This window comes from Sorex fumeus, unplaced genomic scaffold (genome assembly GCF_029834395.1).
Source record: "Sorex fumeus unplaced genomic scaffold, SorFum_2.1 ptg000054l, whole genome shotgun sequence".
In the NCBI taxonomy this organism is placed as follows: domain Eukaryota; kingdom Metazoa; phylum Chordata; class Mammalia; order Eulipotyphla; family Soricidae; genus Sorex; species Sorex fumeus.
In genome coordinates, this window is record NW_026606111.1 from 13920424 (window position 1) to 14208781 (window position 288358).

General features: G+C 37.3%; 1 protein-coding gene and 1 pseudogene across 3 annotated transcripts; both read left to right on the top strand.

Moving 5' to 3' along the window:
- The first annotated feature begins 8821 nt into the window (after positions 1 to 8821).
- Positions 8822 to 220305, top strand: FUT9 (fucosyltransferase 9). 3 transcript variants are annotated; one of them, XM_056125208.1, is made up of 4 exons: positions 8822 to 9038; positions 109682 to 109770; positions 168440 to 168550; positions 218829 to 220305. In XM_056125208.1, exon 4 carries the CDS (start codon positions 218837 to 218839, stop codon positions 219914 to 219916), a length of 1080 nt encoding a protein of 359 aa, XP_055981183.1. In that variant the 5' UTR covers positions 8822 to 9038; positions 109682 to 109770; positions 168440 to 168550; positions 218829 to 218836; the 3' UTR covers positions 219917 to 220305. The 3 variants fall into 3 exon arrangements, with proteins under 3 accessions (XP_055981183.1, XP_055981185.1, XP_055981184.1); XM_056125210.1 differs by lacking the exon at positions 168440 to 168550; XM_056125209.1 differs by lacking the exons at positions 8822 to 9038; positions 109682 to 109770 and adding an exon at positions 165576 to 165644.
- Positions 44566 to 44672, top strand: LOC130033846 (uncharacterized; annotated as a pseudogene).
- Positions 220306 to 288358: the final 68053 nt, after the last annotated feature.

The following is a 288358-nucleotide window of genomic DNA, read 5'->3' on the forward strand; positions in this document are numbered from 1 at the left end:
GCCATATCTATGGTTCACAAAGATCACTCCTGGCAGTGCTGTGTGACTATATGTGGCACAGAGGATTAAACTCAGAGCCATGTAATCTCATCAATGGCCAAGACAGACACTATAAACTAAAACTCCCGGAAGAGAGCTCTGCAGAATGTCCTGATCCCATGCAAGGCTCTCTTCACTGGGGCACCTCTGAGTGGGGGTGGGTTGGGTCTCCCTCCCCACTCCAAACAAAACCCCAGCAGCTGAAAACCTCCAGAACCCAACTACTGCCATGCCCAAGGCCACTCTCCACATGCTCGATGAGCCTCACCCAAGGGGGGACGAGCCTCACCCAACACAGGATGAACCTCACCCAAGAGCAGACCGGCAGGAAATCCTAGGTAAATGAGTATCTGAACTGCACAAGTTTTCAGAAAATAAGATCTGATTTCTTCTGTTTCCTGGCAGCAGGACATGTGAGAATTTCTTAAAAGAAAGTTGAAAACTTAGTAGACTTATGCCTTCTGAGATCTGGTAAAGAGCACAGTTGCTCCATCATGCTCCATTCTGAAATCCACAATAATTAAGCGATAACAAAGACCAACCTTCTGCATGACAGGAAGGCCTTATTCTCCACCCACATCACAGCTTGCTTCCAAGTTCTCTCATCAGTGTCACCTACAAAGAATTCTTTGCCTGAGATAATATGGCAAAATTGCCCACCCTTGGATATTGGCATGTGGTCAGTCTATGAGCACGGAAGTGAAGCTCCCAGGAAACATATAGAACCGGAGATTCCCTTTCCTCAGGGATCACTCCTGGAAATGCATGGGGAAACCATATACAATGCAGAGGATTGAATTGGGGTCAGACACTTTCTAGGCCTAATAGAGCTGTTTTCACTGAGGTCACCCGAGAGGGGGGCAGGTAAGAGCCCTTTCAACCCCAAGGGACCCAACCCTGGCAGCTGGCCCCCACTACCCAACTGCCACCATACTTCAGGCCGCTTTTTACATGCTCAGGCCGAGCCTCATGCATGAGTAAAGTCCCACGGAACCCAGGTAATGTGGAACTTTGTGACCTTGGACTCTGGGCTTAACGGGACCCAGAAGCAGAGATCCTCTGCCTGCTTCCCCAGTCTCTGGAGACCCAGGGGTCACACCCATAAGCCACCTCATGCCAACTCCAGATAATCTTCTTCTCATTGGCCACCGTCCAGAACTCACGGCTGTTTCTCCCATAAGCGAGCATAAAATGAGGCCTCCATAACCATGCCACTGGTCTCTGCACCAGGCTGTTTTAACTCGGGGTGCCCCGGGGGGGGGGGTGAGAGCCCTCCCTGCCTCAAGGGACCCAGCTCTGGCAGCCAACTTCCACTATCCAACTGCCTCCAGACCACGTTCCAAACACTCGAGCCAAGGCTCACATATGAGTCAACACATTCCCAGACACATTATAAGACACTCCCTACCCATTTCCCATAATTACTACACTATATTTGATGGGGTTCACACAGTAGGCAACAAATCACAGAGGGATATATATATATATATATATATATATATATATATATATATATATATCTTGGAGAGCCCAGCCAGCTACCAAGGCCAAGAGTATCCTGCCTGCACGACAGAGCCTGGTAAGCTACCCATGGCATATTCGATACGCCAAAAACAGTAACAAGAATGGGCCTCATTCCCCTGACCCTCAATGAGCCTCCAACATGGCAGCGTTGGGAAAGATGAGTAAGGAGAGACTGCAAAAATCTCAGGGCTGGGATGAATGGAGATGTTACTGGTGCCTGCTCAAGTAAATCAATGAACAATGGGATGACAGTGCTACAGTGGTATTCAGTAGTATTAATCATGTATATTATATCTATACATTCTTTCAGAATTATCTATAACCTTAAAGCATTTATTACTTTCTATTTGTAACACTGTAGCACTGTCCTCCTATTGTTGTTCATTGGTTTGCCAGTAATGTCTCCATTGTGAGACTTGTAGTTACAGTTTTGGTATATTAAATACACCACAGGGAGCTTGCCAGGCTCTACTGTGGGGGCAGAATCCTCTCAGTAGCTTGAGAGTATGCTCTCCGAGAGGGACGGAAGAATCTAACCCAGGTTGGCCGCATGCAAGGCAAATGCCCTACCCTCTGTGTCATCGCTTCAGCCCACACTCTCTTTTTGTAACCAAAATTAAATCAGATGCTTATTTTTTAAGTTTATCAAAAATTTTACTAGCCAGAAAGAACTCCTTTTATTTTCTTTACTACAACATATGTTACCTGCTTCATTAGCTTCTCTTTCTCCTCTTTTATTCAACAATGCATATAAATATTGGCTAAACTGGCTGACAACATTGTTCAGTGACTTAAGCACATGCTTTGAATGTGGGAGGCCTGAGTTTGATCTGTAGCACCACATGGTCTTTTGAGCATTGCTGAAATCACTCTTAAGCACTTATCCAGGAGTTGCCCTTGAGTAGTGCTAGAAGCAGCCCAAAAGAAAAAAAATAAACTAAGAAGAGATAGTGGGAGGAAGGAAGCAGAGAGGGGAGGTGAGAGAAGGGATGGAGAGGAGAAGGTGACAGTGGAGTGAAGGGCACAGGAAAGGGAAGGGGAGATCAAATAGGACAGAGGGAAGGGAAAGCAGAGAAAAGGAGGGGAGAAATGTGAAGGGGTGGAGAGGAGAGGGAAGGCAGAGGAGGGGAGCACTAGATAGAAATAAACATGGGACCAAGTAGGATTCATCCCAGGGATGCAAGGATGGTTCAACATTCGGAAATCAATCAACATAATCCACCATATCAACAAAAGAAAAGATAAAAAGCATATGATCATATCAATAGATGCAGAGAAAGCATTTGATAAGATCCAGCACCCCTTTATGATGAAAACCCTAGCCAAAATGGGTATAGAGGGGACCTTCCTCAACATAATTAAAGCCATCTACCACAAGCCTACAGCAAGCATCATCCTCAATGGGGAAAAACTGAGAGCCTTCCCTCTAAGATCAGGGACGAGACAGGGATGCCCACTCTCTCCACTGCTGTTCAATATAGTACTGGAAGTACTTGCAATAGCGATTAGGCAGGAAAAAGATATTAAGGGCATTCAGGTAGGAAAGGAAGAAATCAAGCTCTCACTATTCGCAGATGATATGATACTCTACTTAGAGAACCCAATAACTTCCACCAAAAAACTCTTAAAAACAATAGACTCGTATAGTAAAGTTGCAGGTTATAAAATCAATACCCAAAAGTCCATGGCTTTCCTATACGCAAACAGTGAGAGAGAAGAAAGCAACATGAAAAAATCAATCCCGTTCACAATTGTGCCCCAGAAAATCAAGTACCTAGGAATCAGCTTAACTAAGGAAGTAAAGGACCTGTACAAAGAAAACTACAAAACGCTACTTCAGGAAATAAAAGAGGACATGAGGAAATGGAAAGATATCCCCTGCTCATGGGTCGGGAGACTTAACATTGTCAAAATGGCAATACTACCGAAAGCATTGTATAAATTCAATGCAATCCCTATAAGGATACCCATGACATTCTTCAAAGAAATGGAGCAAACACTCTTGAAATTTATATGGAACAATAAGCCCCCACGAATAGCTAAAGCAATTCTTGGGAAAAAGAAAATGGGAGGAATCAACCTCCCGAACTTCAAACTGTACTACAAAGCAGTAATAATTAAAACAGCATGGTACTGGAACAAAGGCAGAACTGCAGACCAATGGAACAGGGTTGAATACACTGACATCTCTCCTCAATCATATGCTCATCTAATCTTTGATAAAGGTGCAAGTAATGTGAAGTGGAGTAAGGAAAGCCTCTTTAATAAATTGTGTTGGCATCACTGGACGGCTACATGCAAAAAAATAGGCTCAGAACTCTGCCTAACACCATGTACAAAAGTAAGATCAAAATGGATTAAAGACCTCAACATCAGACCAGAAACCATAAGGTACATTGAAGATAAAGTTGGCAAAACCCTCCATGACATTGAAGCTAACGGTATCTTCAAAGATGCCACGCCACTGGCCGAGCAAGTGAAAACAGAGATAGATAAATGGGACTATCTTAAACTAAGAAGCTTCTGCACCTCCAAAGAAACAGTGACCAAAATACAAAGACAGTCTACAGAATGGGAAAGGATATTCACCGAATACACATCTGACAAGGGGTTGATATCCAGGATATACAGAATACTGGTTAAACTCCACAAGAAGAAAACATCCAACCCCATCCAAAAATGGGGCAATGAAATGAACAGAAACTTTCTCAAAGAAGAAATCCGAATGGCAAAAAAGCACATGAGAAAATGCTCTACATCATTAATCATCAGGGAGATGCAGATCAAAACCACAATGAGATACCATCTCACATCTCAGAGACTGGCCCACATTCAAAAGAACAAAAGCAACCGATGCTGGCGTGGATGTGGCGAGAAAGGGACACTCCTTCACTGTTGGTGGGAATGTCCACTGGTTCAGCCCTTCTGGAAAACAGTATGGACGATTCTCAAAAAATTAGAAATTGAGCTCCCATTTGACCCAGCAATACCACTCCTGGGAATATATCCCAGAGAGGCAAAAATGTATAGTCGAAGTGACATCTGCACTTGTTTGTTCATTGCAGCCCTCTTTACAATAGCTAGAAACTGGAAGAAACCTGAATGCCCAAGAACAGATGACTGGTTAAAGAAACTTTGGTACATCTACACAATGGAGTACTATGTAGCTCTTAGAAAAGATGAAGTCATGAAATTTACATACAAGTGGTACAATATGGAAAGTATCATGCTAAGCGAAATGAGTCAGAAAGAGAGGGATAGACATAGAAAGATTGCATTCATCTGGGGGATATAAAGTGACAAAGTATGAGATTAATACCCAAGAATAGCTGAGATCAGCACCAGGAGGATTACTCCATAACTTAGAGGCCAGCCGGGTATCCTAGAGGAAAGGGCTGTTCGGATAGAGAAGGGAGCACCAAATAAAGGATGTTTGGAGGATCCTCCCAGGAGGGGAGATGCATGTCGAAAGTAGACTATGGACTGAACATGTTTGCCACTCAATGCCTCTTTTGCAGACCACAACACCCAAAAGGAGAGAGAGAACACAGGGGATTGCCCTGCCACAGAGACGGGGGGATGGGGGGATGGGGGTGGGAGGGATATTATCCATGGTGGTGGAAAATGGGCACTGGTGGAGGGATGGGTATCTGATCATTGTATAATTGAAACCAAAGCACAAAAAATTGTAAATCTACAACTTTAAAAAAAATAAAATAAAATAAAGGGGAAAAAAAAAAAGAAAGAAAAAAAAAAAAAAAAGAAAAAAAAAAAAAAAGAAATAAACATGGGTTAAAGGGCCTTAGCCTTAGCCCTTAGTTACCTGGCACCGCATTCCCACATATCCTCCCAGCATCTCTGAGAGAGTTTCTAGTGCACTAGCCAGGAGTAGTCTCCAGTACACCCTGCAAACCAAGAAAAAAATGAAAGGAATCATGAATAGTAGCGTGTAATCTCCTAACTCCTCAATACTGAAATTCTAGTAGGAGAACACCTAATTAGATGGCAAAGTAACTTAGAATCCAACTAAAACTAACAGATGGCTCAACTTGTAACCTACAGTTTAGTGATTTCTTAGATGAGGACATAACAAACCCAGAATGACTGAATAACAATTTTCGCATAAATGATTGATTTTTTTATACTTACTAATTTTAATAATGGAACTTTGTTATCTAATCACTTTCAACTCTAGAATTTTATCAACAGTTGTGGCTTTTGTTGTCATTAAAATAAATATAAAAAATAAAAGTCTGTCAAAAATAGTGTATTCCTCTATCTCTATTTGTAGTAATGAATATAAGTTAATTAATATATATTCTGAGATCTTAAATTTATCACTATCAGTATTATCATATCATTTATCTTAGTGATAGAGCACTTTAACTGGATCATTAATCTCTCTCTAAGCTACCCAAGGGCATAGGTATTAATTTCCTTCATGACGGTATCCCTTATCAAATACATGTTCAATAAACAGAAAAAGAAAATTACTAATCATCTATGACTTATGATTTTTCTGATTTCAAAACAATTTCAATGAGAAAAATTATTTTCGGATAAGTAAATGCACAGAATCCCTATTTAAAACAAACATCTTTATTTATTTCACTTTATATATTGTAATGCTAACAGCACAATACTAATGGATGTATAGAAAGCAGAAAATAAAAGTAAGAAAGAATACTATACTAGAAGTGATAGAAAATTGTAGCACATCCTGAGAATTAGATTGAAATTCAGTTCCTCCGGGGAGAGAGATGGAATCCCATCCCATCTTATATCATCCTATTTTTGTTTCTAGTTGGACATTAAAGGCTAAAAAACTTGTTTTGCTCTAAATGCCATTGTGTATTTTTGCTTAGTTTTAAGGCATTTTATTTGCATTTTCTTTATTTTCCATAACTAGAAAGTGAAGCTAAGTAGATATTACTCTTCCATAATCAAACTAGGAGGGGAAGTAGTAAAAATTCTCAAAGATGATTTATTTACCAAGAGAAGACAAGGAGTATGAAGAACTGGGAAGAGAAAATAATGGAACTTTGTTATCTAATCACTTTCAACTCTAGAATTTTATCAACAGTTGTGGCTTTTGTTGTCATTAAAATAAATATAAAAAATAAAAGTCTGTCAAAAATAGTGTATTCCTCTATCTCTATTTGTAGTAATGAATATAAGTTAATTAATATATATTCTGAGATCTTAAATTTATCTTAAAGTTTTAATTTTCTGTAACCACTCCCAGGCTAAGTAGTCATTTTCATTTGAAAAATTTACTGCTACCTCTGTAATAGATCAGTGCTATCATATAAATCTTTAAGAAGACATGTACAAATGAGCAATAGATCTTCAACAGCCATTGTCTATCTAGAGTCTTCTTTGGTAGAATAGCATATTGTGGATTTAAGAGTACAATTCTAAACATCTGGAGACAGTAGCAAGGCATGCATGTTCAAATAGTGGTATGTATGAGAAGAGTTCAATAACTCTTGCACCTTTAATGAGGAAGTGCTCCTTTTATGCATATTACCAGACACATGTAAAACCGAGTATTTTCATGAGCGGGTACATTCCATAGAAAGAATTCTAGCAAGTTCAGATACTGAGATCATCTAGTATTACTTTATCACCAGTTTTTTTTTTTCCTCATATGAAACTAGGACTGCAGAGAGTCTATCACTTTCTGGGCACACCTTGTTGTATTAAAACATTTCCACAAGCTGCATTTAAAACTTGAAAGTGTACCTATTTAACTTTGTAACTTTGTTATGTAATACATGAAATACCTGCATGAAATTAAGTATAGAATTCATTTGTTTTAAAATACCATTCCTTTTCTTCCAAAAAATTACTCTTAAAGGCAAAATGTTTTAAACACTAAAATTAAAGCAGACAGAAACCAGAAACGAAATCAGAAACTCTTTCCCTCCAAGATTCTCATGAGAAACAATTCCATCATTTCACATGTCATATCTTTTTCAGGAAAGTTTTATTAGACTGGCGAGGGCACGTGGAGAGAATCATCATATCTCTTACGCTATATACTTGCTCCCTGTCTATTCACAAGCGCCCCATAGAGATTATCAAATAAAATTGCGTTTCAAGGAAATTTATCGAGTTACAACTGTTTTCATATTTACTATTTTGTGTATACACCCCCCCCCACCTTTGATCTTAAGTGGACAAGCTCTAAACGCAGTGCCCATTACCCAGCCAGTTTTTGTAGTAGTTTGCGAATAAACCAGACTGATTTGTAGTCTGAAGGGGGTGGGGGGTGGGGGGGGGGTGATGAGGGGGAGCGGGGAAGGGAATCGCAATAGAATAAAACATAACCCTTAGAATTAGGGGTGGGGGGGTAGTGAATGCTTTGCATAAAAAAAGACAGTACCGTTCATCTCAAACGAGTTAAGTCGTGCTTTGTTTGTGGATTTTAGAATTGAAGAAAGGGAGAAGTACCACAATACAGAAGGCTATGACCAACCGACCCCGTGCCCTTCACGCCAACAACCTTCCAGTAACGTGGTCCGATGCAATAGGATCCGAGAAATTTCACCCTTCCTGCTTCTTACCCCAGCAGCAAACCCACACCGACAACCCCCGCTCAAGGGGGCAAAAGCGATGCGTGACTACAGTCAGCTCACTGCTGGAAACCTTCTGGCCGGACACCCCGTGCCAACGAGCGCCCCGGGAAAGCACACTGCAAGCGAGAGGGACGACCCAGATGTCATGGATGCTCGGGCACGAGGACAATCTGCCCAGAGAGGGGAGAGACGGGGAGCGAGCGAGCGCCGGCGGATCCCGCCGGGAGCCGCAGCAAAGGAGCCGGCGGCCGTGGGCTGCGGGCACAGGTGCCTCGGGCCAGCGGCTCGGCTCGCAGCCGCCCCTGTGCTGCCCGGCCTCCCTCCGGTGCCCGCAGCGCGGTCTGGGCCACCTCCGGCGTGGGCCGTGGTGGGGAAGAGCCCGGGGAAAGGGCGCGAAGCGGGGAAGGAGGGGAGCGGCGGTGAGGGGCGCGGGAGACACCCATCTCCTCCCTCCCGAACGTCTCCTCCCCTCGCTCGGGCGGTGGGAACCTCCGGTGGGCTCGGGCGCGCCTCCCCCCTCCCCATTCCCGGTGATCATCAGCCCTTTCCTTCTCCCCCACCCCCCACCCCGCTCTCCCCCACCGTCTCGGCTGCGCTCCCCCGCTCCCTCCCCGCCGCGCGCCTCCTCCCCTCCCCCGGCCGCCCTCCCCACAGCCGCGCGGCCGCCGCCGGAGCCGGCGATGGGCAGAGAGCGCGCGGCGCGCAGCAGCTCCGCATCCAGCGCCCTCCCGCTCCGCAGCTCCCCGCGCCCCCGCCGCTTCCGTCGCCGCCCGGGGGTCCCCCGGCCCAGGTCCCACTCCTAGGACGGCGCCGCCCCCGCCGGCCGGCCCTGCCCGCCGCCTGCTGCCACGCAGCCCGGGAGCCAGCCCGGATGGCGCTTTCTTCTCAGGCTCGGTGAGTATCCCGGAGCGTGGGGGCTCGGGCGTCGGGGCGCTGTGTGGGGAGCACCTCTCGGGCTGAAGGGGGGTCGCCCCGAACCACCTGATGTGATTCCGCGACCTCCGGGTAGTGGAGGGCTTGGAGGGCTGGTGTGGCGGTCCCCGAGGGGCTGTTGGGTTTCAACTCCACCTGCTGGCAACCCCAAGCCCTCTCTCTCCGGGGAACAGTTACTGGCGGCCGGTGCTCCCAGCTTTCTTGCACCTTTCAGCCTCGGTGCTCCTACACGCGCTAGAGCGGTGAATGACCCCGCTCCTCACCCCAGGCATCATCGTCTCTTCCTTCACCGTCCCCGCATTTGCCCCTTCTTATTTCCTGATAGCCCCTGCACCCTACAAAGCCTCTGCGAAGTGCGCCTGGACCCACCAACCCTTCTTTTCCCCAGCTAGGCGCCTAGCGCCCCTGTCCCGCCTGGTTCCTTCGCAGAGGGAATGATCCATTCGGGGAATTCTGACCTCATTCCCTAGACGCGGTGCTTCTTCCCTGGCTTCTCTGACAGTCAAGTCAGGAAATTGGCACAGGCACGCTGTGATCCTGGCGTCTGCACAGTTACTTTGTGTTTCTCTGCACCTGGGCTATTTAGCATTAGATGAAGTGTGTGTGTGTGTGTGTGTGTGTGTGTGTGTGTGTGTGTGTGTGTGTGTGGCGGGGGCGGGGCAAAAATTTTTTTGCAACTAAAGTTTTTTTTGCTACTGTTCTTTGAAAGAGCATAACTATTTGCAGAGCTAGGATTCCTTCTCTTCTTTTCGGAGGTGTCTCCACTGAGTACAGGGAACGCCCCTATGTGACCTGTTCCTCTGAATCTGAATCAATCTTAGTTCTAGTTTGAGGACCTGGCACCTGACTGTGTGAAGAATCTCCTCCTGCAGCAATACTATACTGTGAAAAGCTCAGCAACTCTTCAGGATAAGAAGCTTTTTCTTGAAGGAGAAGAGAGTAGCGCCAAACTCAGCGACTAAAATCTTCTTTGTATTTGCAATAAGCCAAAGCCCTTATTTCTTTTTAGTTGGCTAAGAGAGGGATATAGGAGGATCAGACACCGTTGTACCCAAAAGCTGCTGCACTATCGAGGGACTTCGGGTGTTGTGTAGTATCTTAGCATCCAGAGAATCAATCTTTCTGTAGAAGTTTCCTTAGCGTAATAGTTTTCTTTTATGAAATCATACTTAATATTTTAGGGTGGTTATTTTGTATTTACTTGGCTTGAAGGGAGAATGTGTGTTCAATGAATGAATATGCAAGAGAGAAATAAGAATGAATGAGCACAGGCAGTTGCAATTCAAATACTAAAATACATGCTCCCAGATTCCCCAGGTATTGAAATCTTCAGAACAAAACTACCACACAATTTTCATCTATTTTTTAAAAGAAATATTAAAAAAATAACTCCAGCATAATTTATTCTATAGAATACTTGACCACAGGGCTTGTGTTCAAAGCAATTCAGAAAAAAAACGAGTAATCAGAAAGGGAATTATTAAAAACTTTAAAGGTACCTAATTGAAGTATGCAGCGTGTGAATAAAAACTTGGGGTATTATTATTATTTTAAATAGTGATGAAGATATAAGAGTTTCACTAGCATTCCTGCTCTTTTTGATAGAGAAGACATATACTCCCTCACCTTATATAAAACAGTCTGCTTACACAAGAAATAGAAGAGAAAAGTTGAACAATTGTCCTGAAAATTTGTGTAGTGATGATTGCCTAAATTTTTGCTTTTCCCAATGGGAAGATTTGAAATTGTATGTTTTTATTTCTTTTATCATATGTAGACATAAAGAGAAATGCAATGAGCAAATCACAGATGAGAGATGGTTTTAAGAAAATGTTAAGGGCTGCAGTTAAAGGCGGGAGTAAATCTGGAATTTCAGTTATACTAAATTTATTATTTAACTAAAAGTATTCAAAAGTATTCTTTAATAATTAAGTTTAAGTAAAACTTAAAATCTTTGCAAGCAGTTTTATCAGGTGAATGCTATGTGAAAATCAAAGATCATTTTTCTATAAGTACTTTTATTTTTTCATAGCCATATGCCCTTTAGACAATGCCACATGTATAATAACGAAATCCTATTAGAAAAGATATTAGTAGAACAAAACTGATAGCAAAAAGTAATGCTGAGTTTGATCAATCATTGTCCATAATTTTACTAATGGTATGTTCAGCTCCATTATGTTAGCAGAATCCTGATTAAGGTAAAATTCTTACTCTTTGTAAATTTGCATACTTGTAATATGTGTGCTATTAAAATGATCTATAATTGTCTCTAAGGATGCAAATAATTTCTGCACCTCAAAAGATGGCAGAAATTTTGGTGAAGAACTCAGTGAGCTGGAATTCCAGAAGATATGCCTAAATTTAACATCACTGCAATATTAAAACTATGAAAACACAGTTAAATATAACACATAGACAAGGCATAGCAAACTATGAATGACAGCTCTTTGAATATCATTAAGCTTTATTTTATAATGTTCATAATTATGCCACCTAGAGGATAAGATGAGTCTAAATTAAATGTTTACAATGGCAAGGAGAAATTAAAATTGTGAAAATAATAATGGATCATTTAACCAATCAATACCACCTAGTTGAATGTTCCAGTGTTTCTGTTGACACTATTTTGACTGTGGATGTGGTAGAAAGACATAGAGGAACTGAAGAAGGAAAAGCAGGTAAGATGCCAAAAAGATTAAAACCAAGGATACTTGTTTAAATTCTTTACTCAAATAAAAATAACTACATATATAAGTTCTATTATTTTGATATTTGATCTAGCAGCTACTTTCAAATTTGTATTTTATGAAATGTTTCTTTAATCACAGCAATAAAATCACATTTTAAAAAAGAAATGGCTCACTTATTTTACTCAGTAAAACCCCAGGGATTATAGGCAAACCATTATGCATAAAGCAATTGACCTAAGTATAAATCCAGACAAATTTAAAAACAAATTTTGAAAGAAGGAAAACACATACTTAAAACTACAATCTTAAAGAGGCCAGTAAATTAGTGACTCATCAAGACAAAATTACTGTTGATGGATAAATACACAAAATATTTTAATACATTAAATTATATTTCTACTTGTACACCTGCGAATACATTAGTACATTTAAAGAATATATTTACAAAATCACAAGGGATTTTATATTATCAGAGTTCTCTATGTACATTGGGACTAGAGTGATAGCACAGAGGTAGGGCGTTTGTCTTGCGCGCCACAGGCCTGGCTGAGCTGGGTTCGATTCCTTTGCCCCTCTAAGAGAGCTGGGCAAGCTACCGAAAGTATCTCGCCCGCACTGCAAAGCCTGGCAAGGTACCCGTGACATATTCAGTATGCCAAACACAGTAACAAGTGTCACAATGGAGATGTTACTGGGCCTGCCCTAGCAAATCGATGAACAACGGGAGGACAGTGCTACAGTGCTCTATGTATATTAAAAAGAACACACAAGTTTAGTGGTATCAAATTATTGCATAAATGCTTATATAAAGCATTTGAAAACATTATAAAACTACTTTTTCAAAGAGAAAATAAGCAAAATGAATATTTCTAGACTAGCATGATGATCCAACCAAAGTTTTACCCAAATATGCAAATCATTGTCTCATGAGGTAAAATCTTATGTCTAGTTAAAAGTCCTACACAAAAGAAACATTTGGAATCTGTGATTTTGCAAGTAGGATTGTATGAAATTAGCTTTTACTCATCTTGTTGAAAATTTAATGCTTGGCATTACTGGTAGAAGGGATCACAGAATTTAGATATGGATTAGAAGGTGTAGTGGGGATTCTCTTCTCATCATTTTATTAACAAGTTTCTTAAGTAGTTAATAAAAACAGAATTAGAATCTCAGTCTCTTGCTATCTGTATTTCTATAAATAAATTCCATTTTCCCCTTATTTTAGGAAAGTAATAAGGGAGCAATCAGTTTTGGTATTAAAGAAAACTGAAGAAGACTGTGATTCCTCGGAAAATAAAATAAGGCTTTGCTTCTTCGGGGAATGCCTGTTCCCAGAATCATAGTTAAAAGTAATGTTTTGTTTTTTTCCTATTTCACCTGAACATTTGTTTCACACTTTATCTGAAAGTTTGTAAACCATGAACATGCCATTTTAACTTTCCACAGTTCTTAGAAAAAATATAACTTTAACATTTTAACTTTCCATAGTTCTTAGAAAAAAGAAAAACATTGGAAATAAAGTTTCAGTGTTTTATAGTTTCATCTTCTTGCAAATACATCTTTTTTTATGCAGTTACTGAATCACCATAAATTACACAGTTACAAAATTATAAACGATGGAATACCAGGGGTAGAATGTTTGAGCACCAATTCCTTCACAGTGTTCACTTTTCTCAACTAATGTCTGCAGGTTCCCTCCTGCACTCTGGTCTAACTCTTAGGCAGGTACTTTTTCTTTTATTCTCTTTTAAGCCCTAGAGTTTATAGTGCTGTTCCTGATTCTCATTTGCACATCATCTGTGCCATCTCCCTTTTTTGTCATCACTTTTTAGTAGCTCAGTTTATCAGCGAAGATAAATTTATGTCCCAAAATTCCTAATCTACAATTGGAAAACCTGGAAATTTTAGCTTTATTATCAGTGATGGCCAGACAGATGAGTAAAAGAAAATGACTGAATCAATAGGAAACCCTCATCATTTTTAGATTAAAAAAAATTACTGAATGCATTCTTAGTAGTTGTGACTCATGAAGAGTAATTTTCTATGACAATTGATATTTTATTTACATCATTTGGAACAATATTGCATTTTCTAGAAGTGTGCCTGGATTAGCAGATACTAGAAGTATGGATCTGTGATCTCAGACTTCAGGATTGCTGGATCAAAAGCCTAGAAGAAACTTTTTCTTTAAAAGTGGCCTTCTTTAAACCAATTAAGATGCAACTTTAACTGAATGTCAATTACTTCTCTAAGGTTCCCATGACCTAATTTCCTTAGAGTACAATTCAGTCTCCACTTTTTGAGGGCCTATTATATGGTAAGATTGAAATGATGATTACACCTCTGAAGATGAATATGACAAATTTTCAGACCTCAACAAGTTTACAGTACCATTGGAGACTGATAAGGACAAACATAAAGGAGCAGTGAAAGAGCAGCAAAAGTTAACCAAGAGAAGCCAACAAGTTATTTAGCAAGTCTATTGAGAAAAAAATACAGACTACAATTGGGTCACAGTGCACCTTGCCAAATGAATGGAGGCAGAATCTTGGAACCAAAAGAAAGTAAAAGAATAACATTTTAAGATTTTATTGCTCAACATTTTAGTTCTAATTCTAACAAAGTTTCTTTTGTTTTCACTTTTGACTGTGTAAAGCAATTATTATTATGACAGAGCCTGACCCAGACATTGATTCTATCATTTAGATTAAGTTTTATAGGAAATATATCTGGTTTTAGAGTTTTAATATGTTTGAATTATCAAGTGTGTTTTCTAAAAATGTAAATCTTCAAGGAACATTCAAAGGGGAGTTTACTAAAGGGAAAAAAATGGAAGGACAAATTGGTGACAATGTCTAAGACCCATTTTATATATCGATAAGTGTAAGAGTTTGTATATCCACCAACTGCTGTAACAAGTGAACTTAATTTTTTGGTTTGTTGTTGGACCACACCCGGTGGTCTTCAAGCTTTATTCCTGATCTGCGGAAACTGCAGGTGAGGCAAATGCATTACCCACTGTACTGTCTCACCAGCCCACTGTACTTAATTTTAGAAGGCAGTTTTAAGAGTGACCATTGATTGTGTAGGTTCTCTAAGAGTTGATTAGGTGTGACTGGGTTGCATATCCATAGGGACACCCTCGGCTGCTAGTGATAATGATGGCCGCAATCCTTGGTTTCTTGGAGGAGACATATGCGTTATTTCAAGAGGCAAGACCTATGAAGGCTGAGATTTTTTATCCTTGATTTAAGAATGAATAATTTATTCTGTTTTTTTTTAACGGAAAGAACACAAGAAGACAGTTGATTTAACTTGTCTTGTTCATATAAACTGCCCGATAGTATTTGTCTGTTCCCTGAAAGGCTAAGCAAAAGTTGTGGAGAGTGATAAAGTAACCAGAGTTGTTGACAGGTATTTATTGTGGGGAATGAAGAAATTGAAGCCTTCCTTTACTATTTATTTTACATTTCTTAGTGATAACACAGCGGCAGGGCATTTGCCTTGCATGCGGCCAACATGGCCAACCTGAGTTCGATTCCTCCACCCCTCTCGGAGAGCCCGCCAAGCTACCGAGAGTATCTCGCCCACACGGCAGAGCCTGGCAAGCTCCCCGTGACGTATTCGATATGCCAGACACAGTAACAACAAAGTCTCCAATGGAGACGTTACTGGGCCTGCTCGAGCAAACCAACTAAGGAGAATGAAGATAAAGTCCATGTAAGAAACTTCTAGCTGGGTGTGGCAGATTCAGGATACAGTAAAATTTATTATCCTTGTAGCAGTTAAGGAGAACCTTTTTAAATTTTTTTTCACGTAAAACTGAGATGCCTGACACTAGAGCCAGAGGAGCTAAGGACTCGAATATAAGCCCTTTTCTTTTTGAGAATTGAGGTCTGTAGATTTTTTTCTTCTATTTTTGGGAGGGAGGGAGTTCTCACCCAGTGATGCTCAGGAGTTACTCCTGGCTCTGCACTCAGGAATTACTATTGGCAGTTCTTGGGGGACCATATGGGATGCTGGGGATCGAACCTGAGTTGGCCGCGTGCAAGGCAAATGCCCTACCCACTGTACTATCTCTCCAGCTCTAGTTCCTTAGATTTTTCTACAGACCACAAAGTAAGGTCTTCCCCCATTGTTAGTCACTGAGTCTGAGCTGACCAACTCCAAATTTAAAATAGTAGGTTTAACAGTCACAGGACCTTCATAGGTCAGAATGTAACTTTTACAAGTCCTTTGCAGCAAGGTAATAACTACTTTTCAAAAGAGATGTCACTGGTAGGAGTATATTCTGCAAGTTAGGGAGATTACCTTCAAGCAATTGCTGTTTGTGATAGGAACCAGATAGCAAGTTGGTTACAGAGATTTCTATTTAATAAGCTTAGTTGGAATGGGGGAACCCTCTTACCCTCACTCTGTTGTAAAGATTATACCACAACATACTGAACAGGTTCGAAAGGCCTTACTAATAGCTTTTCGTGTAAAGGTGTAAGAATTGCTAAGTGCGGTACTCTCTCCAGCACTCCAGGATTCCAGTAATATGCTGGGTATTTATTGGTATTGCTTTGGGGTTGGATAGAAAATAATTTTATTAGATTTTCAGAGTGATTTGACATTGTAAATCTGCCCACATAGTCCCAAAATGACTCACTTAAAAACAGACTTTGCATTTTGTCTGGTTTACTAGTCATCCTGGTTTGTGAAGGAGTAATAAACTATAGTCAAGACATTGCCAAAAAAAAAAAAAAAAAAAAAGAAAAAGAAAAAGGCCTCAGTCCTCAATAGCACATCATTACAGAGTTAAGAATTTTGTTGTTGTTGTTGTTGTGTGTGTGTGTGTGTGTGTAACATGAGGCAACACACGCAGCTGTGCTATCGGTTTACTCCAGGCTCTTCACTCAGGTATCACTGTTGACTGTGCTTAGGCACCAAAGGGGCTACCAGGGATTGATCCTTGGTCAGATGTGTGCAAAGCAAGCACCTTTCTCTCTGTGCTGTATCACTCTAGCCCCTAAAGTTTTTTACCAAAGAGAACAGAAACACTCTTGCTACTTACATAGTGATGACAAATGTCAAAAACTTTTATCTACCCTTAAAAATATAGCCTATATTTATAATACATGGTGGGGAAAGCAAGCTGGGGTTGGGGAATTACTAAAAATGAGTGCTGGTGATCTAGCAACTTGCATATGAATTAGTCTTTGTCCTCAGGAGCCAAAGGATAGAAATGAAAGCATACTGGCACACATAATATTCAAGTATTTAGTCTATTCAGTAGATTCATTTAGAATATTTGGTAATAATACTGTCTAAACTCCTGCTTTTCAGTCTATTCATTGGTCATATATGGATTTTGTATTGAAATAACTTGTTCCTTACTATCATATTGTTTTCAAGCCTGTAATCAAGTCCGACTTTTTTTGTCCTCTCGGGATTCTATACTGCTCTGTCAGACCATCTATGAAGAAAGAAGGAAGAAGATTGGAAGTGATTTACATATTCTATTAACACTTCTCTACATGGAGTCTTTCCCAAGTATAATAATCTTCTCAGACATTTAATAAGTAGTGAAAATAATTCCTCCTATGCATTTTAAGATAGAATAACAACAAAAAATAAATAGACCCAAAGATCATATTTGTTTCCCTTTCCAACTGTGAGCCCTGTCTAAAATCTCTTGGGTAAATGACTCCTTGGCTTTTAATCTTTTTTTTCCTTTAAAATATAAAAAATCAAATTACAGAAATAGGAAAGACTCATGAAATAGAAAATAAACACGACTTCATGTGTGCTTTGCTGTTCAAGTGGTGTGTCTGTTGCTTAGAGTTTTGGGGATCCAGCCATATTTTCTATAGGGTTATTGGATAAAATTTCTCATGGCTGATGTCATATATTTCTGCATTGGCAGTCCCTCGGCTCTAGCAGAAAATTAAGGTGATTTCTGAATTTGTGACCTATGTGACCTGGTTATACAATGATGAACCTTCACAAATAAAAAAATAACCATCTTGAGTTGCGACCGTCCTTATCTCAGATTCTTCTCCATGGTTTCAATATCAGGGCTAGCAGAATTTCCCTCGTTTTATTTCAAGAATGTATCCAGACTTGCTTATCACTTTGTAGAACTTTATCAAAATGACAAACTCAACCCAGAACAATCAAGCCTAGATGTTAGATTATGAGACAGATTTCCACAGAATTTCAGTTTCAGGAAAATCTCTACAGGAGAGCTAAAGTTCCCTTATAACAGTCGGAACCCATTATAAAAAAGCAGAGATTTCACTGTCATTTCCAAGTGGATCTAAATTTGGAACTGGAGAATGAAGGAAAAATTTAATCAAATGTAACTTACCACTTGCCATTATTTCTTAATAATCAGTACTCTCCCTGCCCCCTCCTACCTAAGTCAGAGGTCTAATATTTCACCAGGTTTCTAATGATGGAATTCCCTTTTTCATACTCCATATAAAATGTGGATCACCGTTTTGCCTAAAATAGAGAGAAACTTTCTGCATGCTCAGTCCAGATCTTACTTGTAACTAGTGCTGCAGATTGCAGGCAACAGTTTGGGAAGAAACCCTTGAAAAGGCTTTTTGAGTTCTCTCACAGAGTAGATGCCCTCATGCTTCCTCTTCCAGAAAGAAAGGGCAAGATTTCACTAACATCTTATCCTCATCACATCATTATTAAAAATATTTGATATGAAAGGACTGAGATGTTTTATACTATTCAGCTGACATAAGAGCTGGTAGAAGACATCAGACTTCTAGATTAGAGGTAACTTATACTTTATTCCTCACAGTAGTAGCAATAATAAGAGTATCCACATTTTTGCCCTTATTCTCTGACCCCCAGTTTCTACAAGGTACAAGACAGGCAACATAATAACAAAATATTACAGCAAATGATGCTGGACTTCAGAAACACAAATCTTTTATATTGGATGGTAAGCACACTCCCACATCTCTAGAAGGAAATGCAACATCTATTTTCTAAGATTGTTTACTTTATAAACATGATTGGAAATGGTACAGACCAAAAGCTGCTAGTGCTTTCATGAGATGTGCAGAAATATGAAAGACCCATGGGAAATTGTCTCTCAACAATGACAAAATGTTTCAATAAACTCTGGTTTTAGTAAGCTCCTTATCCCTGTATGATGTATGCCCGTCCTTACTATTTCATGATGGTGGTACTTTAGACATGGAGACCTGAAATTGATGATTACCTTTCTAAGTTACAAAACAAGCAAACCTTCAAAAAATATATTGTTTAAAGTACAATATTGAAATCTTAATTAATTATTGATGACTAGATTGTAGTCTAGGGCACATGGAGAAATTTTGTTTCTGTCAGGATGCTAGAAATTTATTTATGGGTTTGGGGAAGTCACATATGACAGTGCTCAGAGATTACTCCTGATTCTGTGCATTAGGATCACTCCTGGCTGTGTTTGTGGGACTATATGGGATCCTGGGGATCAAATTGGAGTGAACCATGTACAAAGCAAGCCCTATATCCTTGACACTATATCTCTGGCTCAGGAAAATAGAAATTTAAATCTAAACAAGTTATGATAAATGTGTATTTCATCAAATTATGGAATATTATAGACAAACAAAAATGAGGGGAATGTATGTGTTTCTAATATATACCTATATATATATATTACATAGTCTTAATGTTTCTCCATTGCTTTCCATATTAAAGGATTCCTAAACATTTCTACATATTCGAATGAAAAAGTTTTATTGATGTTTTATGCTACATAATTATATGTAGAGTAGTCATTAAGACAGAGAATATTGTCAACTACTCTTATAGTAATAAGTTCTAACCCAGGTTGGAACATATGGTTTACCTTGTATTGACATGGCTATTGACTTACACTCTCAGACATATCTGTACCATATTATGGCATTACCATATCATATTGTTTGCATATATTTTTAGGTTTCCTCCAATGTGTTATTCTGAAACTGATTGCTTATTAACCTTTATACTTATACCTAGTTTCACAATTGACACAAAGTGTACATTCAATAAATATTTGTGGATGTGAAATAAAGAGAATAGTCCTATTAGCATAGATTTTTCCTTCAGCTAAGAAAATTAAATCTGCTAAAAATAATTGCATGGAAGATGCATTTATATTCTAGATGTAATAATATTTATATTATAGTATAATAGTATGCTTTAGAAATTTAAGGGGAAGTGAAAAATTAAAAGAAAAAAATTTTTGATCATCAAAATTCTGGAAATGATCTAGTTTTAAATTTAATATTTTATTTCTCCTTTAACCCCACTAGAAACTTAAGTCACATGGGCTTCTCTATATCCAAAGAAATGGGCTTAAGATGAGTACATTTCCTGTTCACCTTGTGCCCAGGTTACCAACCTTCCTTCCTTCCTTCTTACTGTCCTTCCTTCCTTCCTTTATTCCTTCCTTCCCTCCCTCCCTCCTTCCTTCCTTCCTTCCTTCCTTCCTTCCTTCCTTCCTTCCTTCCTTCCTTCCTTCCTTCCTTTATTCCTTCCTTCCTTCCCTCCTTCCTTCCTTCCTTCCTTCCTTCCTTCCTTCCTTCCTTCCTTCCTTCCTTCCTTCCTTTTCCTTTCTTTCTTCTTTTCTTCCTTCCATCCTTTCTCTTTCCTTCTTCCTTTCATTTGGGCCATAATCAGCAATGTTTAGGGGTCACTCCTAGCATTGCTTGAGGAACTGTGTGAAATGCCAGAGACTGAACCTGATCAGTTGTAGCAAGGAAAATACCCTATCCATTGTACTTGTCCTCCAGCCCCAGAAGCAGAGATAATCTTTGCTCACTTCTTTGTCCTAGCTTGGATTTTTTTTTTTCTGTTCAAATATCTGCTGCTATGAGTACCTGCTCTTGCAGTTTCTGTCAAACCCCACCTCATTTTCACATCAGTGTTAGCAGTTGTATTAAATATAAATAATCTAAATACCCCATTTGAAAACAAAGGTTGATAACATGGATGATATTTTTAAATATTAACACTGATTTAATTAGTAGACCCTACTTTTTGTAACTTTTTATCATTTAAAAGAAAGTGATAACTTAGAAGAAATAAATAACCCAAACTTTAAAAATTGTTGACTACAAACCACGGCAGCACTAACAAACGAATGAGAATTGATTATATTAACATTAAACCAAGTGAAATTCCATCTTAGAAATATCGTTCATAACAAGCCTCTCAGTATCTGTATTGCAAACCATAATGCGCAAAGGTAGAGAGTAAGAAAGAAGCTGCTTGCCTCAGAAGCACTAAGTGCAATGGTGTGGGGGTTGTGACAGAGATACTGGGAACACTGGGGTGGAAAATGTGCTCTGGTGGAGGGATGGTTGTTCGATTATTGTATGAATGAAAGTCAACCGTGAAAACTTTGTAACTATCTCATGGTGATTTAATAAAAAAATGTTTAAAAAAAGTAGTTTTATAACACTTGTAAATAAATCATAAAAATGCAATGATTTTGTGTAGCTAAGCATAATTTTATAATCCACAATTTTATTTGAAAGTTTCAGATTTTTGAATTTAAATAAATAGAAATTTAAATAGAAATAGATTTTATATTTAAATAAATAGAAATCAGTGAGAAAAATAGAGACCTGGAAAAAATTTTCAGTATCTTTTATTATTATTATAGAATATTTAAATTCCAAATAGCAGAACATAGAAAAAACAAAACTTGCAAAGCATCTATGGTAATTCAGTGATCAATATTTAAGTAACCTGATTTAAAAATACGGAGAAAAATTTGTTCAGACACTGCAATATTTGAAATACGTGGTTGGAAAAAATGAAAAAAATATATGGTTATTACAGGCTTTCATGATGTCCTTAATAAATGGGTGCAACTTAAAATCACTGTATACCTGCTATAATGGAAATCAGAAAACAAGCCAACAAACAATCATGTACAGGTATATGATTGTACAGGTGATAATATCAAACAAGTTCTATACATAGTTGGAAGGCTCAAAAAATGAAACAAGGATGTTGGAAAAAGAAACAACTTGAGAGTGCCTTACAATTATATGACCCAGCAAAGCAAATAGAATAAACATATGTCTACCTTAAAGAAAAAAAACGAAACTACAATGAGTACTTATACTTATAATAGCCACCAACTTTAAACAATTGTGGAGTATGTGGAGATACCAGATAGTACTCTTATAAAATGTCATCTTATTTAACAATAAGTATGAGTTAATGATATAAGAACCAACATGGAATAATCACAGTGGTATAATCTCACTGAAACTTGGCATACTTTGAAAGGTCTGTATAATTTGGGGCAGATAGTATAGGTGTTACGATACTCATGCTTCTGACTGGGTTTCTATTTCCACACCAAGTGGCCTCCATAGGCTGGAGCGATAGCACAGTGGTAGGGCATTTGCCTTGCACGCAGCCAACATGGCCGACCCAAGTTTGATTCCTCCGCCCCTCTCGGAAAGCCCGGCAAGCTACCGAGAGTATCTCGCCCGCTCGGCAAAGCCTGGCAAGCTCCCCGTGACGTATTCAATATGCGAAAAACACAGTAACAAGTATCACAATGGAGATGTTACTGGGCCCGCTCGAGCAAATCGATGAACAACGGGAGGACCGTGACTGTGGCCGTGGCCTCCAAAAGATCACTGGGCCCTTGAGATCTGTGCACCACCATGAGGATGACCCTGGTGGTCCCTAGGCCCACATTCCCCCATATCACTATAGCGTCCTAGCAACAGTACACTCTTGGACCCTAGTACTTGGGGTTGGTCTGTTTTACTGTTTGGGTGGTGGTTCTGGAATCTCTGAGCACAAATTGGAGCACCCCTGAAAAACAGCATTCAAAAATAGTCCGCAGCGTACAATTATATGTATATGACATTTTGAAAATAATTAGTACTTATGTCCAGAAAAAGTATTAAGAATATATTTCTATGATTAGGTGGAGTATATTAAAACTGCCTTGAGTAACTTTTTGGGTAATGGCTCTGCGCTTTATCTTCATATATAATGATGGTTTATGGATATTTAAAAATTCGTGGAGACACATAAGCAGAGTTAATTGTTTGTTTAATAAACAAAACCTTGATAAATCTGCTTTAAAAACAAAAAAGTTAATTCTTGAACAGAAGAATGGAAGAATTCCCATTATGTAGGCTTACATGTTATCTTCGTTGTAATAATGGATAGACTATAATTTTACTTATCATTAATTTCTTGCCAGTTGAACATTTGTGTGCGTGTGTATAAATGGATTTATTCTGCAAATGATATTTTGCCTAATTCCAAAATATTGATGCAAAACATTTCTTTGACATTTCTAATAAAAAATTTAAAATGTTATTGGAATAAGCTTTTTAGATTGATTAGTAGCTTAAAAAATAATCATTTTAGAGAGAGTTTACTGGCTTGATAGAGTGACTGTGAACTACAAATTATATACACAGACAGCTTATTTCTGTGCATATATAGGGTGGCTGCCTTCTAAGAGCTAAATTCAGTTGAACAACTTGGCCTGTTAAAAGATCATCTGTCCCTTGGGACTGGAGGCATTGTACTGTGGGCATGGATTTTTGCCCAACACAGGTCCTACCCAGGTTTGACCTCCGGCAACCCATATGGTTTTGTGATACTATCAGGACTGAAACTTGAGCACAGAACCAGGAGTAATCCCTAAGCACTGCCAGGTGTATCTCCTACTCCCCACCAAAAAAAAAAAAAAGATTATCTGATCACACCAGCTCATGCTATTTATAATATATGATATATCTTTACATGGTACTATATTATAAACTTTATCTTGCATTTTTTATTAACACATCATGATTTACAAAGTTGTTCATAATAGAATTGTTCCAGGTATACACTTTTCCATCACGAATCCCACCACCAATATCTGCTTCCCTCCTCTAATGTCCACAGTTTCCCTGCAATCCCCCAAGCCTGTCCCTTGGCAAACATATAGCAAACTTATTTCCTATTACTTTCTCCAGTAAAACTTAAGGTAAAGGTAAAGGTAAAGGCCCTCCCGTTGATCGTCGATTTGCTCGAGCGGGCCCAGTAACGTCTCTATTGGAGACTTTGTTGTTACTGTGTCTGGCATATCGAATACTCTCGGTAGCTTGCCGGGCTCTCCGAGAGGGGTGGAGGAATCGAACTCGGGTCGGCCATGTTGGCCGCGTGTAAGGCGAACACCCTACCCGCTGTGCTATCGCATATACTAAAATTGGAACGAATAAAACTTAAAGAAATGGAAAATGGAATTATCAGGAAAAATCAACAAAAGTCACTTTGTAGTGACTATATGATTTTAACCTATTTAAATAAGAAAATTCAAATAATCTAATACAATATAGTTTTATGCCTATTTTTATTTTATAACTAAGTTTTCAACTCTGACATCAAAAATATATTGTAGGGAAGAATTGGCAGTAGGTCCTCTTTAAATGTTTGGAAAAATTCGCTAGTAAGTCCATCTGGACGTGGGCTTTTGTTTTTGGGAAGACTTTTGATTACAGTTTCAATTCCCTTGATGTGAATAGGTGTATTCAGGTACTCTATATCTTCTTGATTCAGCTTTGGGAGATGATAGGAATCCAGGAATTTATCCATTTCTTCTAGGTTCTCTTGTTTCGTGGCATACAGACTTTCAAAGTAGTCTTTGATGATCTTTTGAATTTCTTTGGTTTCTGTTGTGATATCCCCATTCTTATTTCTGATTCGATTTTTTAGGGTTCTCTCTCTCTCTATTTCTTTGTGAGTGTTGCTAGTGGTTTATCTATCTTATTTATTTTCTTGAAGAACCAGCTCTTGGTTTCATTGATCTTTCAGATTGTTTCTTTGTTTTCCATGTCGTTGATTTCTGCTCTAAGTTTTATGATCTCTTTCCTTCTGCCCAATTTGGGCGCTTTCTGTTGTTCCTTTTCTAAGATCTTGAGCTGTGAAGTCAAGTTGTTTATGTGCATCCTTTCTTCTGTCCTGAGATATGCTTGCAGAGCTATAAATTTTCCCCCTTAAAACGGCTTTCGCTGCATCCAATAAGTTCTGGTAGCTCGTGTCTTCATTCTCATTTGTTTCCAAGTATCTTTTGATTTCGTCCTTGACTTCCTTCCTGATCCACTCGTTGTTAAGCATTGTTTAATTTCCAGGTGTTTGATTTGGTTCTCCGTGTCTGTGGTGTCTGTGTGTGATTCACTTCTATTCTCAGTGCATCATGGTCTGAAAAGATTATTGATACTATTTCTATCTTCCTGATTCTATTGAGGTATGCTTTGTGGCCTAGGACATGGTCTGTCTTGGAAAAATGTTCCGTGCGCACTGTAGAAGAATGTGTATTCTTTCTTTTTGGGGTGTAAAGCCCTGTATAGGTCTATATGACCTTTCTCTTCATTGCAGCACTTTTTACAATAGCCAGAATCTGGAAAAAACCTGAGTGCCCGAGAACAGATGACTGGTTAAAGAAACTTTGGTACATTTACACAATGGAGTACTATGTAGCTGTTAGAAAAGATGAAGTCATGAAATTTACATACAAGTGGTACTACATGGAAAGTATCATGTTAAGCCAAGTGAGTCAAAAAGAGTGGGATAGACACAGAAAGATTGCATTCATGTGGGGAACATAAAGCAACAAAATGGGAGACTAACACCCAGGAGTGGCCAAGATTAGTACTAGGAATTTTGCTCCATGACTTGGAGGCCAGCCACACATTCTAGGGGAAAAGAAAGCTCAGATAGAGAAGAGAGCACCAAATAAAGGGTGTTGTGAGGATCCTCCCAGGGTGGGAGAAGCATGCTGAAAGTAGATTATAGACCAAACATGATTGCCACTGAATGCCTCTCTTGCAAAACACAGGACCCAAAAGAAGAGAGAGAGAACAAGGGGGAATTCCCTGCCACAGAGGCAGGGTGGGATGGGGGGATGGGGGGTGGGAGGAATGCTGGGACCCGTGATGGTGGAGGATGGGCGCTGGTGGAGGGATGGGTACTTGATCTTTGTATAACTGAAACCCAAGCACAAAAATTTGTAAGTCAATAACTGTACCTCATGGTGTTTCACTAATAGAAAAACAAATTAAAAAAAACTAAAATTAAAATTAAAAATATATATATTGTAGAGGCTAGAGCAATAGCACAGTGGGTAGGGTGTTTGCCTTGCACGCGGCCGACCCGGGTTCAATTCCCAGCATCCCATATGAGCATGGCCAGGGGTAATTCCTGAGTGCATAGCCAGGAGTAACCCCTCTGCATCACCGGGTGTGACCCCAATATATATATATATATATATATATATATATATATAAAATTTTATTTTGTACTTGCATCTTATTGCAGCAGTCATCTTATTTTCCTTGACATAAGTAAAGTTTTTTTTTACCTCTTTGCAGTGATACAGTAAATTTATTTCCTACTACTTGATCTAAAAAATAGCAAATAGAATTATCAGAAAGCAAATGAATAAAAATCAAATTGTTGGATTAAATGCTGTGTTTTAACCTTTCTTTTCTAGTAGAATGTAAGGAAGTAAAAATGTGACTCCACACAATCTGCATTCATACATGATTTTTTTATGCAGCTTGCTTCATTGAGTTTCACAGATATTCTATGTTTGTTTTAGCAAATAGAAATTTTGCACAAATTTGTGTGGAGGTACAAAATACCCATTAATGGTGTTATTATCCTATGTGAGCCTGTGCTCACTTCTGTGTTGCTGTTACATTTTAATACTCTCTCAATATTTCAAAATTTATTATTTATTTTTGAATTCGTTTTTCTGTTACTGTGCTCGTCATTAGTGAGTTTTGATGTTACTGTTGCAATTGTTCTGGAATTAACCACAGATGTGTTAAATAAGCAAGAGGACTGGAGTAGACCCTGAAGCTGTGCCTGAATTGCTGCATAAAAGAAGGTGTTTCTTATGTATGAGCAAAGGAAGCTGTTGACATGAAAATCTACTTGTGAAGATAGACTGAACATTGTTAAAATGAAAACAAAAGATTTAGAATATTATACAAACTTAGCTAGTAAAACAGTAGCTTGAATAAAAAAAGAATTGATTTTCTCAGAAGAATTTCTATTCTGAGTCAAATATTAATAAAGAGTACAGTATAGAGAAAATATTCATGAAAAAACGTATTAACCTAGGAGGCAAACTTCATTGTTGCCTTGTTTGTTTTGAGAAATTATCATGTCACCCTTCAGTAATCCTCATGGTGATCAATCCATCAGTAACAGTCAACATCGACACAAGACCCTCACTAAGAAGCAAACAAAATATTTTAACTCACTGAAATCTCCGATCATATTTAGGTTTTTTTTTTCAGTTAAGGTTGTTGTTGTTATTGTTGTTGTTGTTGTTCTTCTTCTTCTTCTTCTTCGTCTTTTTTTAAAATTAAGGATATACAGTATTCTTTTAGAAAATGCAGTTTTACAATTAAACACAACTTCTGTATACTAGGAAACAAACTTAGAAAGCTCTGATTTAGTATATTGTGATATCCTTTTTACTGTAATCTGAAAGTGAGCTCACAATATTTTTGGGTGGTACTTGCTTACAGTATTAATTTTACATAGCTTGCATTTAGTATTAATTGATCCTATATTTATTTTTTAAAGATTAGTAAATTGCTGTTTTGCTTTATTATTTAGCTACCCATACTTGCCAAGTCTATCCTATAAAGAAGTGTACTGTACCTGATTTGAAACACTGGATTATGGTGGGAAGAAGAGTTATGAGATGATTAGTAATACAGAGTCCATAGAGGCATAGGTCTTACTCCAATATGTTTTATTGGCCAAGGTTCGTCCATGAAATGTCTTTTTTTCCTGCTTTTTGGGTCATACCTGGCGATGCACAGGGGTCACTACTTCTGGCTCTGCACTCAGGAATTACTCTTGGCAGTGCTCAGATGGGATGCTGGGATTCGACCTGGGTTGGCCGCATGCAAGGCAAACGCCCTACTCACTGTGCTTTCACTCTAGCCCCATGAAATGCCTTTTATTGGACTGTGATAATTGTAAAAACTGAGAGGAAATATGTAGAAACTTTTATAGCAACTTAAAGTAATTTATGTCTCAGAAAATAAGGCCTTAAACTTTTGATTTTTATTTAGTGATTTACAACTGTAATTTTTTTAATTATTGAATTATGGAAGACTAAACATTTGGAGGGAAAAAAACAGTTTTCAGTTCATCACTATTTGTTTGAGAAACATCAGCTCTGGGCTTTCAAACTAAATAAAAAAATGATAAGATAGGGTCAAAGATAAAACATAGTGTAGAGTGCTTACCTTGCATGTGGGCCAAACTGTCTTCAATACACATCAGTACATATGGTCTCCTGAATCTTCCCCGGAGTGATGTCTGAGTAATCAGGAGTATCAGCTGGTTATAGTCTAACAGAGCACTGCTGAATGTAGCCCAGTTTCCCATCCCTCAAAAGTAAGTTAGATTAATGGAACAGACCTGTGGCAAAGCTAGGTAGGTCAACCGCTTTCCAATGATCAATCATTCCTTTATGCATTCTAAATTTGAGACCTGTGCATTAGTAATGCATTGTTCTTGTCCTTTTTCAAGTTTGTTTCACTGAACTATGCTTTACCAGTCTGTTTTCTTTTATATTGAACTTTAAGGAAAATATTGCTGAATTTAAAGATTACTATGAGTACCTTCGACAGGGTTCCTTTATGATGATTATCAAGATAAGTGTTTCCTATATACATTCTTTTTTTTTACTAAATCAAGGAAGATTTTTATTGAATGAAACTTAGAAAGATGTGAGGGGAGATAAATAGAGGAAATACATGCTCAAGGGAGAACACAGACTTCTTCAGTGTCAAAAAAAGCTACAAGCAAAGAGATAGAGACAAGCAAACAATACATGTGTTCTAGGGAGAACACAGGTTTGAAGAGCTTCTTACATTAAATTCTTTAGAGTTTATGCTAATTTTTATTACTGATTATATTAAATGAAAAATTCTCATTAACTATACTTTTCTTCCTTTCTATGAACTTGAGTTAAATGTGTGTTTCCATAGAAAGATACACTTATAAATGGGATTAAAAGTCAACTCAGTTGGCATGATCTTGCTCAATAAAATGCAAACTACTCAGTTTGGACATAAATTTTAGTTATTTTTCAATTAATTTAATTATTTTAGTTTAAGTTTGAAAAACTGTAACAATCTGCTAAGAGGTTCATACTGGGGATAGAAGAAAACTTAAAAGTTAATCAAATATGCTTGCAAATTACGTATTAAAGGCCCATAGAAAATTCCTCTTTTTTTTTTTTATTAGTGAAGCACCATGAGGTACAGTTGTAGATTTACAAATCTTTGTGCTTGAGTTTCGGTCATACAATGATCAAATACCCATCCCTCAAGCAGTGCCCATTTCCCCCCACCCCCCCTCCCACCCTGCCTCTGTGGCAGGGCATTCCCCTTTGTTCTCTCTCTCCTTTTGGGTGTTGTGGTCTGCAAAAGAGGCATTGAGTGGCAATCATGTTCAGTCCATAGTCTAGTTTCAACATGCATTTCCCCTCCTGGGAGGATCCTCCAAACACCTTTCACTGGTGTTCCCTTCTCTATCTGAACTGCCCTTTCCCCTAGAATATCCGGCTGGCCTCTAAGTTATGGAGAAATCCTCCTGGTGTTGATCTCAGCTATTCTTAGGTATTGATCTCATATTTTGTTGCTTTATATCCCCCAGATGAATGCAATTTTTCTATGTCTATCCCTCTCTTTCTGACTCATTTCGCTTAGCATGATACTTTCCATATTGTACCACTTGTATGTAAATTTCATGACTTCATCTTTTCTAAGAGCTACATAGTACTCCATTGTATAGATGTACCAGAGTTTCTTTAACCAGTCATCTGTTCTTGGGCACTCAGGTTTCTTCCAGTTTCTGGCTATTGTAAAGAGTGCTGCAATGAACAAACAAGTGCAGATGTCACTTCGACTACACATTTTTGCCTCTCTGGGGTATATTCCCAGGAGTGGTATCGCTGGGTCAAATGGGAGCTCAATTTCTAATTTTTTGAGAAACGTCCATTCTGTTTTCCAAAAGGGCTGAACTAGTCGGCATTCCCACAAACAGTGAAGGAGTGTCCCTTTCTCGTCACATCCGCGCCAGCATCGGTTGCTTTTGTTCTTTTGAATGTGGGCCAGTCTCTGAGGTGTGAGATGGTATCTCATTGTGGTTTTGATCTGCATCTCCCTGATGATTAATGATGTAGAGCATTTTCTCATGTGCTTTTTTGCCATTCGGATTTCTTCTTTGAGAAAGTTTCTGTTCATTTCATTGCCCCATTTTTGGATGGGGTTGGATGTTTTCTTCCTGTGGAGTTCCACCAGTATTTTGTATATCTTTGTTATCAACCCCTTGTCAGACGTGTATTCGGTGAATATCTTTTCCCATTCTGTAGACTGTCTTTGTATTTTGGTCACTGTTTCTTTGGAGGTGCAGAAGCTTCTTAGTTTAAGATAGTCCCATTTATCTATCTCTGTTTTCACTTGCTCGGCCAGTGGTGTGGCATCTTTGAAAGTACCATTAGCCTCAATGTCATGGAGGGTTTTGCCAACTTTGTCTTCAATGTACTTTATGGTTTCTGGTCTGATGTTGAGGTCTTTAATCCATTTTGATCTTATTTTTGTACATGGTGTTAGGCAGAGTTCTGAACCCATTTTTTTGCACGTAGCCGTCCAGTGATGCCAGCACAATTTGTTAAAGAGGCTTTCCTTACTCCACTTCACATTTCTTGCACCTTTATCAAAGATTAGATGAGCATATGATTGAGGGGAGATGTCAGTGTATTCAACCCTGTTCCATTGGTCTGCAGTTCTGCTTTGGTTCCAGTACCACGCTGTTTTAATTATTAATGCTTTGTAGTAGAGTTTGAAGTTAGGGAGGTTGATTCCTCCCATTTTCTTTTTCCCAAGAATTGCTTTAGCTATTCGTGGGGGCTTATTGTTCCATATAAATTTCAGGAGTGTTTGCTCCATTTCTTTGAAGAATGTCATGGGTATCCTTATAGGGATTGCTTTCAATTTATACAATGCTTTCAGTAGTATTGCCATTTTGACAATGTTAAGTCTCCCGACCCATGAGCAGGGGATATCTTTCCATTTCCTCATGTCCTCTTTTATTTCCTGAAGTAGCGTTTTGTAGTTTTCTTTGTACAGGTCCTTTACTTCCTTAGTTAAGCTGATTCATAGGTACTTGATTTTCTGGGGCACAATTGTGAACGGGATTGTTTTTTTCATGTTGTTTTTTCTCTCTCACTGTTTGCGTATAGGAAAGCCATGGACTTTTGGGTACTGATTTTATAGCCTGCAACTTTACTATACGAGTCTATTGTTTCTAGGAGTTTTTTGGTGGAGGTTATTGGGTTCTCTAAGTATAGTAACATATCATCTGCGAATAGTGAGAGCTTGATTTCTTCCTTTCCTACCTGAATGCCCTTAATATCTTTTTCTTGCCTAATCGCTATTGCAAGTACTTCCAGTACTATATTGAACAGCAGTGGAGAGAGTGGGCATCCTTGTCTCGTCCCTGATCTTAGAGGGAAGGCTCTCAGTTTTTCCCCATTGAGGATGATGCTTGCTGTAGGCTTGTGGTAGATGGCTTTAACTATGCTGAGGAAAGTCCCCTCTATACCCATTTTGGCTAGGGTTTTCATCATAAAGGGGTGCTGGACCTTGTCAAATGCTTTTTCTGCATCTATTGATATGATCATATGCTTTTTATCTTTTCTTTTGTTGATATGGTGGAATATGTTGATTGATTTCCGAATGTTGAACCATCCTTGCATTCCTGGGATGAATCCTACTTGGTCATGGTGTATGATCTTTTTGATGAGTAGTTGGATTCTATTTGCTAGTAGTTTGTTGAGGATCTTTGCATCTGTGTTCATCAGGGATATTGGCCTGTAATTCTCTTTCTTTGTGGTATCTCTGTCTGCTTTTGGTATCAGTGTGATATTCGCTTCGTAGAAACTATTCGGAAGTGTTTTTGATATTTCAATTTCGTGGAAAAGCTTAAAGAGGATTGGGAGTAAGTCTTCTTTAAAGATTTGGAAGAATTCACTAGTGAATCCATCCGGGCCAGGGCTTTTGTGCTTGGGGAGACTTTTTATTAACATTTCAATTTCCTTGATGGTGATAGGTCTGTTCAGGTATTCCAGGTCTTCTTGGTTCAGCCTTGGGAGTCTGTAGGAGTCTAGGAATTTATCCATTTCCTCGAGGTTTTGATGTTCTGTGACATAAAGCTTCTCAAAGTACTCCCTGAGGATCCTTTGAATTTCTGTAGTTTCTGTTGTGATGACCCCCTTTTCATTTCTGATTCGGTTTATTAGGGTTTTCTCTCTCCCCTTCTTTGTGAGTTTTGCCAGAGGCTTATCGATCTTGTTAATTTTCTCAAAGAACCAGCTCTTGGTTTCATTGATCTTTCGGAATTTTTTTTGGGTTTCCATCTCGTTAATCTCTGCTCTGAGTTATATTATTTCCTTCCTCCTGTTCGGGTTGTGCTCCTTTTGTTGGTTCTTCTCCAAGCTCTTAAGCTGTGAGGTTAGTTTATTTATGTGTGCTTGCTCCTCCTTTCTGAGGAATGCTTGTAGAGCTATAAACTTTCCTCTTAAGACAGCTTTTGCTGTGTCCCATAAGTTTTGGTAACTCGTGTTCTCATTTTCATTCATTTCTAGGAATCTTTTGATTTCCTCTTTGATTTCCATTCTAAGCCACTCGTTGTTCAATAGCGCACTGTTTAATTTCCAGGTGTTTGATTTAGTTTTCTGTTTTTGTGTGTGATTTACTTCTAATTTAAGCGCATTGTGGTCTGAGAAGATTGTTGATACAATCTCTATCTTCTTAATTTTATGGAGATACGTTTTGTTGCTCAGCATGTGGTCTATCTTGGAGAATGTTCCATGTAAGCTTGAGAAGAATGTGTATTCAGCCTTTTGAGGATGAAGTGTCCTGTATATATCTACTAAGTCCCTTTCTTCCATTGTTTCCCTCAGATTAAGTATGTTCTTGCTAAGTTTGAGTCTGGTTGATCTATCCAGAGGTGACAAAGCGGTGTTGAAGTCTACCACTAGTATTGTGTTGTTATTGATGTCTTTTTCCAAATCTATGAGTAGTTGTTTTAAGTACTTTGCTGGTCTCTCATTAGGTGCATATACATTTATTATTGTAAGTTCTTCCTGTTGTACAGATCCTTTGATCACTAAGAAATGGCCTTCACTGTCTCTTATGACCTTCTTCACTCTGAAATCGATGTGGTCTGATATTAAAGTGGCTACCCCAGCTTTTTTTATGGGAGCTGTTTGCCTGTAGGATTGTTTTCCAGTCTTTGACTCTGAGTCTGTGTTTGCTTTGAGTATTAAGGTGTGTTTCTTGCAGGCAGCAGAATGTTGGGTTCAATTTTCTAATCCATCCAGCCACTTTATGTCTTTTAATTGGTGCATTTAGCCCATTGACATTGAGAGATTATTGTTATGGGATTTTGTCCCATTGTTCTGTTGAAATTAGGTGTATTTGAGGGGCCTGTCCTGTCTTAAAGTAGCCCATTTAGTTGTACTTGTAACCATGGTCTTGAGTCTATGAAGTTCCTGAGCTGTTGTTTGTCTGTGAAACTGTGTGTTGTTCCTTCTATTATGAATGAGAGTCTTGCTGGGTAAAGTATTTTTGGAGAGGCATTTATTTCATTGAGTTTTCTCACTATGTCCCACCACTGTTTTTGGGCCCTGAGGGTTTCATCAGAAAAATCAGCTGTGAATTTTAAGGATGCTCCTTTGTAAGAGATTTCTTTCTTCGATCTTGCTGCTTTCAGAATTTTGTCTCTGTCTAAAGTTTTGGTCATTTTGATCAGGATGTGTCTTGGGGTATTTTTGTTTGGATTTCTTCTAGCTGGTACCCTTCGGGCCTCCTGAATGTGGTCACAAGTTTTCTTCAGCTCTGGAAATGTTGTAGCAATGATGTCTTTCACAGTTTCTTCTTCATCAGGGTTTTCTTCCTGTCCCTCTGGGACTCCAATAATTCTTATGTTACCCCTCTTGGCTTCATCACGATCTTCTCTTGCCATCTGTTCCCGAACTGTGAGTCTCTTTTCCATTTTCTGCTCTTTTCTGGTGAGTCTCTGAACTTCATCTTCAAGCTCACTGATTCTGTTCTCAGCAGCTGTTACTCTGCTTCTGAGGCCTTCCACTGAGGTTTTCAATTCGCCTACCAGGGTTTTCATGTCCGACATTTCCGATTGCATTTTTCTCATTTCTGCCTTCAAATCCTCTTGTCTTTTATTGGCATTGCTTTCCATTGTTTCTTTTAGTTCCCTAAGCATCCTAAGTAGCTCCCTTCTGAATTCCTTGTCAGAGAGGTTGTCTAATACTACAATACTGTTGGTGTCTTCTGGGCTTGCCTCTTCAATAAGAAAGTTTGGTGGGCTTTTGCGTTGCTTTACCATTGTGACCAGTGTGCTTTAGTCCTTGACCTTCACTGTTACTATTCTGGTTGAGTGAGGAGAGAGTTCCCAGATCCCTTCAGCTTTGTTGCTGCGGGATCTGATGTTGCCTCAGTTCCCGTCCTGCGCAGATCAAGGGAGAAAACCAGCAATTCTAGGGGATCAAGCTAGCTGTGCATTTCCTGGGGAAGTCTCAAGCCGTGGGGCAGGCTGTACCTGGTTGAATGAGGAGAGACTCCCAGGAGCCGTTCAGTTTTGTTGCCAAACAATGGGCCTCGGTTCCGTCCAGCACAGATTATACTGTTCCCTCTTACAGTGGGAAGGGATTATGGATAAGTTTTTGTCCATGGTAGGCACCCTTCTACGTTTCTGAGTTTGACGTTCTTCTTTCTCAGTCAGGCGTTATTCTTTGTTTTATAACAGACATTGAGTGAAACTTTTGGAGGAGGTGCTATTGCTATTTGGAAATGAATTTATACAGCTGTTTTCAAACAGGTCTTTGTTGGAATTTGAGTAGGCGAGTGGGTTGTTGTTGGATTGCAGTAGAAGAGGTGGGAAATGTTTGGTTAGTATTAGGCAGCAAGTTGTGGGATGGGAGTCCTGAGTGCTTGATGTGAGTGATATAACTGCGGCTGCCCGCCAAGGAGAAGGCCATGCCCACTTTTAAGAGGCCACGCCCCTTTCCTGGTGGCCATGCCCCAAGGCTGTCCCAGGCGACACCCACCCAGGATCCTGGAGGGAAGGAGCCGCGGGACTGGTGGTCGGACCCCCCAGAGACGGATGGGTGCTTTCCCCACTGGGCTTCAGGCGGGAATCTGAGGCGCGGCTGGGGGGCAGGAGCACTTCCCAGCTGGACGCCCCCGACCCACCTGGAGGGGAGGAGTCGACGGACTGGTGGTCGGTCCCTCAGAGATGGATGGGCGCTTTCCCCACTGGGCTTCAGGCAGGAATCTCAATTCCTCTTTTTTTAATATATGCATGTAATTTCCTTTATATTTTGTTTAAAAAATGCTGTGCCAATAGTCTTTATATTTAATGTTAAAAATGAATGTCAGAGGAGTAATTTGCTATAACTGGTAACGGTAACATAAAGTTGGTGGTAGAATTTACCCATTTCTCTCAGGTAGGAATTATTTTCCTAGGTTCTAAAAATTGGGACTCCCTTTTTTTTTATTATTATTATCTTCATGACTGTGTGGTCTCAGGTTTTAGGTTCCTGATTGAAGTTGAGCCTTCTTTGTAGCCAGAGTTAACAGCATCCCACTGGGATAATATGCTTTTATCCCTAATGGCAACCTGAGGAGTGGATGAACAGTTTATATTATTACAGCAATTGTAATAAAACTTCAGGCTGAATTTGCATCCTGTTCAATGTGCTGTGACAATTTTGTAATTCCTGGGAAGAATTTTCTAGGCTGCTACCCAGGAAAAGAATCCAAGTTATTAAGAACAATTACATGTGGGTTTCAGTTCTCTAAAATGTGAATTAAATTTCTCTATAATTAATTATACCTTAAGCAGGTAAAAAAAAAAGAAGTTTAAAAGAAAAGTACTCTGATGATAAAAGTATGAAGAAATATTGGAAATCCACTTATTATGAATAATTTTCTAGCCTTTGCTGAGCTCTTTTCTAAGAATTTGAATATATTTATTTGAATTTCAAGGAAGCAAAAGTAATTGTAATACTTTTTAAATTTGGTGACCTCAACTCTAAATGTAGAACACTTTGATCACTGATTAGAGTTGCTAAACTGTTAGTGAAATTCTATTGAATAGGAAATTTTCCTGGTTAGTGAGACAGATCCACCTCTAAAATGGAAAATAGCAATCTATAGATCATGCAAAATGCTTGCAAAGGAAAATGACACCTCATTCAATTGAAGCAGCTACATCTAGAAAACATATAAATCATAATTAATTATCTAGCCTTGAAATTGGCCAACTCTCTGAAATACTAAAGTCAATTTCCTTTCTTCTTGACAGAATTTACCTGAAGCACACAAAATATATATTGACACAAACTTGTTATAGACAGGAATGCATTAGAAATCTTATTTTACAATCCAAACAAAACGCAATGAGCTATTATTTCTGTTTTTTTCTGATACACTAAAATACACATACACATATACACACTCAAACACATGTATACACACTCTAAAATACATGTATTTGCACATATGTATACACAACACAAAATTTTAATATATACATCTATAGATTTATTTATAAGTGCATCAATCATCTATCTATTTATGTGTATACCTATGCATAATTATACACTTCCATTATGTATAAAAATATATAGATGCATATAAATGTTAACTTTTTAAAGTTTAAAGTATCCTAAATTCAGGAAGTGTCTATTAGCAATTTTTTTTTGTGAAGCAAGATGTTTTTTTTAAGAGAAATTTTCTTGGAAATATGTGAGGGGAAAAAAGAATATTTGTTCAGGAAGAGCAAGCTTCTCCAGAGTGGAAAAAGGCTTGAAGAGATATCAGAGATGCATATTCAAGAGAGAACACAGACTTGAAAGCAAGCCAATTTTAAAATTTAAAAAGAAGAGAAATGCTAATGCATTTAGCAAAGGATGAGATAACAGGAAAATAAAAGGTAACTAATATTTATGTAGAAATAGTTGGGCAGAGTTTATCTGAATTTTATTTGTCATAATTTTCTAACATTCTTTTCATATGTCAACCTTAGTTCTTGAATTTTTGGATTCTTCCAGCCCTCACACTGCTTTCTTTATCTAGCACATCAGCCCTTTGAAAATAGAGCATCCAGAAGCAAATGAAATCTCTGCATCTACTTGGGAAGGGGTAGAAATATTTAACCCTTAGAACTAGTAGAGAAAGACATCAGTATAGCTGTTATTAAAAGATAATTTTATATGACTTTATGGTTAGATACTATAAAACCTTATTACCACATAGATAGTACTACATTGCTGAAAATATGGAATGTAATATGCAATCAAATCTACAGAACCAACAAGCTGAGAAAAATAATAAGTAAATATCAAAATGGACTATGTAGTATGATTTATGCAGATTAAAGAACAGGGTATATTCTCATGTTTGCTTAAAATGATATATTAAAGCAAAAAATATCCATTATACTAGTTTGTGAAAGTTTCTATGTAAGATAAATCCTCTAAATTGCTAACTGAATAAACTGACATGAATCAACTTGAGAACCAGCAGAACAAAACAGGTTATTATCGTCATTTACCACTTACAGGGACAGTTTTGTTCCATGATAGGAAATATCATCTAGCCTTTAGTCTTTACTTTCCTGGGTACAAATCTTGTCCTTAATCTTATATCTATAAAGTTTATATAATAATTGTAAAGAAAATTACTAAACTCTTTATTATTGATGATAAAAATGGCCATTTTTAAAATAAATTTTTTTAACTTTCAGGCTTGTAAGAACAATTTTGGTAGCAATAGCATTATTTTCACAAAATAGAAAAACAAATAAATTTATTGAACTGAAATGTACCAGTGACTTACATCTAAGAAAATTAAGCCCTTAGGAGGATTGGGGCAAATTTTTTTCTAAATGTTCTAATCAGAGAGATAGGAGTAGCTATCAATTCACTTAGTGTCCTTAAGGCCATAGAGTTTTAAATATAAATCTTTATTAATGTTCATTTAAAGATAAATCATTAAAGATACAGTCATCTTCTGAAATATAAAAAGACAGTAAGATATCATTTCCAGAGAGAGAGAGAGAAAGGAAAGAGAGAGGGAGAGAGAGACTGGAGAGAGATAATAAATTCTAAAGAATTATTGAATGACTTTAAAAGGAAAGAACACTTTTCTTTATTTCTGTTCTTGGTTGAATTAATGGCATTGAATTTTTGCACGAAGATTCATACAATACTTTTTATATAAATTTTCTTTAACACTGAAATAAAGTTATTTTCTCTATGCTTTATTTGTTTTCCTATTACCTCTTAATAACTATATCCTCCCACTACTGGAATGCATTTAGTTTCTTCATCTTAAGAAGTTATTTTGTAAAAGCATAACTCTGTAAATTAATGTGATATATATTCAGGAGAAATTAAAACATAACCTTGATTTTAAAAGGATAAAATATAGGGTTAAAACTTTCCATCTACAAATGTTGTAAATTTGTGTTTAAATTTATATATTAAATATATTTAGAATATTAAATTTATATTTCAAATATATTTAGAATGTTAAGATATTTTATATCAAGTGTTTTAACTAATCTTTGTGCTAAATTGGAAAAATTCTGAGCAAATTTCCAAGCTCTAAGAGTAAAACATTATAAAATACATATACATTACCAATACATTTAAAAAAAAACTACAGAAATGTTCATCTGAAACATTGTTTTCCATGGATTGCATAATCATTATTATACAGCATAATTATTAGGCATACATGCTAAGTGTTTGGCATAAGTGATGATCATTAGACATGCTTTCACACAGCTAAGCTAACTTTTTGGATTTTTCATTTCCATTTTGTTAGTGGGACCATTATGAGTGATAGCTTATGTAAAAAGCCACTGTACTTAATCATGATCTTATCAGCACAATCATTGTAACACAATGCAAAGAAATGAATACACTAAGTTTCTTTTACTGGAACTACTTCAGTTCACCCAGGAACTGGGTCCTAGATTAAAAAGCCTTTCCTTATACTTAGTCTAATTTAGAGAATAATGGAGCCAGAGAAAGAAAAGCACTTCTAATCCATCACAATTATCACCATCATCTACCTTCCTGTTTTAACATGATTTTTAAAAAAATCAAATGTGATAGTTATGTTTCTCAGAATTTAATAACCATGGGAATTTCCTGAAATTATAGTTAAAATACAAATTTGTTTTCAATAGGTCTGAAGTAAGACCTGGAATTTCTAATTGATTTCCCGGTAAGTAAATCTGTGAATAGTAAAAATCTATAAACTCTAAAGATTGAGATAATCTATATTATGGCCATATCTATGAGCTTATGAAACTCCAAGCATCCATATACAAGTTTTAGTTTTTCATTAGTCTCAGAAAAAAATGCAAAACTTCAGGGATATGAAGATTTGAGTATTCTCTTTGCCCATGAAACTGAATTTATAGTTATCAGATTCTACAAGATACCTATGACCTAATTAATATAACTGGCTACTGATTCAATAAAATCTATTTATAAATGAGCATCTTAAAGTCTAAATTACCTATCTGGTTTACATGATTAGTTAGAAAGCTAGGCTTGTATTCAGAATTCTGTTACTTGGGGGATTTTAATGATACTAAATCATCTTTTATACTCTGACTACAGAAAGACAGGGTTTATTATATTAGTAAATTAATGAAATACTGAAGGCACAAATAAGCCTGAATGTGAACATATTCATACAAGTAAGATGAAATAGAGGGCTTTTTCTTTCCCTCGAGAAATAGCACATCAGGGAAAGCATATTAATCAAGATTGGAGGAAATACTTTTAGTATCAATGATACTTAATAAACAGTGTGAAAGTAGGGAGAATAGTAAACATAGGAGGAAAAAAAGATAGGACAGGAGATAAAATTTAAAGTTCAGACCCTCAAATTTCATTTCTTTTTCTGGATAAGCCTATGCAAGCAATGAATCACTGATATCTACTATAAAGATAATAAATTATTATCATATGTTTTAAATAGCATCATTAAAATCCCTGCAAAGAAATGTACATGAGCTATAACATTTTTATTTACCATATACACCTAATTGTGAAAGCAGAATGACAATAGTACAGTTATTTTTCTTCTTTTTTATTTATTTTTTGGCTCTTTTTTCTTTCTTTTTTTTAGAAAAATGTCTGTAGGGCCACATTTGATAGTTCTCAGGTCTTACTCCCATCTGTGGACTAGTAATCACTCCCGGTGGGGCTCCAGAGACCATATGTGCTGCTACGGATCAGACCCAGATTGGACATATGCAAGACACTTTGCTCTACCTGCTTACTATCAGTCTGGTCCCAGAAATACAAATTCTAGTATAGAGGTTATGGCACTTGCTTTGAATGCAGTCAATGTTGATTTCATCGTCTGTACTGCATGGTCCTCTGAGCACTACAAGGAGGATTCTTAAGCACAGAGCTGGGAGAAGACCCTTACACCATTGGATGTAGCCCAACTCCAGATCCCCAAGTAAAGAATTGCTCCAATAGTGTGTGAGATTGATATGATAATAGATTACAATAGATTACATTATATTAACAATGAAAACTGACTACCAATATAGATAAAATTTTAAGTTAGGCTGTGATTTGAACGATTAGAAGCTTCCAGACAGGATAGGTATTTAGGGCCAAGCTAATATAGACATTTTAAATATACATCATGCACTGAACTTTCAACACGGATGGGTGCTGACTTGAATAGCAGCAGTAATTCTGCCTTGTCCACAGGACGTGGGTTGTAAGGTGTGTAACATAGCCATGGATACACTCTGAGAAAAGAAATTTAGTATTTATAATCATACAACTTTTTTCAGAAGGCATGGGTTTCCACTTCATTTCCTAGCTACAGAATCATGTCAGAAGTAGAGTAACGATTCAGAAAAAAAGGTTGTAGAATTGCTTCTCTGTTGTATCTGGGTAGGAAAAATTCACTGCTATCTTGGAATCTAAAACATGAGTAGTATTAGAAAACTGAGTACATCTTAGTCTTCTGTTTATAGAATGCTTGGTTTGGGAGGCTAAGTACAAACTATAAATTCTCTTTTCTTGTTAGAATGTGCCTAAACCAAAAAATTAATATGGGAAAAATTATGAAGACCAAAAGGAAAACATTAGATAACTCTATCTCTAGAACTGTTCTGTTCTAACTAGAGGATATTTAAAGCATTCAGAAGAGGTTTGGCATTTCTAGAAAATTGTTCTCTTCCAGAATAGTAGCTAGGAGAAAATATGTCCAAGATTTTTTCCACCAGCTGCCAGAGATCTATTTAAAATGCATTTTTAAAAAACTAAACAACAGCAGTAGAGGAAAAGATTCTCATTTATTTTTTTCTTATTGTGCTGTGTGGAATACATGGTTTGTAAATTATGTGAAAATTGTACAAACCTTGTATAAAGAATTCAAAATAAAATATCATCTTGTTTATAGTTCCTGAGTATAAATAGGTTCACATTAATGTGAAGACAAATTATTTTCTATATGGATTTTATCTATTGTCTTGTTTCTAGATAAAAATAATAATTTTACAAATATATTGGCAGAGTAGAGATAGCTCTTATTTAATGTGTCCGTCTGCATTTTAAACTATTCAGATTTAAATATAGGTATTCTCCAAATAAATATCTTGAAAATATCAATCAAGTATAAAAAGAGAAATGGTAAAATTATGAACATATTTTATTTTCAAACAGTGGTATTGAATTTAACCTCATATAAATTGTTCTTGTATTATTCACTATCTTCATTAGTACAGGATTTCTTTAACATGTCTTATTTAAATACTTGGGTTAGGTACTAGACTCCTGATCTGTAATTTATGTTTTCTTTTTGTAATGTATACAGAGCTAGAATCTCATTATATAGCACCATAAACTATATTATCCTCATTTGATGAATGAAAACATAAACTAGGAAATTGGTTTATATTGGATGGCATAAAAAGAGTAACATGAAAGGTTTTAATGACAAAACTTGGAGAGTGAATGTGACAGACCCGTCTTTCAGCTGAGTAAGATTATGCCAAATGGGAGAAAGTAAGTGGAAGAAATACCAGCAGAGATTCAGTGGCTAGCAACAGCCAAACGTGGAATTAAGGAAAAAGGGCACTGAGGAAAGTGATTACAAAATTCAAGAAACATGAATACAATATGGGAACTTTTGAAGTGGCAGACAGAGGTTGGTCTGACTCTAACCTGTTTATGCTAGCTTTGCTGGTTCCACATGCAGACAATGTCTTTGTTTCTGACATAATTGAATAATACATTAAAATTGCCTAATTCCTTGATCATTAGTTCTTTGATTATTTGCTTAAATTTTGATTATTACTTCAAAACAGACACTACCAGGTACTGATCGTATCTAAAAGTCTCAACAGCTGAGATGTACACAGTCACTATTAAAGCTAGAATTTGGTGAGACGTGAGGCAGAGAAGATTCAGAGACAGTAAGGATCCTGTATATTGTTGTGATGTTCCTGTAGGTAGGGAAATGAATGTTCAGTTACGGCCAATCAGGGACTGAAACCTAGCCTAAAATTTACCTGCACAGCAGTATGCCCATCACTCTGATTAGGTCATTGATATGTGACTGCATCCTGGGAAAGACATCTCCTTTCACAATCTGCCCATTGCAAAATATACCTCTTTTGTAGATTGTGTGAGGTAACCTAATGCATACTAAGTTCCTGTAGAAGAGGGATGGCTAATTGAACTGAGCTTAAGATACCTTTCCTTAAGTCACTGTCACTGTCACTGTCCTCCCATTGTTCATCAATTTGCTCGTGCGGGCCCAGTAACGTCTCCATTGGAGACTTTGTTGTTACTGTGTTTGGCATATTGAATACATCACGGGTAGCTTTCCAGGCTCTGCCGTGTGGGCAAGATACTCTCAGTAGCTTGCCGGGCTCTCTGAGAGGGGCGGAGGAATCGAACTTGGGTCGGCCATGTTGGCTGCTTGCAAGGCAAACGCCCTACCGCTGTGCTATGTATAATAGCCTGGGAGACCAGACTTTCAGTATTCTAAATATATTATTATGATCTTTCTAAATATATGAAAGGGGATTAGTATATACAGCTTTGAACCACTCATATTATTTCATTTTCTATATGTGTGCATGTGTCAACCATTTGCATTAGGGTCTTAATATATGTGGAATATCATTCAAAAATCCAAAGACTCCAAAGTGTTTTTCAAACATTCTGTCAGGACTCCTAGGAAAAAGCTCATTTATATACATACATGCTCATACGGGCTGGAACAATAGCACAGAGGTAGGGCATTTGCTTTGCACGTGGTCAGCCCGACCCAGTCGGGTTCGATTCCTCTGCCCCTCGCAGAGAGCCCTGCAAGCTACCAAGAGTATCTCACCCATGGCAAAGCCTGGCAAGCTACCCTTGACATATTCTATATGCCAAACACAGTAACAACAAGTCTCACAATGTTATTTGGCACGCTCGAGCAAATCGATGAACAATGGGAGGACAGCGACAGTAACAGTAACATGCTCATACACACGTTATAATAATCAGTTATGAAAACATATTTTCAGCTTAAAAGTTTATTATTGGGCTGGAGCGATTGCACAGCGAGTAGGGTATTTGCCTTGCACTCAGCCAACACGGGATCAATTCCCAGCATCCCATATGGTCCCCCAAGCACTGCCAGGAGTAATCCTTAGTGCATGAGCCAGGAGTAACCCCTGTGCAATGCCGTGTGTGACCCAAAAAGAAAAAAAAAGATTATTGCTGTATATTTTCACCTGCTTATATCTCAATATGTCACATGAAAGTGGATCATGTGGCAGTTATTTTTCTGTCTAGTTTATTAATTAGTATAATACCTTTTATGTCTATTAATGGGAAATATTTTCTTAATATGTACAACAAGTTCTGTTTTATTGATTCCCCTGAGCACAGAGTAAGGAGTAAGACTTGAGCATCACGAGATGTGACCCAAAGAACCAAATATGAAACAAACACAAATAAACAAAAGTATTGTGCCTTGTCTGGAGAGATACTACAGCAGGTTAGGTGCATAACTTGTGTGTAGCCAACTATAGTCCAATTCCTGACACTCATATGGTCATCTGTGTACCACCAGGGGTCACTCCTGGCAAAGATACTGAGTTAACCCCTGAGAAGCACCAGGTATGGCCACATCTACATCCAATCACCCTCTACTCTCCCCGCCCCTTGCCAAAAAGAAGAAACAGGAGACTTAAATAACCCAACATATTTAATTAAAAATATATATATTGGACAAAAATTACAGTTTGAAAACCATAAATTTATAATTCTATTTAGTTTAGCTCTGTGAATGTTTTGTACCTGTTTTTCCTTCTGCCTTAAATGCCACATTTAGTGATATATGCATGATGACTTCTTCATTCATAAGTTTTTTACTAAAAAGGCATTACCTGAGAGCAGCTTATCTATCTTACCAGACTTCAAAATTTTCAACATAATGACTGACTCCTTTACATATCGTTCCTTTTATGTTTATTCCCCCCCCATAAATTAGTGTATAAGTTCATACTAGAGAAGAGATCTATTTTTCACTGCTGCAATCCTCCGAATCCAGGCATGGTGACAGTGGCCAATAAATATTTCTATTTATAAAAATATATCTGTTGCTTCTCAGCCTTTTGGCTAAGATCAAGTGTAGTATCTGTTCTTATTAGTTTAATATCTATCCTAATCATCCAAAATATTATTTTTCAGTGAGAAATACTATATAAGAATGGAAAATTTAAAAATGTAACATATTCTTCCTAAGAGGTTATTCCTTTAATAAATATTCTTTCCTGTCATGGAGCAATAGCACAATGAGTAGGGCATTTGTCCTGCATATGGCCAACCTGGGTTTGATTCCTCCATTCCTCTCCAAGAGCCCGGCCAGCTACCGAGAGTATCCCGCCCTCATGGTAGAGCCTGACAAGCTACCTGTGGCATGTTTGATATGCCAAAAACAGTAACAAGTCTCACAATGGAGACATTACTGTTGCCTACTCAAGCAAATTGAGAACAATGGGAGGACAGTGCTACCGTGCTAATATTCTTTTACCCAACAGGGAAAAAATATTCTTAAAAAAAATGTATGTAAGTGCTTTTAGTGGGAATCTCATTTATGCAAATTTTGTTAGGGTATGACCCTCTAAGACCTCCCTCAAGACTTCAGAAGGATCATGTAAGTGAGGAGGTTAATAACATTTTATCTTATCTCTTTCTAGGTGCACATTTAATTACAACTTTTTCTACCGTAACTGTAATTGTGCAGCTTTCATTTGCTTAATTGCAATCACATCTTGTTTCTTGACTTCCTTCTCAAGACTACTACTAGCAGTTGAGAGTTATGGGTATTTTCCAAATCTCCCTCTGTAGTTTTATACTCCCAAATTTTAGTTTCCCCGAGATAACTAATTATACTTACTTCATATGGATTTTTCAATTTAACTTAATGAAACATATGCATTTCTCACTTAGGAGTTGAACAGGAAAACTTCCTATACCCCATTTTCTTAAATCTGCCAAACCAGTATAAAGTAGAACAACGACTGTGATTAGGAAACACTGTGGGTGCTGTATAAGGAAATATAAAAGAATCAAAGCTAGTTGGTAGCACTGTAGCACTGTCCTCCCACTGTTCATAGATTTGCTCAAGCAGGCCCAGTAACATCTCCATTGTGAAACTTGTTGTTACTGTGTTTGACATATCAAATACATCACGGGTGGCTTGCCAGGCTTTGCCGTGCTGGCGAGATACTCTCAGTAGCTTGCCAGCTGCTTCGAGAGGGACGGGGGAATTGAACCTGGCTCGGCAAGGTTGACTGTGTGCAAGGTAATGCCCTACCCGCTGTGCTATAGAGAATTTTATTCTTTTTTTTTTCTTTTTGGGTCATACCCTGCAATGCTCAGGGGGTTATTCCTGGCTCTGCACTCAGGATTACTCCTGGCTGTTCTCGGGGGACCATATGGGATGCTGGGAATCAAACCCGGGTCAGCCTCGTGCAAGGCAGATGCCTTACCCGCTGTACTATTGCTCCACCCCCGAGAATTTTATTCTTGCCCTTTCTATCTCCCAGGGGCCAAATAAAAACCTTTGTTCCTGGTTTCCTTTTTCCATCTTCAGCATCAGGAATGAAGCTTATTGCAGATCCTTCTCCTCATACCCCAGTCCCTCCTTTTATGCCTTTCTCTGCCTATACAGGGAATATATTTTGTTTTATAACTATTTCAGGTTTGCTATTTTTAGTTATTATTGCTGCTAAGGCATTTTTTAGCCATTTTGTCTTAGTTTGGGTGGATGACTGAACAAGCTCATCAATTCATTCAGTTAGTAGTCAATTCTTCTTTACTTAGCACTTACTTTGGGCGGGGTTCTCTACATAGTGATGGTATTATAATAACTATAGCACTGTAGCACTATCTTCCTGTTATTCATCAATTTGCTTGAGAGGGAACCAGTAACGTATCCATTGTGAGACTTGTTGTTACTGTTTTTAGCATATCGGATACACCATGTGGAGCTTGCCAGGCTCTGCCGAGATGGAGGGATACTCTTGGTTGCTTGCCGGCCTCTCTGAGAGGGATGAAGGAATCAAACCCAGATTGGCTTCATGCAAGGCAAATGCCCTACTCGCTGTGCAGCCAGTTACAGATTTAAAATAGAATATTTAAAAACTTTAAAGAGAAGATAGGTCTCAGACAAACTCTGAAAATTGGAAAATACAGCACAGCGGGTAGGGCGTTCGCCTTACAAGCGGCCAACATGGCAGACCCGAGTTCGATTCCTCCGCCCCTCTCAGAGAGCCTGGCAAGCTACCGAGAGTATTGGATATGCCAGACACAGTAACAACAAAGTCTCCAATGGAGACGTTACTGGGCCCGCTCGAGCAAATCGACGATCAACGGGAGGGCCTTTACCTTTACCTTTTACCTTTACCAACTGGGAGCAAGAATATGATCGCCATTGGCAAAGGAAGAGGGACAGGCAGTAACTGCTGCCCAGCACCTGAGAACCTGAGAAACACCACATCCTCAGTCCTAGCAGTGATATCTTCATAACCAGCCTGTGAGATGGTTCAAAGGTCTGGCTCATGTTTCCATACATAAAACCCAAGTTTGGTCTATGACAGGTCCTACTCCCATCCCAGGAGATGTGGCTCTTGTGGCCCTTCAGTATCACTGGGCCTGAACAGTGTCTCATTATGGCCTCAGTGTTGAACCATTAGGCCTGGTTGGCCAAATACTGCCAGCAGAGGCCCCAGCTCCTTTGAGCACTGATTGGGAGTCCCTCCTCTGATAACAGTAATATTTTGAATTTTTATGACTAGCATTATCAATCTCCACATGTGAGCAGAAGTTAAACCAATCTAGACTAATTTTCACATGACACCTAAAGTTGTCTGTCACCTTCCAGATCATTCTAACTCCTACCATTCTGCTTCCCATAGTCAGGTGCAGAGAAGAGGAAATCTGTTATCTTGAACATTTATCACACAACTGATTTTCCACCTTTGAAAGGCATGATTCTAGAAAACATGATAAATAATAAGTATGCAAAAAATAAATGTGGACTTGATTTTCATAGAACATAGTATAGCAACTCTCTACTGTTCATTAGGTACTATAATTGAAGATCAAATGCAACAGCCAAGGAGATAGCACAGGGGTCATGGCACATATCTAGCATGTGCCTCATCCAGGTCCATTCCCCTGACCACATATTTGTTTTTTGAGCATGAACAGAATGGCTCTGATGATGGTGGTCTGTGGTCCCTTAAGAACCTGAGAAACACCACATCCTCAGTCCTAGCAGTGAACAGTGAAATTCTGTCCCACTTGGCCTAATTTCATCAGGAAATAAATAAAATTCAGTAGTCTCTCTCTCTCTCTCTCTCTCTCTCTCTCTCTCTCTCTCTTTCTCTCTCTCTCCATATACATACATACATACACACACACACACACACATATATATATATATATATATATATATATATATATATATGGATTCACTCAAACAACAATTTGAGTTAGCTCTTATGATCCACATACTATGCTTAGGTCCATCCCACATACTCTGCTAGGTCTTTGCACTTGAAATGAAAACAACCCCTTTGCATTATAAATATTATCATCTGTAGCACTGTAGCACTGTTGTCCCGTTGTTCATTGATTTACTCGAGCGGGCACTAGTAACGTTTCTATTGTGAGACTTGTTGCTACTGTTTTTGGCACATTGAATACACCACAGGGAGCTTGCCAGGCTCTGCTATGCAGGCGGGATATTCTCAGTAGCTTGCCGGGCTCTCCGAAAGGGATGGAGGAATAGAACCGAGGTTGGCCGCATGCAAGGGAAATGCCCTATCTGCTGAGCTAATAAAATAATTTTTTGTGCATATATACATTTTAGACTTCAAATCAGTGCTGAGCCATAGGGACACGACCTGCAAGTGTTGGTGCAAACTGCTCAGTGCCTGAGGATGGTGGTCCAGTTGCTATTCCTGGTGGTATCTGAGGCAGCCAGATAGCATGAAGTGCAGGAAGTGGAACTCAGGACCTCCTGCCTGCAAGGCATGTGTTCCTACCTTTTGAGCCATTGCTCTGACCTCATAAAATGTAGCACACAAGGACTTATACAATGATCATCAGCTTAAATAAAAGATTATAACACAACCCAGAAATAGTATTTTAACTTTTTTTTTTTTTTGCTTTTTGGGTCACACCTGGCAATGCACAGGGGTTACTCCTGGCTCTGCACTCAGGAATTACTCCTGGCAGTGCTCAGGGGACTGTATGGGATGCTGGCAATTGAACCTGGGTCAGCCCCATGCAAGGCAAATGCCCTCCCCGCTGTGCTATAACTCCAGCCCTGTATTTTAACATTTTTGAAAAAAAAATATCTTAAGGTGAAGTACTTAGCATTACTGAGAAGTCTATTTATATATCAATTCTTTGATCTTAGGGCTGTCCAGTTACTTTTTTTCAGTGTTTCACTAGCCTTAGAGAAGTAAGAGAAGAATGCTACTTCAGGCTTAGAAGTAAAGATTCAGCTAAATAAGAGAAATAATATATTTATAAAAGTTCCCGACACATAGAACTGAAAACTAATAGTTGCCATTATTTTTGTTTTCATCATCCCTATTTTTATTGCTTAATACATTTTATTTTTTGATAAACTAGTTTTATTATAAGAATATTTTATACTTAAATTCTCAAAAATAGTTTTATTTCATTTGCCGTTTTTAGACATTCTCATTTTATTAATTTACAATATTTCTAAATTATTCTCTTTATACATATGTCGTTCCAGCACCCATCACCAAAGGGTCTGCTTCTCTCCACCAAAGTCCCTATGATCCCTCATTTCGACACACCCTCACCTCTACAGGTATGCTCAATTCTGTAGACAAAAATCTTTAGTGCTGCTGCTTTTGGCCATTTCTTGTCCTCTTTCTGTATCTTTATATCTTTTATATGAGAGATCTTTTTTATCATGGAGGTGATGATATTCATAAAGATGAATAAAGCTGAGTGTCTGAAGTTCAACACATTGCAAATATTTTTTCAAAACCTGACCTTATTTTTCAGGTGCATAAATTAAAAATTAATAAAATGAATATTCCGCACACATGAAGGTACTGGCAGAGGGACAAATCCATGCGGGTTCTGGGGCCGAGACCTCCAAGCCTACTCGGATTGGAGTCGAGCATCCTCCACCCAGACCCTCCAAATTCCAGTAGGCGGGGGTCACACCCACCACCTGGCCCCCTGGCGCAGTGTAATCCCATCAATGGCCAAGACTCAGAGACTATAAAATCCAGATCCCGGACGAGAACAGTGCAGTCTTCTGCCCCCACGCCTGGCTGTTCCTCGCCGGGGCCCCTTGGAGGGGAGCGGGTTGAGCTTTCCTCCCCGCCCCGACTAGGGCTCCGGCAGCCGAAGACCTCCAGGACCAGCCACCACCATGCTGAGACCACTCTCCGCACACATGAAGGTACTGGCAGAGGAACAAATCCACGCGGGTTCCGGGGCCGAGACCTCTAAGCCTACTCGGATTGGAGTCGAGCATCCTCCACCCAGATCCTCCAAATTCCAGTAGGCGGGGGTCACACCCACCACCTGGCCCCCTGGCGCAGTGTAATCCCATCAACGGCCAAGACTCAGAGACTATAAAATCCAGATCCCGGACGAGAACAGTGCAGTCTTCTGCCCCCACGCCTTGCTGTTCCTCGCCGGGGCCCCTTGGAGGGGAGCGGGTTGAGCTTTCCTCCCCGCCCCGACTAGGGCTCCGGCAGCCGAAGACCTCCAGGACCAGCCACCACCATGCTGAGACCACTCTCCGCACACATGAAGGTACTGGCAGAGGGACAAATCCACGCGGGTTCCGGGGCCGAAACCTCTAAGCCTACTCGGATTGGAGTCGAGCATCCTCCACCCAGATCCTCCAGATTCCAGTAGGCGGGGGTCACACCCACCACCTGGCCTCAGAGACTATAAAATCCAGACTATAAGACTCAGAGACTATAAAATCTAGTTCCCGGAACTGTGAATGTGGCTGTGTGACATCATATCAGGACATCTTTTTATGACATCTTATTATCTCATTCTTACTTTGGACAAACTTGCAGGCTATCGAATGTAGCCTGCCCACAGGGCAGAGTCTGGCAAACTCCCCGTGGCGTACCAAATATGCCAAATACCAGTAACAATGATGGGTCTCATTCTCCTAAAGAGCCTTGAATATAATCTCAGGGCTAGGATGAAAGAGACGTTACTGGGGCCTGCTCGAGGCAATCAACGAATAACAGGATGATGAAATGAAAAAATGAAATGAAAATATTCTATGCCAACACATTTAAAATTTACATAAAATGGATAAATACTATAAATAAACAATCTTGTAAGAGTGAGGACAGGAAAATTTTTGAAAGAGTCAAAGAAAATATGAATAGGCTTATAAAAATACAAAAGTGCATTTTCTACTTAAGGGTAATGCTGGCTTTATGTTATAAAATATTATAAATAATGCTTAAGTATCAAATAAATATGTATAAGAGAACGTCTCTACAGATGTAAAAGAATCACCTGAATAGACATGGAGCACTCAAAATAAATGATTCATCATTTAAGAAGTATAAAGCCCTTAGCAAGCTTGGAATAAACAGATCTTTCATTCATTACCTAGTAGAGTGAAACCATAAGTACCATGAGTGAATTCTGTGCTTAGTGGCAAAATTTTGAGAGGTTTCACTCCTCTGTTAAAGAACCTCCTTTGCACTTCTTGCAAAACTGTTTTCAACACTCTACCCTGTTGCTACTCATGAAACTCTCTTCAAATCTGAATGATAAACTAGCTGGATAGAGTATTCTTTTATTATTATTATTATTATTTTTTAATTTTATTGAATCACTGGGAGATAGTTACAAGCTTTCACATTTGGGTTACAATCACGCAATGATCAAACACGCATCCTTCCACCAGTGTACATTCCCCACCACCAATATTCCTAGTATACCCCTCTTTCCCACCCTCCCCCTACCTCCATGGCAGACAATAATCCCCATACTCTCTCTCTACTTTTGGTCATTCTCTTTTGGCCAAAAGAATCTTATTTGATAGGTCCGTGAATCTTTTGAATGTTCCTTTGATTCTAAGTTCTTTCTTTGAACTTGCTACTTCCATTTATTTTGTTTTGTTTTCTTCACTAGGCTTCTAAGAGTTGCTTAAATTCTTTTATATTTTTGTGTCAAATATTATACCCTTTATTTATTAAATTATTATGTGGTACTTCCAAATCTATTACATTCTTTTGTATTTAATATTTAAATTTTTCTGATTATTTATAAATTGTAGACTCAGAGGGCACTTGTGTTGCATATGTGATGTACTGTGCTTAATGCCTGGCACCATAAACAAACTATCAAATAGAATAAAAGAAGCTATTTACTGAAAATATACTCAATTTATAACTAATTTTTGTTATTTGATAATGAAGACATTTGAACATGCTACAAATCCATCAGTCAATGTGGCTTTAGTCATATCTTAGCATTTTGATATGAGTATGATTATGCTAATAGTTTATAAATAGATGAAATCATATACTGAAATTTTTCTTTGCCCCAATTGCTAATGATAGTAATTTAAACTTGCAGTTAATAGTCTTTTTACTATTACTTTTCTATACTTTTTTTTATTAGTAGCTTAGTATTATATTTTAATCTTTCTTGGACAAAAACTAAAGCACATAAAATTTCTGTGTTTGTAATATTTTTTCCTTATGGTGCGGTCTGTTGACATTTGCAGAGATTATAGAGTTTTTTCTATTTTTATCTTTTTAGAAAAACAGGTAGCTATATGATACAAATTTATGTAGAGCTATTATATTCCATTGTAAGTTGTCACTTGTTCATTCAATATGAAGATATCTAAACATTTGAAATAGTATGTTAAAATCTTGGATTTCAACATAATATTAGTTTAAGTCCTATGTTTTAAAATAATTTATTTTAGTATACTGAGCTATTAAAATATCACACCTAATACACTTTTGTTACACATTGCCATTTTCTAAATGAAATTGTGTTCCATTTAATTTTTTCCTTTAGAATCTGACTTACCTAATATTAAAATGATTAATATTTATCTTAAACATCTTAAAAACTTGAATATCTTTGCATCCCACTAAATGATGGTAAGAATAGGTAAATGTAGTTAGTGTTTGTATTAGAGTCAATCGTGTATATAAGACCTAGAAGTTTGTTTTTCATCAGTCAAAAGCATTAAAATGCATATAAAAGAAGCAATAAAATGCATAGCTGATTCAATTGTATGTGTCAGAGTAAATTGCTCTTGACCAATAGAAAGTTTAGTGGATTATAAGACTTTCATGACTACCATTGATTGGATTCTCAGAGAATTACTAGGAGAGAGGAAAGTTTACTTTCAAACAAGCATTTGCACTTAGGTTAAAGTCAAAAATTTTAATCACCCAATAAATAGTTATGCATTTATGCCTTATATGCTTATTTGTTACATATAGCAGTAATGATAAAAGAGGAAGCACATTGAGGAAAATAGCTGCATCTTTGTCCTGACTTTATTTTATCAAATATCTAAGAAGCTAAAAGTGATAAGTAAATTTAATTTGTGTTCATTTAAAATAAATTATATCTAACATTTTTTTACCAAGGAGCATTAAGCCAAATCGTCCTGAAAGAAAAAGAACAGCCAATAAACCAAATGTTCAATATTCTCTGAATGATAAAGAAAGAGATTAAAATATCTGAACTTGTAAAGCACATATATCATCACTTGTAAAAATTCCAATACTATCTGTAACAGAAATGTATTACTTAATTTTATTAACTTATTTTTATTACTACCGCTGTGCTATCGCTCCAGCCCTGGTAAAGGCCCTTCCGTTGATCATCAGTTTGCTCGAGCGGGCCCAGTAACGTCTCCATTGGAGACTTTGTTGTTACTGTGTCTGGCATATCGAATACTCTCGGTAGCTTGCCTGGCTCTTCGAGAGGGGCGGAGGAATCGAACTCGGGTCAGCCATGTTGGCTGCGTGCAAGGCAGACGCCCTACCCGCCTTGCACGCAGCCAACATGGCCAACCCGAGTTCGATTCCTCCGCCACTCTTGGAGAGCCCGGCAAGCTACCGAGAGTATTCGATATGCCAGACACAGTAACAACAAAGTCTCCGATGGAGACGTTACTGGGCCCGCTCAAGCAAATCGATGATCAACAGGAGGGCCTTTACTTTACTTTACTTTTATTACATTTAAACACTGTATGATTCTTGTGTGCATCATTGAAAATCAGTAATTATAAGTTCTCATGAGGTTTATTAAAATGTCCAATTTTATCTTTTATTATACACGTGTCTCCATTATCTTGATAATTCTATTCCACTTTGCCTTTCCCTTTGGGGCAACACTAATTAGTCTTACATTGCAAAAATTTATTTATTTTTTCCATTTATTTTTTTGTTCCATATACCTGAGCCAACTCTTGGCTCTGTGCTGAGGGGTCACTCCAGCATTACTCTGGAAACCAGTGTGATGCTGGGGACCAAACCCAGGTTGACCACATGCAACACAAATGCCTTATTTGCTGTGCTGTCTCTTCAGCCATTCATTCAAATTATATTTTGTGCCCTGTTTACTTCATTAATTTGTTATTGAAATTTCTAAATTGTACTTATCCATACCCTAAAACTGAATTGAAGCCTTTTGCTAAACTTGGGGAATTATTTGTTTAAAGTTTGCTACAGATTATTAATATAAGGCATGGAGAACAAAGGCAGCATCTATTAGAGAAAAACTGTATGACACAAAACGAAACAGCGTCAAAAAAAAAAACAATATAGGTAACTAAGGAAAAATGTGTGTCTAAAATCTGTTACGTAAAAGAAAGTTGTAAATAAGATATTAGACATTAGATTCTTGAAAAAAAAGTATATATCAAAAAATAAATCTCCCCAAACTACAATGTGCAATTAGAAATAATAGAATGCAAGTTACTGTAGAAAAACTAGCTAAGATTTTTTTCTTCCCCACCTTTCGCATATGTATTTCAGGGACCATCTATGAGGTAATCATAAGTATTTTTTCCATTTGTAGGAATAAAGTTTACTAGTAATTTCTTTTGGTTCATGGCTGTAGAGAATAATGACTTCCTTCATTATTCACTAGGAATTTGTTCAGGACACATTTAAGAAATTTGGTATGTTTATGCTCTTGTAGACAATATCTTCATATTTCTTAGTCTTGATTATGCTACTTACTAACAGTGGAGTTTGGACAAGATAACACCAGGAGGCAGCTTAGGTTTGCTTGCTCTTCATTAACTCCACTCCACTCCAACACTAGTCTCATCTAATGAAACCTTTGACCTTGCATTTCCTAGATTCCCCCTCCCTTTGTGAGTCCATCTTTGAGTCCTTATAGCTGCTACTGAAATCACTCCTGTGTGGCACTAAGTGGAAGTTTTTAAGATGGGAGGGTGAGGAGACATGTAATTTAGGGAAATACATGATCATGGTGTGACATTTTACTACTTAGATTATTTTTTACTGAAGCAAATCAAAGCCTTACATATTTACAAAGAGGCACTTTCTGCTTTCCTCTAATTGTTTAAAAGGATTTAGAGAGGGAGCCTGTGTTAGGAAAGAGAGCTGTTTCAACAGAGATAACTTTTTATATCAGAAAGACTACCAGCGTAGTAGGGCAGAGAATTGTTTATCAAATAGTTGCTCTTTTGTCTTCTGTGAATTTATATATAAATAAATACAAATATATAAATATATATGTACATATATATATATATAGAGAGAGAGCATTGCTTATCTTGAATGGGGTTCCAATTCTTTAAAATTATTTTTTCTCTTGTGTAAAAAATTATTTTCACTCTTGTCTTCTGCCAATTTTATGATCTGACATCTGAATAACAAAGAAGTGCAAAGTATTTCTCATCACAACTGATAACCCTAAAAGCAAAAGCACCTTAATCACTGGATCCCTGTCTACTTGTTTGATATCCTTTCCATTATTTTTTTTCACCAATAGAATCAATAAATGAATTAAATGAAAATACAGTATCTTCTGAACATTAGCTATATCTCTTTTCTCAAATGATAAAGGTAACTTTTTTTTGTTTCTTTATAGTTTCATGTATTTGATAGAAGAGAGAAATCAACAAATTGCATGTGTGTTTGACACAGACAACACTCACAAGGTTCTTTCTACTCTCAGAAGCTCTTAGAAGTCTTGAGACCTCACTGATGTAACATGAAAATAAAATTTGAAATTACTGCTAAAGCTATTTATGTATGCTAGACAATTTTCACAAGATGCATTCTTTTTGTCTCTCAGATTCTCACTAGAGTTCCATCATCGAGTTCTAATTCACACATGTGGATGAGCTTCCAACTTGTACAAACATTCGTAAAATTTGTAAATGAAAGACATTTAAAAGGAATTCACAAGATATCTGAACTGTTGCTTGATCTTGTTTGATTTTCTTCAGTGTTCCTGTTACATGGCTAGTAGGAAAGGGGCTGTAACTGATCTCCTGATCTGAGCACTGGGAATGTGAGGCACATTGCGTTGGGCTCAGTTCTATTCTGTTTTTACCCCTCCCTTTTGTCAGTAGGTAAAAACTTTCCCCAATCCCCAGAAGGCAGTACCTTCTGTGAATAGTTGCTTTAGACAAGCATTCATTGTCTAGTGGGTTTGAGTCCTCACTGAGCAAAAGCTATGGCATTATAAAGATGCCAGTTTAATTTTTTTTTGAGCTAGAATTTTTTTAAAGCAAGAAAGGAACCCTCACTGTTGAGGCTGTCATGAAAGAAAACCTCTTTTCAGAACCTCTGAAACAAGTGGATGAAGAGAGTAAGAGTAAAAGTGCTAAGACTGGGAAACTGGCCCTTTTCCAAGAAATAGAAAAGACCACAGTTAGAAGAAGTAATTGAACACTTTGGAAATCTCTTTGAAGACCTAATGCACTGGAACTTTTTTTAAATGAATAAAAGCAAAATGCATTATAATTCTACATAAAAAAATATAAATGAATGTTTGAAGTACTAAGTAATGAATTTATAAATGCTTAATGTAGTGGGACCAAGCAGTAACAACCTTTAGTACTGTGTGTTTAGCATTGGCAATGCTGTTACTTGAGAGAGACAAAGGAACAACCTGAAAAAGTTTTAGCCTTGTTATTCTCTGTCTTGAATGCTTTGCTATGCTCATGGTGATAATATTATCTGTTTTGGTAGTTTTTATTCAGTAGAATTTTGTATACTTGCAAATTTTCTTTGAACACAGGGGAACTAGGTAAAGAAGACATGACTATAAAATTCTCTCTTGATATTCACTAATGATACGTTAAGAAATGCTGTAGATAATGTATTATTACACTAAAGACAGATGCGTTTACCTGGAAAATACTGGTATAGTTCTACCACTTTGTTAGAAAACACAATATTGTATTGTAACATCTTGCTACTTTTTTTAATTAAAAAGGCATAGAAATCATTGTAGTTTGAAAAACTTTCACATAAAAACAAATGTCTGAAGAGACAATAGAAGTGGATCTCTAAAATTGAAGAAATTAGAAAGAGAATTGATCACACTGAAGGGAAATGTGGATGTTATTTCTGCTAAAAATAGGATAAAATTGTGTTTATTTAATTGAATCAGATGCCAGCAATTTATACTAAATACCCCAATTGTTTCTCTGTGCTATCTTTCTCTAAACTCATTTATTTTCCAACTTGAGCTGAAGTGTCTCCATCTGCACATAATCATAAAATATTAGGTCACCACCTGAACACGTACACATCTGCATGTGCTCATACTAACAGGCTAATGCCCTTCTGCTTGGGAGAAAAAAAATCACTCTGGACTGGTAAAAATGGAAAGGAGTAATAAGCCCAATATAGAATAGCTTTGTATTCAATGAATGAGAAAACAAGAAATGACAGAAAACAAAAGCAGATTTTAGGGTTGAAAGTTATATTTAACATTATTAAAACCAGCTATCTCATTTTATTGTTCATCACCTGAAGGTTCATTTCTGACTAATATTACTTGGTATGACCGTAAATTTTAAATTCTTCTTTTGATTTTAGTTTACTAATGATTTGCTGGCCTGTTCTCTCTGTCTTGGAAAACAATAGTAACTTTGTGTGTGTTTGAGTCATATTCAGTGACTAAAAACAGTCCTTAAAATGGAATTTACAAAGTATTCCAAAGCATTGTAAGCATGATTGAATTAATCATATTGAAGAGACATTCTAAATAAGACCTCAATACTTTTTGTATTTTTTCTTTTTTTTAATTGACTCACCATAAAATAGTTACAAAGCTGTCATGTTTGAGTTTCAGTCATACAATGATTGAATACCCATCCCTCCACCAGTGCAAATTTTCTACCACTAATATCTCCCATATCCCCCCCACCCTAACCCTCCCCCTACCTCAATGACAGACAATTCCCTCCATACTCTCTACTTTTGGACATTATTGTTTGCAATATGGATACTGAGAGTCTATCATGTTTGGTCCTTTATCTACTTTTAGCACACATTTCCCATCCCAAATGATCCCTCCAACTATCATTGACTTAGTGATTCCTTCTCTGTTCTAGCTGCTTTCTCCCCCAGTTCATGAGACAGGCTTCCAACTATGGAGCAATATTCCTGACCCTTGTTTCTCCTGTCCTTGGGTGTCAGTCTCATATGATGTTATTTTATATTCCACAAATAAGTGTAGTCGTTCTATGTCTGTCCCTCTATTTTTGACTCATTTCACTTAGCATGATTCTCTTCATGACCATCCACTTATAAGCAAATTTCATGACTTAATGTTTCCTCAGAGCTGCATAGTATTCCATTGTGTAGATGTATAAAATTTCTTTAACCAGTCGTCTGTTCTTGGGCACTCAGATAGTTTCCAGATTCTGGCTAATGTGAACAGTGCTGCAATGAATAGAAAGGTAGGGTGTCAGTCTCATACTTTTTAGATTCTTATGTCTCTGAGCCACATGTTACAGTTTCCAACACCAAACTAGGATAATGTGAATACTATAAGAGATTATGCAATACTACCTTGTGACTAGGGGTCAAAGAGAGGGAGTACAGAGATTAGGGCCCCAGCACCAAATACAGACTCCTGGATACCCCAAGAATGACCCCTGAGTACAGAGTTAGGAGTATCTCTCGAACGCTGAAAAATGTTTCTCAAGTCATCCCCCACATATGAAAATACCCCCAAATATAGTAGATCTATTATTCACACCTAACATTAGCCTAATTACTTTATTAGAAGATTTCATTTTGTGGAAGCAGAGTCTAACAGAATTTCGTCTTTCCCCCACTCAATTATCTAAACACAAGTAATGGTCCTGATCTGAATTAAAACTCCCTGTTTAGTGTCAAATTGAATAGATGCAAACTTACTTAAAGAGTGCCTTCCCTTGGAAATAAGCTCTTTAATTCAATAACTATCAAATCCCAGAATAGACCACTGAATAAAACCAACTAGTTAAATTCATTTCAAGTTCCAAACAATATGCCAATAATAACATTTACTTGCTAATTTATATTTAATCATACAACATAAAACATTTAAAGTCATTAAAAACATGAAGATTATTTTGAATTATTAAGAGAAGAGATTCTAAAATAATTAATATTTAAACAAATGTTTTAAATTATGAGTACCAGAAATAAACCCTGACACCTATGCCTATAAAAAGTATTTAGGGATGTGCAGACCCCTCAATATCTACAGGGTCATTACTAGCAGAATATTTCCCCCATACTCTTTACTTTTGGACATTATTTGTTTGCAATATGGATACTGAGAGGCTATCATGTTTGGTCCTATCATGTTTCACCTAAATTATGTCAGTCAATACAAAACACCATTGATAATATTAGAAAAGAGAGTCTAAAGAAAATAATATTTATTGCCACTTATTTTTTAGATTTTCCATGGTAAAAGTGTTATAAAAATTACAAGTCTAGCAGTTTGGGTAAACATTAACTTTGCTATATTGGGAACATTAAACTGGATGTTTTCTCATAATCTCTTAAGACTTTATTACAGAGTTAAAAGAATAGTAGAGGGATATTTGAATTTTTATCTCTCAGTTTAAAGTTTATTATGATAAATGTGTACTTAAAATGCTGCTACTGAAGCAGATTCTGTATGTTTCAATAAATCATCTTAATATCAAAACACATTTGCTATTAGGAATGGATTTGTCATCTATTGGTTTTCAAACATCTCAGGAAACTTTTGATCTCTACTTTATCTCTAAAAATGTTATCATTCCTAGTTGATTATGAATATAGTTTTACAAACTCTTTCACACTTTGCATTACTCTTCATCTGAGGAGTGTCTGTTTCTTAGAATCACCTGTATCATAGCATTGTAGCACTGTCCTCCCCATTGTTCATCGATTTGCTTGAACGGGCCCAATAATGTCTCCATTGTGAGACTTCTTGTTACCTTGTTTGGCTTATCAGGTAGCTTGTCAGGCTTTGCTGTGCGGGCGAGATACTCTTGGTAGTTTGCTGGGCTCTCCGAGAGGAGCAGAGGAATCAAACCCAGGTCTGCCGGGTTGGCCGCATGCAAGGCAAACACCCTATCTGCTGTGCTATCACTCCAGCTCACCCCCTATATCTTATAACTTTAGAATTATGCAAAGGCTTGTGGAATTTTTTGATGTGTTTTATTAATTTTTTCTATTTTTTTTTTGTTAAACTCTCTCGAATTCTGATTCAGATATTTTTATTTCAAACAATGGAGCTGCCTCATTGTTTGAAAAAAAAATCTTTTTTTATTAAAAATTTTAATTAAAAATTTGCACATTCTAAAGATGTCTTGCTAGGCTATATGGTTAACATTATATTATACTTTTCTATGTTCAGGTTCAGATAGTCAAATTATATGTAAATTTTCAGCAAATTTAGAATTTTTTTAGTGTCCCTAGTATATTATAAACATTCTCTAACAAAATTCCTTATCGAAGACTGTTAAAAAGGAACAATAAAACCAATGCTAGTTACTATCACCTTTCAGAGAACAGAACTATACTTAAGATTATTTGGTAGCTAAAGATAATATTCTGCTTTAACAGTTCCATATACTGAAAGTCAAGTTGAGCTTTATCATTTTTATTAAATAACTGAATCAATTTAATAATTTCACTTATTCTTGTCGTCATTATAATAAATATTGTTTAAAGTATCATCAGTTAAAGTAACTCTTTTTTAGGGCTAGAAGAGATAAAACAGTGGGCAGGGTACTTGCTCTGTATCCTGTGGCCCCTGTTCTTCCAAGGCATAACACGTCTTCTGAATGAATAGACTCATAATTGCAGAGCCAGGAGTTAGTCCTGAGCACAGCTGTACATGACCACCCAGAGCAAACCAAAAAGTGTCTTTTTTTAATGCTGGAGACTGAGGATATAAAACTGTTGGCCTTATTTGAACCATTCAACTACTATTTGAAGGAAGTTTTTATAATCCATTCACTCCTGTTTTTCAAAAAGAGAATGGAGAATGCTCTGGGGAAGTTCCAGGGGAGTGGAAACTCAGCCTGGTCTCCTTGAGAAACGCTGACACTGGAACTCTTGGAAAGAGACCATACCTAAGGAATGCTCTTAGCTGGCTGTTCCTGCTTTAGGATTGCTTAAGGCAGATGAATGCCAAATCTGTAGATTTATGGAGCATTAGAAGTATGGAAGTTTTGCTTACTATCTAGAATTCAAAATATAAATAGTTTACAGCCTAAATGGCCCTCTGCTGTGCAAGACAAGTAAAGGTAATGAAGCATTATAGGTTGCAGATGGATAATGGTATGGATCCAGAAGACACACAAACTGGGGAGCAATACGTTTAACTTTAGAGAGAGAATCTGGGGAAAGATCTGCCAGTTCTTTACTCTGTGCACAAGGAAAATGTTCAAAGTACCTCAGCCAATTTCATCATCTCAGTATTATAAAAAAAAAATGGTGGAATGCACATTCTTGCTGGCAAATAGTTTGTGAGAAAAATCCCACATAAATAAATGAAAAACTAAACAATCATTTCCAGCAGTTGAATTTGCTGCAAAATCTTCAGAATGGGACAACGGTATTATTTGAATGCTCAAATTTACAAACTTCTTGGTCACATCATCAGGATTACCACCTACCTTTCAAAGTTGTAAGGGTGCAGTTGCTGCCAATATGCACAGGGGATTTGAGCTAAGAGACCTGAAAATACTGATATCAAAGTTGAAAATACAAATACAAAGTAAGCATTTGTGTTTATTCAGGTGAACCACAAAAGGAAAGCTGCTTGTCTCTACAGGTTTTCTATAAGAATGAGCACGTGTACACATCATAGTTAATATTATCATGATGGTATTGGCAATTTTATTGATAGCTTTAGAGTTTCCTGAAAAAGTTCATGTTTCAGGTTGGAATAGAGCCAGTCTTCTGGGAATGAGTACTGAATGGACATCACAGAGAACATAATATAGGATCACATGGAAAGTTATATTTCATTTTAATATTGACCACACCACATTAACAGCACTGAAATAAGATGTGATAGGGCAAGGACATCAGTGAAAAATAAAAAGTCGGATTGAATCATGAGAATAAACAGCTCTTGCTGTTTATGAGACTTTTTTTTTCTTAAGGAGAAGTTAGTATAAGGTCAATACTTTGAAGTAAATCTTCGATAATCAGCACACACTTATACACATTCAAAAATCCATGTGCAAAATATTTATATGATAAAAATATCTGGGTCTTGAATCAATTTGAATTATTTTTATGGCATTTGTGGCTTATTTCTGAAGAAATTATCTAAACACATAGCCTTATCTTTTTCTAATACACATACATGTAGTCATATACTTATCCTTTTCACTTAAATATACTTTTTTTTTTACTAGATATTTTGTATTTTTGTTTTGGAGAGTGGACTATATCCAGCTTTGGGGATATTTCTGGCACAGTCCTCAGAAGTGACCTCTGATGGTGTTCAGGCGACCAAGTAGGGTATAGAACCAGGGGATAGAACCAGAAATCATATGGAGATAAAATCTGTTTCAGCTACATGTAAGGCAAGAGTCTTACCTCCCATACTATTTTTCTGGCACCCAAATTTTTCTAATATTGAATTATTAGAGAATTAATTTGAATTATGAGAGAATCCCATCATTTAGAGAAACAGAAGGAAAATTATGTTTATGAAGATATGCAGTAGGGTATGAAATTTCCTATGATATATTCTTAGATCAGTTGCCCTAGATTCTCCTACATATCAGAAATCTTCTAGTCTTGAAATATGAAGATCCTTGGACTCAACCCAGATTTGGTATAGAGAATCAAGAAATCTATGTTCTAATCTATGTTTTAGACTAATGATCAGTAGAAAGAATACTGACTTAGGTGTTTCTGGAAGAATACTGCCACATGGATACTTTTCCCTCCCTTTTATTTCTATAACCTTGTGCAAGTTATAAAATGTTCTGAGCTTTAGTTTCCTCATCTATAAAATAGGGCAATTAAATTGGTTGGTCATGGATCGCTGGTCCAGACCTTACTGGTACAATTCATTGTCTAGTTCTTCAGTTTAAGTGCTTTAAAATGAGCTATCTGAACAAGCAGTCCTCTCCTAGATGATTTGCCTGCAATTTTGCTGGTTTTAATGTACTCTGAGAAGTCTGCTCTAGTTACAAAAAGAGATGCTTGGGGATGGAAAAATGTTTAGTGAGGGGACTGCCACTGATTATAAATTTCCAGCAACTTCCTCAATACTCTAAGGAATTAGAAATATGACCAGGCTGCCTAATATGATCTTTACTTTATGGGCAAAATATTATCTCTGAGCTGAATGACTATTGATTTTCTTGGAAATTTAATTGCAATTTAAATAAATTTCAGCTTAAAAATGATTAGCATTGTCTTTGCTTCTTATACTATGACCCCACTCACAAAAATGTTAAAGTTTTGTTTTTTTTAAATAATAAGCCATATGTCTAACATATTTTATTTAGAAGCTTTCCCTATATACCATAAGTTGCAAAAATAATCAGAACTCTCCAGTGAGGAGACAACAATTACAAGCTGAGAGACAACAAAAGAAATAGATTGTTGTCACAAGATAATGGTCACTGACTGTGAGATAAATGTCAAGGCAAAGTCATGGCAAAGCTGGCCATTCATCAAAAGTAAGCGCTGAGGAAAAGTAAGATAGATTTATCAAGCAACTGTCCTAGCCCTGAAGTTTTATTTTTCCCATTCGAGCTGATATGTGATTTAGATGCTGTCATTTCACCTGCCAGATGTTTGTGAAGCTAAACGACCTGGGTCATTGCGGCATTGTTTAGAGTTACATAACCTTGATTTTCAAGTGATGATTTCATTTAGTTCAGGAAATATCGTACAGGAAGAAAATAAGTAAGCTCATTAATTTGCTTAGCTTTAGACTTTTTTTTCTTCTTTAGCTAATTTCTACAAAAGAGAAAATTTCCTTACTTCTCTTTGATATTTCACTTTCTACTTAGAATTTTTAACCTCTTAGTCCTAATTGTAGAAGGTTCACATTAGAATGTAAACCCTGTAAATCAGCAGGAGGTGGATTCAAATTAAAAAGCTACAAAGGAGAAAAAATATATTCAAAATTATTTTAAGATAAGTTAATTGATTTATCAAGTATAGTGGTTAATTCTATATTTTTGCTGCCCAGCATGTATAATCTATTGAATTACAACTCTGATAATATTATTAATTTAATTTGATTATCAATTCTATTATCACCCATAGTATTTCATACCTCATAAATTACTGCAAAAATAGGCTACCATTCTTGTTTAAAATGTATATTAAAACCATAATGGTCAATGTATCCATTCTTCCACCAGTGCCCATTTTCCACCATCAATGGTCCCAGCATCCCTCCCACCATTCCCACCCTGTCCCCTCTACCCTTCCCCGCCTCTGTGGCAGGGCATTCCCTTTTTCTCTCTCTCTCTTTTTGGGTGTTGTGGTTTGCAATAAAGGTGTTTAGTGGCCATCATGTTTGATTTATAGTCTACTTTCAGCCCGCATCTCCCACCCAAGCGGGTCCTCCTGGCACCCTTTTCTCGGTGGTCTTTTCTCTATCTGAGCTGCTTTTTCCCCCAGCATGTAAAGCCAGCTTCTAAGCTGCAGAGTGATCCTTCTGGTACTTATCTCTACTATTCTTGGGTGTTAGTTTCTCCCATTCTGTTACTTTATATTAATGCGAACTCTTTTCTTTTTATATGCAACTTCTTTTATTTTTTTTAATTTTTTATTGTTTTTTAATTTATTGAATCACTGTGGGAAAAGTTACAAAGCTTTCAGGTTTAAGTCTTGATCATGCAATTATCAAACATATTTCCCTTCACCAGTACTTATTTTTCACCATCAAGTACCCCAATAAGCCCCCCCCAACCCGCCCAATGCCTGTGAGGCAGATGAATTCTAGTTAACACTCTATCTACTTGGATTAGATTCCTTGTTTCAACAAAAGATGCACCATTATTATTTAGAGTTCACACCCCCAAATCAGACATGCTGAAAAGGCATTTTGAAATAATTTGTTTTCTACAGCTGGTTACAAGAATCAAATGATGTTGCATGGCCGCTATCGTGGCCGCACGATTTTGGATTTATGGTATTTTACTTATTAAGAATGGGAGTATTTCTGCTGAGAGTCAGATAATTATGAGATTGGTTTCTGTGGCTCTAGAGCCATGGCCGTGCTGGAGAGCCGCTCGTGGGGGGCAACTCGTGACCTCGGTAGGGCGTGAAGGACGAGCTGGGAATGCTCCCCTTCCCATGAGCTTTCAGTCACCCTGTCACGACCAGCTCATACGTGGCTTTCCATAAAGCTCTGAAGCAGCTGCCATCTTTCTTTCCAGAGGGAAAAAGGCAGAAGGGAGCAACACCCTTTCCCCTCCGGGCAAGCATGGTGGCGTGGATTAATGCATGGTCCATCCACTTTTCTGAATGCGGGCTCATTTTTAAGGTATCAAAACAGAAACCATAAGCCAGCTTCCACAAATGGAGAACAAGATTCTAGTAATTTTTTAGTTAAGGAAATATGGGGAACATCTTTGTATAACTAATATCAGAATATGTGCTTTGTTTCCAGAAGTACTTAAGAATAACATTACTTGGAAAACAAAGAAATATTTTTCTCATTTTATTCCTTAATTATTAAGAGAACTAAATAGGATGCACCCCTTCGATTCAGGTCTGATCTCTACATCTTGAACACTCACTCTATCAGCGGTAAAGGGTACTGAAGCAAAAAACAAATATCACGCTATAAAATATAGTTGCCTAAAAGCTAATAGTTGCTTCTTTTCTTTATTAATTTCTTCATTATCATGCTGATCAAAAGTTATTGAATATCATCTGTGTATGAAGTATTGTAATTTTTTGACAAAATACAGAGATGAATAATACAGAGACTCTAATGAAGAATTGTTAGCCAAATGTGTAAATATATTCACATGACTTATTTTCTAACAGCAATGTGTATATTTGTACCTCATTCACCAACTTTACCCATTTTACCCACTCGCCAGTATTTGTATCTATACATTGCTTTCAATAAGAAATGTACCATAGTAGCTACATTTAGGGATATCCTGAAAATGAAAGAATTGTATTACAGATAAATTTATTATCTTGAACAAATCATAATAAAACACCATACATAAACTTCACTTGATAGGCACATTGAGACTAACACTATATAAGCACTGGAATAACAAGAAGGGACCAGAGATTCTTCCCTTCATTGTCTTTTACCTTAGTTGGAGAATAACTGAAAATACAATTAGGAAAGAAGATAGGGTCTGGAGCGTTTGTACAGTGGGTAGGGTATTTTCCTTGCACACAGCCAACCTGGGTTTGATTCCCAGCATTCCATGTGCTCCACTGAGCACTGCCAGGAGTAATTCCTGAGTGCAAAGCCAGGAGTAACCCATGTGCATCGCCAGGTGTGACCCTCCCCCCAAAGAAAAGAATAGAAGATAAATGCAACAACTTATAGCCTAAACTCAAAGGACTACATGAACATAGTAGAATAATGGAAATTAGAAGAAAATTCAAGTACTCAAAGAAGTTGGGATTGTCTTGGTCCTTGAGGAAGTTTGAAAAGAAGGAAGTACTACTAAAAAAAAGGTAGCCAAAGTCTTAAAGATATGAATGGGCTATACGTAAATACAAAAGAAATGTAGATCTGTTATCAAGAACATATTTGGGTTAGAAAAATAGATTGATAATCATTAATATGTAGCTGTGAACGAATATCTCTGCCCAGCAAAGGATAGAGTCAGAAGACCTAACATTGGAATCAAAAATGGAACTACTAAATATAATGGGGACATGTCAAGGAAGTACTGCCAATAAGGACTGAGAGCATTGATGGTTTGTCAAACTGATTTTCTCTAAATAAAATATTGACAATAGATCCAGCATAGAATCCTTTATGTTATGTTTCATGCCATCAAACCAAGATTAAATAACTACCTAATTTACAGTTTAAGCCTCTCCTAGTTTGGAATTTTAAATCAGTCAGTCTGAAATTATTTGGTTAGTGTGATATGCCATAATACGTTGTAAGAAACGTCACTTTGCCACATAATTGTTTTGTTAGTATAATTTCCAATTTCATCTGCATTCTGCTTATTAATTTTTTTTATTTTCTCCAGATTTTCAGAAAGTGTTTCAGTATGTTAGATTGGATATGTCTTGAATTAAATTTTACTTAAAGTAATTTATGGGCTGGAGCGATAGCACAGCGGGTAAGGCGTTCGCCTTACAAGCGGCCAACATGGCCGACCCGAGTTCGATTCCTCCGCCCCTCTCGGAGAGCCCGGCAAGCTACCAAGAGTATTCGATATGCCAGACACAGTAACAACAAAGTCTCCAATGGAGACGTTACTGGGCCCGCTCGAGCAAATCGATGATCAACGGGAGGGCCTTTTTAAAGTAATTTATGTAAATTTTATTATGCCTCGGTGTATCTTTTAATTTTCTTTCTATTACCTCTGTGAACAGTGCTGTCTTTCTTTGGTTGTGTAAGCTGGAATAATTCTTATAGGAATCTTATAACACAATTCATACTATCTTTAGAGAAAAGAAATGTGAATGATTCATTCATTCCATTACTGAAATTCCAAAGATACGATGTTCTTCTAACTAAAATTTTGTATGATTTTCACTGTCACTGTCCTCCCGTCGTTCACTGATTTGCTCGAGTGGGCCCAGTAATGTCTCCATTGTGAGACTTCTTGTTACTGCGTTTGGCATATCAAATACATCATGGTAGCTTACCAGGCTTTGCTGTGCGGGCAAGATACTCTCAGTAGCTTGCCGGGCTCGCCAAGAGCGGCAAAGGAATTGAACCAAGGTCGGTCGGGTCGACCACGCTAAGGCAAACACCCTACCGCTGTGCTATCTCTCCAGCCCTTATATATGATTTTAAGTATTATAAAATAACAATGTACACACTGCAGTTTTCTCACTGATTTTGAATTATTCAAAATATAATCTTCAATTAAAAGAGTAAACAAGTCATTACTGGTGAAAACTCAGCATACAATTAACCCAGATGGTTACTAGAGCCATCCCAGCTCCAAACATTTATATTTTATTATTTCAATGAATATTTGCATTAGTTACTTTTTCACACAAAATTTATACTGAACTAAACAATATTCATACTGTCCAACCTCTGAGAATGTAGCTTGTTTGGCAATAGCACATGGACCATTAACACCGTAATTTGCATAAAATGTGATGATATCTGTTTTCACTGTATTTTTAAAATACAAAACACAGCATTTAAGCTCACAGTCAATTCATGGAAGAAGGCAAATGGTATAATGAAAGAAAAAGTAAATGTTTTATGACATGAGTTTCCTGGAGAAGTCTAATTTACTGATATCTAGTTAGGAAACATATTTTTGTTTGATTATAAGACTGAGAAGAAACTAAAATTAGCTTTCTGACATATCACTTTTTGTCTTTCTATAAGTGCTAGAATTGTAATAGCACTCAGCCACTATTTCATGGAGATTTCCTAAAGAGTATTCAGAGTTACTTTGTTCTTTTCAACACTGGAAGTCAAAACCAAGGTCCCTAAAAACTTTATAAACTGTGTTTTTAGAAGAGAATTATTTTCACCACAAGAATTCCTCTTTCAGGCAAATCAAATATTGTGACAATATAAAATATAACCAATAGGATAATTTTATTTCATTTTTCAATTAATTTTTCAATGAATTTTTCAATGAATTTTTCAATGAATTAATATGTAATTTTTCAATGAATTAATATGTAAAAGGCCCTTGTAAAAGGCCCTCCCATTGATCATCGATTTGCTCAAGCAGGCCCAGTAACGTCTCCATTGGAGACTTTGTTGTTACTGTGTTTGACATATCGAATACGTCACGGGGAGCTTGCCAGGCTCTGCTGTGCGGGCGAGATACTCTTGGTAGCTTGCCGGGCTCTCCAAGAGGGGCGGAGGAATCGAACTCGGGTCGGCCATGTTGGCTGCGTGCAAGGCAAATGCCCTACCGCTATGCTATTGCTCCAGCCCATGTAACAGAATGTATATAACATAATTTATATTTTTATACATCTCTCTCCTCTTTTAATATATCTTATATTCCATTCTAGCTTATTAAAATATAGCTATTAGGGGATAGACAGTACACCAAGTAAGGCACTTGTCTTGCACATAGCCAACCCAGATTGATTGAGTCTATGGAAATATGGTTCCCCAAGCAATATCAGCAGTGACCTGAGCACAAAGCAAAGAGTAAACCCTGAACTAAGCCAGATACCGCCCAAATTCTCAGGGGGGTGCGGGGGAAGCTATCAGCAGAAAGCTACTGCAATATATAAATAAGAAATTCAAAATAATGTTGATTGTATTAGGAGTCAGATTAAACAAGATAAAAAAATTAAAGGTTGGGAAAGAATACTCCATGCTCTTCTCCATTAAGTGGTAACAAAATCATTAACAAGGTTTGCTGTCAAGAAAATTTGAAAAAGCGTGAAATCTCTGAAATGTACCTTTTTAGAATTCTGTGTTTTGCTTCAGAGGAAAATAATTAAAGTTCTGTTTGTATCATAAAATTTTACATTGTGCCATTTAAATATGCTAGTTTTCTTTTTCTTTTCTTTTTTTAAAAATTTGATTTTGTATGTGTAAAAATTAAAGTCATGTGCTACTTAATTTTTCAACTTTTAGTATTTTTCATTTCATTATGTTTTGAAATGAGAATTAATGGATAGCTTTTTAATGCTAGGATATTCTTTTAATGTGAATGTCTAAGTCAATCTAATGGAAATTAAAACACACTTTAAATCTTAGACTTCTTAAACTGTCAATCATAGTCAATCTATTATTTCATCAGCTGAATACTAATATTAGTTAACTATTTCTTTGAATTTTATTTTAGCTTAAGTCACTGATTTTTGGATAGATCAATGAAAGAACACTGAGGATTCAGAAGTTTAGTATGTGCTGAAACTAATTAAGTAAATGGCATTTTTTTTCTCCTACATATTTGGCAGTAGGTATTAACAAATATATATAGCCACAAAATGTTTGCAGTTGGAATAACCCTTGTTACTCTACCTCCTAAAACTTCCTAGAAAAGCATACTGATACAAGCTATGCTAGTCACACTGTGTCACTTGCCTATTATTTACTATAAATAATAAAATTACTGAGCTAGTGGCTGAAGTGAGCTGTGACTCAGGGAAGTCAGTATCTTGGCTGAAACATCAGTTGGTTTCAGAAATAAACCACTTACATGAGCTCTCATTAGAAGCAAAATTCAAAGAATGGTTATGCTTTCTATGTTAAGTTAATTTTTAAAATGTATCATTGTAGGGGGTATGGTGCTGCCAGCAGGTCAATCTGTGCCTGTGAGGTGAGTGCATCAGCAGCCTGTTGGCAACCTCAGACTTTCAAATACCCCAAAATTGCTTCTGTGCCTTTGGCCAGACCCCAAAAACTTGGGGCAAAATTTACCAAGAAAGTAAACGGCCAAAAGTTAGGTATGTGGGAGACACACCCACAAACCACCTCCGGCTCAGCTATATAATTGGAGGCATGCTCTGGTTACTGATCAAACTGCTTAATGGCCATGATCCCAGAGACTCAGAAACTAATCTCAGAACCCAGAGGCTTTTGGCAGAAATGTGTCCTGCTCCTGCAGTAGGTTACTGGTGCTGGGCCACTCCAGGTGGGAATAGGTTTCGTGCCTTGTCCTGTTCCACCTGGCGGCCTGGTGACCACCATCCTCCAGAGGCCACTGGACAGTCAGGTTTGGGCCTGCAGTGACTAGACACATGGGGTCTCACCACATGGGGGTGGAGTTGACTCTTTCTCCCCATTCCAACGAGACCCCGAGTCACCACCTACAAAAGGCCTCTCTGGCTCCTGATCAAGCTGATTAATAGCCATGATACCGGAGACTCAGAAACAAATCTTGAAACCCAGCGGCTTTTAGCAGAAATGTATCTGGACTGTATACAAGGTGGCCGCTGGCTCAGAGCTTATTGGAAAGCCAGGTATGAGTCAGCAGTGACGGGCAACTGCAGTCTCCTGGGAAGGAGTGCAGTACCGGCTCATCCTTCACTCACTACTGAGGTCACGAGGTGCCCCCCACAAGCGGCTCTCTGGCACGGCATGGCTCCAGAGACAAAAGGACTTAATCCAGGGCCCGGAAGCTTGCGACAGAAGGAGGGAAGGGTGTTGCTCCCTTCTGCCTTCCCCCCCCACCCCCAGCAGCAAGGTGACCGCCACCTCAGAGCTTATAGGAAAGCCAGGTACGAGCCGGCAGTGATGGAGCAACTGCAGTCTCATGGGAAGGAGGGTGGTACCGGCTCATACTTCACAGTCTACTGAGGTCATGAGTTGCCCCCCGCAAGCGGCTCTTTGGCACGGCCATGGCTCCAGAGGCAAAAGGACTTAGTCCAGAGCCCAGCAGCTTGCAGAAGAAAAGTGAATGGACCATGCGTTAAACTATGGCTCCATGCCTCCCCAGGAGGGAAAGGGTGTTGCTCCCTTCCGCCTTTCCCCACCCCCCCCACCCCCCCGGCGGCAAGGTGGCCGCCGCCTCAGAGCTTATAGGAAAGCCAGGTACGAGCCGGCAGTGATGGAGCAACTCCAGGCTAATGGGAAGGGGGACGGCATCTGCACGTCCTTCACGTCCTACCGAGGTCATGAGTTACCCTCCACGAACAGCTCTCCAGCATGGCCATAACACCGGACACACAGAAACCAATCTCGTAATTATCTGGCTCTTTGCAGAAACCCAAAATCATGGCCGTGTGACATTATATGATTCTCATAACCTATAGATGACAAAATATTTCACAATGCCTTTTCAGCAATTCTGATTGTTTGGGGGAAATTCTAAACAATAATGGCGCATCTTTTGTCAAAATAATGAATGTAATCAATGTAGAGAAGAGTTAAGTAGAAATCATCTGCCTCACAGGCATTGAGAGGGGTGGGAGGGGGGTATACTGGGGTTCTTGGTGGTGAAAAATGAGTACTGGTGAAGGGAAAGGTGTTTGATCATTGTATGACCGAGACTTAAACCTGAAAGCTTAGTAACTTTTCCCACAGTGATTCAATAAGTATAAAAAGAATAAAATAAATAAATTAAGGTGGAGTTTATGCCCAATTCAATCAGCTAATCAGTGGCTGAATAAATAGCAGTACTCCTACAAAAAAAATGTATCACTGTATCATTTGTATCACTGTCATCCCTTTGTTCATCAATTTACTCGAGCAGGAGCCAGTAATGTCTCCATTCGTCCCAGCCCTGAGATTTTAGCAGCCTCTCCTTACTCATCTTTCCTAATGCTGCTGTGTTGGAGGCTCTTTCATGGTCGGGAATGAGACCAGTTATTGTTACTGTTTTTGGCATATTGAATACGCCACGGGTAGCTTGCAAGGCCCTGCCATGTGGGCAGAATACTCTTGGTAGTTTTCTGGGATCTATGATATATATATATATATATATATATATATACATATATATGTAAATATAAATATATATATTTCCCTTTATGATTTTTTTCCTACTGTCTGAACCTCATCAAATATGATGTGGTAATTATTGGAAAATGGGTAGGGAGTGTCTTATGATGTGCCCAGGAATACGTTCACTCATAGTTGAGGTTCGGCCTGAGCATGTGGAAAGAGACCTAAAGCTTGGCAGCAGTTGGGTAGTGGAGGTCGGCTGTGAGGAGTGGGTCTCAGGGAGCAGGGAGGGCTCTCTCCCACCCTTCTCTGGGGTGCCCCAAGTGGAAATAGCCTCGCACAGAGTCCAGTAGCATGGTTATGGAGGGGCCTCATTTTATGCTCCCTCCTGGGAAAAGCAGCTCTAAATCTGGAGGGTGGCTGATGAGGAGATTATTTCTTTTTACCAAAACTAGTTCTAAACATTTTTAAAATGTAATTTAGTAAATATAGAAAGAATTTACTTTGGGGAGTTGATTTTGATTGAGAGAAAAATTAATAAAGTTTGTTAACATGCGCTTGCAAATTGTCAAGAAGGCATTGTTTACTTGGTAATCTACTAGTAATCTGGAAATTACTTGAAGGCATTCAAGAAGCTTCTGATTAATTTATCCTGTTCTACAAATATAAATTATAGTATGCTTTCATTCATTTGGGCTGGAGCGATAGCTCAGAGGTAGGGCATTTGCCTTGCGCGCGGCAGGCCCAGCAGAGCCAGGTTCAATTCCTCAGCCCCTCTCGGAGAGCCCGGCAAGCTACCAAGAGTATCTCACTAGCAGGGCAAAGCCTGGCAAGTTCCCCATGACGTATTCGATATTTCAAGCACAGTAACAACAAGTCTCACAATGGAGACGTTACTGGGCCCACTCAAGCAAATCAATGAACAACGGGAGGGCAGTGCTGCTGTGCTATGCTTTCGTTCAAGAAGACAAATATCCACATTTCAAAAAATTTTTCGCTTGTGTTTGTTAATTAAGAATATTAAAGTGGTGTATCTTTGGTGTTTCTCTTTGTGATACAGAACTGGCATAGCATTTATTTTATTTTATTTATTTATTTTAAAGTAAACTTCTTGAACCTACATATATACTTGACCTTAGTTTTATAAATATAAAATAAATTGCAATTTCACTATTTGTATATAAAATATAAATACCTAAGTACAATAAAATAAATACCTATAATATGCCTTATATTATCATTGTTTTATGCTTAATTTATTATATCCCCTGAGGCAGCTGAAGTGTTTCTAATAGTAGTTACTTGCTTCTCTATTTACCACATGAAGGACTCAGCAACAAATATTGACGATCATGCTTCATAAATTAGAACACTTTTACCTGGTTTATGTTCATTAAAACAAATAGAACATAATAAGGAGAACTTTATTATCACGTCACTGGTAGTTCTCGTAATTTTTTATTTTATTCATTTGTAAAATTTTTATCTATGCAATATGCTAACAGAGTTTATAACCATGAAATAGTTCCAAAATTCTAGCAAAAACTACTTTTCTTCCATGTTTCATTTACATCTAGATGAGGTCCACATAATACAAACACTCTATAGTGAACATACTTCTGGTTGCAAGAATTAATTAATCTGTGTTAAAATTAAGGTATGATTTGCTATGGTAAATAAAATTAAGATTCCTACAACCTCCCCACATACACACACACACACACATACACACTCAAACAAACACACACACAGCTGTTTTACTCAACCTCCTAAACTAGTATTATAAACTTTAGTAAATGTTGAAAAGATCCAGCACCAGTTTATGATGAAAACCCTCTCCAAAATGGGGATAGAGGGAATTTTCCTCAATATAGTTAAAACCATCTACCATAAGCCTACAGCAAGCATCATCCGCAATGGGGAAAAACTGAGAGCCTTCCCCCTAAGATCAGGGACGAAACAGGGATGCCCACTCTCTCCACTGCTTTTCAATATAGTACTGGAAGTACTTGCAATAGCGATTAGGCAAGAAAAAGATATTAAGTGCATCCAGGTAAGGAAGGAAGAAATCAAGCTCTCACTATTTGTAGATGATATGATACTATACGCAGAGAACCCTAAAACCTCTACCAAGAAATTCCAAGAAACAAAAGACTTGTAAAGTTGGAGGCTATAAAATCAATACCAAAAAGTCCATGGCTTTCCTCTATGCAAATAGTGAAAGAGAAGAAAGTGACATGAAGAAAACAATCCCATTCACAATTGTGCTCCAAAAAATCAAGTAACTGGGAATCAGCTTAACTAAGGAAGTAAAGGACCTGTACAAAGAAAACTACAAAACACTACTTCAGGAAATAAAAGAGGACACGAGGAAATGGAAAAATATCCCCTGTTCATGGATCGGGAGAATTAACATTGAAAAATGGCAATACTTCCCAAAGCACTGTACAAATCCAACGTGATACCCATGACATTCTTCAAAGAAATGGAGCAAACACTCCTGAAATTTATATGGAACAATAAACCCCCACGAATAGCTAAAGCAATTAATGGGAAAAAGAAAATGGGATGAATCAACCTCCCTAACTTCAAACTCTACTACAAAACAGTAATAATTAAAACAGCATGGTACTGGAACAAAGATAGAGCTGTAGGCCAAAGGAACAGGGTTGAATATACTGACATCTCCCCTCAAGCATATGATCATCTAATCCTTGATAAGGGGCCAAGAAAAGTGAAATGGAGCAAGGAAGGCCTCTTTACCAAATTGTGCTGGAAAAACTGGACAGCCACATGCAAAAAAGTGGGCTCAGATCTCTGTCTAATGCCATGTACAAAAGGAAGATCAAAGTGGATTAAAGACCTCAACATAAGACCGGAATCCATTACGTACATTGAAGACAAAGTTGACAAATCTCTCCTTGACATTGAAGCTAATGGTATCTTCAAAGATGTCACACCACTGGCCACGCAAGTGAAAACAGAGATAGACAAATGGGACTATCTTAAACTACGAAACTTCTGCACCTCAAAAGAAACAGTATCCAAAATACAAAGACAGTCTAGAGAATGGGAAAGGATATTCGCCGAATACACATCCAACAAAGGGTTGATATTAAGGATATACAAAGTACTGGTTGAACTCCACAAGAAGAAAACATCCAACCGCATCAAAAAATGGGACGATGAAATGAATAGAAACTTTCTCAACGAAGAAATTCAAATGGCTAAAAGGCACATGAGAAAATGCTCCACATCATTAATCATCAGGGAGATGCAGCCACAATGAGATATCATTTCATACCACAGAGACTGGCCCACATCCACAAGAACAAAAGCAACCCGTGCTGGCACAGATGTGGCGAGAAAGGGACCCTCCTTCACTGCTGGTGGGATTACCAACTGGTTCAGCCCTTTCCGAAAACAGTATGGACGATCCTCCAAAAATTAGAAATTGAGCTCCCATTTGATCCAGCAATATCACTCCTGGGAATATATCCCAGAGAGACAAAAAAGTATAGTTGAAGTGACATCTGCACTTATTTGTTCATTGTAGCACTCTTGACAGTAGCCAGAATCTGGAAAAAACCTGAGTGCCCAAGAACAGATGACTGGTTAAAGAAACTTTGGTACATTTACACAATGGAGTACTATGTAGTGGTTAGAAAAGATGAAGTAATGAAATTTACATACAAGTGGTACTACATGGATAGTATCATGTTAAGCGAAATAAGTCAGAAAGAGAGGGATAGACATAGAAAGATTGCATTAATCTGGGGAACATAAAGTAATAAAATAGGAGACTAATGCCCCAAAATGGCTGAGATTAGTACCAGGAATTTTACTCCATGGCTTGGAGGCCAGCCACATATGCTAGGGGAAAAGGCAGCCCAGACAGAGAAGGGAGCACCAAATAAACGGTGTTGGGATGATCCTCCCAGGATGGGAGAAGCATGCTGAAAGTACTATAGCCCAAACATGATTGCCACTCAATGCCTCTTTTGCAAACCACAACACCCAAAAGGAGAGAGAGAACAAAAGGGAATGCCCTGCCACAGAGGCAGGGTGGGATAGTGGGTATGGGGGGGGGGGGAGGGATACTGGGATCTGTGGTGGTGGGAAATGGGTACTGGTGGAGTGATGGGTATTTGATCATTGTATAATTGAAACCCAAGCATAAAATTTGTAAGTCTACAACTGTACGTCATGGTGTCTCACTGATAAAAATAAAAAAAAACTTTAGTAAATGTGTCCTTACTATTATGCAGATATTAATTTCTGATCCAAAATTTCTATTTTCCTTTTATGTATATTTAACGAGATTCTTGGAGTTAATTGTATTTTTATAAATTTTCACTTTTTCTAAGAAATAATTCCCTATTTTTTCCAATTTATCAAACCAATCAGAAGCCTTTTGTTTTTTAATTTTTATTTTTGGGTCCACACCCAGCAGTGTTTATTACTTCCTCCTGGCACTCAGCTGAAAAATCCCTCATGGCTCTGCTGGGTTACTTATATGGTGCTGAGGATCAAACTCGTGTTGGCTGTATGCAAGACAAACTTCATACACATTGTACTATTTCTCTGACCCTGAAAAGTCTTTTATTTTAACCTTTTAGACTAGAAATTGTCAAATAACATATTCATTTTATTTTCTATTATAAACTTCTCTACTGAATTTGACTTCCTTTAATTTTTTCCTCATGTTCATTTTATAGATTATATAAATCTTCAAATTTTAATGTTTTCTAGTAGTCAGTATTTTTTGATAAAATTGTTCCTTTTATTCTGTTCCTTTTAATGTGATTTATAACCACAGTCACTGTGTAATCATAATCATTTAACATTTATTCTTTGGAGTTCAAAAATTTCAAGATGGTGCACATTGTTGTGAATTTCTTTATAAAATAATTGCTTTAGTCATTGACTGGAAACCTGCAATTATGTCCTTAGTTATTTTCCGGTTATTAAAAATATAACCCTTGGAATTAAAAAAAATGAAAAATAAATTTAAGAACACTTAAAAGTAATTACTTCTTTTGTCCTTTTCCTGTAATGTTTTCTGAATCAGATTTTAGCCTTGGATGTCCACTGGGTTGTGTGTTTTTTTTTTTTTTTTTTTTTATAATTTATTTATTTATTGAATCACTGTGGGAAAAGTTACAGAGCTTTCGGGTTTAGGTCTCAGTCATGTAGATACCGAACACATTTCCCTTTACCAATACTCATTTTTAACCCCGAACCCCAATAGACCCCCACCTCCCACCCCTCCCCATTCTTATGAGGCAGATGAGTTCTAGTTAATACTCTATCTACTTTGACTAGATAGATTATTTCGATAGAAGATGCACAATTATTGTTTAGAGTTTACGACCCACCCCCCCCCCCCCAATCAGACATGCTGAAACAGCGTTGTGAAATGATTTGCTTTCTACAACTTGGTTTAAGAATAAAATGATGTCGCGCGGCCGCGATAGCGGCCGCGCGGTTTTGAATTTCTGCTAATTTACTTATTGACCCTGGAAGAATTTCTATTAAAAGTTAGCTAGTTAAGAGATTGATTTCTGTGCCCTGGAGTCGTGGCCGTGCCGGAGAGCCGCTCGTGGGGGGCAGCTGGCGACCTCGGTGGGGCGTGGGGGACGGCCCACAAAGCCCCCCCTTCCCATGAGGTCCCCGCCGCTTCCCCGAGCCCGGCTCAAACCCGCTTTCCACAAGGCTCCCGTGCGGCCGCCATCTTTCTTTCCAGAGAGGAGCGGGCGGGCCGGTCAACGCCCTTCCCCCTCTGGGCAGGCTTGGTGGCGCGGATCAACACAAGTCCATTTGCTTTTCTGCCCCAAGCGGCTGGTTCTCTGTGCTAAGTCCTTGTGCCTCCGGGGCCGTGGCCGTGCCGGAGAGCCGCTCGTGGGGGGCAGCTGGCGACCTCGGTGGGGCGTGGGGGACGGCCCACAAAGCCCCCCTTCCCATGAGGTCCCCGCCGCTTCCCCGAGCCCGGCTCAAACCCGCTTTCCACAAGGCTCCCGTGCGGCCGCCATCTTTCTTTCCAGAGAGGAGCGGGCGGGCCGGTCAACGCCCTTCCCCCTCTGGGCAGGCTTGGTGGCGCGGATCAACACAAGTCCATTTGCTTTTCTGCCCCAAGCGGCTGGTTCTCTGTGCTAAGTCCTTGTGCCTCCGGGGCCGTGGCCGTGCCGGAGAGCCGCTCGTGGGGGGCAGCTGGCGACCTCGGTGGGGCGTGGGGGACGGCCCACAAAGCCCCCCTTCCCATGAGGTCCCCGCCGCTTCCCCGAGCCCGGCTCAAACCCGCTTTCCACAAGGCTCCCGTGCGGCCGCCATCTTTCTTTCCAGAGAGGAGCGGGCGGGCCGGTCAACGCCCTTCCCCCTCTGGGCAGGCTTGGTGGCGCGGATCAACACAAGTCCATTTGCTTTTCTGCCCCAAGCGGCTGGTTCTCTGTGCTAAGTCCTTGTGCCTCCGGGGCCGTGGCCGTGCCGGAGAGCCGCTCGTGGGGGGCAGCTGGCGACCTCGGTGGGGCGTGGGGGACGGCCCACAAAGCCCCCCTTCCCATGAGGTCCCCGCCGCTTCCCCGAGCCCGGCTCAAACCCGCTTTCCACAAGGCTCCCGTGCGGCCGCCATCTTTCTTTCCAGAGAGGAGCGGGCGGGCCGGTCAACGCCCTTCCCCCTCTGGGCAGGCTTGGTGGCGCGGATCAACACAAGTCCATTTGCTTTTCTGCCCCAAGCGGCTGGTTCTCTGTGCTAAGTCCTTGTGCCTCCGGGGCCGTGGCCGTGCCGGAGAGCCGCTCGTGGGGGGCAGCTGGCGACCTCGGTGGGGCGTGGGGGACGGCCCACAAAGCCCCCCTTCCCATGAGGTCCCCGCCGCTTCCCCGAGCCCGGCTCAAACCCGCTTTCCACAAGGCTCCCGTGCGGCCGCCATCTTTCTTTCCAGAGAGGAGCGGGCGGGCCGGTCAACGCCCTTCCCCCTCTGGGCAGGCTTGGTGGCGCGGATCAACACAAGTCCATTTGCTTTTCTGCCCCAAGCGGCTGGTTCTCTGTGCTAAGTCCTTGTGCCTCCGGGGCCGTGGCCGTGCCGGAGAGCCGCTCGTGGGGGGCAGCTGGCGACCTCGGTGGGGCGTGGGGGACGGCCCACAAAGCCCCCCTTCCCATGAGGTCCCCGCCGCTTCCCCGAGCCCGGCTCAAACCCGCTTTCCACAAGGCTCCCGTGCGGCCGCCATCTTTCTTTCCAGAGAGGAGCGGGCGGGCCGGTCAACGCCCTTCCCCCTCTGGGCAAGCTTGGTGGCGCGGATCAACACAAGTCCATTTGCTTTTCTGCCCCAAGCGGCTGGTTCTCTGTGCTAAGTCCTTGTGCCTCCGGGGCCGTGGCCGTGCCGGAGAGCCGCTCGTGGGGGGCAGCTGGCGACCTCGGTGGGGCGTGGGGGACGGCCCACAAAGCCCCCCTTCCCATGAGGTCCCCGCCGCTTCCCCGAGCCCGGCTCAAACCCGCTTTCCACAAGGCTCCCGTGCGGCCGCCATCTTTCTTTTTGTGTGTTTTTTTTTTATTATTCTTTTCTCCATTTTAATTTTATACTTTATTCTGAGATTCTTGCTATTTGCTTTAAGTCTCTCCTTGGGTCAAATTAAAATTCCAAGGAGAAATTGGAAGAAAACTATTATACTCTGAAAGGCTTTTCTTGTTTGCTGGGTTGAATTGTTTGTCACTTAATTATACCGTTCATATGGCTTTATATAATTCAACTGTTGTTTCATAGCTATAATTTTGTAAATTTGAGATATTTAAAGGTAAACGTAAAGGTAAAGGCCCTCCCGTTGATCGTCGATTTGCTCGAGCGGGCCCAGTAACGTCTCCATTGGAGACTTTGTTGTTACTGTGTCTGGCATATCGAATACTCTCGGTAGCTTGCTGGGCTCTCCGAGAGGGGCGGAGGAATCGAACTCGGGTCGGCCATGTTGGCCGCTTGAAAGGCGAACGCCCTACCCGCTGTGCTATCGCTCCAGCCCTTGAGATATTTAATACTTTAAAATCTTTGATACCTTTTGTATTAGAGGATAACCAGATGTGCCATGATACTCAGTTATACATTCTCATATTTGAAGAGAAGGCCACCAAAGATAATAGAATTTCTTAGTGTATGGATACAATTTACTTAATGCACTTCACTTAAATTGGTTTATCTGCAATTGTTTTTGCTTGGCTTTGGACTTTTTGTAATGGTGCCACAGCAGGCTGTTCTCAGGATTTACTCCTGCTCAGGGATCACTCCTGGCAGGGCTCAAAGACTATATGAGGATTAGACAAGATTGAACACAGATAGACTGCAAGGCCAGGGCCTTAACCACCATAGTTTCTCTCCAGCCCCAGAAGTTGATATTTTTGTTGAAAACCATCAATATTTCTTCTTTTAAGTTTCTAAAAATACTTCTTAATCTTCTTCCATGAAACATCATCAATTTGATTCGAGTTCCAGGATCAAAGGATCCAGTACTATTCAAACCCTCACATATTTCTAAATTTACACCTGATTCTTATCTCAGTACTTCAGTAGCTTTGGGCATTATGGATTAATCTCTACTAAATAATATGTATGAATTGTCTTCCCAGTTCTGCTCAGGTGATCATGTTACTTTTTGTTTTTTAAATGTGGAGGGGAGAACAGAAAATACAGAACCACCTCCATTTTTTTTTCTTTTTGGGTTACATCCCGCGAAGCTCAGAGTTACTACTGACCTCTGCACTAGGAATTACTCCTGGCGATGCTGTGGCGACCATATGCCGATGCCGGGTGTTAAAACTCCAGTCGGCCATGTACAAGGCAAATGCCCTACCCACTGTGCTATAGCTCCACCATCTCCATTCTTTCAGCACAAATCCAGTTTTAAAAATTGCAACTTTTCACCATGAAAGGTGCCAAACTTTGATCCTGAACTTCGATACTGAACTGTGCAAATACCATGACTAAGCTCTTTATTCAGGAATCACTCCTGTTAGGGATCGGGGGACCTAACGTAGTAGGAGAATCAAACCCAGGTGAACTGTATACCAAGGAAAGTGAGATATCACGGTACTATCATCCTAGTCTAATTCAATTTTCTTTTCTTTTTTTTTCTTTTATTTTCTTTGCTTTTCTTTTTTTTACGATTTTCAGGCCAACTCAGCTATGTTCTTTATTCAGAAAACACTTCTGGCAGGGCTCAGGAAACTATTTGTGGTGCCAGGATCAAACCCGGTTTAGCCTCATTTAATGCAAGTACCTTACCTGTTGTACATTGCTCTGGTCCCTCTAATTTTACTTCCTATCTTTAAGTTGCATTATAATTTATGCATGAGAATTATTAATCTTTAGATGAGTCTTAAATATTCTTATACTTCCCTTTTTTGTATTGGGGGAACACATGGACAGTGCTCAAGTCTTACCCCGACTCTGTGCTCAGGGTTCACTTCTGATGGGGCTCGAGGGACCATAAGTGGTGTGAAGGATTAAACCTGGGTCTGTCATACACAGGTAAGCACCCTCCCTGTTCTACTATCCCATTAGCCTGATCTTTCTATACTTTCTTCCACTGACTATATAATTTTGCCTTTCATAATTATGAATACAAACACTCCTGACTTTAAATTAGGGTTAGCAAAATAGGGACCTAACTTTATTGTTTTCCTTTATGAGGAAACATTTTTCTTACTACAATTCTTACTTTATTTACAATATATTATCCTATTGGATCTACAAAACAGTCTTGCAGTTTCTCGAGTACTATTTTACTTATCCTTCATTCTAAAAGAACAAGTCTCTGCACTGAGGTAATATTTTTGGTAGCAGGATCCCGTTATCACTGAGCATAGGTATCCTGCACTCAGGATTATGCGCCTACCAATTTTGCTTTAGCTTCTGTGCATCCTTAATCACAGGCAGAGAGAGACATTCAGTCTTGACACTTGGGGATCAGAACTGAGCCAAACAATTATGACTGCAGATAAAGACCAATTATTAGCTTTTGCTCTCCTTACAGTACCAGTGTTGAAACTCTAGTTATAGTTCTAAGACAGAGAAAAATGACATTCTCATAAATCCAACAAGTCAAAGTGTTCCTTCTTTTGCTTTATTTGAATATTTTGTGATATCTATAAATTATCCACCTATTTACTTACTAGCTAAAATACTTTACTATTGTTATTTTCACTCTAAGGGTTTTAACATACATTTTTAGCTTATTGCAATAAACCTGCTTGAGAGTGCCCAGTAATGTCTTCATTGTGACAATTGTTACTGTGTTTGGCATATCAAATATGTCACAGGTAGCTTGCCAGGCTTTGCTGTGCAGGCAAGATACTCTCTGTAGCTTGCCGGGCTCTCCGAGTGGGGTGGAGAAATCGAACTCAGGTCGGCCATGTTGGCCGCTTGCAAGGCAAATGTCTTACCCACTGTGCTATCTCTCCAGCCCTCGGTAATTTAGGATATCCTTGCTGTAATGATTCTTTTGGGGCTGGAGCGATAGCACCGTGGGTAGGGTAGCACAGTGGGTAGGTAGCCCGGCAAGCTACCAAGAATATCTCGCCCCTATGGCAAAGCCAGGCAAGCTACCCATGATATATTCCATAAGCCAAACACAGTAACAACAAGTCTCACAATGGAGACGTTACTGGGCCTGCTCGAGCAAATCGATGAACAGGAGGACAGTGACAGTGACAGTGACAGTTTAGTAATGTGCAATAAGCTAAAAAAGTTCATCTCCATCTTGTATTACCTAATTAATATCACTTTTATGTAGCAGTAAAACAAGAAACTTTTATTTATATCATACACTTTATTTCATCTTTTATAAGTCATAGAGTAGGTTGATATTTTTTCTCATTTTAAACATAAATATTACTTTATAGATCAGTAGGAAAATATGTTTTACATGTTTACCAATCAGTGAGCTTCATATTTGGTACAGATAAAATATCTGATTGATTTATGTTGAAGGACTTTACCTGTAATGTAGGTGCTAAAGTATTTTTTCCTTTCTAAGTTTAAGACTGTTTATATTTTGTTTTTATTGTCAAAAATATTTTTCTGGTTATAGTTTTTAGTTAATTTAAAATTTATTTTTTCACTCTTGATTTTCTTCATTTTTTCTGATAAAACAGCTCTAAATATTACCCCTGTTCTTTACATACAACATGTGTTTTTTACTGCTTTGAAGGTACCTTATTTTATTTTTAAAAAATTCATTATGAGGTGCCTTAGACCAATCTCATTTACATTTCTTTTTCCTGTGCTTGAACTACACGAATTCCTTCATTCTGCAAAGTACAGTGCACATAATTTCTAATTACTTGGTATATTGTTTTCAGATATATTTTGTTTACTCCTCCGTTACCACACCATATTTGATGTTTACCACTCAGTGAGCTTCATATTTGGTACAGATAAAATATCTGATTTGATGGGATTCAAATATGGTGTGAACCATGGGAACACCTATAAGGGCAATTAGAGGCTGCCCTAAAAGCCTCCATCCCTCTCAGAGAGCCTGGCAAGCTACCAAGAATATCCCGCAAGGTAGAGTCTGGCAAGCTACTCGTGGTGTATTCAATATGCCATATACAGTAAAAACAATGAGCCTTGTACCCCTGACCTTGAAGGAGCAATATGGCAGGATTAAGAAGGATGAGCAAGTCGAGGCTGATAAAAATCTCAAGACCGCACTGGGCTGCCGAAAAGAAGGACCAAAATGACTGCCTGTACTTCAAACACATGTATGCTGGCATTGGAAGCATCCATCGAGGACCTGATAGAGCAAGCGTAGAAGATCAAGTACGACATCATTGGTCTGACCGAGACGAGAAGGCATCAACCACATCATACCCCTTTTGACACTGGAGAAGAACTGCTGCTTGGAACATGCAACAAAAGAGGTATTGGTGGTGTCAGTGCCCTCGTCAACACAAACTTGGCCATGAGCAATGATTCATTCGAATGCCTAACAACCCGAATTGGACCCTTACCCTTGAACAGATGTTGCTCACTGCCAGCAGTTCCGATCTTCATTGTCTACATACCAACATCCAATTATGATGAAGGAGAAATTGAGAAGTTCTACATGTAGCTGGAGAAGTTCTATAAAGAAGACCATACCTCCTACAAGATCATTATTGGTAATTTTAATGACAAAACAGGACTTAGAAGATAGCCCAAAGAACTCCACATTGGGACCCCTGGCATAGATTGGAATGAACAGGGTGAGAGACTGAGTTATCATGTCGACCAAAACCATCCATGGTAACTCACAGTTCCAAAAGGCCGAATCTAAACTTTGGACATGGGAGTCTCCCAGTGGACAGTTCCACAACGAAATTGACCACATCATATTTAATCGACGGTTTTTCCTGACCGATGTCTCTGTTGTTCCAAAATTCTAAATGGGATTGGATAACAGTATCCTTCATGCAAAATTATACTTCATGGAGCAGGGAGAAAAGGCTGCAAAGTTTAAGAAAACTCCCAGAATGACCACCAACTGGGAGCTCTTTGGTACTATTGTGGCAACATGGGAAGATGCCGTCGTTGATGACATCAAAGAGGAATACGATACACTGGTTCAGCACCTCCATGATTGTGCAAGGAAGGATGAGAGAGAGAGAGAGAGCCACAAAAAGATGCCAGTCTCGGAAATTTTTGAGTTCATTCACCAATGTGGCTTGGCACGAGCCTCAGGCAACCACAAGCTAACGTCCGAGCTCACAAAGCAGTGCAGAAAAGTGATAGAGGAAGACCTCAAAGAGTGAAGACTAGTAGTGCTGGCCGTGTGGCAGAAGCCGGGAAAAGTATTCACAACGCTTGCCTGTCCTTCGCCAACTACAAGACAAAGATGACTGCCCTCTAATGTCCTGATGGATCTATCACATCTTCCAGAAGGGCAATGGGGAAGATGATGCATGACTTGTACTTGGTTCTCTTCAATAACCACGTCCACCTGCCCAAATAACAAATTCCACAGGATGGATATGTCACTCCCAACGTTCTCCCTTCTGAAATCTGACACGCCATTTCATTGGTAAAGAAGTGAACAGCACCCAGCCCAGACAAGGTCAGACTTAAACACCCCAAGAGCCTTGCAGTCAGTACTCATCAATACACTGGCTCAGCTCTTCACACACTACCCGTCTCAATGCAAAGTTCTGTCCCACTGGAAAACCAGCAGGACTGTACTCCTGTACAAGAAGGGAGACATCCACGACATTGGCAACTATTGCCAGATTTGCCTGTTGTCTGTCGTCTACAAGCTGTTCACTTGAGTCATCCTGAATAGGATTGGTATAACACTAGGTGAAGGATAACCACTCAAGCAAGCCAGGTTCCAAAAAGGATTCAGCATGATTGACTATATCCACATAGTGACCAAGCTCATTGAGGTTTCTTGGGAGTTCAATATGCTGCTCTGTCTAATGTTCATTGATTTAAAGAAGGCCTTTGATTCTGTTGAGACAGAAGCAGTAATTGAAGTCCTAGCCAAATAGGACATTCAAACTCAGTACATCAGGATCCTCTGTGAGCCATATTACAAATTCACCACCAGGATCTCACCCTTCTACAAGGAAGTGATCATTGACGTAAAGAGAGGGGTTTGGAGGCATGATACCATTTCACCGAAACTCTTCACTGCCCCGTCGAGAATGTCATGCAATGACTGAAATGGGAAGACATGAGAGTGGAGATAGACGGTCGGCAACTACACCACCTCTGCTTTGCTGATGACATCATTCTAGTAACACCAAACATTTGCTAAGCAGCACAAATGCTGGCCGACTTTGACCATGGGTGTGGAAATATCAGATTGCAGCTGAATCTCACGAAGCAATATTTATGAAAAACAGACTAGGTTCTGACATTCCATTTCCTCTCAACGGAATGGACATCTCTGAATGCAGCAGTTATGTGTACCTAGGTCGAGAACTCAATATAACCAACAAGCTGTCACCTGAACTGCACAGGAGGAAGAGAGCAGAGTGGAACGTCTTCAAGAGCATTGAAGAAATAGCTAAGAGGATGAAGGAACTATGGCTCTTGGCACATCTCTTCTACTCCACCATTATCCCTACATTAACATATGCCTTGGAGACCTGGGCCCTATGATAACAGATGAGAATGCTATTTGGGTCACCCAAAGAGGAATCAAAAGAGCTATGTTTGGAGTATCATGCTTCACTCAAATGAGAGAAGATATCTGGAGTTCTGACTTCCGTCGATGATTGAGAATCAGGAACGCTGTCTCGTTTGCCAAGGCATTGAAAATCAGATGGGCTGGACACGTAATGCAATTTGAAGATGACCGGTGGACTAGAGCTTTTACCGACTGGATTCCATGGGACATCAAAAGAACAAGTGGCTGCCCACCTACGAGATGGTCTGACTTCTTTGTCAAGACCCTGAACAAATGGTTTGAGGTTCTTCATGTTCCTATAGTGAGCTACACTAGCACATGACAGGGACAAATGGAGACATTACTGCTTCCCGCTCGAGCAAATCGATGAGTAATGGGGTATGAAGTGATCAAGCAATCAATGATAGTACAGTAGGTAGGGTATTGGTCTTGCACGAAGCCATCCTGGGTTGGATCTACAGCACCCCATAGAATCCCCTGAGCACACTAAGAGTAATCTGTGAGTACAGAACAAGGGGTAAGTGCTGAGCACCTTTGAGTATGCCCCTCCCCTATTTTTTAATTTTTTCTCAATAAAGACAAATTTGCTCTTGGTACATTTTAGTTATTTTCATCAAAGGATTATTTTATTTTTCCCACCCCAAATTTTATTTTATTAAAGTGCCACGAGTTACAAAGTTATTCATACTTGGGCTTTTGACATACAATTTCCTATTACTGATTCAACCAGCAGTGAATTTCCTTCCATCAGTGTTCCCAGATTTCCTCTCCTATGCCACTTCCCCAGCTCCTGCCTGTTTCAATAATTTTTTTAAAGGATAATTATCAGGGAACAGTGGTAGGGTTCATCTCCTAAACTATAAGAAGTTTTTCACTGAGAAAGAAATGCTTGCAAGTAATAATTAAATCTTACTCAATAGAAAATTTGTTTTATGGAAGAGTTTTAACACAGATAATTAATAAAGGGGGCTGGAGTGATAGCAGTGGGTAAAGTGTTTGCCTTGCATGCGACTGACCCGGGTTCAATTCCTCTGCCCCTCTCAGAGAACCCGGCAAGCTACCGAGAATATCTCACCTGCATGGCAAAGCCTGGCAAGCTCCAGGGCATTTTTGATATGCCAAAAACAGAAACAACAAGTCTCACAATGGAGACATTACTGGTGCCCCCTCGAGCAAATCAATGAACAATGGGACGACAGTGCTACAGTACTACTCCTTTCCAGAACCCCTTCTTTTTTTGTATATTAGATGCCTAAAATTTTTCCAGAGTTATCTGTTGTGTCTTGTTCATTCTTTTATCTCTTTCTGTCCCATATCGGATAGTTCCTTATGTTGCATATTAAATTGCACTAATCTGTCTTTTGCAGTATCATCTCTTTGGCTAATTCTATAAGTGTATTTCTTCATCATAGAAATTGTAGTTACATATCTAAAATTTAAATATTAACCTTCATACTATGATGATGATGATGATGATGATGATAACGACGACGACGACAATGATGATGATGACAATGTTGGTTTGGTGCGCACACCTAGTGGTGCTCAGGGTTTACTCCTATTCTGCACTCAGGAATAACTCCAGGAGAAGCACAGCGAACCACAGCTAGAGATCTAATGTGGGTTGGCTGCCTGCAAGGAAATCACCTTACCTCTGCACTGTCACTCCAGCTTAAATATGAACCTTTTGAAAATATTTTTGAATGTTCTAATATGCCTAATTATTCCTCTCTATCTTTATAAACATATAAAGCATGTTGTTGCACTACTTCCTTGCAGCTTAGTTGGTTTTGCATCAGACATTGTATTGTTTATTTACTTCATTGGCTAGAGAATGGCCCTCCCGTTGATCGTCGATTTGCTCGAGCGAGCCCAGTAACGTCTCTATTGGAGACTTTGTTGTTACTGTGTCTGGCATATCGAATACTCTCGGTAGTTTGCCGGGCTCTCCGAGAGGGGCAGAGGAATCGAACTCGGGTCGGCCATGTTGGCCGCGTGTAAGGCGAACGCCCTACCCGCTGTGCTATCGCTCCAGCCGATTTTACATCAATAAATATCTCTAAATTTCACTTAACGCAGCAAGTTAAGTTATTGAAGAGTGCAACTTTTTCATTTTGAGATGCACTTTCAGGTTTTGTAATATGGAACCAGAGAAACTTTTATTTAAGGACTAATTTTGATCCAGTACTCTTCTGAATACTCTTTCTAGTATCCTATGACTTTTAGATGATTTACTCCACCCTATTACAATAAAACTACTTGTGGCTCTAGTTAATTTTTAGGGACTCTTCCCTCATGTTTGGTAAGTTCTTCTGAGTATGAGTGGTTTCCTCAGATAGTTTGCTGATTAATATTGTTATCCAAATAACCAAAGAGTATTTCTGAATAACTTCTGCTTAACTCCAGATAGTTGTTATTTGTATTTTAGATTACTTTTTGAGAACTCTTGGTCACGGTCACAGTCACGGTCCTCCCGTTGTTCATCAATTTGCTCGAGCGGGCCCAGTAACGTCTCCATCATGAGACTTGTTGTTACTGTGTTTGGCATATCGAGTACATCACGGGTAGCTTGCCAGGCTCTGCCATGTGGGCGAGATACTCTCGGTAGCTTGCTGGGTCTCCGAGAGGGGTGGAGGAATCGAACTCAAGTCGGTCATGTTGGCCACTTGTAAGGCAAATGCCCTACCGCTGTGCTATCGCTCCAGCCCTTTGAGAACTCTATCATACTAAACTTTTTGAACGGTCACAATCAACAGAGTTTATTTGATCACCAGCTCTATGCTAGTTAAAAGACTCACGTGTCAGGAATCTAAAATTCTGTAGGGCTGTTTTTCTTCTCTCAGGATCACTGTCCTTTACTAGCTGATATATGTCTAAAACTGTCTTCCCTCCTCTCTTTTCCTCTCATTTTTGTTGTCTTTGTTTAGAACACAAATCTGGCATATATTTCTGCATTTTGGATATATGTATAATAATTATCCAGGTTTTTAACATAAAGTCTTAGAGAGATAGAAGTTTATTTGAACTTTCAGGATATAATTATGCGATATAAATGTCTTTATGTACATAACTTCTGTTAAAATATTTCTCTGCCCCTGTAGGTAAATAATCAGGTTGTAAGTATAGAAGGAGGAATCAAACTAATTTTTTAACCTACAAGGGCATAAACTCTGAATTCTTACTACCATCTGGCATCATTTTATGTGCAGGGCAAGATTTAAAAGTGAATTCATTTACATATTTAATGATGAGCTTTCTTTAATTATAAAAAGAATGCAAAACAATATGCTAAGTATTTGTTTATACATCCCTTAAAATATAGCTTAGAAACATGAATCTATTGCCCAGAAACACAAATTGCAAACCTGCCAGAAGATGTTAACACTTCTTTAGAAAATTACAGAAGAAAACCTGAAAAGTAAAAGACATTTGAATAAAGGTAAATAACATTATCTAAAACAGAATATTTATCCTATGGTAAAAATAAATATTAATCTATAATTAATGTCAATTAATATATAATAAGATATGTAAATACTGATTTTTAACATTTCAGAAAACAATACCATTTTCTGTAGGGTAAGCCATATTGTTAAGCATGGTCCTCCCATTATTCATCGATTTGCTCGAGTGGGCCCAGTAACGTCTCCATTGGAGACTTTGTTGTTACTGTGTTTTGCATATCGAATACATCATGGGTAGCTTGCCAGGCTCTGCCGTGCAGGCAAGATACTCTTGGTAGCTTGCTGGGCTCTCCGAAAGGGGCGGATGAGTCGAACTTGAGTCGACCATGTTGACTGTGTGCAAGGCAAAAGCCCTACTGCTGTGCTATCGCTCCAGCCCCTGCCACATTGTTAATAACCTCAAAAAGAATAAAAAGGTGATATAAATAAAGCTGTACTAAAGTATTTGTATGCAAATTCTCTATGGAGATGTATGTGCTTGAAATAAAGCACTTTTTATAAAAACAATTATTACAATAAAAGCATTTCTCCAGATTTACTCTTGTTCACGTTTGTATACATCTTAAATGGCTAAAAGAAAAAATTATAAATACAAAACATTAAAATAGATTTTTAGGTCATCTTCCAAGCTGTGATCAAGGATGCTGAACACAACTCATGTTCGTTTGGGCAACCATACTGGATGGTTTAGTGTGAGGCCCTATTATGTGGAGCTGCTGAAGCCCTGCAGGGTCAGGGAGCATTAGTCCTTCTCTGGCAATTCTCAGGGGCCATATGGTGCCAGGATTTATACTAGGGTCTTATCAAATGGCATCCTAATTACTGTTCTAGCTCCCTGCCTCCTAGAATAGATTTTCAATGCATAAAGTTGGATATCAGATACTAAGCTCTGATGGGAGAAGAGATCCTTTACTTCAGATTGTTATCAAATAGAAGTAGAAAAATTATTTAAATAAAAACATTTTGTAATTCCTAATATAATGATTGATTTTCATAAGAATCATTCATCAGAAGTGGGAGCAATAGCACAGGGGGTAGGGTGTTTGCCTTGCAGGAGGCCGACCCAGGTTCGATTCCTCTGTCCCTCTCGGAAATCCTGGCAAGCTACCGAGAGTATCGCGCCCACAGTGCAGAGCCTGGCAAGCTCCCTGTGGCATATTCTATATGACAGAAACAGTAACTACAAGTCTCACAATGGAGACATTACTGGTGCCCGCTCGAGCAAATCGATGAATAATGGGAGGACAGTGCAGTGCTACAAGAATCGTTCATAGATGACAAATATATTGCATAAATATCCTAGTGAGGAACAACTACTTATACTCTCTTAAAGCACTGCTATGCAGATTGTTTATTAATTACAAAGAGAAAATTTAAATTCACATGTGTAATCTCGATTTGCTCGAGCGGGCCCAGTAACGTCTCCATTGGAGACTTTGTTGTTACTGTGTCTGGCATATCGAATACTCTCGGTAGCTTGCCTGGCTCTTCGAGAGGGGCGGAGGAATCGAACTCGGGTCGGCCATGTTGGCCGCTTGTAAGGCGAGCGCCCTACCCGCAGCGGAGGGCCTTTATCTTTATCTTTATGTGTAATCTACCATCATAGCCAAGTGAGAATACATAGCTTTGTTAGAGCACTTACCTTGTAGATATGATCCCCTGGGTTTGAATATTTGAGGCCTTGGATTTGATTTTCAATAGCAATAACATAAATAAGAAGGCTGTACTAATTGAATGAAATCCTGGCATTATTTAACATGCAATGTGGTTTAATAAGAGGTATAAAATACTATCTGTATATTCTTTTTTTTAATCTTCTTTTTTTCTTTTTAACTTTGATGCCATATCAGGCAGTGCTCAGGACTTGTTCTTGCCTCTGTCCTCAGGAGTTAATCCTGGAAGATTCAGGGAACCATATAGGATGCCCAAGATTAAACCAGGGTTGGTCACATGCAAGGCAGGCACCCTACCCACTGTACTCTATATCCCTTAGAAATATTTCAATTTTATATAACCATGAGAAATTGAAACTCAAATTTAGAATGTTTTATGAAGTAAGTCACTTTGATCTCTGAATAACTCAATTTTATAAAATAAAGAAAATTAATTCCAAAACTCAGCTATAAAACCCCCCATGAATATCTAAAGCAATCCTTGGGAAAAATAAAGATGGGAGGTATCATCTTTCCTAACTTCAAATTGTAGTACAAAGTGGTACTGGAATAAAGACAGACTTGCATATCAACGGAACAGAGTCTAATATCCTGACACTGATGATGATTACCTGTCATCATCATCATCATCATCACTATCATGATTACCTAATCTTTGATAAAGGATCAAGAAATATAAAGTGGAGCAAGGAAAACCTATTCAACAATGGGCACTGGGAAAACTAAGAAGGTACATGCAAAAAATTGAACTCAGACCTCTTTTTAACACCAAGCATAAAAGTCACATCAAAATGTATTAAAGACCTCAGTGTCAAACCTGAATCCATAAGTTTCATGTAGTAAATATAGGTAGAACCTGCCCTGACATTGACGTTAAAGGCATCTTCAAAGATGAAACACCACTGACCAAGCAAGTGAAGGCAAAGAAACACAAATGGGACTACATTTAACTAAGAAGCTTCTGCACCTTTAAAGAAACAGTGACCAAGATACAAAGACAGCCCATGGAATGGGAAAAAATATTTACTCAATACATATCTAATAAGGGGTTAATATTATATACATGTTTATGTATATAATATATATACATGTTTATGTATATAATATATATTATAATACATATATATATAGACACTAGTAGAACTTTACAAGAAAAAAAATACCCAACCCCATAAAAATGGGAAGAAGAAATGGACAGAAACTTACTCAAATTAGAAATACAAATGACTAAAAAACACATGAAAAAAATGTTCTACATCACTAATGGGCTGGAGCAATAGCACAGCGGTAGAGCGTTTGCCTTTTGCAGTCAGCCCGGCCAAGCTAGGTTCACTTCTTCCACCCCTCTCAGAAAGCCCAGCAAGCTACCGACAGTATCTCGCCCACACGGCAAAGCCTGGAGAGCTACTCGTGACATATTCAATATGCCAAACACAGTAACAAGTCTCAAAATGGAGATGTTACTGGGCCCGCTCAAGCAAATTGATGAGCAACAGGAGTACAGTAACAGTGACAGTGACATCACTAATAATCAAAGAGATATAAATTGAAACAACAATGACATATCATCTCAGACCACAGAGACTGGCAAACATTAAAAAGAACAAGAACAACCAGTTTTGGCTTGGATGTGGGGAGAAAAGGACACTTCTTCATTATTAATGGGAATTCCGACTTCTCCAGCCTTTTTGGAAAACAATATGGGCATTCCTCAAAAAACTATAAATTGAGCTTCTATATGATTCTGCAATATCACTTCTGGATATATACTCTGGGGGCCCAAAAATACAAAGCAGAAATGCCATATGCACTTCTATATCTATCGCAGCACTATTCATAATAGCCAGAATCTGGAAATAATCTGAGTGCCTGAGAACAGACCAATGGTTAAAGAAACAATAGTACATTTAATCATTGGAATACTATGCAGCTGGTAGGAAAAATGAAGTCATGAAATTGGCTTATAAATTGATAAACCTGAAAAGTATAATGCTGAGTGAAAAGAGTTAGAAGGAAAGGACAGACATAGAATGAATGCACTCATTTATGGGCTGAACAAAAACATTATATGAGGCTAATATCCAAGGACAATAGACACAAGGGCCCAGAGGATTGGTTCACCATTGGAAATGTGCTTCAAATGCTTGAGGAAAAGGAAGGAAGGACAGAGAAGGGACCACTATGACAAAGATAGCTGGAATGGTCTTTCTGGATAAGAACTACTTGCTGAAAGTAGGTAAAGGAACAAAATGGACTATCTCTTTGTCAATATTGCAAACCGTAATGTCCAAAAGTGGAGACATAGAGACAGACAGACAGACAGACAGACAGAGAAGGAAAGTGCCTGACATGAGGGGAGAGAGAAACTGCCAACATTGGAGGAGAAATGGGTGTCTCTGAAAACTGTATGGCTGAAATCCGATAATGAACAGCCTTGTAACTGTGTATCCCATGGTGAATCAATTTATAAAAAAGAACCTGGGGCCAGAGCTATTTTATACTGGGTAGGGCGTTTGCCTTGCATGCGGACCGGGTTTAATCCCCAGCATCCCATATGGTCTCCTGAGCACTGATAGAGGTAATTCCTTTGTGCAGAGCCAGGAGTAACCCCTAAACATTGCTGGGTGTGACCCAAAAAGAAAAAAAATGGAACCCTCAGGTACAAATAACTTTGTAGATCATGCTGATTTTAAAAAATTAAAATAATCAATGAGTATACATTTATATTCAAAGTTTGTTATTCTAATTCTGAAGTTTCCATATTATCTGATTTCTGCCACCATTATAAAAGAATTATCAAATATTAGATTGTTCCTATCTCTGTGTAGTTCCAGCCCTACCTAGTCTCTTTACACACTTGAATATGTTTGGCTGTCACTCAGTAAGAGACCTTTGCACATGTCATTTCCTCTTTCTAGGATACTTTTTAGAATTTATTTCTCAAAAAATTCTACTTACTTTTTGATTATCATATCCTCTCTTATTTAGTAGATACAAGCTAAGATGTTCTCATTTTCTGAGTTATTGTATCACTTATTTTTTATTTATCTGTGAGGATGTATATTTAATACCTGTTCTTCCATTTGCTAAATAAAGTGAAAAAAATTTTGAGACCCAAAACCTATCTGTTAAACAACAAATATAGCATCAGCAGCTAGCATAGTCTTTCCAGAAATGTATCAGATTTCTGAGACAATTGGCAGGCAATTTCTCAAAGAGGAATCAATAATTTTGATCATAATCTATTTAAAATATGTTTATCCTAGAATTATTTTTATTTATTTTTTTTCTATATGATTGGATGTAGTCTAGATATTTCTCTAGAAATGAGAGAGCTTAAATATTAGGATTGACAACCCACTTTAGTATTTTGAATATTGAATAAAACATTTCTCGAATAAGTAAAATAAAAAAGACTGGAGTGATAGCACAGCGGTAGGGCATTTACCTTGTGCGCAGCCAGCCCAGCAGAGCCAGGTTCGATTCCTCCGCTCCTCTTGGAGAGCCCAGCAAACCACCAAGAGTATCTCACCCGTACAGCAAAGCCTGGCAAGCTCCCCGTGACGCATTCGATATGCCAAACACAGTAACAAGAAGTCTCAAAATGGAAACGTTACTCGGACTGCTCGAGCAAATCCATGAACAATGGGAGGACAGTGACAGTGAAATTGGATAATATCTGTGATACATGTAAATATATGTCAAAATTACATTAACGATGCCAGAGCTATAGCATAGTGTGTAAGCACTGATGGTATATCCCCACCAAATTACATTAAAAATCTAATAATTTAGATTGAATTTTGAATTATATAATAGCAGAAAAGATTTTACCAATTCATCCTGTGACTGGAATAGGTCTTTTTTTCATTTCTGTTTTATCTATGGACATACAATTATCCTATTATATTTCTTGATGAAACAGTAAAAATAACTTTAAAGCTAATGTGTGGATATAGGAGTTCATAAAACAAATTTCTCATATCTTATTTTAGCAAGTCACACTCATTACCTAAACCTGTGTAATAGTCCTTCAGAGGAAAATATCTAATAGCAATGTAGTGTCTACAAATGAATAGATTACAGTCCAGAGGAGTTAAGAAATTTCTCTGTGGCTCTACTGTGACAGAGCCAGAATTTAAAACCAGTTCTGTATGACTTTGAATCCCTATTTCAGTGCACTACAAGCCAAGTTATGTAAACGATATGGTGAGGATAATGAGTCTGAAACAGTGTGTGTCTTTCTACTCGCAGCCAGTGTTTCCTCAGCTGTATGGCAGTGCTGTGGAAGAGTCCAAGGTCAAACAAATTGTGGAAATGCTACTTGCTGTATCCTTAAAAGGCACTGAGAAAGTTTCTAGTAAAGAAGGCTTTTGTGTTTTGGGGGTGTGTTGTGTGTGTGTGTGTGTGTGTTGCTGCCTACTCAGCACTTTCCAAAAGTATTCAGAAATATATTTTTTCTTTTTTTTTCTTTTTGTTTTTATGAACCAATCCAGATAAGACTGAATTTTAAAGTGGTTTTTTTTTTTCTCTCTTAATGCAGAGATGTTGTTCAGGAAAGAACTTCTTTTGTTTGCTTGTTTGTTTTTGAGCCACAAAAGGAGGTAGGTGGAGGGTGGGGAAAAGGGGGATATACTGAGGAGATTAGTGGTTGGGAATGTGCACTGGTGGAGGGATGGGTGTTTGATTATTATATGATTATAACTCGGACATGAAAGCTTGTAACTGTATCTCATGGTGGATCAAAAAAAAAAAGGCAAAAAAGGTGGTGCTTAGTGCTTAGGGCATAATTCCTTGATCTATGGTAAGGGATCACTCCTGGCAGAGTTCAGGAGACTCTATGTGGTGCCAGGGAGAACCAGATCAGCAGTGTGCAAGGCAAGTGCAATACCATCTCAGCCCAATACTATTGCTTCAGCCCTAGAAAAGAACTTTTTACATTGCCCGGGACCCTTCTCTCATGCTATGCTTGTACTCATTACCTGGAGCATCCATGTAATGTTTGTGATACAGTATTTTCATTTACACATTACTTCAAATCTAAAGTCATTTGGTAACCTTTGCATGTTTATGTTGCTAATACACAAAACGCATAGACTAAGTCCTAAAATTGCAATATAATAAATATTAAATATGTCTCTTTAATGAGTATGATTAGATATGATTCAATGCATCATATATTTCATTTAATACTCAGAGAAATCAAATTATTTATTATACCTTTTGTTTCCCTATATTCACATAAAATTTATTTAATATTCCAAACTGAACATTTTTTAAAGTGTCTCAACTGTCTAACTTGGATTTTCTTTCTCTCTCTCAAATATAGCCCAACCAAGCTTGTCTTACCTTTTGAAGGAGTAGTTTCATCTAGTATATGAATACCCGCAATATTAATATACCCAGGCAAAGCTTAAAGCCCCTTTTTACATGAATTATCAATAGCATTTGACAAAGTTGTGCTCTTTTTATACATGCAAGTATTTATTCTTTTGTTTTCAAAGACATTGTACATTTCTTGTTTGCCTTGTGAATTGCTGCAAATTTGCTAATATTTCTCACACCAGAGCGTCTAGATCTTTAAATACCCTGGTCTTTTAAAGTCGTTTTTTTAGTGATTTTATCACATTTTGTTTTGAGTGTTGTCACACAAAGGACAGATCTTTGTGCTAATTAAATTTAAGCTATCTTAAATTTAAATCTCATAGATATACAACCTTGGAATAAGAATCTTATTCCAATAAGAATAAGAATAGGACAAATAAGAATCTTTTCACTTTCATTTCAGATATGAAGTGAACTTTCATTACAGATGTGTAAACAACTGTAGAAATTTAGGTCATATTAGTAAATTTCACTGAAGTACTCTAAAGTTCAACTACCAAATTCTAAAGAACAAATCAGCAACTAGAGAGCAACTAGTCAATTTAGAGAATGTTTGTGTTGCTAACTAGGAGTGGTCAGGAACAAACATATTTCTCTTTCTCACTAGAACATGACTTCCTTGAAACCAGAGAAAGTTTAGTCATCTTCATAACCTGATACAGAAGACAGTTAGAGGATAATAGTAGTGATATGCTAGAGCCAGACCCTCAGCTTGTGGGAGTCCATTGCATGCCTCTCTTCCTCATCTGCTGTCAGTGACATAAGTTGGTACTTGAAGGTTAGCCTTAGCGGAATTTTGATACCATGGAAATGCCAAACGGTAAAAATCAGGACTTTTTCTCCAGAGAGCTTGTTGTTAAATATTTACCTGCATACCATGTCATTAAGAAAGTTTTAAAAAATGCTTATGCGCTGGAGAATGAATTAGTAAATATGCAGATAGTGGATTTAGGCAAAGATACTATTCAATGGAAACACAGAGAAGGTAAAAAGAAAATGAAAATTTGTTAAACATAAATTTTAAAACTCAATTTAAAAATTACAATGCTTGGGACATAACAGAGCTCCATTTTCCACTTAAAAACAAAATTTTTGCAAAAAATGTTAAGAGCAGAAGATTCAGCAGCTATCAAAGCTATCTTTCCAAAGAGAGAGAGAGCCAACTGAGAGCTTTTATTCCAAAGAGAAGGGAATCTAAGGACATCCATTCATGTTGATTTCATAATTTTCATTCTGAGGTTGACAAATCTAAAGATTAGCCTTTCTTCCCAATTATTCTCTTCGCAATAATGTTCTCCCATGTGTTGGGGAACAGTTTTTCCCCAAAGTGCCCAGACACGTTGCACACCGGGTCCGGGCAGACATGGGGCAAAGGATGACAGGCACACTTTATTGCCAAATATAAATATATTTGACACAGGGTCTCAGCTTAAGAGGATGGTCCAATCACATAAAGTTTAGCATTACTGACCTATCACCTTTCCAACTCTGCTTTGCCATAGCCATAACTCAATTAGGGCTAGATGCCGCAGTTAGGAATGACTCACTAAGAGAAAGTGACAATTCTTGAGACTCAAAGCTAGATACCTGGTGCTTGTAAAATGCACTCAGACACCCCCTACTGGGTCCCTATGCAGGGACAGATCTTACCTGCTCTGGTGCCTGTTGCCATGCTCCATACCCACACAACATATTTAAATTTGGGATTTAAACTTCAAATTTATGTAAGCATACATAATCCCTGAATTAGATAAATGTTTTCTAAATATTTTTATGGGTTGGAGCTGTAGTGCAGTAGATAAGGTAATTGTCTTGCATGTGGTCAAGTTCTATCCCCAGTGCCCAATATGGTCCCTTGAGCCCAACTAGGAGTGATATATGCACACAAGCTAGGAGTGAGTTGTGAGCACAGATGAATGTGGCCCCCAAAAATAATAATAATGATTCTATGGTTTATATTTCCTATAAAGTACATCAGCATAAAATCGTGCATAAAATTTCTGGTATAATAAAAATTATTGTCACTGTTCGCCCATTGTGTATTGATTTGCTTGAGTGGTCCTAGTAACATTGTGAGACTTGTTATTACTGTGTTTAACATATCAAATACGTCACAGGTAGCTTGCCAGGCTTTGCCGTGCAAGCGAGATACTCTCGGTAGCTTGCCGGGCTCTTAGAGAAGGGCAGAGGAATCGAATTCGGGTCGACCCAGTGGGCTGCATGCAAGGCAAACGCCCTACTAGCTGTGCTATTGCTCATCAAAGTATAAAAATGAGGAATATGAAGATCTCAAGAATTGCTATTTATTTAAATGAATTCTTGTTTCAGGCATGTTTGACACACTGAAACTTAAGAAGAGAAAACAATTAAAAATTAGATCTGCAGATTGAACAAATGGATGAAATAAATACTTTCATGCTTAATTTGCAAAATACTTTCTAGGATTAGAGTGACATTGCAGATGTTAAGAGGCATGCTTTCTATGCAGTCAACCCAGGTTTCATCATAGACACTACATATGGTATCCAAAGCATTTCCAGGAATGATTCCTGAGCACAGATCCAGGAGTAAGTAACCCCTGGGCACTGCAAGTGTGGCTCAAAAACATAACAAACAGAAACCTAAAACAACGATTTTGTCAGAGCTTTATTTATAAAGCATGCTTTCCCAAACATATTACTTTCTGATCACTCTCATAAATAATTATAATTTAGTTAAAATACTAAATTCAATGTTCTTGATATATAGCAGATGCAATGAAGGTATTATATTTCATATATAGAAACACATACACACATACATATAAACATATATTCTTACATTAATGTTCCAAATTTGCTATTACTTCAGCTCACAATGATCTTTCACTCAACTAAAATTCCGGGTGTTTATGCCTGTAAGATTACTAAACCAGGTTATTATATTATATATGTCTTTAGTGTATTTTCTTTAGGGGGTGAGGGTTGCAGGAGTTGGACACATTAAACAACTGTGCTTAGGTCTTGATCCTTCAAGCAAGGTGTAATCCCTGAGTACAGAGCCGGGAGTTATATCTGAGCACAGAGGTAGGAGTAAACTCTGTACACTACACATATAGCCTAATCCTGCTACCACCACCAACCCCAAGAAAATAGTTCCTGATATGTTATCTTATGGTGGAGAGTCCTATATGAAGTTTGCAGTTTCCTCTGGATTTATTTTAGGATGCAGATGATTAAAAATAACTCAAAACAATTCACGAGAGTAGACAAATCAGCTTTTCTCTTTGTGCCACACTTAAAAATGTCTTACTATTTTAACTTTATGAACATATGGGGTATGTGACTTGGTTTTGTACAGAAAGATAATTTCATCCTTTGGAAGCTAAAATTGTACTTGCTATTGCAGTTATTCCTCATTTTTTCCTTTTACATTACACCTTTTGTATTTCTGTGTAAATGTCAGAAACAGCATCTCATTAACACTCTTCAGGGAACAGTTGCCAATGTTTCCATTCATAGACCTAATACTTGGAGAGCCTCCTTCAAAATCACATAAAAAAGATAAATGCAACAAATTGGAAAGTTCCTGCTATATAAATTTTACATTGAACTTTCTGTCTCTTGCCTGAGCCTAATATTTTTTTATGTATTTGGGGGATAAAATGGTATCTCATACCCGACTTTTATAAATATATACAGATCTGCATGCATGTACTCATTTCAAAAACCAATTAATAAAATCCGATATTTACTGATAAAATATTCTATTCACAGGTTGGGTAATTAGTATCTACTATAGACTATACTATACAACTCATTAGAAGTAAAATAGCTTGAATTGTTTGTGCGATCCTTATTAATTGAATTCTAAACTAGCTCCTGAGAGTTTTATGTGCTCTACAACAGAAATGTCAATGAAATACCAATAACTCTTTTTGGATTTATTAGTTCATTCTGTGGATGCTAAAGTTGAGTGAAAAACTGACTCAATTTATTTATAATTCAATACCAAAGGATAAAAAGAGATTTTTCTCTTTGCTCATATTCATTTACACGGAAAACAACATTTTCAGGGAAAACCAGGAAAATATTTTCATGGTAATATGCACAAAAATGAGTTAAACATTGTTTGTCATTGTAATGATATCCTCATAAGGTGTCCACAAAGAAATTGATATTTTTGAGTTATAAATGATAAAAATTACCTATTAGATAATCACAATGAGTGTGTAATGTACTTTTCTTAACCCACAAGTACCTTATAAATAATACAGATCAGCATTCTTCATCCTTTTTATATCCATAGATTGGCAGCTATCCTGTTTGCACATGGTGTATTATACATAGAAGTGCTAAATACTTCACTAAGGTAGCTAGTCTAAATAATAAAATATAGTTTCAGGCTATAATATCAGTACATAAAATAAATTGAAAGTTGTTTGCATTTCTGGTTTGGGGAGGTGGGTTTGGGGCCATATCCCCAGATGTACATATCGGGGTTTTCTCCTGGCTCTACACTCAGGGATCACTTCTGGTGAAACTCCGTATTGTGTGGAATTCCGATAGGTTCTCCATCCTACTGGCTGGCCCCTGGTCTTGTGTCATAGCTCCTCACTTCTTCAATTTTTACCTGTGACCCTCTTGGAATGTGCTGCAGATTCAAAGGGAGCCACTTTGGCTCAGTTTGAGAAACACAGAAATACACAATGATGCTGGATACTTAACTCATATAGTTTTCTTTTCCTTTGGTAATGAAGTCGACCCACGTTCGATTCCTCCATCCCTCTTGGAGAGCCCAGCAAGCTACCAAGAATATCTCGCCCACACGGCAAAGCCTGGCAAGCTACCCGTAACATATTCGATATGCCAGACATAGTAACAACAAGTCTCACAATGGAGACGTTACTGGGCCCATTCGAGCAAATCAGCAAACAAGGGGAGGACAGTGCTACAGTGCAGTTGGTAATAAAGTCTATAAATAATTACATTAAGAATTTATTTTAATTCTCCATTGACAATGTAATTTACATCTGCATATTATCCATGTGTGGTCTATAAACAATGAACATATATAAGAAACACGAAGGTCATTCACATAAAGTTTTTGGTAATAAAAACTACACAAACATAAATGATTTGAGTTTGCATGTGCTTTTTTTCTTCTAAAATGCTTTCTAGATTTGAATGAAAACAAACAGGAGCAAAGTAAGGATTATCACAAAGTTTAGATCAAATAATCTGGGTTCTTCAATACTTGCCTAATAGAATTATTGTTCTTTCACTATCATGAATTATTCCCTTCTGGTTAAATAAGAATAGAAAATATGTATTACATTTAAATAATAAAAGTCCTGAAATTCAAGTTTTAAAGTAATTTAGCCTGCGATTAATATGTTGTGAAACAAATTCCCTCCCTGGCATATAAAAATATCAAGAGTATAGGTATGTAATAAATTGTCTGACATTATGAAAAAATACTATAATTAATTCATATTACTATTTAATTAATTAGTAATATGGTGTACTTGCAGACATCAGGGTTTAAACACATCATATATCAATAAGCCTGAAAACTTTCTTAGTTTACATCAGTGAAGGAATAGTGCTTAAACATTATTGATTCAAATACAAAAATAATTGTATTAGACAGGACATTTACCGGTTAAAAAAAAGGTTTAGTATCAACAAATAGGTAGGATATTATGGTCAGTGGGTTAATTGTGATGTGCTTCATTTTTGTCAATAAAAGTTTAGTGGAATGCAGTTGTCTTCTCATATATTATTTGTTTTCATGGTATTTTAGAAGCATTGGATAGTTGTAACAAAATTTAGTAGATAAGTACATATTGAATATTCTTGAAGGTGTCTCTGGAGCTCATGTGTCTAAAATATTCATCATCTGACTCCAGTGTATCACATTGCTAGCTCCTGGTCTAAATAAAAGCTTTCACAGTTTATTTTTTGAAGACTTTTCATAAGATATATTTAATAAAATGAATCCCATGTACTTGTTAAAATGAACTCTATTCTTTCAAAGTACCCAGTATAAAATAACTATCTCTATTTGGAAATAGCTGTCTCAATCAGTATAAACAAGTATCATATAGAAATTTATTAAATATTTGGCTAAATCACCAACTCTTTAAAAATCTGTGTGCTTTCTACATTTTTATGCTAAGTAACTGTTCTAGAGGGGCAGAGCGGTAGTACTGTGGGTAGGCATTTGCCTTGCAAGCAGCCGACTCAAGTTCAAACCCGGCATCCCATATAGTACCCCAAGCACCGACAGGAGTAATTCCTGAGTGCAGAGCCAGGAGTAACCCCTGAGCATCGCTGGGTGTGACCCCAAAAGGAAAACAAAAACTGTTCTAGAATAAAATTCTTTTCTCAAAATCTCTGATTTAAATAAAAATTCTAGGAAGAATGCAGATGAGGTTTGCAAGTACTGCCTCAAACCCCAGATGGAAGAAGCTCAGTAGTTTGCCCTCAAGGTTTCTGCCAGTTTAAAGAGAACAAAGTTATTTTGCCTTCCTTTGAATTGTATGTTCAAAATTATTTCTGTTGAGAAAATATATTTATAACTCTTTAACTATCAATTTTAAATATTCAGTAGTTTACTTCGCAAGCATCAACATATTTAAATCCTTGAGACACTGATGTTTGTTAACGGTCCTAAATGTTTGTTGCTATCTCTCTCTTTCTTAGATGAAGTCAACCAATAAAATAATCTATTTAAGTCAAGGATAGCTCTTTTCATGAGACCTTTCACTGTTCTGTCCACTTCACAAGGGTCTGTATCTATTCGTGTTAGAAATGAGAGTCAGGAATAGAAAACAACAGTCCAAATAAATGCATGAATAAGAGGAGACAAACCCATGGAAGAATCTATATGACTAAGGAGGTGTGATTCACCAATGTCTCCTCTATGCACTCTTATTCGAGCTTCTTTTGAATTATGGACCAAGTAAAATGATTTTTGTACCATTTGCCACACAATCAGTGCTCAAGAAACATTCTTATTTTCTTCCCACTTCTGTGTATTCTTCACATAACTTTGTGTCTTTAAGTATATGAACCTCATTTCTCTTCTGGTGAATATAAAGGACAGAGCAACATTTTTTTTTAATTTGGAAAATAATTTTTCACACAAAAATTAAGCAAAAAACCCCAAAACTTTAAACTTTATAGCAACATGTTCCCATGATGCTACTGAGGTAGATCTGATTGGACCAGTATAGAGATATGGGATTAGTCTGTCTGATTCCAGTCCAGTCCATTTGCCTCATTAAAAAACTGTATGACCTTACACAACAGCTGAATCTTTTGTACTTCGTAATCCTTTCTTAAAAGCAGAATCAGATCTCATAGCACGATTGGTAAGACTGAATGAGAATACAAAAATAAAACCCTTAAAGTTTTTCTTGATATTTAAGCACTATTATTACTAGGTAGTATTCTTAGTAGTATTTATGAGCTGCAAATTCTCAGCACGACCAAAGAGCCTTTAAAGGTCCAGCCACTATTTACTTTCCCAACATCCTGCACACACTTCATTATACTTACTATCTCTCTGCTCCAGTAAAGCCAAATTATATTTCAGTTCCAAACTGTTTTATCTCTGTTTTTCTTATCTCTACTAGGACTGCATTGCCTAGCTGTCATTCACCATTCTCTTTATACACAGCTTCTTTTCTATTAAGCACCTGCCAAGTTCAATGGAATACTGTGACAGTTGTGCCTCTAGCTATATATCTCCTCCAAATTTCATTTCTCTCTCTTTCTTTATCCTCCTAGATCCATTTTTCCTCAATGGCCCCTTTTCTGACCTTGTTTTTTCTTGTCGCCCCTTTGTCCTATGGGTTGATTCCCTAGTCTTGGCTAAAGATTACCAATGGGGAATGCTTTTGCAATCACTGATAATTCTCATGATTTTCACCTGTGTCTCTCTGGATTATCCTGAGTCGCCCAGGGAGTCATATGGTTTCTCAATTGAGAAGCACTGTTCTAAATTACAGACTTTCAAGGGCATTTTAGTCACCCTTTTAGCCAAACATCTAGCAATGTGTTAATACAAGACACATTTAGAAAATGTCTCCTAATGCTTAAAGACTCAGGCTAGTCATTCTAAAGTCATAACATTATTTTTGAAGCACTGCTACAGGAATTGGCTCAGTGACCTATTCTGGCCACAAATCGGATTTATTACCACAAACTAAATAAAGTGATTGTTTTTATTTGTTCAAAATTCAATGTTCTTTAATCACATCTGGTCAATTGGATTACAAAACTTACTAGTAATAATGGAATTCAATTTTAAATCTATCTGTGCTGTTTCTAACATCATTCAGAATTCCCTTAAAATGTTATGTCTGCTGAATTAAACTGCTTCCTCATTCTTTTACTTGTAAGAAACCTAATGCATTATTTTTAATCATGTCTGATCTTTACTCATTGAGCCAAACAATAATTTAAAGTCATTACAAAAAACAAGTATGTGTCTGTATTTATCTTACCCACATCTACTAAAACATTTTCATAAATATTTACTTTTTTATTGCAAACTGATCTTTCACTTAGGAAAAACTGAAATTTTCCTAGGATAATGATTCATAAATATATTTGTGCTTGTCTTAGGACCCCTGTGACCCTGCCAGATAGCCTAAATATTGGGATTATTCAGTACACTATTCTCTTAGATCACAAACAAAAACGCCTGAGAATTCCTTCAACTTAACTTGGCCTCCCAAAACTGTTTCCCCTGGAGTTTTGACCTCAGAAATCATGAAGGAGAAAAGTGCTGGCAGCCACTTTTTGCTGCACCAAGTCTCTCCATGATTCCTGGCACTTTTTCCTCTGGAATAAACAAAGAAGTCTTTCTTCCCCTTGTCTTTCTCCATGTTTTGAAGTTTCTTATTCCATGCAAACCTAGTCACTTATACTAGCTGGCAAACAACAAGATGAATAGGAAAAAAAATAGTTAATGAACCATTGTGTTGCTCCATTATGAAGGTAGTAAGCCTCTGTATCTTGACAGACTATGTGAAACCTCCAAATAATAGACAAATCCACTAAGCCTTCTCTGCAGCAAGAAACTGGAGGAATTCAGAATATTTTTTTCTTAACCAAGACAAACTAAATTTAAATTCTACATCACAATAATTCTGCAAATGACAGAAACTCAGTGCCATATCCCACCTCTACCTCATATTCCAGCAAGTACTTCGTCTGCCATAGGAGAAAAAGAACCGTGTAGCAAAACAAGAGAGAAAAATCTATTATTATAGTCTGACCCACACAACTGTAGGGATGAAAGAGAATAATTGTTTTCCAGCACACAATTTAAAAGGCAGCTTAGAAGTAAAAACTCTACTTAGAGAAAAAAATATGGTAAAAATTAATGTGAGGACCTCAATAACTTGAGTGTTATTTATTTATATACTAAGAAATTATTTGAGAAACACACACGTGCACATATATATGGCTAACCACTTCTGAACTCCCAGCAGATAATCAACTAACACTCTTGCCATTCTCATTAATTTCTCTTTTACTAGAACTTTAAATGTTTTATTTTCCTAGAAAAGTCACTTCTAAGAGAATTAAATCAGATGCTGCACAATTTGAAGAGCAAGAATGATGTTTTTTGAAGCATTCAATATATTAAAATATTCAATATTATATTCAATATTCAATGTTCAAATACCTCAGGTAGAGAAACTTTTTTAAAAAATGACATATATTCAAACTGATAGGAGCTTGAGACCAGTCAAGGTAGGTGTAAATGTATTCTCTATTTTACTTAATTTTTAAAATGTATTCATCTTTTATACCCAGATATATCATTAATACCTAATTATATGCATATTTTTGTGGTTTTACATTTTAATAAACCTAAAAACAAGATTCATTTCAACAGTGTAACTATCTATATGTTATAAAACCTCTTTCCCTCTTTTCCTTTGATTTGGTTTTCGGTATTTTGGACCACACATGACAGTGCTCAGGGATCACTTCTGCTTGGCTCAGGGGACCTTATATGAAGTAGTATCACTCCAATATCTTTATATTATACATTATATTCATTATTATACATGTATTATCTCTCCAACCTTTTTTAAAATACATTAAGAACTCAATAACATTGAAAGTACATACCTGGGTCTGACAGTGTTTAGAGATTCATAAGTCATTATTAGTGAAGACTCTTTCAAGTCAGACTTGGAAGTTAAGGTTAAGTATGGCCACCACACTGTTCCATCCGAGCCCATCACTATAGCATCTTCTGGCTTCTTAATATGGAAAATGCTCTTTAAATTATCAGAACTTTGAAAAATTAGCACAATAAAATTTATATTGATTAATATTGTGATGATTAAATGACAATGAAGACACTTAGAAAGCTACAAGAAAATATAAACAAGTTATTTGCTATTTCCTACACTCTTGGGAAAAAAATTATATAGGGCATGATTTTTAAGCCATACATGTGACACATATTTTTCTCATTTTTATTATCTTTAAATATGTTAAATCTAATGTTAACATAAATAAGTGGGAAATATTACAAATTTGGAAAAAATAACTTATTCCTGATTAAATATGCCAAGTTATGTGAAAATATAGAATTAAATCCAATTTAATTTTTTAAAAATTTTTCTAAATTTTTCTGTAATACAAATTTTCTACTTCTCTAAAAGGAAGTGAGAAATATAAGTTTGCATGTGCTTTTTTTGTATATGTGTGAATCTATATCTATCTATTCATCTACGTATATATGCACGTATATGAATAGTATAATCCAAGGGGTTAATTTTAATAACGTTCTAATAAGAGAAGGTTTTGGTTATTTAGAAAAAAGACATTTTTGGGGGGGCAGAGTGATAGTACAGCAGGTAGGATATTTGCCTTGCATGCGGCCTACCAGAGTCCAATCCTTAGCATTCCATATGGTCCCTCGAGCACCACCAGGAGTAATTTCTGAGTGCAGAGCCAAGAGTAACCCTGAGTGTCACTGGGTATGACCCAAAATAGAAAAAAAAGAAAAAAGACATTTTTGACAGCAAAAATTCAAATAGCTTAGTTTATGGAAGTGCTATCCTAAAGAGAAAATTACATCTGTCTTTTATATTATTTTTAAATTATTCCAAACTTTGAAGATACTTTCTCTTGATAGGAATAATTAGCATCAGTTGGTTTGTTTCTCACTATGTATTATAGCTAATATCAATTCACCATAAAGTAAATAACTCAATAAAATTTGAATTAGTTGCCAGAATTTATTCCCAGCCATATATGTGGGCAAGTGTCTTACTGCTTTAACTACTACTACAAAATACCGAAAACTGAGAAATTACTCACAGAAGAAATTTATTTCACATAGTTCTGGCATTTGAGGAGTGTAGATTATGGGTCTGGAAGATTAGAGTTTTGGGTGAGAGCATAGGTTTGATAGACTTCTTTGCACTTTCCACATCTGGTAGAAAGGGCTCAGATTCTTTTTTATAAAGACATTAATCACATTTATGAAAACTCTCATGGCTTAATTCCATCCCAATGTCATCAACCTTCTCATTAGGAAATATATGAACTGGCTGTGCAGACAGCTGGCATATATCAGAACTAAAATTTAAGACATTTGGGTAAATCATCAACACATTTGATCTTCCTTTTATTATGCATTCAGATAATTATACACATTCAGATGATCAGGGATTGCATGTGTGTGCATACGCATGTATCTGAATGTGCATGTGCACACACGATAGACACAATTTATTCTGTAACTAAACATAAAAATAGAGACCAAGAAATATATTTGGTTAGTAATGTGTATTTCGTTCCTTAGACTTTTTAACTCAAATCGACCCGCTCGAGCAAATCGACGATCAACGGGAGGGCCTTTACCTTTACCTTTAAAAATAAGACTTTCTGGGGGCATAAAAATAGGTCAGTGGGTAGAGTGCTTGCCCTGCACACAGCCAATTGCGGTTCCATCTAGAGCACTGTGAAGTCACTCAAGCCCCACCAGTAATTGAACCCAGAGAAAAATGCCTGGAACAAGCCCTGAAGTTCTCTTGGTGTGCCCCATCACAGTTTGTTTTCTGTAAATGGCAAGTCAAAAAAAATTGCTTGTTGTCATCTTTAGATAACAATAGGACTTTTGTAAAAATTTAAAAGAATTGTAGGTGGGTCCACAAATAAAGTGATGGAATCCTATGTATTGTTTTCGAACTAAGAAGTACTAAGCTCTAGAGGCCAGAGAGATACTTCATTGGGTAAGGCACTGTCTTTCATACAGATGATCTGAGTTCAATCCTGGGCACAACATATTATTAGACAAATTAGAGTACCTCTTTCCTCCCATCCCCCAAAAGAATGATAAATTTATTAATATATCAAATAACAATCATTCAAACATAAGTATCACTGCTTCTATAATCAGATTAATTTTTTGCAACTTAGATGCATATATAGCACACTCACCTAATTAACATACTACGTTTCTTTCTTTTCCCAACAGGTTTAGAATGCAGTAACTTAAGAATTATATACTACAGTGAAATAATTCAACACCTGTCTTTGAGCATCCCATGATATGTCCTCTATACTGTAAGTATCTAATTAAATATATTTAATTTCTCAAGTCAACTTTATTGTGGAAAATATATAGTCAATATAGAATTTAAAGATAATTTAATCTTAGTATAGTAAAAGCTAAAAATTACCTTAAATATAAAGATTTAAAAGGATCATCTTTTATAAATAAACATTATGTAAAATTAGATTTAAATCTAAATGCTTTTAGATTTGACATTGTTTCAACCTAAAATATAATACAATAGTCTATTGTGGTAGAAAAAAACACTCATATTGCTTTGAATAATATGCTTTAATATCTTATTGGAGTTTATCTCAAGTGATTATTAGGGGATTGGAGCCACTGCAATGATTCTTAGTAAAACAGAGGCCAGTTCAATGCAAGGTCTACAGCATGAGTTGTGAGTAGACCACTCATGTGAATCATCCCAGCAGGGCTAGTAGTTCTCAGATCTCCCTAATATGTTTTTATATATCTTTTTTAAAAAGTCACTATCACTGTCACTGTCCTCCCTTTGTTCATCCATTTGCTCAAGCGGGCCCAGTAACATTGTGAGACTTGTTACTGTGTTTGGCATATTGAATACATCACAGGTAGATTGTCAGGCTTTGCCGTGTGGGCGAGATACTCTTGGTAGCTTGCTGGGCTCTCTGAGAGGGGCAGAGGAATAGAACTCAAGTTGGCCATGTAGGCTGGGTGCAAGGCAAACGCCCTACCTGCTGTGCTATCTGATATGTAAAGTCATTTCAACTTTAGGTCAGTTTCTTTCTATACTAACTAACTTTCAGAATGAACGTTCTTTTGGAAAAGTTTATTTCTCACTACTGGTATGATTCAATCATTCAGAGGCACACATATACACACAGAAATCACACATGACTTATATGTACTCTTTATTCAGTAAGAAAATATATTTCAAGCAATTTTAAATTTCTTATATGTAAGGAGACAAATGAAATGATGGAATCCTGTGTGTCATTTTTGAACTAAGAAGTACTAAACTCTAGAGACCAGAGAGATACTTCATTGGGTTAGGTATGTGTCTTTCATACAGATAACCTGGATTCAATCTTGGGTACCATGCATGATAACCTGAGCACCTCCAGTAGTGATTCCTGAGCATAGAAACAAGAAGAAGCCCTGAGAACAGCGAAGTTTGACACCCCCCAACACACACACACACACACACACACACACACACACACAAAACAAACACATAAATAATTATTAAGATCTAAGTACTAAACCATTGTGATGAGAAAGAAGACAGTCCAATCCTTTTTCCCTCTGAAGAAAATAAGCCCATGAAATTCAATCCTTTAGTAATCAGATGTGTTCTCATAATTTATGTCATACTTACCACACTGGGAAATGAAGTTTCTTAGCAATGTCTCATAATTCAAGACCTTTAATGATCATCTCAAGCTTCTCTTTCTATCTCCTAACCCTTTCCCTGATGGAACTTATATCTGAGGATCTAAAATTTATCATAATTACATTGCACTGTGTTTTTAGTGGTGCTCAGGAGACCATATGAAAACAGAGTTGTTACAACACAAGACTTACCCATATGCTACCTCTCCAGCCCCACCAAAATTCTCCTATTTGTTTTTAAGAGTTCTTTATACACAGTTCTGTAACCTTACAGCAAGCATGTGAGAGGACATTCAAATAGTATTTCTTGTTTATAAACAGGAGTAAAGGGAATTTAGAGGTTTAGTTGTTCTAGAGACAAGCAGTTTTAATATCTACATAGAATTCATATTGTTTAGCAATCATCTAATTTTTTGACATCATAAATTTACTACATAGAAATGTCTGTGATGATATATTGTTGTTTAACTTATATATATGCAAGATCTTATTAATTTTAATGAAATTATGACAATTTTTATACCATATAAAAATATTAAGAAAGAAATCAGTCCAATCCTTTATCCCTCTGAAGAAAATAAGTTCATGAACTTCAATCCTTTAGTAATCAGACATGTTCTCATAATTTATGTCAAACTTACCACATATAAAACCAAAAATATCATCTAGAATACCTTTTCTGTTAAACTTCAAAATCCAAACTAGATTACTAGATTTTAAAAAAATCACCATTTTAATTAATTTTATTATATTGGACACAAATATGCTTCCACTTTATTAAATAAAATGTAATGCTCCAAGAAGTAAATATAAACTGGGAAGTCACTGTTAATTATAATACTATCTTCACAAATGCATTTATCATATTTTTCCTTCAGTAATAATTTTCCCTGGTGGTATATATGTATTATACATATAAAAGGTATAACAAAATACAATATGTATATTATATGTATATATATATTATATGCATAAAATATTGTAAATGGTGTCAATGGTATGGAAGGTCACTGTCACTGTCCTCCCGTTGTTCATCGATTTTTTTCGAGCAGGCACCAGTAACATCTTCACCGTGAGACTTGCTGTTACTCTTTTTGGCATATTGAATACCTCATGGGTAGCTTACCAGGCTTTGCCGTGCGGGAGGAATACCCTTGGTAGTTTGCCTGGCTCTCTGAGAGGGGCAGAAGAATCGAACCCAGATCAGCTGCGTACAAGGCAAACACGCTATTTGCTATGCTATCACACCAGCCCATATATTTCTAAGGAAGGGAAAAGGGTCAGTAGGAAAAAGCAAAGATGAGACAGAAGGGGCTGAGTTTGGGGATGGAAAGACCCTCATTCTCATATGGGGTATGGACTGGCAAGCCTTCAGGTTAGAACAGGAAGGGATAACGAGGCCAGATCGACAGTACAGCAAGAGAGCACTTGCCTTGCAGGTGGCCAGCCCAGCTCCATCCCGGACACCACATATTGTCCTCTAAGCCCACCAAGGTTGATGCCTGAGCACAGAAGCCAGGAGTAAGCCCTGAACAGCACTTAGTCACTCCCCTGGAGACTCAGACAGTGGGGGAAAAAAATCCAGGAAGAAGTAAGAAAAAAAAAATCCAGGAAGCAATGAGAACAGACTTACACATTATTTTTTTTCTTCAGCCAGCAGTGCCAAAAATCATGTTGGGTGAGAGAGCAAATCTGGGGCTCTTACATACAAAGTATGCTTTCCAACCCTTTGAGCCATCAACCTGGCCTCGGATCTCAGTACTCTTGCTCAGGCTATCTTCTTAAAATTCTTTTTTTTGTCTTGTTTTGTTTTGGGGTCACATCCAGTAGTATTCAGGGCTTACTCTTGGCTCTATGCTTATGAATCACTCCTGGCAGAGATCAGGGCACTGTATGGGGTGCCTGGAATCGAACCCAGGCCAGGTATGTTCAAGGGAAGCATATGGAAGGTATGAAAGGTATCAAGTATGGAAGGTATCAGGATTATGATCACGATCATCCTGTTGTTCATCGATTGCCTCGAGCAGGCACCAGTAACGTCTCCTTCTTCCGAGCCTTGAGATTTTAAAAGAGCCATATTCAATGCTTTTTCAGGGTTAGGAGAATGAGACCCATCATTGTTACTGGTATTTGGCATATTGAGTACGACACGGGAAGTTTGCCAGACTCTGCCATGCGGGAAGGATACTTTTGATAGCCTGCCAGATTCTCCAAAGGAAAAATGAGATAATAAGATGTCCGGGAGCTGGGTTTTATAGTCTCTGCATCTTGGCCATAGATGGGACCAACCTGGCGCTGGCAGCAACTGGTGGGTGTGACACCCACCTACTGGAAGAGGGGGGGTCTGGGTGGAGAAGGCCCAGTCCCAATCCGAGCAGGCTTGGAGATCTCAGCCCCGGGACCCACATGCCTGGGTTCCTCTGCCAGTTCTTTCATGCATGAGGCTTGTTCGGACGTGTGGAGAGTAGTCCCAGCATGGCTGTGGCTGGCTCCAGAGGTCTTCAGCTACTGGGGCTCTGCTCGGGGTGGGGGGAAACTCAACCCGTCCCCCTCCAAGGGGTCTCAGTGAGGACAGCCAGGTGAGGGGGCAGGAGACTCAGGAAGGTATCAAGGAACTATAATAGAAAAGTCATATATATATTCGCTTATATGGATATATGATATACATTTAAGAATAAATAAGTTACTGATTTTTTAAAGAAATAGTATCTACTCTTGGACATTGAGATTTTTTTTTTTTTAATTTTTGGGCCATACCAGGCAATGCTCAGGGATCACTCCTGGCTCTGCACTCAAGAATAACTGTGTAAACACCCACAAAAAAATGGGCAAAGGGACGGCAGTGGCCTATCTCTCCTGCTGCCCGCGTTAGGTAGTCTCAGGCTGTTTCCCCAATCCAGGGAGGTCGATGGCGATGGTCAGGTGGAGGAAGGAAACGAGGGCCAGACCAGGTGGTCTTAGCAGCAGTTTATGACATGGAAGAAGTGTATGTCATAGAGGTCCCAGGATCTCTCAAGCACGTGCTCCCTCAGCGAGCCCTGAAAATCTCCTTATATAGATTATAGTAACTCTAAAGGGCACAATATAGTGATGTCATCAAAAGAAGTTACAGAAAGAACATGAGGCAGCAAAACATACATTGTTTCTTTACATCCAAAGGCCAGTAATCTTGGCCTCCATAAAGAAGATACAAAACCAAGACTGAAACCTTTCACAAGCTACAAGCACTTGGCTTTGCATCCCAAAGACCAGTCTGCTAGAGCTTGGAATCTACATCCCAAAGACAAGTATCTGAGCTTTGCATCCCAAAGACTAGCCTGCCTAGAGCCAGGAATCTATATCCTGAAGATCAGGCCTGGCTAGCACCTGAGATCTGCATATCTAAGACCGGCTAGGTTCCTGTAAGATAAGGGAAACTGCCTCTTACAATATACTGAATTATTTACTGAAGGCAGATGAAGGGGAGAAATGTTCAGTCTCATCCAAGTTGGTCAGGACACAGGGGAAAGCAGTTTCTAAGGCAGACTCTCACTTAGCAGATCAACTCACCCTAGAACAGAATTCCCTGGGTGTGTTTCTCCTATCCTTGTCCAACAAACATATAAGCATACATAATATAAATCATTTTGTATGGACACAGTAAGAAATACTTTAAGCTTATAGAATTGCTCTCCTAGGGCCATCTCGATCTCAGACTGCAGTGCTCAGGCCAGATATCTTTCCTATCCCTAGCAGCAGGATCCTAGTCTCGTCGTTACTTTTGGATCATGACAGCATTTGCCTATGATCAAACTCTTAACCTATAATTAAGAATCGTGGCACCTTGGCCTGGCCCATCATGATGCCAGGGTAGCACATAACTTACCGGCTTGCCCTGGTTCCATTCAGTCCCACGTCGGGACCCTGCCCTTGGGGTGCTAGGAAGTGAGGGCAACTGAGGCTTACGTTGAGAAAGCAGATGCCCAGGAGTGAATAATATTCAAAGCCAGCTAAATCCTAAGTTACAAAGCATAATATTAATTGACTTCCTGTATCTATACAAAAAGGACATTGCATTAAAGTAAACTGCTCAAAAGACATAAAGAGAGAAGAAAGGCATTATTAACTTGCAGTACAAGTTCACTGTCCTAGAAGGATGAGACCTTACAAATTGGTTGAGGAAGAGAGCATAGAAGTGGTTACAGACGAACAAAGTAATGGGAATGACTCAGGAACATTGTGATGGGTGCAACCTGAAAAACCTAAGCTCCTTGTACTCCAACAAATAACTCCTGGTGGGTTTGGGGCTCTGCACTCAAGAATAACTCCTGGTGGGCTTGGGGACCATATGTGATGCTGGGGATCAAATCCTATGGGTCTATAGCATGGCTCTATAAGAGGTATTCAATTTCATGTAGCTCTATGAAGCACTGTCCTCCCATTATTCATCGATTTGCTCGAGCGGGCCCAGTAACATCTCCATTGTGAGACTCGTTGTTACTGTGTTTGGCATATCTAATACTTCACGGATAGCTTGCCAGGCTTTGCCGTGTGGGCGAGATACTCTCGGTAGCTTGCCAGGCTATCTGAAAAGGGTGGAGGAATCGAACCCGGCTCAGCTACCCAACTGCGCGCAAGGCAAATTCCCTACCACTGTGCCATCTCTCCAGCCCATTGAATTTCATACTTTAAATAAAAGTAGTCTTTATTTTAAGTATGCTCTTTCTTTAGCAATAATTATAACCTTACTATCAAAATAAAAGTTAACTGACTTTTTAATAACCTAAATAAACTAGTAAGTGTTTTTGCAAATACATGATAAAGGCATTGTATCTTAGATACTAAATTTCAAAATAGAACCACAGAACACATATTTTAGTTTTAATCTTAAGAGGTTTCAGTTGTTTCAGAATTAATTGGGCAGCATGGGTTGAGATGTAGGTGTAAGAGAATTTAAGTATAAGGGTTTTTGAGATGACATTTAAACCTTATATTAGAAAGTGATTCTTAATGACCCAAATCATACCCTCTTTTTTTTTCATAGTTTTATTTATTTATTTATTTATTTATTGTCTTATATTTATTTATTGATTCACTGTGGGAAAAGTTACTAAGCTTTCAGGTTTAAGTCTTGGTCATACAATGATCAAACACTTTTCCCTTCACCAGTACTCACATTTCACCACCAAGAACCCCAATATACCTCCCTCCCACCCCACCCAATGCCTCTGAGGCAGATGATTTCTACTTAATTCTTCTCTACATTGATTACATTCATCATTTTGACAAAAGATGCACCATTATTGTTTAGAATTTCCCACCCAAAAATCAGAATTGCTGAAAAGGCATTGTGAAATACTTTGTTTTCTGTAGCTGGTTATGAGAATCATATAATCTCACGTGGCCACAATAGCAGCCTCATGATTTTGGATTTCTGCCAAGAGCCAGATAATTACATGATTGGTTTCTGTGCATCTGGTGTTATGGCTGTGCCAGAGAGTCGCTTGTGAGGGGCAAATCGTGACCTCGGTAGGGCGTGAAGGACAAGCCAGTACCGACCCCCTTCCCATGAGACTGCAGTTACCGCCAGCTCATACCTGGCTTTCCAATAAGCTCTGAGATGGTGGCCACCTTCCTGCCGGGGAGAAAAAGGCAGAAAGGAGCCACACCCTTTTCTTCCTGGGGAGGCATCGTGCCATTGTTTAATGCATGGTCCATTCACTTTTCTTCTGCAAACTACTGGGCTCTGGACTAAGTCCTTTTGCCTCTGGAGCCATGGCCATTCCAGAGAGCCTCTCATGGGGGGCAACTCATGACCTCGATAGGGTGTGAAGGACAAGTTGGTACCGCCCCCCTTCCTATGAGACTGCATTTGTCCCATCACTACCAGCTCATACCTGGCTTTCAATAAGCTCTGAGGAGAAAGCCACCTTGCTTCCGGTGGGGAGAAAGGTGGAAGGGAGCAACACCCTTTCCCTCCCAAGGAGGCATGGCACTGTAGTTTAACACATGATCCATTCATTTTTCTGCCTCAAGCTGCCAGGCTCTGGATTAAGTCCTTTTGCCTCTAGAGCCATGGCCAAGTATGCGGTCCAGATGCACTTTTGCCAAAAGCTGCTGGGTTTCAAGATTTATTTCTGAGACTCTGGGATCATGGCCATTAATCAGCTTGATTGGGAACCAGAGAGACCATTTGTAAGCCACGACTCGAGGTCTTGCTGGGATGAGGAGGAAAGGGCCGGTTCCACCCCCACCTGGTGAGGCCCCACGTGTCTCGTCACTGCAGGCCCAAACTGACTGTCCAGTGACCTCTGGAGGATGGCGGTCACCAGGTCGCCAGGGGGAACAGGCCAAGGCACGAAACCTATTCCCACCTGGAGTGGCTCAGCCCCAGTAACCTACTGCAGGAACAGGACGCATTTCTGCCAGACTTTTGGTTTCCGAGATTCATTTCTGAGCCTCTGGGATCATAGCTGTCAAGCTGTTTGATCAGGAACCAGAGAGGCCATGCCTCCAATTATATAGCTGAGCTGGAGGTGGTTTGTGGGTGTGTCTCCCACATACCTAACTTTTGCCCATTTTCTTAGTAAACTTTACTCCAAGTTTTTGGGGTCTGGCCAAAGGCACAGCAGCAATTTTGGGATATCTAAAAGCCTGACAGTGCCATCAGGCTGCTGATGCACTCACCTCACAGGTACAGACTGACCTGCTGGCGGCACCATACCCCCTAATCATACTCTCTTTTTAAGGAAATATATGTAGTATATAGAAGAATAGTTGAATGTGTGAGTGGCTGGAAAGTGGATAAGTGAATAGATTTTAAAAATAAAATTTTCTATTATAGTTCTCTGATAACCTTCCATACCGTTGATACCATTGACAATGTTTTATCAAAACCCAGAGACTTGGCTTAGAAGTGATGAGAGGAAAAAGCACATGTAACTTGGATAGTTCACAAAATTTGAAGATGCAATTCGCTTATAATGTGTTTTCAGTAACACTTCCTACTCTATTTGGCTTATAGAAAAACAGTTAACTTTTTTCTTTATATCAAGGTCAAAATTAATGCTCATAAAAGAGCATCGTTAAAATAAAGGCTACCTTTATGCTTTATTTTTCTTGTACCTTAAATGATATACTTTTATTTTGAAAAAATATATATAAATATGCAGTACTGAGTCTATGCCTCAAATTATATGCTCTGGGGAAACAATTAGTTGAAAAAGATATCTTGTAAAAGTGAATGTATTTTGTTTAAATTGGTCTTAAATTTTTATTTTTAGAGACTTTGCTTCCCCTGTAGCTACAGTATAAAGAGGCAAGAAAACACTTCACAGTGAATCAGTTCCTCTTGGAAAAACACTGTGATGTGAATATTTATGTTAGAAGGCACTTCAAAAAAGTGGAACCAGATAAAAATACCCTAAAGTTTTATTTAAAACCATGCATACTAACATACTGAAGTTCTATTTTTGTGAAACAAATGCTTTTCCTGTGTATTAGTCTATGTATTTTAAGTTTAATTTTACTTATTTTCAGCTTTCTATCTTGTTCTTGCTTTTCAGTTTGCTTTCTTTTTAAAAAGTGAGTTTTCTATTTCTCTTTTTTATGTCTTCTATTCTTTTTAAATTTATATTATTTTTGTGTTTATGTACATCATATAGTCATATGTATATGTGTAAAATATACATGATATAGCTGGATGTTGGGATCAGGGCGATAGCTCAGGAAATAGGACAACTCTAGTTCAATTTCTAGCATTGCATTCCACTCTCCAATATCATAGTGTATAGTCAGCCTTGGAGGCCTCTGAGCACTTCCAGGACCATCCTTGTGGTTCCTGGCACCACCACAGACCCTGAGCAACACCACATCTTGGGTCTTAGCATTGAGCTATTTGGTGCAGTGTACCGAGTTTTATAAGAAGTGACTTTCAGATCCCTAAGCAATTCTTCATGTGCTGAATCACTGTTCATTTAAAATTTTGGCTTTCTATGAATGCCATTACAAAGTAGAAATATACTGATTCCTTTATATTTGTGTTTGAAATTGCATAGTTTATTAAAAAATAAATTTCTAAACCACTAATGGATAAAATGTTATAACCACTTGAATTCATGGATACACAATATTCAGCGTTCATAAAGCTCAGAGCATATGCTAAACATGGAAAGCAATCCTGTGTGAAAAAAAGTGAGAGAATTTGGCAGTACAACTTTAGAGGAAGAGGATGAGCAAGATGCTGGATAGACAAAGGAGTTTTGGCAGATAATATTTTGCTATGATAAAACACCTATAATAGTATTTCAGAAATATCCTCTATGACTACTTAAAAGTTTCAGAAGAAATTAAGATTGAATTCTAAGTCAGATCAGGTAATAAAAGGAAAATTGGTACATATAGTAAATAGTATATATTTATATTATGCTATATTTATATCATACAATTTATATTATACTATATGATAGTAGTAGAGCTTGGAAATCTCTAGGGTAGGAATTCAAAGCACTAAATACCAGGCATTCAGAATAATTCTTAGAATTCTTCTGGGATACTAGAATTCCTAATGGTGTAGATGGTTGGATTGAAACTTTAAAAACTTTATATAGAGAGCACTTTTGTTGTTATACAAACATTATAAACAACAGTTGTATTTCATAAAGGATCCAAACAACCCAGAAATTCACATGCAATGCATGTTTCTTCACATTTCTAATCTATCTATGCATATCACATATGTAACATAGTTATGCCTTTGTATGTTGAATTTTTACTCAATTCCAAATCATTAACTTTAATATACTCACCTTATTATAGTATCCTTACCATGAACATTGACTATTTCTTCTTAACATGAATATTTGGTTATTTGTGTGTTTTCATATTCATAAATAACTTTATTTTAAAGATGTATCAAAGCCTGAGAATGTGACTAAATGATAGAATATTTACTTTGCATTCATGAATCTCTAGGTTTGAAATATGAGATAACAACAAAAATTTAAAAAAATAAAAATTTATTTGTTTTTATTTTGGTTTATTTTCTCTAACAGTATAGTCTCAGAAGCTCCGTTTAATTTGAGTCTGTCTCTAGATATTCAGTGTATACTTTCCAAACTTGGTTTTCTTCAAATGAAATAAAGAAATAAAAGTAAATCTTAAATTGTACATTTCATGAAAGATTAAATAAAAAAGCACTGTAGCACTGTCCTCCTGTTGTTCATCAATTTGCTGGAGCAGGCATCAGTAACATCTCCATCGTGAAACTGGTTGTTACTGTTTTTGGCATATCGAATATGCTGCAGGGAACTTGCCAGACTCTGCCCGCCAGGCTCTGCCTGCCAGGCTCTACTTGCCAGGATACTCTTGGTAGCTTGCAGGGCTCTCTGAGAGGGATGGAGGAATCAAACACTGGTCGGCCATGTGCAAAGTAAATGCCCTACCCGCTGTGCTATCGTTCCAGACCAAATAAAAAATACATACTGAAATTATATAGCATGGACAACTTAAATTCTCAAAACAAAGATAGAATTACACATTTTTTCTAAACTGTAATCTGACTGTGTTGCCAACTTAAATAAGGAAGAACTACACAGCACAGACAAAAGCTTTCAGAGCAGAGAAGCATATAGATATGACAGTCTGTGACTGAATAGAAATTCTACATTCAGAAGGATAAGTTTATTGATCAATTGTAGAAGTATCTGACCGATTGACTTTGAGCAGTTACGATTCATATCAGTTGTTTGATTTGAAAATGGGTGGTTATTAAGGTACTTTGAAATGATAAATTTGTCTTAAAAAGTAGATATAATTATTTCTAGAAATATAATAGATTTATAAACAAGTATCAAAACTAGTTCTGGTAATATCAAACTACCAGAGCTCACAGAAAAGTCAGTGGCTTCCTTAGAATACAGGAACACATTTTCAAGTTATATTTTGCAGTAATTATGGGAGAAAAATCGACATGGAAAAATGTTGGATACCAAAGCTGACTTTCTGTTAGAAATTAAGTAGAAGTTTACTTCTTTGGCAATCTATCAACAAATCATGTTATGACATAAATGTGAAAAATTCAATAAATATCCACAGTAAGTTACCACTACAAAGAGAAATGGAACTAAAAGAGAAGTAGCACATTAATATAAGCCAATAAGGTAAATATAAGCTTATTTTCTCTCAAAAATAGCCAATTTTTGGTTTGATGGAGAAATAAATGTTATCTTTTTATTGAAATTTTTAGTTCATAGATCTGCTTTTCTCAGCATGGTGGTTGCTGGTACTGGAGGTCTTCAGCTGCCGGAGCCCTGGTCAGGGCGGGGAGGAAAGCTCAACCCGCTCCCCTCCAAGGGGCTCCGGCGAGGACAGCCAGGCATGGGGGCAGGAGACTGCACTGTTCTCTTCTGGGAGCTGGTTTTTATAGTCTCTGAGTCTTGGCCGTTGATGGGATTACACAGCGCCAGGGGGCCAGTTAGTGGGTGTTACCCCCGCCTACTGGAATTTGGAGGATCTGGGTGGAGGATGCTCGACCTCAATCCGAGTAGCCTTGGAGATCTTGACCCCGGAACCCGCATGGCTTTGTCCCTCTGCCAGTACCTTCATGTGTGTGGAGAGTGGTCTCAGCATGGTGGTGGCTGGTCCTGGAGGTCTTCAGCTGCCGGAGCCCTGGTCGGGGCGGGGAGGAAAGCTCAACCCGCTCCCCTCCAAGGGGCTCCGGCGAGGACAGCCAGGCGCGGGGGCAGGAGACTGCACTGTTGTCTTCCAGGAGCTGCTTTTCTAAACACGTACATTTATTGAGACTCCAATGATCTTTGAAGTTTGGCTTTTGCTGTGAATGAGGATCACTCGTGAAAGTGCTGGGGTGACAATTTGTCATGCTGGTGATGAAAACTGAGTCAGCCACATGCGAAATGAGCACCTTGGACTCTGTACTACTCTGTAGTATGTTTTTGAGATTTTGAATAATTTTTCTTTCCTTCACTTTAGTTTGCCCATATTTTATCCTGGAATGACTTTCAGTCTCCTTCCAGAGCAGTGTATTTCCAAAATCTTTTTTTGGTGTTTTATATTCCTGAATGGTTTTCTCTTTCATAGTGAACAATCATGAACTGGTCCTCGTGTTCAATAAGAATGAATTTCAGAAATATTTGCTTCTCACTATTTCTAATTCTCTGACTTTTCATCTCTTTCTCATGCAAAACTAATTCTATTTTCCTTTTTGGGGGGCTAATACAGCCTAGATAATGCATTTCCTCCTCTTGATATTTCTCTCTTCCATCCCCAGGCTCTCAATTTTTGCAGAAATTATTTTAAGATAGGTATAGATGACCTCATTGCAGATGATGCACAATTCTTCCTTTCTGCCACTCTTTTATGATCCATTACTGTACTATCAAGAGCTACACATTCTGACCTGAACTCATGAAAGAGCTTGTGTGCTAAGATTGGATAGAATAGCTAGTGATTCCCATTTCTCCCATTTACTGACATGACCTCATGTGACTAATTTATGCTTTACATGCCTCACTTTCTTTATTTGAAAAATGTGAATTGTACTAGACAGGATGGTTTTATGATACAATGGCATTATATGTGGGAAACACATAGTATACTGTTTATAACAATGAGGAACTATAAATAGAATACCTTTCTTGTGCCTATTTTTGATTACTTTCCCTGTTAACTTTTCTCAGAACGTCACAACCAAGAAATCTCTGAGACCTAATGTCAAAATCCTAGTGTCCTGTCTATCAGGTTGTTAGAAAAGTTGACTAATCTGATTTTACTCATTTAAGGTTAGTAATAAATTTTTATCTTAATTTTATTGTGCAGATTTCAAATTGAAATGTGACTACAAATATTTCAAAATATCTGCTAGCTTTTCTTGTAATTTTAGCAATTTCTGTATAAGCCCTAATGTCAATCAATATTCCTAATATTTATGCAAGGAAGTAACATCTCAAAAAATGAAGAAATTGAGCCAAAGACAAAAGTTGGAGAGGACAGTTTGGCAGAGGTTTTAAGAATCTCTACCCAGTATCTATCCTTTGGCAAATGCTAAGGTTCACAGTTGTATTATCTCTTTGCAATAAATCTGACCTTTGGTCAGTATTTAAATCATTCTGAGTCATTCTGCAACTCTTCTAAGTTGCATTTGAAAGCTATATTCTGCTTTCCTTTACTTGAAAAATATGCTATTTGTTTACTATATCATTAATTCACACTTGTTATTTCACTGCTAAAATCTTTAAAGAATTTTTAAAAATTAAAATACAGCAAGAGTAATGCTATCTTCCAGAAATGTAGGCAAGCTTTTCAGAGGGAAAAGCACATTGGGAACCTCCTTTCTCTTCCACTCCAAAGTGCTGTCAGCAAAGACAGAACTCTCCTTCTTCCCCAAGTAGTGCTTAAGCTTTTCTCATTTCTCTCCTCCAAGCAGTTTAAAACTGTTCAGCAGCTTTTAGACATTATTTGCTGCTGCCTAAAATGTTGAACTTTGATACTGTTCATGCAATCGAGCAGAAAAATACCTATATTTTTGCCACTCTTATTCTGCAGATGTTGTAAATTTTCAATTATATACAATGAGTTAGGTTTTTGTTCATTTCAAAGCAAAGGGTTCCATGCTTCTGCTTCAAGTGAGATTATTGATATGGTTTCTATATACATATCTATGTAACTTCAATTTGCATTTAAATTTATATCATTTGTTATTCTAAAATATTTATTTGATCTAGATAAATTCCATGAAATCAGAGTCAAAGTCATCTATACATTCTTTAATTTTATTGTAGGTTGTAAAATATGACCGGTCTCACAGTAGAAGAGAAACAAGAATTTTTTTAAAAACAAAAATAAAGAATTATTTTGCAATAATACAAAACAAGTGAACATAGAATTTATATTTAAGGATTAAGGTGTATTGACCTAAATAATAATTCATTAAAATCTATTTTTGTGAAAAAATATCAGATTATTATTAGAACTAAGAGGTAATAATTTGTCTTGTTAAAGATCACTTTTTCTATAAACAATTGTAAAGAACATCTTAGATAAATTTAAAGTCAATATATATTTTTATATAAATCCAAACATATAATGATCTCAAACTTCAAGAAACTAACAGATATTATAAACAAAATAAAATGTTTTAAAACTTGGAATATGTTTTTGTTTGGGACCCACACAGGCAGTGCTCAAGGCTCCTGATTCTGAACTCAGGGATCACACTTGGCAGGGCTCAAGAGACTATATGGGGTGCTGAGGATCAAACTTGGATCAAATGCATGAAAGGCACAAGCTCTACTTGTTACGTTAATGTTCTAGTCCCAGGGGGTTAATTTTTAGTGCAAATACTTTCTAAATATTAGCACTGTAGCACTGTCCTCCCTTGTTCATCAATTTGCTTGAGCGGGCCCAGTAACGTCTCCATCATGAGACTTGTTGTTACTGTGTTTGGCATATTGAATACATCCCAGGTAGCTTGCCAGGCTTTGCCTTTGCCATGCTGGCCAGATACTCTCAGTAGCTTGCCGGACTATCCGAGAGGGGCAGAGGAATCGAACCGAGGTCAGCCAAGTCAACAGCATGCAAGGTAGATGCCCTACCCTCTGTGCTATCACTCCAGCCTAAATATTATCTTCTAAATATCAAGACAATAGGGGAAATATAAATATTAGTTATATAACAGGAGAAATAAAAGTTGTGCATAAATAAAATCAACATGTCAAATCTTAATATTGAACAGTATAATGATCTTTTGTGATTCCATGGTATACCTTCTTATTGGTATACTTTTGACTGTGTATGGTACTGGGATTGAAGAATGAGCCTCACATGGGCATGTACTCTGCCACTGGGCTACATGCCCAGCTCTCACTAGAATACTTTTAAATAGTTTATACTTTTTCTTTTAAAACAGACGCTTTGTAAGGAATCAATCTATGTGTCCAACAATAGTTAAGTATATAATGGAGAAATGGTATATAGATAGATAGATAGATAGATAGATAGATCGATAGATAGATAGATCACCATATAATGGAATCCTATGCAGCTTAAGCTATCATGAAACCATGCAGTTCACTGCAACATAAATGAAACATGAAGATTACATATTAAATAAAGCAAGAAGAAGGATAAATATGAGAGATATCACTTATATGTGATATTTAGAATAACTGGATGAGGGAATACAATGGTTTAAAGTGAAGATGCTTAGATTTTTCTTCTCCCTGAAGTATAGGGAGGAGGACAGAGATTGGGGGAAAAAAGAAGAGATAGATTGGTGACAGAATTGAGAACAGAAATTGAGGGGGAAGAAGTTATAGATGAGAAACAATGAGAAGTAGGGGTCAAAGGATTCAAGTTCATCAGTGACATAAAAGAGTAGCTAAATTAAATCATGGTGATTCAATAAAATTTTAAAAATAAATAAAAATAATTAATTAAAATTAAAACATTGAAATAATAAAAAATCCTTTGACTTTATAAAACAGGTCACCAAAAGGGCCTGGAAGGGTGGAAGGTGAACAATGGACTGTGATGGAGAGATTTTGCTATTTAAATGCAGTGCCAAATATTTAGAAGAGGAGAGATATTGTGCTCCTTAAATGTAGTAAGTAAATATACAAATGAATAAATAAATGAAATGAAATCAGTTGCTAACCCAGAGTTGATGGAAACTAATTTTCTATAGAAAGTTTGATGACGTGTATCCACCAAAAATACATCATCAACATGCCTATGTCAAAACAATAATCATTATAAATTTAAAATATCAAAGTATTTAAACCAATCAAAATCAGGCAAGAAAAGTAGTAGAGCATAAAAGATACTTGTTTTGTACACAGCTAACCCAAGTTCAACCCCCAGTACCACATACAGGCCTACAAGCACTGCCAAAAGCAAGCCCTGAGCTCAGAGACAGAATTAAGCCCAGAGATTATATGGGTATAGTTCAAAAGAATAATAGTAATGATGAAAGCAATACGTAAACAGTAATGCCATGCAATAGAAGAGCAAAATACATGTTGGTGTATGTTTATTAATCAATACAAAGCACTGTAGCACTCTACTGTAGCACTGTCCTCCCATTGTTCATTGATTTGCTGTACCAGGCCCAGTAACATCTCCTTCGACTTGTTACTGTGTTTGGCATATTGAATACGTCACAGGTAGCTTGCCAGGCTTTGTCGTGCCGGCAAGATACTCTCGGTAGCTTGACGGGCTCTCCGAGAGGGACAGAGGAATTGAACTTGGGTCGGCTGCATCGGCCACATGCGAGGCAAACACCCTACCCTCTGTGCTATTCATTAAATATAAAAAGAAAAGCAAATCAAAACAACATGTTGAGACCCAGAGAGATAGTACAGTGGGTAGGGGTTTGCCTTGCAAGCAGCCAACCCAGTTTGATCTCTGATGCCCCATGTGGTCCCCTGAGCATGCCTGGGCAAACCTTGAGCTTGGAGACGTGAGTAAGCCTGAGCACAACAATGCGTGACTCCCAAACAAACAAACAAACAAACAAAAGGAACCACACAATAATATAAAGAGCAACAGAAAAAGATTATGGTGACACATGGGAGATGTACAAGAATCTCAATCTAAATTTTTATTGGCAGATTCAATACCTGTACCTGAAAATATTTTTTACTTATAAAACCATGCAAAATTGATTTTTTTCTGTTACGAGAGAAAGTTTTGTTGCATGATTTTATAAAATTCCGCAAGAGTTTTAACCTGTCTATGTTTTTAAGACACTTGTATTTAATAAGATAGAAGAGCAATTAAATATGGTATGAACACAAATATCTTAAGAGAAATACCTAGCACCATCCTTAATAATATGTATTCTGTACTAGCTACCTTGGATGACTCAGTGATACAACTTTCTAGTCTCCAGTCTTGCTTGGAGAACTTAGCAGATCTCTATTTTTTTTCTAAAAATACTTCATATTCTTATGCATAAAAAATTATTTTTGAGCTCAACAATGATCTGAAATAGAAGTCTGCGTGAGTGCATGTGTGAGTGTGTGTATGTGTGTGTGTGTGTGTATACCTCATGTGCTCAGGTCTTGCTCTTGGCTCTGTGCTCAGGAAACCAAATGGGGTAAAAGGATCAAATCTAGGTCAGCTCTGTGCAAGTCAAGCAACCTACCCACTGTACTGTTGTTTCAGTTCATCTACAGTCATTTAAAAATTTGTTTTTATTTTCTGAATATTTTCTGACCATAAGTATAAGCACAGTGGTTATTTCTGTTTGTATAATTGATTATATAATAATACCAACCTCCCTGTGCTGATCGGATAATTACATGAGACAACGCAGAGCCCAGTACCTAGATTATATATAATCGCTAATATGTTTGGGCTGCTAGTGCCATTTTTTTTTAATTCATGAGTTTGTATTTTCATTTTAAACATCAGCACAAACTGCTATACTTTTCTTTTTCCAATTTAAGTTTTATGTTTCTTCAACTGCATATCACTCACCTAGATCAGGGAAAGTTGGGAAAAGGACCACATCAATGAACTGTTTCAAAAATTTCACCTGTCGGCTATATATTGTGAAAAAAGACTTATAAATGTGACTTGAAGTCCTCATTTCAAATGCAGTGATTCCTTTTTTTGTCTTCCAAATCTATATTTGTGATTGCTAACAATATAAAATTAGAGAAAGTACCAATGTAATATCACATTTAACACCCCCCCCACACACACACAAACTCACTCATACTTCTATTTCAGATTATTGTTGATCTCAATAATAATTGTTTCTAAATAAGAAAGACTCATTTGCTGCAGGTTTCCATCTTTAAGAAGAAACTATGGAGATATTTTATTACTCATTCTCTACTTTTCAGCCTTCAGAAGAGGTATGTGACTTCTTAATAACCACAGGTTGCTTCAGGGAACCCAATTTCTAAATCTTCATTCCTGGTTTCTTTGGGAGTCACTCCACAAACACCCCAAGGAAACTGTCATTGAGCAAAGGCTTCCTATTTCTTTACAGCTATTATAGAATCCAAATGAAGTCATCTTTCTTTTTCAAGGTAAAATGCAGGAAACTTTTCCTGTTTCCCACAAAAATACGTGATTATTCTAATATAAGGAGAAGAAATAAATGGAGGAATATGATCTAAAGACCATGATCTAATTACTAAAAATGTATAAGTCCAGTCTAGTACTTAATATTTTACTATCACCACACTAGCACTGCACTGTAGCACTGTCCTCCCGTTGTTCATCAATTTGCTCAAGCGGGCCCAGTAACGTCTCCATCGTGAGACTTGTTGTTACTGTGTTTGGCATATCAAATACATCACAGGTAGCTTACCAGGCAAGTAGGTCACGGGTAGCTTGCCAGGCAGCTACCGAGAGTATCTTGCCTGCACAGCAAAGCCTGGCAAGATACCTGTGACATGTTTGCCTGGCAAAGCCTTGGCAAGCTACCCATAACTATCACCACAATCCAATAAAAATTGTTCCATAGTTAGTTTTCTATTATTATCTGAAAAAGTTCAGAAAGATTAGATATTTACCCAATTCCTAAAATAAGTAGAGGCAAGTGATACCATTTATCAATTAACTATATTTCCCTCCCAATTAATGATATTTTCTTCCTGACATCTATAGTATCACTAAACTTTCCAATATACATTATGTTTTTGTATCCTACACTTGTATAGCTTGATATTATAACAAATAAGAATGCTTTTTTCTTTTTATATTACTATGTGTTACTTATCAGCTAAATAATTTATTTGGGAGAGAAATATATTTTCATTAAATAATCTTAATCTCCAATTTCCAGTGAATACCAGAGAGTGCTCACTTGAAGTACGTGGTAGCGGGGACCGAACCCGGGAACAGCCACTTGTAAGGCAAGCGCCTCCCCACCATTCTATCACTCCGGCCTGGAGCGATAGCACAGCGGGTAGGGCGTTCGCCTTACAAGCGGCCAACATGGCCAACCCGAGTTCGATTCCTCCGCCCCTCTCGGAGAGCCCGGCAAGCTACCGAGAGTATTCCATATGCCAGACACAGTAACAACAAAGTCTCCAATGGAGACGTTACTGGGCCTGCTCGAGCAAATCGACGATCAACGGGAGGGCCTTTACCTTTTAATCTAAATTTATATCAGACAACTGAATAAAAAACAGAGGGTTAAGAGCTGGCATATCTGCCTTCCTTTCCTAACAAGCTGCTCCTGAAAATGAGCAAATAATCACTTTCTCTCTCCCCAGTAGTGTGGTTTCTCTAGGTTCACAATGTGTTACAGTTTTATTATTGTGTGTGGGTGTATTTTTCATGCCAGAAGCAATACTCAGATAACAGAGGGAGATTAATTATACTATATAAAATATATTATGTGAGATAATAGTCTAGCAAAAGAAGGATGATGGCTAGGGAGCTTCTACGCATGTTTGCTTGTTATTTTTTGAAAGTAATTTTTTTTTTTACTTACTCTGTTGCTACCGAGAGTATCTCGCCTGCACGGCAGAGCCTGGCAAGCTACCTGTGATGTATTCAATATGCCAAACACAGTAACAACAAGTCTCATGATGGAGACGTTACTGGGGTCACTCAAGCAAATCGATGAACAGAATAACGGGATAACTCTGCTTTGTTAAATTTTACTTTTAGTGACTTGGATGCCAAATGAGGAAATGATAATATACTTTGAAAGATTTTAGTATAATTTTTCCTAAACTGCAAACCAATTTCCTGTAAAATCTCCTAAAACATAGGTTGGAGAGATAATACAGCAGGTGAGGTGTTTGTCTTGCACACAGCTGACCCAGGCTAGATCCCAGACACTGCCAGGAGTTATTCTTGAGCACAGAGCCAGGAATAATCCTTGGCAATAATTGGGAATAACCCCCAAACAAAAAAATAATAATGGCAAGTAAAACTAAAAATGCTATGAAGCATAATCAACTTGAGAAAATACCTATACGTAGACATATACAAAAGTACAAGACAGCTAGGACCAGATAGCATAGGGGTTCCTGTGCTTATTTTATACACACGTGCACCATATGTGTATCTGTGTGTGTGTGTGTGTGTTTAGTAATGTTGTATTTCTTATAATGGAGTGTATTAAAATATTTAAATTCCATTTCTTTCAAAATTTAGAATTAAGTGTAGAATGCAACAAAATTTTCTTAAATCCAGAGAACATCTTCTGCGTCTTCATTTTGATGGACAGTGTTTAAATCACTATTAGAGCAACTAGAAGAAGATTTAAGTATAAAGCAAAACTCAGAAAAAGAAATAATAATACAATCATGACAAACTGAAGTTATCAATGGGTTCATTTTTAATAAAACAAACATTTTAAAAGTGAGTGACTATCTCATGGAAGAAGATCCAGAGTATTGACTCAGTGGTTTAGAGAACCTCCTTTCAAGTATATGGTTGTAGGCTCAATCCTGTATATTGTTATGTGCACCGAGTGATTTGAACCTGGAAATTCTACTATTTGAGCCTGGAAACTCTGATATGATTCCTAATGCCGGTAACAATATGCATCTGCGCTGCACCAATAGTGTGTGAACTCTACGGCAAAGATGTGTGACAGCATCGAGAACTACAACTAAGAAATGTGTGGACATCGTGACCAGGAAGTGCTAATCCTGATGAGCACCATATCTAGACCAGGCATATGTATGTCTCCTGGTCATTAAAACATGTCAAAAACAATGACAAAAATAAAATAAAATAAAAGGGGAGTAATGTAACTAAAAATTAAAAAGTGCATTATGAGAACAAATTGCTGAGATTTGGAATTCAAATCTATATTTGAATTAAATCTTGATTTTAAAATCTTAGTTCATTAAAGTAAGCTTAATTTGCTCTTTATGAAAAATGAGCATAAATTGAGCCACTGTCTTCTTGTGGAGTTAAAGAGAGTTAACAGAACTAATTTGCCTAATTCATATCTTGAATATATTCAACAACTGTTGGGCTGGAGCGATAGCTCAGCGGTAGGGCGTTTGCCTTACAAGCGGCCAACATGGGCGACCCGAGTTCGATTCCTCCACCCCTCTCGGAGAGCCCGGCAAGCTACCGAGAGTATCTCACCCCCACAGCAGAGCCTGGCAAGCTACCTGTGACGTATTCGATATGCCAAACACAGTAACAACAAGTCTCATGATGGAGACGTTACTGGGCCCGCTCAAGCAAATTGATGAACAACAGGAGGACCGTGCTTATTCAACAACTGTTAGTTATCAACTGTCTAACTCCATAGGAGGAATTAATAAGTCTTGATTTATAGATTCACTTAAATGTATTTGTTTGGATTTAGTTGGCTTCACATGCACATATGGTTTATATCATGTTAGGATTATTTTTAAAATCAGCAGGTCCTCTGTGATGCAATGAGGGACAGCAATAATTTTAATTTGTTTATTTTTTTTTCAAAATGATTTCAAGCATCAGAGAGATATTTTAAAGTACTGGGCATTTGCCTTCCATGCACTAGGTCCTCCTGGTTCAGCCCTTGGCATCACAAATGTTCTCACCAACTCCACTGGGTTTATCCCTGGTGGCCTTCACCAAAACTGACTCCAGGAAGCATTGCACCTGAATTCTGAATGATCAGGCCACGAATCCTGAGTCCCTTTTGGGAGGACCCCAAAAATGATTTCAGTCAGAAAATATGTTTTATTTATGATTCTTAAATAAAAAAGTTCACAAGATATAAATTTGACAATTAAAAAATATTTTAGGCATGACTTTTAAAATGAGTTGACAAAATTAAAGAGCAAATACATATATATGTATACACATATGAAAAGTTCATATTAAAATAAAATATTTTATTTATAAAATTAGTATATACTTGCTATTAAAATTTAGTCATGGTCAGAGACATAATACAGGATGTAAAGCTCTTGTTGCATGCAGCTAACCTCAGTTTAATCCTTAATAGCTCATTATTTCTTTTGACACTGCATATGGTCCCCCAAACATTGCCAGGAGTAAACCCTGAGCATAGAAACAGGAGTAATCTCTAAGCACACTGATTTATGACCCAAACAAAGAAAAGAGAGTGGACTGAGGGGAAGAAGGGAGGGAGGGAGGGAGGGAGGGAGGGAAAAAAAGAAGGGAGGGATCATTTATTTAACACTCAAAGAGTATACAAATATAGTCAGTTTCATATGTCTATTTCTGTGCTATCTCTGAAGATATACTTATCTTAATTTTAGGTTGGTTATAGGAAATGTTCTTTTGTTTGTTTGTTCGTTTGTTGTTTGTGAACTGTGTCCAAGTATAGTAAACATTTAATTCACTTGTCTCTCTGTCACAGTGCATTGTCTATTATGGAACCTTATCTAATAGCTGCTTGGCACATTAAAATGTATTTGTTCTGCAGTAATAAGTATGGCGCAGTAACATTTTTTTTCTAGTTTTAAAATTCAAGCATTATTAAATTTTATTATTATTATAGTCTAAGCAGTATTGTTATTCAAATATTAATATTTATTGTTTTGTTATAAGGTACTATAATTCACCACCACCAAAGTCCCCCAAATTCACCTCCATTGTTCTTATGTTATTGAAGACGTGTGAAATGGTACCCCTAAAACAAATAAATCATAATCTTTAAAGTAAACTATATAAATAAAATTAGAAGATTAACTTTGTGGCATTTTCAAAAATTCAATTACTATGGCAGGAGCGATAGCACAGCAGGTAGGGCGTTCGCCTTATACGCGGCCAACATGGCCGACCTGAGTTCGACTCCTCCGCCCCTCTCGGAGAGCCCGGCAAGCTACCGAGAGTATTCGATATGCCAGACACAGTAACAACAAAGTCTCCAATGGAGACGTTACTGGGCCCGCTCGAGCAAATCGACGATCAACGGGAGGGCCTTTACCTTTACCTTATGGAGTTGTTTTTTTTTTTTTTTTTTTTTTTTATTGAATCACCGTGGGAAAGGTTACAAAGCTTTCAGGTTTAGGTCTCAGTCATGCAAATATCAAACACATTTCCCTTTACCAAAACTTATTTTTTTACCATGAAGAACCCCAATAAAACCCCACCCCCAACCCCTCCCAGGCCCTGTGGGGCAGATGAATTCTAGTTAACACTCTATCTGCTTTGATTAGATTCATTGTTTCAATAAAAGATTCACCACTATTGTTTAGAGTTTACCCCCCCTCAAATCAGACATGCTGAAAAAGCATTGTGAAGTGATTTGCTTTCTACAGCTGGGTTCAAGAATTATATGTTGGTTTTGGATTTCTGCTATTTTACTTATTGACCCTGGAAGTATTTCTACTGAAAGTCAGATAGTTAAGAAATTGGTTTCTGTGCTCTGGAGTCGTGGCCGTGCTGGAGAGCCGCTAGTGGGGGGCAACTGGTGGCCTTGGTAGGGCGTGAAGGGCGGACCGAAACACCCCCCTTCCCATGAGGTTTTAGTCGCCCCCAGTCCCCCGGCTCATACCTGCTGTCCACAAGGCTCCCATGCGGCCGCCATCTTTCTTTCCAGAGAGGAGAAGGCGACTGGGGCAACAACCTTTCCCCTCCGGGCAGACATGATGGCCTGGATTAACGCATAGTCCTTTCACTTTTCTGCTCCAAGCTGTTGGGTTCTGCATTAAGTCCTTGTGCTTCTGGGGCTGTGGCCGTGCTGGAGAGCCGCTCGTGGGGGGCAACTGGTGACCTCGGTAGGGCGTGAATGACGAACCGAAACGCCCCCCTTCCCATGAGGTTTTAGTCGCCCCCAGTCCCCCGGCTCATACCTGCTGTCCACAAGGCTCCCATGCGGCCGCCATCTTTCTTTCCAGAGAGGAGAAGGCGACTGGGGCAATACCCTTTCCCCTCCGGACAGACCTGATGGCCTGGATTAACGCATGGTCCATTCACTTTTCTGCTCCAAGCTGTCGGGTTCTGCATTAAGTCCTTGTGCTTCTGGGGCTGTGGCCATGCTGGAGAGCCACTCGCGGGGGCAACTGGTGACCTCGGTAGGACGTGAAGGACGGACCGGAACGCCCCCCTTCCCATGAGGTTTTAGTCGCCCCCAGTCCCCCGGCTCATACCTGCTGTCCACAAGGCTCCCATGCAGCTGCCATCCTTCTTTCCAGAGAAGAGAGGGCGAATGGGGCAACACCCTTTCCCCTCCGGCAGACTTGATGGTCTGGATCAACGCATAGTCCGTTCACTTTTCTGCTCCAAGCTGCCGGGTTCTGCATTAAGTCCTTGTGCTTCTGGGGCCATGGCCGTGCTGGAGAACCGCTTGTGGGGGGCAACTGGTGACCTCGGTAGGGCGTGAAGGACGGACCAGAACGCCCCCCCCTTCCCATGAGGTTTTAGTTGCCCCCAATCCCCCGGCTCATACCTGCTGTCCACAAGGCTCCCATGTGGCCGCCATCCTTCTTTCCAGAGGGAGGAGGGCGGAAGGGACCAACACCCTTTCCCCTCCGGGCAGACATGATGGCCTGGATTAACGCATAGTCCATTCACTTTTCTGCTCCAAGCTGCTGGGTTCTGCATTAAGTCCTTGTGCTTCTGGGGCCGTGGCCGTGCTGGAGAGCCACTCATGGGGGGGCAACTGGTGACCTCTGTAGGGCGTGAAGGACGGACCGGAACGCCCCCCTTCCCATGAGGTTTTAGTTGCCCCCACTCCCCCGGCTCATGCCCGCTGTCCACAAGGCTCCCATGTGGCCGCCATCTTTCTTTCCAGAAAGGAGAGGGCGAATGGGGCAACACCCTTTCCCCTCCGGACAGTCATGATGGCCTGGATTAACGCATAACCCGTTCACTTTTCTGCTCCAAGCTGCTGGGTTCTGCATTAACTCCTTGTGTTTCTGGGTCTGTGGCCGTGCTCCAAACTTAACTATGATTTTCAGAGAGAAGCGTTGGGTGGTTTACTTCCCATGGATCACTTTGTATACAGAGAGATGTTGCGCGGCCGCATAAGCGGCCACGCGGTTTTGAGGAAAAGTCCTAGTCCCCGCATACTCGAGCTGTGGTTGTAGAGGCTTCTGGTCACCGGGGTTCCATCTGGGGGAGGCGGGATGCGGTACCTACCCCATCTGGGGCTTCCCGATGATCTCAGTTCTTTTTGGAACCTGTTATTTTTTTTCCTTCGGGATCTGTGGATCCTGCCCTCCATGTTGTCCTTCTCTTCGGCTGAATGCTCTACCTTATGGAGTTTTAAAAACACTGTAAAGAAAGGATTCGTGGCTTAGAAATGATATGTGGTTCAATCTGTAGAGCATGTAGAGCATTTGCCTTGCATGTGCGAGAAACTGAGTTCAATTCCCAGCACTGCATGTCACCATTCTTGTCACCAAGGGGTTGGGCCTAGTGGCTCCCAAGTGTTCAATACCATTTCTCTGTGTGAAACAATAAAAATAAAGTAGTATAAGGTTTTGGCAAAATTACTTTATCAAATAACTTCACTGAAAGTCAAATAATGTCAACAGTAGACAACATCAAACAAAACTCTCACTGAGCAGTCTCTCTGATAATTCCTCCTACAGTTGTGTTAGTGAGTGACTGGTTCAGATATCTAAGTAACATTTTTTTCACTGGAAATGTGATTTAGAAGAGAAGAGATATTTCTTTATTTGCTACTTATGACTGTCACCTCAGAGAGTACTGAAAAATATTGGGCCCTCAGAGAGTACTGTACTGAAGTTAGGAGTTACTTTGCTCCAAAGAAGGATGTTCATAAATAACTGTCAGAGAGTAAACTTCATGTCAATAATCAAACTTCTTTAGACCAAACAATTTGATTAATACCAATCATGACTCACCATCAAAAGAAATAATGAGCGTTAAGAATACCATTGGGATGCAGACACTAAAATATACTGTGTAAAGATATAAAAGGAAATTTGAAACTCTTTTTCTCTTCTAAATCATATATAACTTCTTGAATTTCGTATGGGATTATGCTACTATATACATACTTTAAATTGAAAACATCATAATTCAAAATAAATTTTATACACTTAATTGGCCAAATATCATAAACTAGCCTCATCTATTCAGATATTCTCAGTTTCCAACAACCATGCGGAATCACCTAACACAAAACTATTTTAGAATAAACAGCAAAGTAGCTCCTTTCATATACTTAGCACTGTATTGTACTGAGTCAAAAGAGACACAATTTTTTATCCAATCTTTGTACTGGCATACAGTACATTCATGTCCATGCCCATAGCATATTTCTGTGTCTGACTTCCCCTTCCCAACATCATGAGAAAATATCCTATAATGTATCCCTGGGCCAAAAAAAATGTCATAATGTGTGGGTATGGTTTTTCGGGTTTTGGTGGTGGAGTGTTATGAGACTGGGTGTTGCCATCTTCATGGTACAAAAAGCTTACTCTGGCTCTACTTTGGGACCACTTTTGGCAATGATCAGGGGATCGTTTACAGTTAATGGGGGGATTTAACCTGTATAAAAGCAAAGCAAAATTTGAGATGTTATTTCTTTTTCTTGGGCCTCTAAAACTGCTCAGAAGCCTGGAATCCTTCGGAATAATTTAGGACCCTTTCTGGCACTTCCAACCAAGCAGGCACTCAATTCAATTTGAAGAACCAAAGATATAATGTTCCGTTCAGTGCAGGGAATTATTTGGAACACGATGGCAGGATAGCACCAGTGTTTGAGGGATTGTGTTATGCCAGAGAGTCAGTGCAGGGTCCTCTGCATGCAAAGCAAGTGTCTCAACAACTATACTATCTCTCTGGATCATTTCTACAGAATATATATCTCTTTTCTGTTATTATAAAGTAGAAAAATCCCTGGCATAAACATTTTAACCTAGCAATCGTATTACTCTTTGTTGAAAAGTATGAGGTGGAGAAAATAAGCATTTTTTTAAACCATTATGACCATTTCTTTTATGACAAGAACCTTCCTCAAAAATTCTTTCTCAATATCCAGCATTTTTTCAATAATGAACATAGCCAAATCTAATTAACCACGACTGGAAAAAAAATTATTTCCCTGAGATAAAATTAATAGGATCCCTTAACCATAAGAAAATCAGTTAAGCCTATATAAATTATTTATAAACAAAAGTTGACTTTTATCAGTATTTTGCATTTTCTTTGTATCCTAATTACCAGAAGAATATATTGATAGAATATTCATTTATTTATTTGATATACTTGAAAATCACATCGTTGTGCAGCACTGTATTGTTAAGAAAAATTTTAAGTGTCAACTATCAACAAAGATTAAACTAGAAAATTTTACCTTTGACTTACTAAGAGTTGAATGAAATGAATCATTTCAGATTTGAGCTTTGTGCATAATACTTCAACTTTATAGCTTATGAATCACTGCTAGTTGACTACAATGAGAAAAACCTTAATATTCAAAAGTACATTTGAATGTTTCAATGTCTGAAAGATAAAATCCAATGTTTACATTTGATTCTACTGAACAATCAAATACATTTAACTCATTTATATTTGAGTCAAATATAAACAGCATCATTATTAAATCTATTCAGTAATCATACTAGTTTTATCATATTTTGTCTTTATAGTTTAATCATGATAAAGATTTTAATATATCTAACATTGACAATCTTTCTCTTACTAGGTGCTTAGTAAGTGGTTTTCAGATGCTGGAAAATTGATGTCCTGCTTAGGAAGAGATCTACATATCCCTTCTATGTTATCTCAATGCTCTTTACATTAAGAAGAATGAAATTTTTATTCCAAATAACTGTGAAGAAGCACTTGAGTGTGCAATGTTGTGCATGTAGGAATAAGGATGTTGTGGCATTTAAAAGTAATAGCAGAAAATAGAATTATTACAAAATTAAAAAATAAAACATTCTCACATACTACAAAAAAATCATTTCAAGGAATTTGCGGGTGAAGAGCCTTACATCCAGTGATTGCTAGGCTTACTCAGGCTCTGTGCTCAGGGATCACTTCTGATGGCTTTCAGGGAAATTTGTGCCATAGATCAAACTCTAGTATGCCACATGCAAAGCAAGTGCCTTATCTTTGTACTATTTCTCTGGTTCCAATTTAGTGACTTTTAATACAATTTATAAACATGAAATTTTAATATGATTAATGAATGACTTGATAGATATAGCACTTTGACTTTATACTAAAAATAGACTCTAATATGGGACATCTGGAAACTTAAGAGAGTTTATCAGTCTTTGATATTTACCTATTTTTCCATATGTATTAAACTGAAATTTATAGTTTGCCATCTTAGATTTTAAACAAATATTTCTCACACACTTATTTAGCCAATAAATCTTGTGAGCCACTGTATATATTGAAACCATAAGATATGTCTTCTTCCTCAGACTGTAGTTTTATTTTCCTCTTTCTCATTTCCACAATTAGCTTTGTCACAATGTGTTTTCATTTAGGAGATAGTACTGCTATCTTAAAAATATTTAATGGAAGTTTGTTTTGTTGAGAAAAAGACCATTAACCTGTTGTCCTCCTTAATAAAAATATCAACCCAAGTCCTTTTTCAGCACAATATCTAATTAATAAGAAAATACCTACTTTTAAATATAAAAATACTAATATATACATATATAATATAATACATATTTATATTATTTTAAGTACAGAATATGTGTACACACACACACACACATATATATATATCAATATATATCAAAGTTATATAAAGGAATGACAAAATTCCAGATCTGGAGCAAGGAATAACATAATATGAGCCTGGTTCCATTTAAGTATTTAAAGATCATGTAAGATTCTCATAAATTACTGTTTATGAGAAATTAAAAGAAAATAGGAGATTGGGGACATTTCAAAGAAATAAAGTACTGAGCTGAAAAAGGTCCTAATAGTCAAATCCAGTATATAATGCAATGATTTAACAAATTATTTATCTATTTATATATTACTATGTTATTTATAAATGAAATAAATAACATAGCAATATAATTTAGCCCAATACATTAAATTAGTATATATTAATTTATAATTATGGATAAATGATTGAATAATTAGGGAAAAATCTTCAGAGCAGAATTGCAAAATTTGTTTGTGTGATTTTTTTGGCCACACCCTGTAGTCTTAGATCTTATTCCTGGCTCTGCACTCAGGAACTTTCTTGGCATTGCACAGAGGATCATTTGGGGATCAAGTCTAGGTCAGCACCATGCAAGGCAAGGACCCTAACCGGCTGTACTATGGCTCTGGCTCCAGACTTTTAATGTAGACTTTTTTATGAAATTCTCTGTCTAAAGGAGAGGAAGCATAACTCCCAACTCTTTAAGAGTCAATTACAAAAATATGACTTCATCACAAATAGTGGAGTATGAAAATGGGGAGCAGAAGAAACTTAAAACCTAATAAAATTTTAGTCAGGTTATAAATAGTAAAGTCAACCCTGTCTATTTGATAGCATCATACAGGTAAAATATCAAATTGATACTTATTTTGTTCAAATTATAAAATACATGATATGATTCAATGAGAATTGAGCTTTACCTTTTGATCTTCCTCCATATACTCCATCTCCTTAGTCTAGTCAGAAGAATATCAAATAATTTAAACTGGATAATAGCCTACAAAATATCTAACATTCCCTAATTTCAGAATATTAAAAATATTGAAAATTTGAGGAAACTATACCAGCAAGGGAACACAAGGGAACATGATGATTAAATGAATGTTGGCATCCTAGAGATACTGGAACAGATAAAGCACAGCAAGTAAGAATTAAGGAAATTTGAATAAGATATGTATCAGTTTTGGTTCAAATGTTTTTCTGAGCCAATTGTTATTGGTTTAAAATAACCAAATATGATGTTATCAGTAGAAAAAATATGAGCCCCTGATTTTTTCTATAAGTGCCTGTAATATTTATATAAGCAAAAAACAACCCTAAAATTAATTTTTTGCTATAATGAATCTCTTGAAGTTATGATCTAAGACTCTGCATAAATTCTAGGAATGACTTTAAGAAAATGTGGCTCATTGAACATTAGAAGTTTTCCACTGATTGTTCTTTTCAATTTATTTATTCGATGGGTATTTTGCATATTTATTTAGACATACACCTTATCCACCTTGAATTATCTCCGCTTTCTCTTGATTTAAAAATGGGGTAACAGCAAGTTCCCAGTACAGTAGTAGGTATTACTTTGAGGTGATCCACTTAATATCTTTATATGAAAATGACAAGATCTTCTTAACAAAGATGGAGTTACATTTTATTTTTATTACATATGTTTACTTTTATATACTTGTACTTCATCTTTGTTGCATTACAAAAAAAATAGATTTGAATTCTGACAATAAAAAATGATAGTTCCAGAGAAAAATATGTGAAGGAATATTCTTGTGTAGCAATGCCCAAACAAAATAAGTTCTTAAGGAAAAAAAAAGCACTTTAAATTTATAAGAAATTGAAATTTGAAAAGGCTATACCAGTGCAAAAAAGAGAGAGCAAAAAACTGTTGATACAGATGGTGAGTAACAAGGTTGAAGACACAATTAACAGCCTGCAATTATATCAGTTTATAGTCTCAGCAATACAGAAGCTGTGGCAGAACAATCAGGACTGTGACTGCTTCATTAATAAGGCAGCATTTCATTTACTTTCTGTCTGTTTCTTCTGTCACTTGTCACTAGCATATAGACTTTTCTTCAGTTTCTAAAAATGAATTCTACTGATCAAGAAATACAATCTTTTCATTACTTGTGCTATGTCTTCTAGTATACAAATTTCTCTTTCACGAGTTTGAGTAGACATAGTTTAGATCAGATATAGTTTAAAACTTTCAGAGACAAAGTATAGCACGAATTAGGCACAATTAAAACAAAGGTTATCCTGTGAGTACTGGTGAAGAGAAAGGTGTTTGATCATTGTATGACAGAGACTTAAACCTGAAAGCTTAGTAACTTTTTCCACAGTGATTCAATAAATAAATATAAGATGAAAAATAAATAAATAAAACTATGAAAAAAAATCTACCCGCTATTGATTGCTGAGAATGCAAATCTCAACTGAATCTCTAGGAGCTAGAGATTAACCATTACATGTACTAAACTAAAGGACTTTTGCTTTTTACACAATTTTCACCATATGCATGTTTTTATTTATTGGTAACAACATATCTAAGATATACAATATACATTCATATATAAAATATTGAGAAAAATAAAGTCACATTTGAATGACAAAAAGATCTATTTTATATTCACTTTAGAATTAATGAATGATTAAAATAGAAATTTTACATATTTTGTAAAAAAAAATCTAAAATATAGGATCATTGTTATGTCTCTGATTAGAGGTAAAGAATTTTTTTTTTAATTTCATTTGTGTTTTGTTTTGTTTTAGGGTATATCTGCCTATGTTCAGGGCTTACTCCTGGCTCTGCACTCGGGAATCACTCCTGGTGGGCTCTGGGAACTATACCGTGTGCTAGGGATTGGTGGTCAGACACTTATCAGTCACAGGCAAGACAAGCCCCTGTTCTACTATCTCTCTGGCCCTAGGAATAAAGAAAAATTTTAAATGATCCCACAGGTACCATATTGTGACAGATTATCTCTAATACAAAATAAACAGTAACAACAAAGTCTCCAATGGAGACGTTACTGGGCCCGCTCGAGCAAATCGACGATCAACGGGAGGGCCTTTACCTTTACCTTTACCTTACAAAATAAAAGTTGTGCTATAATTGGAAAATTATTTTTATTGCTTTTAGTATGCTAGCAATATTCATTCTGATAACACCTGGAAAATATAAAAACTAATGTATAAGTTTCCCAAATATTGGAAAGCAAGACTAAGAAACTATTAAAAATAATTTTATTTATTATAAAAATATATATATTATGATAAAAGACATTTCCAAAGTATTTTCTGCTATAGTCTCCTATATTTCTTTCTAGTAGCACACTGAAGATTCTGGTAAGTCTCCTTGAAAAGATGTTTGCAAAAAAATATTTTGAGTATAGTAGGAATAATATAGCAAAAGCAAACAGCATCCAAATTATGAAGAATATTTTATGCCTTGCTGAAAATTTGGAAGTTTTCCAAATTTTCTTTTTTGCAGTGACCACTTTGGCAACATTATGAAGGATGGATTAAAAAACAACCCTATTCAGGGAAAAATTTTTGTAATCAGAGCAAAACAGACAAAAATTCTGAGCAAAATAAGTTGCAGTCATACCAATATTAAAAGTAGAAAAATGAAAATTACATTGGCTATTGGAATATTGGCTGAATATTAAGATTATAATTTAAGAGCACATTAAATTTAGGGCTTCAGTTCTTAATGGATCATTGGAGCCACTTAACTAAGATTAGGAATACAGAAGAAGCAATCAGAAACAGAATAAAATAGAGAATGGTTTTATGAAGCTTTTATCTAGGTACTTATAAAAAAACAGAAATGAGATTCCTTCTCACACCACAGAGACTGGTGCACATCTAAAAGAACAAAGAACAACTAGTGTTGGCATGGATGTGGTGAGAAAGAGAATCTCTTTCATTTCATTTCGGAATGCCATTTGGTCCAGCATTTTTGGAGAACTATATAGACATTCCTCAAAAAACTAGAAATTGAGCTCCCATTTGAACCAGCAGTAACACTTCTGGGAATATACCCTGGGACCCCCAAAACACACAGCAGAAACATCTGTACTTCTATGTTCGTTGCAGCACTATTCACAATAGCTAGAATCTGAAACAACCTGAGTGCCCACGTATTGATGAATGGATAAAAAATCGATGTTACATCTACACAATGGAATACTACTAGCTATTCAGGAAAAATGAAGTCATGAAATTTACCTATAAATGGATGGACATGGAGGGTATTATGCTGAGTGAAATGAGTCAGAAGGAGAGGAACAGACATAGATGACTGCATTCATTTGTGTTATATGAAAAAATGTGTAGTTGAAGACTAATATCCAAGCCCAGAGAACATAGGGGCTAGAAGAACTGATCAATAAAGTAATCAAACTGAGGGGCTGGAACAATAGCACAGCGGGTAGGGCATTTGCCTTGCATGCGACTGACCCAAGTTTGATTCCCAGCATCCCATATGGTACCCCAAGCACCGGCAAGAGTAATTGCTGAGTACAAAGCCAGGAGTAACCCCTGAGCATGGCCGGGTGTGACCCAAAAGGTAAAAAAAAAAAAACCCTAATCAAACTGATCAGTTTAAATCTACTGCAAATGTGTATGGGCCAGAGGGTAGGTAAGATAGATAGAGAAGGGATCAGTATAACAATAATAATTTGAAATGATCATGTTGGACAAGAACTGAATATTAAAAGTAGGTAAAGGGGTATAACAGTTCAGTATCTATGTTGCAAATCACAATGCCCAAAAGGTGAGAGACAGAGAGAGAGAGAAAAATGGTGCCTGCCAGAGGCAGGTGGGGGTGGAGGTTGGTAGGGAGGGGGTGATGGAAGGAAAACTTTGGACAATGGTGTGGAAAAATATATACTGGTGGAGAGATGGGTATGGAATACTACAACTGAAACCTAATCATGAACAGCGTTGTAAGGGTTTATCTCATAGTGGTTCAATAATAAATAAAAACTTTTTAAAAAAAATAGAAAGATTCCTTCTTTATAATTTGATATAGAAACATTGTTTTTGAGAAAAATACCTAGGCCACTAACAGGAGTAGCAAATGCATGGTAAAAGTGTGGAAGTTTATAAGGGAACTTAGAAGTAATATGAAAAGTAAAATAAGAAATTGCAAAACAAGCTAATATTAAATAACTGAAACTGTACTATAGAACATAACTGTATAGTCATAGAACTTGTAGACAATGTAAATCAAGAAAGAAAAAATATTCACACAGTAATATATCAGATAGGATATATATATATGAAAAAATTTTCATTGAAGGGCTGTAGCAATAGCACGGCAGTAGGCATTTGCCTTTCATGCAGCCAGCCCGGCCGAGCCGGGTTCGATTCCTTTGCCCTTCTTGGAGAGCCTGGCAAGCCACCAAGAGTATCTCGCCTGTGTGGCAAAGCCTGTCAAGCTATCTGTGACCTATTCAATATGTCAAACACAGTAACAAGTCTCAAAATGGAGACGTTACTGGGCCTGCATGAGCAAATCGATGAACGATGGGAAGACAGTGACATTCAGAATTTTTTCAATAAAATAGCAAGGCACAAAACAAAACATTAGAGGATAACTGAAGAAGACATAATTTTAAACAATAATTTACTTGGGAGAGTGATAAGATACTGAATAACATGCAGAAAATATATGTATATGTTCTATTTGAGGGAATTCATCTTTTATAATGACTACAGGGAAAATTGTAGTGGTAAACATACATGCAGTAAACTTGGAAAATTTAATTTATGTGTCTGTTGATAGGGGTTGGATCATATCCATCAATGTTCAAAGAACCATATGTGGTTCAGGGCATCAAACCAGGGTGAGTTGCATTCAGTGCAGGTGAATTTCCTCCTTACTATCTCCCTGACCCAACATAGTAACATAGTAAATTTAAGTGAAAATAATATTGAGTTTTTCCTCTAGCTACTGGTTCTCTTAGAAATAGAAGCCAGTATCATCCACCGAAATGAAAAATAAGTTTAAATCCTAAATGCTTTAGGAAAGTGTTAAAAATTAGGAAAGAGTAACTCTAAATAACGGATGTGTAGGTCTAGGGACATTTTTGTAAGGCTGTTGAGGACCCAACTGAGTTAGGCCTAATAAGTTTATACTGATACTATGTCTTTTAAATGTTCGTCTTCTTGCCAGGCTTTGCTGTGCAGGGGAGACACTCTCGGTAGCTTGCCGAGCTCTCCGAGAGGGGCGGAGGAATTGAACTTGGGTTGACACGGTGGCCGTGTGTGTGCAAGGCAAATGCCCTACCCGCTGTGCTATCGCTCCAGCCCAACAGAAGAGAATAACAAAGAAAATTCACAGCTCAAGAAAACATTAGAATTGAGGCTAGAAGAAAGGAAGTAGCATTATAGAAATTATAGAAGATTTGGTTATAAGATTAGAAATAGAAATCTCACTCATATGCAGAGTATAAAGGAACAAAGTAAAGGATTAAGCACAATCCTCAATGAAAAATGTCGTGAGATATAGTCAGTAAAACTGTGTTTTGAGTGGGTAGGGAGTCTGTGGAAGGAAGTTGGGATAATGCTGGAAGGATCCTGTCACTCTGCACTTAGCACAGAAGCATATTAAGTATAAATCAATAATGTTAGTGCTATGACTGAATGAAAAAATCTACTTATTTATTTAATCTAGACCTCTATGTCATGATGACTGGGCAAAAGAGAGATGATAGTTGAAGGATCATGGAGTTGGAAGTGATTGGTGATGACATGGTTAGGAAACCAATTGACCAAAATAATGGGCATAATTGATATCTATGTGAAACACTCTGGTTATCCATAGTTATCCAGATTTTGTTTAAAGAAAGCTGACTGATGCTAAAGATCATATGGGGTGTTGGAAATAAATAGGAATCAGGAAAATAGATGGCAAAAAAATAAATAAATAACCAAATAACTTACCTGGATATCCAGAGTATTAGAGATTTAGGAGAAATTTATGCACAGCTGGAGAGTGAAGGGTAATTCTGAAGAGAAAGAATGCTGAGAATGATGGGGTGAAAACCATGAAGACTCAAGAACTTTAAGACAAGAAAATAGCAGATTTCAGAAGGCAGAAAGGAGAACAGAGATTTGGATCAAAAGCAAGAAAGGCAGAGTGTCAGAACTATATTGAAGTGAAGGGAAGGAAGACCCTAGACTTTCACATGGCTTTGCATTTTATGTAATGTTTTATGGCTGGGATTGGAAGAATTATGTTAACCTGAATTTTTCAAAGAGAATGTAAATTGAGATCCCGGGAAACCTGAAGAAATCTATCATCAGTGATAGAACTGTTCTTGCTGGGATCAGACTCACATACTACGGATCCCCTATTATTTATCAAGGTTCTGCTTGTCATTTTTTACTGTTTGCTGGATGAGTTGGGTACTATTTTATTAAAATGTATAGTCATCCTCATCTTCATCCTGCCTGCTACATTCTGTCTCCCAATTCTAATGTTGTTAGCCATCCTCCACTTTAGTTTCTAGCCCTTCTGGAACTTCTAAACATTTCATGAATATCTGTGAAAGAATATGTTAATGGCAGTGTCAGGAGTAGGGTCAACAGTTTACACTAAGGGAAATAAACTTGCATCAGATGTGCTAAAATCTTTTCAAAACAGTAATTTCAAAAATGCAATAGGATATAGAAAAATTCCCTTCCTTTTAGCCATAAATAGAATGAAATGAAATGTGGCTGGGCTAGTTTAGCATCTAATCTAAAGTAGTAGTTGGAGAGGAAAAATTGGTGCACTTGCTGTAACTGAAAAAGAGAAGTGGGGATAGAAGTGAACAAATACCAAGTTGTTAGTGTATAGAAATTTATGATTTTGCGAGGGTGGTGATGAAGAAGTCTCCTGAGCAAAGCTCAAAGGGTCTGGGAAAGGGTCACTCCCAGTGAAACCCTGCCACTTGGGCTAGAAGTTTCAAAGTTAGGGCCAAGAGAAGTACTTACTTGAGCCTAAAGGTGTGGGGAGAAAAGCAGTGCCATGGCGACTCTGGCATGGCAATGCTCAGGGGTCTGTGAGAATGCACCATTTATGGCTCAGAAGGCTGTGTGGTGCCAAGGTTCATACAAGATTCTTAGACCTGAAAGGTATGATTCCTCGACCCTTGATAATTCTTAATATATAATTAAATTTTTATTTTTGTATCATTTGCATCATGTGAATTTTATTTACAAAAATTGTTGTTGATAAAAACCAAAATTTTTTTAGCATTTATGAAAGAAGAAAATTAAATTGTAGTGAAATTGAGTATCTTTAAAAGTAGTGGATGTGATTGCTAGAAATGAAGCCATTACCATACGAAATCCAAAGAAACTGTTCAGACTACTTTGTTGCTTTCTGACCTAATTTTATAAACTTCTGTGGTTTCATGACCTTAGACTTAGTTATGGAATATCTGTATTCAACCTCACTAAAATTTTCTAGTCCCAAAAGAAGATACTTGTGCCTACTTCCATCTGTATACATTCTTTTTTATATTAAATAATACTGAATGTATGCAGAAATCATCCTTATAGAAGTACTCAAATAAGTTTCTCCACTTTGTGAATCAGATACCAAATTCTATTTATCTTAGAAGTTTGTTATAAAATGCAATGAAACCAATAACAAGGTCTCTTGCTCTGTGATGAAGAACATAGAAGTCTTTCCAAATGTCACCTATGCTATTCTTTGACCTGTAATAGCAAATAATTTTAGAGAAGTTGGAGACTCCTACTCAAATGCTAATTCAATGATATGCACTGAATGACTCATAGCCAGTCACAATACTAGCCACTAGCAAAATAAGAGTACAGACACACATTTCCTTGCCTGTATCTGGTTTCATGCACAAAGGGGAAATATATATATATATATTTATATGCAAACTATGTTTACTAAATTTATTTCAATCATCAAAAATAAAATAGTGGAGTAGGGAGAGTGTAAATATTGAAATGGGAAGATCATCAGGTTTAGGAAATGATTCTTAGTATGTGGCATTTCAGAGAAAAAGAGTAAGGTGAATAAAAGAAACAAAACAAAAGCAACTTAGAAATTCTGGTTAGAAAGCCAGTATAATTTTTATATTTAGTATGGATAAAAGAACCCTAATAAAGATAAATGCCAAGACAGTTTATCAAGATTCCTTCCTTCCTTGAAAGATGCATGTTAAAAGTAGACTATAAACCGAACATGATGGCCACTCAATACCTCTATTGCAAACTACAACACCCAAAAAAGAGAGAGAACAAAAGGGAATGCCCTGCTACAGAGGCAATGTGGGGTGGGGGTAAGGATGGGATGAGGATGGTGGAAAGGACATTGGGAACATTGGTGGAGGAGAATGGGAACTGGTGGAGGGTTGGGTAAATGATTATTGTATGACTGAAATACGAAAGTTCCTAAGTTTGTAACTGTACCTCACGGTGATTGACTAATAAAATTTTTTTAAAAAGATTCCTTCCTTCCTTCCTTCCTTCCTTCCTTCCTTCCTTCCTTCCTTCCTTCCTTCCTTCCTTCCTTCTCTTCTTGTTTTATCTTTGAGAACAAAAAAGTAAAAGACTTTCATAAACCCTTTCCCTATGGGTCCATTTCCAACTATATCTTTGAACCAGCAGACCATATCCTTAGTATAAGTTACCACTAAGCATAGGTCCATTAATAACTGATGTCCACCTGTAATGTTTTAAATGAGATTATTTTACAATTATAAAGATATTTTACAGTATAAACCTAGCAAACGAATGGAAATTTTGGAGAGGATAGTAAAGTCACATGTCTACAAAGTAGATATTGGAACCATACTGCCTTGTTAGAAAGTAGAAAGAAGTCATATGACAAAGCAAACTAGAAAGACATTGTTGAAATAATTTAAGTTGGTCTTTCCTCCCCACCCCTCTCCCTCTTATCTTGTTTTCCTTTTTCCACTTAAAAATGACTGAGTCTGGTGTTTACCTGCCACAGGTAAACATTTCCAATATTAAGAGTGCAGAGGTGATGTTTTCCTGATAAACAGTGAACTATACCCCTTAATCAGTGTGTTCTACCAATTAATCAGTGTGAGTCTCTTCCTTATCCCTCTCTTCCTCAATACATTCACATTGATATATTTTCACAACTTGAAAACACCAGCCATACTATGTTCATGCACAGGTACATATAAAGAAGTGGGAAGCACTTTATTACATCATTTATGGCTATGAATATGAGAGAATTTTGTTTCTAAACCCTCTTTCTTTTTTTGTGATTTTTTTCCAATTACTTGAACAAATAATGATATTTGTTTGCAGTTTCCACTGTTGCCTATAAAGAACACTAGTTATTCATTTAGGGAAATTGCTTGATCAATGCAAAGCGGGGCTATTATATCTTTTTTTGCTGAGAGGAGAAAAGAGTGATATACCAGATTGAAACAACTGGAAAAACAGATTGCTGAATTAGAAGTGAAGGTATAATTAGATGCACCCTTCAATAATTGGTTAGAATTGGAAGCATTTAGTCTCCACATAATCAAATATTGCCTGGAAATGTTACAGCATCCTTATTTTATGCTAAATAGATTTTTATGGAATGGCAATACAAGAAGAAATCTGGTTGCTAATTTGATTTAAAGAACGATGGATCACTGTTATTTTACCTATTAAAAATTCAAATAGAAGGAAGCTAGTTAGATAAGGAAAGGAGAAATTAATTTTATACTTGAAATACATTATAAAATATTACATTTTTAAAAGTGAAATTATTTATAACAAATAAAGATACATTTTCATAATTATCTTTAGAAAATAATAGGTTATTTCTAAACTTTATCTCAGGAAATAATCTAATTTTTTATTAGATTAATTTTGTCATTCTTTGATTAGTATTTGTGAGAGAAGGTGGTTTAAACTTTATAATCCATTTATGTAGAAACTACAAGAGAGAATGAAAGAATTCTAGTTTATGAAGGCTATCAAAAAGACAAATTTATAGTGTGCCATTACTAAAGGACTACATTCATACTTGGTTTATACTATTTATAATTTGCTTTTTCATAGCTAATCCTGAATACATCTTTTTGTTTTAGCACATATTTATCAACTAAACAGATATTTAGTGATTACCTGTTAGGTGTCATGGAGTGTTCCAACCACTTGAAACTCAGAAAATATAGAAGGAAAATGTTCTACTACCAAGAATATTGCAATTCTATGTTAAAAGAGTCAATGTAAATTGATGTATTACATATAGCATATTGAAATAAAAGAAACAAATGGTAGGGAAGATAAATAGGCAGGTTACTATGTAATGTGATGGTGTTTTAAATTCAGAGTTATGGGGAAAGTTGAGAAAAATCTTGAGAGAAGATGTGAATGGAAGAGTTGACTTGGCAGATATCTGAAGAATACAGGTAGAAGGCCCAAGAGATAGCACTGCAGGTAGGACACTTGCTTTGCATGTGGCAGTTTACGCTCAATCCCTGGCACCTCAAATGGTCTCTAGAGCCCTATCAAGAGTGATCCTTTAGCCCTAGAACACAGATCCAGAAATAAGCACTGAGAATCACAAGATGTGGTCAAAAGACAAGAAAAACAACTCTACAGACATGTAAAAATTTTGAGATATCCCCCATTGTTGGAGTGATGATAAAATTTGCATTTAAAAAGCAAATGAGTGGGAGAGATGGTACCGCAGATAAGGCCTTGCATGCAGCCTGCTACTCAGGTTCAATCCCCAGCACTGCATCTGGCCCACTGAACTCCCTCAGGAGTGATCCCTCCTGAATGCAATGCTGGGAGTAAGCCCATAGCACTTCCAGGTATAGTCCAAAAAAAGAAAAAAACCCAAAGAAAATGCAGAAGAGAGACAGTGGCAAGAATGCAAGAATGTAATGGAGGAGAACTAGAATTCCTATTCGGCTAAGTTTTGCAAGTCTCAATATCACAAAAGATTTTGTCTTAAAATAAAAGTGGGATGAAAAAGTAACTCATTTTGAGCAGAACAGAAATGGTCTAGCACAGGGGTAGAGCGTTTGCCTTGCGTGCAGTCAGCCCCGTTGAGCCGGGTTCAATTCTTCCGCCCCTCTTGGAGAGCCCGGCAAGCTACTGAGAGTATCTCGCCCGCACTGCGGCAAAGCCTGGCAAGCTACCTGTGACGTATTCAATATGCCAAACAAAGTAACAACAAGTCTCAAAATGGAGACGTTACTGGGCCCGCTCCAGCAAATCCATGAACAGCGGGAGGACAGTGACAGTGACAGTATTCAGTACAGGTGAACTAAGAAGCAGGAACTGTCATGGACCATGATACTCTGTGCCTGTCTTTAAATGGTGCCTAGAATATAGGGTGCAAATATGTTTTCATAAACCATAGTTTCCAAAGATGCTCATAATTTCTCTGTCATTTGTAGTTTAATATATTAATCCACTGGTTTCTAGATAGTTCAACATTCATTATGCTGACAGTATTAGTAGGCAAACAAAACTGGAAAGTATCTATTAATGATGCTGGTTATGTTTTCTGTACCAAAGTTAAAGTATTTTTCTGATATGAACACAAAAAATGTAAATTTTAGAAACTGCAATGGCAAATATGAAGGTTTTTATACTTGTAATAAAGTTTAAACACCTATGCTTCCTATGAATAAACTGGTGAGAGTATAAAATTTCTATTGATATAACACATATAAAGTACATATTATGTATTTACCCCCCTTGTAACTACATTGAAATAAAAATAAATTAATTCTGGAATGTCACTTAGTCACAGAAATAGAAGCCAAAAGATATTTCTAAATTTTTATTTTATGTACCTTTCCATTCTCTCCCATGTTATTATAAAACAATATTTTTAACTGACCCAAGCTTTTTTATTATAAAATGTAAGATAACTTTCTAATTAATTTCAAAGGATGCATCCAAGAGGCAGCTAAATATACTCATGGGTCTAATCCAACCACGGTTTCATTGCTGTTAATTGTACAACATTAAATTTGGAACTGAAAATTCTCTCTCCTTGGATGGCTATAATGTTATCAAGATTTTGTTGGTTCTCTTATTATTTTTAGTTAAAAATAAAATATCTTACAAGCAAATTCTTCTCTTTAAGAAAATAAGAGTCCATAGTTCAAAGAATTATCATTAGTATAAACACAATTACCTTCTTACAAGATAAAACAATCCCTTGTATTTTCTTATCCAATATCAGAATAACACAATATTTCATCCCAATTTTATAAGTTAAATCATTCTAATTTGGGGCTGGAGCGATAGCACAGCGGGTAGGGCGTCCGCCTTACAAGCGGCCAACATGGCCGACCCGAGTTCGATTCCTCCGCCCCTCTCGGAGAGCCCGGCAAGCTACCGAGAGTGTTCGATATGCCAAACACAGTAACAACAAAGTCTCCAATGGAGACATTACTGGGCCCACTCGAGCAAATCGACGATCAACGGGAGGGCCTTTACCTTTACCTTATATTCTAATTTTATCTTAAAACAAAAAAATAAGAACCTAGAGCATAAAGAAATACTAAAATTATTGTGTATATATTCTAAAAAATGTCAGGAAGCTTATACTTGTAGATATTAAGAAAAAAGTGTACTTTCTTTCCACATATGAAACCAGAATAAGTATTTGTCACCTAGAATGAAGGTTTCTCTCCATCTTTCCTGTGTTACTAGAAATGATAAAGATACCAGGGGGTCAGTCAAAAAATCATATGCAAAATGATAAAGCAATACTTGATGATTGCTATTTATGAAAGATTCAGGCTTATATGTCTTTTATGATTCTGCAGGAATTTTTTGAAGATACCACAACCGTGTACAAAAAAGATATTGAGAGAATATTTCAGGAAGGAAAAATCATACAGATAAGGTTTCATTTCAGAGATAAAGTTAAAAAGAACCACTGCATGTGGGATCAAGCTTATGGGAAAGAATGTTCATTTTAGAGACAAGAGATGACTTCAAAAGAAACACTTATATTGGTGGTGGCGAGAAGAGTGATGAAGCTGAGTAACACATGTGTAATTATCTGAAGGCCAGTCCATCATTACAAAGTAATTTGAACCCCTACACACCTTTCAAAGGTAATGATAAATAAACCTCTATCTCATTCTAGTACCAAACTATTCACAAAGCTAGCTAGGTCAGCATCTTTGTTGTAAATATAGTACATAACCAAATGATTTCTGGTAATTTACCAATAATACTTTAAGATTTTCACTACTTGGGAAAATGAGAATTAAAAGCTAGAAGGATCGCCACACCCCTCTCTTCATAGTTATTTGATTCAAAGAGCTCTTTAGAATTTTGTGGAATTTGGAGAACAGATGCAAGTCAGTAACTACCATGAAAAAAAAACCAAATAACTAAAACACAAATAATGACCAAGCAAAACCCATCAGTGAGTTGTATGTAGTCTGGCTGCTTTGTAGTGTATCTAAAATAGAATGGTGACTTTTCCTATTTTTGTCTTAATTCTAAACATACATAGACACACAGACCCCATTAAAAAGCTCTATAGCTATTTTGATGGAATTGTAAATTTTAAAACTTGGGCAGTTAGGTTTTTAATTACTTGATAGAATAGATACCCTTAACATCATTTTATACAATTAGAATTTCATGTAATTTTGTTAAATTGAATTTAATTCTTCTACCACAACTAAACTGCACTTGTTTTAATGAAGAATATGATTATGAATTTAGATGACATATAACTGAGTTTAAAATACACAAAAAAGTACTCGTTGGAAACCACACTGGGACATTTAGAGAATTCACTGAAAATAGTAACTTGAAATTTATCTTCACCATTCAAATGGGAAAATCCTTAATACCTAAACAAATTATTTTCAATATATCTCTTATTGGAAAAGTACTTTCATTTTACATTGTTTTCAGAAAGCAAGGAAAAACTTAATTGTTTCATATTAATTTTTGTATTATTAGCATCAAGAAAAATGTTATCATTTACAATTACCATCAAAGCCATGAAAAAATTTTGCTGTGGCCACAGTTCTAGTAAAGAGGATAGCATGCTTACCTTATAAGTACTGACCAGATTCAATCTCCGGCATCCCATATGTTCCATCAGCATCACCTAGAGTAATTTAGGAGTCATCCCTAAATATCACCAGTTGTGGTCCAATAAGAAAGAAAAAATGAAAGAAAGAAAGAGAGAGAGAGAGAGAGAGAGAGAGAGAGAGAGAGAGAGAGAGAAAGGAAGGAAGGAATTAACCTTGTTGAAATAAAGTAAAAGTAAAAGTAAAGGCCCTCCCGTTGATCGTCGATTTGCTCGAGCGGGTCCAGTAACGTCTCCATTGGAGACTTTGTTGTTACTGTGTCTGGCATATCGAAATAAACATATATAACTAAAAAGAATTGACATCTCTGACTTCTATCAAAAGCAAACCATACAGGGGGTATGGTGCTGACAGCAGGTCAATCTGTACCTGTGATGCGAGTGCATCAGCAGCCTGATGGCGCCTTCAGAATTCCAGACCCCAAAATTGCTGCTGTGCTTTTGGCCAGACCCCAAAAACTTGGGGCAAAGTTTACCAAGAAAGTAAACAGCCAAAAGTTAGGTATGTGGGAGATATACCTTAATGATCAAGGAGAAAAAAAGCAAACCATACATTTGTTTTGTTGTTAGTTTTGAAGCAACACCTGAGATGCTCAGGGGTTACTCCTGGCAAGTTGGCCATATGCAAGACAAACACTCTACCTGCTATATTGTCTCTCTAGTCCCAAGCAAGCCATTCTTTGCCTCAGTTTTTGATGATTACACTAGAATAAAAGGTATTTTATGCCCACACAAACATTCATTATTTTAGCAGAATAAGATATAAACAATAACATTCATAAGAACAAGACATAAAGAGGTGTCAATAGAGATTCTCAAATAATGTTATGAAAATTCAGGTGTAGAGATGGAGTTAGGAGATTATTAATTTTTAAAAAAGGGATATTTTTGAGAGATCTAGTCTTTAAAGAATGGGATTTGATTGGGGTGTGTGTGTGTGTGTGTGTGTGTGTGTGATTGTGTGTAATGCAGTTGAAGCAACACGCCAAATAGAGAATAATGTGAGAAAATAACAGGTGCAATGTAAGGCAGGTAGTGAAAAGAATATGTACTTAGTCTCCCAGAGCCTGCATAGTGTGTAAAAAAGAACTATGGGGTGATAAGGCAGTAGCTGGTGGAGCACTCTAAGACCTGACATGGACTATAATCATCAGGTTTGAGATGTGGAATAACAGAACAAGAGCTGTGCTTTAGGAAATTTGTTCTGGCAGCAGTGTGTAGGATAGATTGTAGGATGTAATGCCCGTTCAACAGCTCAGCAGTAGCACCTAATTCATGTGCCTCTGAAAATCGACCTGTGTTCCACCTACAGCATACAATAGGGAGACACCCACCTCTTTCAGAATATCCCAAACAATGGTTCTATACTTGAGGGATGTGATGCTGGCCTGGTAACAGAATGATAGCACTGTAGCACTGTCCTCCTGCTGTTCATGGAATTACTCGACCGGGCATCAGTAATGTCTCCACTGTGAGACTTGTAGTTACTATTTTTGGTATATCAAGTATGCCACAGGGAGCTTGCCAGGCTTTGCCTTGCTGGCAGGATACTCTAGGTAGCTTGCTGGGCTCGCTGGGCTCTCCGAGAGGGGCAGAGGAATTGAACCTGGGTTGACCATGTGTAAGGCAAACACCCTACTCACTGTGCTATCACTCTAACCCAACAGAATGATAACACAAAGTAAATGCAGCCCACCCACTCCTGAACTGGGGCATTTAGGAGGAGAACACTCTAACCCCCACTCCATTTCAGTTTTAAAATCTGGAGGCTTATCAGAGCAATGTACTTAAGTCATGTGAGGATTTTTAGTTATGCCACTGATGGCAGCTTTCTAATTATCATATCTATCAATGTGGGGATAGGAAAAGTCAATTTCATAATTTAAATTTTCAGAGAGCAAATAAAACACAAATGGATATTTTGGCTCTATGATTTCTAAAATTAGCGGGTTTGGTAATAGCAAGGAAATATTTAAAACTAAAATTATGTGAAGTCTAAAATAGATGCTAAATTTAGTCTCTAAAGTGAGGAGAGCTCTGCTTCCCTGAGGTTTAAATGTTGTTTTTTGTTTGTTTGTTGTTTTATGAGCTTACTAAGGAGTTTTCCTTAGGGTAACTACTGCTTCCAGATGAGCCTCATTCTATGGCTCACACTATTAAGTATTATGTATAACAGAAACTTGTTTTTTACCTCCCCAAAATATATTACATTGTTTAAAGAAGATAATCTTATTTTAACAGAGAGGAAAGAAAATCAATCAAAGAGAATGAAAGAAATTTTCCTTTCCTTTCTTATCTTTGCTGCCTAGGGTGAAATGAAATTGTTTGCCTGTTATCAGATCAAGTGCAGATGTACTTTTAAAAGATTAGCTTTTTTAAAAAGATTTTATCACAATCACAAGGGCTAGGACATGGGTTAAGGTACATGCCTTGCTTGCAGCTGACCTGCTTTGATTCCCTACACCATATGGGTCCTTGAGCATGGCTGAATTGAGCCCTGGAGGCCCAAGGCACCATGTGGGTGGTCTAGGCAATCCCCTAGTTCCCCAGAACATAGCAACACTGCATCTTCGGGCTCTCCTTTGAACTACTGCCAGGTTTGCCCCTGGCCCAGATCTGCTCACTGCTTGAGGAACTCCTTCACCCTGACCCCAGGAGAGAAAAAAAATCATGAGATCAGGTAATGCCTCACTCTTACTTTCCTATTTATTTCAGAGCACTGCAAATGACCTCAGAGCTTAACTCTCTGAAATTCCCCCAGAATTCCTGTTATCCAAAGCAATGAGTGGATATTTTTTTTTTTGGTGACATCCAGATTTACTAAACTCATCTGTCTTTAGCTTTGTTATTCAGTAGCATATTTGGGGGACTCGGGTGTTGGTGATAGACGAGTGACAGGGAGATGAGGATTAGTAAGAGTCTGCACAAGACAAGCTCCTGATGATGTCTACAATGACACCTTGCCAGCCTCACTAAGGCATCTGTCACACTGTACCTAAGAGCTCCTTAATCTGCACAGTGTGGGTGAAGCAGAGGAGGGAGTTCTCAGGCAGAGCTTGGGTTTATGCTCTTCACAGAAAAAGGAAGTCTGTGTAGTTTTCCAGCTGGTCTTTCTAGGTCTGTCAACCATCTAACTGAAAGGAATGCTAAGAGAGGATAAATAATGAAGTGGAAACTGGAGAAATATGAAAGGGGAGAAAAGACAAAAGAATCCCATAAAGCAAAGGAAAAACACACTCCAATTTGGAAATTTGGATGAGTCCAGAATGAATGGCACAAAGTAAGGAGAAAAGATTATGCACCTCTGGGACTGAAGAGATAGATGATACAGCTGTTGGGGCACTTACTTTACATGCTTCTGGCTGGGGTTCAATCCCAGACATCCCATATGGTCCCACAAGCCCTGCCAGGAGTGATCCCTGAATACATAGCCAGGAGTAAACTCTGAGCAAATCTGTGTGTGACCCCTCCAAAATGATTACGCACCCCAAGCTGAAATTAGGGCAGCTGGTAAAAAGAGTACCAAGGATGCAAGGGACTACAGAAGGAAGAACATTTAGGGACTTCAGGAAGCTGATTATACAGACCTTTCCATGTGGTCTTAAGCTGGGCTCTCACTGCAGATATGAGTTCCTTGCCAGGGTCAAGGACTTTGGGCTCAAGGGATCTTCATCCAGAATTTTATTTAGGGCCTTTGCTGCTGCTGAACTATCTCCTGAAAGCTCCAACCTTATGAATTGGATAAGATTATCTAACATCTTGAGCCTAGAACCGGAGGTTTATTCATTTTCAGATCATATTATGGTTTTATAGCATCCTGAATTCATTATCAACACTCTGTTAGCATGTACATGTTCATATATGCACACACATATCGCTGACTGCCTACTTCACAAGGAATAACATCCTTTTTATTTCTCCAGGAAGCAACCATCCGATATTAAAGGAGTTATGTAATTGAAACCTGACTAAGCTTTGGAACTATTTTTAATCATCAGAGCCTCCCTCTTATCATGAAAGAATCTCTCAAGCTCCATTATTTGAGGTAGAAGACAATGGCAATCTTAAAGACCTAAAAGCAAGGAATTTAAAGACATGATGTTGAGAAGTACTCAGAAAAGGATCAGAGGGCACTCTTATTCACAGATCCACTTAATGTCAGAAACTGTAGGGAGGAAAAAAAAATCTAAAAGTAGATTTAGTACACTTTCTTTGTCTTTATCTAGGGTGTAAAAATCAATATTACATTTTGAGAAGCCATTTTTAAAAATCTGATGCTGCTAAGGATTCTCACCTTTGACCTTTGATTCTCGTATATGCTGGTGACATCCACATTTATAAATTCAGTTCAGATCCCAACTCTGAAATAGTTATTCACAAATAATGGTTTTCACACAAATGTCTGAACACATTTGATATTTTACAGCTTCCTGTCAATTCTGTTCTCCTTAAATTATAGTCTTAGTGCTTATTTTTCTCCCTAATACTCCCATTGGATCAAAACCATTGGAAGTCCTGGACTATATATGTTTCTGGATTTGAAGATCTCATTTCTGATGCATTTAGTTTGTCCAGTTAGTATTTCTTGAATGAATTATTAAATAGGATCTGGATAATTCTGGAAACACCTTTATAGATTACCAGAAGCAATCTTCTCTCTGGTCACTGCCATTTAAGATGAAAGGACTTCACAGAACTACTTCCAGTCACAGCACTCTCAGTCACTGTGTACTTACTTTTATATAATTTACTAGGTAACTTTGCCTCTCATGATACTGGAAAATATAAATAATTTAATATTGTTTTCTTTTTAGTTAAAGAATTATAAATGGAGCATCACTTTTATAAAAATGTTGCTAAATATGCATTCAAAGCAATTCTGAAAAGTTTTTATGAAATGTTTTTGATATGAAATATTTTTATTCTCATGTACATGAATCAGTGAAAGACAATATTTGCCTCATAGAAACTGTGTCTGGATAACTTGTGGAAAAACTTTAGAAATTTAGATGGGAGCAGCACTTAAAAGGACTCACTCATTTTGTTGGTGTAGAAAAGTCATTAATTATTCTAATTCAAAATGGATATGCACTATCCAAAATATACCTGTTATTTTCTGCATCTATTAAGTGGGTTTTAAAGTGGAGTACTTAAGAAGTTTTAATTACATTTTACAGTTTAAAAATTGCTGTGAGAGTAGAGTCTAAAATTTCTCAACACAAAGATATTTTTAATGAGTATGTTAATTTTTATGTTAACAATTTTACTGATAAGCAGGTGTATAAAGAGATATATATACATATGTATGTGTATAATAATTATAGATTAACTAAATCACATTCAAATTTATATTAAGTATAGCTATGTACACTTTAGACTTACACAACATTATATGTCAAAAAATCTTGGGGAGAGGAATATAAAATTTCTGTAAGAAATTTGTAACATAAATCTTCAAGTATATAAATGTTGTATAATAATATGTTTAAACCAGCACAGCTGCGACTTGATTTCTCAACTCATTCAGAAGTTTCTTATAATACAATACTTTATTTCTCCTTTGCTCTTTTCTCTTTATAAATGGAAGTTAAACATGGTCTGATATTGCACTAATCTGTATTTAGGGTAATACTAGAAAAAATTCATAATTTTGTAGTTATACAGCTCTCCTTAATAGAAGACATTATGAGAAATATTTTCTTTCAAATAGTTTAGATTTAGATTTTTAATTTAAACTTAATTTTCAAATATTTAAAATTTTAAATTGATTGCTTTTAAATTGTGTAAAACCAGAGAAGGCACACTGACTTAAGTTGAGAAAACGTAAAGTCAGATCATTTTCATAAGAAAGCTATCTGTTTCCTGATAATAATAATCTCAGATTCCTATAAAGGTCTTCACTTATAGACAGAAATGGTAACTTGGTTAAATGAAAATATAGAAAAAATGACTTGTCTTATGGTCTTTCATTCATCTCTATGTCATGAAATCTCATATTTTCAGTGCTTATTGTTTTATCTATGAATGCTAAAAGTATTGCTGTCATTAAAATATATATGATATAATTTCTATGTGCAACAGAATTAATTTCTGGCTCATTTCAGAAGCATTTCTTTTGCTAATAATAATCAGCCACCAATTTAAATTTGCACAGTAAATGATTCAATTTTTTAATTTTCTTAGCGAGGGAGTTACTATACTTATCTTTGGCTTTGGAATTGATTATCAAAATGTATGTTACATTGAGCTTATTTTAAGATAAATGTGAGTCATGGCAGATAGTGGAATAAGTGCTTTCATTCCAATGGTTAATCTTGTTTACCACAGTGTATACTTCCACATAGGAATGATGATGATTTATATTACCCTCTAACTCAAAGCCCATAATGCTTTATACTACCAATTTAATAACATGCATTAGGCATTTTGGCAATGTTAGCAACCACAAAAAGACATATAAGGGCAGAGAGTCATTGTGCCAGTGATTCACTGTAATTCTGAATTTCCAATTCTAATTTTCTGTGGATCTGTAAGTCCTAACTAACATATCCAGTAATATTTTTTTGAAAAATATTTCAAAAATTGTTAACATAACATATTTTGGATGCAAAATCAATAATTATTTAAAAGCATAGAAATATTACTTTGGTTATTAGTATAACTACAAAAGGTCACATTCCATTTCCACTCTACAGGGTCAGTCAATCAGGAAACAAGACAGAGAAAGAGTATTATTAAACATATAAGCAGGAGACTAGAAGATGGTGAACATATGTCCCATAAATCCACCTTGTCTTCAATGTCCATAAGAACCAGCTTACATAGGAATAGCTTACAGAAGAAAATAGATATTTTGGATAGGATGTGTTTGGTTCATTCTGAAGACACAATACAAATTTCAATACAAATTTATGTGCACCTTCTGAAAGTTTCCAAAAGCTATTTGTTAAATCTGGGGCTGGAGATACAGTGGGAAGGACACTTGCCTTGCATGCAGCTGGTCTGGATTTGATCACCGCCACTGCTGATAACCTGTATGTTCCATTGAGCCCCACCAGGAAAAATCTCTGAGTACAGAGGAAGTAATAAATCCTGAGCATTTCCAAGTGTTGCCCTTTAAAACAAAATGAAAATGCACACACAAAAAGATCATTTTAGTGATAAATGTATTCTCTCAGTTATGTGGGGAAATAGATTCATAATCAGAAAGGCAGAGTCTATTAATTCTATACAATTTTGGGTTTTTTTTTTTACCTTTAGCAGCTGTCATCTTGAATACTCCTAGTAGCACTGTAGCACTGTCCTTCCATTGTTCATTGATTTGCTCGAGTGGGCACCAATAACGTCTCCATTATGAGACTTGTTATTACTATTTTTGGCATATTGAATACACCATGGGTAGCTATCCAGGTTTTGCTGTGTGGACGGAATATTCTTGGTAGCTTGTCAGGGTCTCCGAGAGGGGCGGAGGAATTGAACCCTGCTCAGCCAGGTAAATTTGTAAAAATTTATAAATCTGAAATTCTGAGTTTCTTTGAAATCTAGTGAAGTACTCATTGGGAATTGAGAGGGTAAAAAAACAGTAACAAATGATTGCTAATAATTGGGGGAAAGTGGTGTTAAGATTTGAATTATGCATACCCCCTCCAAACACACACACACAACATGGTAAAATCCCAACCACCAGTCCCTCAGTATAACTACATTCTGTGGGGAAAAGTCTTTAATATGTAATTAAGTAAAAATGAGGTCATTGGAGTGGGACTCTAATGCAGTATGACCATTATCCTAATGAAAAGCATAAGAGACATCAGGTTCCTCACAAAAGAAGGACTCTGTGAAGGTTGGCAGATTGGTCAATGACAAAAAAAGCATAAGGGAACACAACCCCAGTGGCACTTTGATGTTGAAATTCCAGTCACTACACAATGAGAAAAATATATTTTCATTTTTTAAGCCAACTTTTCAGTGGAATTACTGCAATCTTAGAAAATGACACAGAGGAGTTATTTGCTTTCCTTCCATTAAATATGTGATTAGAGAGGGTAGGGCCAAGGTGATCAAAATGGAATTATTTTTTGAGTATTTCTGTGAATTATACAAACTCAAGTAATGCATAAAAACAACTAAACACAGCATCCCATGTGGGGTCTTACTGAGAAAATATATATTAAAATATAAAATATTTAAAAAATTAAAAATTTTAAAAGTATTTAAAAAGCAAATAGAGGCATTACCTCAGGTTCAAGCTTCTGAACATCAGAGCAGTGACCAAACTCAGAGCTAAGGATTCTCCTCCCCTGGTGGGGTGAGGGTGAAAGAGAAAAAGAAACAGCAGTCTAGTTACTAGATATAAAACACCAACCTAAGGTTCTGATGTGCTACATACCAAGGTTCTACACAAATTTAGATTTATACCTGCACTGACTGAGAGTCAAAATCAGGCTAAGACTATTGATCTCAGCACAGTGAGCTGGGAATGTCCATTCCTGTGAGGAGCTTTACATGACAGGGCTGTAGTCTCAGCTCTATCTACCATGACTGTGATGAACCTTGCCCTCACCTTACACAAGTTCACTGGGGTAGTGAAAGATGTGTAGCTACAAACAGCACTTAACTAAAGGCAGATTCTCCAACATGAGTATCTCACACTGAATCTCCAACCTAAAAGGGAGGACCCAAAGTTCAAAGGCCCTAGAGACATTCAATATGTTGTCGTCCCCTACTATATCAGGACAAAACTGGGAAATGGCAATACCCAGCTGAGACACCAGGTATGTGTTCCCAGAGCACAGGAAGGATTAGTTATCAACATAACTGAAAGCTGCCATTCCACAAATCACAGCAGACAGCAGATATGCCAGAAGTGAGCCACACTACTCAAGCAGTGAGTCGGAGCAGCCATTACCCTAACTGGAAGTGGAAAATACAAAAATCCTAGCCCAGTGGCTATGAATATCATCATGCTGTTTTCTTGTTTTGTTTGTTTGTTTGTTTTGCTTTCTGGGTCACACCCAGCTATGCACAGGGGTTACTCCTGGCTTTGCACTCAGAATTACTCCTGGCGGTGCTCAGGGAACCATATGGGATGCTGGGAATCGAACCCCAGAGGACCACTTGCAAGGCAAATGCCCTACCCGTTGTGCTATCACTCCAGCCCTGAAGATCATCATGCTGAATAGCTGTTGTTGGGTACACATATGATATTCTCCAGTCACTACCCTAGTTTGTTGTGATGTTGCATCAGTTGCCAGACACAAACAACGTGAACCCAGGGACAGTACAGGAAAAGTAGAACATGGTATTATAGCAGCCACAGGGGACTGGTGGCAACAAATATCCTGTTGTTGATGTATGCAACTCAAATCCTAGGCACCAGTTTTTTGTGTTTTTTTTTTAATTTTTATTATGAGATACCATGAGGTAGAGTTGTAGACTTACAAATTTTGTGCTTGGGTTTCAATTAGACAATGATCAAATACCCATCCCTCCACCAGTGCCCATTTCCCACCACCACGGATCCCAGTATCCCTCCCACCCCCCATCCCCCCATCCCACCCTGCCTCTGTGGCAGGGCATTCCCTTTTGTTCTCTCTCTCCTTTTAGGTGCTGAGGTTTGCAAAAGACGCATCGCATTGAGTGGCAATCATGTTTGGTTTATGTTCTACTTTCAGCATGCTTCTCTGATCCTGGGAGGAGGATCCTCCCAACACCCTTTATTCGGTGCTCCCTTCTCTAACTGAGCTGCCTTTTCCACTAGCATGTGTGGCTGGCCTCAAGTCATGGAGCAAAATTCCTGGTACTAATCTTGGCCTTGCTTGGGTGTTAGTCTCCTATTTTGTTACTTTATGTTATTTTCCTATTTTGTTACTTTATGTTCCCCAGGACTGGAATGATAGCACAGTGGTAGGGCATTTGCCTTGCAGGCAGCCAGCCTGGCCAAGCCAGGTTCGGTTCCTCCGCCCCTCTTGGAGAGCCTGGCAAGCTACCGAGAGTATTCAATATGCCAAACACAGTAACAAGAAGTCTCACAATGGAGATGTTACTGGGCCCGCTCAAGCAAATTGATGAACAATGGGAGGACCGTGACTGTAACCATCTTTTCTAATAGCTACATAGTACTCCATTGTGTAAATGTACCAAAGTTTCTTTAACCAGTCATCTGTTCTCGGACACTCAGGTTTTTTCCAGATTCTGGCTATTGTAAGGAGTGCTGCAATGAACAAACAAGTAAAGATGTTACTTCGACTATACATTTTTCCCTGTTTGGGATATATTCCCAGGAGTGGTATTGCTGGGTCAAATGGGAGCTCAATTTCTAATTTTTTGAGAATCGTCCATACTGTTTTCCAAAAGGGCTGAACCAGTTGTCAATCCCACCAGCAGTGAAGGAGGGTCCCTTTCTCACCACATCTGCGTCAGCATCGGTTACTTTTGTTCTTGTGGATGTGCACCAGTCTCTGTGGTGTGAAGTGAGATCTCATTGTGGTTTTGATCTGCATCTCCCTGATGATTAATGATGTGGAGCATTTTCTCATGTGCCTTTTAGCCATTTGTATTTCTTCATTGAGAAATTTTCTGTTCATTTCATGGTCCCATTTTTTGATGGGGTTGGATGTTTTCTTCTTGTGGAGTTCAATCAGTACTTTGTATATCCTTGATATCAACCCCTTGTTGGATGTGTATTCGGCGAATATCCTTTCCCATTCTCTAGACTGTCTTTGTATTTTGGATACTGTTCCTTCGGAGGTGCAGAAGCTTCTTAGTTTAAGATAGTCCCATTTGTCTATCTCTGTTTTCACTTGCTTGGCCAGCGGTGTGTCATCTTTGAAGACACCATTAGCTTCAATGTCATGGAGGGTTTTGCCAACCTTGTCTTCAATGTACCTTATGGACTGTGGTCTTATGTTGAGGTCTTTAATCCATTTTAATCTTACTTTTGTACATGGTGGTAGGCAGAGATCTGTGCCCCTTTTTTTGCATGTAGCTGTGCAGTTTGGCGAGTACAATTTGTTAAAGAGGATTTCCTTGCTCCACTTCACTTTTCTTGCCCTCTTATCAAAGATTAGATGATCATCTGCTTGAGGGGAGATGTCAGTATATTCAACCCTGTTCCTTTGGTCTACAGCTCTGCCTTTGTTCCAGTACCATGCTGTTTTAATTATTACTGCTTTATAGTAGGGTTTGAAGTTAGGGAGGTTGATTCCTCCCATTTTCTTTTTCCCAAGAATTGCTTTTGCTATTCGTAGGGTCTTATTGTTCCATATAAATTTCAGGAGTGTTTGCTCCATTTCTTTGAAGAATGTCATGGGTATCTTAATAGGGATCACGTTGAATTTGTACAGTGCTTTGGGAAGTATTGCCATTTTGACAATGTTAATTCTCCCAATCCATGAACAGGGGATATTTTTCCATTTCCTCGTGTCCTCTTTTATTTCCTGAAGTAGTGTTTTGTAGTTTTCTTTGTACAGGTCTTTACTTCCTTAGTTAAGCTGATTCCTAGGTACTTGATTTTCTGGAGCACAATTGTGAACGGAATTGTTTTCTTCATGTCACTTTCTTCTCTTTCACTATTTGCCTATAGGAAAGCCATGGACTTTTGTGTATTGATTTTATACCTAGGCACCACCAGTTTTTTGATAAAGAATTTTTTTATTTTGATTTAAGGGCCACACTCAGTATTGCTCAGGAGTTACTACTTCCGGCTCTACACTCAAGGATCACTCCTTGTTGAACCTTGGGTACCATATGTGGTGCAAGAATTTGCATCCAGGTCAACTGTGTGCAAAGCAAGCACCCGGCATGCTTCTCGCTCTGACCCCACAGGCACCATTTATCCTTGCAAATGTTTAATACATCCTCATGAGGCATCTGTGGTAAATATGCACAATGAAATATTAAACTGCTATAAGAAAAGATGAATCTTACTGTTTGATTACTACTCGTAAGGAACTGGAGGGCATTGTGTTCTCTAAAGTAAGTCAAAGGGAGGACAAATAATATATAACCTCACTCCTATGTGGTTTATGGGCAAACATAACAGGGTAACAGACTTTCCATAGTTGATGGGTCTGATGTGTTTCACTTAATCGATGAAACAGTAATGCTACTATAAAGTTTTATAAAGTTTTTCCTGATAGAAGACTATTAGTACTCCTGGCAAACTACACATTCTTTGAGGACCAACTCAATGAACCAGTATGCCAGGAATGTTTTCTTTCTAATGTGTTTTTACTAACTTACCTTCTCCCACAGAAAACTTTGGAAAATGTCTCTTTTCTTTCATTGTTAAGTACTATCTCTCTATTCCATGTTACCATAGTCCCAGCCCTCATAAAATATAAATGACATATTTTTCACTGCAATGTAAATTGTGACTAACAACATCTAATTAATTAGAGCATGTTACTATGAGATGAAATAATCATCAGACAGTGCTTTTTTATATTTATTTATTTATTGCTTTTTGTGTCACACTGGCGATGCTCGGGGTTACTGGTGGCTCTGTACTCGGGAATTACTCCTGGCGGTGCTCAGGGGAGCATATGGAATGCTGGAAATAGAACCCAGGTTAGCCGCATACAAGGCAAACGCCTTACCCGCTGTTCTATTGCTCCAGCACCAGACAGTGCTTTTTAAAAATATTCTTTTTCCTCACTTCCCATTAAAGTTAGGTTGGTTTGTTGTTGGGAAAAAGATAAATAAAAGGCAAAGTATCTGCTAAGAATCTTGTCCCCAAAGAGACATCGTTAATTATACCTATCCCTAGGTAGAAAGAAAGGTATTAGGAAATCACAACTAGCTAGGAAGATGGAAGGAGATGGAGTTACTTCTTATATAAAGGAGCCCAAACCATTACCTTCTTTTATTTGCTATGCAACTGTGAGGACTCTTCTTTCCATAATATCTCAGAATTGTATTGAAAATAACCAAAAAAACTTTGAAGTAAATATTTCAAATTTAAAATATAATAAATACACAGGAATTTTAATATTGCCACTATCATATTCTGTTGATTTACTTTCTGCTTTATTGTTGTATGAAAGTTACCTAACAAATCTACTTGGAGATTGTCCACTGAATCAGTGAGCAATATTCCTCGATTTGGGATTGTCTGTGCAAGTTATAAAAAGTCCCCAGTCTATAAGTTACTGTGAACAAATAGACATTTAACAAATTGCCTTGGGCTGGAGCGATAGCACAGCAGGTAAGGTGTTTGCCTTGCACGCAGCCAACATGGCCGACCCGAGTTCGATTCCTCCGCCCCCTCAGAGAGCCCGGCAAGCTACCAAGAGTATCTCGCCTGCACGGCAGAGCCTGGCAAGCTACCCATGACGTATTTGATATGCCAAACACAGTAACAACAAAGTCTCATGATGGAGACGTTACTGGGCCTGCTCGAGAAAATCGATGAACAACGGGAGGACAGTGACAGTGACAAATTGCCTTGCACTCTAGGGCATTTGCCTTTATGCGGCCTATCGAGTTCAATTCCCAGCATCCCATTTTGTCTCCCAAATCTACCAGGAGTGACCTAAGCACAGAGCTAGAAGTAAACTCTGAGCACCAAAGCTGTGTTTGTACCAAAATAACAATAATAATGTTAACAAATTTAGGAAATGAAAATCAGCCAAGATTTTTGGTTTTCTTTTGTTGGGTGAAAGGCAGGTTCACTCCAGGAGGTGCTCAACTATTAAGTCCATGAATAAATTTTTAGTAAAAGTAATTTAGAACCATTTAAACATTTCAACTTCAGATTGGGAGCGAGAGATAGTATAGCTGGTAGGGCACTTCCCTGCATGCACATGACCAACTCAAGTTCCATCCTAGCACCAGCATCTTATATCATTCCACAAGTCCACTAGAAGTAATCCCCGAATGCAGAGCCAGGAATAATCCCTGAGCACTGCTGTATGTGGCTCCCCCTAAGCAAAACAAAATAAAACAAATAAACAAAACAGATATTGCTACTTGGAATCTATAACTAATTCAGAAATGTCCTCAAAGTATTATGAAGGGTGTATATGTATGTGTAAATATTTAATATTAAGCTTCTTGTCTTGAATTTGTTGCTCAAGGATCACATCTTTATACTATCTTCCTTTAGAGACTATCTCAACTAAGAAACATAGAAATATTTTCCTAATGAAATGAACCTATTTACAACAAATATTATTTGAGTTGTTATTTTTCTCTCTAAATCTAAAATTGCATTTACATAAATTATGTGTTAAACTTTTAAGTATTACAGACAGAAAAAATTTTTATTAGAAAGGATTATTAGTCATGGTCTCAACAACTTTTTGCAGGTTTGTATTTTGGGTTTGGTTTGGGACTATATCCAATGTTTTCCAGGGGCTACAGCTGGATCATTGCTTTGGATCTCCTCCTGGCAATGTTGGGGGACCACATGATGCTGGGGGTTGAGGGTTGAGCTCTGGTATGAACAGCATGTACTCTAACATTCTGTGCTATCCCCCTTGACCCCTCAACAGTGAAATAGTTCTTTTACAGTATGGTACTCTGAGGAAAGTATGATTACTGTTTGCTATATTTTTTAAAACATTTGCATTGGCTTTATTTTTAGTATATATATTTTTAAATTTATAAATGCAACTACTAATAGTCGCACTCTTGCTGACTCCACTTCTGATATATGTTTTCAAGACAGGGTGGCAGCTTGATAGCCTTTTATCATCTCATATAATAATGGATGTGCTGGAGAGAAGGATGTTACCCACTGTGTAGGTGTATAATACTGAAGCAGTAAACACTGTACAATGTAAGTGAAACTTTTTGTACTATAGAAGTCAAATATTAATCTACTTAGTTGCATGATCTGACAAGGGAATTATTAACTTTCTCCAGTAAAAACCATTTGACATAGAGAATTTTGTCTCTAATCCCTTAGTCACTCCTTCTGTGACCTTAGGGACAAATATTTATTAACCATTAGTCATTCATCAGTTATATAAATTGCTCTCTTCTTTAAATGAGCAGATATTTGGAGGATAATTTAAAAGTCACTGACAATTTTTACTGTAGTTTATGTCATTATATTTTCAGGTTTATGACCCTCCCCCCATTTGTTTCATGCTGTGGCATTATCCTCTATTGTTAACTAAAATTCAAGTTCTTCCTCTCTCAGAAAGCTAGACTTGAACCATCAGAAATTTATCATATTCAAAAATTTACTTTTAAGCACTTGCTCACAAAATAGCTGCTTTATATTCTAAATAATGAAGAAATCGAGGCTAGAGAGATAGCACAGCGGGTAGGGCGTTCACCTTGCAAGCGGCCAACCTGGGTTCAATTCCCAGCATCCCTGAGCACTGCCAGGAGTAATTCCTGAGTGCAAAGGCAGGAGTAACCCCTGAACATCTCCAGGTGTGACCCAAAAAGCAAATAAAATAAAATAAATGATGAAGAAATTAAGTTGAGCCAAAGGGGGAAAGTAATCTTTTAAAACAGTTTCTCTAGAACATCCTTCCAAAAACTATCAACTAGAGTAGGATATATTATAATATCATTTTTGGGATCACAGTTAGAGTACAGCCGACAGGGTGTTTACGTTGCATCACTCTGACCCAGGTTTGATCTGTGGCACCCCAAGTGGTCCCAGAGCCTGTTATTAGTAATCTCTGGGCACAGAGTAAGGAGCATGCACTGAGTATGACCCCCAAACAAATAAAGAATATAAATTTTAAAGAAGAGCTCTATCAGAGGAAATTTATCAGTAGACCTAGGCATCTATGAGATTATTAGTATAATGAGTAAGTTGTAGTGATGTGGGTGGGCCCCACGGGTGACTTATGTGAAGTGGGGAGGAGAAAGACGGCCACTTTCTCCCCACCCGCCTCTGCCACCCGGAACCCTGGGTAGGCTAGGACCAGTAAAGTCTGCAGTGAGCACCTGCTCGGCTCGGGCCTAAGCCCTGCCAGCCCCACAAGGTGGCCATCAAGCCACACCTGAAGTCCGCTTGATCTTCTTGGCACGGGAGTTAATCCCCGCCACCCGATTGCTCGGGGAGCCACTGACTCAAGCTGGGACGAGAATTTGCTCTTCGCAGGAAAGGAGAGACCAGTCCCAAGCCTTACCCGAGGTTTCTGGGGTTCTTGTCTCGCTCGCAGAAAAGAATTTCAGGAGTAGACGAGCAGTGAAATAACAGGTTTTATTTGGAGACTTTTGGAGAGGGAGAGAAAGGGATAAGCAGATAGTAAGAGAGAGAGAGAGAGAGAGAGAGAGAGAGAGAGAGAGAGAGAGAGAGAGAGAGAGAAACGCGTCCAGAGGGAACGCGGGCTTCTCCGAGGGTGGAGAGAGCGCCAAGTGGGCTCTCGAGCTGGCTCTTATAGATCCTTCTGACTCAGAATGTTCTGGAATCTCCTTGGGGCTGGGTCACTGGAGTTAACCAGATTGAAAGGGGGTTCAAGAATCCTTCTGACTTGGAATGTCCTGGAATCTCCTTGGGGCTGGGTCGCTGGAGTTAACTGGATTGAAAGGGGGTTCTCGGAAAGGAGGAATTTCATGGGGAGGAGGCCCATATCTTCAGGGTCTGGGGATGGTCTTATCAAGTCCTTATTCTCTGTCTCCACAGGGTGGGTTGGTCCTAGAATTCTTCTTCTATGAGACTTTGTTTCATTGCAGAGAGCCTTTCCCTATCTACCTGCCTACATCAGTAGTAGTGTTTCACAAAGCAAGTTTTCAAAGCTTGACTAATCAAACTATATGATTTTTACTTTAACTTACATAAAACATTTACTTCAAAATACATTTCAATCAGTAAGTTGTCTTCTACTGAAGTCACAATTTAATTTCTTAATCTATCCATTTTCTCAATTCTTTGCATTCATCATATTTGAAGTTAAGGCCTAATAGGAAGTCAGTATATCTGTATGAATGACAGGATGAATTAAGCATTACAATTTGACAAGTAAATTCAGTATCATATCAGTAGAGTTTTGTGTGTGTGTTTATGTGTGTGTGTAATTTTGACTTTGAAGCACAGATAATGTTGGTGACTTACATCTCTAATTCATTTTTTCTTCATTAATAAATATATGTCTCTTTACTACTATGTTGTTTTTTATAATTCTATTATATATTCATTGTTTGAATATACTTTTCACTAGTTTATTTTAATAAATAAAAATAAAAAGATAAAGTAGACTGTACAACAGATTAAAGTGAAGAAGGACATAAAAATCATTAAAATACTTCTTAATTACAAAGAAAAATACAGCTATTTATTTTTTCCTCAATCTAGTTTTTTATCGATTTTTTAAGAAGTACTACCATACTACATAGTTCCAATTAAAATTTGTCTCGAGGTTAAAATGGAGTGGACACAACTAATTTAATTTTGGGCACACTGAATTAAAATTTGGAATCCATAAGTTGGTAAGTTGTGCAGATGAACAGTTATGGTTCTTGAAATGCTAGGGACAAATGAGAAATTTTGAATGAAGTCCTGGATTGCCTTGTTTTCTGAATTTTCTTATTTGTGCCATAAATAACTTTAATTTTCATTTCAATTTTTCTAGTTGAATAACAAAGTCTTTATTTTCCTACTTGATTCACAGTCATTGGCATCAGTATGATTAAATAATCACTGTTGTTAGAATAAAATATAATTTAATGCAAAATATTTATAAAGCTATAATATGCTATAAACTTTTGAGATATTATTTTATCATTTATATATAAACATAAAGATTTTATATTTTTTATTCCCTAAAATGTGTCACATTAAATTTTCTTAAATTATCTTAAGAGTGTATAAATACAATTTAGTAATATATATTTACAATTCTTTATATTTTCACCAGCAAATAAAGCTTTTCATTATCTAACATAGCAGGTAATAAGATGGAAAAATATGAAAATACAGATATATTTATAAGTACGCTCAATTGCTTAAGCTAAGGAGATAAATAAGCTAGAGACACAGAAACTCAGTCCCTGGCACTACATGAGTCCCCTGATCATATCAGACATATCCCTGGAAACCCAACCCCCACACAGCACAAGTTGTGCTCCTGAAGGCCCTTAGTATGGCTGAATTTGAATACTGAACCACCAGTCAGGGGCAGCAGAGAATCACTGGGGATAGGCCCTAAACTCCCTAAACACTACCTGTTCCCCTCCCACACAAAATACATCCATATGGAAAACATTATTCACTTACATGGCCAAAGTTACCGAACTTGACTTTTTCTCTACTACTTTTCTACTATTACTATTACTTACTTTTAATGCGATAATAATGTGATTCTGATGGTAATTTTGTGAGTGGAGGTGAGAGATAAGGGGAATGAACAGAGGAAGGAAGGAAGGAGGGAAGGAAGGAAAGAAGGAAGGAAGGAAGGAAGGAAGGAAGGAAGGGAGGGAGGGAGGGAAGGAGAAGGGAGGGAGGTAGAACACTTCATAAATTATGATATGGAAAAACAAAATTTAATCAATATATAACTTCCAGTTAATTTCTCTAGATTAAATTTATTGGTATAATTCAGTAAACCAAAATCTAGATACATTTAATTTTGTAACACTATAATAGCAGTAATTAAAATAAGAAAGATCAAACAACCTCAAATAACAGTTTTATTTTATATATATTCTTAATTCCCTTAGTATCACTGTATCACTGTCACCCCATTGTTCTTTGAATTACTCGAGTGGGCAACAGTAACTTCTCTATTCGTTCCAGCCCTGAGATTTTAGCAGCGTCTCCTTGTCGTCTTTCCTAATATTTTGGAAGCTCTTTCAGGGTCAGGGGAATGAGACCCATTATTATTACTGTTTTTGGAATATTGAATATGCCATGCCGGCTTGCCAGGCTCTGCTGTGCAGGCGGGATACTCTCGGTAGCTTGCCGGGCTCTCCAAGCGGCATATATATATATTTTTTTTCTCTATCATATATGGTATGGTATTTATGGAAAATGGGTAAGAAGTGTCTTATAATGTGTCGAGCAGCCGCAAAAACGATCCATGAATATTTTCTCTCATAATTGAGGCTCCCCTCGAGCATGGAGCATGACAGCAGTTGGGTAGTAGAGGTCGACTGCCAGGGTTGGGTCCCTTGGGGTGGGGAGGGCTCTCACCCTCACCCCTCTGGGGCGCCCCAGTGAAAACAACCTGACGCGGAGTCAGGTGGCATGGTTATGGGGGCCTCATTTTATACCCCATCTGGAAAGAGCAGCCGTGAGTTCTGGAGAGTGGCCGATGAGAAGGTTTTCTGGTCCCGGCAGGGTGTGGCTTATGGGTATGAACCCTGGGTCGCTGGGGAAGCAGGCAGAGGATCTCTGCTCCCGGTGCTGTTGAGTCCAGAGTCCAAGGTCACAAAGTTCCACATTATCTGGGTTCCGTGGGACTTCACTAATGTGTGAGGCTCAGCCCAAGCATGTGGAAATATACTTAGTTTATATATCATATTCTTAATTTATATAAATTAAGGTATTCTTAATATGTTCTTAATTATTCTCCAGATATTCTTTATATAAAAGATCATGGCTTAATGAATAATTATATATTCTTTTGTTCATATTATATGTATTCTTTATGATGACTTTGTTTTATTGCTTGTTTGCTATTGGGCCACACCTGTGATGCTAAGGGGTTACTCCTGACCCTGTATTCAGGTATTACTCCTGAAGCTTCTCTGGGGACCATACGCCAGAGATCAAATTGAGGTTGGCTGTGTGCAAGGCAAGCACCTTACCCAATGCAATATTTCTCTGGCCCCGCTTTGTTTTGTTTGCTGTTGTTAGTTTTGGGGTGGGGAAGGGATCATACTTGGCTATGCTCAGAAAATACTTCTGGTTCTGTACTCATGGGTCATTACTGGTGATGCCCATAGGACCATATGTGATACTAGGGATCAACTGTTCTACCAACTGTATTCGCTCCAGCCCAGATTACTTTGACATACTTAAATGTCAAAAGAATTGGCTCTCTTGTTAATAAAAACCAAACTGGATACAAGAAAGAATTTTATTTTATTTATTTTTTTATATATTTTATTTTTTCTAGTTTTTTTTTTTGCTTTTTGGGGTCACGCCCAGTGATGCACAGGGGTTACTCCTGACTCATGCACTCAAGAATCACTCCTGGCGGTGCTCAGTGGACCATATGGGATGCTGGGAATCGAACCTTGTTTGGCCGCGTGCAAGGCAAACTCCCTACCCCCTGTGCTATCACTCCAGCCCCAAGAAAGAATTTTAATGATTAAACAAAAATACCTAAGTGAACTATTCTGGAACTGAATCTGTACTATCAAAAATTAAGAAATTATTTCATGTGTTCATTAGGGCATTTTGTGGGACCCACGGGATAGTACAGTGAGTAGGGCACATGCCTTGCACATGGCTGACCTGGGTTTATTCCTTGGCACCACATATGGTCTCTTAAGCCTGCCAGGAATCACCCTTTAGGGAAAAGTCAAGAGTATTCTATCAGGAGTGCCATGTGTGACACCAAAATTAAATAAATAAATAAATATATAAATGAGTGAATTTTGTTTAAAGTGCTGTTTGGAAATCTAGCACAAACTTTTCGAATGGTGAACACTTCTCTTTCATATCCCATGACAAAAGTCATCAATGAGTAAGTATATTTTCTTGAAGTACTAGTCATTAAATTCTCAAACTGAAATAAGAGATAAATAATGAAAATTTAAAACTACTGAATAGGCGATTACTATAAGGCAGTAACAAAAAGGATGACATATATCATTAGGGCATCAAATGAAGAGACAAGAAAATACTTGAAAAAATGTTCAAAATTTTCAAAATTAATTATAGAAACCAAAGCACAGATTTGAGAAGTTCAGAGAGCACTCAAAAGGATAAATATTAAAATGTTACCCCTATGCTTTTTATTTAAGACATTTTAAATAACAGTTATTTAAACTTGAATATTTTATTTGTTATTTTAAATAACAAAGTTATTTAAACTTAAACTTGAGAAGTTTCAAAAGAAATTTAAAGATTAAAAAAACAAAACCTTATAAAATGGATGCTATAGTGAAATTTTTATAAAGCATCATGCATGAAGAAAGTGAAAAAGAATATTTAGTATTAAAAAAAAAAGATCCTCAGGGTCAGAGAGATAATATAGCGGGTGGATGTTTTCCTTGCACATGATCGACCAGAGTTCAACCGCAGACCTATATGATTACCCAAGGTCCACCAGGAGTTTGTCTGAGCTCAGAAACAGTAGAAAGCTCAAAGCATCACTGGGCACGGTGGTAAACAAGCAAACAAACAAAAAACTTACACCATTTTAGAATTCTCCAAACTGAGAAATACTGACAAATTTTCCAGTTACTGATTCTTTCCTTGGCCATGTCTACTCTAACAGGAAATCCACCAAAGGGTCATGCTTCTTTAAAAATAAAAATCATATGTGGTTTTGAAATCTATTCATCCTTTGAGTTTATGTTTTCTACAAAAAGTATTCATGTGGGGGAATTAAATATAAAGTATTCATGTATTTTTTCTCTTCTAATATTTCTACAGCCCTTATCATATCATTCATAGTTATTTAAAATTCATGCCTAATAATTCCAAAATAAGTGTCTAGATTCCAGTTCTGTTTGTTATTTTCTTCACAATAACTTTGTTGTCTTTTGCATATGTATTTATCTTTTGTTGAAAGCTAAAGTGGTGCATTAATCAAAAATGAACTGAATTAAACATATCTTTAGAAACTTATGACAACCTGGTGTGAAGTTGGACTGTGTTTAATGATTGTTATGGAGCTATTCTATGAGACAGAAACTGTACATTCTGCTGGTGTCCTTGTTTTATCCCCAGTTGTTTTTGTGCTCCCTTTTCTCTTAGATATTTTCTGTTAGAATTCCCTTAGAACTCGTTTTTTAGCTGGAGCCTGAATTCTGCAATTCTTTACACTACATCCCACTGTGCTTCTACGTGGGCATAGGATTTTTTATACTGTTGGCATGGTGATAAAGTGTAGGTGGTGGGGAAATGATGTGTAATCTTATAATTAAATCTCAGTTTGTTTGTTTCTTTTAAATGGGTCTATGTCCTTGGGCTTATGCCCCAAACTCAGGGATTTTCAAGGTTTTTTTTATTTTTGTTTTCATGTCAGGTCACACATATCCTAAGGGAGGCTAAAAGGAATAGAGTATGAGAAATATACTTCCTCCCAATCATATAAGTGTCTGGTGAAATAATTTTTCTTGGCAAGATCTTTGTAATGGAGATTCCTTTATGTGGACTTCATAGTGATTTTCTCCCTTCTAGCAGAACAAGGAAGAGTTCTTGACTGTAAATTATCAGACCCTTTTGGTATTTCTGGAGTCAAAACTCAAAAATCCATAGGGTTCCCTGAATTTGTTGCCAGTCCTCACAACTTTCTTACTCAGGCTAGTCCCTGCCTCAGTAGTTCATGGAAGTCATTATTTTAATGTTATAACTAGCACATGATGCCAGTAACTCTGTCAAGGGTACAGAGAACTTGACAGCAATTCACAATGTTGTTATCTCTCAAGATTTAGGGGGATATTTGGTCCTGTGACCTTAATTTGAAAATAAGTTATAAAAAGTGATTTTAAGTTATTCCGTTTTTCTAATTTAAAGATAGACCAGATGGGCCACTGTCTTGTAAGTCCTTTACATAATGTAGCTGAAACTTCCAGAATTTAAATTTAAACTATAGCCAAATGACAGTAAAGTTTCTGTCTCTCAACTACACAACCATATTTCAGATAGTCAGTAACAGTAACTGATGTGACTTGCACAGTGTTCTATACCCAGCACTGCAAATACTACACACAAAAACACAAGGCCTAAGCTCATTAGGAGTAATTCCTGAGCACATCCTGAGAAGAAAGTCCTCAGCAATACTGGGTGTAACCCTCACAAAACTTTTCTAAGGCTGGAGCATTGACACAAATGGTTTCCTTGCTTTTGTCTCTCAGAGTGGATTTCATGGTGAGCAAAAAATATTTCAAACAAGCGTCAATTTAAGAAGGTAAAAGAGCAATCAACTTGCTGGGATTAAGTAAAGCATTTAAGAAAAATAGAAAGTAGTAAAACACTACTTGCAGGGAGTGCAAATGCAGGTAGCCATATCTAAAGGGGATCGAGGGTCACCTAGGATTGACTGACACTTGTTCCTGATGATTGTAATAAGGGGAGAGCCCCAGAGCCACATTAAACTGAGGACTTTTCCTCTCATTATAAATTATGCCTGGTGTCACTCTGCATAATATTTGGCTTAAACAGTAGCAATGTGTGTTACCCTGCTTTACTTCACATTATCTAGTTCATTCTCTCACAATCTAACCTTGCTCTCTAACTACTTGATGTTTTCATCTCACAAAAAAAATGTCTTTTAGACAGAACTGATATAGAAAACTCTTTAAAGAAATCACACGAGGCAACTAAAATCCCAAGCAAACTGGAACATAAAATAACTTTATATGATGAAGTTGTAAATATTTGACTTAGGTTTACCTTGAATATTTGCTAGATGTGAGAAAATTTTATACCAAAACCAACTAAAAAGTTGGCCAACAATAGTTTGTAATAATCTAAGTAAGAAGTGAGCTTTACTTGATAGTTGTATATAAAACAATGTGAAAAATCGGAACAGAGATCTAGGTATACCCTGACACATAAAGAAATCCACTCTGATCCAAAAGGTGTTTATATTTCTATTTATGTATTTAAGTCCCAATTTGTATTTTTTGCAAGTTACTGTCAAATGTGGATTTAAAAATGTACATTACTTTGTACATTTTTTCTGCCTAAATTTTAGTTAGCTATTAGAATCTTATAATTTAGATTATGATTTTGATTATATAAAAAATTCACTTCAAGGTGTGTAGTGCTTAGCCTAAGAGCACATAATCAAAAACAAAAAGCAGAGAAGAAAACATACTATTTATTTTCTTCAGAACACCAAAAGACACCAAAATAAAACACAAAAGATGATGAGGTTTTCTACATTTCTTATTTTACAGGCTACAATAGAAGTGACAGATTATATGGATCAAATATTTGAAATGATTATGCTATAAAGACATTTAAGTATAATGCAAAATTAATTTTGGAAAGCATCGCAATGTTAGCATATTCTGTACATTGTTAAAAATCATGTACTATAATAAGACAATTTTAAATACTTTTTAATGCTACATTTTACCTATTGAGAAATCCTAATATGTCATTGAGTCCTTGTTGTATCCATAATATTTGCTTTTAATAACCTTTTAAAAACTGAAATTTTAAAAGTTAAATTTAGGGCTAGAGCAATAGCACAGCGAGTAGGGCATTTGCCATTTGCCTTGTACACAGCCAACCCAGGTTCAATTCCTAGCATCCCATATGGTCCCCTGAGCACTTCCGGGAGTAATTATTGAGTGCAGAACTAGGAATAACCCCTGTGCATCGCCGGGTGTGACCCAAAAAGCAAAAAGCAAAAAAAAAAGGTTAAGTTTATGTCTATATGTCTATTTTTGTTTTATTTTTAACCAGTAAATAAGAACCATTAACTCTTGAAAATTACTGGCTATAGATTTTGTTTAAAAGTGATATTTGAATCAGTAATATGTTCAAAGCTTAATAAATTTTTGTCACACAGTGAAATTATTTTGTCACTGCTTTGATTTTTTCTTAAATTATTCTATTACTGTTCCTGAAAAAAAATCCTGAATGCAAAATATAATTACATTAAATTTTGTAAAGCCAAAAGAATTAAGAATTTAAAGACTACTCTATGGAAGTTCCTAAATAGAATTCTTAAAGGCAATTAAACAATTATGCGTCCTCTAGTTTTGGAAATTGAGATACTAAAAGTTATAGAAAGTTCTTAAACCAATTGCCTGAAGCAATATGCTGGCAAATATTTATCTAGGAGTCTATAAACATGGTAATGAACGGGGTTGTATAATCTGAAACAAGATTATAAGGTCTTATGTAAGTAGAATTAAAAGTTTGTGGAAAAATTTCCACTCCACCTTTGTGTTTCTCCTTAATTCCCTTTACTCTTACACTACTACCCCACTAGCAACACTTTAGATAGAAGATGTGTAGGAGTTTTTCACACACCAGACAATCCTTTGACACTAGCTGGGTGTTCTAAAATTTTAATTCAATTTTAACACTTCCTTACTTGGAGCTAAATTCACTTAGCAAAGATTAAACAGTGCCACAAGACTGCCCCTAGCTTCAGATGACAACCCCAAGAAGGAGGTTCCAAGGTTAGCTACAGCTGCTGTCCTACTTGTTTGCACATCAGAAGTTCCCATAATTTGTTCCAATTTATTGTAATGATTCACTAGAATAGCTCACAGGACTTAGGGAACCCTTAACTTTGCCACTTATTATATAACTAAGGATATAAATGATACAGATGAGCACGCTATTAGAGAGACAAATGGAATAAAGTATGAAAGAGAATGGAGCTTCTAAACTATTTCTGCACATCACTCTCCCCACAGCTCAGTGGGGAGAACAATCTGAACCTCCTATCTGCGTTTTTTTTCCTAAGATCTCATCACGTGGGCATTACTGATTATTAATTCAATTGCAGATTCTCTCCATTACCAAGAAAATAGGAGATGAAAGCTGAAATCTCCAAGCTTTTAATTATGATTTGCTCTACCTGGGAAGGAGAATCTATCCAGGAACACATCAAATATTACCTCACTAGAACAAAAGACCTTCCTATCACACAGAAAATTCCATGGGACTTAGGAGCATATTGTCAGAAAATTTAAAGCACAAACTTTTCCTAGTGTCTTATCATGTATAAAATTTTAAGGGTATTAGGAACCAGAGTTAAATACAAGTATATTGTTTTAAGGAAAGAAATATTTTTAGCATATGATTGAAATAGTGAAAAAATAATGATAATGTGAATAACATTTTTATATTTGTTTTGTTTTGAGGACCACACCTGGTGGCACTTAGGGCTTACTCCAGGCTATGATCCCTTCATTCAGGGATCACTAACAGGGGCTAGAGGAAATAATGGAGTACATTAATCTTCCTTAGACAAAACAAAATCTGGGGGGTAAATATCTAGATGTTAGTCAAAATAGACATTAGTTTGCATCTATGGAAAGACAGGAGGCAAGAAGGTGATATGAATGCACTAGAGTCTGAGGCGAGTCAGGTGTTTCCTGACATTCATCACTTTATTTTACCCTATACAAATGCTTTGAGGTGGCTGCTCTTATTTTCCACATTTTACTGATGAAAACTCTAACTTTTAAAAGGGCCTAATAAGCGTATCCAAGACCTTATCATCTATAAGTTATAGCATTATTTTAAGGCCATTGATCCTGAGCCATTGATGTTGTGCTGACTCCTAGCTTTATTGATAGAACCCTTCTGTCCAAGGCAGTTGTTGTCATGTCTGAAGATTAGCTCACCTCCTCTTTGTTGTGGACATGTTAATGCAGAGAGGAGTTTTTGATATGTGATCTTAAAGTTCTCAAAGAACAATCTGAAAATTTATGTTTTATTTTTAAATCAAAAAGAGGGTCTTGTATAGTGATTTTTTTGTATAGTGATATTTTTAAGAATAATGCATACAGTCATTGTTTGTGCTCTAAGAAAGAACATTAATGATTAAAAGATTATTGAATGTATAAGGCACAAGTGCTGGGAGCACCAATAAATGAAATTAAAAATTCATTCTCTACAAAACACATTTTTTCCAGAAATTCTGGGAAGACACAAGAAACTATAAAAAAAGCATTCTTCACAAAACTGAAAAACTTTTCCAGAGGATTCAAAAGTTAATAAAGCAAATAAATTAGTTGATAAGATGGTGATAGTTGCCATGAAATACTAGTAGGAAAATAAATTGTTTTCCCCATAGACTTACTCTATGGGGAAAATGATACTTCTGCAGCATGTGTCAAAATAACACTCTCTTTAAGTCACACCTAAATAGCTATCTGAAAAAAATCAAAAACAAATCCTCTCAAAGTTAGAAGATCATATCAGAAAGTACAAAATCACTAAGGAAAACAAGAACTTGATATGTTCAAGGACAATCAGGAATCCAGTGTGACTGGAACACAAGATGAAAAGAAAATTGTTATGAAATGAGACTGAGAAAAGGACCAATTTAGAACTTTGGATTTAAAATAAAATTGGTGTATTTTCCAGCTATTGAAACATTTTTAAAAAGAGGACATGACCTGATGTATGTTCCCTTTAAAGTTGTTGATCTTAAAAATAATTGACTTTTACTTTGGCTCTTATACCACAACTGCTTACTTTCATGCAAACTGGGAGAAAAATGGTAAATGTCAAGCTGAATAGAACCAATATTTTGTTCATAAAGGGGTAGAATCTATACAGGCAAATGATTGTTAAAAGAGGTAGTGAGAAGTGGAAAGGTTAAAGTTGTTCTTTTTTTAATGGTAATAATGAGGACTAGCACACATGAATAATCATGCCCTGTATCACAAAGACACATCCCTGATCAGGATGAGGCTTCACTGTATTTTGGTGGTATTTCGGTGTTAGTTGTAGTATACATATACACATACACATATACACATGTACACATAAAGTGAAACTGTACCCCTAAAACACAAATCCTTCTATAAACGATTATCTCATTTAATGATAGATAAAATAGATTCCTGAGAAACAATGTTCTCCTATATATTATAGAATTAGCTAAAATTTTACTAACTAGTCATAACTTATATAATAGGTAAAGGTAAAGGCCCTCCCGTTGATCGTCGATTTGCTCGAGCGGGCCCAGTAACGTCTCCATTGGAGACTTTGTTGTTACTGTGTCTGGCATATCGAATACTCTCGGCAGCTTGCCGGGCTCTCCGAGAGGGGCGGAGGAATCGAACTCGGGTCGGCCATGTTGGCCGCTTGTAAGGCGAACGCCCTACCCGCTGTGCTATCGCTAACTTATATAATAAAAAAATCTTTATAGAATGACTTTATATGTGACACCCAGAAAACTCTTTAATCTTTTGCCAGGTCATAAGAATTTTTAATATTTACTTATTTTTCAAGTGATGATCACAGTGAGATACAAAGTTATAAAGTTGTTCATCACTGAATATCAGTCATAAAATATTCCAGCAACTATACTTTCATCAGTGTATACTTCCAAACACCAATGTCTCCAGTTTCCTTCCCACTTCCCATCCCTGCCTCTATCGCAGAAACTCTTCTTCTCTCTCTCTCTCTCTCTCTCTGTCTCTCTCTCTGTCTGTCTCTCTCTGTCTCTGTCTCTCTTTTCTTTTGGCCATTATGGTTTGAAATACAGCAACTGAAAGATTATCATGTGTATCTCTTTGCCAACTTTCAACACTCAGTTCTTGTCCAGAGTGAAAATTTTCAACTATTATTATCGTACTGGTCCCTTTTCTATCTTAATTGCCCTCCACCCAACACACTTGTAGCAAGCTTCCATTCATTGTCCAGTCCTCCTGTCCTCTGTTTTTCCTGGCCTTGGTATTAGTCTCATACTGTCACTGTTCTCCGGTTGTTCATCAATTTGCTCGAGCGGGCACCAGTAATGTCTCCAGTAATTGTGAGACTTTTTACTGTTTTACGCATATCAAATATGCCACAGGGAGCTTGCCAGGCTCTGCCGTGCGGGCGGGTATACTCTCAGTAGCTTGCTGGGATCTTCAAGAGGGATGGAGGAGTCGAACCTGGGTCGGCCACATGCAAGGCAAATACCCTACCCGCTGTGCTATTGCTCCAGCCCAGTCTCATACTATATATATTTTTTAATTATTTTATTTTTATAAAGTAGATCACAATATTCGATAACATTTAATATTTGAACACCAATCCCATCATCATTACACCTTCCCACCACCATATTTAGATATTTTCATTCCTTAACCCCAACCCCTGCCCCAAAGGAGAACGGAAATAATTTATTTTGTATTGTTTGTTATGAATAAACCTCTAAAAATACTCCAAAAAATTTTTCCTTAAAGGAAGATTATTACATTTCACCCAGGGGTCATTAAGCCCTTCTATAAGAGATTACTAATATTTTGGTAAGGATTGAGCCTTGTATGCATTTATGTAAACATATAAATATGCATATATACATTTATATACACACACATATATGTGCCTCTATATATATAAAAATATATTTCCCTCTAAGATTGATTGCCTTCTACTTTAAATATCATCAAATGTGGAGTGCTACTCTTGGAGTATGAGTGGTATAAGGTATGAAATGTCACAAAGTCCATGAATAGGTTTACTCATGGGTGAGTCTTGGCCTGAGCATGTGAAGAGCAACCATGAGCATGGCGGTGGTTGAGTTCTCAAGGATTTTGGCTGCCGGGAATGGGCCTTTCGGGGCAGGGAGTGGCCTCACCATATCCCCTCCAGGGTGCCCCGAATGAAACAGCCCTGTGCAGGTTCCAGTGGCATGGCTATGGCAAATCATTTTATGATCTCTTCTGAGAGAGAAGGACAATTAATCTTTGGATCATGGCCATTGATGAGATTATCTGGTGCCAACAAGAGGTTGCTTGTGGGAGTAACTGCCAAGTTCATGGAAATAGGAGGACCTGAGAGGAGATTATCCATCTCCTGTTCCATTGAAACTGGAGTTTTCAGTCAATAGTTCCGCATACTTGGGTTTCATGAGAATTCACTTGTGGATGAGCGTCACACTGTATATTTTTATATCCCACAAATGAATGCAGTCATGTTATATCTATCTCTTTCACTAAACTTACTCATTTCACTAAACATGATACTCTCCATGTCCATCCATTAATAAACAAATTTCATGACTTCATTTTTCTTAACTGCTGTGTAATGTTTCATTGTATCTGCTGTGTGTTTTTGTGCTCCCAGAAGTAGTATAGGCTGGTTTGAATGTGTACTAAACTTCTTGTTTTTTGAGTAATGTCCATATTGTTTTCCAAAAAGACTAAATCAGTTGGCATTCTCATCAACAACGAATGAGAGTCCCTCTCCCCCCTCATCTGCACCAGCACTGGTTGCTCTTGTCCTTTTGGATGAAGGCCTGTCTCCGTGGTGTGAGATTATATCTCATTTTTGTTTTGATTTGCATCTCCTTAATGATCAGTGATGTAGAGCACTTTTCTTTTGCCCTTTGTCCACTTGAATTTTTTCTTTGAGGAAGTTTCTATTATTTCTCATTCTCAATTTTATAGGGTTGGAATTTTTTTTGCTTATAAAGTTTGACAAGCACTGTATATATCTTAGATATTAACCCTTTATAAGATAGATATTGGGTGAATAATTTTTCCCATTCCATAGGCTTTGTATCTTGGTCAACATTTATTTTGAGGTGAAAAATATAAGATACTTTAGTAACTGAAAAGGAGATGTTTGTGGAGATGTTTTGGGGAGGGTTTTAGTAATACCTATCAAGAAGTTATGGAAACAGGAATAGACAGTAAAGGGGTCTTATATGTAGCACACCACGGATGTTATCTGATCACAAGGAGTTTGAGATAAGCTGGCCCTTCAGAATAACATACACTGAGATAAAATGGGTAGATTTTGTCCTCTTATCTTGTCAAGGCAGAGGACTTAGGAGTAGAGTTGTGAGACGCACTTGACCATGGATAAACTCACTTGTGAGCTGCCAGAAGCTGGTATTCCCAGAAAATGTGAAATTAAAGAATTCCAGCTAAGAAACTGAAAGATGCCTGCCGTGTCCAATATAGTGACCCACCAAGTGATGTTGCTGATGACAACTACATTTCCCACATATTTTAATAAATGTATAGCAAGTATGACCACATTAATTGTAACTTAAGAGAGAGGGGAGGGAGAGAGAGGGAGAGAGAAAGAGAGAGAGGGAGAGGGAAAGAAAGAGAAAGAGAGAGAGAGAGAGAGAGAGAGAGAGAAGAAATGTGCCTGCCATAGCGGCTGACAGGAGGGATGTGGGAAATATTTGTGGTGGGAAATGTACACTAGTGGAGGGATCAGTATTGGAACATTGTGTGACTAAAACTCAATCATGAAATCTTTGTAACTGTATCTCAGTGACAGGATGATTCAATTTTAAAAATATAACTTCAAATTAAGTATGTTGGTGATATTAAATATTGCTCTAAGTTAAGCAAGGATAATAATTCCATTTCCATAAAACCCCCTTTTGTGTTTAAATCTGAATTTTCATGAAGATAGATAATTTTCCAGATTCCATGAAATAGTATATTAAGTAAAAGATCAATTTAACACAAGTTAGTTGAATAAATGAAACAAAAACATGGATCTTTGGCAATCACAGATATTTTTCCATAATAGCTAAGGTATGTGGAGAAGGAGTTTATTTTGTCCTTTCCTGGTTTTTATTTTAACCATGTGCTCAATATTCTAATTAGACTTTTATTGTAAAAAAGAAATCACTTTTTAAAGATGTACACTGTCATCTTAAATTTAGATTATTTTTTCAGTTTTTCAAGTTGACAACTATTTAAAAATGAATAGACTATAAATATAATTTGCTTCTCTTTCATGTTTAATATTTATTAATGTTGAATGTTTAACAATTTTTCTTCTTTTTTTAACAAAATTTTATGAATCTGAAACATTTGATGAGATCAAAATCAATGCTTTTATTGTATTGAGAAAAAATGAATTAATTTTATGTAGTAAAGATAAGTCAGAGATTATTTTCTTTCTGCCAGCCAAATATACTTGGAATAAAGTTGAGTGAATGATTTTACTCATTAGCCTGTGAAAAGGCTATTTATTTCCACTTATAACTATAAAACAAGGATTTTAACTTAATGAAATAAAACCAACATGGAGAGCAAATAGAACTCATTTCTACTTCCAACTGAATTAGGTACTGAAAAATTCTTGCATTAATATGTGTTTTGAAATGCCAAATGGAATTAAAAATATAATATTTCAAAGAAGTAGGATAATAGCTTTGATCTGAGAGTGAAACATGTCTTTAGATAGCATCTGAAGACACTCAAAGTCACTTTGCCATTTAAAGCTCTCTCTTATTGGTAAGTCAAAGACATAAAAAAAAGAAAAAAGGAAACTTGAGATTTCACCCAATCTCACGGACATGTTTCTTTATGGAAATTAAGTAAAAGTAGCTTACAAGTTTACAGTGTTACAATGTGCATTGTTATCTGTGTGAGTTAAATGCTTTTTTTGATAAATATGAATATCTAAGATTCCTACTGGCAGAAATTTTAAATAATTATTGATAATATTTGAATGTTGGGAGCAGGGATTTATACTTAACCTAAACTGAAAATATCTTATTTCAGTATTATGCCATGATTATTAACTATATTATATAAAGTCAAATTGGCCTCTCTTTATTAAAAAATAAATGAGTAACGTGAAATACATGAAGCCAGTTAAACCAGAATAAAATATCTTTACTTTAAATGCAGAAAGATGTACTGCTGTAAAAGAATAAAAATCAGAAAATAATATTACCGTCACTTAGAATCATTGCCTTATAGTCTGAAGATAATGATTTTCCTATGATTTCTGTTGTAAATTAATAAAAGCCCATAAAGTATGCAATAATGACAAAGAGCTACTATCCTAGGATTAGAAGAAAAACAATTTTTCTAGCTCTCTTTTCAGACAAAGCATTTGAAACCATAAGAATGGGGAATTTGGGAATTCTGCTCTGAGTCATGAAACATCACAAGGACAATTTTGGTTATCAATAAAACTCTCACTTTCTCTAAATGATGTATAGCTTTGATTTAGCTAAAATCAGATAATTGTGTACTGTTTGTGGACAGTATGAGACTTAATTCTGCTTTTCCCTTTCTCAGTCTTTTAAATTCGATTTTAGTTCATTTCTGAAAGGAAAATATAAGACAAAGATATGATTATCATTTGAGAAGCATTAATTCTAAATACAACAACAATAACAACGACAAACTTAGGAGCATAGAAAAGAACAAAAGAAGAAATACGCAGAAACAAACTTCAGTGTATTTTATCATTAGCTAAGAAATAGGTGACTGCAGGCCGAAGCCAATGGCCTATTCTAAAGAATCGTATGCAATATATCAGAGCTATTCATCTCAGAATGATAGACAAAGGAATTTTTCTTTCAGTTTGTACCCACCCTATCCCCAATTGAGATAAGACTGAATCCTCAATTAACTTCCCAGCACTTCTGGATGCTCTGCATCAACCCCAGTAAGTCCTACGTTTAGTGTCTCATCGAGAAGTTTTAAGGCAGTAAGTAGTGAGAATGGGATGAATGGAAAAGTCCAAATAGGAGGTATCTGCAGTAATTGATGGAAGTTTGCATAGAGATGCAACAAGGGCTAAAGTGCCAGGTAGGGCTCAGAAGAGCATAGTGAGGTGGGTGAAAATGAATTGTGTGAGACATCCGTCTTCATTCTGCTCTCTAGACTTACTGAACACCCAGATTTAAGGATTCTAACTAGTCTACTATGCCCCACATCCCATAGTGGGTTTTTGGTTGTTTGGGGGCCACATCCCACGGTGCTCAAGGATTCTGACTCTGTGCTCTGGGAGGTGCTGAGATGGAGCATTGACTATATGTACAACCAGAGATCAAACTCAGGTTCACTGCAAGGCAAGATATTATCTTCTGTGCCATATCTCTGATTCATGTATTCATGTATTTCACATGTACGACACTTCAATTTAGGTCACCAGACAAAAGCAAAATATAGACAATTTATCCCTAAATATCATTGAAATTTAAATATTAACTTAAGGTTCAACTTAAATATCAATTTTGGAGATAATATGGCATTTAAGGCACATGTCTAGCTTGTGCCCAAGTTGGGTTTGATCTCCATGATTCATGTGGTACTGGAGATCACTGAGCACCACTGCGTGCAGCCTGGAGCCCTGAGCACTACAGGAATGATTCAGGTCATTTCCATCACCACATTCTCAGATTCTTGCATTAAATGAAGGCCTCACTAGTAGAAAATGAATGAATGAATAGCAACTTGAAAGAGAATTTATAAAGCAAAAATATTCCCCACTTTCCCCAAAATTAAAACACTGACCTAAAACACCTTCCAACGATCTTGTCCTAAAACACCTAATGAAATAAAGATTAAACTTTAATTTAAAAAAACAAATTTTAATTGACTGTCATTTGGAAACTCTAAGAAAAAATATTTACTCAAGTATTCAGTACCCATTAGTATTAATTAGAGTGATGGATTTCCTTTAATGTTTTCTTTGAAAACACTGCCTTTTTTCACCATCTGCACATGACATGACTTTTGTTTCCAGAATATTTGTTTCTGATTATGTATTTGCCTGAATTTCAGGTGATTCTTTAGTCTCTTTTTCTAGAAGGCAATACTATATAACTAAGACATGTTCATTTACTATGTGATTCTCTAATCTTTTGCTCCCTTTCTAAATGATTAAAATCTCAACCATATGGATTTCTACAGCATACAAAGAATGTTTAGAAGTGCTGCCAAAAGTCAGCACAAAAAATGAATTTTGTTATTGAAAACAAAATTAACACTAGATAATCATTGATAGTTTAAAACTGAGAACTGATTACTAATAGCTAATGGTTTAGATCCATATTTCAAGGACTAAAGCTTTAGGATACATACATATATGTGCTTAATCTAAACAGCTTTAATTTATTCTTATTAAACTTTTGCAAGAGTTTGTGTGGCTTTTATTCCAAATTTCATTTGTATTTATTTCTAGACAAAGATTTTTTTAAGAAAAAAATCTATTCAGTCAGAAATTCAGAAGACCAGGGAAAGACCTTCAACATACCTTGAGTCTTAAATTGTGAATATCATTTCTTTCTAAAGAACTATCACTATCAGAACAAAATAAATAGCAACATACTCTCATACTTGAAGGGCAACTCCCTACTTGAAGACATGGGAGAGCTACAAAAGTCAGAAACAAATATTTACAGAATATTTAATTGGATGTAAAGTTTCCCAGTACCACTGAAATACAAAATAATATTTTGTGGAAAAATAAACTGAAAACTGGAGTCAAAAAGATCATCTTAAGGATGCAGGGAGGGCTTGTAGAGAATAGGAAGTCTGAATTTGCACTAGTTTGAAGGAGCCGGAAATACATCTTCTTGAGAAATATATGAACATTTCACATGACAGAACATTCCATTCAGTCAAGAGCACTTTTCTATTTTGCTTTAGTGCATCTTGGCTTTATTTATACCCAGAAATATTTTTTAAAAATCACACTATTCTTAACTAAATGGGACATGAAAACATGATTTTGGGGTGTCTATACTGCATACACTATGTTATCACATGGCAAACCACTCATAGCATACATATCCACATACCCAGCCCTCACTTAAGTTTTTCAACTAATTCAAGCTACTCATATATACGTAGACTTTCAAGATGTTAAATGCATAAAATTGACATGTTCATGCTCCTCTGCAGGGACAGGTAGGATAAAGCTTATTCTGACAACTTGAACAATATGCAAAACACAGAAAATCAAATCCCAAACACCAGATGCTGAAAAGGAAAACTAAGGGGTTGACTTCATAAACTGACAGTTCTGAGACCTCCAAGACAAACTGTTGGTTCCCCTGTGGGGTGTTGGAAAGAAAGAATTTCAGTGCTTCACCTAGCCTTTTCTCTAGGAACTGGTTCCCTCTTATTTTGTATGTCTTCCCTTAAATATGCTTATATAATCTTATTTATGTAGACACAGGTTACCCTCCAGTACTATATTTTACTTTCTACAAACTGGCCTTCACTGATACTGTCATGTTTTCTTGTCTGTATTGCATTGTCTGGCATCCCTTAACTAAAATGTAAACTGAACGAGAAAGAGCACTTGTCTTTTTTTACCTGTTATTTTAACAAAAACTTGAATAGTGTGCAATGTGAAATTGAAGATATAGCTGCTGAATAAATAATGAACTTGCCATGTAAAATCACATGAACTTACCTATTTTTTTGGTGAAAGAATTTGATCATATTCTTCCTTCCAAGCATGTGTATTCACTAGAGATTTTCTTGACTTCTTGCTTATCTAAAGTTTATTCAACAAAAAATATATAAAAATGATAAATATTTTATAGGGTAAGATATCCTTGAATATGTACTGAAAAGGGATGAATTGGTGAGATAAAATACTAGACCTTCTATAAGATTTAGTATGTTATGGTATTTTTAAGAGTCCTTGGCTTTTATTTTTATTTTTAATTATTTATTTGGTTTTTGACCATACCCGGCTCTATTCAGAACTTGCTCCTGATGAATGCTGACATGTATGTTGTCAAACCCAGGTTGACTGTGTGCAAAGCAAGCACTCTACTTGTTTTACTATCTCTCTTGCCCTAGAAGTTCTTAGATTTTGAATAAACATAATTGTTAGAATATTGTCATCTAAAAAGTTCTCTTAATAAACAATTTGCATAGCAACGGAGTTAATTGGTTTGTGTTGTTTGTTGCTTAGTTTTCTGAATAAGTATGTGGAATTTTATGTGTAAATAACTGTAGCACTGTAGCACTGTCCTCCCATTGTTCACTGATTTGCTCAAGCGGGCCCAGTAACATCTCCATTGTGAGACTTGTTACTGTGTTTGGCATATCGAATACATCACGGGTAGCTTGCCAGACTTTGCCAAGCGGGCGAAATACTCTCGGTAGCTTGCCGAGCCCTCCGAGAGGGGCGGAGGAATCGGAACCGGCTTGGACAGGCGGGTGGCTTGCAAGGCAAATGCCCTACTGCTGTGCTATTGCTCCAATAAGAATTGCTTGGTAGGACTTCAAAATAAGAAATTTCTAATTTTTTCCATTGCTTAAGACATTTGTGTTGGGACCAGAGCGATAGTACAGCAGGTAGAGCATTTGCCTTCCACAGTGCCCACCTCGGTTCAATCCCCGGCATCCCAAGCATCGTCAGGACTAATTTCTGAGTGGTGCAGAGCCAGGAGTAAATCCTGAGAATCGCTCGGTGTTATCCAAAAAAAAAAAAAAAAGAAAATGTGGAATCCTATGGCATACTAAATCTCTTGAATTGCTTTCAAAATCTCTCAGTCATTCCGCCTTAGATTAAGATATGCAAATAGCAATTAGGAATCAGAGTTAAAAAAGTTGACATGTGGAAACTCCTCATTCCCTCAAACAACTTAAAACATAATGTCCAAGCAATCACAGTTTTGTATTTATAACATAGCACATAGTTATGGAAAGATGTTAAGGAAACAGTCTAAAAATTATAGCTGAGGATTACTAATAACTATATTAAAAATTTCCAAAACCTCTCCAAAGGTTGACTAGATGTTTCCTATCTACTTAGAGATAAAATAAAAATGATTGCAAATTATAATAAAAAAGATATAACTTTTACCTTAAAATACACCACTGAAAATGCTTGTTGCAATTTATCTCTTACAAGTTAAATATAGAATTACTTGGAGGCAGAGGACAAATGGCATAGTATCTGCCAGGGTTTCTTTTCCTAGAAATAAATAAAAGTAAAGTATTAAAATAGAAGAGGCTAGCCTCTACAACAACCAAAAGATACATTTCTTAGAAGTTTATATTACTCCTCTTATCAGTGCACTTCTTATTTGAAGTAAGGAGAAAGTAAATGATAAATGGACACCAGACTAGGAAAAATAGAAAAACTTAAAAATAAATGATGAAATATTAAAAAGAGTTCACAGAAAATAAACTGTGAAAAATAAAGAACAAACCAAAGGACTTTGTCTATGCCTACTTGTTCTAAAGCCCCTAAATTTTTTTCTAGAAAACTTCCTAAGCAAAAGGTACTTGAAATTCAATGCAAACCATTACATGTGTGCCTTTCCTTTCCTTGTCTTTAAATTGTGTATGTATGATTGACATAATAAGGGTCTTAAATGTTTATCTAAGGTAGTAGTTGATTCTAAAACATCTCAAGATCTTACACTAAACATTCCCATGGACTGTGTTAGGCTAGTCAAGAATGCCTGATACTTAGGCATTAGCTGGACTTCTTTCTTGAAGCCTGAGAACCCCCTGGGATAAAAAAAAAAAAGTCTAATTGAGGAATCAAGATTCTTTCAGCGATGATTTAAATCTAAAGGGATGCTCTTTTGACTTCCACTTTCCTGATAATACAGTTCAGGAAATAAATCTTGAAACTCATCAAATAGAGAGAAGCAGTGCCTCTTTCAAGGCCATGGCCCCATCACCTTCCCAGATAATACATTCAGCTTTCTTTATTGAGCAAAAGCAAGGAATGCTGATTTTATCCTCTTTCCTGTTCCCATAGTTTGTCTCAACTAAGTACTTATCAAATACTACACTGTTGACTAATAAATATGGCACTCTATTATTTTCTAAAAAGGCTGGACCAGTCAATATTCCCACTAGAAATGAATGAGAATCCCTTTCTTCCCGCATGCATGCCAGCACTAGTAGTTCTTGTTCATTTTAATTTTTTTATTAAATTACTATGATATACACAGTTACAAAGTTGTTCATGATTGGGTTTCAGTCATATAATGTCCCAACACCCATCCCTTCATCATTGTATATTTCCCACCACCAAGATCCCAGTTTCCCTCCTGCATCCCCATCCAGCCTGCCTCTATGGCAGGCACATTTATTCTCCTCTCTCTCTCTCTCTCTCTCTCTTTCTTTCTCTCTCTCTCTCTCTCTCTCTCTCTCTCTCTCTCTCTCTCTCTCACACACACACACACAAACACTCTGTTTCTCTTTCCTTTGGGGCCTTATGGTTCGCAATATAGTTAATGAAAGGTTATCAGGTATGTCCCTTTACCTACTTTCAACACTCAGTTTCTATCCAAAATTATCATTTCTAAGCATTATTTTCATATTGGTTCCTTCTCTATCCTAAATGCCTTTCGCTCCACACACACTCTTGTGCAAGCTTCCAACCATTGATCAGTCCCCCCTGGTCCCTGCTTACCCTGGGTTTAGGTATTAGTCTCATAGTATAATATGATATGATATAACATAATATAATACAATATTGCTGAATGCAGTCATTCTATACTTGTCCTACTCCTCTGACTCATTTCACTAAACATAGCACTCTCCATGTCCACCATTTACAGGAAAATTTTATGATTTCATTGTTCCTAATGGTTGCTTTGTATTCCATTGTGTGGATACACCATAGTTTCTTTATCCAGTCATCTGCATTGTTTTCAGATTCTGGCTATTGAAAATAGTGCTGTAATGAACATTGAAGTGCAGATGATGTTTCTGCTGTGTGTTTTGGGGTCCCAGGTTATACTTACAGAAGTGGTGCAGCTGGTTCAAATGGGAGCTCAATTTCTAGTTTGGGAGTTCACATAAGTATAGAGAGAGAAATTCATAAATGGGTAGTCGTGGTTGCTTTCTAGTCAAATTTCATTTCAAAGACAAGATGGTTAGGCTTGGTCACCAGAGAGAGAATTTACTAACCCTTTGTAGAAACAGTCACCATTGGTCAGTTATTTTTTTATTCTCTTAGGTACTCTCACCTTTCACCTCTTTGTCTTAAAACCTAAAATTAAGCCCAAGAGATGGAGAGAAAACATTTTCCTGATTTATACCACCTAACCCCATGTTCTTAACTTTAGCTTCTTTATCTATCTGTTTTGGCTCACCCTGATAATTGCCAGAGTAACTCATCAGGATGTCCCACACTAGACTTTCAGGAGAGCCGCTTGCCTGCTATAGATTCTATTTATCTTTTATGGACCTATTTCCGTTCAGGGGTCTAGCTGTGACTGCTTACCAGGGTAAGACCGGGTAGTTAGTCTGTGTTGGGAAAATTCTCTTACATCATGAAAATACCCTTCAGGTAGGCTGCCCAACATCGTTGCATCTGGCTATACCTTCTGCAAACCAAGGCAAATTGGTGAAACTGTCATTCAAGCCCTCAGGAATCTGACTGCACTTACCAAGACATTGGTGACTTCCCTGGCTTTGAAGAGCATTCCATGTATCCCTCTGTTATAGGGATGCAATAACAGGATACATAATATTATCTTTCTCTACTTTCCAACACCATCTGCTTAATATGAAATCTTGAAAGTTTCTTTTACCTTAACTGATCTGTAAATAAAAAGTGGGGTTAGGGTGTTTTGCAAAATTTTCTCTCGAAAAGGTAGTAAGGGAGCTTGCGTCTTAGACAAGTGAAGTTGAATATTATAGTCATTTCTCTCCTTCTCTCATTTTTTTAAACTTTCTCTGGAATAAATCTGATCTTATCCAACCCACAAGATTGGCGAGGTAGACAAGCAAGCTAGGAAAAAGATGGTGTCTAGAGAAAGTTCAAAGTGGAAAATATGCATATAATTTTCAAAGTCTGACTCTGTTGTATTACTTTTATTTCATTACAACCACTCTGTGACTGTGTTATTGTTTTTAGGTGAAATATATAAGGCACAGAAACTGCTAATCCTGGCCCAACTGATGTTTGAGAGTAAATCATAAACCTCAGTCTGTGACTTCACTGCTGGTCTTCATTTTACCACATTTCCTGAAAAACAAAGGAAAATATACTATGTGAAGAGGAAAAATAATTTGTGTTTCCAAGTCATCAAATTTTAGATCTGATCACTTTTCCAAATAAATAAACTTTTAGGCTTCACATTGGCACATTTGGATTTAAAAAATAATAGCAGTACAGCTTATACTCATAAATATGTGTCTCTGGATTAAAAGCATTTTTATTCATTGTCTTACAATATCCAAAACAATCTTGCATGTGAAAAGTTAAAATTATTCTCATCTTTTACATAATATATGGAAAAGTCAAAATAGGTAAGGGAATAAACATGATAATCTGTCAGTATCTGTATTGCAAATGATTAAAGGCCAAAAGGAGAAAGAGAGAGTAAGAGAAAGAGAAAGTGCCTGTCATAGAGACAGGCTGGGGAGAAGGAGGTTGGCGTGAGGGAAAGTGGGGACATTGATGACGGGAAATGTACACTGGTCAAGGGACGGGTGTTGGAGCATTTTATGATTGAAACTCAACCATGAACAGCTCTGTAACTGTGCATCTCACAGTTTGGGGCCCCAAGTTATACTTACAGAAGTGGTATAGCTGGTTCAAATGGGAGCTCAATTTCTAGTTTGGGACTTCACATAAGTATAGAGAGACAAATTCATAAATGGGTAGTGAGATACATATATATATATATACACATACATATATATACACACATTTATATATAAATGTATATATACGAATGTATGTGTGTATATATGTGTGTATATAGCACTGTAGCACTGTCCTCCCATTGTTCATCGATTTGCTCTAGTGGGCACCAGTAACGTCTCCATTGTGAGACTTGTTGTTACTGGTTTTGGCATATCTAATATGCCATGCGGAGCTAGCCAGGCTCTGCCATGCAGGCGGGATACTCTTGGTAGCTTGCCGGGCTCTCCAAGAGGGATGGAGAAATCAAACCCATGTCAGTCGCGTACAAGGCAAACACCCTACCTGCTGTGCTGTCACTTCAGTCCGGTGTGTGTGTGTGTGTGTGTGTGTGTGTGTGTAGAATTATAAAATGCTTCACTCTATTGTTCCTCAGTTTAACTGGTAAAGGGACCTATGATATCACTGCAGTGTTGTGACAGAGGAGGAGGTGAAGGGGAGTGACCAAGACAAGATATCAGTTGATTCAATACATAAGCAAGAGTTGTCTTTTGGCATGACTTTCCAGTTATTGCTTTTTTTATTCCAATTCATCAGATGAGTTGTGTTGGACTGACTATATTTCATTTTGAATCCTTAGTATTTTCCATTTCATTAAGAGAAATTACATTATCCAAACAATCTTTACCCAGAAGTCAAAATACATGAAGTTTCTATTAGTAATAAATGCTATATATTTCATAACTCAGTCATAAGACTCTTGTATTAGATAATCACAAATATATATTCCCGCTAAATTGTTTCTCAACTATTTTTTTAATGTAGGAGTACTGCTATTTAGTCAGCCACTGATTAACTGATTGAATTGGGCATGAACTCCACCTTACTTTTTTTTTTCATTTTTTTTATAGTTTTATTTATTGAATCACCATGAAAGCAGTTACAAAGCTTTTGGGTTTAAGTCTCGGTCATACAATAAAACACCCATACCTTCACCAGTGCCCATTCTCCACGACCAAAAACCAGAGTATACCCCCATCTCTAACCCTCCCCCTACCTGTGGGGCAGACAATTTCCACATTACTCTCTCTCTCTACTTTGATTACATTCAATATTTTGACACCAGACTCACCATTATTATTTGAGATTTTACCCCAACACTCAGATCTGCTGAAAAGGCAACAGTAGACAATTTTTTTCTATTGCTGGTTATGAATAACATATGATGCCGCGTGGCTGCAGTAGTGGCCACACAATTTTAAAATGCCGAAATTGTAAGATTAAATCTGGAGGGATTTCTGCCCAAACATGCTGGGTTCCAAGATTTGTTCCTGAGTCTCTTGGATCATGGCCATTAAGCAGCTTGATCGGGAGCCAGAAATGTCGTCAGTGGGCGGCAACTCGGGGTCTTGTTGGGACGGGGAAGAACGGGCTGGCTCCACCCCCATCCCATGAGGCCCCATATGTCTCATCACTGAGGGCCCAAACCTGACTGTCTAATGGCCTCTGGAGGATGGCTGCCACCGAGCCGCCTAGGGGAGCAGGTGGAGGGACAGCACCCTTTCCCCCCTGGAATGGCCTGGCAACAGTAACTTACTACGGGTCTGGATGCATTTCTGCCAAAAGCCACTGGGTTCCAAGATTTTTTTCAGAGTCTCTGGGATCATGGCCGTTAAGCAGCTTGATCAGAAGGCACAGAGGCCATTTGTGGGCAGCATCTCAGGTTCTCGTTGGGACTGGGAAGAAAGGGCTGGCTCCACCCCCATCCCGTGAGGCACTGGGTGTCTCAAAACTGAGGGCCCAAATCTGACTGTCCAGAGGCCTGTGGCGGATGGCAGCCACCAAGCCACAAAGGGGGAACAGGCCAAGGAATGAAACCTATTCCCACCTGGGGTGGCCCAGCACCTGTAACTTACTGCAGGGACCAGATGCATTTCTGCCAAAAGCTGTTGGGTTTCGAGATTTGTTTCTGAGTCTCTGGGATCATGGCATTTAAGCTGTTTTATCAGGAACCAGAGAGGGCATGCATGCCTCCAATTATATAGCTGAGCCGGAGGTGATTTGTGGGTGTGTGTCCCACGTACCTATCTTTTGGCCGTTTACTTTCTTGGTAAATTTTGCCCCAAATTTTTGGGGTCTGGCCAAATGCACAGCAGCAATTTTGGGGTATCTGAAAGTCTGAAGGTGCCATCAGGCTACTCTTGCACTTGCCTCACAGGTACAGATTGACCTGCTGGCAATACCATAACCCCTATCATCTATTTTATATTGCCAAAAACACAAATGTTCACAAATGTGTTCATCTTTTCTATATGTAAGACCTGCAAATATTTCCATTGTCAACCAACTGACAATATTAATTAAAGAGAATCTGACACAGCTTTGAATAATGCCATCAATTTTAGAAATAATTATTTATGAGTCTTGAGTACTCATTTCAATTTACTGCTTAACTGGAATACAGATCAAATGGATATCTACATGTCTTCTAGCCCTATCAGTGAGTTAATCATTTAATATAATTAGTACAGTGAAAAAGCATCAGTTTCCTTCCTTATTGCAACATATGGTTTGGTTTTTGAACTATGCCTGTGCTTGTTTCATATCATCATCTATTATTAGCAATGACAGGCTCTTACAGTGAAAACAAGATCTGGGTTTATTTCATAATACAAGGACAGAAATGTCACTCTCTTGAAATATTGAAATTAAATAGCCAAGAGGTTTCAGATATCAGACCCTTAGGTACTGTTGTTCCATATTGCAGATGATCTGTTCACTCCAAAAAAAAAAGAGAAAAATATGTTTGTTTGTTTTTTTAAGTTTAGAATGTTCAGAATGTTTCCCTGAACTTTTATTACTAATTTACCAACTTAGACCATAGATACGTTTGCCTTTGATGTGTAAGAAATTATGCTGTCACTGTCACTGTCACTCTCCTCCCACTGTTCATTGATTTGCTTGAGTAGGCCCAGTAACATTGTGAAACTTGTTGTTACTGTGTTTGGCATATTGAATACATCATGGGTAGCTTTACAGGCTTTGCTGTGTGGGCGAGATACTTTCAGTAGTGTATCTCTGAGAGGGGCAGAGGAATTGAACTCGGGTTGACCAGGTTGGCCTCGAGCAAGGCAAAAGCACTAGTCGCCGTGCTATCGCTCCAGCCAGAAACTATGCTGTATAGGGTAAAAAGTCAAATAAATGTTGCTTATACTACCATGGAACTTAGTTTCAAACAAATGATGGACAAAGGCAATACAATTAAGACCTTATAATGAATTTGCAATGTCAGAGAGATATATAGTAGCTATGGGAACAAAGAGCATAATATTAAGATAAAATATTTTAAACTATATACATATTCAAAAATAGTGTAACATGATTATTGGGGTGGGGGGCAAGTACTATATAGATGTTTATATAAATCCACTGAAATGTCCATTTACAACATAACACCATATCACATAATTGTAGGTACATAATATATTTAATGGGCATTTGGGGTTGAGGGGTTCGGTCACACCCAGCTGTGCTCAAGACTTACTAATGGCTTTGTGCTCAGAAATCACTCCTGGTGCATATGGGTTTCTGTGGATCAAGTCTGGATCAGCCATGTGCAAGATAACTGCCCAATCCATTATACGACTGCTTTGTCCTATTAATGTCCATTTTTATATGAAAGTATTTGGTGTGTGACTTTGTTATTTAAAAAAAGGCATTTCAGGGTACCAAAAATAGTTAGCAAAATTGAAATGAGTCAAAAATACTTACTCCCCAAAACTAAAAAATAATTTTTAAGACATTGAAGGTCAAAGAGAGGCAAAGCACATCAGAGAAAATTAGTTTCTTAATCTCATGGAGACAGATTTCTCTATTGAGCATACAGCTTATGACAAAATAATTATTCAGTAATTATGCTAAAAGATGGAACAAAATCAAATTAAAATAAAGCAAATTGTCTTTTTTGCACTGTGGCCAATGACAAGTAATGACACAGTCATGATGAAAAAAATCCCACTTTTTTTTTTATGTGTGTGTGAGAGGTGACCAACTACTCAGTAGTTAAGTGAATGTATAGTGAATATATAGCCCCGAGTAAAATCTTCAAACCCCTGTCTCTTAGTTCATACCATTATTACTGTTACTGGTCTATGTGGTAATTTCATATTTAGCTGTAAAAAATTACGTATCTTTATTTATGTGTGTATGCCGACCAAGTATCACAGCTCATATTTACTGAATATGCGCCAAGGACTGCTGCAATAATTTATGTGTATCAATTCAGTTTGCACCACAAACCTAGCCGATTGATGTGTTTTATGTTTTCTAAGTGAATAAGTGAGACACGAAAACGTTAAAATGTTGCTTGAAAGTTTCACAAAGAGCTTGGGATAAATGCTGGAAAAGAAGCCAGGCATGCTGTGTTCAGAGCAATGTACTTCTTAGAAAGGGTACAATGAATTCTTGCCCTCAGATAATTTAGAAACCAGGTGATCTTCTTTTATACATTTTTTGGATAAGATCTAGTACTTATTCACATAGTATAAAAGTGAAAAATTTGAGTCATAGATCCATACATGTTGTCAGACAGTTACTCCTTTTGACTCAATATTTAGACATACTTTTTAAAAGTGTATTGAAGCACTATGATTTATATTATAGTTAATATACTTAAAATGTTCCAACACCACTCCCCCCAGTACTGTATCCTCTTCTCTCCAACAACTTCCCAAGATTCCCTCCCATCTGCCTCCCCACCCCTCTCCTAGACAAGCTCAGTCGACTATTACTTTTATATTTATTAATTTGTTTTTCTATGGGGGCCATAAGCCCTAGTGGTCAGGGCTTACTTCTGCTCTGCGCTCATGAACAAGTTTCGCTTCTACATGTGGTCAGGGAACCATATGGGGTGCCAGGCTGACCATGTACAAGCAAGTGCTCTACTGGCTGTACTATCACTTTTGCTTCAGACTTTTGAAGTTACTAAGAAAACTAGATGCTATTGAGACGAGGCTTACTGGCACTTCAAGCACCAAATAAGACAACCTGCTTGCATTGCAATTCAGGTTTCATTTTTCAGCTTTCTAGACTCAGAAGGGAAAAAAAATGTCATTGCACTTAGAGCTAATCAATTACATTGACATATGTGTACAGAAAATTGAATGGTAGAATCATTTAGAAAGAATTTGACTTTGTGTTGATATAATTAATGTAAGAAATATTTTTAAGGGTTACAATAAAGTGACAAGTATTTGCATAATAGGTGAGGAGATATAGAAGGCCTCATAAAAAAGCTGTACTAATCTGTTAGGTCTGACATTTAACAATACCACAGACTGAGTGATTTAAACGACAAAAATTCATTTCACGATTCTGGAGATTGGGAGTTCCAGGTCTGTAAGTTTGGTATCAGGTAAGAGCTTTCCCCAGAGTTTCACAGGACCACCTTCAGATTCCACGCTGTCATGATCTTCTTTTTGTGAGTTTATGGGGGCTGGCAAAAGCATGCATTCTCTCTGTGCCTCTCTCAAGGATGCAAATATTATCATTCAGGTTCCCTGAATGATGTAATCAATGTAATTTCTCCTGTAGAGTTCCTATCTCCAAATCCAGACACCTGTTGGATTGAGGCTTCATATAAGAATATAAACATTTGAGAAGAATATAAACATTCTATCTGCAACAGGATGCATTATTGTATCACTGTAGCACTGTCCTCCCATTGTTCATACATTTGCTTGAGTGGACACCAGTAACATCTCATTGTGAGACTTCTTGTTACTATTTTTGGCATATCAAATATGTCAAGGGGTGCTTGCCAGGCTTTGCCATGTGGGCAGCGGAATACTCTCGGTAGTTTGCCGGGCTCTCCAAGTGGCGTGAAGGAACCGAACCTGGGTCTGCTGTGTGCAAGACAATCGCCCTACCCGCTATGCTATTGCTCTGGCCCAGGAGCAAAGTTAGCAACCAAAATGACTCAACTTTCTATACAGCTTCCTCCACTATTTACAGGTTAAACAGATTTAGCATTACACTTCTGATGAACTCTACCCAATCTATATCATTCATAAAAAAGGGACAATTCTTACAATTATTTCCTATCATATTCCTACAGTAAGAAGCAAGTCTGAGTTTGTTCAACTGATACTTGCAAAGTGAATGTGACCATTGTTATCACTTAAATGAAAACTCCAGAGTAATGTGACTTTTCATCAAGACTTTTTCCCCTCACAAAAAAGCACTTAAAACTTACAGTAAAATTATTGTATCAATTCTTTTATTTCCATTTATTTTTTAATTGAATCACTGTGAGATACAGTTAACAAAACTTTCATGATTGAGTTTCAATCATACAAAGATCAACACCCATCCCTCCAGCAGTGTGCAATTTCTACTACCAATGTCCTCAGTACCTCTCCTGCACCCCCACCACATCCCACCACTCCCTGCTTCTGTAGCAGGTTCCTTCCTTCTTACTCTCTCTATATTAGGGGGGCATCATGGTTTGCAATGCAGTGTATCAATTCTTCTAAAGATAATTTTCTAAAAGTTAGGCTCAGATACACTTATGTAAGAAGAAAATTAGAGAAGATTATTTATTGTTCTTGCTGACTTTTTTTTTTCTTTTTGGGTCACACCGCGACACAGAGATTACTCCTGGCTCTGCAACAGGAATAACTCCTGGTGGTGCTCAGGGGACCTTATGGGATGCTGGGAATCGAAACTAGGTTGGCTGTGTGCAAGGCAAATGCCCTACCCGCTGTGCTATCACTTTAACCCCCTTGCTGATTTTCTTAACTATGTATGCACTTTGTTGATAACATATTAGAAACTCTTGATGCTAAGCATAATGGTGAATAATGAAAATGATCTAAGTAATTCAAAAGAAAAATAATATACACATTTAACAAATAAATAAAAAGAGTTATCAATCAACTATGTTCAAATACTCAAGGAATTTTACTAAATATATTCATTATGCTATGAGAATTTCTTAATAGGTTTATTTGATATTAACAATAGTTGATAAATTACTTTGTGTTTATAATTATTAGAAATTAATGATTATTATTGCATCTTGCTCTTTTTATAGATAATTAATTTCTAATTATCAAAATTAATTAAAGGGATCTTATTCCAAAATATGCATGATCACTTCTTAGTGTGTATATAAAAATGCCCAAAGAAATATCAGCACTAATTTTCACAGAAATATTTAAATTAAATTTACATTAGTCTAATATAACAAAGAATTAATAAGAAAAAAGTATATATTACTCTTAGAGAAGAAATATTATTTAATTTAATAATAAAATAAAAGAAAGAATCCATAACTGATTTAAAGACATATAAAAAAACAATTTCCTTATCATGAAAATTGCATGTACAATGACCATAAGTGACTTACAAATTACAAATGGAAATGTGCCAAAGATACCAGCTGTCGTTATCTAATGTTATTGAAAAAATTCCAAGACATAAAAAATATTCATAAATCAAAATTTGCAAAGAAATATTAATTGCAGAAATCATTGTATATATATGTAAGCCTTTTTAATCATATATATACTTCTCTTCAATAAATCCCTATTTTTTGAAATAAGAAACCAAAACTAAATTCACAAAGTTACTAGGACTTTTAAAAAGGGTTTTAATAAAACACTAAAGTACAAAATAAGTTCTCATTTAATTCAGAAACAATCAGAATAAAGAAATAAAACTTTATTCATTTAGATACAGAGTTATTAAAAGGATTAGCCTTCGATGGGAATCCTGTGTTCTTGTCTGCTCTGTTGGGACAGTAGGAAACACAGAGTTATGTACTTGTATTGTATTCTCATTTCCTGACCTTTACTTTCTCTGTGAGATTCACCAAATATGGTGCTTTCATATGAGTAATAAATCACTGGTAAATTATCTAAAAGATTATTTATAATGAATTACATCAGAAGATTGGATCACCCTTGAAGAAACTTCATCCATCCTATAGAGAAAGAAGCCAGTGAAGCCAATTAAATTACCTGGATAGAACATAAGACGTCCCCTTTAAGGACTAGAGTAATTATGCCTTAAAATTAAATTTTTATTCATCTTAAATATTTTACTTCAAATTATACCTTTCACTTTTTTAACCATTATCATCATCTGTTAAATATATAAATCAATGAACTGAATTTCAGACAGCTCAGTTGCAAGTTGATTAGGTATGTTTCTTTCTTATTTAGCCACATTTTTACCATATTTATTTTAAGGTTGTTGATTTCTTTGTTTCTCATACATTCTGTTTCAGTTCTTAACTGACATTCTGCTAGTGTAGTTTAACTTGAAGTTCAAGAACATAACTATAGAGATGTTTTTATTTGATCCCAGTGATTCTGGTACTAATTAGACATACATGGGTTCAAAAGATGATCGATGGAGAGATAACACAGGGGTAGGGCAATTGCTCTGCATAGAGTTGATCCAGGTTCAATATTACCTGGAGAAATAGTATTGTGGGTAGGGCACTTGCTGGGGTCCATAGCTGCCCTGGAATTTTATATGGTCACCAGGGTCCCACCAGGAGTGATCACTGAGTGCAGAGACAAGAGTAAGCCCTGAGCACTGTTGGTTGTGGTGCACAAAAACAAAAACAAAAATATATATATAAGCAACAAAATTTACTCTAAATCAGAAACTGTTGTCATAGCAATGCTCTTTTAATACAATATTTCTTTCTATCAGAAGGTGTTGCCTTTTTATTCATACACCTTCCTTTCGGTACCTGTTAAAATCATATGCAGAATGGTGATTTTTGCTTTCACTTACTTTTTATAACTTAAAAAGCAAGAGGGTTTTTTTAATTTTTATTAGTGAAACACCATGAGGTACAGTTGTAGACTTACAAATTTTTGTGCTTGGGTTTCAATTATCACTTAAAAATCACTTAACTTCCCGTTAGTTGTCGATTTGCTCGAGCGGGCGCCAGTAACGTCTCCATTTGTCCCTGTCGCGTGCTAATGTAGCCCAATGGCATCTGTTCGCTCCGGGAACATGAAGGGCCTCAAACCGATCGTTCATTATCTTGACGAAGAAGTCTGACCATCTGGTAGGTGGGCGGCCACGCGGTCTTTTGACATCCTGTGGAATCCAGTCGGTAACAGCTCTAGTCCAGCGGTCGTCTTTAAATCTCATTACGTGACCAGCCCATCTGATTTTCGACACCTTGGCATATGAGACAGCGTGCCTGATCCTTGATCGTCGACGGATGTCAGAACTCCGGATTCGTTCTCTCATTTGAGTGAAATGTGATATTCCAAGCATAGCTCTTTCTATTCTTCTTTGGGAGACCTGAATAGCATTCTCATCCTGTTTGCGTAGGGCCCAGGTCTCTGAGGCATATGTTAATGCAGGAAGAACAGTGGAATCAAAGAGATGTGCCCGGAGCCAGAGGTTCTTCGTCCTCTTACCTATTTCTTCGACGTTCTTGAAGGTGTTCCAAGCCGCTCTCTTCCTCCTGCGCAGCTCGGGTGCCAGATCATTTGTCATGTTGACCTCTCGACCTAGGTACACATAGCTGTTGCATTCGGAGATGGTCGTTCCATTGAGAGCGAATGGGGCATCAGGAACAAGGCTGTTTCTCATAAACATTGTCTTCGTGAGATTCAGCTGTAGTCCTACCTTTCCACACTCACGGTCAAAGTCGGCCAGCATTTGTGCCGCTTGGCTGATGTTTGGTGTTATTAAAACAATGTCATCAGCAAAGCGGAGGTGGTGTAGTTGCCGACCATCTATCTTCACTCCCATTCCTTCCCATTCCAGTCGTCGCATGATGTTCTCGAGGGTGGCACTGAAGAGTTTCGGTGAAATGGAAACTCTTCAGTGCCACCCTCGAGAACATCATGCGACGACTGGAATGGGAAGGAATGGGAGTGAAGAGATAGAAGGAATGGGTTTCAATTATACAATGATCAAATACCCATCCCTCCACCAGTGCCCATTTTCCATCACCATGGATCCAAGTATCCCTCCAACCTCATCCCCTCCATCCCCCACTGCATCTGTGGCAGGGCATTCCCTTTTGTTCTCTCTCTCCTTTTGGGTGTTGTTGTCTGCAAAAGAGGAATTGAGTGGCAATCATGTTCGGTCTATAGTCTATTTTCAGCATGCATCTCCCATACTGGGAGGATCCTCCAAACACCCTTTATTTGGTGAGGAGCAAGAGTTTTATATTGAAGGAAAGTTGAGGGGGAAAGGGAAGCAAGACAAGACAGTTTATTTTCCATAGATTAGTTCCTATGTTAAGTAAATGAAGGTTAGTCCTCAATTGTTAGCAGATAGATGAGAAATAAAGACAGTTATAAGACTTTTGACACACCCAAAGTTGCTAAAGTCAATGAGAAAGTTTGAAGCAACCATTTTTTCAACATCAATGTGAACCTTGTAGCTCTGACTTTTCTAGAGTGAGAGTGATAGACAAATAATATGGAAGAATGAACTATTTTTGTCATATAGTATTAGGTACATATTTGCAGAGTACTTTCTGAAATAACTAAAGGTTACCTTGAAGAAAAATTCTTGCTCATAAAATGCATAGAGAGGCTTTCTCCGCGTACGCGCCCCAGGTGTCCTCTAGGACCCTGAGACGCTCACTATCCCTGAGCCTCTTGCTGTTCTTCCCCAACGCTGTGCCAGTCTTCTTCCTCTCCCAGGTTATACCCACAGCACACACCAAGTACCCGTAGGGGGCATGGACTCTTCAGAAGTGGGTGTGGCTTCTGTAGAAGTGGGCATGGCCTGATTTTGGGTAGGTGGATGCTCACGGGGCCATGGGTAGATTGGTCATACCAAGAAATCTAGTGTAACATCTCAGTTTCCATACCTCCACACCGACATGAAGAAACAATGCAAATCCCCACCATGTGGGGAGGATGATGAAAAGGGTTCAGAAGCCTCAGTAAGTGCTACTTACCTAAGGGACCTCTCTGAGAAAGAATTCAGATATGAAGTAATGAAGATGTTCAATGAACTCAACAAAACAGTCAGATAGATATCCAATAAATTGAAGGAGAACATGAAAGAAACAATGGATCAGATAATCGAGAAAAAATCCAGGAAGAAATGAGAGTAGAAATTGGAAAGTTATGCACAGAAATGTCACGAATAGAAGATTCCGTAGATGAAATAAAAAAAAAAAAAACTCACTCTGTGTCCTCAAAAGTAGAATGGCCACAGCTAAAGACAGAATCAGTGAGCTGGAAGATCAGCTGTGCAAAGTGAACAGGCAACAACAAACAATGACAAGAGACCTCAAAATAGCTCCAGAGCAAATCAGACTCCTAGGAGATGATCCCAAGAGGAACACATTAGAATCATTGGACTACCAGAAGGTCAGAGAAATAATCCCAGTGAAAAAGCCATAGTTAAATCATTGCTGAAAAATTCCCAGAGCTGGACAATGCAGCCATTCAAATTCAAGAAGCCCGAAGCATCCAGCTAAAAGAGACCCTAACAAAAGCACTCCAAGACATATCATATTTAGAATGATGGATGCCGCGAATAGAGACATAATACTGCAAGCAGCAAGGTCAAAAAAGGAAATCACATACAACGGAGAAACCGTTAGGTTAACAGCAGACCTATCAGAGGAAAACCTCCACCCCCAAAGGCAATGGTGGAATATAGTGAAAAAACTCACTGAAATGAATGCTTTACCAAGAATACTCTATCCAGCTATACTCACACTCAAACTCGAAAGAATGGTACACTATTTTCTAGATAAACAGCAGCTCAGGAACTTCATAAACTCAAAACCAAACCTAAAAGAAGGGCTAAAGGGGCTAATATAAGACAAGAAAAACCCTACAAGCACAAGAGACCCTTAACAAAAGATGACACAAAATACCATAACAATAATCTCTCTCAATGTCAACGGTCTAAATTCACCAATTAAGAGACACAGAGTGGCAAAATGGATTCAGAGACAGAACCCAACATTCTGCTCCCTACATGAAACTCATCTGAACAGCCAGAGCAAACACAGAATCAAAGTGAAAGGATCGAAAAAAATCCTGCAAGCAAACAGCTCCCTCAAAAGAGCTGGGGTGGTCATACTAGTATCCAATAACATAAATTTCAGGTTGAAAAAGATTAGAAGAGACAGCAAAGGCCATTTTCTATTCATTGAGGGATACATACAACAGGAAGAAATCACACTCTTAAATGTACACAAACCTAATGAGGGAACAGCTAAATATTTAAAACAACTGCTAACAGATTTTAAGGGGGATATTGCTACCAACACAATAGTAGCCAGAAACTTAAAAATTGCCTTATCACCTCTGGATGAATCAAGAAAAACAAAACTCAGCAAGGAAACATTGGCTTTGAAGGAAGAAATACAAGAGGGCTTATAGACCTAATCGGGGCTTTACACCCAAAAAGAAAGAATACGCAATCTTCTCCATTGCACATGAACCATTTTCCAAAATAGACCATGTGCTAGGCCACAAAACATAACTCAATAGAATCAGGAAGATAGAAATAGTATCAACAATCTTTTCAGACCACGATGCACTGAAGATAGAAGTGAATCATACAGACACAAAGACTAAATCAAACACCTGGAAATTAAAAAACTCAATGTTGAACAATGAGGGGGTCAGGAAGGAAGTCAAGGACAAAATCAAAAGATACCTGGAAACAAATGGGAATGAAGACACGAGTTACCAGAACCTACGGGATGCAGCTAAAGCCGTGTTAAGGGGAAAATTTATAGCTCTGCAAGCATTTCTCAGGAAGGAAGAAAGGGCCCACATAAACAACTTGACTTCACAGCTCAAGATCTTAGAAAAGGATCAATGAAAGGAGCCCAAATCAAGCAAAAGGAAAGAGCTTATAAAACTTAATTAGAAATCAGTGACATGGAAACAAAAAAAATCCAAAAGATCTATAAAACCAAGAACTGGTTCTTCGAGAAAAAATAAATAAGATAGATAAGCCACTATCAACACTCACAAACAAAGAGAGAGAGAACCCTAATAAACTGAATCAGAAATGAGAAGGGGATATCACAACAGAAACCAAAAAAGTTCAAAAGATCATCAGAGACTACTTTGAAAGTCTATATGCCAGGAAATAAGAGAACCTAGAAGAAATGGATAAATTCCTGGATTCCTATAATCTTCCAAGGCTGAATCAAGAAGATCTAGAGGAGTACCTGAATAGACCTATTAACATCAAGGAAATTGAAACTGTAATGAGAAATCTTGCCAAAAACAAAAGCCCAGATCCAGATGAATTCACTAACGGATTTTTCCAAACATTTAAAGAGGAGCTATTGCCAGTTCTCAAGCTTTTCCAGGAAATTGAAGAAACAGAAAGTCTCCCAAACAGTTTCTATGAAGCCCATAACTCTCTAATATCAAAAGGAAACAAAGACACCACAAGAAAACAAAACTACAGGCCGATATCCCTGATGAACACGAATGCGAAGATTCTCAACAAAATACTAGCAAATAGAATTAAACAACTCATCAAATAGATCATACACCATGACCAAGTGGGATTCAGGGATGCAAGGATGGTTGAACATTCAGAAATCAATCAACATATCCATCATATCAACAAAAGAAAAAATAAAAACATACAATCATATCAGTAGATGCAGAGAAAGCATTTGACAAGATCCAACACCTGTTTATGATGGAAACCCTAGCCAAAAATGGGCATAGAAGGGACTTTCCTCAATATAGTTAAAGCCATCTACCACAAGCCTACAGCAAGCATCATCTTCAATAGGGAAAAACTGAGAGCCTTCCCCTTAAGATCAGGGACGAGACAAGGATGCCCACTCTCTCCACTGCTGTTCAATATAGTACTGAAAGTACTTGCAATAGCGATTAGGCAAGAAAAAGATATTAAGGGCATCCAGGTAGGAAAGGAAGAAATCAATCTCTCACTATTCGCAGATGATATGATACTATACTTAGAGAACCCTAAAACCTCTACCAAGAAACTCCTAGAAACAATAGACTTTTAAAATTCCATGTTACAAAATAAATACCAAAAAATCCATGGCTTACCTATACACAAATAGTGAGAGAGAAGAAGGTGACATGAAAAAAACAATCCTGTTCACAATTGTGCCCTAGAAAATCAAGTACCTAGGAATCAGCTTAACTAAGGAAGTGAAAGACCTGTACAAAGAAAACTACAAAACGCTACTTCAGGAAATAAAAGAGGACACGAGGAAATGGAAAGATATCCCCTGCTTATGAATCGGAAAAATTAGCATTGTCAAAATGGCAAAACTTTCCCAAGCATTGTACGAATTCAATGCAATCCCTTTAATGATACCCATGAAATTCTTAAAAGAAATGGAGCAAACACTGCTGAAATTTATATGGAACAATAAGCCTCACGAATATCTAAAGCAATTCTTGGGAAAAAGAAAATGAGAGGAATCAACATCCCTAACCTCAAACTCTACTACAAAGCAGTAAAAATTAAAACAGCATGGTACTGGAATAAAGGCAGAGCTGCAGACCAAAGGAATAGGGTTGAATACTGACAATTCCCCCCAAATATATGACCATCTAATCTTTGATAAGGGAGCAAGAAATGTGAAGTGAAGCAAGAAAAGTCTCTTTAGCAAATTGTGCTAGCCAAACTGGACAGCTACATGCAAAAAAAGGGGCACAGATCTCTGCCTATCACCATGTACAAAAGTAAGATCAAAATGGATTAAAGACCTCAACATAAGACCACAGTCGATAAGGTGCATTGAAGACAAGGTTGGCAAAACCCTCCATGACATTGAAGTTAATGGTATCTTCAAATATGACACGCCACTGGCCAAGCAAGTGAAAACAGAGATAGACAAATGGGACTATCTTAAACCAAGAGGCTTCTGCACCTGAAATGAAACAGTGACCAGGCTGGAGCAATAACACAGTGGAGAGGGCATTTGCCTTGTACTCAGCCAACCCAAGTTCAATTCCCAGCATCCCATGTGGTCCATTGAGCAGTGCCAGGAGCAATTTCTGAGTGCAGAGTCAGGGGTAACCCAAAAAGCAAAAAAGAAAAAAAAAGAAACAGTGACCAAAATACAAAGACAGTCTACAGAATGGGAAAGGATATTTGCCCAATACACTTCCAGTAAGGGGTTGATATCAAGGATATACAAAGTACTGGTTGAACTCTAAAAGAAGAAAACATCCAACCCCATCAAAAAATGGGGTGACAAAATGAACAGAAACTTTTTCAAAGAAGAAATCCGAATGTCAAAAAGGCACATGAGAAAATGCTCTACTTCATTAATCATCAGGGACATGCAGATCAAAACAACAATGAGATATCATCTCACACCTCAGAGATTGTCCCACATCCAAAAGAACAAAAACAACCAGTATTGGCATGGATGTGGCGAGAAACGACCCTCCTTCACTGCTGGTGGTAATGCCGCTGATGTGGCAAGAAAGGGATCCTCCTTCACTGCTGGTGGGAATGCTGACTGGTTCAGCATTTGGGAAAACAGTATGCATGATTCTCAAAAAATTAGAAATTGAGCTCCCATTTGACCCAGCTATACCACTCCTGGGAATATATCCCAGAGAGGCAAAAAAGTATAGCTGAAGTGACATCTGCACTTGTTTGTTCATTTTAGCATTTTTTACAATAGCCAGATTCTGGAAAAATCCTGAGTGCCCCAATAGATGACTGGTTAAAGAACTTTGGTACATCTACACAATGGAGTACTATGTAGCTATTAGAAAAGATTAAGTCATGAAATTTACATACAAGTTGTAGTACACGGAAAGTATCATGCTAAGCAAAATTAGTCAGAAAGAGAGGGACAGATATAGAAAGATTGTATTCATCTGTGGTGATAAAGTAACAAAATAAGAGAGTAACACCCAAGAATATTGAGATGAGTACCAGGTTGTTTATTCCATGGCTTGGAGGCCAGCCTCACATGCTAGGGGAAAAGGCAGCTCAGATGGAGAAGGGAGCACTAAATAAAGGGCATTGGGAGGACCTCCCAGGATGGGAGATGCATGCTGAAAGTAGACTATAGACAGGACATAATTGCCACACAGTGTCTCTTTTGCAAACCACAGCACCCAAAAGGAGAGAGAGAACAAAAGGAAATGCCCTGCCACATAGCGGGGTGGAATGGGAGGTTGGGGGGGTGTGGGGGATTCTGGGATCATTGGTTGTGGAGAATAGGCACTGGTAGAGGGATGGGTACTTGATCATTGCATAACTGAAACCCAAGCACAAAAATTTGTAAGTCTACACTGTACCTCATGGTGTTTCACTAATAATTTTTTAATAAAAATAAAATGAATAGAGATTGGGTTATTATTTAATAGATGGTCATTAATAACATAATTTTATAGTAATTTGATGAAATCCAAGGGAATTTAAATATAAAATTACTAGAGGAGAACTGTTTAAGGCAGGCCTAAGTTAAGTACTTGTAATTCATTTAAAATATAAATTGTAAAAAGATTTAATCATGAGAGAGGATCCAGTGCAATCTAGTGGTAAGTTATTAAGTAGTAATTATGATGGCCAACAAACACTTTAAAGAGGTAAAAAAAAATTCTTACACCAAAACATATAGAGTCATGTACATTAATGTTATCGTAATATAAAATGTTAACTAATAGTATATAACTATGAGATATAAAATGAAAATTTTTATTAATTGATTATCTTTTTTATATTCATTTATTTACTTTTAAAAATAACTTTACTGAGAAAATCTGTAATGAAATTTGTTAAAAGCATAGAATAAAGTGGGTGATTACTTACCTCTCCTTGGGCACAAGACCAAGTGCAGAGTGGATTACTTCTGTATTTGTTGTTTGACATGGTACATCCATCTCCTAGCTGTTTCCTGGTAAATGTCAGTCACTGCTAGTTTGGAGGTTCACTTCTTGTCTTACATCTTATCCTTGACATTCTCAATGGTATCACTGTGCTCCACGGTCACAGGATATCTTGCCTGTCAAGGTTTTCACAAGGATCTACATCCTGGTTTTTAGAGGTTAGTTAATTTGTCAGCTGATTTCATGAATCTCATAAAGGATTCCTGGGAAAGAAAGCATGACTACCAGCAAAACTCACTATCAGAGAGATCTAGGTTAGCAATTGCTACTGTACCAATAACATTTAGAGTTCTTGAATTGTTCTAAAGACACAATTAAAACAAAGTCAGGTGCTTTTCTACTCTGATCCACTACTCTGCACATTCTTAGCAGGCAACATGCCATCTATACTGTAGTACTTTGGATCAGCTATTCCTTGTCAATGGTTTTCAAAATAAGGCAGGTGAATTGGTAAATATATTGGTCATAAGGTACAATTTTTTTGTAACTCATAACATTTTTGTCATTGTAAATTTCATCCTTAATTCAAAGCATGTATTTGGGGGTAGAAGGTCCTGGGCCTCAGTTACCTCTGTGTTCAGGGATCACTCCTGGCAGTGTTCAGAGTACCACATGCAGTGCTGGGGACTGAACTGAGTGGAGTCAGCTGTGTGGAAGACAAGTGCCTCTCCTATCCCTCCAGCCCTCTTAACATATGTATTTTACAGTATCTTATTTTGGATTCAAGTCAATAGTAAGTCTTCAGTATGTGAGGTGAGACAAACAGATGCATGCCACTTTTGTCATCTGTGAAAATGAATTGTTGAAGAATATATTTCATATGAAATATGTTTCATATAAAACATATTTCACACTTGCCTTAATGATACATTGAAAATAACACATATCATCTGTTAAATGAACAAAATAATAGTGCAGTGAATGCAGGAGAAAAGCTGACATACGCTGAGAGCAAATGATAAACTGAGGCAGCTTCCCATTATCCATAGCTATATAAGTCACATTGATACTTCTACATTTATATTAAATTCAGTTGGAATTAATTGGAGGACCTTAACAAAACTGGTCACTGTGATCTTCAGTTTGGAAATATTATTTTATAGCAGTAGCTATCAAACTTTAAATCGGAACCACTAGAGATATTTTTAAAATGGATTACTGGATCTCACCCAGAGTTCCTAATACCTGTGTTGACTGATTTGCATTTTTATAACAGTCCAAGTAATTCTAGATTGATGTTGCTGAGCTGGGAACCAAACTTGAAGAAGTATTAGTCTACAAATTATTATACATTGAAAGAATTCAAAGTGAGTAGCAGATGGACCATTAAATAAATGTCAGTAGTCCATTCATGGAAGATACATGTTTGACCTTGAGAAATTTAGACAAATTAAATAATCTAAGTAGTAGTTAAGAGGCACAGAATTGGCTGAATTTTATGGCTAGGTTAAGTATTGATTTGAATCATAGGGAAATATCAAGGAGAATATTCTGGCTTCACAGCTCTATTTTACCAACTGGTAGGTAGGAAATATCATCTTCAAAATCTTGAAGGGATGTTAGCAATATCTCAGCCTAAATGAACTTTTTTTTTTATAGATTTCCATGACCTTAATTGGTTGGCCACTATGGACTAAAATCTGACATTAATCATAGAAAACGCTGGTACTGGCAGCAAACGATGAAAGATGGTTGGCATTTGGAAAAGTCAGGAATCAAGACATGGGAGAGTGTACAAATGCATACTCCTGCCTTGCCCTGTATTCCCTACATGCAGGTGGTAGGTACATGGACCAGGTTACACTTGGGCTCAATGTCAGACCTGATGACTCTAGCCAAGGCTGAAGTGGTAATGGTTGTCTTCAAAAGTGAATAATGACAGCAAAAAAAAATCATATAGAAACTGTCCAAAATAAAGAATCTTGCCATGTAAGAAAAATAGGAGCTGGCTTGGTCTCTCAAACCCATGTTCTCTCTTGAATGTGTAATCTCTTTTCTCCTGAGTTTTTCACTCTGGAGAAGCCCAAATTCTCTCTTGACATGTATTCTCTTTCCCCTCACATATTTCTAAGTAAATTTTGTTCAATAAAAGTTATCATGGTTCACTGAAAAGGAAAAATAAAATAAAGAAAACAAATATGCAAATTGGCAGTTTGTGTACACAAGAAAACACATATCTGAGACATAAATAAGAGCTGAAAAAATTTTAAAAAATCATTCTCTGTGTTGTCTACAAGTAAGAACACTTAAGAACACTTCAGAAATTATTAGTAAATGCCAGAGTGGCTGGAGCGATAGCACAGCGGTAGGGCGTTCACCTTACAAGCGGCCAACATGGGCGACCCGAGTTCGATTCCTCCGCCCCTCTCGGAGAGCCCGGCAAGCTACCGAGAGTATTCGATATGCCAGACACAGTAACAACAAAGTCTCCAATGGAGACGTTACTGGGCCTGCTCGAGCAAATCGACGATCAATGGGAGAGCCTTTAGCCAGAGTGTAGCATTGATGACAAAAAGTGACATTTTTCAGTGACAATTTCTATAGTGTTTAAAGAGAATAAAACAAAGATTTATATGTGAAAATAGTAGAAATTATATACAAAGACCTTTGAGGAAATTTTGAATTGGATGACATTCCACAGATAAACCAAGATCTACTTGCCAAGAAGCAAATGACATTTTTCCCTCAGGCAGGAGGAACTTGGCTCCAGATCTAACAGAGAGAGCGGTGGGAACTCAAACTGGAAAGTCCATGAGAAGTATTTAGTGGTATATGTGTTTTAGAGAAATATTTGAAAATAAAGTAATAAATACATCAACTTTCACAAAAATTTGAAGCAGAATATAATTTGGTATAGGGCTGGAGCAATAGAACACAATATAGGGGATTTGCCTTGCATGCAGCCAATCTGGCCGACCCGAATTTGATTCCTCTGCCCCTCTTGGAGAGCCCGGCAAGCTACCGACAGAAAGAGAGAGAGAATATTGCTCGCATGGCAAAGCCTGGCAAGCTACCCATTACATATTCAATATGCCAAAAAACGTAACAACAAGTCTTACAACTTGTTGTGAGATGTTACTGGTGCCCGCTCGAGCAAATCAATGAACAATGGGAGAACAGTGACAGTGACAGAATATAGAATATATATAAAGCTTTTCACTTTTGTTTTAGTTTTATAAAAAGACAACATAGAAATCAGAGTTAAAAACAAACCTGCTAAAATAACATCAAAATACATTTATAGGGGCTGGAGCAATAGCACAGCGGGTAGAGCGTTTGCCTTGCACACGGCTGATTGGGATTCAATTCCCAGTATCCCATATTGTTCCCAGAGCACCGTCAGGAGTAATTCCTGGGTGAAGAGCCAGAAGGAACCCCTGTGCATCACACCAGGTGTGACCCAAAAAGCAAAAAAAAAAAAAAAGATATATTTATAATGACTAATCTGTCACTGTCACTGTCCTCCCATTGTACATCGATTTGCTTGAACAGGCCAGTAACATTATAAGATTTGTTACTGTGATTGGCATATAAAATATGTCACGGGTAGCTTGCCAGGCTTTGCTGTGTGGGTGAGATACTCTCGGTACCTGCCAGGCTCTCCGAGAGGGGCAGAGGAATCGAACTCTGTTCACCCATGTTGTCTGTGTGCAAAGCAAATGCCCTACCTGCTGTGCTATTGCTCCAGCTCAATGACTAACCTAAATTTATAAATTTATAATGACTAATCTAATTTCTAAATTTATAAGACTAATCTAAATTTGGGAGGGGTGGCTGGAGCAATAGAACAGAGGGTAGCGCATTTACCTTGCCTGTGGCTGACCCGGGTTTGATTCCTCCACCTCTCTCGGAGAGCCCAACAAGCTGCCAAGAATATCCAGCCCATTCGGCAGAGCCTGGCAAGCTCCTTGTGGAGTATTCAATATGCCAAAAACAGTAACACGTCTCACAATTTGTTGTGAGACGTTACTGTTGCCCGCTCAAGCAAATCGATGAACAATGGGAAGACAGTCTACAGTGCAATCTAAATTTCAAACTTGCAGTGTAGTATTCAAAATATTTTGCAGAAAGCATACTAATAACATTAGATACTACAGTGGCCATATGGGAACAAATTGTCCTCTGAGCCTATATAAAAAGATTACTCATAGTTCAATTAAACACTATCTGCCTCTAAATACCTAAAATCTGGGTAGAGTTTATCAATTAAAATGCAGTGAGATTTGTTTATTTGTTGGGAAAAGCAATAGAGTTAGTTAATAGTATTTTGTATTTTTTAGTTGAATGATATAATCTGCTTATTGACTGTTGGGGATTGGCCTTCACCTGATGGTGTTTAGGTGTTATTCCTAGCTCTTTGCTCAGGTGTAACTTCTGGTGGTGTTCATGTGCAGTGCTAAAGTCAAATGCATAAAAGGCTAACAGCCCTTCTGCTTTCTTTTCAGGTCAACACCTAGTGTGTTTGGTTATTATAGTTTTTTTTTTAATCTAGAAATTTAAGAATATATTCTGAAAATTCTGGTTATGTACTTCTTATCTTGAAAAAGTAGAAACAGTAGAAGGGAGATAATCCTCTTTTCTTCTTCTTTGGTTAAGGTTTGGTATTGTGTGTGTGTGTGTGTGTGTGTGTGTGTGTGTGTGTGTGTTTGTCTTTGTTTTGTTAAACAGTAAAAAAAATATAGTTAATGTAAGCAAAATATAAAAGGTACATGGAATTATCTAAAGAACTAAATCCAGGAAAGTGGATATGAGTAGCTTGTTGGCCCCATGTAGCAGATTTTGCATTAATTATCATCTCAAGGAACCCCGCCATGATTAATGAGCTTCAATATTTTCCCTCTTAGACTTTCCACTCAAGTTACTAACTCCTAGGGAGTTTGAATTATCTTGCTCCTCTGTTCAACATTGGTTTGAAAATGGGGTGATATCATCCCCTGTGATACTAATAGTGCAAGAGGGGAGGGGAGGTGATACCCACTGGGAAACCAGAGTACTATTATCATGAGAAGGGGAAGGGAAGTGATTGCCAAACATTTAAAGCAAGAAATATCTGCTGCAAAACCTTTTTCTATATCATGCTTGGAGTCTTTTATAAAAGGGCTTATTTCATAGATATTGAAATATTCTGCTTATTTTCATTAGAAATTATCATATATAAAGTCTATACAGGTAGTATTAATAATAGACATGTCTTAAATTGATAGGAGATTCTGCATATGTGTGTGTTTAGAAATGTAAGCAAATATGTAAACAAATATTCTACCTGTATAGATAGAAATTAAGAGTAACTTATTATTCCAAAAGAGATTCATCTATACTGAGAGTTCTGATGTTTTACTATGTTAAAGGAATAATATAACAGTATAGCAAATACAGTGCTTTCTATTGTCCAGGCAGCATAGAAAACACTTTAAAAGTATGTTTTATTTCACTGGGAAGCAGTTGCAATATGACTGCAGTAGAAATATTCTCCTTTTATAAATTGTTTTTCATTTTCTACTGTCAGTTTGTCAATATTACTGGTTACTGGTTTTTGGATTTGGTTGAAGTTATTCTGAAGATCTTCAAGTGTATCCAAATTAGTTCCTGTTCAAATAGTCTCTATATTTTTAACTTTTTATCCAAGATTTTTAAAAAAAAGCATCATCAGTGGTTTGATTGTGTATCCATACTAAAAACAGAAAAGCAAGACAGTGATTGAAAGTTAATTGACCCTAGATTCTTAATGACATAAAGAAATATTTTTTTTATCCTCGCATCCTTGCTACCATCAGACTGAGAGGTAAATAGACATACAGGGTAGCTGCAATCTAAAACAAAAGCCCCAAGAGTTTAGGCAAATTACAATCCCACACTCGTGTTCTTAGTTTAAAACTAATAATTGATTTATGTTTTATACAGCATTCTTATTTCTTTCTATTTAAAATTAGACACACACATCCACACCCCCCAAATTAATACTCCATGAAGAAGCATCCTATTCTCTCCTTGGTTTCACATTTCTCTCCTTAATCCCTGAACTACTTTAAGATTAACAATTCAAAACCTTGTCTCCCAAAGTATTTTCATTATTTAACATTGACTAGAATATCCTTAAATTATGAATGAAGGCCATCTCATAATGGCAAATTGAATTATATGCATTTGAAATCTTAATAAAATGATACTTGTACCAAATTTTCAGTTTTTATCAAATAGTAAAGGCTGTTATTCTATAGACACTTAATGTTAAAAGCATATTCAAAGTCATTGAATATGTTCACTTATTCATATTTGGTTCATTTTATAATATCTAGTTAGCAAGCTTTTTACCATGCTCTTAATTAGTACTTCTATCAATCCATTCATGTATCATATACAGTATTCATTAAATATCCATTCCAGTCGGATAATGAGGAAATGATATTCAAGAAGAAAAACCTCTCATGGAATTTATACTATTGTATCAACAGTATGATTGGATTCTCGGGCTGAAACCTAAGAAATCAGTCCATCTTAAATGTAATCAGCTCTGACTCTTGTGCTAGATAATCTTCACTTGAAAGTGTCTTTTACTTGCCAGCTATGTGGCCCTGAACAAGTTTCTTAACTATTTATGACTTCAGTTCATTAATAAAATAGTAAAATAGAGAGGTAAAATATGTTCATATAGAAAAATAGAGACAAACATACTTTTATCTATGTCTTTCTGTATATATTAATGTGTTCAGATTGATGTTTGACACTAAAAAGTACCAGTAAGTGTTCATGTTAAAAGGTATTACTCTACAGTTACCTCATTAATATATTTTTTTAATTTTAGAGTAAAAGGTAGAAACCAGGAAAATTAAAGCAGAAAATCCCGAGATTACAAGTATAACTCATTTAAGTATTGATGTTTATTTATCTAGAGAAGATCACAGAAATCAAGAATTACAAGTGTTGGTTATATCACTGGCCCTCAGTTTGAACATCTCTGAAGAGGAGGCAATTAAAGGCCTCCATGATTAGGGTTGTTTGATAATTAAGGAGATGATAAAGTTAGAACAACAACCTATTTATCTCAAATCATATTTTACGATTAATTCTTTATCCCTACATCTATCTACTCCTCTTTCTCTACTTCACAGAAAAAATTATGACATCAGCATCCAAAGGAATTCTCCGCCCATTTTTAATCGTCTGCATTATCCTGGGCTGCTTCATGGCATGTCTGCTCATTTATATCAAGCCCACCAACAGCTGGATCTTCAGTCCCATGGAGTCAGCCAGCTCAATGCTGAAACTAAAAAAATTATTCTCCACCAAAACTTATTATTTTAATGAAACTGTTATTTTGATTTGGTTGTGGCCATTTGGACAAACTTTTGATCTTACATCTTGCCAAGCAATGTTCAACATCCAAGGATGTCATCTCACTACAGACCGTTCCCTATACAATAGAGCTCATGCAGTTCTTATCCATCACCGAGACATCAGCTGGGATCTCACTAATTTACCTCAGCAGGCTAGACCACCCTTCCAGAAGTGGATTTGGATGAATTTGGAATCACCAACGCACACACCTCAAAAGAGTGGCATTGAGCACCTGTTCAACCTGACTCTGACTTATCGTCGTGATTCAGATATCCAAGTGCCTTATGGCTTCTTGATGGTGAACACAAACCCTTTTGTGTTTGAAGTGCCAAGCAAAGAGAAATTAGTCTGCTGGGTTGTAAGTAACTGGAACCCTGAGCATGCCAGGGTCAAATATTACAATGAGCTAAGCAAAAGTATTGAAATTCATACCTATGGGCAAGCATTTGGAGAGTATGTGAATAATAAAAATTTAATTCCTACCATATCTACTTGCAAATTTTATCTTTCTTTTGAAAACTCAATCCACAAAGATTACATCACAGAAAAGCTCTACAATGCTTTTCGGGCTGGCTCTGTACCTGTTGTTCTGGGGCCATCTAGGGAAAATTATGAGAATTATATTCCAGCAGATTCATTCATTCATGTGGAAGATTATAACTCTCCCAGTGAGCTAGCAAATTATCTGAAGGAAGTTGACAAAGACAATAAATTGTATCTTAGTTACTTCAATTGGAGGAAAGATTTCACAGTATCTCTTCCACGATTTTGGGAATCACATGCATGCTTGGCTTGTGATCATGTAAAAAGGCACCAAGAATATAAATCTGTGGGTAATTTAGAAAAATGGTTTTGGAATTAAGATTTGACATCATTTGCACTCTTGGCAAATTATTTTGAAGAGATATAATCCAAATTTTGAGGATGAAAAGAGAGACAGTATGCTTTTCTGCCACAATTTATTTTTAATCACTCTCTCGGGTAACATGTATATTTTGATGGAGACTTTTTAAGAGCTCATCATTAGCAATCACTCTTTTGATTTTAAATTATCCTGTATATACCTAATTATGTATTTATTCTTTAAAGTCATTTGTAAAAAATTGTTATTTCACATTTTTTATAGTTGTTCATAATGTAAATTTGTGATCTATCTGTTGTTCCCACATTGATCAACTGGTCTATCTATTAAGAAGAAACAATGATGTATATCTTAAAATATAAAATATTTTCACTAAACATTACAATCGCTGGCTCTGTTTACATAATGTAACAAAGGAAAAGTGTATGTATTTGAATTCTAACCTCTTTGACTTCTTAGTTGAACAAACTGTACAACTGTGTATATTTGATCTGTTTTTACCTGCTTATTACTTTTGTGAAGACAGAAGTATTCATGTAGTGAATAAGATAGAAGTAAAGCAAAACCGTTTTACTCAGGATGTTATTAAACTTCCCAGTGATTTTATTTAGATGACTTGCAGGGACTTGTTCTCCTAATCTAAAACTATGTTTTTCAAGTATTTAAATACCCAATTTGCTGTAATTTGCAGTAAGTGGGAAGCAATCCTAATAACATTTAAGAACATTTAATACAGCTCCCTTTTTGTCATATCAATATTATTTAATAAAACTAACGATTTTCTGAAATATCAAAACAAAAGTATATATAGAAATATGTCCATTATAAATGGTACATTAATGTCCAACTTCAATTACATATAAATTGAATTTTTTTCCTGAAGTCCCATATTTATAAAAATCTAACTTTACCTTATGAGAAAATAAATAGGCCTTGTTCTATCATTTCAAGAGCCTAGGTAAATTTGTCATCAAGGCATTAAATATAAGATGTTAAACATAATAAAATGGAAAATTATAGGAAGCATGCATAGGAAACAAACAAGTTAATAGAGTGTAAGGTCTTAATGCTTATTTGTTGAGTGATAAATGAAATACAATGGATTTCTGGGGATATTTTTGTTTGTTTCAATTAAGTGACAATTTTAGCCCACAGAAAATAACAATAGGCTGTTTTATAAAAATTCCATTTTAGTAATTATGCAATTTAGTAATTCATGTGGCCATGGCTTTTGGGACCTTGCAAAACCAAAATCTACTTACTATCACACTAAGTTTAAGGATAATTTATCCCTGAACTTACTGCTATACAGCATTTTACTTAAGATTAAGATCTGGATACAAGTGTAGATCAGTAAGTAAGAATAGGTGGGATGTTGGACATTCTTCAAGGAAAGCATCACCTCAGAGAATCCTTAATAATTTTATTTAATTTTTGTCATAAACCATAAAAACAGGATACTTGATGACATTTATTTGGATCAACTGGTGATTCCAGTTGTTTTCTTCTTAAATTTTCACACCAGTAGAATCCACACAAACAGTTCATTCCAATAAATAGAAGTTATAGTGAGGTGAACTTAAATTCAAAAAGAAGGAAATATGTGCAAAAATTCAGACCACCAGGTGAGGGAATAAACATTATATGAGTCACTGGAAGTATCTGAGCAGAGGAAGATCACCACATTGCATGCTTGATCCTGAAGTTTGTTTCTTTACCCAGGTTGAACTAGATCCTGTATTAGGCAATGTCCAAACCAGACATAAAGATAGGCAAGGTACTATCACTGCCTTAAAGGATCTTATAATTAAGTGTAGTGATACAAAAATCCTGCGATTGGAGTCAATATTTATTTACTACATAACTCCAGTGGAGTTGATACAAATCACCACAAATTTAATGAAAATAGAGCAAATGTTCCAAATTTGAAATGCAAACTTTGTTTTCTGATTTAGCCCAAAATAGATTCCCCCTTTTAGTATCTAATCTAATCACATTGCATCAGGAAATAATATAGCACTTTAGCACTGTCCTCCCATTGTTCATCGATTTGCTCGAGCGGGCCCAGTAATGTCTCCATTGTGAGACTTGTTATTACTGTGTTTGGCATATCAAATACTGCACGGGGAGCTTGCCAGGCTTTGCCATGAGGGCGAAATATTCTCGGTAGCTTGCCAGGCCCTCCAAGAGGAGCACAGGAATCGAACCTGGGCCGACCAGGTCAGCCACGTGCAAGGCAAATGCCCTACCTGCTGTGCTATCACTCTGGCCAGGAAATAGTATATCTGTGTGAATTCCCTCCTAGATAGAAAAGATTTCCATAGACGTATAATTTATCATGCTAAAAATAATCAACTTAATTCAATGATAGATTTAAGTATATAGAATCCTTTCTCTGTAAAGTGTAGAAAACCGAAGGAAGATGTATAGCGTGCAAGTTTATAAAATAACTATATTCTTTAAAAGTAGAGAAGTATTCAGAGTCTTGCCAACCTGCTCTTCTATGGAAGGTTCTGGTAATGTCGAAGAACTTCTAAAACCTGAGGTCATCACCCATATTTCCAATTACAACTCTGCACTCTCTTTTAGATGTTTAACATAGTACATCTAGTAATATGGGCCAAGTCAAAGAAATAATACAAAGTCACCAATTAGTGCATCAATATATTGAAAACCCATTACCAAGTACCAGAAGAATGAATACTTATAAATTGGAGTGCAAAAATGAGTCAACTGAGTCCTTCAATTCAAGGCTCATTAATCTGTAGTTTAAGGGCTGCAAAAATTATAGCAGTCTTTAGAAATCGATCTCTTCAACCTACTTTTAAATTAACTAGTTGCAGAAATAATATTTAGTCAATAATTTTGTTTCAGTGCATGTGCGTGTGTGCACGCACACAGACACACATTTCTAATGACATAGCTAAGTTTAGAATTTAAGTGAAACATGTTTTCTAAACCTGCATTAATTTTCATTCTATTTTCATCTTACCTAGAAAGAGCCAAAATTTATAAATCTATTTATGTCTTATTGGTATTGGGGCTTACTGAACAGTATATTCTATGTGGAAGCACTTTAGCTTTAGAAAAGTTACACAGTAAACAGAATCTTGATTTTGTTAGCAATCCCTCAGGCTTAAATATTTTAGAGTTATGCTTTAGATATAGAAATAGGTTTTCACTGTAATAAAGTGAAATCAGCTCTCAACATGGAGAGTTGTAAATCTGGGAGACTAATTTGTTTTAAGAATATCACATGGTAAAAGATGTTAATTCTACAAAAATTGTCTTGCTGTTGATTATAAATGAGAATAAGTATGTCTAGGATGAATCATAGATATTAAGAGACAATAAGCCATTATAAAGTTTTATTTCAAGGTAGCAAAAATTGGTAGTATCTTAATGTCTGGATATTTAAATGTAATTGTTGTAGGTACAGGACTATTCTAGTAACAGTATATAAATGTTAATTTTATAAACATCATTATTATGAGTATATACTGAATTTTTTATATTCAGCAAATACTGCACTAAAAAAGTGATAGTCATCGTTTATGACATGTAAGTTTGATGCAGTAAAGTAGAAATTTTTTTAAGTAGAAAATTTTTTACAAGTCTAGTAGGTAACCAATTATCTGTTTTAAAGTTTCTTATCTACTATGTAAATTCTTATAATTCTACAATACTGTAAATAATTTGTGTTAAAAGGGCTTAGAAAACTAAGAACAAATGAAATGTAAAGTAAGGGAATATTTAGAAATTATTGGGTCTTTAAATCCTTTCCTCTGAGCTAAAGAGCTATTAGTACAGAGAATAAGGCACTTGTTTTGTAAGTGCCTGACTCGAAGTACTAGCTGGTAAATCCAGATTTCCCCAGTACTCCATATGTTCCAGAAAACCACCAGAAATGATCTCTGAGTACTAAAAAACAAATAAACAAACAAACAAAACAAAACAAAAGTAAATCCTTGCCACCAATTAGATGTTAAATACAGAAAGGTAGAAAACTATACTATTGATACTATTTTGCATGCACTTTCAAACTAGTTTCCATAAGTTTTAAGTCATTGTCTAGACCAAGTTTTTTATAAAGCAATATTTCAAGTAAGACTTAGGTTCTAACATTAAAATATTGTATTCAACCATGTATTTTAGTTCTCTCTCTTGTTTCTTTCTCTTCTCATATCCTCTCTTTCCTCTCTCCTCTCTCTTTCCTTATCTCCCTCTCTCTTTATCTCTCCTCTATCTTTCTCTCCTCTCTCTCTCTCTCTCTCTCTCATACTCTCTCCTGGGCCACACCTGGCATTGCTCAGGGCGGACATGTTACTCAGGAGACCATGTGACCATGTGGCACTGGGGATCAGATCTGCGAGTATGTTTGCAAAGCATGTCCTTCATTCCTTTGACCTCTCACATTTATCCCCTGAACAACTCTTTAACAAATCATCATAATCAAATTGCAAAATATCATGAACTTCAGAACCTAAAACATAAGCACACTATCATGTAGAAGAGTGATTTTAATAGATACGATTTCATGAATAATAAAAAGAAAACAGTTTTAGAAGTCAGGTGAGATATGTTTTACCAAAAGAGAAGTGCTAGGTTATTGCTTCAAGTTGACAATGATGTTTTACATTTATTTTATTCTTTCATTTGCTGCCTGGGTGCAAAATAAAGGTAGTTTTATGTGCTTTTAGATTCATCATAGCCTAAAACCTTTGAAAGAATATTGCAAGAAAGATTAAAAGTGATTTTTGTAACATGCTAATATTCTATCCAAGTATTAACATGCCAATGTCTTTAATAAGAAAGAGCCAAGAATTTAAAAAGAATATAAAATTCAAGCACTGTGAATGGCACCTATTTACTAGCAAACAATGCATGAAGAGAAATGCTATTTCTTTCCCCACAAACTACACTCTTTTGAACTATAAACATCAGTCAATTAATGCACTTTTTTCCTGAATGTCTCTCACCTAGAGAGTTTGTAGCATTTTGCAAATGAGTAAGTTCCACTACTATCGAAGTGTTTTCCCTCTCAGTAATTCATATTGAATGCACTCCTAGTCATAAGGATTATATAAAGTAGTTAGCAAAAAAACAAAAGAGAGGTAATGTACTAAGTCAGAAATATAAATAGTACCAGGTTGGGTTACTGGCTTAACAAACTGTAATTTTGAGAGAAAGCCTCTCTGGAATTTGCTGTCTGCAAGGATCCTTCTAGCCATTTTTCTCTTTCATCTAAGATCAAACGTACTTGCAAATAAAATTACAATTATCTTAAAGTCCAGTGACATCAAAATATGCTAAAGATATTATATAAAATATTATCATAAATATTCCCAAGAAATTTCCTGTTTATTTAATGAGTGGAAAAACATGAACTGTTTTTAAAATAAGATGTGAAAAGAATATAAATCAGTGTTTGGAGCACAGAAAATCCTCAATTAAGTTTTTCCTTTAACTCTTCTTTGTAATTCTTCACAAACACACATCCTGTTTATTCAATTAATTCACATTCTATAGACTGAAGTATTTATTGCATGGAGAATTCATTGAACATGCAAACTCCATCCAACACCAGTGGTGTTCAATCAATATTGTACAGCATTTAAAAATAATTTGAATTGTGTATAACATTTACCTTAATTATAATAATCTAATGTTTTGCTATCAAAGCAAAAATTTTCAATTAGACACATACCTAGTCCCCATCTAATGATAACTATACAATATAGGAGAAAATTAGAGTATTCCTGATTTCTAACTGAAAAATTAAAGCATTCCTAATACAACTAGATAATTTGAGTATTTTTAAATAAGCATTAATAAATACTTGTGCATTTAATTTGCTTTGAAAATATTTTGGGGGGGAATTTTAAAATTTCTTCAATATTTGGTCACCTTCTGGAAGTGTTCTTACTGTAAAACTGGTTCCATATATTTTAAATTATCCTAAATCAGCAGTTCTATAACACAAATAAGTCTTTGATACCTCTGGCTCAGATACACAAGAAGTAATTTGATACACACAAATTCTCATTCTCTGATCTAAAATCTGTGTCTAAATATAATCTTCTCATGTAGTGTTGTAAGATATAAGATCTGTATCTTAGCTACCCTATTAAATGGAAACTAAATGCACTCAATTGATACAAGTTTCCATTTTTCTTTAGTCTGCCTAGAAGATTCTTTTAAAGTCCAGAATACGTTTATGACATATTTCCCTGCTGTAAGGCATTCTCTGTACTTAGCTATTTTGTGCATGAGTCTAAAACTGGTATAACACTGGTTAACTAATTTCTTAATTAGGATCAAGTTATTTATCACCTCTAGAACTTCTTTCTTGCTTTGAGTGGCTCATGGGTAATATTTGTTGAGCCTGGATGCATATCAGAATCTCTTGAGATTTAAAAATCTGGTTGCTCAAAGACTTCTTCCAAAAACAGGTCCTGTTTTAAAAAATAATAGAGGCAAACAGTTAAAAAGTCTCCATAGGTAATAATGCCTCCTCTAGAAGTTGCCAGTCTACACAAAACACAGCAAACAATTCTCAACCTGCAGAAATTATTAAAAAAAGAAAAGAATATGTATTCCATGAAAAATATTTCTTATCCTCTTTTTAGGTTCAAACTGCATGACTGCATCTTGAATGTGAAATATTGAATTATATGATTATTAGGATTCTTTGCATCTATAAAATCTAAACCTTCTGTTATCTTCTAATAAATCCTGTTAACTCAGAAAAATAACCCTTTTCTGAGTCTATATTCTTATTTGATAAATGCAAATGCTTAAAGTTGAGATGTAACAATGAGTTGTGTCACATGAATTTTCAATGACCACATCTTTAATATTGAATGTCAGTTCTGCCGCTGATCACTATATGCGAGTTATTAAATGTCTCTTAGTCTCAGATTTTGCAATGGGAATCACAGGTGTTACAGCCTTATGTCTTTTTTTGTGAGGACAAAATGAAGTGGTATTTAAGTGACCAGATAATATATTAAATAAATATAATTTACTATTGTAAAAAGCATTTGGAATGATATGAAAATTTGCACAATTTTAATAATAGCATTCTGAAAATTTTCAGTAAAAATACTATTGCAAATTTAAACATGCCAAAAAAAGTCTCTGAGTGAAAAGAAAAATATTGCATAGAAGTATAAACCCAAATCCTTGGTGATTACTAAGGATGCAAAGACTGGGGGAAACTGACAGTGGTAGTTCCTGGGAATTATTTGCCATATAAAGCACAAAACGTCATTTCCTAAAATATTTAGAATCCAGGGAAGCTTAACTTTCCTCCACTGTTATGAGCAATCAGCAAATTAACTGGTATAGTTCAAATCACAGGAAAAAGTAACAAAATTATTCTCAGATATCATTTCTTGAAAACAAAGAGGTCTAGAAATATTCAACTACTTGAAAATATTCAACTACTTGACTAAATCCACTTCTTCAGTTGATCCATGACTCTAGCTTATCCAGGGTTAATGATATAAATTAGAAAAGATAATCAAGTTACTATTTTCCCTAAGTTAAATTAATACTAATAGTAACTTTAAAATATTAGGATATGCACTTTTAAATATTAGCCTATAAATTCAGTAAATGAATATATTTCTTTAGTGATGCTAAAATTTTTTAAAAAATTCTTAGCCAGACTGTCATTAAAGTGACTGTAAGTATTAACTTTATAGCAGATTTTTAACATGAATAATCACATATATCTGCATGTACAATTTCTAAGTTATGCTATGGTAAGACAAATAAAAGCAGACAAGGCAAAATTTATTTTTAGTATGAAAAGATTATATTAAAAATATTATTATTATGCAGTTTCTAATCCTACCACTTTAAAGAATATTAGAAATGCTTGTTTTTTTTTCAGATAAATCATAAAAAACATGCTTATTCTGAAGAATTTTCCTAAGTTCTTTGGTAAATAAATTGTTCAACTAGCTATATAGGTAAAATGTTTTCAGTAAGAGCTAGCACAAAAGTTATTTCCCAAATAAAAAATAAATAAATAAAATCTATCTGAAAAATAAAGATTTCTATAGGAAGTAGTCCAACTGTAGTAACTACATAGGATTACACTCCATTTTGATTTATGAGGGTATAAGAGACAGAAAAGCAGCCTAAACTAAATTAATAACCTGGCAGTATCCAGTACTGAAGAAATATGTGCCCGAATTGCAACAACGAATCTTAAATCTCAGGTTAGTCTCAAGTAGATAACTTTAATCCCCTGGATGAAAGGATCCTGAGGATGACACTTTTGTCCAAGACAAGGTTGCTAGATTCAAGTGCTAACTCTCTTCGGTAGGATTTTGCCTCCAGAGATTGTAATGATATCAAGTCGTTTACATACTGGTTCTCTTCTTTGAGATCCCATGAGCTAATCCAAACTGTCTTGTTCGCTGTGTAAAACTGTGAGCAGTCCATTTTTTAGTTAACAGATGACTTATTCTGAGTATTGAATACATTCTTTTTAAACAACAATTCAAATGAAAGTACAAACATACTGTGACAGAAAATTTATTTAGAAATTAAAGAAAACAAATGTTTTCAGCTTGTAGATGACCTACATTCAAATAATTGAGATTTCTTGACTTGGAAGATTAATAGACTGGTGTGGCATTAAAATATTTAAAAAAGTTGTGCAGGTAATAAAATCTTTTGCCCTCAGAAATGTAATTCTTTAGAGTGTGGTGGTAACATTCCAAAAAATTATTTATTATCTGATTTTCCGGTCTTTTATTTTTTTCTGCATTTTAAGTTTTGCTATAGGTAGGAGTTATATTTAAATAACATAAAAAAACTTTTTCAGATAACAAGTCATGTAAAACACGTCAGTCAGTAAGCAGTAATGTTTGGCAGAGGCAATTCAATGAGCTAGTTAAATTATTTTAGTGAATTATTAAGATTTGTCAACAGTATTGAATAACATGGTTTCTTCAGAATTCAATCAAAATGTGTGTAACAAGTTTTTCAAGGATGAAATTGAAGAGTTAAATAAAATCAAAATGTTCCTTCAAATCCATAAAGCTTTAGAAAGGAGAAAAATGGCAAAGAGTAACAAAAAAGCTTTTGCATGCACACTGCATTATGTCACAAACACCTCTGGGGTGCAGGTTTCTCATCTGTCAACCTGGTGTTGTTGGACTTTACACTAGAATCACAGGACTAGCATAATTGTTCATGGGACTTTCTGTTTCAATTAGCCAGGCTCAGAGCATGCACTTCCATATCTTTTAGAATTGTCCTCCTTTTCTTCCTTCCATTCTGCCATGGCACTCTTCTGGGGAGCATAAGAGAAGGGAGGTAGCAGTTAAAGGTATATGTGGAAGGGGGAAATTCCCTTCGGAATTCTATAAATGCTTGCTAAAGAAGAAAGCCACTCTGGAATTCTGTAAAAAGCAGTGCAACCTCTACATGCGTGATACTTCCTCAAGAACACATACACAAACCCATTCATACCTCTATCCTTTTGTGTAATTAAAGTGTAACTGAACAAAATGATTTTGACTCAAGTAAAGAAGATCAAAACCATCTTGCTCAAACAGATTGTGCCAATTTTTTAATTTTTAGGGTCAGCAATATATGTGTGTATACATATATATAAATTATATATGTATATATATACACACAAATATACATATGTGTGTATACACATACCTATACATACATATATACTATTTGGGTGGTAATCGTATTTTTATTAATGTAATGTGAATTTTGGACTTATGTATTGTCATATTTAAGCTCACTCTTAAAAACTCTCTGAAACTTAAATGCCAAATGTACAGTTTTTAGGTTCATGTTATTTCTGATAAGAACTTAATTGCATTGTGCTAATAGTTGTTTAATGTTATTAACTTTCAGCATTGTACTATAGTAATACAGACATGTATGGTTGTTGTAAGCACACTAATCATCTGAAATTTTATAGAAAAATATCATACATTGTTCAGAAATCACTTTTCTACTTATTTTTTGTAGAGTATTTTTCCACACTTGAAAAAACATGATTATTTTATATCAAACATCAACCTTCCTTTAAACTTTTATTTTACTAGTCAGTCCATGTTTGAAATAAATGTTAGAAATTATATAAAGATATTAAGGTTGTGTATTAAACTAGGTGAAAAAGTGCATGCCATTGGTGAATCATGCAACTTTGGGGGTATTTATAGTGCCAAATAAAAATTAAGCTTTTTCTAAATGAATGTGCATGATTCATATACTTTCAAGAGTCCTTTTTAAATTTAGAAGAGTAAAAATGTTTTAATTAGTGCTAATGAGCCCAGAGACAATGCACTTTTGCTTATTTCTCTTTTTTCTAACCTCGCAGTATACTATGGTCTATTTTTGTCCCCAAATTTCCTATTGGAATTTATTATTGGTAATAAAGTTCAACGAATAAGGTAAACAATATAATTTACTCTATAGTATCTTACTATTACAAAGCATGTTGATGTTAAAGTATCATCTTGATCCATTCCATACTGAAAACATAACATTTTGGCAGCTCCTCCTACAAAAATGGAATGTCTATTTTCACACTGCCTAAATCTAAATCAACTACTGCCTGGGAGTAAGGGGGAAATAACACTTGAGACCAAGTTTGGACAAAAATTAATTAGATAATAATTGAGAAAACACAGACAGTGTGAACCCGCAATGTAATTAGTAGACGGGAACAAAAGTAAATCAGTGTGTTTGTTAGTGATCTGGGTAATTATGAAAAATATATATTATATATAGAAAACATAAAATATGGTTGCAGAAAGCAAGTATTTATCTACTAATAATTTGCAATCATTTATGGGAACAGAAATCACTCCATTCAGTAATGTTTTATTTATATTTATGTATGTATGTTCTTCTTAAAGAAAATACACCTGTACTTTTGAAAGGGCTTTAGTCTAAACAGAAAATATGTGTAGATAACAATCATGCCCCTGTAACATTAGTCTTTAAAATATAATAAGGCTAGATCATAGCATTAGTGTTTTAAAAAACACCAATAAATATTTGCAATATTGAAAAACAATTTTACTGCTATGCTATTAAAACCATGAAGATTTATTTATAAAATTGTTTATTTACAGATTTTTTGTTTCATTTAAGTTCCATTTTAATAGCTTCAGTACATTTAATATAATGGTTAGAAAAGCCGTCTCTAGCTACCATTCCAAGTGTAAAGCATGCGACTGAGTCTTTCTGCATCCAGGAGGAAATTATGAATCCAGACAATGAATAGCCAACCAGTCCTAGCAACACAGAGATCAACTTCATCAACAAAAATGTTGTTTATGAATAACATACAACAAGAAACATTCTCTTAGTTTGATCTTAGTTTGCTACCACATTGTCTCATTCAATTCATTCAATATGTAAATAGCATAACTTGTTTGGGCAGCTAAGAGAATATTTTAATAAGCCATGAAAGGCAAACTGCCATTGGAAATTTTTACATTCATTTATTTGGAGAACTAGAGTTTTCCAAAAAGTAAACTAGAGATGCCATTTGAAATGTCTTTTTCTTAAAAATATTATCACAATATAAATTCCTGCCCATTAATGTCTTTCTGGGCTTATAAATATACAGTGTGATTACTGTACAGTGTGGTATCTGTAATTTTGTTAAACAATAGTGACATACACTATCTGTTAATATTCCAAGGCAGAAATAAATGTATAAATGTTTGAGCCTATATGTATAAGAAGAAATAATTTTCTTCAACCATATTTTCTGTAGTCAGTATAATTATTTCACTGATTTGCCACTGGAATTATTCCTTGGATGTATGAATAATTATGTGCTATTCAAGTCTAATGAATTTCTGTACTGTGAATATTTAAAATAAAATAATTCAATTTAAAGTGCAATACTGCCTGTTATTTATAATGTTTACACTCAAAATAATTAGCTTAAGAAAACTCATTTTTGTACAAATCTATATTTTTATATCTGCAGAGTTAAATTTTTTTAACTAAATAAGAATATATTATAGATTTTACTTTCTTTACAAACATTAAGTTCCAAAATGATTCACTATACATATGTAAACAGCTTTAGGGTAATTTGTTTCTTTAATCTTGCTTAAATGAAAAATATCCTATTTTTCATTTTCATTTTTGACAGTCTCCAATATAGTGTTTGGGATACTGACAGTCATTCTGACTAATACAGCTCCATGCTCAGATACAGAGATGCAGCACTGCTAAGGCCCAACAATGCTGAAGGCAACCAGGGCTACGCGTGGCATTGCAAAGGAAGCAATGCGATTATGAGAAAAGTTCAAGACCCTTTACTGATGAGTTATTTTCTCAGCTCACTCTTGCACTGTTTTAATGAAACATGGGCAAAGATTATATCAATTAATTATTTGGACTTTTAGAAAAGGGAAGGGAAACTTTGAGGAGATAGGAAAACCTATCTAAGTCTCTATATTCTACCTTGTTAGTTTGGAAGTTAATATATTTCAGGGGGATTTCAAATCTTAATCTCTCTCTCTCTCTCTCTCTCTCTCTCTCTCTCTCTCTCTCCTTTTTTTAAACTTTTGGGTCCCAGCCAGCAAGCCACAGGGGTTACTCCTGCTCATGCACTCAGGAATCACTCCTGGCGGTACTCGGGGGATATATAAGATGCTGGGAATCAAACACGGGTCAGCTTTGTGCAATGCAAACACTCTACCCGCTGTGCTATCGCTCCAGCCCCTAATTTTTATACTTAATGAAACCATATTTATCAATGAAACTTAACAAAAATCATATTGTGTGGCAAGGGAGTTAGAATGCGGGTAAGGGTAAGGTGCCTGCCTTGCACACTGCCAACCTTGGTTCAATCCCCAGCACCAAATATATATGAATCATCCCATGAGCACTGTCAGAAGTACCAGACAGAAAAGTCAGTTATTATGATGAGTTTTATAGTGCTTTGTCACATTTACCCTACTGATGGCTTCACATCCAGAGCCCAGACAATTTTTCTACCCAGTTCTCAGGATCTTTAATATTGACACCAAGGTCTATATCCACTATAATACAAAATAGATTCCATATTTGAAGTATACCTTTAAACTCAATTTTTAGGAAAAAAAAGAACTAGTAGATTTTGGTGGCACATTTTTAAAGAAAGGAAGCCAAAGCATTGAGGTGTTGGAAAAGAGATCAGAAATGATGAACTTGCCAATCTAACTAACATAGGCTATGTTGGTTGGTTTAAACTGATGTAGACAGTAGTGTAAGATGAACTCATTGAAAATTTAGACACAGATGTACATCATCAAAGCTATAAAGAATATTTTTGTAAAATTTTAAATCATTCAAAACTTAACATCTCACCATTCTCATAGATAATTTCATCATCTTAAATGAATACTGTTTTCCTTTAGCTGAATACAAGAAAGGAAGTATAATATGGTGGTTTTTAATGCCAGAATTCTGAAGTAGGAGTGTTCACATTTGACTCAGCTCTAACGAATAAATGTTTGTCTCTGAGAATATTATTTTACCTCTTTCTCTCAGTTTCTTCACATCGCAGGATAAAGTATTAACTCTTTACTTACAAGGATTTTGTGATTAAATTAGTTGATAAACACAAGTTATTCACAACAACCTCTAGCCATGAGTACAACTTTCAGTTATTTTATTTGCTTTAAGTCTTTTGTTGCAAACAAACCTTCACATATCTGGTAGTAGCTATTATTTTGAAATCACAATCATTGAAGTCTTGAAATGTTTCCTGGACATTGAACTGGCTTGGGGAAATTTTTAATTGTTTTCTAGATGGCTATTCCATTTTGCCTTATGTTTTGTTCACCCTGGATCTGATCCTTTAAAAAAAAAAGGGCCTTTAAGGGGCCAGAGAGATAGTGCAGTGGGTAAGCATTTGTCTTGTACACAGCTGACTTGGATTCAATCCCCAATACGACATATGATACACACATACCAACAAGAGTGGTCCCTGAGTACAGAACCAGCAATAAGCCCTAAGCATAGCTGGGTGTGGCCCAAAAATTTTTAAAGGGTCTTTTAAAATTATTTTGTACTTTAAATAATAAAAATGTGGTCATGAGGTAGCAGGAAAAAAAAGTTGATTTCCAAAAGGAACCAGAGAGATGTATTTCCTAAAATAGTTTTTAACAAAGAGAGTTGATTATTCTTTTTTTGTTGTTGTTTTGTTTTTGATTTTTGGGTCACACCCGGCGATGCACAGGAGTTACTCCTGGCTCTGCACTCTCTGCACTCAGGAATTACTTCCGGCAGTGCTCAGGGGACTGTATGGGACACTGGAATCGAACCTGGGTCGGCCACATGCAAGGTAAACATCCTACCCGCTGTGCTATCGCTCCAGCCCCCAGAGAGTTGATTATTCTTAAAGATTCATTATGTCTCCGGAATTTTCAAATTCTGCCATAATATTAAATATTAAGGCCAAAAAGATAGTCAGACCTAAACTCAGGATTTTCATTATGTAGATAATAATTTCTGTAAGTGCATTATTTGAAATGACCAAGAAAATTAAAAGATCATCTTATCTTGGGATATGTGTGCTGAGAGAAGAATATTCTGAATTCAGTATAAAGCATATTAACAATGATGAATTCTATTAAGCAACATTCTTCATTGTTCTTTTCCCGGGCTCTAATCATCTACAGTCACCATTCAAATGTGGTGATTATACTGAGATAAGAAAAACCTGGGAGAATTTGAGCACTAGAAATAACTCTACCAGGGCTGGAGCGATAGCACAGCGGGTAGGATGTTTGCCTTGCACACGGCCAAGCTGGGTTCAAACCCTGGCATTCCATATGGTCCTCCAAGCATTGCCAGGAGTAATTCCTGAGTGCAAAGCCAGGAGAAACCCCTGAGCATTGCTGGGTGTGACCCAAAAAAGCAATAGGCAAATAAATAAATAAATAAATAAATAAAGTTTGTTTAAAAAAAAAAGAGAAATATCTCTACCAGCTCTACCAAGTGAAGTAAGACAGGTACTAGATTGGTAGACCCAAGTTTTATATTATCAAAGATTATATTCTAGTAAATGAAGCTTTATGTTATTTCCAAGGGTTAGAACAACAGATGACAAAAAATAATTAAGGGGCAGGCAAGTGATAGGAGGATGACTAGAATTCTCTCACCTGTTAGAAGCTTTATGAAAAAAAAATTGGATTCAACCACATAAATTCAACAAAATTTGTGTGGCCATAACAGCAGGGACTTATGAGGAGAATGGACTGAAAGAAGATCTCAGAATTTCAATGATAAGAATGAAGACCATAAAGAAACTACCTTGTTTTTAGGACAACATAAATTTGAACAACTCTCTGAGTTTATGATGATGGTCCAGAATCTCCTATATTAAAAATATAAGACAGGGAACTCTGAAATCCTGAATACCTCTTAGTTGGTACCATTCAATAGTTGACATTTGGCTATAATAAAACTATAGTTTATAAATTTACCTTATAAGTTATAAATATATTTTCGCTTTGAGAACTAGATTTTAATCAGATACTTCTCAGAATAATATAAAGTTCTGGTTGCCACCACCACTAACCTTACCACAAAGAGCCACCAAGAGATAGTTTTCCCTGTGCCAAGTCCAGGAAAGTCCCAGAGCTAGCTCCTGGCAATTGGTCCCTGCAAGGAACTTCTGACAGGCCCCTCCACCTTCAACAATACCTACCCAGACTGAAGAGAAAACTGGAGTGAGGCCCCCGCCTTGTCTAAATTTCTAAGCAATGATAAGTTGTGGGTAAGAGCACTTCTACAGAAAGGAGAATCTAGGCCATATGTTAACCATTGGCTTTTTCAATCTGACCCTTACCCTTCCTGATGAGGAGGGAAATTAATTGGTGCAAGAGACAAATCCTGGAGCAGTGAATAGCCAGAGTCCCACACCCCAAAGAAGCACCAAGAACAATGGAAAATAGCAGAGGAATTTGGCTGCATCAACTGATGGTGAGAAAAGTCCAGGAAAATCCTCTTTTAAAAGTGTCTAAAGAAAACATTTGGACAAGTCTAGAGATGTTTAATGATCTGAAAGAAGCAATTGAACACAAATTTAATTAACTTGAAAAGAGAGTGATGGAAAAAGATCAGAGAACTGATTCAAGAAAATAACAGAGCTAAAACAATTCTCAGCAGAAGAATGGATGAAGCTGAAAATTAGTGGTGTATGTGATACACAACTCAAAGGTATGGTATACACTTCATCAATAAAGAAGAGGTCATAAAAATAATAAGAAAAATAAATAGAATAAAAGAGACATTGCTGACAATGAGGAACAACCTCAGAATATAAGCATCCCAGGAATGAAAAGAGGAAAGGGGGGAAAATAGGGTTAAAAAAATGTCATGTGAAAATTTCCCCTATATGATAAGGAGATAAAGGCACACTGAGCCAGGAAACCCAGAGAGCCAAAGTGTATTCAAACAAATCAATACCAAGAACCAATATGATCAAGTTAGAAAAATCCAAAGAGAGACACAGATTCCTTAAAGCAGTATGAGTGAAAAGGAAGCACCCATACGAGTGGGGAAAATAAGATTTCTCTAATAGAACTATAAGCAGAAGAGAATGGAGTGATTGGTATAATGAATTGATTTGTTTGTTTCTTTGTTTGGGGGCCATACCCAGTGGTGATCAGGTGTTTACTCCTGGCTCTGCACTGAAAAATCACTCTGAGCAGACGCAGTGGATCCTCAGGAATGACGGATTAAACTCATGTTGGAAACAGGTGAGACAAATGCCTTGCCTCTTATAGTGAACTATATTAAAAAAATAAATTTAAAAGAACTCTGTTTAGGGGCCGGAGCAATAGTACAGCAGGTAGGGCATTTGCCTTGCCCTACCTGCATGGCCAACCCAGGTTCCATCCTCAGAATCCCATATGGTCCCCCAGCACTGCCAGGAGTAGTTTCTGAGTGCAGAGCCAGGAGCAACCTCTGAGCATAGCTGGGTGGGACCCAAAAAGAAAAAAAAACAACTCTGTTTAAAACAGAGTCCAAGGATAGAGAGGTAGTATAGGTTTAAGGTGGTTGCCTTGCATGTGGTCAAACCCAGCACCATATGCTGGCCCCCCAAACACCATTAGGAATGATCATTAAGCACAGAGCCAGATATAATTCTGAGCATCACCAAGTATTGTCCCAAAGTAAAATGTCAGTACATAGGAATCAATGTTTCAATGAAGGTAAAGTATAACATGGAAACCTGTAATTCATTTTTGAAAGGAATAAAAATCCCACAAGGAAATAGAAAATATTCCAAGTTAATGGACTAAAGGAATTCATATTGCCAAAATGACCATTCTACCCAAAGCATTATATAAATGCTATGCAATACCCATCAAAATACCAAAATTTTTTGAAGCACTAAATTTTAGAATCTACTAAAATTTACATGAAATCAAAATGATACAAGTAGCCAAATCAATTCTGAAGGAAAAAAAGTAGATGACAGTTATCATATTCCCTGATTTTAATGTGAACTATGATGCTATAGAAATCAAAAGAGTATGGTTCTGAAACAAGGGCAGACTGTCAGTTCAATGGAACAAAATTGAGTGCCAAGAGATAAATCTTCATATAAGTGAAACTAATCTTTAAGAAAGTTACTGGGTGCATTAAGTGAAGCAAGGAAAGCTTATTAAACAAACTATTGACCCATACCACATATCAAACACAGAAGTTAATTCAATGTGTATTTATAAAAACCCTTAAGACCAGACAAGAATCTATATAATAAAATAATTAAAACATAGGAAGAATTTTCCAAGATATAGACTCAGTTACATTCAACTTTTGAAGCCCTCAGCAAAGACAATAATAACAAAAATTAACAAGAAGACTACATTAAACCACAAAGCTTTTTTTGCATGGCAAAAAATAAAACACATAGTATTAAATTAAGAGAAACCCTACTTTAAGGGAAAAGTTACTTGCACATTATATATCAATGAAAGGACAAATCATCAGATGTAAAAATTAAAAAGTTCAACAATATAAAAACTAATAGCTCCATTAAAATGACAGAGGAGAAGATCAGAGAATTTCTGAAAGAGAACATTCAGTTATCAGGGATGTAAAAAATATTTATTGTCACTCAATTTTCAGGAAACACAAATAAATTTGAAACCACCTGGAATAATTTCTGAGTGCAGAACAAGGAATAACCCCTGAGTATCATCAATACAAACAAAAAACTGAGAAAGAAAGAAAGAAAGAAAGAAAGAAAGAAAGAAAGAAAGAAAGAAGAGAGAGAGAAAGAAAGGAAAGAAAGAAAGAAAGAAAGAAAGAAAGAAAGAAAGAAAGAAAGAAAGAAAGAAAGAAAGAAAGAAAGGGAACTAGAGAGATAGTTCAGAAATTAAGGCATATGCCTTGAATGCAGCAGAACCTGGTTCTCTCCCCAGCACCACATAGTCAGTTCCCTAATATCACAGGTGTAGTAATGAAACATCCCAACCCCCAACACTGCCAGTGTGGCTTAGGTAATCCCCATCACCATATTACCTGAACAACAGCACATCCTAAGGTCCTCAGGTTGATTTAAGAATCACCAGATTGGATCCTCCCTACCCCCACCACATATATATATGGATATATTGTATATATGATATTTATATATATATTCACATATACATATAAACTTTGTGACCTTGGACTCTGAGCTCAACGGACTGGGGATGCTTCCCCCAGTCTCCAGCAACCTAGGGGTCACACCTGTAAGACACTTCCTGCCGGTGCCAGATAATCTATTCATCGACCACCCTCCAGCACTCACGGCTGCTTCTCCTGGAAGGGTGTGTAAAATGAAACCCCCATAATTATGCCACCGGACTCTGTGCCAGACTGTTTTCACTTGGGGCACCCCAAAGTGGGGCAAGTGAGAGCCCTCCCTGCCCCAAGGGACCCAGCCCCAGCAGCCGACCTACACTACCCAATCGCCCCCATGCTCCAGGGCGCTTTCCACATGCTCAGGCTGAGCCTCACATATGAGTGAACATATTCCTAAACACATTATAAGACACTCCCTATCCATTTTTCATAATTACCACACCATATTTGATGGGATTCAGACAGTAGGCAACAAATCATAGAGGGAAATATATATATGCCTCTCTGGGAGCCCAGCAAGCTACCTACAGTATCCCACCTGCATGGCAGAGCGTGGCAAGCTACCCATGGCATGTTCAATATACCAAAAACAATAACAAGAACAGGTCTCATTCCCCTGACCATGAAAGAGTCTCCAGTACAACAGCACTGGGAAAGATGTGTAATGAGAGGCTGCTAAAATCAGGGCTAGGATGAATGGAGATATTACTGGCGCCCACTCGAATATATCGATTAACACTGGATGACAGTGATACAGTAATATTACCTCATTTTCAAAAAAAATTAATGCAAAGAAAATGTCAATGAGCAGGTATCTATATGCAAATACGGCCTATCAAGAATTAATATGTTAAACATATAAGAACGTAATACAGATATAAGTTAGCTAGATTATTTGTTGATTGATTTATAATAAATTAAAATGGAAGCTTCGCGAGTATTTCCTGAATTACTATCTGGAAGACAATTACATGTAATTAGCTGCAATATACTGCAGTTGACACTGAAGAGAAATCTATGACTGCTGAAATCAGTGAAATATTTCAGAAAATATCTTATGTTGAAAATAAACTATTTGAAACAAAATTCATCTTCTAAAATGACAAAAAAAAATGGATACTAAGAAATAAACAGCAGAAAATACAAAGCCAGAGATTTCAATGTATTAATTGGGCAATTTTGCCTAAGGCAATATCAAATCATAAATTGGTCACCACCAAAACTAAATTATTTTTTTCTATTTTGTACACTTTGAATAATGTCACAACCTTGAGCAACACAAACCAGCCTCTAGAACTCTAGAACTCAAGTTTGTTATCCTGTTAAAATCATTATTTAGTCTGGGATCTAAAGAGACCCAACCAAGTTTTTTAGAGAAAAGAAAAAAAAAACCCTACCTCATGTAATTGTAGCCAGATTGCTGGGTTAAAGAGCAAATTTAAATCCAAATCCCAGTGTTATGTCAAGCACACTAATAGTGAACACAAAGTGCCTACAACAGCAGTGCAAAGCTTAAAGGAAGGTAAATTAGCCTGAATTGTCAGCAGTTATTTATATTAATACTTTTCTTGATCAAATTTACATTATGCACACACAGAAATAAATTAGGAAACTAAACGAAAGACAAAAAAAAGAACCAAGAAAACAAAAGTCAGCAAAAACATACTCAAATGACTTCATTAAAACCGTGAGGACTGTTGCTAGTCTGAAGTGACAAAAGCAGCCATCATCTGAGAAAAGACAAGGAAAAGGGGAAGGAGAAAGAAGGAGAGAAAAGAGGCAGAGGTTAGGGGAAGAGATGAGAAATTTCCAAAACCTGCAGAGGGTCCTATATCAGTATTTGTCTGAATGTTGATCAAATAAAACAATGCATGTGAAAGAAATTACCTGAGAATACAGAACAAACAATTCAACATAATAGAGAAAACATCCTTGGAAACAAACAAACAAAAAAGGCTGGAATTAGTTTGTGTTCTTCCCAAAGAGAAGAGAAAAACATTGAAGGTCATATAGGATTTTAAGTAGCATTTTCAGAATGTAGTTGCCTCCCAGGCAAAATACTTTTTAAACTGAAAGCTGGTTTGATTTTACCAAAACAAGGCTTGACACAACCTATTTTAAGAAACTTAGTGTTCAAAACAAAGCCTAAGATTACTTGAAAATTAACAAAACAATATCTATTGTCCTACAGGATAAAGTATGCAATGTAGGGCATCATTAAGGAAAGTTAAATTCAAATTGAGCATTGTAAATAAAACAGTAAAGAGAAGCATAAGAATAAAAGAGATTGAAAATAGAAAAGTTATAGTCAGTGAAATAAGAAACTGGTTCTCACAGATGATTGATGATATTAAAAAATCTTTTCTAGATTAGTTATGGGAACCAAAAATGGAAGATATAAATTACCAACACCAAAAATGAGAAAACTTGTGCCGAAGCAATAGTATAGCAGGTAAGGAGTTTGCATAGCAGACTAGGGTATGATCCCATGCATCCCATGTGGTCTTCGAGCACTGCTAGAATTCCTGAGGGCAAAGCCAGGAGTGCTCCCTAGGCATTGCTAGCTGGCCCAATGACAAAGCAAAACAAAAAGAAATGGGAAAAGAATCATGACCCAAGATTTTATCAGCTCCAAAAGGGTAAAAAAGAATTATTATTATAACAACCTTTTTCCAATAACTGAGCACATTTGTGAAAAGCACAAAATACCAAATTTCATTCAAATGGAAGGAAATAAGCTAAATAACTTAATATCTATTTTCAAAAAATTGAATTTGTACTTAAAACCTTTTTACAAAGCAGTGTCCAGATCAAAATGAATTATGGGCTAATTCTTCTCAATATTCCGGGAAGAAATAATTCTACATATAATCTTCTGATACTGAAAATTATCTCTTCTTTTCATGATTTCTGTAATGTTTCACAGGTGTATGCATATCGAAACTAAGATAATTTTATATTTTAACCATATACAGTTTTGCAATAACCTTAGTAATCTAAGAAGGCTTGAAAGTTTATGTGCCCATAAATAGAATCAACATGTAATCAATGTTACAAAATTAAAAAAAGGAATTTATTAAAGAGATTTTTCCGAGAACCAAGTTCCTAAGAATAGTTAACAGATTCTGAGTGACTGACTACACAGATTTGGTCTTGGTTTGGGTTTTTTATTTTTATTTTTTGTTTGTTTTGGAACACATACCACAATACTCCTGTCTCTGTGCTCCTGTCTCTGTGCACAAGGATCACTCTTATTGGACTCTGGGAGCCATATGGGGTGCCAGGGATCAGACCCTGGTCAGCCTCTTGAAAGTCAAGCACTTTTCTTTGGCCCTGTGGGTCTTGGGTTGTATAGGTATATTACATGTACAGGAGGTACACATAATCTTTCTTCAGTAAAGAAGATATCTAATGAATTTTGAACTTTTTCAAAAAACTAAAACAATTGATTTAAAACATTTTTAGTTTTAAAAATGAGAAACATCAATTCATAACTTTAAAGGACTTCCCTGATTTTACAAATGTAGTCAGAGCAGCTCTGTGTGATAGGAATAAAGGTGATAGAAACAAAAGTGATTTGAATCTCTTGTCCTAAAAGATATCAGAGATGTGAGGGTGTAGTCATTAATTCATGCTTCTCCCTCCAGAATTTTGTAAACATGAGAGGGACAGATTTAAATTGCCAACTTTTCAAATGTTTTGTTTATCATTTACTATAGAATTTCACAGCTAACAAAACATTTTCTCTGCTGACTTAAGCATCCAAGGTCAAGCCTTTCAGGGCAGATGAAACATTTCCAACAAAGAAAAATTTACAATTCTCCTTTGTTCCTTATTTTTTGGATTCATGGCAGGCAGCAGAAATTATGCAAAGCACTATGGTAATATACATTACATATAACTACTTTCATAAATATGTTAACATTTATTCAACAAATTTTATTTTTGTCATATATTCAAAGAAAATAATCTTTCAGTGGAGTAAGAGCTACATGGACCAAGATGGCTCATCATTATGTATTACAGATAAAACTGGCAATTCAAACACTTCAGTCTAGAAGTGGTTTTAAAAGTCATATTCCTGGGGCTAGAGCAATAGCACAGCAATAGCACATTTGCCTTGCACGTGGCCAACCTGGGTTCCAATCCCATCATCCCATATGGTCTCCTGAGCACCACCAGGAGTAATTCCTGAGTGCAGAGCCAGGAGTAACCCCTGAGCATAGCCAGGTGTGACCCAAAAAGCAAATAAAATAAAATAAAATAAAAGTCATATTCCTGATTCATTATGAAACAAACTTCTTGTGAATTTTTAAAAAATAGTGACTAAACAAGTAAAAACACAGATGTCATTATTATGGATACGTTATAATTATAGCTATTTTAAAATATATAAACATATATTTAAATATCTAAACGTATTAATGAGAGACAACAAAGTCTGGATGTAATAGCCAAAATAAAGCAGTTTTTATAAGGGAAATAATGGTATTTAAATTGCTACCATTATGATTGATTTAATAGAAAGAGAAAGGTACCCCGCTTCATCTACATGCTTTATACAATATAATTCCTCCTTTAAAACACTTAATCCATTGAAACATTTTATTAGTAATGACTAATTTGTACTAATTTATATTTATTCTTTTTTTCCCTCCTAATTTCATCAGAGAGTTCAGTAAAGACTATACCAGTAGAACAGTGTGAATCCCTAAGTAGAACATAATCTCATTTACGTGACATTTATCAGCTGAGCTAAGTGCCCATGAATATGAAAGCAACAGAGACTGAGGTAGTTTTTTGTTATGAAGGTTACATTCTGCATTGTGCACAACATTGCTGAAGATTGCTTTAAAAATAACAAAGCACTAACAATAAAATTATTTTCACAGTTAAATACCCACATAACTTTGCAACCAGTATCTTGGTTAACTGATAACTTCTGGAGCAGTAGGTCCTCATGTGTATTTCCTTCCATTAGAATCTTATTTGATTAAAAATAGATGTGTCTCAGGATGCCACTTTTCAAATTTCATTCTCAATTCTTTTGTCCTAATCCACGGTTCTCTCAACCAGAGGAAATGCCTTTAAAGTTTCTTCTCATTTTCACACATCTCTGTCAACAAATAACTTAGATTTGGAGAAAAATTAGTGCTCTGGAAATTGCTATCTCTATATACTGCAGAAATTTTCTCGGTGGTAATGTAAATATTTCTTTCTACATACTAAAATCATGTTTGGATACCACCAAAAAATTAATAATAACCCAAGAACACTTCTATTGTCCATTTTTGATATTGGCTTACTTTACATGTTTGCCAGCCACCTGTAACAAAACTGCATTTAAAAAACAGACATCTCACATTTCCAAATTTTCTGATTTTTCGATTAGTTATTAACATATTATTACATATATCTTATCTTAACATATTATAACATATATCTTATCTTAACATAAGATAAGAACAAGTTATTATCCTAACATGCTCCAGTACATTGCCTAAATTCATAAATCCTTGTGTATGTTTCCTGTTCCTCTGTAAAATCAGGAATGTTTAGCACTTGCCTACTAGGATAGCTATGAGAATTAAAATGAGAATGTGTTTGTATTATTAGCACAATAATAATATAATTATTCATCATTTTCCCTAACTCAAATGACAAAAGTCAATTTCTGATTAAAGCAAATCTCTCAGAGCTAAGTGTTTTAAAGATTATATTGGTTACAGGTTGTTTTCACTTTACGTTATGTATTTAAGTTTTGATATCATCATCAGTGATTGGCCTTTGTTAAAAGTATAAATGGCTATTTACAACCTTCAGAGGAAGTTGATTTTTGTGAGGCACAAAGTTGTCACTTGTAACACTTGTCATCCCGTTGTCCATCGATTTGCTCAACTGGGCACCAGTAATGTCTCCATTCGTCCCTGTCATATTCTAGTGTAAGCCAATGGCATCTGCTCGCTTCAGGAACATGAAGAGCATCAAACCGTTCATTCAAGGTCTTGACAAAGAGGCACAAAGTTAAACTCACAAAATATTAAAATGAGCTGAGAACATGTGAAGAAAACCTTTGAAAGCAGACAATTTTAATTTGTGATCAAGAATAAAATCTCTTTTACAAATGGAATCTTAGGAGAATCCTCACATATTTGCAGAAAACTTTATTGCCAAATATATTTTACAAAGCAACTCCCTGGGTCTTGTGAGCTGGGTAGGGTGCTTCTTATTGTACTCAGCCAGCCCTGGTTAGATCCCTGGCACCACATATGGTCCCTCATGGTCCCTCAAAACCTATCAGAAGCAACCTCTGAGTATATAGCCAGGTGAAGCCCTAAGCATTGCCACGTGTGATTCAAAAGCAAATACCAACAAACAAACAAAAAAGCAATCTCCTTTAAAAGTTCTCATGGGGAGAGTGTGGTATTCATAACAAACAATACAAAATAAATTATTTCAGTTCTGCTTTAGGACAGGAATTGGGGTTCAGGATGGAAACATACAAAATATGGTAGTGGGAAGACGTAATAGTGGTGGGATTGGTCTTCGAATATTAAATGTAATCAAGATGAGCTGGCAGTGATGGGGCAACTGCAGCCTCATGGGAAGGGGGGTGAAACCGGCTCATCCTTCACGCCCGACTGAGGCCATGAGTTGCCCCCCACGAGCGGCTCTCCGGCACGACCAAGGCTCCAGAGGCACAAGGACCTAATCCAGAGCCCCGCAGCTGGCGGCAGAAATGTAAATGGACTATGCATTAAACTAAGGCACCATGCTCTCCCACCCCCAGGAGGGAAAGGGCATCTGTCTTTTCCGCTCCTCCCCCACCCCCGGGCACCATGGTGGCCTCTGCCTCAGAGCTTATTGGAAAGTCAGGTATGAGCTGGCAGTGATGGGGCAACTGCAGCCTCATGGGAAGGGGAGTGAAACCGGCCCGTCCTGACCGAGGCCACAAGCGGCTCTCCGGCATGGCCATGGTACCAGATGCACAGAAACCAATCTCATAATTATCCGGCTCTTGGCAGAAATCCCTCCAGACTTAATTAGTAAATTAGAAATTAAAAATCATATGGTTTTCGATATCGACCATATCGACATCATATGGTTTTCATAACCAGCAATAGAAAACAAATTATTTCACAATGCCTTTTCAGCAGTTCTGATTGTTGGGGGGGAATTCCAAGCAATAATGATGCATCTTTTGTCGAAATAATGAATGTAATCAAAGTAGAGAGAGAGTTAAGTAGAAATCATCTGCCTCACAGGCATCGAGAGAGGTGGGAGGGGGGTATATTATTTTCTTGGTGGTGAAAAATAATTACATGAAAGAAAGGGTGTTTGATCATTATGACCAAGACTTACACTTGAAAGCTTTGTAACTTTTCTCATGGTGATTCAGTAAATAAATTTAAAAATAAATAAATAAGTGTAATCAAATATTGTGAACCACTTTATAAAAATAAAATTAAATTTAAATTATTAAAAAAGTTCTCATGAGGTTGAGTTCGGGAAACAGTTGAATGGTCAGGGCTCACAGCTTGCATTTGCAGAAAACAGAGTTTGATCCCTGTACTGCACAGCACCAACCACCACCCATTACAGGTCTGATGACCCCAACACTGGAGTATTCAATTGCCTGGATCAAGCACTGGACTATCAGACCTGACTGACAGAGTATTACATGGAGCCACCCATGAATCCCTGAGCACTGCTTAGAAGGACACCCCCCTCCAAAATGTATCATGGGTAAGCAGTAAAGAAACAAACCAATAAATAAAATTTAATTCCTTTGGGCTGGAGATATAGTACAGTAGGTAAGGTACTTGCTTTGCTTGAGGCCAACATGAGTTCAATCCCTGGCATCTCATATGACCCAGAGAACACCACTAGGAATCATTTCTGAGTGCAGTTAGGAGTAATTCTTGAGCATTGCTTGGCATGGCCTGAATACAAACAAATTAACATTTAACTAGAAAAAGATGCTATGTAATTAATAAGACCAAATAGCACAGCGGGTAGGGCGTCTGCCTTGCACGCAGCCAACATGGCCGACCCGAGTTCGATTCCTCCGCCCCTCTCGGAGAGCCCGGCAAGCTACTGAGAGTATTGGATATGCCAGACACAGTAACAACAAAGTCTCCAATGGAGACGTTACTGGGCCCGCTCGAGCAATTACTTATCTTACAATTTAATTTGAGTTCAAGTGACTTTGAATTTAAGAGATGCAAGTGAATTTCTCAAAGTTGCATAATCCATGTTTGCCATAATCATGGTTTATCTCTTAATTTCTAGAGTTATGCTCTCCATCTTCCTTATCACAGCTTTTTACCATAAAAAAACAGAGAAGGCACTAAAGGATTCTTCAATAACTATATGCACCGTGGTCTTATCCAAATGATTTCTGTAAGGGAACAGCACAAAATCTGTTTCAAAAGTAGGGACCAAGGAGATAGTACAGGGGTTGTGTTAGATGCCTTACATGGGGCCAACCCTAGTTTGATAGTCCAGCATTGAAAAGTGTGACCATGGTGACCTCCAAGCACTGTATATAGTTCTGAAGCACTGCTAAATGCGGCCCTGATGATTGCTGGTATCACAGGGCCTGAGCAGCACTGCACACGCAGACCTAGTGTTCAACTGTAATACCTGGTTAGTCAGATTCACTGGGAATGAACTCCAGGCACCCTAAGCACTGCTTGGGAGGCTACTTCCCTTTCCCCACAAAAAAACGGAAGAAAAGAGATATTTAAAAAGGAGTTTTTTGTTCTTTTTCATTGGTTTGGAAATCAGTCCAGGGCAACAGTAGTGAGTGACAAGTAAAAATACCTCAGTACATGCTGACTGACTTTAATCTTTTTTTTGTTTTGATGGTCAAAAGGCCTTTTTAATGCAAGCTGTTAAGATAATATTTCAAAATAATTTTTTAATTGAATCACAGTGATAAACACATTTACAAAGTTGTTCACGATTAGATTTTAGTCATATAATGTTACACACCTGTCCCTTCACCAGAGTCCTTTTCCTACCACCAGTGGTCCCGTTTCACTCCCATCCTCCATCCCCCATCCTACCTGCCACTGTGGCAGTCATTTTTCCTCTCTCTCTCTCTCTCTCTCTCTCTCTCTCTCTCTCTCTCTCTTTCTCACTCTATCTCTCTCTCCCTCTCTTTCTCTCTCTCTTTCCATTTGCCTACTTTCAAAACTCAATTCCTGTTTAAAATGATAATTTCCAACTATAATTTTCACACTGATCCATTTTCTATCCTACCTGCCCTTCACCACCACCAACCTTCCCCTCCCCCACACTCACTATCGTGGCAAGCTTCCAACCATTGATCAGTCCTCCTGGCCCCTATTAACCCTCACCTTGAATATTAGTCTCATACTCATTCATATCCCACAAACTAATCGGCTGCTTTTATTCTTTTCTAGTCTAAGCAAAATTTCCATATGAATATAATTATGGTAAAAAAAAGTAATCAACTGATTACTTTTAATTATTTTTGGGTTTTGGGGGGGTCACATACTGCAGTGCTTATGGAATACTCTAAATTCTATACTTGGGGCTAACTCTGGATGATGCTTGGAGAGTGGGTCTGGGCATGCAGTTCTGGGGATGGAATCTGGATTTGCATATGTGCTTAGCCTATTATCTCCCCAGCCCTGGTCTTAAAAAAGATTGGTTATTTTAGATTTCCATTTAATCAAAATAATTAATTGATTCATTCATTATTCATTCTTTGTTTAATAATTAGCATTAGGTTTTATGTTTACATTACATATAAAAGTAGGATAAAATTATAGCTTGTTTAATTAGAAAATATTTAATTCTTCACTTACAAAAGTTTCTGTAGACTCTGAAAAATAAAGTAATAAAATCAAAGCATAATCTTTTTAGTTTTAGAAGATATTAAAGAATACTAGTTTCCAAAATTTTATTTATTAATGGATAAATTATGGCAGAGATTATTTACATATATAAATCTATTTTGCCAAAAAATTAATGATTTTGCAATTTCCTTATTCCTTGCAGAGATGATTTAATGTGTTAACATATGTATCTGAAAAGTTAGAGCCGTGGGATTTTTGGTTCTCAAGTTGATAATTGCATTACTACAACCTAAATGATTTTGCTGAATTTGTCTTAAAAAGGGAAAAATTTTAATAGAAATTTAATAAGAATAATAAATAAAATAGGATCTCAGTGTCTGCAGTACAGTTTATCTCAGCTGCCACCTTCAGCTACATTTACTGATTGGGAGAAGCCAAATTCTATGTCAGAAGAAAGAAAAATGTGATGATTAAAATAAAACAAAGACTAATAATTAAAATGTAAGAATAAATGGAAACAATTTATTTAAAGAAAAGCTTTAGGAAAAGAGTGCAGGGGCTAAGAAGATGATGATTACAATGGATCAAAGAGAAACTAAATAAGCATTGTTTATTTGAGGCAAAAAAAATAAGAAAAACATTAATCACAACAGTTAGAGAACTATTTTCATGTATATAATTTTGCTGAAGTTTTTATTTATTTATTTATTATTTTGCTTTTGAGGTAACACCTGGCAATGCACAGGAGTTATTCCTGGCTCTGCACTCAGGAATCACTCCTGGCGGTGCTCGGGGACCAAATGGGCTCCTGGGAATTGAACCCGGGTCAGCTGTGTGCAAGGCAAATGCTCTACCCTCTGTGCTAGTGCTCCAGCCCTGCTGAAGCTTTTTTCTGAGAAAGAAAATAAAATATAAAATAAATAAAATATAATCTATTGTAAAAACTAAACAATTTTTATTTTTGCTAAAGATTAATAATATCAATAATCATATGTCTTCCCACATATACTAAGTTCTTTATCCATCAGGTAGAATGAGAAGAGAGAAAAACAACCTAGGAACCAGAGAGGTAGTTCAAAATGCTAAGCGCATGGACTATACATAGGAAACCAAGTTTGATCCCTGACACCATGACACCATATGGTCCCTTGAATACCAGCAGAAGCAGCACCAAACTCTGAGCTAGGCATAGGCCCTGAGCACTATCAGGTACAGAAAGAAAAATAATAAACCTGTACAAATACACACAGGATTTTTGGTAAGATATACAGACAGATGTATACATATCTACATTACTAACAATAAAACAGTGCTTAGAATAATCTCTAATTAGTAGATCTCCCAACAGAATCATTAGCTACCGCTTAATTTAATTTTCTTTTTTCTCTTTCTTTTGTTGTACAACTTCTCATGAACTATTTTCAGTCAAAAATGTTGACTGTTTCTCTGTAGATTACTTCAAACACACCAGTATTACAAAAAAGGAAAAATAAAATTTATGAATGAATAAGAATGAAAGAATACTATCCATACTGAGAGATATTCTTCTATGCATCTTATCCTTTGGGGAAGAAGTATATTGTATCACTGCTGGGTTGAGTTTGCTAGGATGGAAACTGGAGACATTGGTAGTTGGAAATGTACCCAGGTGGAGAGATGAGTGCTGGAACATTGTATAACTGAAACTTATCATGAATAGCTTTGTAACTATATATATCAGGTTGATTCAATTTTAGAAAATGATGAACAACAACAACAACAAAAGGTATATTGTACCACAATTTAAAAACTGAATTTCAAATAATGGGAAAATAATTTGGGACTTCAGATACATAAAAGTGCATTACTTCATGCAAAAGAGAACTTAGTCATTAGTCTACATTTTAAAAATGTAGGAACCAAATAAAGTAAAGTAAAGGCCCTCCCGTTGATCATCGATTTGCTCAAGCGGGCCCAGTAACATCTCCATTGGAGACTTTGTTGTTACTGTGTCTGGCATATCGAATACGTCACGGGGAGCTTGCCAGGCTCTGCCGTGCGGGCGAGATACTCTCGGTAGCTTGCCGGGCTCTCCGAGAGGGGCGGAGGAATCGAACTCGGGTCGGCCATGTTGGCTGCGTGCAAGGCAAACGCCCTACCACTGTGCTATCGCTCCAGCCTTACTTACTTAGGAACCAAATATTCCTTCTTTTGAGATGACTAAGGAAAGACAATCTCACTGGGGAAAAAAATCACTGTCTTTTTCTGTCATTATGTATCTCTGAAAATATTTTCATCATACTCATTTTCAGAAAAACAACTCAAAACAGTAAATCCAAACAATTATTTTTTGGTAAAGCAAAATTGTTTTCATTGAAGTATATTTAGAAAGATGTGAGGGGATAGAAAGAGAAAGATGTGATAGACGAGAAAGGGAAAGTATGTTCAAGAGAGAACACAGGTGAGATATATGTTCAAGGGACATGCTCAAGGGAGCTCAATATGTATTCAAGGGAGATCAAGACTTGAAGAGGAAACCCCAAACAGCTCTTTTTCGCAAACCTGCTGTGCTATCGCTCCAGTCCGGAGCAGCTCATTTTTTTTTTTTTTGCTTTTTGGGTCACACTCCGCAGTGCACAGGGGTCACTCCTGGCTCTGTGCTCAGGATTTACCCCTGGCAGTGCTTAGGGGACCATATGGGATGCTGGGAATCGAACCCGTGTCGGCCACGTGCAAGGCAAACACCCTACCCACTGTGCTATCGCTCCAGCCCCAGGAGCAGCTCATTTTTAAATGACAAAAATTAAAACCTTCAACTGGAGAATATTCAGAAACCCCACAAGTCAGAAACAATGAAAAGATTAAAAATATTTTGGGGTAAAAAAGTGGAATGATGCAATGATTATTGATTTTAAATGAAGGCCATACTTCTGGTGCTGATCACAATGTAGAATAGATATTTAGATATATGATATAAGAAATCAAAAACAGTCTTGAAGTTTAAGGGCTCTGCCCTAAGGTAGTATGGGAGGAGTGGAGCCTCTCTCAACAATGCTAGAATGGGACTGCAGAACCACACCTAGTAGTGTTAGAGGAAGCTAGGTGGTCCCAGGGATCCAACTCAGGGCTTTGTACTCTTATCCATGTGCTCTCCCAGTTAAGCTGCTTTCCCTGCCATATGTTTAGATTATGGAATAAATGGTCTGATATCAGGACAGGTGACCAGAGATTTGGGATGAGTAGATTAGGTAAAGGAGGTCACTTGTAGAGTGGTGAATGGAAGATACACTTTAACTAAAGCTCATTATATACCATGTAGAAATGCCAAATTATAATGGTGTACACATAAAATCTGCTTCACTGTATCACTGTCATCCTGTCATTCATCGATTTACTCAAGTGGGCACCAGTAACATCTCCATTCATCCCAGCCCTGAGATCTTAGCAGCCTCTCCTTACTCATCTTTCCCAACATATTGGAGGCTCTTTCAGGGTCAGGGGAATGAGACCCGTTATTGTTACTGTTTTTGGCATATCGAATACACCACAACTAGTTTGCAAGGCTCTGCCATGCAAAAATCTGCTTAATTGTATAAAACAGCATTTCTTGAATTTTTTATGTGTGTGTTGGTAGGCTTCCAAGAATTTTTTTGTTTTGTTTTGTTTTGTTTTGGTTTGGTTTTGAGGTCATAGCGAGTGATGCACAGGGGTTCCTCCTGGCTCTGCTCTCAGGAATTAGTGCTGGCGGTGTTTGAGGACCGTATGGGATGCTGGGAATCGAACCAGGGTCATCGACTGCATGCGAGGCAAACGCCCTACCTGCTGTGCTATCACTCCAGCCCTGCTTCCAAGAATTGTACAGAAGATCCAGAAATGCAGTTTGGCAGCCAAGTCATTGGTTCAATATGAGGGCCCAAGGATGCAGTGCTACTCAGATTCTGGGAGGGTCTGAGATTACATGGGTCATCCCCCCATGGGACTCAGTAGCCCTCAAAGCTACACCATGAGGGATGGGGTGGGCCAGGGATCAATTAGTAATTAGTTGATAGAAGACATGTGTCTTGACCCCTATTCTATCTATCCAGTCCTAATAATATATATTTCATAGTAGCACTGTAGCATTGTCCTCCCTTGTTCATTGATTTGCTCGAGCAGGCCCAGTAACATCTCCATTGTGAGACTTGTTGTTACTGTGTTTGGCATATAGAATACGTCACGGGTAGCTTGCCAGACTTTGCCATGCGGGCGAGATACTCTCAGTAGCTTGCCAGGCTCTCCGAGAGAGGCGGAGGAATTGAACCGGGCTCAGCCGGGCTGATATGTTAGAAATTATATATTACATATTTAAACCAGACTTTTTACTATCCTATAATGTGTGTGTTGGTAAACAATGCCTTATTAATTGGCCCACATTGCTCAATAAGGAGCTGAGATTCTCTTTCCATTTTGATCTAGTAAATTTGATCATTTATACTCTTTACACTTTATTACCTAGAAATTACCTACATTTTATCTCCACAAATACATTTGAATCAAATAAATTTTATATGAATCAGTAATCAGGTGACAATAAAACTCCTTTTTAATTAGACCTGTAACAATTTTTTCAACAAATTTTACTGAGTAATCAAATTAATGTATAAAATAAATTCTAAACTGTCATCTCTGCTATTGGAAAAATATAAGGTATTCAGCATACCAAGTAATATCAAAGTGATCTCAAAGTGTCTATGATTTTCTGGGATGAGTACTATTTTTATTAGAATTAATAACTAACTCAAATTACATGCACATCCTCTCTCTTGTGTAGAAAATCTAAAATCACAGCATGACCAAAGATTTCCCATGTAGGTTTTGAGTTATGCCTTCTGTTAATATCATCGCGTCTAGCCAGTAAACTTTTTTATTATTAAAAATTCTCTTTAGCTTCTTTATAAGCTGTCTCAAAGGACTTCTTTGTAAGTCACATCAGTCCGCCTGACAGAGATGATGAGAGAAGTTGGAAGAATGAAAAAAATTGATCAATGGCTCCTTCTTGTCTATGAGACACCAATATAGAGACAAAAGCATCTAGTAGATTAATCCTTGCAAGTGCATGGTATTTCATAAATCTGCATAGAACTTGGCCATAAAGAGTATGAGGAAGTCTGTCTTCAGTTCTGAAATGTATTTGCAATCTGTCTTTCAATTCCTCCAAAATATATTTAGCAAAATTGAGTTAATACTGTGTCTTTCACCATAAAGCAATAACTCTTCCTTGTATTTCAAATCTGCTTTACCTCTAAAATGTTGAAGATATCACATTCATGTCAGTTATAAAAGCATTTTGTTTATTGGTTCAGCTTGTGACTTTCTTCAAAGTATGTCATAGACTAATTTCACTGAATCTTTCCAGTAATACTCTCATTGCCCTTTATTAAATTTTTGTGATTATTGGTATATTTTATTAATCATCAAAAAAGATCACTGAAACTCAATCTAATTATTGGTACCATTACCATTGCTGCTATTGTCTATATTTAAAAATAAATTACAAAATTCTTATAAAACATGATAAACAATGCCAAAGTGCTTGATAGATATTAAATATCTATCACACCCTGCTGTGCTCAGGGCTTACTCCTGACCCTGTACTCAGGGATCATTCCTGGCAGGGCACAGGGGACCAGGAACTGAACCCAGGTTGGCCAACTGCAAGGCACATGCCTTAATCACTCTACTATGTCTCCAGTCACTTCTATTCTAAAAATAAATCTTATGAGAAACATTGAACCCCATTTTTATGTAGGAGTACTGCTATTTATTCAGCCACTGATTAGCTCATTGAATTGGGCATGAACTCCACCTTACTTTTTGTTCATGATTTCATTTATTTATTTTTTCTCCTTATATTTATTTATTTATTGAATCATTGTGGGAAAAGTTATTAAGCTTTCAGGTTTAAGTCTTGGTCATACAACGATCAAACACCTCTCCCTTCACCAGTACTCATTTTTCACCACCAAGGACACCAATATACACCCTCTCGAGCCCCTCCAAATGCCTGTGAGGCAGGTCATTTCCACTTAACTCTTCTCTACATTGATTACATTCATTATTTCAACAAAAGATGCACCATTATTGTTTAGAATTTTCCCCCAAAAATCAGAATTGCTGAAAAGGTATTGTGAAATACTTTGTTTTCTATAGCTGGTTATGAGAATCATATAATGTCATGCAGTCACGATTTTGGATTTCTGCAAAGAGCCAGATAATTACCAGATGGGTTTCTGTGTGTCTGGTGTTATGGCTGTGCCAGCCCCTCGTGGAGGGCAACTCGTGACCTTGGTAGGGCATGAAGGAGGAGCTGGTACCGCCCCCCCTTCCCATGAGACAGAAGTTGCCCAGTCACTGCCGGCTCATACCTGGCTTTCTTATACGCTCTGAGATGGCAGCCACCTTGCTGCTGGGAGGGAAAAAGGCAGAAGGGTGCAACACCGTTTCCCTTCCTGGGAGGCATATTGCCATAGTTTAACACATGGTACATTCACTTTTCTTCCACAAGCTGCCGGCTCTGGACTAAGTCCTTTTGCCTCTGAAGTCAAGGCCGTGCCAGAGAGCCACTCGTGGGAGGGCAACCCGTGACCTAGTAGGGCGTGAAGGACTAGTCTCCCTTTCCATGAGACTGCAGTTGCCCCATCGCCACTGGCTCATACCTGGCTTTCCAATAAGCTCTGAGTCAGCAGCCACCTTGTATGCAGTCCAGATGCTTTTCTGCCGAAAGCCTTTGGGTTTTGAGATTTGTTTCTGAGTCTCTGGGATCATGGCCGTTAATTAGCTTGATAAGGAGCCAGAGAGGCCATTTGTAGGTGGCGACTTGGGGTCTCACTGGGATGGGGAGGAAAGGGCTGGTTCCACCCCATCTGGTGAGGCCTGCATGTCTCGTCACTGGCAGGCCCAAACCTGACTGTCCAGTGCCCTCTGGAGGATGGCAGTCTCTGGGCCACCAAGGGGAACAGGCCAAGGCACGAAACTTATTTCCACCTGGAGTGGCCCAGCACCAGTAACTTACTGCAGGAATAGGACGCATTTCCGCCAAAAGTCTTTGGGTTCCAAGATTCGTTTCTGAGTCTCTGGGGTCATGGCCATTAAGCAGTTCAGACAGGAACCAGAGAGGCTATGCCTCCAATTCTATAACTGAGCCGGAGGTGGTTTGTGGGTGTGTCTCCCACATACCTAACTTTTGGCCGTTTACTTTCTTAGTAAACTTTGCCCCAAGTTTCTGGGGTCTGGCCAAAGGCACAGCAGCAATTTTGGGGTATCTGGAAGTCTGACGGTGCCATCAGGCTGCCGATGCATTCGCCCCCCAGGTACAGATTGACCTGCTGGTGGCACCATACCCCCCTGAACCCCATTTTTAAATGCATAAATTGAACTCCTAAGAGTCTGTCTGTTCTAAAGTTAACTAAATAGCAAGACAGAATTCAGTTTTTAAAAATTTATATTCTATTAATTCAAAAACGTTGTGCTTGGCTATAAGAGTTCTAAACTATCTTCTACTAGAAATAAACCATTCTCCACTTCATTCAGTTATAAAATCAACAAGAATATTTGAGATTCCTGAAAGCAAAACGCAATGGCTTTCAGCAAAGGGAGTGTAAAGCAGACTTGATTCCTACACTTAAGGAGGTTTCAAGCCCATCATCACAGCAACAGTTAGAAACTGCCAACTGCGACAAGTGCTGTAAAGAAAGGGTCACATTTTTTAAAGATAGGTATTTAGAAGATGTCTGGAGCAGGGAGGAGGTGTAAAAGACATCTTCAAGGAACAAAATAACCTGGGGATTAAGACTACCCTGTGGTAAGGTGAGGCTGCATGAAAGCACCCAGGAACTCAATAGGAGGGCAGGGTCTCCTGCTGAGAGCTGGGAACTCTGTTAGACTGGAACGTTAACCCGCACAATTAGCTCTAACTATAGTGTGTAGGAGGATGAATTATTAGCCTCATCTTACCCAGTAGAAATGGAAATTATATGACTACCCAGGCATTCTGGGCTCTGGGCCAGGAAGCAGAAGGGCTGAGACTTGAATGCCAGTGAACATTCTGGAAAGTGAGCAGATTTTCAATACTTACTGCATTACTTTGCCTGGGGATTTCCTACAACAGGTGACCCCCACCTAAATACTCAGGGCTCATTAAGAACACTTTCTGACAAAATTCCATCGAAAAAAATCTGGAATGATACTAGCCCAAAAAATGAGGAATATACAAAAGTGAAAATCATTTTTTTTCTTTGTTTTAAATTGGGGAGTGATAGCACATCGGGTAGAGCATTTTCCTTGCACGCAGCTGACTTGGCTGACCCAGGTTCGTTTTCTCTGCCCCTCTGGGAGAGCCTGGCAAGCTACTGAGAGTCTCTTGCCCACACGGCAAAGCCTGGCAAGCTACCTGTGACGTATTTGATATGCCAAACACATTAACAAGTGTCACAATGGAGACATTACTGGGCCCGCTCCAGCAAATTGATGAACAACAGGAGGATAGTGACAGTGACAGTGACCATTATTTACAATATTGCCAATAGGGTTTTATGCACACAGTATTATAGTACCAAACCCTCCACCAGAGTCCTCTCCCAACCATCCTCATTACTTTTGGTAAACTCAGTTTTGTAAACCAGTTCTATTGTCTTCGACCAGTTTTCAGTGTCATATTATATTTCTTTATGCTCTACGTATGAGAGAGATCATTCTGTACCTGTCCTTCTCCTTCTGACTGATTTGGCTCATGTAGTTATCACTGACACAATTCACGGCAGTACTAAGCTATTCTCTTTGTTTCCTTCTAAACTGTAATTCAATGCACATCTTTGAAAGTGTTTATTCTAAACACTTTGTCTTGTAATAGTTATAGATTCATTGATGGTCCAAATCTCTAAAAATTAGAAACCTAAACATATACAAAGTAATTGTGCCAATAATAATAATACCTGTAAATGTTTCCAAATTAATTTGTACAACTGTGCTGCTGTTGAAATATATTCATTTCCTCTTATATCAAGAAGTTTGACTCACACTTATGGGCTTTATAATTCATACTAAAACTGAAATAAAATTGTTTCTTAAAGATCCTTCTCTCAGACAATATAAAATTCCTTGTTAGATATCCAGTGCTTGCTGTTGCAAATGTTTTCTAAGACACAGTTTTGAAATGATGTCAAAGCGACTTCAAATTCATAGTTTCTGTCCACCTGGAGACTTTAATTGGTCTCTCAGTTCCTACTTAGGAATTTTGCTAAAGTAAACTTCCTTTTTATTATCATTTCTGAAATATTTCCTCACGTCTCAAGTTCAAGTATAAGTAATGAATATTTTAGAAAGTCTGCCAATGTCCTTCCTATAATTATTTTTTCTCTCCAAATCCATGGGAATTTTTTTCTGCCTCTAGCTTTTCTTCATTCTAGTGTTTGGCAGGGAGCAAGAGTAAATTGGACCACATCCAGAAGTTATCAGGGCTTTTACTCATAGTTTTCTTCTCAAAGATTACTGCTGGCAGGGCTCAGGTGACCATATATTGTGCCAGAGTTTGAACCCAGGTCAGATGAATACCAGCCAGTCAATTGCCCTACTTGCTCTGCTATCTCTTTGGCCCATATAGTTTATTCTAATGTGAAATATTAGAAACATACAATATCTGTACTTATAATATGGTAAATTCTTGAGAGTCACAGATGAGACACTTATATCCTCATTATCAAGCACAGGACAGTTTTGGAATGTTTTTGTTGACTTATTCTCTCTTCTTAAGAACTAGTTTTATGCAGCCTCAATATATTTTTGCTTAGTCATAGTTATTTATCATATGCTAATAACTTTTAAAGAGATAATATAAATAATAATATAGTCATCATAGTAAATGGTCAATGCATTTACTGCCTTTACATTGTGCTATCTATAATGAATTTAGCTCACTCCACATTTTGAACATCTGTACACAAAATCACATGTAAAACTCTAGTGCTCCCAAATTAGCCCACTCTCTAGATTTATAGGCTACTCGTGTTCTTATTTATGTCCTTCTCCCTGGACAGTTAACTAACTAATGTTGCTTGACTAATTGTGGCATAAATATCAGAAATCAAATAACTCTCTAGAAGCACTGGGGGTAAAATAATAATAATAATAATAATAATAACATTATCTCTAACAAAGCTGTATCTAAATACTGAAGAGCGATAGCAATCTTGCAAACTGTAGGACATAAAGTCACTTTGTTTTGTGGATGATAAAATTGAACTCAGAGAAGCAGAGAATTGTCGAACAGTCCTTCAATGATGAAATCAGTACTCTACTCCCGTGCTGCTGATTTTAAAAAATCTGTTATTTAAAAAAGATAAAATGTTAGCTTAAATAACTCATGAAAAGGGGTATACTGGGGTTCTTGGTGGTGAAAAATGGGCATTGGTGAAGGAATGAGTGTTTCATTGTGTAATTGAGACTTAAACACAAAAGCTTTGTAACTGCTTTCATGGTGATTCAATAAATAAAATTATTTTAAAAAGGGCTGGAGCGATAAAACAGCGGGTAGGGAGTTTTGCCTTGCAAGCAGCCAACATGGCCGACCCGAGTTTCATTCCTCCAGCCCTCTCAGAGAGCCTGGCAAGCTACCGAGAGTATCTTGCCCACACAGCAAAGCCTGGAAACCTCCCCGTAACATATTCAGTATGCCAAACACAGTAACAAGTCTCACAATGGAGACGTTACTTGGCCCGCTCGAGCAAATCGATGAACAATGGGAGGACAGTGACAGTGACACTGACATAAAAAAGGGAAAAAAATAACTCATGAAAAAAAATTCCACAATTCTAGAATACTTGGATTAAATATTTCCTTTTCTTTCAAAAATCAACTAACTGAAGTATAATTTAAGTGCTGCAACTTATATTTTCATTATGCATACCTATGTTTTGAGAGTGTGGACAGCACTGAAACCATACAAGAGAATTATTATGGAACTGGGAGATGGTACAGTGGTTAGGGCACATGTTTAATATAATATGTGCATGAACCAGGTAAATTACTGATACCATGTAATCCTCCAAGCACAATCCTGTGAGCATGAACAGCATCACATCCTTCTGTCTTTGTATTGAACTACTGGTTCAGTTAACTCTTAAAACCATTTGGGACCCCGGACCTTCTGAGAACCATGTGGAAGCATCTTTCAATGGAAAAATTGAACAGGTGAGCTGGAGAGATTATTCAATGGTTAAGGCACCTGTTTTGCATGAGTTCAATCTCAGTTTAATCCTTTTCATCTCACATGGTACCCCAACCATGATCGGGAGTGATCCTGAACAGGGTACCAGGAGTAAGCCAAGAGAATCTCTAGATATGGCCCAAATCCTACCTCCCCCTCATATGAAAAACCCCAGAGCCTTTTCCTCTCATCACTGTATCACTGTATAACTCTCATCCCATTGTTCATCGATTTGATGGAGTGGGAGCTAGTAACATCTCTATTCGTCCCAGTCTTGAGATTTTTTTTAAATTTTATTGAATCACTGTGACAGCGGTAGGGCATTTGCCTTGCACGCAGCCAACATGGCCGACCCGAGTTTGATTCCTCCGCCCCTCTCGGAGAGCCCGGCAAGCTACCGAGAGTATCTCGCCCGCACGGCAGAGCCTGGCAAGCTCCACGTGATGTATTCGATATGCCAAACACAGTAACAACAAAGTCTCTAATGGAGACGTTACTGGGCCCACTCGACCAAATCGATGATCAAAGGGAGGGCCTTTACTTTACTTTACTTTACATGTTTAGATTAAAATCACACAATGACCAAACACCCATCTCTCCACCAGTGCATATTCCCTACCACCAATATCCCCGGTATGCCCCCCCTTTTCCACCACCCCCCTGTCTCCATGGCAGACAAGATTTCCCATAATCTCTCTCTACATTTTGGCATTATAGTTTGCAATACAGACCCTTAGAGGTTATCAGGTTTGGTCCTTTATCCACTTTCTGCACATATCTCCCATCCTGACCAATTCCTCCAGCCATCTTTTTCTTAGTGATCCCTTCTATATTTCAGCTGCCTTCTCCCCTTTGCTCATGAGGCAGGATTCCAGCTATGGAGCAATATATCTGTCCTGTGTATCTACTATCCTTAGGTGTCAGCCTCAAGTTATGTTGTTTTATACTCCACAAGTGAGTGCAGTCCTTCTATGTCTTTCCGTCTCTTTCTGACACATTTCACTTAGCATGATACTCTCTATGTCTAACCATTTATAAGCAAAGTTCATGTCTTCATCTCTCCTGACAGCTGCATAGTATTCCATTGTGTAGATGTACCAAAGTTTCTTTAACCAGTCATCTGTTCTAGGGCACTTAGGTTGTTTCCAGATTTTGGCTATTGTGAACAGTGCTGCAGTGAACATGTAGGTACAGATGTCATTTATACTGTGCTTTTTTGCATCCCAGGGATATTATCCCAGAAGTGGTATTTCGGGGCCATATAGAAGCTCAATTTCTAGTTTTTGAAGGCCTGTCCATATTGTTTTCTAGAAAGGCTGAACTAGTGGACATTCCCACCAACAATGAAAGTGTGTCCCTTTTCCCCCACATCCATGCCAGCACTGTTTGCTTTTGTTCTTTTGAATGTGTGCCTGTCTCTGTGGTGTGAAATGATATCTCATTGTTGTTCTGATTTGCATCTCCCTGGTGGCTAGCAATGTGGAACATTTTTTCACGTGCCTTTTGACAATTTGTATTTATTTTTTTGAGGAAACTTCTGTTCATTTCTTCTCACCATTTTTGATGGGGTTGGAGGTTTTTTCTTGTTTGATTCTACTAGTGTCTTGTATATCCTGGATATTAATCCCTTATCAGATGGGTATTGGGTAAATATTCTTTCTCATTCTGTGGGGTCTTTCTGAATTTTGGTCACTGTTTCTTTTGAAATGCAGAAGTTTCTTAGTTTGATGTAGTCCCATTTGTTTATGATTGCTTACACTTGCATGGTCAGTGCTGTTTCATTCTTAAAGATGTTTTTAGCTTCAATGTCATGGAGAGTTCTGCCTACATTTTCCTCTATGTACCTTATGGATTCATGTATGATATTGACGTCTTTAATCCACTTTGATATGACTTTTGTGACTGGCATTAAACAGAGCTCAGAGCTCATTTTTTTTTTGCAGGTAGCTATCCAGTTTTCTCAGCACCAGTTGTTGAAGAAGCTTTCCTTGTTCCACTTCACATTTCTTGCTCCTTTGTCAAAGATTAAGTGGTCACATATTTGGGGGTCTGTGACAGAATATTCAACTCTGTTCCATTGGTCTGCAGGTCTGTTTCTAGGCCAGTACTATGCTGTTTTAATTACTACTGCTTTGCAGTACAGTTTGAAGTGAGGAGGGTGATGCCACCCATCTTCTTTTTCCCAGGATTGTTTTAGCTATTCATGGGGGTTTATTGTTCCTTATGAATTTCAGGAGTGTTTTGTCAATTTCTTTAAAAAATGTCATGGATATTCTGATAGGGACCACATTGAATTTGTATATTGCTTTGGACAGTATTGCCATTTTGATGATGCTCATCCTCCCTATCCATGAGCAGGGGATGTGTCTGCATTTCCTAGTGTCCTCTTTTATTTCTTAAAGTGGTGTTTTGTAATTTTCCATGTATAGGTCCTTCACCTCTTTGTTTAATCTGATTCCGATGTACTTGATTTTCTGAGGTACTATTGTGAACGGGATTTTTTTTTCTTTGTTTTTTCACTTCAGCTTGACTTTTTTTTTTATTAGTGAAACACCATGAGGTACAGTTATAGACTTACAAATTTTTGTGCTTGGGTTACAGTTATACAATGATCAAGTACCCATCCCTCCATCAGCGCTGATCCTCCACCATCACGAGTCCCAGCATCCCATGCCCCCCATCCCACCCTGCCTCTGTGGCAGGGCATTCCCTTTTGTTCTCTCTCTCTCCTTTTGGGTCCTGTGGTTTGCAAGAGAGGCATTGAGTGGCAATTATGTTTGGTCTATAGTCTACTTTCAGCATGCTTCCCCCACCCAGGGAGGATCCTCCCAACACCCTTTATTTGGTGCTCTCTTCTCTATCTGAGCTTCCTTTTCCCTAGCTCATGTGGCTGGCCTCCAAGTCATGGAGCAAAATTCCTGGTACTAATCTCGGCCACTCCTGGGTGTTAGTCTCCCATTTTGTTGCTTTATGTTCCCCAGATGAATGCAATCTTTCTGTGTCTATCCCGCTCTTTCTGACTCATTTCGCTTAACATGATACTTTCCATGTAGTACCACTTGTATGTGGGATTGTTTTTTAATGCCTCTTTCTTCTCTTTCGTTATTGATTTGTAACCTGCCACTTTACTAAACTGACCTATTGTTTCTAGGAGCTTTTCTGTAGAATCTTTATGGTTTTCTAAGTATAGTATCATTTCATCTGCAAATAGTGATAGTTTGACCTCATCCTGTCCTATCTGTACTCCCTTGAAACCTTTCTCTTGCCTCACTGCAATGGCCAGGACTTCCAGTACTATATTGAGTAGGAGTTGCAAAAGTGGGCAACCTTGTCTTGTGCCCAATATTAGAGGGAAGGCTTTTAGTTTTTCCCCATTGAGAATGATACTTGCTGTGGGCTTGTAGTAGATGGTTTGACTATATTGAGAAATGTTCTTTCAATGCCTATTTTGCTGAGAGTTTTCATCATAAACAGGTGCTGGATCTTGTCAAATGCTTTCTCTGCATCTATTGATATGATCATATGGTTTTTACCTTTTCTTTTGTTGATATAATAGATTATGTTAATTGATTTCCAAATGTTAAATCATCCTTGCAGCCCAGGGATGAATCATACTTGGTCATGGTATATGATCTTTTTGATGAGTCGTTGGATTCTATTTGCTAATAGTTTGTTGAGGATCTTTGTGTCTGTGTTCATTAGAGTTATTGGCCTGTAATTCTCTTTCTTTGTGGTATGTCTGTCTGCTTTTGGTATCAGGGTGATATTTGCTTCATAAAAACTGTTCGGAAGTGTTGTTGATACTTCAATTTCGTGGAAAAACTTAAAAAGGATTGGGAGTAAGTCCTCTAAAGATTTGGAAAAATTCAATAGTGAATCCATCTGGGCCAGGACTTTTGTGCTTGGGGAGAATTTTTATTACCATTTTGATTTCCTTGATGGTGATAGGTCTGTTTAGGTATTCCAGGTCTTCTTGGTTCAGCCTTGGGAAGCTATAGAAATCTAGAAAGTTATCCATTTCCTCGAGGTTTCTGTGTTCCATGGCATAAAGCTTCTCAAAGTACTCCCTAAGGATCCTTTGAATTTCTGTAGTTTCTGTTATAATAACTTCCTTTTCATTTCTGATTCAGTTTATTAGGGTTTTCTCTCTGCCTTTCTTTGTGAGTCTTGCTAGAGACTTATTGAGCTTGTTTATTTTATCAAAGAACCAGCTTTTGGTTTCATTGATCTTTAGGGTTGTTTTTTGGGTTTCCATCTCGTTAATCTGTGCTCTGAGTTTTACTATTTCCTTCCTCCTGTTCGGATTGGGCTCCTTTTGTTGGTCATTCTCCAAGCTCTTAAGCTGTGAGATTAGGTTACTTATGTGGGTTCGCGCCTCCTTCCTGAGAAATGCTTGTAGAGCTATATACTTTCCTCTTAATACAGCTTTTGCTGTGTCCCATAAGTTTTGGTAACTCATGTCCTCATTTTGTTTGTTTCCAAGAATCTTTTGATTTCCTATTTGATTTCCTTTCTAAGCCACTCATTGTTCAATAGCGCACTGTTTAATTTCCAGGTGTTTGATTTGGTTTTCTGTTTTTGTGTGTGATTTACTTCTAATTTCAGAGTTTTATGGTCTGAGAAGATTGTTGACACAATCTCTATCTTTTTAATTTTATGGAGGTATGTTTTGTGGCTCAGCACATGGTCTATCTTGGAGAATGTTCCATGCACACTTGAGAAGAATGTGTATTCAGTTTTTTGAGGATGACGTATCCTGTACATATCTACTAAATTCCTTTCTTCCATTTTTCCCTCAGATGCCCTTTCTTCCATTTTTCTCTCAGATGAAATATCTCCTTGCTAAACTTGAGTCTGGTTGATCTATAAAGAGGTGATAAAGCGGTGTTGAAGTCTCCCACTAGTCTTGTGTTGCTATCGATGTCTTTCTCCAAGTCTATGAGTAGTTGTTTTAACTACTTTGCTGGTCTCATTAGGTGCATATACATTTAGTGTTGTAAGCTCTTCCTGTTGTACAGGTCCCTTGATCAATAAGAAATGGACTTCACTGTCTCTTATGACCTTCTTCAGTCTGAAAACAATGTGGTCTGGTACTAGCATGGCTACTCAGCTTTTTTTATGGGAGTTGTTTGCCTGTAGGATTGTTTTACAGCCTTTGACTTTAAACCTGTGTTTGCTCTTACTATTGACATGTCTTTCTTGCAGGCAGCAGAATGTTGGGTTAATTTTCTAATCCATCCTGCCACTCTGTGTCTTTTAATTGGTGCGCTTAGCCTATTGGTGTTGAGAGAGATTATTGTTATGGAGTTTTGTCCCATTTTTCTGTTGAAATTAGAGGGGCGTTAGCCAAAATGGGGATATAGGGGACTTTCCTCAATATAGTTAAAGCCATCTACCACAAGCCTACAGCAAGCATCATCCTCAATGGGGAAAAACTAGAGCCTTCCCTCTAAGATCAAGATGAGACAAGGATGTCCACTCCACTGCTGTTCAATATAGTACTGGAATTACTTGCAATAGTGATTAGGCAATAAAAAGATATTAGGGGCATCCAGGTAGGAAAGGAAGAAATCAAGCTCTCACTATTCGCAGATGATATGACACTATACGTAGAGAACCCTAAAACCTCTACCAAGAAAATTTTAGAAACAATAGGCTTGAATAGTAAAGTTGCAGGCTATAAAATCAATACCCAAAAGTCCATGGCTTTCCTATATGCAAATAGTGAAAGAGAAGAAAGTGACATGAAGAAAACAATCCCGTTTACAATTGTGCCCCAGAAAATCAAGTACCTAGGAATCACCTTAGCTAAGGAAGTAAAGGACCTGTGCAAAGAAAACTACAAAACGCTACTTCAGGAAATAAACGAGGATACGAGGAAATGGAAAAATATCCCCTGTTCATGGTTCGGGAGAATTAACATTGTAAAATGGCAATACTTCGCAAAGCACTGTATAAATTCCATGTGATACCTATTAGGATACCCATAACATTCTTCGAAGAAATGGAGTAAACACTTCTGAAATTTATATGGAACAATAAGCCCCCAGGAATAGCTAAAGCAATTCTTGGGAAAAAGAAAATGGGAAGAATCAACCTCCCTAACTTCAAACACTACTAGAAAGCAGTAATAATTAAAACAGCATGGTACTGGAACAAAGGCAGAGCTGTAGACCAATGGAACAGAGTTGAATATACTGACATCTCCCCTCAATCAAATGATCATCTAATTTTTGATAAAGGTGCAAGAAACGTGAAGTGGAGTAAGCAAAGCCTCTTTAACAAATTGTGCTGGCAAAACTGAACAGCTACATGCAAAAAAGTGGGCTCAGATCTCTGCCTAACTCTAATCCCTGCCTAATCCTAAAGTGCATTAAAGACCTCAACATCAGACCGGAATCCATAAGATACATTGAGGAAAATGTTGGCAAAACCCTCCATGACATAGAAGCTAATGGTCTCTTCAAAGATGTCACACCGCTGGCCAAGCAAGTGAAAACAGAGATAGACAAATGGGACTATCTTAAACTAAGAAGCTTCTGCACCTCCAAAGAAACAGTGACCAAAATACAAAGACAGTCTACAGAATGGGAAAGGATATTTGCCAAATAAACATCCGATAAGGGGTTAATATCAAGGATATACAAAGTACTGGTTGAACTCCACAAAAAGAAAACATTCAATCCCATCAAAAAATGGGGAGATGAAATGAATAGAAACTTACACAAAAAAGAAATCTGAATGGCTAAAAGGCACATGAGAAAATGCTCCACATCATTAATCATCAGGTAGATGCAGATCAAAACCACAATGAGATATCATTTCACACCACAGAGATTGACCCATATCCACAAGAACAAAACCAACCCGTGCTGGCACGAATGTGGTGAGAAAGGGACACTCCGTCACTGTTGGTGGGAATGCCAACTGGTTCAGCCCTTTTGGAAAACAGTATGGACGATTCTCAAAAAATTAGAAATTGAGCTCCCATTTGATCCAACAATACCACTCCTGGGAATATATCCCAGAGATGCAAAAAAGTATAGTCGAAGTGACATCTGCACTTATTTGTTCATTGCAGCACTCTTTACAATAGCCAGAATCTGGAAAAAACTTGAGTGCCTGAGAACAGATGACTGGTTAAAGAAATTTTGGTACATTTACACAATGGAGTACTATGTAGCTGTTAGAAAAGACGAAGTCATGAAATTTACATACAAGTGATACTACATGGAAAGTATCATGTCAAGCGAAATGACTCAGAAAGAAAGGGATAGACATAGAAAGACTGCATTCATCTGGGGAACATAAACTAACAAAATAGGAGACTAACACTCAAGAATGGCCGAGATTAGTACCAGGAATTTTACTCCATGGCTTGGAGGCCAACCACACATGCTAGGGGAAAAGGGAGCTCAGATAGGGAAGGGAACATCAAATAAAGGTGTTGGGAGGAGCCTCCCATGATGGGAGAAGCATCCTGAAAGTAGACTATAGATCAAACATGATTGTCACCCATTGCCTCTTTTGCAAACCACAACACCCAATAAGAGAGAGAGAACAAAAGGGAATGCCCTGCCACAGAGGCAGGGTGGGATGGGGGGTGCTGGGGGGTGGGAGGGATACTGGGATCCATGGTGGGTGGAAATGGGCACTGGTGGAGGGATGGGTATTTGATCATTATATAATTGAAACCCAAGCACAAAAATGTGTAAGTCTGCAACTTTACCTCATGATGTCTCAGTATTAAAATTTTTTTTTAAAAAAGCTAAAAAGAAAGAAAGAAATTTGAGGGGCGTGTCTTGTCTTAACGTAGCCCATTTAGTTGTTCTTGTAACCATGGTTTTGAGTCTATGAAGTTCCTGAGCTGTTGTTTGTCTATGAAACTGTGTGTTGTTCCTTCTGTTATGAATGAGAGTCTCGCTGGGTAAAGTATTTTTTTCCCTTTATTTTATTTTATTTTTTTTATAGTTGTAGATTTACAATTTTTTGTGAAGGGTAAAGTATTTTTAGTGAGGCACTTATTTCATTGAATTTTTTTCACTATATCCCACCACTGATTTCGGGCCGTGAGGGTTTCATCAGACAAGTCAGCTGAATCTTAAGGGTGCTCCTTTATAGGAAATTTCTTTCTTTGATCTTACTGCTTTCAGAATGTTGTTTCTACCAAAGGTTTGGTCATTTTGATAAGGTTGTGTCTTGGGGTATTTTTATTCGGATTTCTTCTAGCTAGTACCTTTCGGGCCTCTGGAATGTGGTCACATGTTTTCTTCAGCTCTGGAAACGTCATAGCAATGATGTCTTTGACAGTTTCTTCTTCATCAGGGTTTTCTTCCTGTCTGGGACTCCAATAATTCTTACGTTACTCCTCTTGGCTTCATCACGATCTTCTCTTGCCATCTGTTCCTGGATTGTGAGTCTTTTTTCCATTTTCTGCTCTTTTCTGGAGAGCCTCTGGACTTCATCTTCAAGCTCACTGATTCTGTCCTCAGCAGCTGTGACTCTGCTGCTGAGGCCTTCCACTGATTTTTTCAATTCACCTAACAGGTTTTTCAGGTCTGACATTTCCATTTGTAATTTTGTTTGTATTTTCCTCATTTCTACCTTTAAATCCTCTTGTCTTTTATTAGCATTGCTTTTCAAAGTTTCTTTTAGCTCTCTAAGCATCCTTATTAGCTCCCTTCTAAATTTCTTGTCAGGGAGGTTGTCTAGGACTTCATTACTCTTGGGGTCTTCTGGGTTAGCCTCCTCAATAAGTAAGCTTGGTGGGCTTCTGTGTTGCTTTACCATTGTGACCTTTGTGGTTTAGACTTTCACACTCACTGTTACTACTCTGCTTATGATGCAGAATTAATTGAGATGAGCTTAATTAATTATTGGTTAATGTGTTTCTGGTGGTTAAGCTAACCTAGTGAAACTTCCATGTAAGAGGGTAACTTATGATTCCTATGGGATATGTAGGGCGATAATAACTCACGGCTGCTAGTGCGGCCACGGCTCCGGGAAGGGGCCCTGCTGCCAGGCAGGTACCTGGATGAGTGAGCAGAGGGTGCCCAGAACGGCTCCGCTTTGGGTGCACGTGGTGTGCCTCAATTCCAGTCCCCCACAGACCAAGGATGTAAACCGGCTGTTTTCAGGGGGTCTAGTTAGATGTGCAGCCCAAGGTAGGGGCCCTGCTGCCAGGCAGGTGCCTGGATGAGTGACAGCCCTTAAATTTTAGCAGCCTCTCCTTGCTCATCTATCCCAACGATTCGGGGCTCTTTCAGGGAGTAACCTGTTATAGTTACTGATTTTGGCATATGGAATATGCCATGGAGAGCTTGCCAGGCTCTCCCCCATGCTGGTGGGATACTCTCGGTAGCTTGCCAGGCTCTCCAAGAGGCATATTTATAGGCAAATCATAAAACTGTAGGCAAATCATAGAGAGAAATACACACACACACACACACACACACACACATATGTATTACTCTCTACGATTTGTTGCCTACTGTTTGAACTCCATCAAACATGGTGTGGTAATCATGAAAAATGGGTAGGAAGTGTCTTAAGATGTGTCTTGTGGCCGCTTCCAGAAAATGGCCTGGACCATAGCATTGGTTGGTTAGTGGAGGTTGGCTGCTGGGGCTGGGTCCCTTGGGACTGTGAAGGCTCTTTCCCACCCCCCTCTGGGGTGCTCCGAGTGAAAACAGCTAGGCGCGGAGTCAAGTGGCATGATTATGAGGGCTTCATTTTACACTCCTGTCTGGGAGGAGCAGCTGTGAGTTCTGGACGGTGTTTGATGAGGAGATTATCTGGTGCTGGCAGGATGTGACTTATGGGTGTGACCCCTGGGTCACTGGAGACTGGGGGAAGCAGGCAGAGGATCTCTGCTCTGGGTCCCCTTGAATCCATAGTCCAAAGTCACAAAGTTCAGCATTACCTGGGTTCCATGGGACTTCACTCCTGTGTGAGGCTTGGCCCTAGCATCCGGAAAGCAGCCTGGAGCTTGGCAGCAGTTGGGTAGTGGAGGTCAGCTGCCGGGGCTGGGTCCCTTGGGGCACCCAGGGGCTCTCGTCCACCCCCTTCTGGGGCGCTCCAAGTGAAACCAGCCTGGCATGGAGTTCAGTAGGATTTTTACCTTTTATAGAAACATTTTCTCAATCATTTCCTATTTCATTCAATCTTATTTTACTTATAAGTTCAAGTAACTCAGAAAATTAAAGATAAATTAATTCTTCTTAATATTCCACACAAGTAGTTTATATTATATGTATGTATTCAATATGCCAAACATAGTAACAAGTCCCACAATGTTACTGGGCCCCTCGAGCAAATCGATGAGCAATGGGAGGACAGTGACAGTGACTGACATTAAATTATAATTATATCATAATATTTATATTATATCATAATATTTATAAAATAATTATATGTAGCACTGTAGCACTCCCCTCCTGTTGTTCATCGATTTGTTCGAGTGGACACCAGTAATGTCTCCATTGTGAGACTTCTTGTTACTGTTTTTGGCATATCAAATATGCCATGGGAACTTGCCAGGCTCTGCCATGTGGACAGGATACTCTCAGGAGCTTGCCAGGCTCTCTGAGAGAGACGGAGAAATCGAACCTGGGTCGGCCACATGCAAGGCAAATGCCCTTCCCACTGTGCTATCACTCCAGAACTGAAGCGATAATTATATGTATATATTATATACATATTAACATAATATATAATATATAATACACATGTTAACATATGTGTATATATTATACACATATTAACATAATATATTATCACTTAATCACTTAACTTCCCGTTAGTCGTCGATTTGCTCAAGCGGGCGCCAGTAATGTCTCCATTTGTCCCTGTTGCGTGCTAGTGTAGCCCAATGGCATCTGTTCGCTCCGGGAACATGAAGGGCCTCAAACCGATCGTTCGTTATCTTGACGAAGAAGTCTGACCATCTGGAAGGTGGGCGGCCACGCGGTCTTTTGACATCCCGTGGAATCCAGTCGGTAACAGCTCTAGGCCAGCGGTCGTCTTTAAATCTCATTACGTGACCAGCCCATCTGATTTTCGACACCTTGGCATATGAGACAGCGTCCCTGATTCTTGATCGGCGACGGATGTCAGAACTCTTGATCGTGGACGGATGCCAGGGTTGGCACAGTTTGGGAAATGTGTGCTGAAAATAAAGGATCAAACATGATAACCTCTCATTTTTGTAACCTGTATTGCAAACCATAATATCCATGAGTTGAGAGAGAGAGAAAGAGGGCAATTGTCTGCCATAAAGACAGGGAGAGGTTTGGGAGAGGCGGGCCAGAACACTGGGGACATTGGTGGTGGAAAATGTACACTGGTGGAGGGATGTGTGTGCAATTATTGTATGACTGAAACACAAACATGAAAGTTTTGTAACTAGATCACAATGATTCAACAAAAAAATTAATATCAGTGTATCACAAACATGGGCTGAAGTGATAGTACAGTGGTTAGGGTGTTTGCCTTGCACGCAGCCAACATGGCCAAACGAGTTCGATTCCTCCGCCCCTCTCAGAGAGCCCAGCAAGCTACCAAGAGTATCTCGCCCGCACGGCAAAGCCTGGCAAGCTCCCTGTGACATATTCAATATGCCAAATACAGTAACAAGTCTCACAATGTTACTGGGCCCTCTCGAGCAAATCGATGAACAACAGAAGGACAGTGACAGTATTACAAACATAGAGCTAATATTCTAAACGGAGAAAAACTGAAAGCTTTCCTTTAAGATCAGAAACAAGACAATTATGCCCAACTCACCACTATTCTTTGGCATAATATCTGAAGTCCTTGTAACAGCAATTAAGGAAGAAGGAAAACATAAAAGAATTAAAAGTGGGAAAAATAAAACCATTACTACTTGTAGATGACAAGATATTATACATAAAAAACCCAAATACTATTACAATAAACTTCTGAAACAGTAAAACTATGAAGTGGTAGAGCCAAATATTTTCAAAAAATATTGTATTTTTGTGTGCAAATGATGAGTTAGAAGATAAAGTAATCTAAAAAACAACTCCATTTACAACTGTGTTAAAAAGTCAAGTGCTTGAAATTACTTTAAAAGAAAGTAAAATACTTATACAAGGAAACTGAAAATTACTCTTAAATGAACATAAAAAAGACAAAAGAGAATAGAAACATCCTTCTTGTTCAGAGATTGGAAGTATTGGCATTGTAAAAATTACTATTCTACCTAAAGCATTTCATAGAGTAAGTGCAATCCCCATCAAAATTACCATAACATTTTTCAGGTAAATGGAAGAAAGTATTAAAATTTGTGTAAAGTAATAAAGTTCTCCAAAGAGCAAAAAGCAATTCAAAGGGAGAAAAAAATCAAAGACATTGTATTCTTTATTGTAATTTATACTATAAAGTTGTACTAATCATAACTATCACTTCAATAAACACAAACTTTCAGGATCAAATGATTAGAATTCAAAGCCTAGATATAAATTATCAGATGCACTAACCATTACTTTTTTAGAAAAGTAACTTGATGCATGAAATTGAACAAAAATACCTTCTTCAACAAATGATGCTGGTAAAACTAGTTAGCCACATGTACAAAAAAAAAAAAATATGGATCCCTGTCTCATACCATACATAGAAACTAACTCAAAAAGAATCAATGACATTAATATTAGACGAAAGTCCTTAAAATACACCAAAGAATACTTATGTAGAAGTCTCCATGATATTGACTTCAGAAATATCTTCAATGATTTGATGCCATGGGTTAAGAAAACAGAAGCTAATACAGACAATGAGGTCCACATAAAATTACAAAGCTTTTGAACTGTGAGAGAGAAAAATCAACACTTACATTCAAAAGGGGGACAGAGATACAGTAACATATGGAAGGAGACTTGCATGCAGCTTTGTTTTCTGAGACCTGGGTTTAAATTCCTGGAACCCACATATATTTCCAAAAGCATGGCCTAAGATCACTCCTGAGCACAGGGCCAGAAATAGCACCTGAGTACTGACAGTTGTGGCCTAAAATCATAAAAATTTAAAAAAAAATCTAACAGGAGAAAATATGCACTTACCACACATCTGATAAAGAATTAATAACAAAATTATAAAATTCACTTACAAACTGAGCAACAAGAAAACCAATACCCTCATAAAGAAAAAAGATGAAAGAGCTGAACAAAAGTTTTCCCCCAAAAGACATAATAGATGCCCAAGAAGCATAAAAAAAGGTATTCAGCAACACTCATTTTTAGGGAAATGAAAATAAATGGCAAAAAGATATCCCTTTAAACCAGTGGAATGACCTACTTCAAAATTTCCAAGAACAGTTGTAACTAGTGGAGATGTAGGGGAGAAGGAAACTTCATTCACTGTTAGTGAGATGCTGCCTGTTTCTATAAAAGGCTGTAGGGAGAATATTCTAGACTTGAAAGTAGAGCTTTCAGACAACCTAGCAATTCTTGTGGCTTGGCATTTAACCAAAGAACACAAAAACACTAATTTGAAAAAATATTTAAATAGCTAAGTTTATTGTGGTGCTATTTACAATACTCAAGTCAGGAAATAAACCATGTTCCCTGTTAGAGATGAGTAAAGAAAGTATGATGATAAATATGCACAGAGAAATAGCAATAAGAAGAGATGAAATCTTGTAGTTTGCTGCTACTTTGATGGAACTGGAAGTGTGCTGAGTGACTGAGTCAGACGTAGAATGACAAATAGCAAATGTTATCACTCACTTGAGTAAAAAAGACATATATCAAGGGAATAGATTAAAGACAAAGTAAACATCCTGGTATTCTGTCTTTGGAACAGAACCTGATAATGGGCCCTAGAGACTGGTGGAAGGATGTTATCTCTCTGGTGGTGGATGTAGTGCAATTCTGTTAATGCTTATAATATTAATATTAATGCTTGTAAATTATAATGCCTCCAAAAATTAAAGATAATTGAATTTATTTAATAGAGAAATAATAAATATTTCTGAATTGAAAGCACATAAAATAAACCATTAGATTTTCATCAACCAGGAAAAATTATAAAACATAATTTGCAAGAAAAAAATGGATCTCAAAAGACATGAAAATTTTATAAAGAAAAAATATAAAAATTATCTAAATTTTAAAAATTAAAAGGATAGTATACAATTTCAGTCATTCAGTGCCGATTTAAATAAAACAAATCAAATAGAGTTTCATGGTCCGTGAGAAACTGAATCTAATTTTTATGTGGAAGGATGAAGAGCTAAATCTCTAAAGCACACAGACCCAGGCCCCTGGGCCCCAAAGCTAATTCAAGGGAACCATAAAAACGAAGCTCATGGTGGAGGCACACAGCATAAGACTAGGTGTCCAACCAACAGTGCTGCAGTAAGGAAACAAGTTTTGACAGTGACTAAGGTTGGAAAACACTTGAAAAACAGAGTCTTAAAGAAGGGAAGCAGAGCTTTCAGCAGTCCTGCTCATAAAGTCTGTGAAATCATGTGGTTTTGCCCTGATCATGTCCTGACAGACACAGATGGCTTTCTTTCATTACCTGGGGTCTGTGTGCCTATAATGTATGGCATAATTTTTTTTTACTAGTGAAACACCATGAGGTACAGTTGTAGACTTACATATTTTTGTGCTTGGGTTTCAGTTATACAATGATCACATACCCATCCCTCCACCAGAGCCCATTCTCCACCACCAATAAACCCAGTAACCCTTCCACCCTCCATCCTCCCACTCCACCCCACCTCTATGGCAGGGCATTTCCTTTTGCTCTCTCTTTCCTTTAGTGTGTTGAGGTTTGCAATAGAGGTATTGAGTGACCATCGTGTTTGGTCTATAGTCTACTTTCAGCGCACATCTCGCATCCCAAGTGAGTGCTCCAAACACCCTTTACTTAGTGTTCCCTTCTCTATCTGAGCTGTGTTTTCCCCCAGCATGTGCTGCAGACATCCTGGTACTTATCTCTACTATTCTTGGGTGTTTGTCTCCCATTCTGTTACTTTCTGTGCCAGATGAGTGCAGTATTTCTAAGTTTGTCCCTCTCTTTCTGACTGATTTCACTTAGCATGATATTTTCATGTAGAACCACTTGTTTGCAAATTTCATGACTTCATCCTTTCTAACTGTTGCATAGTACTCCATTGTGTAGATGTACCAAAGTTTCTTTAACCAATCATCTGTTCTTGGGCACTCATTTTTTTCCAGATTCTGGCTATTGTAAAGAGCTGCAATAAACAGACAATTGCAGGTGTCACTTCGGCTATACTTTTTTGCCTCTCTGGGATATATTCCCAGGAGTGGTATTGCTGGGTCAAATGAGAGCTCAATTTCTAATTTTTTGAGAATCATCCATACTGTTTTCCAAAAAGGCTGAACCAGTCGGCATTCCCACCAGCAGTGAAGGAGAGTCGCTTTCTCACCACATCCGTACCAACACTGGTTGCCTTTGTTCTTTTGGATGTGGGCCAGTCTCTGTGGTGTGAAATGATATCTCATTGTTGTTTTGATCTGCATCTCTCTGATGAGTAATGATGTAGAGCATTTTCTCATGTGCCTTTTAGCCATTCGAATTTCTTCTTTGAGAAAGTTTCTGTTCATTTCTTCACCCCATTTTTTGATGGGGTTGGATGTTTTCTTCTTGTGGAGTTCAACCAGTTCTTTGTATATCCTTGATATATACCCCTAATTGGATGGGTATTGGGTGAACATCCTTTCCCATTCTGTAGATTGTCTTTGTATTTTGGTCACTATATCTTTTGTGGTGCAGAAGTTTCTTAGTTTAATATAGTCCCATTTGTTTATCTCTGTTTCCTCTTGGTTGGTCAGTGACATGTCATTTTTGAAGAAACTGTTAGCTGGAGTGATAGCACAGTGGTATGGTATTTCCCTTGCGTGCAGCCCTGCTGACCTGGGTTCGATTCCTCTGCCCCTCTCGGAGAGCCCGGCAAGCTACTGAGAGTATCTCGCCCGCACTGCAAAGTCTGGGAATCTACCTGTGACATATTCGATATGCCAAACACAGTTACAAGTCTCAAAATGGAGATGTTACTGGGCCTGCTCAAGAAAATTGATGAACAATGGGAGGACAGTGTTTGTTTGTTTGTTTGTTTGTTTTGTTAGCCTCAATATCGTGGAGGGTTTTGCCGACCTTGACTTCAGTGCATCTTATGGATTCTGGTCTGATGTTAAGGTCTTTAATCCATTTTGATTTGACTTTTGTGCATGGTGTTAAGTTGCGGTCTAAGCCCATTTTTTTTTTTTGCATGTGGTTATCCAGTTATGCCAGCACCATTTGTTTAAAAGAATTTCCTTGCTCCACTTCACATTTCTTGATCTCTTATCAAATATTAGATGTTCATACATTTGGGGTTGTGTGTAGGAATATTCCACCTTGTTCCATTGGTCTGCAGCTCTGCCTTTGTTCCAGTACCATGCTGTTTTAATTGTTACCGCTTTGTAGTAGGGTTTGAGGTTGGGGAGGGTGATGCCTCCCATTGTCTTTTTCCCAGAATTGCTTTAGCTATTCGTGAGTGTTTGTTGTTCCAAATGAATTTTAGGAGTGCTTGATTTATTTCTTTGAAGAATTTCATGGGTATCCTTAAAGGGATTGCTTTGAATCCGTATACTGCCTTGAGGAGTATTGACATTTTGACAATGTTAATTTTTCCTATCTATGAGCAGGGGATATGTTTCCATTTCCACATATCCTCTTTTATTTGTGGAGCAGCATTTTGTAGTTTTCTTTGTAGAGGTCCTTTACCTCCTTACTTAGGTTGATTCTGAAGTACTTGATTTTCTGGGGCACGATTGTGAATGGAATTGCTTTTTACATATCTTTTTCTTCTGTCTCATTATATGCATATATTAAGGCCATGGATTTTTGAGTATTGATTTTATAGCCTGCGACTTTACTGTACAAGTCTATTGTTTCTAGGAGTTTCTTGGGTATGACCTACAATTGATGTTGTGAATATCCAAATAGAAAAGCCATAACAGAACTTAGAGCCTATCAGCTATTCACATTTTCTAAACTTATTTCAATGTGTAACTATTAAGACACATTGTTTCTGTCCACAAAAGACAACTTGAGCTGAAGAATAAGATGGATTTAGAAGAATAACTGTGTACTTATAAATTTTCTAAATTTCAGAGATGAAATTGAAAATTAGTGGGAAAAGAACAACATACTCCAGAAATATAAGTTAGAGTCGTAAATTATAATATTCATAGGTATTTTAATTAGAGAGACTGTCATAAAGACATAAAATATATGCATATTATTATGCACATATCATAGAAGCATTATTTCCAGTATTACTATACATATAAATCACTGTCACTGTCCTACCGTTGTTCATCAATTTTGCTTGAGCGGGCCCAGTAAAAAATGTCTCCATCGTGAGACTTGTTTTTACTGTGTTTGGCATATTGAGTACGTCACGGGTAGCTTTCCAGGTTTTGCCATGTGGGCGAGATACTCTCGGTAGGTTGCCCGACTCCCTGAGAGGGGTGGAGAAATCGAACCTGGCCGGGCAGGCTGCACACAAGGCAAATGTCCTACCACTGTGCTGTCGCTCCAGCCCTACATATAAATACATTTATAAAAACATTCACCAACAAATGTATGAAGAGATTATGGCATATTCTTACAAAAGGATAATAAAGTTAAGTTGTTTAACCAATTTAAAATTATAAACACCAATATGAAAGAAAGCACACTGATTTCACATAAGCAATATCAATATTAGCCAAAATTTTAAAATATCTTTCTGTTGAAACCAGAAAGATATTATATTGGTTAAGACTCCTGCAAATGTGGTTTAATTACCAGCAACCCATATGATCTCTTGAGCATTGCCAGGAATGATCACTATCATAGAGCCAAGAGTAAGCCCAGGTATAGCCCATCTAAAAAAAAAAAAAGAAAGAAAGAAAGAAGCCCAGGTATAGCCCATCTAAAAAAAAAAAAGAAAGAAAGAAAGAAACAGAACAAAACAAAACAAAATACATGCCACTTTAACCAAAAAAAATCAAACAGAGTTTTCATGGTCCATGAGAAACTGAATCTAAATTTCATGTGGAAGGATGAAGAGTGAGAACCCCACTGAGAACCATCAGATGAAGCCCAAATACCCTTCTCACAAAAATTCTTGTTTAGAAATCCACATATAGGTACTAAGACTTTTCAGAAAGCATAAAAAATATTAACACAAAATTCTGAATGACAGTTCCCTCTGGTGGAAAAAAGGGTGATTCAAACAGCAGGGGCATACAGAAGACTTCAAATGTTTAAGCTATATTCTGTTTCGCAAGGTAGTTAGTGGTGATATTCTATCTCTCAAAGTTCTAACCTACAGTTCTAAATAACTTATTTCATATATATTTTAGCAAGATCTACCACGCGATTTATTAGTTGACAAATAATCCCCAAATCCTAAAATAGCAAAGTTCTGGAAGGTAGAATCCAGGAGAGGTTTATGTTGGAGGTTATTTGAGTCATTCATGAGATTGCAGACAAGGTATCAACTGGGAAGATGCCATGTGAGGGCATGACTCCGGCATGAGGTTTTTTTCCAAGATGCTTCACACACAGATGGCTGTTGACTTGGACCTCATTGTCTCACCAACATTTTTAAATATCACTTTATCACCTGGATTTTTCCATGAAAGTGCTTGAGTAGCCTCAGGAAACACAGGATATAATTTATAGTAGAATGACAAATTTAAGAGAAAGCAAGGAATAAAATTCAGTAATTAATGATTTAGTCTCAGATATTATATATCATGATTCCTTACTGTCATCTCTTCTTCACCTAGATCCACCCAGACTTGATGTAAAAGGAGACTTGAAAATGGCTTAAATATTAAGGGGTGGACATTACTAGATAAATTTTTGAGGCGAAATTCTCAATTGTAAAATCTATGTTTAACTGGGTATGTGACAATGTAGAGAAATCTTAGTTTTATCAAGTCAACAGTTGTCATATATATATATATATATGCACACATATATATGTCTTTAAAATAGAGAAAAGTGAGGCTATAGTGACATAAAAGGGTTTAACCTGATTACCTTGCGTGTGAACAATCCCAGTTTGATTCCCAGCATTGCAAATCTATCATCTCCTTAAGAACCATCAGGATTCACTCTCATACTAGGTATAGCCAGGAAAAGCCTTTAAGCATCACTGGGTATGTTCTAAATGACCTTTGTCTCCAAAATAAATAAATAATAAACAAAATTAGACTGTTGGGAATTTCCTGTAATGAAATCACGAATGCATTAATTAATTACACTAACCAATAGAACATTTTACAAGTCACAGATTTTCTCAGATTCATTTATACCTGATAAAAACCTGTCTAGATTATACTTTTGATGCTGTTCAACTCAAATAAGAAAAGATATTTTACTGAGTTTAAGTAAATATAATACTTAAAAGTTGACAAATTTTTCAAATGTTTCTATTTAATAATTGAAATAATCTTGGGAATTAGGTCAGAAATAACTTTTAGCATTTTTCAGATGAAGAAATGGATTAGGAAAGATTATTATCCAAAAGCCAATATAATGAAACTGGTTGAGGAGTATAATAATAGAGAAAGGGCATTTTCATAAGCATGTATCTATTAATCTCATCTGTATTTGTGTGTATATATGGCCACAACTGGCTGCACTCAGGGCTTACTCCTGGCACTGTACTCAGATCACTCCTGGTGGGCTTAGGGAACCATACATAGTGCTGAAGATTAATTTTGCCCTCTGCACCCTCGCTCAAGCCTGTTGTCCTAGCCAAATTTACACTTGATAAATTTACTCTTTCTATTTCATCATAAACTCCCTCTTGATTATGTCACTAAATCTGCTTACCTTATTCTATGCAAGGGTTAACAAACTACATGAACTTTACTTCATTCTGAATATTCATTAATTGTAAGGGTTTCCTGTAAGTGAAGTTGATGCAGTAAATATATTGTCAATTCTATATTCTGCCTATTAATACAATCTAAATTTACTTATAAGGACAGAGTAACTTGCTAGGATGCTACAGAAACAAGGACAAGAAAGAGCAAAGTTCTTGATTTTTATTGAATGACCGCACAGCTTAAAAGAAGCAATATTAGAAATGTGAATGGACTATACATCAAGCTACAGCGCCATGACCCTTGAGAGGGAAAGGGTGTCTGTCTCTTCCACCATCCCACCCCCCGCCACCCCCCCCCCCCCCCGCTCCCGCGGCATGGTGGCTGCCGCCTCAGAGCTTATTGGGCAGCCAGGTATGATCCGGCAGTTACAGGGCAACTGTGGCCTCATGGGGTGGGGGATATTTTAACACCATGACTTCTTGCCCTGCCTAGGCCATGAGTTGCCCCCCATGAGCGGCTCTCCAGCACAGCCATGGACCCAGAGGCACACAAACCAATCTCGGAACTATTCGGCTCTTGGCAGAAATCCCTCCAGACTTAATTAGTAAAATATCAGAAATCCAAACATTATGAAGACATGGAATATGGCCTTCATAACCAGCAATAGAAAACAAATTATTTAAAAAAACCCCACAAATTATGTAGTACTTTAATTGCCTCATTATCTATATTAGGTTACATAGATATTAGATCTGGTCAATTATCCTGAAAGTATTTCTAGACTAACCCATAAAATAATATAAATAAAACTATAAAGTGATTGAGCACACTTTGATAAGTCATAAAATCACACACTAACTAAACAAAATTTTAATTTCCAGTAGCTATGAATAATCTAGATCTATCATCAGAAGCTAAGTTTTAGATTTCATTGCTTACTGCAACGCTAATCTAGATCTATCATCAGGGACTATATTTTAGATCTTATTGCTTACTGCAACCCTAAGTGAGTCTCTGATATGAAATTATATTGCGCTCTATGACTTTGAAATTACAATGCATCTTATCCTAAATATAACAGATTTATGGGGATAAGAAGATGTATGACTCAAGGATTAAAATAAATAAAAATCATATTATGTTGATAAAAAAGAAGCAATATTGTTTTAGGAAAACAGTATAAATGGATGAAGAAAAGTTGATCTTTCTTCAGAAGACCACCACAATGTTTTTTTTCATTTTCTTTTAAAGAAATAAGAATATATATATGCAGAAGTAAAACTACAGGTATAACAAAAAAAGTGTTACAAATTTATAGAACACACTAAGATATTGTAAGAGGTAAGTGTTACAAATTCACAGAAAGCATTATGGCAGACTTTCACTACCTAACACAAGCTTTTGCTTGTGCTTTACAACATCATAGCACATAAATGTTAATTAAACTTATTCAACATGCAATGTAAGGTATTTTCATTTTAAGCCTCATTGCATTTATTTCTAACATATATAATGCAGTAAATCAACCAAGAAAGAAAAATAACAAATTCCCTATAAGACCTGAAGATATGAGTCATGTTATCTCTCCTGTGAAATTAATTACTTTCTCTATTTGAAGCTAAAATTTTATCCTCTTTTCTAATCTACCATATAAATTTTCTCTACTTTCTCCCACAACAACACTATATCTTTCTGATCCATAATAAGCTCTTACACATTTTGCAAAGCATTATTATCCAAGGAGAAGTAATTCTTATCTCAGAAAATCATTGAAAATAGAGAAGGAAAGAAATGCTGATTGTCCTTCTCTTTTGGCAGCAATAACAATAGTTTTTCCATTAAATAAATGTGTTATAAAAACAAAATTCAGGTACTCCTACTGAGGCAAATTAATCTGTAGGAAATCATATGTAAATTATATGTTACCATTGAAAATTTGTGAATATATATGTGAAAATGGTATCTTATGGTATGTATTGAAAACAATTTACCACACACATATTATATTTAAAGATTCTTCAAAGTGAAGCTGAAATCATGAAAACACTCTGATAAAGATAAAATTTTAAAGATTAACTTTTCCTTATATTATTATTTCAATGTTCATTTATTAAGACTCCATGATTTACAAAGTTGTTCATAATAGAATTGTTTCAGGCATACAATATCGTGACACCAAAAACACCTCCAGTGTCCCCAGGGTCCCTCTCATCCCCTAGCCTTTTCCCTTGGCAGGCATATAATAAATTTATGCCAACAAAACTTAAAAAATGGCAAATGGAATTATCAGAATATATACCAACAAAAGTCAATTTGTAATGATAAATCACTATATGATCCTAACCTATGTCACGGTCATGGTCCTCTCGTTATTCATCGATTTGCTCGAGCAGGCCCAGTAACGTCTCCATTGTGAGACTTGTTGTTACTGTGTTTCGCATATCGAATACGTCATGAGTAGCTTGCCAGGCTTTGCTGTGCGGGCGAGATACTCTCGGTAGGTCACCTGGCTCTTCGAGAGGGGTGGAGGAATTGAACCCGGCTCGGCCGGGCCGGCTCCACGCAAGGCAAACGCCCTACCTCTGTGCTATTGCTCTAGCCTCCTAATCTATGTAAATATGGAAATTCAAATAATTTAATGCAATGTAACATACTGTCTATTCTCATTTGCATAACTACGTTTTCATCTCTGGCATCTAAAACATATTGCATTAAATTTTTTTTTGTACTTGAACCTTATTGTGATAATTACCATCTCTCTCCTGTCCTCTCTGTATCACTGTCATCCTGTTCTTGAGCAGGCACCAGTAACGTCTCCATTCGTCCTAGCCCTGGAATTTTAGCAAGTGCCACATTGGAGGCTCCTTCAAGGACAGGGGAATGAGACCCATAATTGTTACTCTTTTTTGGCATATTGAATACACCATGGGGAGCTTGCCAGACTCTGCCGTGCAGGCAGGATACAGTCGGTAGCCTGTTGGGTTCTCCTGTCATAAGTGAGAATTTTTTTGTCCCCTTGGCATGCATAAAACAAATTTATTTCGTATTATTTGGTCCAAAAATCTTAAAAGACTGGAAATAAAATTATTAAAAAGTAAAATCAATAAAGGTCAATTTGTGATGATTAATTGCTATATGTTTTTGTGGATTTACTTAATCTAGTAGAGGACAACCATATGCATATTTAATGAGTGCCAGACTCAATACCATATGATGGGAAGTTTTTCCTGTCCTTAAAGGAACTCTTTTAACATTTCCTGCAAAACTGGTTTCAAGACTATGAATTCCCTGAGCTGTTGCCTATCCATGAAGCTCTGTAGAGTACTTTCAACTCTAAATGATAATCTCATTGCTGAGGTGTTCAGTTCACTGAGTATGCTATATCTTTCCATGTTCTTCTGGCTTATAGAGTCTCATTTATAGATTCTATATTTTATGAGCATTCCTTTGTATTTAAGTTCCTTTTTTGGTCTTGTTGCTTTCAATATTCTGTCTCTATCTTTAGATTTTGTCATTTTGAGTATAATATGTCTTGGAGTTTACCTAATTAGGTCTATTTTCACTGGGACCCTTTGGGTCTCTTGGATCTCAGTGCCTATCATCCTCAACTCTGGGGAGTTCTCATCGACGATTCTTTAGACATTCTTTCTGACTGTGGGAGCCAGAACTTTAACAGAGGGCAAAGGCCCTCCCTCTCAGGTGGATCTCAGCAGACTCCACATCCAACCTACATCATTCTAATGGGCCACATCACAGCGAGGACAGGCAAAGAGGACAGAGAACAACTTCTATCTAATTCCTCACCACCTTCCTGGGGGGTTAACAAAAAAAAAAGTCATATCCAGCACAACAAGAACTCTAGACTGCCAATGGGTAAACTATGTACAATTCCACCAATTCCAGTGAGCAAAAACAATAATCACTGAAGATATGACATGAGTAAATCCTTCATGTCTTTAATGACACTATGATGAGAATGTTCAATGGGTTCTAAGAAATGCTAGCACAAATAATCAGCAAATCAAGAAAGTATGAGAGTGTAAATGAAAAATTTACTATAGTCAGAAATAACATAAATGAAGAACACGGTAGATGGTATTTTTTAAAAAGTCAATAGAAGCTCTGAAGAGCAGAATAATGGAAACTGGACAAATGATTGAGGAACTCCAAGATAAGAAGGAGGAAACCACTAGGCAACAGTAGAAAGTGGAAAATAATCCAAAAAGAAATGAACCGCATGCTAGAGATCCATGGGGGGGGCGTGTTTAAGGGGAACAATATAAGAAACGGTGGAGTACTTAAAGAACAGGAAGTTAAAGTAACAATAGTTAAAATATTTTTAATAAAATTTTACTTTTCAAAATATTATTTTTCAAAAGCAATTCCAAATCTCATTTCTGTCTTAGATTTTTTCCTGAACTGTGATATCCTCATACATCATTGCTTGTATTAGTATAGTAAAGAGTTTTCCTGGAAGAAATATCTTAGGACAAAAGGAATCAGAAAGAGTAGATATTAGAGGAGGCAATTAAATGGCATTTTTAAAATGCTAAAAATTCAATGACTGTATCTGTGGGTATAAATTAAATAAAGTGGAAAAATCTGAGCATAAAAGTATCCAAAAAAAACCCTTGTCAAAATACCATGCATCGGGGGCTGGAGCAATAGCACAACAGGTAGGGCGTTTGCCTTGCACGCAGCCAACCTAGGTTCGATTCCCAACATCCCATATGGTCCCCCAAGCACGGCCAGGAGTGATTCCTGAGTGCAGAGCCAGGAGTAACCCCTGAGCATCGGCTGGGTGTGACCCAAAAAGCAAAAAAAAAAAAATATGCCATGCATCAATCAGAAACAGATTTTTTTAAGGACTGAAAAATAAGCAGATATAGAAAATAAATGCCTTTCAGCTAAATATAACAACATGAATGGATTTTAGTAAATTAATTCTGAGTGGAAAAAATATACTGACTAGAATATACAATATTTTGTGACTGAATCACACAAATTAAATAAAAATTATGAACTAAATAGTATATTGCATAGGCTACCACTGCCACTATCCTCCCATTGTTCATTTATTTGCTCAAGCAGGCCCAGTAACATCTCCATTTTGAGACTTTGTTGTTTGGCATATCGAATACGTCACGGGTAGCTTGCCAGGCTTTGCCATGCAGGCGAGATACTCTCGGTAGCTTACCAGGCTCTCCGAGAGGAGCGGGGGAATCAAACTCGGGTTGGCCATGTTGGCTGCGTGCAAGGCATATGCCCTACCCGCTGTGCTATCGCTCTAGCCCCAATTGCATAGGCTATAGAATTGAAATTAAGTTATATGGAAAAAGCAAGAAAAACGAGGCCCAAAATTCAATAGAGTAACTGAAGACATAGTATAGCAGGTAAGGAGGTTCTCTTGCACAACCCAGGTTTGATCTCTGGAATCTTGTATGATTTCCTTGAGTAATCCCTGATCACAGAGTCTGAATAACTTTTTTTTTCCCTTTATTTTATTTTTTTTTGTTGTTACTGTGTCTGGCATATCGAACACTCTCGGTAGCTTGCCGGGCTCTCCGAGAGGGGCGGAGGAATCGAACTCGGGTCGGCCATGTTGGCTGCGTGCAAGGCAAACGCCCTGCCGCTGTGCTATCGCTGCACAGCGGGTAGGGCGTCTGCCTTGCACGCAGCCAACATGGCCGACCCGAGTTCGATTCCTCCGCCCCTCTCGGAGAGCCCGGCAAGCTACCGAGAGTATTGGATATGCCAGACACAGTAACAACAAAGTCTCCAATGGAGACGTTACTGGGCCCGCTCAAGTGAATCGATGATCAACGGGAGGGCCTTAAAACTTAAAACTTAAAAACTTATTTTTTTTTAAAGTTGTAGATTTACAATTTTTGTGCTTTGGTTTCAATTATACAATGATCAGATACCCATCCCTCCACCAGTGCCCATTTTCCACCACCATGGATAATATCCCCCCCGCCCCCATCCCCCCATCCCCCCTGTCTCTGTGGCAGGGCAATCCCCTGTGTTCTCTCTCTCCTTTTGGGTGTTGTGGTCTGCAAAAGAGGCATTGAGTGGCAAACATGTTCAGTCCATAGTCTACTTTCGACATGCATCTCCCCTCCTGGGAGGATCCTCCAAACATCCTTTATTTGGTGCTCCCTTCTCTATCTGAACTGCCCTTTCCTCTAGGATACCCGGCTGGCCTCCAAGTTATGGAGTAATCCTCCTGGTGCTGATCTCAGCTATTCTTGGGTATTAATCTCATATTTTATTACTTTATGTCCCCCAGATGAATGCAATCTTTCTATGTCTGTCCCTCTCTTTCTGACTCATTTTGCTTAACATGATACTTTCCATGTAGTACCAGTTGTATGTAAAAACAGCTACATAGTACTCCATTGTGTAGATGTACCAAAGTTTCTTTAACCAGTAATCTGTTCTCAGGCACTCAGGTTTTTTCCAGTTTCTGGCTATTGTAAAGAGTGCTGCAATGAACAAACAAGTGCAGATGTCACTTCGACTATACATTTTTGCCTCTCTGGGATATATTCCCAGGAGTGGTATTGCCGGGTCAAATGGGAGCTCAATTTCTAATTTTTTGAGAATCGTCCATACTGTTTTCCAGAAGGGCTGAACCAGTGGACATTCCCACCAACAGTGAAGGAGTGTCCCTTTCTCGCCACATCCACGCCAGCATTGGTTACTTTTGTTCTTTTGAATGTGGGCCAGTCTCTGAGGTGTGAGATGGTATCTCATTGTGGTTTTGATCTGCATCTCCCTGATGATTAATGATGTAGAGCATTTTCTCATGTGCTTTTTTGCCATTCGGATTTCTTCTATGAGAAAGTTTCTGTTCATTTCATTGCCCCATTTTTGGATGGGGTTGGATGTTTTCTTCTTGTGGAGTTTAACCAGTATTTTGTATATCCTGGATATCAACCCCTTGTCAGATGTGTATTCGGTGAATATCCTTTCCCATTCTGTAGACTGTCTTTGTATTTTGGTCACTGTTTCTTTGGAGGTGCAGAAGCTTCTTAGTTTAAGATAGTCCCATTTATCTATCTCTGTTTTCACTTGCTTGGCCAGTGGCGTGGCATCTTTGAAGATACCATTAGCTTCAATGTCATGGAGGGTTTTGCCAACTTTATCTTCAATGTACCTTATGGTTTCTGGTCTGATGTTGAGGTCTTTAATCCATTTTGATCTTACTTTTGTACATGGTGTAAGGCAGAGTTCTGAGCCCATTTTTTTGCATGTAGCCGTCCAGTGATGCCAACACAATTTATTAAAGAGGCTTTCCTTACTCCACTTCACATTACTTGCACCTTTATCAAAGATTAGATGAGCATATGATTGAGGAGAGATGTCAGTGTATTCAACCCTGTTCCATTGGTCTGCAGTTCTGCCTTTGTTCCAGTACCATGCTGTTTTAATTATTACTGCTTTGTAGTACAGTTTGAAGTTCGGGAGGTTGATTCCTCCCATTTTCTTTTTCCCAAGAATTGCTTTAGCTATTCGTGGGGGCTTATTGTTCCATATAAATTTCAGGAGTGTTTGCTCCATTTCTTTGAAGAATGTCATGGGTATCCTTATAGGGATTGCATTGAATTTATACAATGCTTTCGGTAGTATTGCCATTTTGACAATGTTAAGTCTCCCGACCCATGAGCAGGGGATATCTTTCCATTTCCTCATGTCCTCTTTTATTTCCTGAAGTAGCGTTTTGTAGTTTTCTTTGTACAGGTCCTTTACTTCCTTAGTTAAGCTGATTCCTAGGTACTTGATTTTCTGGGGCACAATTGTGAATGGGATTGTTTTTTCATGTTGCTTTCTTCTCTCTCACTGTTTGCGTATAGGAAAGCCATGGACTTTTGGGTATTGATTTTATAACCTGCAACTTTACTATACGAGTCTATTGTTTCTAGGAGTTTTTTGGTGGAAGTTATTGGGTTCTCTAAGTAGAGTATCATATCATCTGCGAATAGTGAGAGCTTGATTTCTTCCTTTCCTACCTGAATGCCCTTAATATCTTTTTCCTGCCTAATCGCTATTGCAAGTACTTCCAGTACTATATTGAACAGCAGTGGAGAGAGTGGGCATCCCTGTCTCGTCCCTGATCTTAGAGGGAAGGCTCTCAGTTTTTCCCCATTGAGGATGATGCTTGCTGTAGGCTTGTGGTAGATGGCTTTAATTATGTTGAGGAAGGTCCCCTCTATACCCATTTTGGCTAGGGTTTTCATCATAAAGCGGTGCTGGATCTTATCAAATGCTTTCTCTGCATCTATTGATATGATCATATGCTTTTTATCTTTTCTTTTGTTGATATGGTGGATTATGTTGATTGATTTCCGAATGTTAAACCATCCTTGCATCCCTGGGATGAATCCTACTTGGTCATGGTGTATGATCTTTTTGATGAGTAGTTGGATTCTATTTGCTAGTAGTTTGTTGAGGATCCTTGCATCTGTGTTCATCAGGGATATCGGCCTGTAATTCTCTTTCTTTGTGGTATCTCTGTCTGCTTTTGGTATCAGTGTGATATTTGCTTCGTAGAAACTGTTCGGAAGTGTTTTTGATATTTCAATTTCATGGAAAAGCTTAAAGAACATCGGGAGTAAGTCCTCTTTAAAGATTTGGAAGAATTCACTAGTGAATCCATCCGGGCCAGGACTTTTGTGCTTGGGGAGACTTTTTATTACCATTTCAATTTCCTTGATGGTGATAGGTCTGTTCAGGTATTCCAGGTCTTCTTGGTTCAGCCTTGGGAGTCTGTAGGAGTCTAGGAATTTATCCATTTCCTCGAGGTTTTGATGTTCCGTGGCATAAAGCTTCTCAAAGTACTCCCTAAGGATCCTCTGAATTTCTGTGGTTTCTGTTGTAATGA

What these genes read in the sequence shown, in the direction of transcription:
- FUT9 (XM_056125208.1), top strand. Translation starts at nt 218,837, where the DNA reads ATGACATCAGCATCCAAAGGAATTCTCCGCCCATTTTTAATCGTCTGC.